The sequence below is a fragment of the Triplophysa dalaica genome, chromosome 11, assembly GCF_015846415.1.
Source record: "Triplophysa dalaica isolate WHDGS20190420 chromosome 11, ASM1584641v1, whole genome shotgun sequence".
Lineage (NCBI taxonomy): Eukaryota > Metazoa > Chordata > Actinopteri > Cypriniformes > Nemacheilidae > Triplophysa > Triplophysa dalaica.
In genome coordinates this window covers 4727108-5015465 of record NC_079552.1, presented here as the reverse complement: position 1 = coordinate 5015465, position 288358 = coordinate 4727108, and the positions used below count along the sequence as shown (strand labels likewise).

The 288358-nt window shown below is 37.5% G+C and overlaps 4 protein-coding genes and 2 long non-coding RNA genes across 13 annotated transcripts; 4 read left to right on the top strand and 2 right to left on the bottom strand.

Moving 5' to 3' along the window:
* Positions 1-34690: 34690 nt before the first annotated feature.
* On the top strand, positions 34691-36205 carry zgc:171579 (uncharacterized protein LOC557116 homolog). The gene has a single exon (XM_056761347.1). The coding sequence runs from the start codon at positions 34691-34693 to the stop codon at positions 35699-35701; it is 1011 nt and encodes a 336-aa protein (XP_056617325.1). The 3' UTR covers positions 35702-36205.
* Positions 36206-49876: 13671 nt separating this feature from the next.
* On the top strand, positions 49877-204875 carry adgrb3 (adhesion G protein-coupled receptor B3). 7 transcript variants are annotated; one of them, XM_056760873.1, is made up of 31 exons: positions 49887-49994; positions 72852-73596; positions 128664-128774; positions 131301-131462; positions 134215-134379; positions 138795-138959; positions 143446-143610; positions 143990-144091; positions 146626-146732; positions 148889-149083; positions 152154-152222; positions 157032-157140; positions 163419-163565; positions 165310-165385; positions 168238-168340; positions 170308-170351; positions 176542-176668; positions 177835-177938; positions 178014-178116; positions 192736-192886; positions 194492-194561; positions 194928-194994; positions 195390-195475; positions 196249-196347; positions 196600-196771; positions 197266-197361; positions 198008-198047; positions 200489-201147; positions 201231-201266; positions 201803-201907; positions 203836-204875. In XM_056760873.1, exons 2-31 carry the CDS (start codon positions 72867-72869, stop codon positions 204022-204024), a joined length of 4554 nt encoding a protein of 1517 aa, XP_056616851.1. In that variant the 5' UTR covers positions 49887-49994; positions 72852-72866; the 3' UTR covers positions 204025-204875. The 7 variants fall into 7 exon arrangements, with proteins under 7 accessions (XP_056616855.1, XP_056616851.1, XP_056616854.1 ...); XM_056760871.1 differs by lacking the exon at positions 49887-49994 and adding an exon at positions 69084-70625; XM_056760872.1 differs by lacking the exon at positions 49887-49994 and adding an exon at positions 72167-72200.
* An 8149-nt stretch (positions 204876-213024) lies between these two features.
* On the bottom strand, positions 213025-286308 carry lmbrd1 (LMBR1 domain containing 1). Its single transcript, XM_056760346.1, has 16 exons — positions 286186-286308; positions 283482-283658; positions 279521-279584; positions 263904-264001; positions 260047-260114; positions 256537-256628; positions 251067-251140; positions 240884-241009; positions 240567-240719; positions 232795-232859; positions 232362-232464; positions 230851-230955; positions 230253-230402; positions 228101-228182; positions 213949-214040; positions 213025-213857 (listed from the first exon to the last, which is right to left on the bottom strand). The coding sequence occupies exons 1-16, from the start codon at positions 286252-286254 to the stop codon at positions 213747-213749; spliced, it is 1629 nt and encodes a 542-aa protein (XP_056616324.1). The 5' UTR covers positions 286255-286308; the 3' UTR covers positions 213025-213746.
* On the top strand, positions 260895-262747 carry LOC130431366 (uncharacterized). Of its 2 annotated transcripts, none has more exons than XR_008908226.1 (3): positions 260895-261145; positions 261891-261977; positions 262095-262747. It is a non-coding gene; the product is annotated as an uncharacterized LOC130431366 (long non-coding RNA). The 2 variants fall into 2 exon arrangements; XR_008908227.1 differs by having other exon boundaries at positions 260895-261696.
* On the bottom strand, positions 272748-278963 carry LOC130431367 (uncharacterized). Its single transcript, XR_008908228.1, has 3 exons — positions 278425-278963; positions 277055-277790; positions 272748-274784 (listed from the first exon to the last, which is right to left on the bottom strand). It is a non-coding gene; the product is annotated as an uncharacterized LOC130431367 (long non-coding RNA).
* Positions 286309-286343: 35 nt separating the features above from the next.
* prmt3 (protein arginine methyltransferase 3) lies at positions 286344-288151 on the top strand. Its single transcript, XM_056760347.1, has one exon. It carries the CDS (start codon positions 286383-286385, stop codon positions 287961-287963), a length of 1581 nt encoding a protein of 526 aa, XP_056616325.1. The 5' UTR covers positions 286344-286382; the 3' UTR covers positions 287964-288151.
* The last annotated feature ends 207 nt before the right edge of the window (positions 288152-288358 follow it).

Genomic DNA, 288358 nt, shown 5'->3' with positions numbered 1-288358 from the left:
GTGGTAAATAGTAGTGTTTCTGTTCAGTTGTAATCGCTGCTTTGTTTATTGCTTTAATACAAACACAGTTATTGTGTCGTTTCCCCTGCAATAATAAGTATCCTATATTTTACACTACCAACAAACACCCTATTTTATAAAACAAAGATCTTTTAAAGTCAGGTTAGTCCACTCTTCCCAACACTGTATTTTTGATTTAGACATTAGAAATACAAGTATAGATACTCAAATGGCTGAATATTTCCAATATGAAAAGATTGAATTGCATTATTAAAATCAGCAAATCAAATAAAAACAATGGTCATAAATTCATATTCCACAAAACCAGGTATCCACCTAAACCACATACATACCTGTTTCTTTTAACTGCAAGAGGGACTTTTTCTGACCCCTATATTGTCTCAACACATGAAAGTGGGTGTTTGCTCTGGTATAATCATATGGTATTAGGAGTGGGAGTTAAGCTCTGGTTGTTGTGGGGGAATTCAAGAAAATCCACTTGTATTTGAGAATGAAGATCTGTCACATCTTCCAGTAGGGATGCCTGTGAGAGAAAATGACATCATCTTTAAATCTGCAGAGCAGGAGGTTTTGGGAATACATTGTACAGTAAATATAATACCAAAATTAGAGGCGTGTCGTTTGATTGGTTGTTTACCTTTTATTATTCTCATCTCTTTTATTCCCCTGTACTATGTGCTGTCTGTATGACTGTCATTGTTTATTGTATTCAAAACTCTTCAAAGAAGTTTAAAACATGGAGTATCTTTCCTGGCTCTTCTTGAATATCATTTGCATAATTGCTAGCAAAATGTTTTGTTTAATTTGGCAGGTTTAACTTTCAGAACAGGAAAAAGTTCCAATTATTCAGTACGAATACATTATAAAACAACAACAGCACAAAAACAACAGCAAAGAATTTGCATTGAACTCTCATCATGTACACTGTAAATTCTGGTATTATCAACCTGACTGTTGAGTGTTTATTCAATTTAATGCTGCAACCACAAAAGTTTATATACGTTACACACAACACAATCTTGGACCTTTAAAGGGGGGGTGCCACAGTGTTTCATGCATTCTGACTTCTTTACAATGTTAAACCTGCTGGCTTGAGTCTTCTCATTCTTGACATGGTCAACTTATCAAAAAATGAGTTGGATGTCTGATGTAGTATTTCTGTGCTGGATACAGTTCCCCAGCATTCGTTTAGGTTTCAGAAAGTTATTTTTGGAAATGAAATTATGTTTCGTAACAACTTTTCTTAGTTCCTTGTTGGACAAATCTCCTGGAAAAGCATGCCCATGGGTCTTACCCTTCAAGAGCGAGATGAAAGAGCACGCCCACGTGTCAACCATAAAGAGTGGGAGAACTAGCACGCCCATCAATGTGCTCCCTCCTTCATGATGTTCAGCTGTGTTTGGTTGTTCACTGCATTTCAGTGAGGAATGTTATATAAACAGTCGATATAACGCTGGAATTACCTGCGTGCACGATGAGGTACACAACACAAACTTATTGTGAATCAAATGATATGCAGGGATAATGCTACGGTGTATTGTGTCCTTGTGCTTTAGGCTCAACCTGATTTTCCGAAGTGGTTGATGTCCTCAGGAAAACATATTTTGTTGACCTAAGGACAACATTTTTATAAATAAAACCTAAACCCACACCAAACCCCAACACTAACTATAACTGACCCCTAAAATCAGAGTGAAATGATAAGTAGAAAACAATGGTCTAGAAGCACCTAATCCTGGTTGGAAGATTAAATTTAAAATAAACTGTAATATTATTTCTGAAATCCGATTGGTTGATTTAAATGTTGTCCCAGGGTCAACATAATGTCGTCCTAAGGATATCAACCACTTGCCAAAAACAAGAGAGCCATGCTTTAGTTCCCCCCACGTGTTCATCTGTTTTCAGAAATAATCGTACAGCTGTATCTGTTTTTTATAAATGTGATCAAACAGACTCTTCGAAGATAAAACGTATGTATACTATATAGGTGATTTATATGAGATTGACAGAAACTGCAAGTGTTACACCCGCTTTAAAAACGAATTGGATAAGAAACACTTCTAAATATGACATTTATAATCCCTAAAGAAAAGCTGAGCTGCAAAGAGTCTTTAACATGCTGGAAACATTTCACTTATTCAATTAGCATATTTTACAGGCCTATCAGGAATGCAAACACTGGATAAAGAGGAGGAGGAAAATGAAAAACATAAGTACAATGTTAAATGGAGGACGAATGTGAAGTTAACTGTGCACTTAATTTGAGTTAATACATCATTGACTGACCACTGACATATTAGGACAAGAGGTTACAGTTTCTGAAGAAATATGGATTGAAATAAAACTCCTTATTGCATGTAAGTGCTCCCAGAAAAAAAATCTCATTTGTGTTCACGTACATCACAGATGTTTCTTCTAAAGTGGAAAAGGAAATGGATACAAATGAGACAATTGTTGACAGAATGAGAAAAACACATGATTGTGGAGCTAGAAAATTATTTGTTTTATGATGAGAATCTGGTATTCATCAAAAATGACATCTCTAGACATTTAAATAAATCATTGCTAAAACACAGTGAGCTTCACAAACCTGCAGTCCATTAACAACAATATAGCTTTTATTGGTCATTTAGATTGTTTTATGCACAAATGACCTTGCGATCTACAAAGAAATATCTCTCTGTTTATAAACTGCACTACACTTTTAACTGTGAGGTGTATCTTTGCAGTCTACCACTGAAATTACAGAGATAAAAAATAAATTTATCACATATACAAACGGTTTTGTCTCCTTCTCTCTACAGGGACTATGAAAGACATTATTAAAACACACTGATAAAAAAACGACAAAGGATGTTTGCCGGGGAAAACTGGCAGGATAAATATGTTGAATTTTAATGATTTTGTAGTTCATTACATCAAAAATGTTCCATCACTTTAACATTCCTGGCAACGACTCACACCCAGAGACAATTATGAGTTCAGGTGTTATTTTAATCTTGATAGGAAAATGAAACTCTAGCAGATTCCCATTGTTAGTATTTAATAAAAATCTTAGTAAATCCCTCAGGTAAGACAAAGCTAACAAGCAAGGAGAAAAGACAATTACATCTACTGATGAACCGAAATTGCATGGGCACAGATTGTTAGGGAAGGAATTTGAGCATTGAAAATCATGGTAAGATTCTTTTCAATGTGCATTTTGGAGAATTATATTACCATGTATATTAAATAATCAGCTGATAGTTTTATAAAAAAAGGTAATCCTGTCAGTGGAATCCAGCCTCATAATCTGATTATGCGTTAATGAGTTTAATTTCAATCATTTTACTATCATTCCAATCTGTGACATGGCTTTACGAAGCCAATATATAAGATATCACGATGACATTTCCACCTAATGCTCCATACATGGAAATGACTTTAGCTGGGTTTCAAATGGAGGATCACAAATGGTTGTTCCTATATCTAATAAGATGCCTGAAGAAAGAATGTGTTTTAAGTACTGATGAACAGAACGTTTGGCAAACTTGTGTAAACTGTGAAGCTCAACTTTGACATTGATCTTTTCTCTCTAGCTTTATTTGAACCCTTAAACTGCAAGCAAGCTTATATTTGCACTGTATATACTATCCACCCACACTGTCCTGTTCTTGGACATGTTTGTGAAATGTTGTAAAATTTGCAAACCACTAATTTCAATTGCTAGATTCTGCATTTAACCTCATATTTATTTATTAATTTATGAGTTTCTTACTGCACATAATAATCTAAGGCACATATTGACCCTTAAGTATTTTACATAGAAAGTATTTTTTTATTACCCTAGCATAATATCTAGCTAATGGTGTGTTGTTTTAACACACGGTTGTGTAAATTATGGACGTTAGGTTGTTAAGTCATGGGTTAAAACAACCCAGCATTGGTTAATAGAAAATCTATATTATAAAATGTATGTTTTATATTGCATTGTATGTTCCTTTTTTTCTTAGAAAAATAATAAGGCAAAACAATATATTTTGGGGGGAAATATTAATTGTAATACTTTATTACGAAAAAGATCTATATAAGCAGTTGAAATGAACCTTAAATTAACACAACGTTAATGTCAAGGTTAGAGGAGGCCTTTTGGGTGAGTCACAATGGAACTTACAGGCTTTTCAAAAATGAAAAATGATGTAAATTCAATTTAAAATAAATACAGTAAATATATACTGTATATTAAAAGTATCCTATAAAAAACTAAAACATGTGTTGTTTTAACCCATGGTTGGGAAAAATATGGACAAAACCAGTTGGGTTTGTTACCAAGCTATGTTGGGGGTGTACACAAAACTTTTAGCTTTATTTGAACTTTTAGCCTGTTTTCATCCCAAACGACACATTTTTGAAGACAATTTGGTATATCGGGCTTTCCTGGCAGTTTACAGTTTCAAATAAATAAAGTATTGATTTTTAGAACTGAATAAATCACCAAACAAGTGTTTGATTAGTGTTTGATTTGCCGCTCTGGCCTGAGGGTAAAGTTTATGAAGCCCAGTGTGCAGGTGCAGATTTTTCTTTTCCTGTAAGACAAGACCTAAAATAAAGCACAGGTCCAGCATGACCTAGTTATCTGTAACCCCGCTCCCACTATCCCTCTCTCTCCTATTATATCAATCTAGAGATCTGAGACACCTGCCACAGCTACCCGGAAGACACAGGTGTCTCTGTGTCAGTGTGGTAGTCACTTGTGGCAGGCGGGTCCCCTGGCGTATTTTGGAATAGTAATTGGACGGGGACCAGACGTGTCTCTGAGAAGCTACCACATGAATCAAGCTGAACAGGGCAGTGCTTTTAACAGGATATAACACTTTGGGTGGTCCCAGTCGCCCCGAATGTTCATTCATCTCTCTCCAACTCTCTCTCTATTTCTTCCTTTTCTAGATATCTCTGTTAAGAAATTAAATGCTTCTCTTGTGAAAACAACAGATTTCCTGCAATGTTCTGGTTTGACAAAATGAACAAAATAGCTGTAATCAAAACACAAAAATAGAGATAGTTGCTCTCTGCTCCCAAATTAAGGACAGTCATTCCAGCAGACTTATTTGCTAAGGTCAGAATAATTTGTCTTAACTATATGAGTTTCCTCTAAAGCATATTTAACTGCAAGGGGAATTGTCATATAATTGTGGGAAGCCGTCCAACAAGCCATGTAGACAAACGGGGCTTGGTAATTATTTTCAAATGGGGAAAAGAATATGTGAATCAAATACAGAATACAATTAGGAACTGTTTCTGCTCAACATTGCATAAACTTTCTATACTATAACACTTAAATGAGAAGCAAATTAAAGAGAGAATATCCTATAAAGTAAAGTTTCCCAAAGATTTCCACAATGGCGCACCCCTGCAAACAATAAACATCCATTGGTGTACTTCCTTTGCTTGGACTACATTCACACAAATTATTCTTTTTTAATATTGTATTTTCATATGGCATAACACACTTTTATTTTCAGATTTATAATTTTTTTTTTATAAAAATGTGTATGTGCAAACAAGTGCAAGGAAGTAAATACATTCCACATTAAGCATTTGAGCCATTGGCTGCAATGTGTCAAGGGTGGCGCAAAATTGTACCAGGCAACCGACTTATAAACACAAGTGAATGGGGGAGATGACATGAACATTTCAAGTGTGAGTTTGCACAATTTCCTGTGACAAAAATAAATGTCTGATACTGAAGTTAAGAGAGGGAGAATATTATTCTCCACATAGATCTTAAAGGGATAGTTCGAACCCCAAAATGAAAATAATTTCATAATTAACCCTCTTGTCATTTTTAAAATGTATGACAAAAGAAAATATTTTGAAGAATGTTATTAAACAAAAAATGTTGGTCCACATTCACTTCTGATGTATGGGCACAAAACCAATGCAAGTCAATTTGGACCAACAGTTTTCTGTTACCAACGTTCTTCAAATGATCTTCTTTTGTATTCTGCAGAAGAAAGAAAGCCATACCGATTTGAATTAACTCGAGGGTGATTAAATGATGTAAGAATTTTTGTTTTGGGGTGAACTTTCCCCTTTAATATATGAAGTGGTGGAGAAATCTAGGCATTGTCCTTTTTATCCAGAAAAAGCTTCCCAAAAAAAGGAAAAAAGATAGAAACTATCACAGTAAGATTATTTGGGAAATTGGTGTTTTATTTTTGCTTATTTTATTTTCAGAATAATAATTTGGAAGGTAAAATACAATATATTTTGACTAAAATATTAATTGATTTAATTGATAATATCTTTATGTAAGAAGTTGAAATAGAGCCATTGGGGTAACTTAATACAATTTAAAAATCTTTTCAAAAATTTTAACTTTAAACAATATAATAATTAAGAAACACAACATAATTTGACAAACAGTAAGAATATGAAAGGTAACATACAAAAATAGCACTATTATTGTAGCCAAAAATTAAATAAAATAGAATGAGATGTGACTCCTGAGATAGGCACAGGATCCCCGTGACCCAAGGTAGTTCGGATAAGCGGTAGAAAATGGAATGGAATGGAGATGTGACACACATAATGTTGAATTACTAACTTTTAATGGGAAAATATAACATTGTTGACTGAATGTAGCACAAGTAATTATCCAAAAGCATCTACAAAAAAATGATATTCAACATAGTTTAGACAATGAAATTTACAAAAAAGCATTCCCCTCAGTTACCAAAATAAAAGCCCTTTGGACACCTGCCCACCATCCCTATGTGACTGCCAGCCACAATAAATATAATTGGATGACTGAGAAATATGTTTATTTTTTGAACCTTTAAGATTCAGGCCACAGACAGTTGTACAGCAACCGAAAACGTTCTGTCCCTGAATACAAACATTTCATCAGGACTCATCAAAGCTTGTTTGAAGCACAGTCTCTCTGACATAGGGTCAATAGCAGTTAAAAGCATCAAATAAAATTATTGACACCCCCACAAAATACATCACAAATTGGTGTGCATCTCAAAAGTGCACATAAATACAAAAAACAAAAAACCTTCAAATGTTGGCTTCAGTTCCCCGCAGTCAAATTGCAACATGTCGTGTTCATCAGTGTAAAAGAAAAGACTTTGGAAATGGTCCGTATAATTCGGCCGCGAGTCAAAAAATGTAGTTGTCATGGACACGCGCCATAAATCGTCCGGCCCAGTCAATTGTTTCACATCAATTAAAAACTGCTTTTTTATTTCCATTTTGAGAGAGAAACGTGACCGTTTCAAGTGCCAATTAGACATTGCATTTATCTGTGAGAATCTGGCTCTTTCTTTGACTGCCTGAATGAATGCTGTGCGCGCTGGGCTGTGTCAGGACACGAACGCTCGTGCAATCCATCTACTGCAGCAAATCTGGCTGTGATTTCCAGTCTTGTCCGTCGGGGTTCGGCATCTGCTGAAAGAAACCGCGGGCACATGGACCGGTGGCTCCCTCAACCATCAATATTGACTTCCAGGCCTGATCTATTCTGGGTTTACTCATGCTGCAAACTATACATCTTGAGGATTACTACTGTAGATTTTACCCTGTCTGAAAGTACTGTCTACTCCGTGTGTCTGGCAGCATTATAAGCTCTTTTCCACTTACTGTATTATTTCTGTAAAGTCATATACATAAATTTAAAATCACCCCGATCTTTTCTAATTCGCCATTGTTACTGAATATCATCCCATCAGTGTTTCTCAAAAAACTGGTCGTTACAATTTTGCCCGATATGCAGAATTTCAAAATATAAATCTTGCAATATAAACTTCCCTCGCTGTAAACAATAACAATTTATCAATAGTTTATGGATCTAGGGAAGAAAAATTGGTTCGCGAAACGTTTCCTTCACAGGCTCTTGACAGCTCAGTGAAGCTAAATGATTTCTCTGAAGCGCTGCTGGATCAAGTTAAATGTCTCGCTCGCAAACATCAATCCTGTTTATCGCATGGGGGCTCGGAGGTGTTTGTGCATCGCTGTTTAACACATCTCTTCCTCACAGGCACGGCCCCTGAAAAAGCACAAACCACATGGACCGCCGTTTCTTTCTTTCGCCTCCTCACGTTCACGTGTGATTGATACGCATCTCGGCAAATGAGGGAAACCCACCCGGCTGTCGCGCCACGTCAGGCCAATGTCAAGCAACTGGCGCTCATTTTCACGGCTCTCTTGTCAATTGGAAGGTAAGCGAGGAATATTCAACTGATGGTGATGGGTTAAATTCTTACAAAAGAGTCATTAGCCTGGGTCGTCCTCCCAACGTGTTTAGATGGGTTTGCCGAAGCAGAACAAACGGTTGGGATGCTAAAGTACTATTAAAAGAGCCAATGACTCGTCACAGCAATTTCAATGTTCTCATTAAGCTTTTGTTAAAAAAACACAGACGGGCACCTATATTGGGCGTGCAAGTATACAGAAACATAATTAGCAGGATTCCTTTTTAAATATTATTTTTTGCAAAAGTCACAAATGAAAGCTAGATGAAATGTTGAGTTCCTCTCCATTTTAACGTGTTTACATTTTTCCTCTGTTTTGTTTCTGAGTGTGCAACTAGTTTTGACAACAGCGTGTTGTGTTGGGTCACTCCATGCCAATTAATAGTGTGGCATTTTGTGCCAAGCCAATTAACATAATTACAGTATATGGCTGCCTCTTTGATTCCTAAGATGAGACATTTTTCACAGTTAATTTCCACAACTATTAATAAGTATTACAGTGATGATCTTTTTCATTTGAATGGACTTTCATTTCCTATTTTCTTTTTCAGCTTTCTATTTATATGGGTGTGTGCAGAAGTGCACAACAAGAACGCTGCTGTCCTTCTGAAACCTTGTATCTCCGTAGTTCGTGATTTTATGTCATAAATCATTACTATTAGTCACCCTTTATGTTTGTGTTTTATGTTTTGCACATATCTAACCAATAAAAAGGATTAAAAATAAATTCTTAACTTTGAACTCAGCAAGGTTGTAAATCATTTTAAATATAGCATCAAATTTGGACAGCTGAGATTTCAGAAGGACCGCGATGATATGTCCCTGTTTTTGAAAACCAAGTCATTGTTTTGTGATTCACTCTTTTCTACTTAAAATTAAACATTCTGTAAAAACATAGTATTGATATCTTCAATATTGACCATGTCAAAGATGAAAATTAAAACTTTTAAGCTCATTATTCAACTCTGAGACTAGTTTTCATATACAGGGTCACACATGCTCTTTTTGTAAGATATCTGATCGAAAGTTAAAATATAGAAGGGATAGTTCCCCCCAAAATAAAAATTCTGTCATCAATTGATCGCCCTCTTGTCATTTTAAACCTGTTTGACTGTATGAATGGTGGTATTCATTGACTTGCACTGGTTTTGTACCATACAATAGAATTGAATGGGTATGGAATGAATGGGTACCACTGTTGTTCAGTTGCCAATATTCTTCAAAATATCTTCTTTTGTGTTCCGCAGAAGAAAGAAAGCCATACAGGTTTAAAATGACAAGCGGATGAATAAATTATTACATAATTTTCCTTTTTGGGTGAACTATTCCTTCAATATAACACTGCTGGTCTGGACTGAGGTTGTTATTGAGTCTGGGTATTTTTTCCCAGCATGCTAAGCGGGAGACTGGAAAAGGAGAGTTAATTTAGACAGCTAAGTGTTTTTGTAATGTGTTTTTGAGCAAGAAGAAATGTGTTGTTAACCCAACATCACAGAACATTTAACAATGTTGTCTGTGTTAGAAATGTCAAGGTTACCAATGCGGTAATGAGTGGGGTTTCGATTTAGTTTGTCAGCTAGACTGTATCCAACATTGTGTTAATTAAAAAGCAACTTCCTAATAATGCAATCTGTAGTCCCCGTAGCGACCCCCATGCTACAATACAAATATGGATAAGTATAGATGTTTCATTTGCATAATATAGACATGCATAAAATGTTTTGTTCACAAACATACATCTGGTTTAAGTTGTTTTTGCATAGAAAATGAAGCTATTTTCAGAGGCATAGAAACCAGATTGCAAACTTTCTAATGGTTTTCCTTATACAGTATGTAATTTCTTATATAACCCAGCAGTTACAATGGACTCAACTGAGTCTCTGTAATTAACAGGTTCAACACATTGGAAAAGTTTCCAATAAAGAACATGTACAGCACACAAGGTCAGAAAGGTTTTCAGTACAGCAAGCATTCATTCCCATTTCCTTGCATTACTTTACATTGTTGCGTGGCAGATTATCAAGGCTATGGAAAAACTCACAAGTCCATCGCGGATCAAATTTAGACGCTAAAAAAAGATCCCTGTTGTGCAACCGCCTATTTAAAGTGATTTTCTTCTCACCGTACTCCTGTAATTCTGCGTCTCTAATGGAGATCATTTCGTTTTTGCATGCTGCCCGACAGTCAGAGAGGTTGATAATGCGTGAGGGTTGAATGTTTCTTTTAACACAGCCACTTACAGCTATTTTCCAAACCCATTTGTGTTGCCCAGACACAGGTGTTATTTGTCCATGTGGGTGAGAGGGACATCCTTTCAGGTCAAGCCTTTGTTGATGCAGCCTCTCAGTGGCTTGGTTACCTTTCAGTGCACACAAGTACTAAATTGCATCTTTACCTGCAATAATCACCTAACGGACCTAACCCTGCCGACAATGTGTTCTGCAGAAATATTCTGAAGCCTAATACATTCTAATCTATATGGTTATTCCCGAATTACTAGAGTGATTTTATTAATTCAAAGGCAGAATTGTGAATTACATTTTTTGTCTGTTGAGGTTTTCTGTCAAAGAATGCCATGTTATTTTTCTGGATTGTCAATATATTTCCGCGGTTGATTGAAACTGCAAGGCAAAGACAGCAAGGGTGTTTTATTTGATGGTTGAAATATAATTAAAAAAAATAAAAACACATGTTATTATGACATTTTTATATCAATAAAAATAATAATGAATAATTAAAAATAAACTCATTTAAAATAACTTGGGAAATCTAAGCTCAGTCGGTGACATTATATTTTTTGGTGCCTTTCTCAGGAGAAATATCAGACAAAAGATATTTGATATTCATTTTCTCTAAATTCAATTTAATTGATTATGGACAAAAGTATCTGGACACTATAGGTTTGACTAGTTTGGTCATTTCTGTAAGCACAAATCTTATGCACCATCATATCATTGTCACGGTTCCGTCTGTCCACATGCCTGTTTTCGCCTGTGTTCCCCCATGGACTCCGTCTCCCATCACGCTCCCGCACCTGTCCCGTGTTTGTAATCATCACACCTGCCCTTCAGTAGCCTCATCACTGAACACTTTATATACTCAGTCTTGTCTTGTTCTTGTTGTCTCTGTTTTGTATTGCTTAAAGTGTAGTGTTTTAGTTGTTTAATACACATACTGTATGTCTTTGATCTCGATCCGCTGTTCTCTGTGGCGTTCCCTGACAATAAAGATATTCTAGAGAATTGTGTGCTTTTAGTTTTATATGTAACAGTTGTGGAGGGCTAACAAACTAAAAAAGAAATGACTGATTCAGTCTAGTGTGAAAGAACTTGTCTGGGCTGCATAAAGTCCAGGTCTCAACCAAGCTGAACACCTTTGAGCCAAACTCTCATCCCCCAAACCCAACAATAACTTTACAGATGTGCCCTTCCAAAACGGTTACAATGAAGATGGAAACCAAAGTCTTTAACATTGTATTGTATGATATAGCATTAATAATTGTTTTGATATGAATTACCGGAATAGATTAACATTTTTATTAGATGGAGGCGTCCCAACACTTCTGTCCATGTAGCATGTAAAGCACCTTATGAAAGCGTGAATGGCATGCAAGCATAACATATCATAAAAGAAAAGATGGCGAGACAATATATGACTTAACTCATCACAGATTACAAAGCTAATGTGAAATCACTTCAAATAACTATCTGCTCCTCGGAAATGGTAATATATGGTAATTATGCCAAAATTGCTATTCCTTTGAGAAAATGACTATAATCAAAACATTATTCTCATAACAATTATTCCGTGACAATCATATTTTCTGTAATTACATTAACAGCAGTCGCTGCTGTGTGACTCAAGAGTGCACGAAAGCAAGATCTGGGATCTAAGATTGAAGAATAGGCCGTGGTCATGAAACAAAGAGATTAATTGCAAAGTGATAACTAATTTGTTGTGAAACCATAAGGTTCCGCAGACGTAATTGCCTTTCAATTGCTGCCACGTTCTATAAGGCTTAATTTGTCGGCTCGCGTGCGCTGTCCGACGGCACGCTAATATTAACAGACAGCCATTTCCAAAGCCCGCTAATGCAATAAGGTGCTGGCGTACAATACCACTGTAAGTATAGGAAAGGTAATCAAGGCTGAACAAATTCTTCATTTCCAGCGTTTCACTCAAAGGAAAGGCCGGTTAATTCGAGAAGACTTTTTAACGAGAGCCTGTCCTGAAAGACTTATAACCAAGTATAGCTTTACACAATTGTCAACTGTTCCAGGAAGCGCTCCAACAAAGCTAAACCTCTGTTGGAAAGTTATAGAGCTGTGAAAAATCCCATAAGCTTCTAGCTCAGTAATTATTCCCCTCCATTATACTTTAGAGCACCGTTGATTTTATTCCGGTGAACGGGGAAATGTGGCGTACTGTTCCAAAAGTTCCATGTATGTGTGGGGAGCTCGTGATGATAATGGCTGGAACACAACAGGGCCCTCTAGACCCCTCACACGAGTGACAGTCGAGACATTCCAGCGATGTGTCTCATTCCAACACAAATTCATGGAAATTGGTAACCATTTAACACGATGGCAAATTCATACGGATTCAAACGATTTCAAATGTACATTTCAGTATGAGGTGCTTTTGCATACGATTTGGTTTATTAATGAATAATTATGTTTTTGTATGATCTATATTGTATGAATCTATATCAATTAGCCATCCTGTAAAATAGCGAAGAATTCCCTTGAGATCAGGTGGCTCATCCTATTGTGGGGTTGGGAATGCTGACCAAAACCCTGTGGGAAAAGGAAGGAAGAACATGAGTTGTGCAAAAGATTGCATGGAAAATCTCATTTGCAATTTTAGAGGATGCATATTTGCATACACTACTTGTCAAAGTATAGAATCCCTTGACAAGTACAGCCGCGGAAGAAATTCTGCACATTTTCCTTTTCTGCACGTAAATAAAACTAAATTTATATTTGAAGAAATAATATTTTTTATTTGAAATTTGATAGAAATATAGTTAGTTGAAACAATAAATAATAATTGTACCTAAACACACAATTTTGAAACGGTCTCTTAATTTGACCCATGGCTGTATGTTTCCCAAATATCTGAAGCTATATGTTTCAATGTTTGACATTACTTTTGTAGACAAAAATATAATTGTGCCAACATTTTAATTTCTTTCATTAAAAAATATTTTTTAAATGGACCAAAGGAATAAAAAGCACGCAATAAGATACCAGGATAGATGCAAATTCCTTAAATACTGCTCAAAAAGCTTCCTCAAAAAGCTGGATGATAAAATACCAAGTGTACGATTGTACAAATTCTAGACAAATAATGACTAATTTGAAGATGGTCTTGGTTTTGATGGGTTTACTGTTATTCAAAATATGGTAAAATATACACAAAGGAAGTGATTCTACGCTATTAACGATAGTGTATATTCTTCATGAATATTTCTCATCTTTTTTTCTTTTATAGAAAATACTGTTATTTTACAAAAATTCAAAAGCTATTGATGATGTTAAACCCCACATTGCACACCACAGGCCATCACAATCTGAAGTCACTCCCAAGCTTGTCGATTCACATTATGACTAAAGAGCACCAGAATCAAACTGGGGCTGCCAATGGCATTCAACACTTATCTCACAGAGAAGCCATATTTGAACACAATTGAACAGTGGTGTGGTTGAAGCGGCCATTCAGACCTCACCAAGAGGGGGTCAAAGCCACATTGAGATGCAAACTAATATAAGCTCTCAGAAAGAAGATGGATCGCCCTCATGTGAAAATTTTCACAATAACTTGGGGAAAAATATGCTCCATCCCTATTCAAGCCATGGATGGCATTTCATTATCCTGAAAGATATTGTCACTATAACGAATTCATCAGCGGAGAAAAAAGCGAGATAAATGGGCGAACGAGAAATAGACGTGGTTATCTTCTCGCTGAGACTTTTATACTATACATCATTATGTTGGAAAAGTGGAAGCAGCGTGTTCTATATGAACATCTTTTTCAATTTAGTGTGTTTCAAATATTAATGGCAACATGATTTGACCTATTCACCAGGCACGGGGCATGCAATGAGAAAGATAGCTCATTTAGTGAGAGGAGACCTCTGCCCCGGCTACGGCTCCCCATATGGTAGGAGATGAACAATGAATGTGAAAAAGCTCATGCATTTTAAATTCCCCATCTCTCCGTGGATGAGAGCCCAAATCCCTTTTTTCTAAACACGGATGCATGTTTGTTAAGGTTCTGACTCTCTTAAGGGTTTTGCAGGTCTTTATTCGGAAGCTGAAGACTAGTGATGCAGGTCATTTCATTAAATGTGTTGTATTGAAAACTGGAAGAGGATTTAACATTGTACATGTTACATATTCAACACCAATGTCAAAACTATCGGATTGAGGTGCGTGCACTATATCATCTCCAAACTATATCTATATATGAGACATACAGAAATGTAAAATATGGTCATTAAACATCAAATTAAACACTTCATTTATGTTGTACATTTATTAGTGACATAACTAGTCAAATCCACACACACTGCTGCAGAAAAAATTAAGAAACCATACATTTTTATTTATTAAACATTTCAAGATGTATTGGGGTCATTTCAGTCCAGTGTCGAATTCCAACAAAATCAAACCTCAGGAATGACAAAGTCATCCAATAGCAATGCGAAAATCTGACAACATGAATAATTTTTACAAATATTTTTTTTACTTTCCTAAATATTTATAGAAATATGACTTTTTCATTGTTTAAAAGTGAATCTGAACTTGTTTTCTTTGCAGTATTTGAGGTCTAAAAGAATACAGAGCATCTTTTCTGTTATTTTGATCTGGTTTTCATTTTCTACAACTAAATGCAAATAGTAACAATATTTTTGTTTGAAATTTGGGAATATTGTTACTAGTTCACAGAATGAAACAAAAATTATAATTTTACCTAAAGACATAGATAGTAAATTTTTGAAAAACTCAAAATCACTAAGATTTTTTTCCACTGCATTATATACTATACAGTATGTCTTACATTTACTTTTACATATCAGATGTAAGTGATTTTTTTCTATTTCACATCAAGACAGAATACAGCCAATGCTTGTTGAAACCATGTTCAACATTCTTTTAGGATAGTTTATCACTTAATTTTTTTTCCTGCATCCAGGTCATCTGTACTTCGTATCCGTTCACAAACAGGAGGAGCACAACAAGGGGTAAAAAAGCCTTTCTTGCATGAAAGAAAGAAGTAGGTTGTATTAAACTTGCATAGAAGTGGAGCTGTGCAAACGTGAAGGACAGTCTTATAAATTATGCAGCGGCCAAACAAACAAACAAAAGTAAGAGGCTGCGGGGAAAAAATCCATCTGGTTGCTACGGTTTGAAACAGCGTTCCCGCTGTTGCAGTATTATTTGTTATGCTGTTTGCTCTATGAGGCAAGTAAGAAACCTAAAAAAGGAACAAGTGCTTTAGCATACCCAGTAAAAATGATTGAGTTGTCTTTGAAATATGCTACTGTAATACCATAAGGAGGGGTAGCGTTTGAAATGGGCTGGGATGCTATGGCATTGGAGGAAACGCTAGAAAATAGCTGAGAAATGGGATTCGTTTGATCTCTAACACAAGTGCCACCGATCACAGATTTTGCGTGTTGATGTGTGATGAATATGTGAGCTGTGATATGCTGTGTCTTCACAGTTTACCTAAACGCATGCAGTGTTTCTTAGATACAAGAAGTGATAATGTTTTCCACCGTGAACAATTAACATCAATCATCTCCAAAGTACTGTGAGGCAAGAAATAAATCTCCAAACAAACTGTTTTTGATTTAAACCCTGTTTACACATGGTCTGAACTATTTCGAGCAATTAAATTACAATTGGATGAAAATAAATGCAGAACATTTTTTGTTCATTTTTATCAATACGCTGTAATAAAGTATGGCCCGCATTTCATGAAAATCAAAGCCAAAATATTTAGATCGCCCCCTGCTGGCTAGCTGCGCTACAGATCATAAATCCTGCAGACAGCCAAGCTTAAACATTGAATTACTTCTTTTTCTAAGATGGTTTCTGTTTTTAGTTCTTATCATGTTGATGTACACTCACCTAAAGGATTATTAGGAACACCATACTAATACTGTGTTTGACCCCCTTTCGTCTTCAGAACTGCCTTACGTGGCATTGATTCAACAAGGTACTGAAAGCATTCTTCAGAAATGTTGGCCCATATTGATAGGATAGCATCTTGCAGTTGATATGAGATTTGTGGATGCACGAAGCTCCCGTTCCACCACATCCCAAAGATGCTCTATTGGGTTGAGATCTGGTGACTGTGGGGCCATTTTAGTACAGTGAACTCATGGTCATGTTCAAGAAACCAATTTGAAATGATTCGAGCTTTGTGACATGGTGCATTATCCTGCTGGAAGTAGCCATCAGAGGTGGGGTACATGGTGGTCATAAAGGGATGGACATGGTCAGAAACAATGCTCAGGTATAGCCGTGGCATTTAAACGATGCCTAATTGGCACTAAGGGGCCTAAAGTGTGCCAAGAAAACATCCCCCACACCATTACATCACCACCATAATTGCATTAATGAGAAATTGAACAGGTGTTCCCAATAATCCTTTAGTTGAGTATATGTTCACCAGTTTGTTATTCCAATAAATTTGGTTTTAAGATGCTATAAAAACTGTGTGGGATGACATGATTAAAAGTTGCGATTCAGTCTGAGGTAATATGGACGCAACCAAAGACGGTACCTTGATACCGCATCTTTACCTCATGACCTGACTCACAGATCCACAGCCTCGGATCCAAATGACGTCATCGGTGCAAGATGTCAATGGCCATTTCTGGAATCATTCGCCTTAATTTATCTGTAGTGAAATGAAGACAAACGTGCGTAACAGAGAAAATGAATCCAAATGTCAACCTTCAGATGAAAAAGGTACACATGTGATGTCTGCTTTAAAGCTTGTAACGCATTTTTTTTGTGTTATTAAGGCATAGTTATCCATAGTCAGGTAGGCGAATTGTCAAATCCATAGCTGTCTATAGTGGGCACAATAAATGTTTATATTTTTTGTTGTATAAAAAGCCATTCAATCTTCATTTGTTGGGTATTATTGTTTCTGGTTGTGCACATTTTAATTAACAGAAATCCTACAAAGTATGGCACATCCCAAAACTGTGCGTCCTTTTTTTGTCACATCCATAACACATTATTTCCCCCTCTTTCAAAATAGAAAACGTGTGGTTATAGGCCCTACTGATATTTCTCTGTTGTCTGGATTCTTTCATCAGAGGTTTAGTAATGTAAACCAGATGGCTCAATATATTGGCAATAAATAAATTCTAAGAATTTATAACTGCAAATTTCACCTCCATTACGCTGGAATTAATGCAAGTATAATTGTATCAGCATTAGAGATCCTCACTCCTCATCATAACAACAATATGCTTGCCTTACACATTTTCCTCGGTCAAACCCCCTCATCTCTTACATGTCTAACAGAAATGACGATGGATTTATTTAACCTGACCCCTCACGCTTTTCTCGCTCTTGCTTTTGGCTCTTGTGAGGACGGGGTACATCCAAACACCCTTCCCACCCTCTTTTCTTCTAAATGTCAGAGTAGCATCCTCCTTAGATCAATTACTGGAGTGAACTATCTAGGTTGTTTCACCATCACTGCAAACGTGGGATTAATTATTGAGGACACACCAGCACGGCGGTACAAGGGCGCTTCACCGAAGGAGGCCTCCCAACCTCTCCGTGCGGGCCGAAGCTTGTTTGTCAAAGTGGAGAGCGCAATCCAGTTGAGCCTCTTGTGCAGCGCTGTCTTGAAAAGCAGCCATTAATTACAGCGTTTCATCCAGAGACACTATCTCATGAGTAGCCTGCTGTACCCCATTACTCCCGTTTCGCCCTCTGGTGGGTGTCGGCCTCATCTGACGTACAACTTTATTTATTAGGACGGGTTGCTATCCAAAACGTCAGGAAAGTAATTTGAAAGGAGACTCGCACCTCTGCTGGAAATAAAGCGTATACTCATGTTGCATTATTCCCGTGCATGCGTGATTATAGAGCGCAGATTATTCTGAGGTTAGGTTTAATTGTGGAGCGTGGGGTAATTTATATGGATTTGTTAGTGGCATTTATGTGGCCAAAAGATCATTGGTTTTTCATTTTTCAACTATAATTTTCCTCATGGTTATTTATCAGTATTGTGAGGAGGGCACCGGCTTGCGAGTAATGATGGAGCTCTTGGGAAACTAGTGCGGGGTCAGTGGAAAGCGGCGGTCGGATGTAATTTGTGCATTTGGTGTTAACTCAAATGACCTGTGTGTAATGTCACTTGAGAGTTTAAAACCCCTGTCTTTTACAATTTTCATGTTAGCTGTGGTTGCTTTGACAATATTTGTCTGTTGCTTTTTTCTTGAACACATTTAATTTTCCTCACAACAATATGCTTATCCAAAACCTTGGATGAATCTTGAATCTTCAGGTTAAGCAATGCATTTCTACTTTCAACACACAGCGTGCTGTGGGGATGTGACCTCACACTTTCTTGGCGCATGTTCTTTCTGCCTTTTGAAAGTCTATATATGGCTGGGTGCCAGCATGCACTCTCTCTCTCTCTCTCTCTCTCTCTCTCTGTCATGCTGTTTAAATTTTCAAGACTGCATTAACACATGTTTTCATACATTGACAGCAAAGATTACTTGTTAAAGCATAATCAGCAAACTGTATCCGACTGGAAATGAGTGACATGACAATGACAAATTAGAAATACAGCATTTTAATGTGAAGGACTGTACCGGTTTCTAAGCCAATTCCTCTTCAACCTGGGAATTGTTTATAAAAGCACAAATATAAGCTCCAACATACGCCATTCATTTATGGGTTTTTTTGTGTTTGAAAACTGTAAGGGGGATAAAAATGTAAAACATCATATAGGGAAGAAAAAAAACGTATATTTCTGCCATTATTGCAGAGAGAAAAACTATTCAGTTTATTTGATATGAATTACTCTTTCGTGGTCATGTTGTTTAGTAAATGGGGCAAAATTGTCAAAATATGACTTATATCAGGCTATTATGCAGCTAAATGTCAACTTCAAGGCAAGTCAATCAACTTTTTTGGATTGTATCAAAGCAACTGTACAAGTAAAACACAAAGAAAAACATGTTCAATACACATAGAATCGAAACGTGTAACCAATAATACAATTATGACACTTGCAAACATAAATAATGACTGCGTTATTTATTTCCTGTAAAGTGGCACATTTGGAAATATAAGCAACGATATTATATATTGTATTATAATTAGTGAGAATTGTATGTGTTAAACCAGCGACTCTGATATGCCTTTGTTACAACTAGTTCTGGTCTTTCCTACTGTAGGCTACATCAAATAATTTACTTGTGAAGTGTGCCAAGTGTTGTAAGGAACTAAAGATGGCATTACTGGCATACCGGATGTGCCAAAGATTGTTATATTAGACTGAGGTAATGGACATCTTATAAGAAATTAAAAATACAATAGCCAATTTGGTAAATCATTGCAACAGCTGCTGTTCGGTGGTGTGAAAATGAATGGAAATACGAGGGAATCTTCCTACGCCAGCATCATAAATATCACCCTCATTAGTATGCGTCTCTATGCCCCAACAATGGCAGCGATTCATGGGTTTCCAGCAGTGGTGTAGTCTAGTTTTTTGTAGTGAGTATACTCTGATTCCCACCCCAGCCAACTCACCCGTCCCAGATCTACAACCCCTGAGCAGCACCACCCTCATGAATGCATAGAGTATGCCTCTATATGTAATCAAGAGCATTCCGAAAGATTTATTGTAAGTAAGATTTCAATAGCCAATAACAGCCGGGGGGCTTGGTGCTTTTGTTAATGACTGTCTAACTTAGCCAGTTAAGAGTTACATTTAGTCTCAGATGGTATTCTGTATGTACCTGTAAACAATCCCTAAAGCACAGGTTTTATAAGCTGGCAATTTTCAATACACATTTGTGATCCATGTGAAAGCCCAGCTATAAAGTAATTTATCTGTGATATACTATTTCTACAAAAACAACACACCCTGCTTAAAATAGTATTACATTAATTCTAGTGGTTAACACCATTATTAACCACAATTTTTTCTATAACAAAACACATTATGTGAAATGTATTGCAATGATTATTGTTCACAAATCATATTGTGAGAAATGTATTTCAATGAATATTGTTCTTGAATTATGTCTAACCTTACTTGAGTTCAAGCGCTGACCAAGTTTACAGAATGTTCAGAACATCGTGCTGCCTTCTGCTTAAAATACTAATGTACTTATAAGGAGTTCTCAATGCAAATGTACTAATGAAGAACATCTAATGAACTTATAAGGAGCTCTAAGAACAAAGAACTAACCACGTGAATAATATTAATAGTTTCAATGACATATTTACTTCCTCTTTTCTGAATACAAATATGGGAACTATTTTCAATAAACTTTGGACTCTGATTGAACGGCACTTCTGTGTCTACGTCATTCTTGGTCTCCGGGATCCCGAAACTCTGTGTGTTCCATCGACTAGACTCTTCAACCTTAGAATAATTATACCTAGACAAGGGGACAAAAAGTAATAATCTTACAAAAACCAAAAAACATTCTGCGTTATTAATGGGTGTTCTATTGATTCCCATCCGCATCTTCTGTGTTTTGGGCAGGGTTCTATTGTTTTTACAGCAGAGCAACCAACATAATGTAAAGACTATTCTGTGATAATATTAAGCATAATAATATTATAATATTAGTATTGAGTAAAGTTTTAAGATTTTGATTTGGACTGACTAAGGCCATGTCAAAGACTTAAAGTAAATCATATTGAAAGAAATAGTTAAAATCAATTGATGCTTGTCACTAATAACTTATATACGTTTTCACACACTAGGTCAAACTTATGAGTGCAAGTTGCACCTATTATTGACATTGATAGTTAAGTAAAATAATTAGTAATGCACATTTGTGCAGTTTTATCAAGCATCCGTTGCACTTATATATTGCTGGAAGTGTCCTTTTACAAGACTGGCCAGGAGTTCTTAGGATCTCTTATCATCTAAAACAATTATGAACATTGTAGTATGTTTTCTCTCCCATTCCCCCTCATTTATCGAACTAACGTTTGTGAAGTTGGATAATTAGATACAATTACAACAAGTGGGGGTGAGTTATCAGCAGAAAGTGTCATATACCGTCAAACGCGATTGGGAGCCTGTGAAACCATCGCGATGGAGGGGGACCCCGCTTACAGTGTTGCATGAGCCTCGTCGGACTCATTTTCTGTAACACGTGCTGCAGTTCCACCATCACCCTGAAGCGACAGTAGCTTCAGGGGCATGCTTACGAAAACACTGCAATAGTGTCGTTGAAATGCTTGTCCTTTATGATCTCCTTTTGTTTCATATCTCCAGGTTGCACCAATGGTCAGTTGCACTTTTCTGGCACAAAAAGATGTTTTTACATATCTAAATGGGTATACAGAAATAGACTGCACCAGTGGTTTCCACCAAAGTACCCTGGAAAGAAAAATATATAGAAATATTGGTTGTTGAGTGATGCTGTGAGGGATCGGAGATGGAGATCTAAACATAATCCAAAAACCCATAAACTCCATACACCGCTCTGCTGCATATCACCAACATACTGAAGATAAACGCAGAAGTCAATGAGATATGACAAAACGTCAAAAAAAGCGTTTCCAAAAAGGTCATGCCATTAAGTGTTTATGGAGATAAAACTGATAGTTTGCATGTTTGGCTTTTCTTGACCTTTTTAGTGGCGGTCTATATTTAGAGCACAAGCCTCTGTGTCTTTGTTTCTGATGAGGCTCAAGTTAACTGAAATTGAATAGATTTAGTAGAACACAGGCACCATCCTTGACACAAAGCAACACAACGTTACAGAAATAGAATGTTGTGCATAACAGAACAACACAAAAGTGCTCATGGTGGGCAACACATCTTGAAGTGTAAAAGAGAAATAGCAAAACCTGCGTCAGTGTAAACCAAACAACCAAGACTGATTTTATTCATGACGGAGGATGCAAAATGATCTGATATAGGCTATTAGTATGAGTAGTCAAAGAAAGAAAATCATTAGAAAGAAGTCTAAAGGCTAATTCAGATTGATCCAACAAATGACAATTTGTCATTGTATCCAACTTGTTTAGTCTATACTCAACAGCCAAAATTCTATATTTAACAGCCAACAAATTTGCAATGTTCGTTGGTATTTGTCAGATCAGTGTGAATTAGTTAAAAAAAAAAAAATGTAAATCTTGTTTGTATATATCAGAGCCTCCCACACATAAGCCGGTTATGTATTCACTATTTTCACTCATTGTTGCTCATTGAAACGTGCAAAAGATTTGTGTAAACCTGTCTCAAAGATGAAATCCGGTTTAAAATCTGCAGCTAAAATGCTCAATGTACGAAGAGAAAACAACTTGCACTGACATACCTTAACTTAAAATACGTACCTTTGTGTTGTCTCAAAATGTACACAAGTAATGTTTTTAGTAAGGCATGTTTGTTAAAACTACTTAAAATTCCTCATTAAACTAAGGCCTAGTCTTGGCTTTACCTAATCCCTGTCTGGGAAACCACCCCAAAATGACCAGAAGAGAAATGTTCATTTTTACAATCTGGATTAAATATGAGACACACATAAGAATGAATTAATGTAAACTGTCAGTCAACCTGACAACTTTGGTTGAGAAGAGAATATATTTAAAAAAAAAAGCTTTTTTGCCTAACTAAAGGGATAGTTCACCCAAAAATGACAATTCGGTTATCATTTACTCACCCTCAGATTGTTTCAAACCTGTATAAATGTCTTTGTTCTGATGAACACAAAGAAAGATATTTTTTGTATTTTTTTATTACAATACAACAATAATTCGATATTTTAAAGAATTTAGGAAAGCAAACAGTGCCTTTGTACCTTTGACTACCATTTTACATTCCTACTGTAGTCAATATGTTAGATTTTATCAAGTCTGATGGGACAGAGGGGTGGCTTCGGGTCTGCGAATGCCACTAGTCCTGCTTTGATAGTGAGTTACTCACACATCTGTGAGAAGAAACAGCACTGTCTCCGAAGCACTCTGGGTAGAAAGAGCCCCTGACCCCCGCCACCTCTCCATACACATTGTCAAATTTTGATTAATCGCCGCTTGCCATCATTTATAGATGAGTCGGTTTACATTAAGAATCGAGTTCCCCTGGCGCTCGGAGGTTCTCACCTTGGTTCACATAGCTGGCTGCTCAGAGGCCTGGGGGAAAGGCTTTCGGCCAGCTGGAGGAAATCCACTGTCCTAGATCCTGGGATAGGTGCCACCACACCTGGTGCGAATCACCTCCTGTCCTTGGGTTTGTGAACCCGTGGTCATGTTGACTTCAGCAACAATGCAGAGACGCTGGAAAAAAGCTGGTTAATGTAACTCGTGGTAAATTGTTCAATGTTTCGTGATGAGCATCGACAAATGTAAAAGTTCACAGTTCACTTACAGTGCATAATTCACAAAGGCACGGAAGACCTTGCGAAGGTCTTCTGAGTTAATTATAGTCTGTGTGGCGATGATGAGTTTGGACCACAGCACGTGAAATATTCCAGCATCAAGGTGGCTTTTTGCATTTGAATCCTCCTTAATTGTTTTTAAAAAAGCTGTCACTTTTTTTCAAGAAAACTAATTGTTTCCTGTTTTGATAAATGAGGAATCTATTAACTGCAATTAGTTACAATTAGACAGTTCACACAATCGCATCATCGCAAACGGATGCGTTTTCCAATAATGGACGACCGGGGCGCCTCGTTTAGTTGTTATTTATAACTACGTCTAAAATGTATTTAAAACATTTGCACACTAAGTTATACTCTGTAAATGTTGTCGTTCCAAACGCAATTTTCAACAGTAATTTCAAAATCAGTGATCTGTTTGGACAAGGTTGATCTTACTTAAGTGTTATTTGTTATGTGGCAAAGCCTCAGATAAAGATTGCACATGGGTTCAATGTCCGGATGAAATTTGCTCCGTGTTTTTGACATTCGATCTCATCAATAAAAACTGAAAAAACCTGAAAATTTAAAATCATACAATAATCTGAGGTGTTGATCATGTCTGGTTTTATAAACTGTTGTAGTTTATATTCTTATTTTCTACATGTAGTAGAAAATCTCAAAACAGATGTTTTGCAGAATGAGGGCATAAAAGTATAAAGACCACAAAAACCCAAAGCAAAACGTTTGGCAAAAATGCCATGTCCATATATCTTAACTTCAAATGTTGCTTCAGTGCACTGTATAGTGGGGTCAAAGGATCATAATATTCTGTATGCACAGAATGTCTGCTGCATGAAGATTATTCTTCATAGCTTTTAGCTATGTTTGGAATAGCATACTAACACATACAATTTCTGCAGTATGTGGGCGGTATGCAAAAACCCAGACAACCTTTTCTGCAGTATATAACAAGGCAGTCAACACTACAATACTACAGTTTTAAATGTTTATCGTTGCGTGTTTATTGTTTGTTTTAACGTTCACGTTCTAAATCAGGGGTCACAACCTAAGGCACGCGTGAAAGGAAACGCTAAAAGAAATCAACGGCATGCCAAGCACATGCAGTAAAATGTTATATTAATTCCAAAATTTATATTATTTGTTTAGTTTACGAAAATGTAAACCATAATCAAGTTTAGTTATAGTTGTCACGTGCATGCTGTTGGCGCACAGCCAGGCGCTGATCGAGGAAATGATGCCGCACAAAAAGTTTGGTCTGAATGCACTCAATGTTGAATGCCATTTACCAACCTTACTTTGAAACTAAACACAAGAAGATCACTGAGACAGGGAGGAGCGATGCAGCACCACAAAATCTGCCTGTAAACTATGTTTTAAACACACAGACCAAGAGCTGTTCAGACTGTAAGGAACAATAGGTATGTGTTTGATACTATTATTAGCCTTTAAATATACTCTAAAGAGCAAGCACAAAATGTGCTCCTGGTTGGATTATTGGATTCTTTTTATAGAAAAAATAAGGTAGACCTATTTTAACGTTATTTAATCCATAGGCTCTATATCATGTTGGTTAATCCGTTATTGTTGTTCTGTGTCTGCTATGTGGTAGAATTGAGTAAGACTTTTTGTATTAATGTGCTTGTCTTTATATTTATCTTGCAGTCTCTATGATGAAGTTTATTTATACAGAAAAGATGATTTTGACAAATTACATGTATTTCTGTGTGTGGCGCTCTATGGTGCGGCAGGGTTTTGAGTTCTGTAGGGGAGCGCCACCACCAGTCACCACATGGGGCAGCTGGTGTGTGTACCTTCACAGAAAACAATAAGGTTTTATTTGTTAGTTTTCTACATTATTAGCGTGACTAAAAATACTTCCTCAACATTGAGTGATCTTACTTAAGATAATACAACTGTTATCAAATAAAAATAGAGTTTTTCTTTAAAATTGATTCGGATGTTACATATATCTTGATAAATTTGTAGATACAGTACAGAGAAAAAGTTGAAACCCTATTCTAAATGAAAATCTACTCATCATTTGTCGGTAACCAAAAACCATTGGCCCCCATTGACTTCTATAGTGCAGACACAAAACCAATGCAAGTCAATGGGGAGAGGACCGACGGTTTTCCATTACCAACATGTTTCAAACTATCTTCTTTCGTGTTCTGCAAAAGAATGAAAACCATACAGTTTTGAAATGACAAGAGGGTGCGTAAATAATGAAAGAATTTTTATTTTGAAGATAAACTTTCTCTTTAAATACTGTATTAAAAACAACAGAGGACAAGAAGCTAGTTTTCTAAACATACCTTCTGTCTCCTTTTGTCCAAACAGCTGCTGCTCACATTAAGTTGTGAAGATCATAATGCCAGCATTCTGTATGATGGAAGTCAAGAAAAATAAACAGTCAGGTCAGTTATAGCCCAAGTGCTTATTAATGTTGCAACATCTGAACTGTATCTATTCTTGTTTTCTTTATTTTTAATGGTTGGTTACTCTGATCTTACGCAATATCACCCACCGTTTCGTACGTCCCACTTTCTGCTTAAAGGACAAGTCAGTCAAGCTATTTGCAGCTTTGTTACTGTCCCATGTGATGGTTTAGCGAGAGATCTGTTGTTATTAAAATGAACATAGAAAGGTGAGCGTAATGTCCCAATGACACCCTAATGCCAGCTGTTCATGATTATAGCTCTACCACATCTACAGGTTATATTTATTTGACATAAATACACACATTTTAGTATATACATAAGTGTTTGCCCCAATTTAGGTAATTTTGGGGGAAGTGCTTTTCATCAATTTTCATAAGATTTTCTTTGTCTTAATCCTCAGGGCGCTACATATTTTTGGACTGTATTCTATTAGTTCATTTATAATTAGACTCCATCACAGACTGCACAGTAACAGTAGCCTATATTATTATTATTTATAATTCAGTTCCAGCACACTATATTGTTCCTTCAAACACACTTACAGTCATGTATTTCCAATCTGCAGGAAACTGGAATTGACAATATCACGAAATTAACGGACAAACAACAGGGGTTCATGGATTTTTTTGTACTAATGCATCTACAGCAACTAATGGGTTTGGTTCTAAAGGGCTTTGGATTTTCTAAGATTGAAAAAGTCTGCTGTTAGTTAGAAGTATGTAAGAAGTAATGGTGTGTAATAAAAACGTAATCTGTATGGTTTTTATATTACTATTCATACTGAGCATTTGATCTTACTATTAAGAATGAAAATGATTGTAAATATTAACTAATACCCAATCTTCACTTAAAGTGCGTATACAACTTGTGAAAAAAATACTAAATAAGAAGTCATTCAAAATGTTCAATAATGGATGAGTAGATATCTTAGTAAACTGGATCCAAGAATTTCAGGATGGTATTTGTCTCCGATGCAGGATATTCCATCTTCGCACAACGCTTTCATTTACTCTCATTATTAGATTAAGGCCTATCATTTTGAAAACCGCAATGAATGCAATCCGATGAGCTATAGAGAATGTGAAGCTGACGTCACGCCCTATGTTGCAAGTTGCCGCCATCTTGGGAGGACCATACTCCACAGCTATTGTTATTTTTAACCGTTTTAAACCTACCATAGTTATATTTCCTAATCAAACAAGAAAAACAAAACACTACAATGAATGCACTAGAAGGAACCCTTCCAAGATGGCGCAACATTCAACACGGCGTGATGTAACGTCACATTCTCTACAGTTCTGTCTTCAGTGAGCATTCACACGGATAATGAAAAAGGTTCTACCGCTGTCGTTAGTCATGCTGTCTGGATAAAACCACAGTCTATAACTCATTCAAATGGGTCAAGGTTTCTCCTATGAATATCATGGGTGGAGTTCTGCATTGTCTGTAGTCTATAGTTAAAACACACACACACACGGACAGGCTATTTGCAACTAAAGGAGGGTAAAACTGCCTTTTTCCGTGTAATTTTCTGTAATAGAATAAGCCAGTAAATGCTCCAGCTATCAGCAAAAAATGATCAAATGCCATAAAAACAGATCCCAGTTTTGAACTCTCTATATCTGTCATCTAAAGTAGGAAAGTTTGTTATACAACATATTTTCAGAGAGTAAAACATATTTTTTTCAACCAATTGGAGAAACAACTGTTTCTTTCTTTCTGTGTTGTTACAGTACGAGGAGTCAAATGTTTTCCTAAATTAAGTTTTCTGTGAATACAATAAAAATGCATATTTTAATCTTGAGCGTGACTTTAAATCATTATTGGCACCTAATACAATCTATATTAATTTTAAGTAATTGTTCTCATATCATTGCTTTTATTTACAGAGAGGACATCCAAAAAGGGTAATTCTGTTATTATTTAGGCACACTTGTGTCATCGCTTTGGAATTATAAGGTTTTATAAGCATTCTGAGCAGTTTTGAGATAACAAGCTTTAAAGTTTTTGAATTCCATTTGACATTGTAGATAAAACCTTTTTTCTTTTCTAAAGAAGTCCCAAAACGTACCCAATGCAAAGAAAAAACATATAATGTCAATAAATTGTGACAGGAAAATAATATTTGAAAAACTCAATTTTGACAGAAATGTCAGATAGAACCTTAGAATTCCAAAGCGACGAAGTGTCAAGGATATTTTTCAAGGGAGGAAGTTTCTTTGGCAAATGGATGTGTGCAAAACAAATATACAACTCTGTAAAGACATTTAAAGCACTTGGAACTATCCAATTATTAATATAAATATATCAAGTATTCCACCACCCCTGAAGACACATTGAAGGTTTTGTAAATATTCATAAGGTCATTTCCACAAGATGAATGAGCGTAACAGGGTACATGAAATAAAGAGCTCAGAAAAATGAGTCAATAACTTTCCTCTCTCCCCAGAATATTCCCTTTACAGCTGATATAGAAATTGGCTTTAATATCTAAGAGCATAATGTTGGAGACGGACACTGAAAGTTCCAGTTTCATTGCACATTGTTAACTTAGTTCGCACGTAAACTGATGACTCAACAGCAACAACCATTATAAAACATTTCAAAAATGCGGGACGGCATTGGACGACTCTATTGCAGTTTGAATTCTCTTCTTGTGCATAATGCAAGAAATTATTCAATGATTCAAAAACATTACCACATCCAGTCTAGACTTTTTTTTAAGTAAAAAAACACATCGCCCCATTTTTTTAACAAAATTTTAAATAAAAAAAATAGGTCACAGCCACTGGAAGTCCCAGCAAAGCATACCTATAAAATCACTATGTCAAAGTCACCATGAACAAGCCCTTTCTTTCCACGAGCCCTTGCGTTTATGCTTTACACACAGTCCTGTAATAAATGTGGAATCAGAATTCTTTGCGAGTGCATTTTGTCATGCTGTTTTCCAGCCCAAACCTCATTGGTCGGCTGAGTGCTCATGCATCAACCACAATTTCACCTCTTATGTATTACATGCAAGCAACCTCATCAGATAGGACCTCCAGAGCTTGAGATCTTACACCTGGAAATGAATCACCGGATCCAGCATTAAGATGACCTGTAGTGGGCTTGTTTAACATTTCTGAATGCTTAACTCCTTTAAAAGCCTTTGATCAATATAAAATAAATGATACCACATTTACAGTATATACACACACCGTTGACCTTTCACAACAACAGCATAAATAAGTCATCATATTGATTTGGTAATTATGGGGAACATTTGATGCACTATATCACTTGTTAATAACATGAGCCTGTTAGGTTGCAGGATTTTTTTGCCTAATCTTCAGACCTCAATGGCTTTTTATAAACTCTCTGAAATCTCTGATATTGATTGAACGAGGGAAACAATTGCGGTAGAAGGACACCGTGCACTGTGGTTGTTTGTCCCCTGCTGAGAGGATTGAAGATTGCTATTTTGCCTCAAACTACATTTGCCCGGTACTGACACTTAAACCAAATGTGTACATCGACAAAGCTGCGCCTTGACGTAGTGTGAGTCTTTTCACAGTGAAAATCAATAGTTTTATTGAAAGTTCACTCCTTTTAGGCTTTTTTTGCCCATCGATCTGCAGGTGAATGAACTAATAACAAACAACAGATTCAGCTTGTTGTGGGACATGACAATATGCATTGTATAGGTTTGCTTTAAATATGGAGTTGAATGATTTGTGACAACAATGAAATCTCGACTGACGATAAACAGCTGTGCACATGCACACGCCATGTTCATCTGGATGTTATAAGACATAAAAAAATGAGCTTTATACGACAAAGCTTTCCCATAGTTCAGTGGTTGGTCACCCGGTAGCCCGCATGTACTCTGTAAGGTGCCCACCATACACAGGGCTCAACAGTAATGCTCGGGACAGTTGACATGTATGTGACTATATCGTCATGAGAATGTTATTATTAGCACGTGTTTTAAGGCTTTAGTATATGCAAAAATATGTGAAAGAAAGCTCAATTTGGTCCATTTGTACTGAAAAATAATGCAAGTATTTTATCAACAAATAGCCCATCAAGATGATTTTATCTCTTCAGGTTTCCCTCGCTTAAAAAAAGGTATAGACGGTTTCAAAATGACAACATAAACAAACATTACAGCGCATGCACGTGTTTGTGGACTCCGAAAAGAACGGTTACTTTGCTAAACTTGTCTCTCCAATTTTTGAATTTAGATTACGATACCAAGCTCAACTGCAAGATGTCAATGTACCATTCGGTTATTTTAAATGTGACAAAAACATACAACAAAATTATAAAAAAACATTTATTTAATACATGTATTACACAATACAATAATAATATCAAATCACTTTTATTGTCACTCTACCATGCACAAGTGCAATAGTAGGTGAAAATAGTAGTTGTGTGCAATTCCAGCCAATAATGCAGTTCTTACAGTTACGGGACAATAAATACAATAAACGTGTCTGTGCAACACAGTTGTAGAACACAGTTCTGACATGTTCTTTACATAAAACAAGTGACAAAGTTGGCAAGTCTCTATACATGTAACTACATAGTAGCAATATATAATACAAATGAATATCAACATAAATAAATGAAATACAAATAGTTACTATTAGATATTAGCAAAACACAGACCGGAACACAGACTGCAGTCGCTGCGCGCACGTCCAATGAATCTGTCTATAATGCAATGTAAGTCGCTTTGGATAAAAGCGTATGCCAAATGCATAAATGTAAGTATAATCTATGCTGAATATTTTTGTATTAATTAAACACCAAAAACCAAACCCAAAGGAAATAAACATCCTTTTAATATCTCAATTGTTACTCTCAAACATAAATGAGATCTAATGGAGATGTTTCTCATGCTTTTGAGCTTCACAAGCCATTTGAAATGTCTCAAACCGTGCAATATTTGCCAACATTCAAAGTCTTGAAAAAATGCAATATAGACCAATTTTAACCAAACTCCATGTGCTCAATACAGGAATGTTATTGCTCCATTTTCATGCTGCGCAAACAATTGTCTCATCTGCTTTTTCTGTAAAAAAAAACACACAGAAGAAACTGATACATCAGGAAAATGTAACTAAAAACGTCATCAAGCATTTGGAAAAAAATTCACTAAGCAAAAACCGTTTCCTCTGGGATGGGCCTTAAACCTAGAGGTTGCTGGAGAAGCTCCATCAGTCTGGACTCACAACAACCTAGAGAAATACCACTTTACACTGCTTGAAAGTGTTATCTAGAGTTCTACATCAACCAGGGACTGATAAAACCTTCAAGGGAGATGCAGTTTTATATTTCCTGGCCAGGGAGTATAAAATATGTATGGGCCTTCCAAAGGTTGGCAGGTTACCATCGCCACTTCATGCCTGTTTTTTTTGAGAATACACTTTCTCACTTCAAATCTGACGAGTCACAGATAGGCAGAAAAATACATCTAAAGCTGTGTCAGCCCCTTACCCCCTGAAAAAGCTCTTACCCCTCAACCAGTTTTACGTGCTAGAAGGTTTAATCTACTTTTCATTCTTTATGTCCATGCCAAGCTGCTTCCAAAGATGTCATTTATTGTCCCACACCGGCAGTAAGAGTCTTCGACATCACATTCACCAACGCTGTGACACATGAACAGACAGCACTTCTCACTGCAATATAACATGTGGCTTTAAATCCCAACTTCATCCGATCGAAACGCCATTTTTGGTACATTCGCAATTTGCACACTGATAATTATTTCTTGTTTATTTCTGAAATGTCATTATTGTAGCGTTAAGGCTCTTTTGATGGATAAATTAATAAAATAACTGCAATACATCAATCCATTGTTGGCAGGAAGTCATAAGAGAATTATTTTTCTTCTTCAGAGGCAACCTGGCAGAACAGCTTAAATAATAAAATGATGTTTTTTTTAGCTGGTTTAGATGTCAGTTGTAATGCAAATGTACCATCATATCATTTTGACACTACACTGTGTCCTTCCTTTTCTTGCATGTCATAGTGCACCCATGGGTAAATTCACACACACACCCACAATCACACACACCCCAACACTTTAATGCTCACTCTGTTGTCTGCATTATATATGAGAGCATAACGTTGTTGTGGAAAATAAGGTGTCAATATAATCTGCATTTATTTGGTGAAGATGAATTCCTACAATATGAGGTAAGTTGATTTTTACATATTAATATTATTATTCTTTTGAATGTATATTTTTTTGAATGTATATATTTATATAACTTTAAGAGGGTCTAAATAGGGTTGTTTGCAGTGATGCCATAGAACCACCATTCTTGATTCTTCAGTTTTTATTTAGTCAAATGTGCCTTTACCAGAAAAATATATTTTTCATTTTTATACTGTGGTCTGAAAAACCTTTTCCAGGATTTACTCTTATTCAAAGTGCTTTATGGAACCAAACAGCATGGCGATGAACCTTTGAGATACCGCGGGCCTTGCCCCCCACCGGGTTTTTGTGCCGCCCCACATGACCCAGTTTTAAATTCATGCAATACATACTGAAAATAATTAATAAACAGTTTTAACGTAAACATTTTTTTAAACAAAGTGGAAACGAAATGTGTTTACTTTGTAATAAGGAAATGAATATAGTCCGATTGTTGTGTTAATGCGTCATTAGCTATTTTAAAAGCTGTGTTTCATATACTTTTAGCAAGCCTTGGTGCGAAGGAGCATCATATCACAGCATGGTTATAACTGTCAACCTTTTGTTTTTGTTGTGACTGTGTGTGGTAATATAGTTTGATTTGTGTTATTCTTGATAACGTGTACGGAAAATAGCATCATGCACGAGTTATGAATGTGTCCTTGCACAGATGTGGTATGTTTTACTTTTTTTGTAATAATGATGCTGATTGTGTGCCCTCCCTCTGGGAGCCACTTTCCCCCCCGTTAGTCCTGGTCTGGCCCCGATGGCTGAAACTGGAATAAATGGCAAGCACACCCGAACATCCGGAAATTGTAACACAAAAACACAAAGTGTCGTATGACATAAGTTGTTGAAAAGATTTCACAAGGGCTTCTTGAATGAAGTCATTAAAATATTGATGGATTACAATAATGCAAAAATTACGTTTTTTGTTATTTTTGTCAAAACTGATGTTAAAGGGATAGTTTGCCCCCAAAAATTCAATTTTGTCATCATTTACTCACCCTCAGATTGTTCCAAACCTACACTGAAAACCAATATTATGTGCCATTGTAGATTTTATGAAAATAGATTATTAAACTACTTTTTTATGTTCCTGTTTTTAACAAAACAATTTAGTTAAAATAACATAAAAATCTTGCGAATAAAATTTACTAATTGTGGTAAAAAAAATAATTATTTTGTTTAAGTTATTTTATTTGAACAAATGATTAAGTAAATCCAACTCCATTTTATTATTTTAAACCCATTTAAATTGGTCAAGTTAACTTCACTTATTTATTTTGTGTTGAGACTACATAATTCTTTTTGTAGATATAACTACCTCGGCTGTTGATATGTATTTCCCAGCATGCTTTGTATCTGACTGCATTAGGAGATTCATTTTCAAGATTAACTGTCATTTTAAGTGATTTTCTGTAAGACTTGTTCTTGTTTTTTGTTGATTTATCTTTAAGTTTAAGGTCTTTTTTTAAGTTTGGGTTATTTAAATTGTTCTCGTTGTTCAGAAGAGCGGTGCTTTTGCCTATGCTGAGGGAGGCACTATAATACTGATAAAGTGAATTATTTATCTTATTGATTAGTAACTGTAACTGTAACTGTTCTAATGCCAGTACAGAGACAACCTCTTCTCACCTGACCATCTATGTTGTAAAGATTAGAATATTTCATAAGGAAGTGCAGCGTGAAGTTTGAGTTAGACACATGTTTTGGTTCAGCGTAACTTTACTTTAAGTAACGTTGATTTGATATTTTAACAAAAACTTGGTATTTAAAAAGGAGAATTTACTTACTTATTCTGTTTAGTAAGTTGTACTTGGTTTTATTAAGTGAAATTTGAAAATGTTTTAAGTGAGTTCGACAAGTAATTTTTTTCAGTGTGTATTTCAGATCTCATTTAGATTGCACCATAGTAAGGAAAATAAATACTATGGGAGTCAATGGGAGATGAGATCTGTTTGATTACATTCTTCCAAATATCTTTCTTTGTGTCTAACAGAACAAAGTAATTTATATAGGTTTGAAACAAATTGAGGGTGAGTGAAGGATGACATTATTCCTATTTTGGTGTGAACTATCCTTTATTGTTACTTTACCGTTCCATTACTATGAACAGTAGATACAGTATCTATGACATCTATCACTAAATGTTTAACAAAATATCTCTGTCACAGGCAAAAGATGGAGAGCAAGTCTAACATCAGCAGTATGGGAAGCCTGACTGTTGCATCTATGGGAAATTCTTGTGGAATAGACTTTAGCCAAGACGGCATCTTCCTTCCTGTCCTGTACGGGACCTTTTTCATCATCGGCGTTCCTTTAAACCTAACGGCGCTATTCGGACTCTACAGGTTAATCAAATCAGAAAACGTTTTACCCGTCTATGTCATTAACCTCTTGATATCCGATCTTGTACAGCTCCTCACTTTGCCTTTTTGGATGGACTATTATGCAAACGGTCACTACTGGCGCTTCGGACCCAAGACCTGCCAGATCATCGGTCTGTTGTTTTACAGCAGCATTTACGCGGGAATCTTTTTTATGTGCATCATCGCTCTGGAGCGTCACCTGGCCATCGCCAGACCTCTCAGCTTTAAGCATGTGGGTAGCTTAAAGTTTGCTTGCTGGCTAGCACTCGCCGTTTGGACTTTACTTATGGTGGCGCAAATCACTGCTATAGAAAAGCTCTTTCCCAAGCGGCAAAATTACACTCTTTGTATTGAAAAGTATCCCTCAGAGGGCAGATTTATCACCTACAGACTGATAACCCTGCTCCTGTCCTTCATCATACCCCTGAGCTTCATTGTAGGTCTCCAAAGACAGACCGTCCACTCGCTAATGGCAATCAACTCACTTTTATTCGAGGAAAAGAGGAGAATCAGGGGTCTGCTCACCCTTCTGGTGATCATATTTGTCACGGTGTTGGGGCCCTATCATTTAATCGGCTGTGTGAAGTACATCGGACTGCTGATGCACGCCAGCACGTGTGTGTGGGAGAGGGCTGTGTTTGTGCCCTATCAGATGGGGAGAGGCTTTTTGAGTCTAAACAGCCTGCTGGATCCTGTGTTTTACATCTTTCTCCGGAAAGACTTCCGCGCTGCCGCCGGGGACTACCTGCCCTGCCTGGGGAGAATCAGAATCGGATCAGCTCAGACAGAAGGGCCAACAAACACAACTGAAGAGCACGATTAAAGAGCGTTGTTATATCTCACCAGATGGTGAATTCAAATCACAACTTTGACAAAATTGAATTATGCCAAATTATATCAGCAGCGCCAAATACGGCAGATTATTAAACATCATTATTTAACTTCTTTCTACGAGGACATTAAGCTTAAACAATAAAATGCCTCTCCATAGTGGGCGGAGTTATTATTCATGCAAAAGATAAAAGATGTAACATCAAGCATGCAACACATGAGCACTTGTGTAAAGTGAAGAGGAAGCAACGGTTTAAGAGTGACAACTATACATTTAAGTTTAGGGGAAATGAATTTGGCCTATTTTAACAAGGGAAATCGCACTGTGAGAATTTCCCGCTATTAAATGCAGAAACAAGAGAGACCCACGATTTGCAAAGTGCTATAGCTTGCAAGGACACCAAATGAATCCCTTTGCAATTGTAACATACAGTATTTTTAGGTTTTAACATTTTCTCAGAACTGTCCTATCATGCATCCATCAACTTAAAAATATACATTGAGGCTATCACAAAAAATAACAGTCACTGAGGCTAAAGATTTTAATAGCTGTGGATTTCCAGAATGTGGTGGCTGCAAAGCAAGTGTTGCTCTGTGGTATCTGATCTAACACTTTACTAAACTTGTATTTGTGGTTGTCATCTCCAAGTTAAGTTTTATAATATATCACTCTTATTGTTAACTAGTTCGTCCATGTATGCTCTGAAATAATGTAGGGTTTAACAGATATCAACTTTATATTTTATTAAAGTCTTGGCAAAAACAATAAAGTGCAATTTGTAAAGTTAATAATTTGCATAGTGGCATTTTAAATAAGCCTGTTATATACTTGATTGCACTTTCATTTTGTTTACAAACAAAATTTGTCTTTTTGCTTGTGCGCTTTTATGATGCATCTTTATTGTGAATGATTTCGGAAATATTAAATAACTTATTTTTGAACTACAAGCATAACCTGCAATTCACTTCAAAAACTTAACCACCATCTAATCTCTTTCATCTTTAACCCTTTATATGTGACCTCTTCACCACATTGTCAGAAAAAAGGCATAAAAAAGGGTGGTACCCTTAAAGATTCCTTTTTGTACATTTATAGGTACACAACACATAAAATGGTGTAACTTTTCGGGACATTATTGTTCCATAAGGACCAGTTGTGTACCAGTTAAAAATTAGGGGTGCAAAACATTAAACTGTAGGACAACAGGTCCTTAGGGTACAATAAGGCAGGTAAGGTGTATGATTTTCTGTATATCTAAAAAATGTACAGAAGAGTAGCTTAGGGTACCACTTCAGTGAGAAAAAAAACTTTTCTCTGAAAGTGCAGAGTAAGAGACCAAAGCAGCGACTAACATCACATCCTCACAATCGGACATGGCTTTCCCTATCTCTTCATACATCACCGAACATAAACTCTCCTCTGAAACGCTCTGCCATTGAATATATGAACACTATGTATGTTCAAGTCGGCCCTGATATGAATGTGCTTCTGCTTTGACTACATCTTCAAAAGTTGTCAAAAGTTTCTCTCGACTGATGCTTGCATTTGATCATATTTCATGGAAGAATGTAGTCGACCAACAAGAACATTTATCGACCCGCATGCTATTCTCACTGGGATAAAAAAATCTGAGCTGTATTCTATCAGATCAAATCTTGTAGCTTTGTGCTTCAGATGATCGAATAATTAAAAAGAATAACTAAAATGAATGCATTTAAGGAATAATTCACACCAAAATAATTGATAAAAAAAGATCTTTTGAATAAAGTCTGTAACCAAACATCATTGACCCCCATTGGTTCCCACCGTACAGGCACAAAACCACCGAGACATTCTCAGAATATCTTCTTTTGTGCTTCACAGTAGAAAGAGTAATTTACAGATAAGGCAAATCCTTTTATTTGAAACCTAGTCTGGGTTTGTGCAAATAATTAATCGAATAATGCGTCCCTGTAACTTTCTACCATATACAGTACTTGTCTGAGGGCTTCTTTAGGGTGCACAAAATGTTTACATCCACATGCACTTACTGGCATGTATCTCAATTTCCATTAAAAAAAGGTACAAAATTAAAAAAATATTTTTTTTCTTACGTTAGCCCCAAACCAATCCACCCCTTCTTTTGCTCACAAACATTCAGTCACATAAATTAAAGCAAACTGTGGGCAGAGTGTATCGAGAACTATAGTATTGATTTTGCTAGGTATGTAGTGGATTGTCTCACAGAGAAACAGCGGCGTTCTGATGTTAGATTAGTGCATGTCTGTTCCTTTAACCTGGGCGTCACTCACAGGGTCACACAGACCCGATCTGTCAATGGGGCTCATTGTAAAAGCCCTCAGTGATGACGAAGCCGGGCAAGACGGGTCTACGCTTGCCCTGCATCAGGGCTTATTGATCTCCGCAACTGAAATGCTCATCAGATATGTATCACGCCAGGTCCGCCTCTTATCAGCGGATTGCAGGCCCATGTGCGACTTTAATGGAAAAATGTACCTCAAACTTTAAAGAGACTGGAGAAATCTTACTCTGTGAATATTTCAGTGAGAGAGCAGCTGTGGGCGCATGATCAAAATCAAGTGTTCTTAACCTCAATATCCTGCCTGCTTTCTCTTGGTAACATTAATCTTTTTGTCTTGCACGGGGACCTGAAATATCAAATCCGCATTTGAAAAGACTTGGTTGGCCTGACTATTGATTAGCATTACGTGAATTCATTAATTCACACCAACTTGTTTATTTACTACAGATAGAATGGTAAGCAAGACTTACAGTTTGAAGCTATTATTAATTATGAATCATACAAACGTTAGAAAATAACTGGAAGTTGAAGTAGAAGGACATACCGTAATGTTAAGAATTTTTCCACTTCCTACATTTGGCTTTAATGAAACAGTGGAGTTAAACAATGTGTAAATTGTTCATTAATCCTTCTGTATATAAGTTATATATGTTAGTGTGACGAGCAAGGCGGGACGAGAGCTGTGAGGGAATGACGCTGCTCCGTATCTCTCACGGTGGAGATCGGAAACAAAAAAAGGACGAGCGGCAGAGTGTACGACGAGAGATGACCTTGTGGTGGCTGCCGGCCTTTTACTTCCGTGTTATTGTTTGTTTATTTTGATTAAACTTTATTTAACGTTCGCGGGTTCCCGCCTCCTTCCTTCCCTACTACGAACTGTATTACAGTTTGGTATTTGTTTTAACCCATTGTTGGGTCAAATATTAACCATCTGCTGGGTTAATTTAACCCAAACGTTGTGTTTGTTCATGTTTTTTATCCCCTCTGGGTTAAAATAACCCAACATTAAGAGTGTTTAAGTTTTTCTATTGAACTTTCAGTGGAAACTTGTGTAAAAAATATTTGCATTTTAAACAAAAAAACATCGTATTCATGCTGAAAAAACTCAACCTGTAGGATTAAATGTATGTGTCTACTGTACATTTATCTCTGCTAATCTAAGCAAAGATTGGATATAATTGTTCATATTTGATTTTCATAAACCCTGAGATTAGCAGTGCGGCACAATGTAATAGAAACCAAATAAAACATCTGCAACGATCAAATTCAAAGATATTGCGTAATAAGCACAACCAATGTAACAAAGCTTCAGATTTCTCGATCTTCAAGGAAAAATGTCTAGTGGCACTAGATGCCACTAAAATCTCCACACTGCTCCTTTAAATTGTAAAATAATATGTATGTATATGTATGTTTTTTATTGTAGGTCTGACTCTGCAGCGAGGCTATCAAGCGACCCATTGCACAGATCGTGGCTGGGATTTGAAAAGTATATCTTATTCCATTTGTGGAAACTAATTACTTTTAGCATGACTGATGGTTTCAACATCATCTGAGCAGAAATGTTGTCCTTTTCTGAAAGTAATAAACAGAAACAGAAACAATGAATTTAATGTACATGTTCTGTTCTTGCGGTTGCATCATTTGTCACTGTCACTGTCAGTATAATCCACTAACTGAGCTTTAACAGTAGACGTTTGACAAAACAAACTGTGCAAACTGCATTATACTTAGATTGGATATTTAATTCATTATCCACAAAACTGTACATGATGGCTTTAATGTAAGTTTGAAATATTGATATTATACTCACTGTGAAACTCATTACATATTGATATGTCTGTTGTGTTTACACAGAGTGAAAGAAAACAGGGCTTGCTTGAAACTGTTTGACCCCAATTATAGGACAAAGCGAAATGTATGTTTTTAAAACAAATGCAATACCGTAAAATACATAATGGCCCATACTCATGGTTATATGGTTACATAAGTGTATTCACATCGAGATTAGCTGAATGATTTAGGAATTACAGCTCTTTATAGCTCCCTCTTTTTCAAGGGACCAAACGTCATTGGACAGTCGAATCAAAAGCTGTTTTATTAATGGGTGTGGGCTTTTGGTTAAATCATTTAAATAAATTAAGCATGTTAAAGGTCTGGACTCTGGAGTTGATTCTACATGTGGTGTTTGCATTTGGAAGCTGTTGCTGTGCACCCACATCATGCGGTTCAGGGAGATCTCCATGATATAGACCATAGTTAGGTTTCAAAAACGCAACAAATCCATCAGAAAGATCCCTGGAAAATGAAGAGTTGCCAAATCAACAATTTGGTACATTCTGCAAAAGAAAAAAAACACACTGGTGAGCTCAGCAACAATAAATCCTGGATGTCTATATAAGATAAAAGTGGTGGATGATGGCGTTATCCTCTTCATGATAAAGGAAAAAACAAACTTCACAACATCCAGACAAGTGATGAACTAATCCGGATGCTTCCTTCTTTTACATCACCAAAAAAACACCAGTGACCCAGTGCCTTAGGAAGTCATGCATGGAAACGAAATCCCACTGCCTGAAGATATTTTACTGAAGATGTTGTCTCCTCATATCATGAGATATTCAAAGCCTTCTCAGTAATTTTATTTTATGCAGGTTGATAGTAGTTTCCGAAAATAGTTTGGCTGTTTTAGACGCCCATCCTATTCTTGAGGCTTTTGCACCTTGTTGTGAACCCTCTGTAGATGTCCTTGTCTTCTCTTTATTGCTTATTTATTTACATCTTTTTTAATTTTATTTATTATATCTTTACCTCTTGGAGAGTGTTCCACATTTGTCTGTTCAATTAATTGTGTATCAGGCAATGTTATGTCCCACTCTATGCCGACAAAACACAACTACTGTAAGATTTGGCTTGTTGTCATTTCTCGGAAGTCGTCTGCAACCTCTTTATTACTCGCTGGAAAAGTTTGTGATTTTCGCGTGATTTTCAACTTGCGAGGTACAGGAGATTGGTGCGCGTTCTTGGCCATCCCGCCTTCCCCTTACCGTCATTCAAATCGCCTGTCGTTTTTTAATTGACTTCGTATGTAATTTACTTGCGCAAAACACTAATTTTGCGATTGGTGTGACCCCTCCCCCCCTATAAGAGCGATGGTTCAAGGAAAGAGCTGCAGTTTCCCCGAGAGCAACAAAAAGAATCCATTTAGAACTGACTGGCTAATTGGCAGCTTTTCACAATGTATCACCCGCCAAAGCGCTCAAAGCCAAGAGTTTCCTCAAAAATGAATACGGAAATGATCAGGAAATGTTTACTGTCAACAGGCAGTATAAAACGCAAAATAAAAGACAAGAAAAAAACAGCAGAACTGATGGGTTACTTTCAACCCTCATTGTAACCTCAATAAGGATGAGAAATGTATTTTAAGGTCAACAGATTAAGTCATTGTCAGCCAGTAAAAAATGACATTCAACCAAAATGTTCATTGTTTTAATAGTCTTCTCATACAAAGAAACATTCGACTGGTTGTTCAATAAAAAAAAAACAAGGAAGCTTTATTGATGATGTGCGTTCAGACGTTTCTGATGGAGGGTCGACGTGTCAATGTGAGTAATGAATGCATGCCGTTGTCAGTGGAAATATGGGCGACTGCCTAAATCCATTAGAAAAATGATGATGGATGAATCAACACGCTGGCACGTGCTTGCTTTTAATGTACATACAGCTGCTGGTTAATTTCTTTCCCATCGATCTTCTGACCCTTTATACCTGATACTCAGATTTTCTTTTTAACATCGACACGTTCGACAGTACATCAAATTTCCGAATTGAAGAATTGCCTCTCGGTTTTGCATTTGGATTGAATTTGCCTTGGCCACAGGATGAGGAATTTTCCAACTGGAACTGGAAAGTTCAATTCTGAATGGTGCGTAACCCTGCCTTATTTGTTCATGTTTTAAAATCATATGTTCTCCTTCACCTCATGGACAATACATCTTTGCATGCTCACAAAACCGAGCCGAGAATGAGTTGCATTCAGCGCGCAACAAGCTATTGTTCCCAATATCATCTACGCAAGATATTAGACTACTCTGTCTTTGTTGCCCTTCCTTTATAAACCGAGTTAATTTGAGGTTTGGCTGAAAGAGGAAAACGTCATCTATTTCCACGTCGTGGTGATACATTTTCATTCAGACGCGCACCGTGGTTCCCATGGCAATGCCAGCTTTCATTTTCTCTTAACTTATGCCTGTTTGCATGCATTCTGGCTCCATTTATTCTCCCTGGTCAGCTCTCAGCTTTATGACTGATTAGCCAAACTGATTTCCTATTCCGTCTTGTGTCTGAGACGTTCAGACGTTCCATCAGCCGCAATCAAGCGGCGGGTTAGAGCTGATGGACAGGAAAGAGAATCGAGGACCCTAAGGATTTCAATGTTCTGCCCTTCTCTAAACTGATCGGGTGTTTTTGGATAGGCAAATGTATTCAGAGTCATCTATATTTCATTGGCACACAGACTCATACTGGAGGTGATTGTAGCAAACCCAGAAATCCGATCATTGCATTTGAGGACACGTCCTGTCACTCCTCTCAACTTTGCTGCCGCCAATGAGCTTCTTTGAGGGAAGTTGCATCCCAACATCGTAGTGAAGTCTACTTTATCTTCATTATTCCATTTACATGCTGTGCTGTTGTTATTTCTGTTCAGAAAGCAAAGGGTTGGGTATTCCTGTGTGTTTTCTAAACGTTGTCTGTTCCCATCGTGCTCTCGTTTGTTTTTCGATAACATTGACTCTATTTGACATGATGCATATTGTATAATCAATACAGAGCAAACTGCAAACATACAGCTGTGAGATTTATGGCTGATGTTAAACGCTCCTAAGATTTCAATTTGTACAGTGTTGGACATGATGAAGACGTAATTCATTGATGTTTGGTGGTTTAAAGAAAAACTGTTAAAGTGATTGTTTACTCACCTCAGTGTTGAAGCAGGCCTATGTGCTGTTTCTGTTTTTGTCTGTGAACAAACACAGGATAAGAATAATTCAAATGATAAAATACATATGCAGTAGCAGAAAAATAATTAAGAGACCATTACAAATTTTCATTACAAATCAGCATTTCTAGATGTATTGTGGCCATTCCAGTCCAGTGTTTGTTGAATTTCAACAAAATCAAACCTCAAGAGTGACAGAGCCATACAACATTAATGTGAAAGAGTGACAAGACACATACAACTGTGAAAAAAATCCAGTTTGTCACATAAAAATCTTTTTTGAACTTTTTCAAAATAAATGTTCCAATATTATTGCTTATCAGTGAATATGAACTTGCTATCTTTGCAGTATTTTTGTTATCTTTGCAGTATTATATAATATATATTTGAAATTTGAGAGAAATATCGTTGGTAGTTCACAGAATAAAAAAAAATATTTTACCTAAACACATAGCATACCTGTAACTTGTAAGTTTTAAAATCAGAAAAATGGTCTCTGGAATGGTCTCTAATTTTTTTCCGCGGTTGTATATAAACATTCAATAAATAAAAATATGTGCAGTAGTTCAAGCTATGCATAAACTGTATATACAGTACATACAAATATATACAGTATGTTTTAATACAGTAAAATCCTTTTCAACTCATGTTCACACCCAGAATTTATCAAATAGCTCATTACATTAATCTATACATCAGGAAACCAATGTAGTTGTGCATTAAAACTTTTTAAACCTGGACGTGGCTCAGATGAGCAAGCTTCAAGGGAGATACAGATTTTCATTAAATGACGATTTCAATTTCAGTTTGTGCCTCATAAAGCTATTGTTTTTGTTTGAAAGTAATGCTTTTAGAATAGTTGAGGAACACCTTTATTATGTTTTAATGTTGTTTTAGGAGCTAGACAGACATTGCCATTACGGACGTTGTATAAACAGAGCTGGGTTTTTTTATCTCTACTTGTGCATTCTACAGAAAATACCAACATGTTGGTTTGAAATGATAATAAATTTCAGAATGACAAATATTTTGGATAAAAATATTTCACATTTTTGAATGATATGATATGATATGATATACAGAATAACCTAGTTGATTAATAAATTGTGTGTCTTATGCTTACAAAAAAATATAAAATAATGATTATTATTAATATAAAATAACAGTGTTTTATCAAAATTTGCTGTCACAGGATAAGACAAATGTTCCGTTTATTTGTCAATTATCCATTGACACGGCCCACGAGCAACTGGTTCAGTGCGCAGAAACATTGACCTCATCCCCTCCAGTTAATCTGACGATTGCACTTGTGGCCTTCATGGGACCACATCTATTTTCTCGCAGCGCTTTGAAACCAATCTGGAGCGAGGGATACCGAAACATTGGCCCTGCCATGTATCCTGGGGAGACCTGGCAAGCATGCCCTCCTCAGAATGACAGCCAAAAGTAAATTTAGCTGGCTTTGATCTTAGACGTGTTGTCAGTGTAGTCTAGTACCCTCAAGATATGCCCCCAATCGAATAAGCCTCCTTTTTATGCAGTTGTGTAATTGTTGGCGAAAATCATTTTGTTTGAAATGCAGTTAAGAAAAGCCATAGACACTAACCATGTTGTCACAATTTTACGACACGTTACACATTTGGCAGACATTGTTTTCCAGGAACCAGGTCTATCTAAACTATTGATAAGAAATGGGTGTCAATAAACAATATTCATGTTCTATGGCCACTTTATGGCCAAGTGAATTATTAAAAAATAATTTCCAATCATCACTACTTGCTCAAATCTTCCTTTATCCCAACTATTCATAATGTGACATTAATTTAACTTGTTCCATGGGAGTAAAGCCCAAAATCGGTTTCTGAGAAATCTCACTAAGCCCGGTATTTAATGTGGAATGTGTCTTGACTGGTCTTTCAGGTCGAGCCAGCTTTACCCTCACCTTAAACCCCATATCAAACATCCACAGCTGTAGCAGAGCCCCGAGCCACATCTTCCTAATTCAATTCTACTGCTTGTCACTGTGAGCAATGCTGGATGGAATAATATGTGAAAGGATAAACCTTTTCACTCTGCATTAGAAGAGAGGTTTTATCATTATTATTTTTTTTACTTTGCTCGCTAATGAAATAATCAAAACCTCCCAGACTTATTTCTGCAAGTGTGGGCTTTCCACTTATCCATTTAATAATCCAGTTTCCTCAGACGCAGACAAGACAATCACGAACATAAATAAAAGAAAAGCAGAGACAGTCTGTAAATTTTTTGGACAGTTTCTCAACTCTTACATATACAACCTAGTGAGCCGACTACGTAGTCAGCTTTGCAAGTCACCATAGGCATTTAAATGAAGGCTATTCCACAAGGTATGAGTTAAAAGATACACCTTCTTTTGGCCAAACTTTAACATTATATGTATCCACTGTGACTAAAACACACACACAGTAGCGGTGACCAATATTTAAAATACAGATTATAAATATTGTATGGCTGAATAACACATGAAGAGTTTACTTGCAAATATAGATAACGTCAACTTTTTTAATTTTAATAAATCATGTTACTTTATGGTGTTATTTTTTTGTGGTTGTTAAAAATTGTTTGTTGTTATTACAAGAACAAATAATCTAACTGCAGTTTGCTTGATATTAATTGTAATGCACAAAAAACAAGACTTATGAACGTTTTAAAAATGGAGGTATCGGTTTCACTCTCCACACATATTCAATAAAAATATGACTAATTTACCCATTATTTGTTATTTACAGATATGTAACAGTAACAGTGTAACCTAAGCAATATGCAAACAGCAAACTGTCAGCAAAGCTTTGGTTTGTAAAAGAGTGTTGTTATGTGGTCAGCACACTCAATCATTAAAAGATTTTCTTCTGGATATTGTCTCCGAGTCACTTACGTGACTGAAGCTGCATATGGTTATGGGAGCATGCAATTTGCTGTTGTAATGGGACTCATCAGCCAGGATTGAGGCTGAAACCATGGTTTGGCAAATCAACACCAGCATATCAGACATCTGTCACTCCTAGTGTCCGCCTGCCACCCTGGGAGCCAATCCTGGCAGCATCTCCAGCACATATCCCAAAATGTCTTCGACATGCACGACTTAGCTGCGGAATTTATATCCGATATCCTGTGACTAAGAATAGAAGAGCCAGAACTTTTGTTAGGTTAAGATAGCAAACATATTGGTTTAAAACGCACCAATTAGCAGTTTCAAAGTAAAGCAATCATGATAATTATGATTAACGAAAAAAAAATACATTGACAGATTTGAACTTTGAGATTTGACAGATTTCTAAACTCTAAATTAGAATTTAAAACAAATATGTTATGTCTGATGAGCGGAGGGAATGTGGGGTTAAGTTATCAAACATAGTTCATTTCAACACCACAACTGGTATGACTACTTAATTAAAATCAATATAAGAACTTATTTTATATGGTTAAATAGTCTATTCATGCGCTTTGACACATGCTATTTTGTACACTTTATTTTTGTTTGTAATATTTTTGGTAACTGTTATTTATACTCCGCATTTGTATTATATTGAAGCTTTAAAGCGTTATTATCTATGCTCTCACATGTACAAACAAACATCATTTATTAGAATTTGACTGTGTCTAATTAGTCTGTAGTCTTAACATTAATAGAAATATTGGATGACTTGTTACCTTTATGTCGTTTTAAATGTCAGCCAATTGAAAAAATTTAGACCAAATAAACTAACCTTAGTCATTACAAGTCCTCTTTCGTAGTTGTGGTATCATGTATAAGGTCTTATATTATAGGAACATTTCACCCCAAAATGAAAACTCTGTCTTCATTTATTCACCCTCATGTTGTTCCAAATCTGTATAAATTTCTTTATTCTGATGAACAGTGAACGATATTCTGAATAATGCATGCAACCAAACTGTTCTTGGCCACCATCGACTAGGTAAAATTGCTTTATAAATGTGTTTGTTCTATTGAACACAAAAGAAGATATTTGGAAAATGTAGGACAGCAAACAATTCTGGGACACTTTTGACAACCATTGTCATTTTTCCCACTATGGTAGTCAATGGTGGCCAAGACCCGTTTGGTTACAGGCATTCTTCCAAATATCTTTCTCTGTGTTCATCAGAACAAAGAAATTGAGGCTGATTTGGAACAACTCAAATTGTAATTTATGGGTGAACTGTACCTTTAAGTCGGAGCACAAGTTGAAGCAAGTTCACTTTCCTCATCTAAAACTCCCCACCTCCATTCTTTTCTCTACTGTCAGCTCTCCAACCCCACCTCCAAGCCCCCAAATGATTTTGGCAGCCGAAGGAATGCAGGACGGGCTCGGCCCAACACTGAGGTGATTACTAATAGAGTTTATTACTGCCCATTTGGCAGGTCATTCAAGTATTGGGTCACATTTCCAGTGGCCGTGTCCTGTGTCGCAGTGCGAACGGTGACAGTGGTGAAGACCGTCTGCTGCAATATTTCTAGACCCACACGAGAAAAATCCCATCGCCCGGAGAGTTGGCCTCAGACAGACTACCTGCTGCATTTAAATTCTGCCAATAAAGCCTTTGAACGGTTCTGTTTTGACAGTTCAATGTGGCAGCTTCCTGGATTTATTTCCCTAAGGTGGCAGAGACTGAAACGCAGATATTTTCGAATCCTGCATCTATTAGGAAGGGTATGGTTGGGAATTAACCCCCTTTTTATAAAACACGATATGGATAAACTGGGGAGGGGAGAATAGGCTAAAAACAGGAGTAATTTGATGTGTGGAAACACAAAAAGCTTTGGCACCCTCTGGTGTTAACTTCATTTTCTATGTTGATCCTGTTTCAGAACAGCCCTGCGCTGCAAACAAAGACTCCCTGGTGTTGTATAGATATTACCTGATTAAAAGCACAACACGGTAATTCCCAGCAGCACAGATCCAAGACTTGGACTTTAGAGAGAAAGTGAAGACACGCTGGCGATAAGAACATCAATAAAATGCCTTGTTAAGAAGTGCAAAACCTCTGCAGTATTATGCTGCTCAACTTTTAAAGCCTCAAGCTTTTATGCGTGCCGAGTGTAACGCACCAAAATAGCTCAGATTTTGGAATGGTTAGAAAAAGGAAGAAAAATCTCTATTGTGTTTTCTCTTTGTTATGTCAATAGAATTTCACCGCTATTAAACTCAATTTCTCTTTCCATGTTTGTAGATTGCTTTCATCTGTGCTCTCAAGCTTTCCTAGACCTGGGCTGGTTGTTATTTGTCAAAACACAGCAAGCCTGTACAGACCACTGCCCCGTGTCCATCCAAGGTGATCGTAGCCCGCATTTAATTGGTGGCGGTGAGCCTGTCTCTGGACCCTCTGCTGAGAGCAGTGTGCGATATGGCTTGGCTGCGTTTGCCCTATCAACCGTGCCATCCAAAACGTTCCCTGACAGCTCAAAGTTTTCATCTTTCAGAGCAGCCGCTGGGTTCCTGGGTGGCATTCATCAACCTCTAAATGAGAGGCTGTGACACAGGGCTGACTGATGTGCTATCTCATGCTGCGCCTGTGGGCTGCCCTGCTGAAAAGACCAGCGGAGACGGTCACCAGCTTATGTTGTGTTTTGGATGCTGGTGTCCCCATCAGACTTCATAAGAAGCTTGGCACTAAGCAACGTAAACCAGCCTAGACCAGAAGGGAAATTTATAATGGTCAAAGTTGGTCTTTTCAGCAGGGTGGAACAACCATGTGCCAGACAGACGATCGTAGTTGTGATCAGATGCTGTGCATTTACAATGTGGTTCTTGTGGAAAAGAACTACATAAAGGATCTTGATGTTTTAAACGGTAAACAGCTTATATTGTCATTTCATGTTTACAAAGTTTGCATATTAAATGCATCAGTTTATCAACATGTAACATCTAACCAAAGATAATATTCTGAAAATGAACCATGGTTAAAGTAAAGAAAAGTTTTCAATGAATGGACTACAAATTGTATTACAATAATTTTACTATAAATATCATGGTTTAACTATAATTACTAAGATCATAGTCAATTTTGTTGATTGGCAACTATTTTATTGTTTTTCAACAAACATATTTGAATGTGCGGAAGTGCGATATTTCCCTCCACAAACGCGGAAGTAATGTCTGGATTTACGAACATTTAAGAGATGAAGTATCATTAAAACAATGATGTTACTAATGATTTAGTAGCATTTAATCATTGCGCGTTTCCGTTAGCATTAAAAGGGCACATTTCCATAAATTATTTTCGGGTTGAATTGGAAATTGTCGAATTTCTGAACGCACGATGCGTGCTTGATATGTCCAAATAGATGCAAAGTTATCTCACGCAGAGCAGGTGGAGCTATTAGCTAAAGTTTACATATACACTTACATTTAGGCATTTGGCAGACGCTTTTATCCAAAGCGACTTACATTGCTTTATCCTATACATTTTACATAGGTATCTGCAATCCCCTGGGCTCGAACCCACAACCTTGCGTTGGTAAGCTCTTACCACTGAGCTACAGGAAAGCTAGTTTAGGATTACAGCACCTGTTAAGAAAACAAACTTTAGGAAGCCGCGGACGAGGGGCTGTAATGTGACTTTTAACCTGTTTACATTAACGTGTCGGATATAAGTAATTATTATAACTCGGACGTATTTGTTTTTAACCAAAAGTTTCCTTTTTTTTTTTCTTTTTTTTTTAAAGTTTCCTTTATGCTGAAGCCTCAAGCAGTGAGCACCGGTTTCCTTTCGCGTAACAGCCTGAGCCAATCATTAGTAGAAGTGATCAAGCCGAAGCCAATCAGCATTTAGGATCGCTACCTATAGTGCGTCATCACGCTTGCTTGTGGTAAACGCGACCGGTGTGGGTCTAAATAGTATTGCGGGATAACAGAATGAGGAAACGAGTGTTTGACGGGATTATATATAACGTCACATTTACCACAGTCAAGGAGCGGAGTATGTAACTCCAGGACCCAAAGGTAAGTTTTATTATTAGTAAGAGTGGAGCGTCTTATGGTATACCGCATTGACGTTAGGCCTATAGCTAACGTTAGACCACAGATTTAGAAGTTCCACATTGAAAACATATGAGTAAACGGGGATAAAGAATGTTTACATTTATAATTAAGATTTACAATCAACCAAATTCAAAGATTTACGGTATAAAAGTGAAGTACACTGATACTAAATGGTATGTCTTGACCGGTCCAATATGGCTGCGGCGTTGACGTATATTTCAATATTCGATGCTGCATCTTTTATGGGGTCGGTGTATGACATCAGAGCAGTGTTGCGTTTTCCTTTTTCTAGATTGGTTTTGTGTTGACGACCGAAAATATTATAAAACTGTTGTGTATTATAATGTTTATATTGGTATGTACTGCATGGTTTATTATAGGCTACTATTTAGAGGCTGTGTGCTGTGTTGTTCAGTTTGTTGACTCGATTTAGGAGTGTTGTGTTAGTGATAGCAGACGTGTGTTTAAATATTATTTTAAAATATCAGGAAGAAATCAGTGTTCGGGATTATAAGCAAAAATATGATAATAAAACATCACAATCTCTCATTTATTGGTTAATATTGTTTTGTTGTACGTACAGTATCAGTCTTTCTAAACATGTTCGTATGGACCGACATCTCTTTCGCACGCTTTTCTCTCATACCCATGTAATGGGTGCAGGTTTTTTTAGTCCAGCTGCATAGTCCCGAAAAGTGAGAAATGAATCCTCCTGGAGTTCTCCCATGAAATTCCCCTGGAGATGTACAAAACAAATTACCTCATTAATATCTCCAAACTATTTGCAAAGGGTTTGAATATAATCCTTCCATTTACCCCGTGTGAGCTGCATGGGTATTTTTATGCTCCTTCCTGTGGTCCTTATTGTACCTTTCACATGCAGCCTCTGCAGGGTTGTAGATGGAAGGGAAGGGGGGGATCTTGTCATTTTGTCAATAAAGACCGGCCAATTGATCTGCCCTCGCTAGAGGTGCAGTCAAACATGTTCTGTCAAAAGACTGTAAAGGGAGAGAAAAAGAAACGTAGCAATGTTACTTCTGTGTGTTTAATGAGTTTTGATTATAAATGAAATAAATGTCTTGTAAACCATTAATATTCATAGAATTAGCATCATTATGCTGCCCGTTGTTGCCTCTTTTCTGATCTCTCTGTGATCTTAAGAGAGATTTTGTTGAGGTGCTCAAAGGCGGAGCAATGTTGTGGGTAGTTATTTAGAAGTTTTAGCCTTTTTTGCTATTCCCTTGTTTTCATCTGAAAGATGCAGTGTGTCTTATCTCTGCTGGTGGAGAAAGCTTGCAAATTGAAAAAAGCCTACAAGCCCATTTGCCCTTTCCGTTTATGGCCTTTATGATGACTTTATCTTTAGCAAAAGAGCTGACTGAAAAATATAACATGGCGTTATCTCGCTAGGCAGTTGCTTAACAAATCCAAATACTAAAATATGCTTGTTCTGACCCGCTTTACCCTTTGGTATCAGAGGCGGCTCTGATGTGGCTTTGCCTCTGTCAGTGATGCTGTCAGTAAGCGTCTTGTTGTTTGTCGGTTGCATGAGAATCAATGGCAAACTTTTGAGCATGTGATGCCTTGTTTCCCGCAGTTGTCTCTTTTACAAGGTTTAGTTTATTTCAAAAATAATTTGAAAAGAGATCCGGAAAGCATGTGGGCGACCACAGAAGATTGCAGGCCATTGAGGTACTGACTCTGCAATGATTGCTTGCTGTTATTGAGCTGGCATGTGGCCCTATGGATTGTGCATACATTTACTAACAAGCATTTGGCTACAGGTAAACTACTGTTTACTTGACCGATTAGGTATAGAGTACACATTTAATGTGGTATATTTTTGCAGAGGAAGTTTCTCCATATGTCTTTATTAAAAAGGTTGAGCGAAGAATAATACATTTTTATAGAATATATTGTGCCCTTACAGAAAAGAAACATGAATTTTACATGTGATAACAAGTGTACAACATGTGTTTGGGGATTTTTGTGTGAATCCTATGTGAATTCCCATGTATGACCCATGGAATCACATGTAAAAACCCATGGGATGACATGTGGAGACATATCATCACATGTGAAACCCATGGGAATTCACTTCGGATTCACACAAAAATCTTTCAAAAATACACATTTCACATGTGTCTTTTCTGTAAGGGACATTTATGCATTTGGGGACTTAACCCAGGACTTGGCCATTGCTAACACCTTAACACAATGCTCTGCCAATTGAGCTTTGGGCACACCAGATATGCCGCATTACATTACGTTTAGGCATTTGGCAGACGCTTTTATCCAAAGCGACTTACATTGCTTTACCCTATACATTTTACATAGGTATTTGCAATCCCCTGGGATCTAACCCACAACCTTGCATTGTTAACGCAATGCTCTTACCACTGAGCTACAGGGAAGTTACTCTTAACTGTTTAGGGTGTACATCTAGGCTATATACTGTTATTTAATATTTATGTTATTAACAAAAAAGCAGAATAAACTGTAAAAAAACAAAGAGCCATGTGGACTGCAGCTCCCTATGTGTATTTTATTTGTTTGTTATTATTATTCAGGAAAGAGCCCCTAAATAAATATTTTTCACTGTGGGTCCTGGATGTGTTCACATAATGTGACACACTCATTAGTTCAGGCCGTGTTCGGGTTGTTAAATTGAACAGTATTAGATATTACACTGAACTTGAAATAAGCAAACAAAAAACATTTCATTTAAAAATAATTGTTTTTTTATGCAAAATTTACTTGTGGATGATTTCTCCAAAATGCCACAATGTCAAAACTGATTCATATTTTCACATTACAAGTTACTATATCTTAGTTTAATGTGCACAGACAAATGTAAGCCTTCTTTAGGTTTTTATGTGTAAATGATTTCTTATGTTTGTTAAAATGACTTTATATGTCAAGACTTTATTTGTTGCTCTAGAGGTCTCCTGCTATTTTTGTCTAAAATCCATCAAACTAAAATAAAGATAATAGATAAATCCCTGTTGATTGCTGTTGTTTAGTAGGAACTAAACAACAGCAGAACTATTTCTTTGTAAGAACTAAAGAACCTGTGGTAGATGAAAACTACTTTCCTAACTAAATGATTCCTGTATTTTACTATGTAAGGTATGTAATTATATGGAAGCTTAAGCTCATAGAGCCTGTAGAGCCTCTTGTAACACACAAACACAGATTTCACAACAGCATGTAATCTGCGGGATTCAGGGACAGCCACTTTAAATCATGACCTGTGGAAATTGCATACTTTGTTGAGAGTCAGACGGGAGCGACAGACATTCACTGCTCCAGATCTCAAAATATCTTGCGAACCCTGCGTTACCGAAGCCGTAGAAAGACACGGCGCTTCATTGACATGCAGCTGCCTTCCTCCAGCTTACACAACAACCAGCCCCTCTAAAAAGCAGTTTGGCAAATATGAGCCTTGCATGGAGTGACTCACAATGGTTTTGAGTGGGAGATCTCTTACTTTTGCTCTTCATCAATGGCACGCACATATACCCCATGAGGAGAAGATTCCTGTGATTGTCCAATGATTGCTAGTTGGACGCAGCATTAGCAAATGGCCATTGTGTTTTCAATTGAGTTGTTTGAGTGTTTGTTTTAATCATGTCACATTTATGTCCGTAATTTGTGAGAATGAATTCGAAAGCACCCAATAAACAGCATAATAAGAAACATTGGTGCTAAGCGCACTGCGTTGCTCAATTTAAGTAACTGAAGGCGAAAATGGCTCATTTGTACCCGTTAGCCTTTTGCCCGATGTATTGCATTACCATAATCACGATCCATTTGAAAACATTCCCTTTGTTTCAGCATGTGTGAATAAATGTTAAACCTGAAACCCTCTGGACCTTTTAAGAATATTTCAAGTCAAACACCTCATATCTTTCTATACAGGAACATAGACTCAGTAGGAGGCATAGATGTGAAAAGCAAACATTTTTAGCTGCTGTTTTCAAGTATCCCCTAAAGGAAACAAACTCAAACCCAATGGAGGTACTTAAAATGTAGCTTTGTTAATGAGATAAGCTAAATTAAGCCTTTTTTTCATAGTCTCACCTAACAGTCTCTTTGTTTGATAAGCTTTAAAGTAATGGATGCTTGAAATCATGGTGAAAATGTTCTGGAACGATCCGAATATGTTTTCCAGGTCTATCAATGAGTAATTTGGATCTACTGTAACAGGGTCATGTTGTAAAATAGTAGTAGTTTAACACAAATGCTATTAAATGCTAAATTCATTCCGAAATGGTTTAAAACTAGGGTTGGGTTGATTGATGATGCCATCATCGTCCTTTGCCTATGCCTGACAAACATGACTATGTTATGATTGTGATTGTATTGTGGTTCCAACAAATATTTGAAGGACGCATGAATTAAGATCAAAATTTTAACCTGAGCTTTTGTTATATAAGAGGGAACCGTATTTACGAGAACATCATGTAGGTGTCAGAACTGAAAACGCCGTTGTTGCTGAGCTTACATCTGTTATTGACACCAGGGCCAGTGTAGGCCAGGTTCTGGAATGCACCTATCTAGGTTGAACACCGCCTCCACAGAAATATCAACGACTACTTCTCTAGCCCCGCCCACTGGTTCGCGCATGACAATTCTGAAGTAACACAGGTGGCGCGGAACCAGATAGATCGAGCAAGCAATCAGCAAACATGCGAATCGCCATCTCTGTGATTTGGCGGGCTCATACAGTATATAATTTTTCATGGTTTTATACACCGTTTGCGAATAATGAAGGCTGTTTTGAAGTGTTTTGGTATTATTTCGGGTGCTGGGTGATATCCATAAGTGTCCGGGAGTCTCGTAACATTTGATCTTTTGAGGTGATCTTTTGTCCGGTTTGCGATCACAGGTCTCAAATGCTGACAGGTATGGTCATATATCATTGAACGCAATACAACTATAGCCTATACAAACGATATGCAAAGCCTTGCCATCACATCCGGGAAATAAGTCAGTAAATTTGATTAAAATCATACCTTGCGAATGCGTCACATGAAATACTGATTTGGGGAGGTCATTTATAAATCACAGGAGGTCTCCAGATAATACTTATGCCGTGCAAAAACTGTGAATGGTGTTAATGTAACCTAACGTTATGTCTCTAACCAAATTCACTGAAGGCTCCAACTACGCAAACTGCTATCTAATCAAAGCAGTTGGTGTTTACTTATAAAGTCTTCAATGAGCTATGCCCGTTAAAACAGAGCGTTTGCAGAGCTGACCTCAAAACCATTGTAGAAAATAGCCTATCACTTCTTGTTTTTGAATGTAATATAATCAAGTGAACGTTATAACTAGACCTCATACAACAGTATAAAAAAATAAACAAGGCAAGTTCATGTGACCTTTAACTTTCAACATGTTTCTCGCTGCTCTGTGCTGCTGGGTGTAAATCGCTTTGTAAAGAAATATGAACAAGGTTGAGGGGCATATTAGCTAACACTGTACAGGAAGTTGACTTCAATAATGAAAAGGTAACTTTCATGTGTCCTCAAGTTTTGTGAGGGCCCAACCTGATCACAGTTATAACTCAGAAAGATCTCAGAAAAAGCGATACTGGCGCAAAAGCAAATTGTTTTAAAATGTACGACTTAAATCATAATAATTCATGCAAAATAGCCACATCGTAAAATAGTTACATTTTTGATGTGAAATTGCCTTGGAGGGCTCTTCTTCAGCATCGAGCTTCAGGAATTGTTTAGCTGCTTCTTAGTCTTAGCCTTGTTCTTATTGGTATAAGAATGTATTAGTACAAAACTCTTTCCTTTTGAGTTTTAAAACATAAAAGCTGTGTCCCAAATGACATACTGTACACTACGCACTTAAACTATGCACTATGCACTCAAGACGAGCGACAATGATGTCAATCGCACACCACAATGCGTGTAAGAATAAAATTGATCATTTGATGTAGTTTTGCTCAGGATTACTTTAGTCATCATCAGATTGAAGTGTTATCAAACTGCGACCGTTGAGTGCGTGAATTGTCCACAGTTCCACACTTCATATTTTCGGTCGAAAAAAGTGCACTTAAAAAAAAAAAATGGGAACATATTTCTGAGGACTTTCAATGTGAATGCCCTATTCACTATTTAAACTACAAAATGCATAGAATAGTGCATAAGTAGGCTAAACCTGGGCTTAAAATAGAAAAAAAACAGGCACTTATAGGAGAAGCCCTAAGACAATACAAGCATGCTACAAATATAGTTATTTTTATTTATTGCATCACTTCTCAAATGATTGGAATGGCCCTGTCTGACTCTGCATATATAATGACAGTTTGTAGCTATGGAGAGCTGATTTAGTGGCTCATTTTAGCACAGCCAAATTGACAATCAACAAAAGGGAGAAAATCTGCACGCTGTGCACTATAAATGGGCGAATTCTCCATTGAGGTCTGAGCCAGCCCTCTTTAAACACTCGGAACATATTGCTGACGGAAAGCATCTTCTAAGTTGTGAAGATAGGGCCCAAGAACAAGAGCTTTTAAAAAAGGCTTTTTAAAATTAAATAAACTCTTTGCTTCGTTCAAACTTTAGAACATAAAAAGAACACAGAAACACTCCAAGGATTTCTCAAAGAAAGCAACAAGAAATTCTTCCTTTTATCATGTGTGATTTTGTGTGTTAAGTCTTAAATTTCTTTGTATTAACAGGTTTCATCAACACTTCCCCCATTGTTGAATTTCAATAGTGAGAATAATCTTAAATTAATAACCAAACTAAAGCATTTGGCTTGTTTATATCAAAGCTCTGCTTTCTCATACTTTTCTAGACATTGATAGGTTGAAGCAATGCATTTGAATAGAAAGTTATAGTGTGGCAAGAAAAGAAAGAAAAAGCTTAAATACAATAATCTGATAAGAAAAGAAGATAAGGTGGTGCATTATTAAAGATAGTACATCATTTTTAAGACTGCTTGCATGGGTCATAAAATTTCCCAGCATGCAAACATGCAGAGATGTTTTATGTGTGCTGGATGCCACCAAACCGGGACCTAAAGATGGTTAAACATGTGAGATAACATTGTATTATAATACTTCTGAACATATATTTGTGTCATTCTCAATCTTCTTTTTATATCACATATTCAGGTCTTCTTGCTAGTAGAAACCTCACAGAACTTCTCCTTTTGTAACTTAGCAAAATGTCATGTATTTCGAGAAAGATATGCTCTTTAATAAAAAATATGCTTTTATTCTGTTCTAGAGATCATGTTTTGAATATAACACAGTCTGATTGTTCTGATAAAGTCTTGTCAATAGGTTCATAGGTTCTTTTATGTGTGTGTACACTATACATTTCTCCATGACACATATTGTTACAAAATAATTGTCAAACATGCTCATCGTTGTACCCAGCATCCTTTGCAAAAAAAAAGGAATTACAACTACACTCTCAACAAAGACTTCATAATTTCCCACTCCCTTATCTTCTCATTTTAATTATGAGGAAGAGGAATTTTCCAGCCTATTGTCTGCAAGTGAGACTAATTATTTTATCACAAAAATTTTAATTAACTGCATCTAGAGCAATGCTTAGTGCAGAAAGTCCCTAACACAAGTGTTGATGGATGTCACATGTGACGCACTCGGAATCATTTATTCATTACTAGACTGAGAGAAATGCTCCTCAAACGCAGAACAGATGCCATGAGTATGAACGTTGACAACCTGTGCAGATGGCTAAATACCTGTTCACATTGTTTTCTACTTTTCTTTTTTACTTCATTAAACCGTGCCATTATAGTTGTACATTTCTAACATTTTATGATTGGGAAAAATCCTTGCTAACTGTTTAAGTGTGTAAATTCTGTAAGACTAGTGTCATTAAACTGAATTGCAGCTGGCCAGATAAAGACCTGATCCTGCCATGAATTGGTCGTGATTCACCATTTAGTTCATGATAAACACAGAATACCATGCTTTGATAACACACTCGGCAGATTCCTAACAATTTTGGGGATATCAGCTACAGGTGTCCTATTTAAAACACACTTCAGCTTTTACTTAATATTAAATTAATGAATGTGTTGTCAATGGCAAATCAGTTGTCATTGTGACTGAAATACATACAGAATATATGACTGACTGAGAACGTGTGAAAGATGTTCTCTTGCATTAGGAGAACGTTATTTTTTTTTTAAAACATTAATCAAGGGGTGGTCTACTGTAGTAACAGGTGTTTTGGATCACAGTATAATAAAGAGCTATATTAATATATGGAAATGATTAGCATTTTTTCCTGCTTCCTTTTGAGACATTTTGAAGATCTTCTAAGATGTTTGTGTTCCTCTTATTGGCTGTGTGAAGCAGGGTTTTTGTGTGCAGTGTTCCTCATAAGGTTTTGCGCTTGTTTTCAAGGCACCATGCCATCACGTCTGATGATCTAGAACTAATTAAAGTCTGTGCTAGAGATAACCAGGTGACAACAGTGGTTCTTTCATGGTTTATATAAAACTATTTTTAATCTTAGGGTTTTAAAGGGATAGTTCACCCACAAATGAAAATTCTGTTATGATTTACTCACCCTCAAGTTTTTCCAAACTGTATACATTTCTTTGCTTGGTTGAACACAAAGTAAGATATTTGGAAGAATCGTAGCAACTGAGATTTCTGTGGCACCAATGACTAGGGATGAGTAACGATTTTCGAATATTCAATTATTTGATTTAATTATAGAACAACGAGTGGTGTGTGCGATTGTCGTTCAAAATAAAAAACAACAAAAACAATTGCCTGTTTTTCCGTGTTGATGCGGTGGTGAGGCGTTCATGTATCCAGAGTGTGGCGACACCTAAAAGCTATTAACAGACAACTGAAGAAGTCTCACACTTGCTAACATTACTGCAGACTTGTAAGGCATATACGGTAACTTCGGATGATGCTAAATATGTGTCATGTGTTGGATCCTTCATAAAATTTATGACAATGAAGTGCAGTGCTAGCTCTGCCATACGAAGATTGTTTGTCATCTGTCAACCACTATGATGAGCATTCATTTGAGGGCGAAGCATCCACAGGTCAGCGGTAATCGGCTAGTTTCATGATCAGATCAACCAAGTTGAATGCTAGAAGGGCAGAGCAAATAAAAGCACTCATCACTTGGATGATACGCTTTCGATCAGCTTATACTGTAAGTGCCATCATTCAGGCTGTTCGTAATATGTTACGTCATTCGGATATGTGTATTATATTAATATGTTTCAGCACGTTATTCTAAAATTACTATATGTCTATAACATATTCTCTAATGAATTAAACATTCCGTCATTACAGATGGAAAGCGTGAATGGTCTCTCTCCCTCTCTTTCTCTCTGTTTATGTGTGTGCAGCCTATACATATGTGCGTCCAGCCTACTGTATATCCGTACATGCGGTTTGTGGAGGGGTAAGATTTTAGATTAATTCCCCGCGAATATTGAATATATTTTTTTCCTTTAAATGCCCATCCCTACCACAACAGAAACATTATTGTATTATTAATACATTTTTTTTGTTGTCTTGAATATTGTCACATTCTATATTTTGAAGAATTTAGCAAAACAAACTAAAAATATATCTTTGTGTGTTCAATAGAACAAAGGTATTTATACAGGTCTGAAACGATTAGAGGGTTGAGTAATTCCTGAGAGAATTTTCATTTTTGGGTGAACTATCCCTTTAAGTGATTTGACACAGGATTGTGGATCCAGTAAAAAAATCTAGACCACTTTTAAGTTTACCAGATGGGTTCATTTCAGTAGAAAGGATGTTTACAAGCAGTTTAGATGTGCATTAACGCAGTATGTCTGACTAAACAACAACATTTCTTTGAGCTTTTAGCTGTCCTATTTCCTCGTCTTTTTTGTTGTTGTTTCCGAATGAAGTAACCTGTGCAACAAAACTCCAAATTATGTTCAACCCCCTGCTCAAAACTGACCTCCAAACACACATCTGCCGCAGCCACGTGCCCATTCATGAGGGCCGTTTCGGCCTCTCGTGAGGACTGCCGAGGCTTTCTGTCGCATCTGGTGCCTTATGCGTGTGGTGAGGGCAGCTGGTGGTGGGATGTTTGCGTAGGCAGAGCTGTAGGTCTGGGGCAGCACAGGGCCCAACGTTTGGTGCAGCGTTCAAAGGACCAATGGCCCAGAGGATTCGGGTGGCGCTGTCTCTGAATTGTCTCTGAAAAACAAGAGCACTGCTGGGTAAGAAGCTCCTTGATTTAAAATTCGCTTACAAATCCAACCATGGCACGGGCGAACCCACAAGTGTACAGAATGGAAAGCAGAAGGGGGGAATTAAATCTTATTGAAGGTCATTCTTTTCACATTGGTTTCAATTTAACAGTGCTATTTTTGGATACGGTATGATAATGGTATAAGGTACAGTAAGAAGAAGGGTGGGGGTGAGATTAAAAATGGTAAACAAGATGATATCTTGAAGATTATGTTTTGTATCTTCATGTTATTTACTATCTAAACAAGGATGGAGTGCATCATTTACATATTTTCACATACTGTGTTATGCTTTTTTTGTCGCTGTTTTGTCACAATACGTTACGCAATATTAATCCTTGGAGTACAACACTATGAGATTAGATCAGTTTGTGTTGCGTGATCTGTGCTGACAGAGATTATTGTAACACTCTGAAATTGACCTATTTGGCACAAACCCATGCGTAGAAAGTGGTTTGCTTATCCTAAAACGCCAAATACAAAGAAATCCCATCTCAATAAAAAGCTTATTATAACGTTTGGAAAGAGTTGAGAACAAAGAAATATGCTGTTTATTCTAAATAGTAATGACAAACTATATGCCCAAGATAAACATGAGCCATGTGTTAGGATGGGACTGCTTGATTGATTTTATGTTATTCTTCATAAGAGCTTAAATTGTAATTCATGGGGGTGTAGGCAGAGAACCGTGGTTCGGCACCTTTGTCTGTATTGTGGAACAAAAAGAAATTGCATAGATTAGTGACAATCTTTAAAACATTTTAATGGCTCACAAACATGTTTTTCTTATAAATGTATGCAACAAAAATTCAAAGAACACTCATATTTTGTTTAATCTTATCTTTGACTGATGAGGTAAAATGTGTCTGTTTAACCCGCGATAGGTTTATGAGTCTCCAGTCAGCATCATTTGGAACTTCAATGCTGTTCTATACTATTTATAGAGTCAGCTTAGATTTTTGTGGGCTGTGAAATGGTCCTTGATACACTTGAATGGGCTGCACTGCCTCAGGTGCGAGGGGATGAAGCAGAACGGAGACGCCACACGGCAGAATCGCTCGTAGGCACCATGGCATATTGACAGAGGAAATTAAGCCGCATCAGTCCTGGCCTAATGCTGGGGCCTGAAGACAAACATGTAAATGTCAGCTCTTCAATAGACATGGGAAATAGATCCTGTCATTTTTTCCCAGGGAAGTTTCCAAGAACGAGTTGATCATGAGTTGATCAAACTTGAATCATGAGGACAGAATTAATGAATTGAGAAAATAGTTCCTCCAAAATGTTTTATATTCTTACACAGCAAATCTCCAAAAATCACATCGATCAGGCAATTTCAGTATTCCTAAATAATCTCAAAATATTAATAATTTTATCTACTATCATTTTATCTACTCAGATAACATGACAGGTTTTTTAATACAAAATATTTTTTGTGTATTCAACTGAGGAAGTCATAAACATTGTGGATAAATTGCGAAAATATAATTTTTTTCATGTGCATTCCAGTTAAAATAAATCAAACTGCAGTTGGTTTTTCTGATTAAGAAATGATAAAAAGCTAACTAACACAATAACACACAATAAAAACAACACAATGAAAATTATGCTTTTGAAGATGAAAAAACAATCCCTTTATGCAAATGAACTCTCGTTTGTTAAAAGTTATATGTTGAATGTATGCGAGTCATATCCTGAAGAATAACACTTTACACAGATTCAGTCCGACCCGAACAGATGAATGAGCAAACCATTCAAATGTGCCTCAGAATAGCCCCGCAATATTTTCAAAACACCACAATTACACAACAAAGCTAATTAACACTTTCGCATGAAATCTCCATACAGCAACTGGCACAGTAAGATACATCCACATGACACAAGCTCAACCATCTTCCAGAATAAACCAGTCATGATATTTCATACGCAGCCAGAGGAAACGTTTAACTGATGCACAATGAGGCTCCTGTAATGTGAAACGATATTCAGCTCGCAGTTGTGGAGAAGAGGGCAAACGGTCACGCTAGTCCACCAAGTTTTTTTGGCCTCATAGTCAATTCTGATACAACCCTGTAAGACTGGTTTTCTGACTTCGCGCCCCACAGTTCTCTGCTTTTGTTATAAAGCAGACATTTCTCCAAAGTTTTGTTGGCAGCCTCCCACACTGTGTAATTGATTATGTAGATCTATTCATGTCTCAAAGCATATGAGGGATTCACCAATTAATTCTAGCGCTCTGAATAATAGCTGCTGGTTCATCTCGGGGAAAGCAGTGGGCTGAAACAATAACATTGGCAAATAAGAAGCAAAGGAATAAGAAGTCGGACTTTAGAGGAAAGTTGACACAATGTTGGAAAATACCAACTCTCGCTTCGGGGGAGGCATTTCTCAACCTTCTTTCATTTGGAAAGGTTCTAAGGTCAAAATATTTGAATAGATTTCAGTAACGAGTGGCTGGAGAGGTTATTTGGAAGATACAATTTGTCAAGTTTCTCGGATTCTGATGCTTGCCGCCAAATATACAGTGTAGTGGAATAGGCGGTGCGAGACCGTGAGTCGAGGTCTCGTATCACGGAGGAGATCGGGAGCATAAGAGAACGAGCAACCGGACCATCGAAGAGAGAGGACCGGGCCCGAACATGTTTAAATCTACTACGTTTGTATGTATGTTATTTTGGCCGGCAGTCAACCGTGAGGTGTCTGCAGGCATTTTACTACAGTGTTATGTGAGGGGCTGCGGGCTGCCTTTTTGCTTTGTTATTATTTAATTAAATGTTTAAATGTCTGCCGGTTCCTGTCTCCTTCCTTACTTTTTATTGAACCTTGTTACATACAGTTTGTGTAAAGTTAATGGTAGTTTTGTAATTGGTTTGGGTTTTTGCCATTTTGCCTTTAAATTATCTTCATGTTGTTTGTACAATCCCTGGTATGGACATTTTATTGAGGGGAAACATAATGTCTATTAATATCTTGTTCATTAGCCACAATATTAATCCAGATTCATTTAAAATACTCATGTCATAAAAAAATGCAGGCATTTTCTTTATTAGACCATAGCTTTTAACTTTCTTTTTATCACATTTCCTCCCAACTAATTTGGATCAAGATGTCAAGTGGGATAAGTCTTGTGTCCACATTTCCATTGGTGTGCATGCGTTTGCATGCTTTTATTTTCAGGAGAAGTCTAGGTAAGGAATCAGATCTGGATGCGCCACCATTTCGAAAGCACTGTGAAACTGTCCAAGACACACCATCACCGCCATTGTTTTCAGCGTTAAATTCACTTAGACACCTTAAAGATTGCACATTCTTGTTTCAAGGTCAAATAGGGCCATGGGGGAGGACGGTGTGCCGGTCATGAAAGATGGTAGAGAGACGTTGTGGCTCCTGCAGTCTCATATTTGGCCTCTGTTTCTCACAGGAGACACCCCTCTCAGTGTATTCATGTTTCAGTAAGGCTTTGAATAGATCTCCCCCATCACAGCTCACTGAGCTAAAGCTCCCAGAGCTCCCTGCTCTTCATTATGGCCGCTGTATGTGGGACGCCTCCGGGTCACTCCTGATGTTCCTCTGGCCGCCTGAGGAGGATTTCTGATGCCGCACTCACAACCCGTGCCAGAACAACCCAAGGCAGGGGAATGCAATCTGTGAAGCAAGAGATCACTGATTTTTAATGAACAAAAGGGGGTGATTCGAGCTTTGGGGGTTGGAATAAAAGATTGTATATTGGTTCATTTGTTTGTGGACTGCTGATTGTAGAGTCTACCTTTTTTCAGCGGTTAATACTGATATTTGTCTGATGCAAGCATACAGGGGCTGTTTGTGATGGAATAGGGGTTCTTTTGTTGAACCCTCAGGGTCCTTGGAGGACAATGTGATCTTCAGCTGATGAAAGTATGGGGTGGAGTGCACATCACAAATAGCCTGAAAGAGAATACAGAAATCTGAATGGGATGTCACACGTTGCTTTTAAACTGCTTGTGGTACTTTAGGAAAAATATTTTCATGTCTTCAGATCTAAAGAGAATGGAATTCAGCTGTTTGTGCGCCGTTACGAACAACGTGTTCTTATCTGCGAAGGTCAGATGAATAAAGGTGCCGTTCATGAATATAAAAGAATACAGTGAATATGGACAGTAATAAAAATACTTTTGAATTGGAAGTGGTTTAAGATTCACTATGTTGCAATTCAGTATGAAAGGTCCAGTGTATGAAATTTAGCAGCATCTAGTGGTGAGGTTGCAAATTGCAACCAACGGCTCACTCCACCCCTTCCCCTCCCTTTCGAAGCACTACTGTAGCTGACACAGGATAAAGATGTCATCACATTTTCCCTTATTTGCTAAAAGAGATAACATATTTACGAACGTGCTCTGTAGAGCATTTTGTACGTTTAGGGCTACTGTAGAAACAACATGATGAATTCCATGTAAGGAGACCCATGGTGTATGACGATAGGAATAGCTCATTCTAGGGTAATAAAAACATCTACACTTCTGAAGACATACTTACCGTATGTACAGTTTCTCACAGAAGTGAGTACACCCCTCACATTTTTTTTTATATTTTATTATATCTTCTTATCATGTGACAACACTGAAGAAATTAAACTTTGATGCAATGTTAAGTAGTGAGTGTACAGCTTCTATAACAGTGTAAATTTGCTTTCCCCTCAAAATCAATTAATGTCTAAACTGCTGGCAACAAAAGGGAGTACATCCCTAAGTGAAATTGTCCAAATTGGGCCCACATAGCCATTTTCTCTCCCCGGTGTCATGTGATTCTTTAGTGTTACAAGGTCTCAGCTCTCAGGTGTGAATGGGGAGCAGGTGTGTTCAATTTCTCTCTCTCATACTGGTCACTGGAAGTTCAACATGGCACCTCATGGCAAAGAACTCTCTGAGGATCTGAAAAAAAGAATTGTAGCTCCACATTAAGATGGCCTAGGCAATAAGAAGATAGACAAGACCCTGAAACTGAGCTGCAGCACGGTGAACAAGACCATACAGAAATTGAACAGGACAGATTCCACTCAGCCTCACTATGGTCGACCAAAGAAGTTGAGTGCAGGTGCTCAGCGTCATATCCAGAGGTTGTCTTTGGGAAATAGAAGTACGAGTCCTGCCAGCATTGCTGTAGAGGTTGAAGGGGTGGGGGGTCAGCATGTCAGTGCTCAGACCGTACGCCGCACACTGCATCAAATTGATCTGCATAGCTGTCGTCCCAGAATGAGCTCTCTTCTAAACATGATGCACAAGAAAGCCTGCAAACAGTTTGCTGAAGACAAGGAGACTAAGGATATGGATCACTGGAACCATGTCCTGTGGTCTGATGAGACCAAGATAAACTTATCATGTTCAGATGGTGTCAAGCGTGTGTGGCTGCAACCAGGTAAGGAGTACAAAGAGAAGTGTGTCTTGGTTACACTGAAGCATGGTGGTGGGAGTGTCATGGTCTGGGGCTGCATGAGTGTTGCCGGAACTGGGGAGCTACAGTTAATTGAGGGAACCATGAATGCCAACATGTACTGAGATATAGTGAAGTAGAGTATGATCCCCTCCCTTCGGAGACTGGGCCGCAGGGCAGTATTCCAACAAAACAACCCCAAATACACCACCATGACGACTACTGCCTTGCTGAAGAAGGTGAAGGACATTTTCACTTAGGGGTGTACTCATTTCCCTGAGATATTGTATATTATGTTGAAATTCATTCAATAGATCCTCCAAAAAAATACACACAGGACCTTCAAGACACACATGAGTACAGGCACTGTGAATACTGCTCTGAATGCAATCCTACAGACAATTATTTGTACACTTTTCAAAATGTACGTCTTTTGAAAATAACAAAAATACCATATATTTATTTCTGTCAATTTTTTACTCTTTTTTTTTATCGTCGGACTGCTATATTGCTAATATGTTTTTCTGAACAGCTGCTTTGCAGCAATGCAAATTGTAAAAAAATGCTATAAATGTCAATTTAAATTTGGAAGTGAATTAAGTAACAAACAAAACAACTACAGCAGAAAAAAACAACAAGTTGTAGAGATAGGGCTGGCAGATACATCGCGATTCACGCTAATTATACATGTTTAATGCACAGCTCTTCCGTGAACTACAGCTGTTTGATCAGTAGGAAGTACTGCTCGATCTAAAACACTACGAAATTGAGTCATTTACAACGTGTATTTGAAAAAGAAACACTCATCCATCATCATTACTATAAGTCAACTGTATTATCATGAAAATACCTGAAAAGGTTAGAAGAACAGCGATAGAATATGACCACAGGCATTTCCTCAAACTAATTGTTCCTCTTCTATTTCCCGTATTCAGAGTTTCTGCGAAAGAGTGCCCTCTGGCTTAAGGATGTGGCTGCATTTTACAGTAAGTCATTGAGGAACTCCTAACAAACTCGTCATGTAAATTACATGCGAAAGTACACATGACAAACCGGTCGTGTATTTAAAAACCATACGCCCAGCACGTTCAGATAAAGGGGCGGTAATATTATAATCAAACCACTACCTACGTAAAAGGGGAGCGAAATCTGATGGGCTCGTTTTCTCACAGGCGAGATAGGCTCACATAAACAAAGTTACTGGGCTGTTATTTTTCATGTTTTCTAAGTTGATAGATGCACCAGAGACCCAATTATAATACTTAAGCATGGAAAAAGTCTGATTTTCATGAAATGACACATTTAAAGCAGAATGCATATGTCTGTTATTTCCTAGAACTATTACTGTAAACATTACATGGAAATAAAATTCCGGGTATGAAAACCCCCTCAAAGTATGGCAACTAGGAGTATGTTCTCTATTCACACAGAAATGTATATACATTTTCATGATTCATCGATTCAATAGCAGTTTGTCAAAGCACAGATTTTAGGGTTTGATGTGCACTTATAGTCTTTTGGTGTCTTCTTAGCTACACACTAATAAAATATCGTTTTTGAGAAGACAATTAGGGGCGTTATGATTAAAAACATTAGGTATATGCTGTACAGTAACATGGAAAAGGATGATTATCATATGAACAGTGCAGTCTCGATGGGCTGCTGATATAAATAACATGGAAGGTGTGTGGTCTGATGCTGTCTTTAATGATTCTGTACATGTCTATCTTGTCTTTAACTGCAGTTTTATATCAGTTCTGATTTTTAGTGAGTGCACACACTATGACAGATCGCAACTGCCAGAAATCTTTGTATGGACTTTATAGACGGCAGCAATAATTGTGTCCTTTCTGTAAATGTGTGGTACACTTCCCGGTGGTTTGGAAAACACTTCAGCTTCACTGTCAATTATCTTGTTAGGTGCTTATGAAACAAGACTGTTGCACACAGAGTGTGGGAAACCTTTCCAATTTCAGTGGAAAAGATCTTTTATTGAGATGTTTATTAACAATTTTTTCATATCTGTCTTCACTGCTATTTAAATAGTTCACAATCAATTTTTATTGAATAGATAGTTTTATTTTCAATTTGTTTTTTATTTTATTGTTTTACAATTTATTTCAACACATTTGCAACCTTTATAATCAAAGTTTTCACTCGATCTGTTGTCATTATGCGAACACGACCATGAAGCATTAAACCTGTCAACAACACAGCAGTCAAAGAATTACAACCATACACAAAACCCCAGGAGACCCCCATGTGGCCTGTTAGTTTTGACAGTCATTGTGCAGGTACAAATAGTGCAGGTCTTTGGACACTTTCTAACGAAAATTGATCAGATTTACACAACAATATGAGGACACTTCCCAAGGCAGAGCTCATGACAGCCAGAATAAAGGAAGAGGTCACCGAAACAAAGCATGTGCCAGCTCCTTGTACAAAGCCATCTTAAAAGGAAACATGCTGTTTTTGTTTATAAGGATGACATGAGACTAAAGCCTCTACACATCAAAGCTGCACGCGCTGGTCAGGTTTCCTGTGATCAAGCTAGTTTGATGTTATAATGACCTTGTCAAAGGCTAAATACACATGACAAACGCTTGATTAGTGTTCATGAGATTGAGCTATTGTTCCTCTGTCCATGTAGTCAACTATAGCGATAAGGGAGTAATTATATAAATCTTTTCATTTGTGTGCAATGAAAATATTGATGTGGTTTGTTCGTATATCTTCTTTTAAAGACAGGAGATATTTAAAAAGGTTATAGTGTAATGATTATGCATCTTTTGAGGTTTTTTAATACAGTGCATGAAGTTTGCACTTTACTGATAAGTGGGTTGTCAAGTGAGAATTCTGTATGTATTCACCCTCATGTCAGTCCAAACCAGTATTAATTTTTCTTCTGCACAACATAAAATATATATTAAATAGAATATTTTGAAGAACTGGATAACCAAACAACAGTGGATCCCATTTACTTCCTTTGTATGGACCTAAAACCACTGTGACATTTCTCGAAATATCTTCTTATGTGTTCCTCACCACAAAGAGTCCACAGGTGTTGCACAATATGACGGAACATCCCTTTAAACATTTATGGTCCTGTTAAATAACCTTTCAGTCAAAGGTTCCTAAAACAACAATTTCTTCATATAGTAAAACCCCTTACCCACCATAGAACCTTTTCTGCACCAGAAGTTTTTTGTGGAGGTTGCATAAAGCCCAACAGAGTCCATCCATTTAGGAACCTTTATTTTAAGCAATGTACCACAAATAATAACATTTTCACAATAATTCTTGAACATAAGATGAAAAGCATTTTCTTACAGAGAGCATTGCCAATCTCTGTAGTTGATGGATGATTAAACCACCTCTATGACACGCCCACCGACCCAAAGTCATTCGACTGCAACATGAACATCTGTTCAGAGACCTCCATCCATCTCGAACCCTTCTAATCCTTTGGATGCAAGAAACTAGGCCATCAGTTTTTAAAGAAGCTTTAAGACGAGATCCTTAATACATTTCTCCCGTATTTGCAAACGATCATGCATGCGCAGTGTTGATATCCTTTGTCTGGTGTACTCTTTATTCTGCTCTATGTTGTATACATCGCTGCTTCATCCATAAACAAAATTTCCACAAATTTTGCAAATCCTCAAAGAATTCAGTCCTTTTAAATAAAAAAGGAATCGAATGCATGCAGCGTCCAGTCGATCTTTGTGAAATACAGGTGCGCACAATCTTTTATAACATTATTCACGCGCGCCTCCCAAAATAGTGGTTTATTTCAAATCCTGTTTTGCGATGAACATAGACTACTTTAAAAGTCCACCAAGGGCCGCTGTGAGTTTATGGATCTCTTGAGCAATTCACTTACCGCGGAACGGGCAGACGGACGTGAACATCTGTACGTGAACATGCTTTATATTTGGCGTAAAAGCCATGCGCTCCCGCATCTGTCTTGTCCCGTTTACATTTAAACCCACTGTATCCTCTAAATGCATAAAGTCTGCTGTCTCTTCGAAAGCAGCAAAATAAGAAAAAATATGGGGTGGTTCCAGGTATGCTTTCAAAAGTTTTTTTTCAGTTAGGAATTCGCCCTGAAATCGAGGTTTTGTTTTCAGTCCAAAAAAGTTGAAACAATTCTTCATGATCGTACGAAAAAGAAGTTAAGTCAGTCAATGGAAACACCATGTAAAATCTCGCGCAAAACAATTGTAAGGATAATTCCCAAGGTAACACGCCCGTTAGGATTAATTATTCCTCGCGCCTTTGTTGGCTCCTGATAAAATAGTCCGTGTTAAATTGAACCGAGGGCGCAGAAAAGACGCCGCGCCGTTAGTTCCAGTGCGCGGGACATTCCTCTGCCTTGATTTCCCAATAAAAAGAGTTTCTATGTGATCCAGGGGAAGGGGGGCGAGATGGTGAGAGACGCAGCTCGAGACGTCCATACGTGCCTTATCTTAGTGGCAGTGACGTGATATTGCAGCTCCAGTCCTGAGGCTCGGCGCTTTCCATCTCACTCCACGGCGAGTCAGCAGCATCCTCCATCCGTCAAGGATTGCGCTCTACCTGCTACCGGACCCTAGCATCTCTTGAGGGAAGGGCAAACGACGACTGATTGCCACAGATTCACATTTATTCGGCAGACAACATTTTTAGCCCTCGTTCTAGAGTATAATATTCCCCCCGCTCACTTCTGTTGCGCTCTCATCACTTGGTTGCATTGAGGTGATATAAAGGAGCGAGATGATGATCCAGCTCGGAGTCTAATGCATTTTTGTTCATTGACCATCTTGTTGCTCCGGACTTACATGATCGGCGATGGGAGATATTGATTCGCAAGGGAGCGACGCGTTTTATTTCTAAAGGATGTTTCCAAGTATGTGGGAAAAATAGCCATAGCTGTCAGAGTGCAAGGTAAGTCTGATGAAATTATCCTTTTTTATTATCACGATTCTTGTTAGTATAGACACGGGTGAATAGATGTGTGTCGTGCGGAAATGAGATGGCCCTCGCCCAAGTTTATTTCTCTTAAACGCATATGCGAGTTAAAGATCTGAGTTGCATAGTTCATTGTATCTGCCTCTGATTAATGCAAAGCAAACTACGTCAATATCTCCGACGACTCGAACCTTACACCAAGGCAGTGCGAAGTTAAACGACGATAGTCGAGTTTCGAAGGAAAATGACATGAAATGGAGTTTGGGCGCCGACTGTTTATCAGATCCGTTGGGTGGTTTATTTCACCACATTTGCATCCCCAAAACCCACTACGGTGCTGTTGTTGGGTCTCGTGAGAGGCTGGACGTATAAAAACACGTCTAATCCCTTTATATTCCCAGTGACGCGACAAACTGGAGCGCTTTTATTATAATCCTCCGAGCTGGCTACACTGCAAGCGCACGACGCGACACAGCGCACGGGCTGTTCAAGTAGTGCGCGGTGGTTTCTAACGTGCGCCAATAATGTGTTCTCTTACATATTCACGTTTAAACTGCACATCGCAACGTGTCTTTCGATGTAGTGTAACTCTTGTCGCATTTAAGGTCACACGGCACGATAAAATAAAGATAAAAAAAGGCTCGGTTTGGGAATGCCGTGACACCGCACACAGCTGCAATGCCTGCAGGATTCATGCAAGCAGGACATCGAATAGCTTTTCCCCTTCTGGATCGCTCTCTCTCCCCTATCTCTCTCTCTCTTCACCGCCTTTCTTTCAGACTCCTAGAATATTTGGGGATTCAACACACTTGCGCACGCGATGATAAAACGCATAGCAGATCGTCGCAGAGACAAACCTGTTCACATAGTAATGAAAGTTTTTATGCGCAATAGAAAGGAACGATTGCGATTCCCTAAGGTTATAAAATGCTGAAAGTACTCTGCTTTTCTTACACGACCACGCAATGCCACAAAACGGATTCTCTCGTTCATTGAAAAGATATTTGGTAAATCTAAAAACGAGAAGAAAACCCGACAGAGTCTATATGGAGACCGAGATGTGGATTATGCGCGCAGACATGTAGATCACTGCAGAATTGCGACACATCACCATCGACCAAATGAAACATGTTTTATACGTCTAGTGTTTTTAAATCTCTTTTTTTTTGACGAAATATAATCTCAGCCCTTTTATCCTCTAACGAGACTCGATTTAACGTCCATAGAGCCATTGATTGTCAATGATCACCGCGTCCGACAGTGTCACAAATTCATCCACAGTCAAGATAATTCAACGTGTAATCATCGTATAAAATTATCATTTGATCACGGAATATTATGATGTTGTTTTATCCCGCCAGCGCAGATGCCCAAAGTTATTACCCCCAATTTATTAAACACCACAAGGTGGCAATGTTTATCCGAAATGTGTTACATTCCCATGGAAAGAATCGTTTGACCCGAAGATGCAATATAACATTGAGACACACGTTGCACGATGACTTGTATGTAATTTATGGTGTCAATAGGCAGCCCAAATGAACATCACAGGTGAGTCTGTTTTGTGTAAAGCTTCATTAGTGCATACAATACATGGACAGAAGTATTGGGATGCCCACTTCAAACGAACAGGTTTGACTAATTTAGTCTTTTCTATGAGCACAAATCTTAATGTTAGAGCGTATAATGATGTTCTAGAGAATTGTGCTTCTAATTTTGTAGCAAATGTTTGCGCAACATATGTTTGATTCAGTCTAGTTTGGAAGAACCTGACTGGTCTGCGTAAAGCTCATATCTGAACCAAACTGAGCCAAACTCTCATCCCCCAAACTCATCATTCAGTCAATTTGTAACAGAATGGGGCTCTTTCAAAACTGTTGCAACAAACATGGAAACAAAATTCTTTAATATGATACTGTATGATATAGCATGTTATATAATTTGCTTGAAATTACTCGAATAAATTAACATGTTTATTAAAAGGTGGCATCCCAATACTTTAGTGTTTTAGATTGATGAATGAAACGTACACACTTATATACTAACAGTAAAAGTGTCTTAGATTCATAATTCAAAACACTCTATGAAACGCACACACGCATATACTAACAATAAGTGTGTCTTAGATTCATGAATGAACACACTATGAATTTAAACATACACATGATACTAACAATAAAAGTGTCTGTGTTTATCTTGCAGGCCAAATGACATAGGATGAAGGCTATTCGTAATCTGTTGATTTATATATTTTCCACCTATCTCCTGGTTATGTTTGGATATACTGGCGGCCAAGATTTCTGGTGTTCCACACTGGTGAAAGGAGTTATCTATGGATCTTACTCAATGAATGAAATGTTCCCCAAGAACTTCACAAACTGCACGTGGACGTTGGAGAACCCTGATCCCACCAAATACAGCATCTACCTAAAACTTTACAAACAAGAAATAAGCTGCTCAGAATTCTCCCTGCTGGCTTACCAGTTCGATCACTTCTCTCACGAGAAGATCAACGAGCTGTTGAGGATCAACGAGTCCATCGTGCACCTTTGCGACGACGCCAATAATATTCACGTGTTTTTGCATTACGACAAGAATTTCGTGCAGCTCCGGAGGGCGTTTCCATACGACTACAATGGATTGCCGACGAAGAAGATGGATGAAGAGGAAAGGTCGGTGGTGGAGTTTGTGGTTTTGAACAAGGCGAGCCCCAGTCAGTTTGGATGTCAGGTGTTGTGCACGTGGTGCAAAGACGAGTCGTGTGGAATAGTCTACACCAAATGCTCATGTCCGCAGCATTTAGGCGACGGGGAATCTGAAAGCGTGCTGATGCTCAGCAACGTGGTGTTGCCTTTAAATCCTCAAACCGAAGGATGCCTGACTCCTCAGGTGCGCTCGGCGCAGGTGTGCAATCTGAGCGCGGAGGTGCGGCGCCCGTCCAAGGAGGGTGAGTATGAACCAGACAGCTGCAGGCCTTTAACGCCAGAGATCATTTCACAGCTTAATTATATCTTAATTATGTCTTATTGATGCCCTCCTGTATTCCTTCACCTTTCCTTATTAAACTACACGGATGAAGTTCATTCTGCTATTGATTTCTACTGATATTTCTTTGTTTCGGTTTAGATCTCTTTAGACTAAATAGTACAAATCTTACTTGATGATGTGTTTTATTTTCTTGTTTGATACGCCTGGATTTTTCTCGTTAGAAGGGGGAGTATTTTTTCTGTAGTCTGTTTTATCTTTTATATAATTTAACGTGTGTTTCAGCCTTTTGATATTCAGAGAGGTCCCCATTGAAAAATAAAGAGTGCTTTGTGTATCCAGGAGGCAATAAAAAGACAATTTATCATTTGAATTTCCACTTATTGAGGCATAGATAACGCACAAGACACATTTTGCAGTGAGGGGGGTCATTCTTACGTAGTTTAAACACCTGGCAACCTTCTGGCCTAAATGTAATTGTAATGCTGCTGTCAGCCTCCATCAATGACAAGTGTCCTGTCACATGCCCGTCAGCTACCCGGCTTCCTCTCAATACGGATCCTGGCAGCCTTTGAAGGAATTTAATAGCAAGGCAAAATACAAGCAGACGCGGATCATTCTCAGATGATGCATTATGGACTTGTTTCGGGGTCACAGACATTACAGCTAATTAGCATCTGTAACATTTTGCAACTGGCACAAGATAGAGATCAACTGGAGGCAGGGATGACCCAGCATACTGTGAAAGGATAAAAGCTCTCAGAGATGCTTGGCTGGGAACGGAAGCTGACAGTCTCACTTCAATTCCAGCACAGCCATTCAAAAATAATGAATAATGAGGTGGAGAGAGTGAGCAGGAGAGTAAGGGAGAAACCCTCCATGGGCAATGCGTTTTTACTCGGTGGAAATAATAACCCCCTTGGGAGAAAGTGGCAGTTTTTCCGATCAAGTGTAACACGGTGCTTTGGAATGATCAAGGTTCAGTTCAGTTAAGTAGGGCCTTAATTTCCTTTCTCATTCCTCTTCGAATTAGCTTTATGTCATATTCCATTTATGAGCTTCTAGCTGAAACAAGTTCATTTTTTATTGTACAATGTGTAATGCGTTGAATGTGAATCAAGTCTAAAATTAATATGAAATTATTGATTCATTTGTTCTCGTTTTTGTATGACGTTTTGTTGCGGCATAGTCTCTTTTTTAAAGTGAAAGTTCACCCAAATATAAAAATACTATCATCATTTACTCACCCTCTTGTCATTCCTTTCACAGAACACGAAAGAAGATATTTTGAAGAATGCTAGTTACCAAACAGTGACTGCACTTGGTTTTGTGTCCATACAATAGAAGCGGGTGCAGGTGCTGTTCAGTTACCAACATTCTTTCAAATATCTTTTCTGTTTTGCGGGAGAAATAAAGTCAAACAGGTTTGAGTCTGAGTAAATAATGACAGAATTTTCTACTTGGGTGAACTGTCCCTTTAATATCATTGTCCTTTGTGTCTAAAATCGTCCTGTCAGATCAGGTTGGACAATTTAAACTATATAAGATGATGAATTAAAGAAATCCTGCAATCTAAAAAATGATGGGTTATTTTAACCCGGTCTTGGGGTCAAATGTTGGGGTCAAATATAAACCAGCTTAATTTAACCCAAAAGTTGGATTTGTCCAATTTTGACCCAATGCTGGGTTGAACATTTTTTTGTATTGTGTATGAATTTGTATGATCAGACAAAAAAAACCATGCAATTATAAAAAAAAGCGAGAATGAAGCCCTGCTCCTAAACTTAAATATAGGAAAAAAGAGAGTAAAATGTATTAAATCAAGAAATGTGAATCTGTTCATAGACACGAATTGCAGTGTGTTACAATGATCCAACAGGCCTCAAAAAGTTGTTTTGTGCTAGAACATTGCTGTTCACCATAGTACCGCATCAGACATTCAACTTTTTCTAAACATGTCAACTAGCTGCATGTTTAGAGAAGCTTATATGCATCAGCTTATTTTTCCCAAAAGATTACGCCGAAAGCTTCTATTTATAGCACTGGCGGCTTTAGTGGATTGCTATCACTGGTTTAAAAGAACACACGGCCGTGCTGTGGTGTCAGAATGAAGCCCCCGCTCTCCCGGATGAGCATTCAACGTTGCAAGCCTTCAAACAACGGCAACAATACAAGATCTGTGAGGAGAGGGGCCAAAATAAATGGCCGTCTTTGATATCCCTCACGCCTGCTTGTGTGCATAGCAACAAAGTGTGGTCTTTGAACGCACCGACGAGAGGATCGTGAAAAAAAGTGTTTTTCCGGTTCATCGCTCTTCGCAGGATCATGTGAAGCTAGCCAGCAAAACATGAGCTTGATTATACTTTATGATAACAGTGTTTGAAAGCTGCCTCACGGAGAATGAAAGTGTTTTGAAATGTAAAAACATATTAGACTTGCATAATGGATAATTATGATGGTGGTGCACATTAAATGCACTTGAGCGGGCATTAGCCGATCGTGGTGATATTCCCGTAACTGTTTGGATTTACGATTCTGTTGGTGTATGGAGATGGGGGGCTTGTTTAGCGTGACCTTTAAGCAGGTTTGTGTAGTTCTGTTAAATTAACTCTGTAATTGCAATAAACAGGTCTGAGTTGAAATGGCTGCGGCGTCATTTGAGTGAAGATACAGCTAATGAGAGGAGAAGCTTTTAAAGTTTTTAAAAAGTGTTAAACGTTTTAATACCAGCAATGTATATCGGTTTTTTTTGCACTCCAGAATGCGGATCTTATTAAAAAAAAAACATGGCAAACGTCAAAAGTTTTACATGAAAGTCAGTCACAGATAAGCATCACTGAAATAGATCTGATCATATAAGATATTTTTTCTTGTTGTAAGCATAAACTCAATTAATTTTGATAATGTATGCGAAAACAATATTTGATTCTCAAGAAAATGTATCTTGATTTAAAGGGATAGTTCACCCAAAAGGGAAGATTCTGTCATCATTAACTCACCATCATGTAATTTCAAACCCGTATGAATTTCTTTCTTCTGCAGAACACAAAAGACGATTTTTTGGAAGAATGTTGGTAACCGAACAATGGCGGTACTCATTTACTTCTGTTGTACGGACACAATGTTGGTTACCAACATTCTTCAAAATATCTTCTTTTGTCTTCTGCAGAAGAAAGAAAGTCTTACAAGTTTGAGTAAATTATGACAGAAATTTCATTTTCCGGTGAACTATCCCTTTCAAGCTTAGAATTTTTGTTGAAATGTCACTGTTGTCCTTGAAACTGCGGCTGAGAAAATGGAATGCCGAGCATAACTTTGTGCTTAAAGGTAGCGAATAATAGAGACTGCCACCTACAACATTCAACTATGACATGGTTGCTTGATAGTTTAAAGCAATATTTATAATGATATGTAAGGTGTCTATAATTTCATGCCATTAGAATGTGATTTTTGTATTCCTGTACTGTTGTTAATAGGCCTATTCGTATTTCACGTGTCATGGGGTTATTGTTGTGTCACAGAAACATTGTCTCATAATGTATAATCTTTCAAGTATCACTCTTCATTGTGCTTCCTGCATGCGGTGGCCATACAAGGGGAATGCCGAGCCATCCTACGTTCCCATTATGAGCAACTGCTTTCTCTTCTCTGTATCTCGATATCTTCTCCTCTCCAGGCGCAGTGACACTTGATGTGATAGCTCAAAGTCAGACGCTGTGAATGGCGCCTCCCAAATTAGTCACAAATGAAGCCCTGCCGGAGATGATGAGCAACATCTCGGGGCTTTTCCTCATTACTCTCTATCTCCCACTCCTCAGACGCCAGTGTCCGTTTGCTCTTTTGCCTGACCGCATCTGGAGAAGAAACTTGTCTGACTGCACTGCAGGGTCCAGGGCTCCTGCATTCGGATCTGTGGGGGTACTGATCTGTCACTATGTGCGAATGACCCTTGTCAGGCCCTGGGCACCGGAGCGGGAATTCGGCTGATGCTAATGAAGTGCACGTCCACAGTTTGTCAGTTTGCGCTGAGTCATGTACATGTGATAATATCCACCCGCTGGAATGCAAAATGTCAGATTTGGGGAGAAACAGGAATGGTTACAAATGAGAAGGAGGGCCGAGATGATTTTTAGTATTTTCTGACTTGTGTTTTGTATCCTGAGGTCGATTTGTTTTGTTAAGAGATTTCAATTGGGCAGTTGGGATCAAACTCTGTGTTGTACAGATTATCTAAACTATTTATTTACCAAAGTAGAAGATCAAAGCAAACCACATCGTAACAAAATGCTGGACAAAACAAACATGAGTTTGAAACTGGAACATAAAATGCAGAGATGATTTTCAGCATTTTTCGGACTTGAGTGTTTGGTGTTTTACATCCTGAGGTCGATTTGTTTTGTTAAGAGATTTCAATGGGGCTGTTGGGGTCAAACTCTGTTATTCTGATGATCTAAACTGTTTATTTACCAAAGAAGATCAAAGCGAACCACATCGTAACAAAATGATGGTCTTAACAAATATGAGTTTAAAACTGGAACATAAAATGCCTGTAGACCTACAACTATTATGTAATCGTGATGGCTGGCATTATAACAGCATTCTTGTGTATTCTGTCTAGAGTTGCAGAATATATTGAAATTATTAAAATATTACAAATCGAAGTATATTGATATATTTAATATAGTTCTAATTGATTTTACAAACTGAAGCATTATTATATTACATACACTACAAGTTATTGTCTTATCACATTTTGTTCGATATCATGCAGCCATAATTCTGTGTTAAAGGGATAAATGAAAGTGATGGTTTTTGGGTAAGCAGTGTTTTTCTGCGTGTAGGATGTTATTAGGATAAAGTTACTGTAAATTTCATCACAGCATAATCTGACCTTCTTTCCTCTCCCTTTGAAAGAAAGTCCAGAGCTTTCCTTAAAGCTCAGATTTGCTCAATTTTTGGCTTATTTTCAACCCGAAAAGTTACAAGTACATAAAAAATCTGTTTTCAAAACCAACCTGCTACCTTTACCGCTTCACAATGGTAATCATAACAATTATTTATACAATATTGTGTATTATATAATACCATACATTCTGGTTTTATTTATTTTTTCATATTCATTTCTCTTTATAATAGTTACCGCTACCTAAATGTATGTAAAGCTGCTTTGCAACAATGCAGAATTGTGAAAAGCGATAAATTCTGTAAACAACATGGAAATTATTTGGGTTATTATTTTGTGGGAAATGTCAGTGTAAAGTTATTTAACTTCAATCCATGTAAAAATAAGTACAGTTTTAAACATAAATGGCGATAGACTTGCAAATCCAACCTTGGTATTAAATGTATAAAATTAAACTAATAATTTGCATATTTGTATATAAATGTACATTTCTATACGCCACATGTAGACATTGAAAATGCAAAGTACTTCCACGATAAGTTCTACATGATGTAATTAGGTTAAAGGTTTAAAGGATGGGGTGATGTTCTATAAGGGCGATGAATGCCTACTGAAAAAAGAGCCCTCTGTTGCTGTGCTGAAAACAGGATTAAAGCTGTGCTGATGGATGGTTTATTGGTAGACTTTGTTTTAGTTATTTCTATCGTATTCCTTACAGAGAAATTTGTCTTGGACAAACCTTCTTGATTTTACTGTTGTATTTAAAAGTATCATCACGATAACATCCTTTCGAATTGCCATTTTACGAGAATGAGGGCTCTTTATTGATGCCCAGGGCCACCAAAACCCTCTGCGTTTTTACTGCATAGTGCAGCCTTTTGTTTTCTTTGATCTCTGTTCTTCAATTTGGAGGCCATCTTGAATCCTTGTCATTTTCTTCATAGTTTTATATTCACGAGGGCCTATATTATAGCTCTGTTTGAGGGGTCTTTTGCTTTTATGGCAAAAGCCGTTCATTTGAAAACTCATTGCAAAGTGGCAAACACAATTGTCGATTGTTGATTTTAACTTTCAGAAAGTCCGAATTTTCACATCACTTCAGTCATTATAGGGGTGGAACCAAATGGCAAGTTTTGCAGAATCCTTTTCATAAAATTTTAAGAAAAACATGCTTTAATAATTTATTCATTATAAAACCAAGAATATGCAATAAAAAGTAAATAAGCGCGATATTGATATCAAGGGGTGTGTGACTTTAAGAGTGTGTAAGGCACAGATGTAGGAGGGAGGGCTGTTTAGCATTTATCTAGGGATGCAAAGCCTCTGCGGTGCACAAATCATACACAATGCTGCTTTTTCGCAAAGCCAGCATTTCTTTTACATCTTTAATACTAGGGAAAAAATCACGCTTACACCTTCACTGTCTTCGCTCTTTCCACTTGATGAAATTACTTTTACAGAAATCACGATCATAGGGAGTCCTGTGGTCTTATGGGATAGCAGAGTGTCCCTCCGATGCCCAGAATCTTTTCAGACATACTACAGCTAGTGTTATATTTGTATGCAATGCGAGATGTTCCTGTAGTGGTGAAAATGACAAACTCTGGGGCAACAATATTATCAAAAGAATCTGCAGAGGGATGGAAAGTCTTTTGAGGTCCAAGGACCAGCTTGTTGGATGCTTGTGGTTTTAGCGAATCTTGGGTTCTGCAGTTTTGTGTATACATACACGCACCATAAAATGTCTATTTTGCGTGTCATCCGCAGGATTGTTCTAGTCTCTCAAAGGGAGGAAAGTGCAGCAGCTGTCCATAATTTGTGAATGTCTAGTTGGTGTTGGATGACAGACGACAAAATAGAAAGCAATTTTGCGAGCATTAGACTGCACTATGACAAATAGTACTTCTTTTACAAGCTCTTAAGCAAGAAAAAAACATTGGATATCCTGAACGGCCTTTGTGTTGTAATCTGTTTGAAGCAATTTAGGTTATTTACTGCTTATCTGACTAATACAGGTTAGTGGCTTTTTGACTATTTGGCTGTATTTGAAAATAATTTCCCCTGTTAAACAGATCAGCCGTCAATCTGTGGGTTTTGATTTCAATGTGGCTGTATTATGATCTGCAAAATTACAAATTGAATTGGGCTCCACTTTGTCATTTTGTACAAAGGAATCGTAGCCCAGGGCCAAACAGCTTTGTAGTTATTGGGTTTGTAGATCAGCTGTTTACAAAGTCAAATCAGGTTTGAGGTTTGAGGAAAATGACAGACAAAGAGAAGAAATCTCAAGGCTCCACTTGTGGAATGTTTTCATAAGTGTTTATTAATAAGTAAACAGAAGATAGATTTGACATGACGTATTTAAAACGTCCTCTTTTTGAGAATATTGAGGATTTTTTGAATAGCTGAAAGCCATCAAATTTCATTCACATCTTTATAACAAGCAGGATGCCATTGCGGTATTAAATTAACATTGACAGGCGAGCAATATTTATGCAAATTATTTAATTTTGCATATCCAAAATAATCTTCTGCGGTTATCCTTATCCTGCCAGTCAGTTACTCTCCACAAATGTTGGCAAGAGCGTAGATGCTTAGATTTCCTGGGAGGTCCCTGACTGCAGAATGACCATATGGTCCTGTTACTAGCATCATCATCAAAATGATGCACTCATGCATGGGGAAATTGATGGCTTTTGATTGGATACGCTTTGAAATGGTCATCCAATCAGCTTTGAAGCACGGCGGCCGGGTCATCAATAAGCAGAAGTGGTGAGAGATGGACACTTGAGACTCTGTTTTTGGCTGTTGCTGATCTGAAGCATTTTTTAGAGAGTTCATGTTCACTGTTGATATGAGCTGTTTTTGGATGTACCTTTCTAACAGCTTTTTTATTTTTGTCAGTGATTTTTGAGCATTGCATGTTCCTGATAATTGTAGAAATAAATAAGACAGAAGTGATATTAGATTTCTTAGTTATTAAAGTTAGATGGGTTATTAAACATTCATATAAAATGATCTTTATGCTTCAGTTATGATTGACTTGATCTCCGTCTGTGATTTAACTCTGGAATAACCACAAAGGTAAATACATATTGACATAAACTAATATTTGTATGAAGTATTATATCACCAGCATGGCAGTATGTAAGAAGTTTAACTGAAAAATGACCATGCAAATTTGTTTTTATTGATTATTGTTTGATCTGTCCCACTTTTCAAGACGGCATCGATTTCACAAGTTTGTAGAAAGTAAATGAGAAGAATGGAAAATATCAAGTCAACTTTTACAAGCAGTCTACACAGTACATAAATCAAATAACTGTGGTGAAATGTATTAGCGTTAGCGGCTAATTGTCACATCAATAGTCATGGTCAGAATGGCTCTCTGTGGAGTCTTTGTGTGGGGTTCTCCTGTGACACATTAAGCTGAAGTGTTTTAAAACATTCATTGATTCATTATGCTTGTGTCTGACCCCATTCATGGGCCATTATGACCCAGCGTTTGTCACTGTCTTATTAGGAGGGAATGCAGATAACAACGGAAACTGAACCTGCAGAAATAAGCATCAAATGTACATCCTTACTTAACGAAATTCCCCGTTTGGAAGATGTGAGCTCATATCCTTTGTATCTTTGTAACTCCCATCATTACAGCACACTATTAACCCTTCTTATTTACTTTATTTAGTGGAGCAGAGACCTAAACAGTGCAGAATGGTGGATGTTTTTCTTAAATCTTTTTAGAAAACATGGAGATTTTCCGATGGATCTGCACAGCATATTGATAGTAATGCAATGAGCTTCAACCTACACTTTCTTAAAATGCATTAGGCAGATGCTTTTATCCAACACCACTTACTGTGCATTCAAGCTATATACTTTCTTTTGTATGTATGTTCACAGGGATTCTAGCCTACAACCTTTGTGCTGCTAATGCTCTGCGCTATTAATTGAGCTACAGGAATAGATCTATCTTATAACTTTAATATTTGATGACAGACAGACAGACCATTATAATGGCAGTAGCCTGTTATGTAATATACCATCCCAGTCTCAAGGCAGGTCGTTGTATAGGCACAAAATTGAGAATCTATTAATTCGTATGATTTTCCCCATTATTTCATGTCACTCAGCACAACTTTCTTTTGTTTCACCAGCACGACTTTCCATACACAGCGTTAATATCTTAGGAGTTGGTAACCCACCTTACCTCATCCCAAACCCTAAAAGCAGATTGCATTGATATATATATATATATATACATAAGATAAATATTGCGATTATAATACTTTGACATAAAAAATGTTTGCCGCAGACTGACACGAAAAAAGGGGAAATTAATAGATAACAGTTTGTGACAAGTTCACGAATTCCCTTGAGACTGTGTTGCTCGGTATGGATTTTTATGACTGATCGTATGCAAAATAAAAGTTTTTGTTAACATAATATATGTATTTTGGATATGATTAGGCGTGAATTATCGTTTGACTGCCTTAATTTCTTACAATTCAACCAGATACGGAATGAAGGTTTTGTGTGTTTTAGTTGAAGCACGATTCAGGCAGCAAAATCTACACTGTGCTACTTATTTAGCTTGTCAAATTACTTATTAGTCACAAATTAATAGTTTGTCATAGAAATTATGATGAGCTTTAGAAACTGAGCAGTAAGCAGTATTGCTTTTTTTATTCAGGGATCATTATTTGAACATGCCTTGTCTGTGTGTAAAGAGTTTGCATTGTTGGTTTGTTTATTGACACACTTTCGCAGTGTGTGGAGCTAAAGAAGCAATAATATTTTAACAGAACGTTACACTATTTTAATTACTTCGATTTTTGAAATTCTCAACATGGCAGAAATTAGGCCCACATTATTAAAGGCTCATGATAAATTCTCCATTAATATTCATTTACCTCTATTTATCTGAAACCGAAATAATGAGCATATTCTCCGTTTCACATTACAGGGAGTTTAGTTCTCCGGTGTCTCTCAGGAGAACCTTCCGCATCTATTTGGCACAGTTATATAGCACGTAATGCTCGTGGAGTAGCTCAGATTTGTCTTTGTGGCCTGTGGTGTGGATTCAGTAAAAGGACCCTTAAAACGCTGTACAACACAAGGTTATTTAGCTGATCAAAAAATATTTGTCGGCCTGAGTCCGTCTAACATGCATTTGATTCCGAGTTTATGTGAAGAGCTCACAATAAGTCTTTCCATGTGTGAAATGAGCTGAACTGATTCGTACGGACGGTGGATGAGTTTGAGCCTTTAGCTGGATAATTCATGGCTGCCTCAGACACTTTGTAATGATAATAGTGACATCCGCCGGGTGCTGATATACTTCTGAATGAAAGTTTTTGTCACGCATTCGGGAAAATAGAGAATTTATGGAAAGCAGATGAACCTCCTGTTTCAAGTTTGACACTTACGCAGAAGAAATATGATTGCTAGACTATTGCATTGTTTTTCTCCCTATAAAGCAAAAATTTGTCTTTGTCACATTTTTACATATAACTTTAGAGAGAAGAAATGGGAGTTAAAGTTATGACAGGAACTGTTTTAAAATGTATTGTAACAAGAACAACACATTTTGATAGAAGAATTGCATTTTTTGTGACTTTTATTGTAATGCTTATATAGAGACAATATCGTTGCCTTGGAATCTGACATTTTTGTCAGAATTGAGATATTCATACTTTTGTTTTTAATATGCACATATTTGGATTAACAATGTGCTTTTAATCCTGTAGCTCAATTTAAAAAGAACCTGCATAGTGAAGAAAAAATGTGCGAGTTGCTTGGACAAAAGCATCTACCAAATAGGCAAAAAACTTGTTAAATATAAAGCATTCGTGCTTGTGTGGTAAGAAACATCAAAGTTTTCTTCAACGCGTGTTGAAGTTTAATACTTTAGATATAATAAGACCATAAATAATTCACCCTTTAAATTCCACAGGATGCAACCGCACACTGTTATGAACGACTGAAAGCAAACAAATTAAAATTCATTAGTCAAATAAAGCAATAGAAGGGAAGAAGGTTGTTTTCCTCCTCATTATAATGTAAGAAACAAGCATGGGCTCACAAATAAATACATTCCCAGAGAGCAAGAGAGATGGGAAAACTGAATGGGCAATGAGATTAACTGGCCTAATAATAATGTCTCCGCCATAAACAGTGATGTGATAGGACAAACAGCAGAGATGAGCGTCTTTCTCAAGGACGATATGAAGGGTTGAGTGTCCGGGGAGATGTGATGAACACAGGCTGACATAACCTTACCTGAGTAAAACCGCACTCTACTGTCACCGTGGGACATGGCGTTGAAGGCTCACAATCGCCCAAGGGGGTCAAGAAGCAAGTCATTATTTTCCCCCAACACTATTCTCTTATTTTGTGTTTTACTGCTGTGTATTTGAGTGCAAACGGAGATGACAGCATAACGAGAGACGAACGTTATGCGTAATGTCCTGCTCTCGTATTGAAAGTGAAAATGCAATTGGGTCTCACTTAAAAAATTACAATTGAAATTGTTGTTGTGACTGTCATATCCTGATTGTGAAATTGAAAAGGCACTAATAATTTCGCAGTCGCTGTGAATGTTGTTAAACTCTCTATAAGCGGAATTGGCAATTAAAATGCCACTTCAGAATGTGTGCATCATATACGTTGTAATCAAACCATGTATCTTTGGAATAGGCTGCGCACTGTAGGAACCCTGAAAATGTTCCTTTTAATTTGAGGTTTGTGAACATTTTAACAGCTTTATTCTTTGCGTAGTCTAAACCAAATAGTACTGTTGCACTTTGGCGTCAAGGTGCCAGTAAGCCTTTCACCAGCGTTTCATTTCTAAATGGATTTCAAATGTTTTTAAGGTCAGCACTTGATGTGAATTTCTGTAGTCAGCTTCGGATGTGTTTTTGCCCTGAATTCATTTTAATTACTTCACTTTAATTGACTTCCTATTCGGTCTGTCTCATTTGGATATAAGTGTTGAAAACACAATATTCAGGGAAGAGCTCAGCAGGTTGATTTGACTTGGCATTGAAAGGCCATCTCTTTGTGTGACTTATATTGACTAACTTTAAATCAGAGAGTTTCCCCACCGGGAAAGGAGGGAAAAAACTATACAAAAAAAAAAGACGCCGCGCTGTTACACTGACCTTGGTCTAAGTTATTTTTGTGATCATTTTTCAAGGCGTTTGGTTGTTCTCCAACCCGTCGTTTTTAAAGGAAATGATCATTTCTCTTTGTTCCCATGTGATTATGCTAACTAATGCTAATTTCATTTCCACCCAACGCATAAGCAGTCTCTTCTAGCCTTCACAATTACACTTCCTTTGATTGCTATCACAAGTAACCTTGGCATTATCTATTAGAATCATCTTTGATGAAATGGAAACTGGAACATGAAAGCCGTATCATCAATGTTCATGACATGTATCTTCATTCAGTGGTGTTCTCCTGTGAAATGCAAATGGTAAAATGGCAGCAATGCAGGACGTTTTTCGGCTTTATTTTTTCAATCTGCTCAGATAAATGCTGTGAAGTGTAGGTGTTTTAGGGCCGTTCATGTTCAATTACAAAAAGGTGACATGACATGGGCCGGTGTTTGTTGCGAGTGCGACATGCTGTGTAGAAGCGGTTGGGGTTTACTGGGGAAGTTCTGGTTGATGTGATTTGGCTCTTTGGCTCAGTATGTACAATTGAATTTAATGTGTCAAAAGTTGCATGAAAAGAGGAACAGACATGGGAACTTATCATCCATGCCTGGTCACGTTTTCCGATAATGTTATAAATCCCGCTTAACGGATACGTTATTGTATTGAAACTACATTAAAGTTATAATTCACCCAAAAATCATTTTAAACCTGTTTGACTTTCTTTCCTCTTCAGAACACAAAAAAAAGATATGTTGAAGAATGTTGTAACCTGGCACCCATTCGCTTGCATTGGTTTTGTGTCTATACAATACAAGTAAATGAGCGCCAACGCTGTTCGGTTTCCAACTTTCTTCAAAATATCTTCTTTTGTGTTTAGCGGAAGTAGGAAAGTCATATAGATTTGAAATGACAATAGGGTGAGTAAATGATGACAGAATTTTCATTTTTTGGGTGAACTATCCATTTGACTTATGCCTTATATTGTGTGTTATGCAATTTTTGCAAAGTTTTATTCGGTTTGTTTGGATATCTCCTTTTACAATCCAAGTTGTTCTAAAGAAGCTTTATAAAGAATACGGCATTAGAAATCCCCAAAGAGTAAGCCAAGGTCAGAAAAAACTTGTTTTTTCTCATTGGTATGGATAGACTCCTGATTGTTGTGTTTAAAGACAAACATCCATTTTTGGCATTATATGCTGATTGCTGTGAAAAAAATATCCATTTAGCATTTCAGTAATGAAAGTAATCATTTCTGTTATCTTTAAAGGAGACGCTAAAAGTCTTTCGGCTTCTGATTGTTTTATGTACGACAATTTTCCCTTATCATGATTGCCAGAACGTCTAGACCGTGGCACAGTAAGATGTCCAACATCTAGACACCCCCTGCCACCAGCGCAATGACTGAAACACTTTTACAATGGGTAACTTGATTACAGCATTTCAGTTTTGCTTTCAGAAATTCGCCCAGATGGGTAAATCAAGTTCAAAAGAAATAATATCCACACTGCACAGAATTCAATACGTTCCCTCCATACCGGCCCGTAAAGACCGGTGACACCCTGTGCAGTATCATGGAGGAAAGAGGAACTCAAAGCACAGAAGTCATAATGGGATGTGACAGACAAATCAGAGGCACTCAGGAAATTGTCCCCACATAAAGAATCAATAGAAACATCCCACCTGAGCAGCCCCTCTTTTTCCTGGCCTCCTTCTCGCTGCCTCATTTTTCAGACGACAGGAATCTGGAGACAATTTACCGCAAAATCATTTTTTCCACTAGCAAAAAGCAGGATTGAGGCAAACAGGTGGTGGCATGCTCCCGAAGATACTTTAAAGGAATACTTCCCACCAAAATGAAAAATCTGTCATCATTACACAGTCGTTCCAGATCCGTTTTAAGACTTTCTTTGTTCTAGGGAACACAAAAGCAGTTATTTATAACACAATATTCAAGTTGGTGTTTGTCATAGGACGGTGTTGAATGGTTATTGCGGCTGTCAAGTTTTTTTTTTCTTTTAGTAAATGAATTGGCATAATATTATGGGTTTTGCAGTCTTGGGTTATAGTGATATCAAATTAGGGGTGGGCGATCTAGAAAAAAATTCAAATCACGATTTTTTCCAGATAGATCACGATTCACGATTTTATCGCGGTCCTTCTTCAAGTTGGTTTTAAGACTATTTTGCAAAGTAAAGGGGCTTCAATACAGCCAAACTAAGTCCCCATATAAAAATATACTCTTTACCATTTATATTTTGAAGAATATTTTAATCAAGTTAATATTTAATGCAAGTGCAAGAACATAAATCAGCTGTTAGCAAAAAACTTTACATTTTGAATTTTGTTTTTCATCTTGTTGCGGCACTCGGAGTAAAGCTGTGGAATGGGCGTGGAGGATAAATATTTTCGGCTGGGTATTTCGTGACGTGGATCCACGACTTTGAGCAGTTTTTTTAAAGCCCTCATTTTCCACAGTCTTTATGGGAATCATGTCTTTGGCCAGGTAAAATGCGACCGCGTCAGTGACATCTTTCCAGCGCTTTCATTCTGTCATACGGATACGGAGTTCCTTTCTCAAATGGTTCTTTCGCTAAAGTCGTTGTTTAAGCCTTTTAGTTTCCGTATGCTTGGTTGTACCTGATTTACTCGCGTGGGATCCCTTTATAATTTGACTGTCGGCATACTCTTTCAGTCCCTTTTATTTTGAGGTGGTTAAAAAGGTTTGTTGTGTTGCCTTACGACGCTCGAATCTTATCATTGCCACATTTGCAAATAACTGTTGTTTGGGCCGTGTCAGTTGGGGAAAACCCAAACGATTTCAATAATACTGATGTAGAATTTTTTTGTTAGGGACCAAGTCCTCCGTGTTTCCCTCCATCTTCACTGACCGCGTCACTTAATCTTACTGAATTCACAAGCAACGTATACGAGCTTGTTAACATGGCGCAATCTATCGCAAGTATGTTGACGAATTCTATAGAACACTACTATATAGGACGATTTAACGATTTTCCCGAAAAAGTGGATCGTGTAGTCATTTTAATCGTTCACGATCTAATATCGTCATATCGCACACCCCTATATCAAATATATCATTGCTGTCTTTCTGATCCCTTGTATCTCCATATTTAAGGATTTTTTTTGTCATAAATCATTATTATTAGTCACCCTTTATGTTTGTCACTGGGTTTTGCAAATATCTAACTATAAAGTGTATGAAATATTGCTTGTCAATTTTGACACCACAGTATATTATCATTTAAAAAATATCGCATTTTCAGGAAAACAGTGAATTTGGACATCAAAGGTTTCTAAAGAACTGCAACGTTATTTGATGAAATAGAAAATGCGGTATCTTTTTTATTCGTTTTTTATATTTTAGAAAGTTTGTTGATAATATCAATTATAAGCAAATGTTTTGTTCTGTCGAGGAGACATCAACACGAGATGCATTTCCTGCTGAGTGTTTTTAGGGTATTGAGTTTGTTGTTCACTTTGGACCGCAGCCTGAGTTCATTTTCTTAAGAGGTGGTGTTTTGCTTTTTATGCAAGATCAAAAGAGAAGTTTTTAATTCACACCGTGTTCTTTAATTCATCTTTCTGCAGCCGTATATCAGGAAACAAAACACAGTTTAGCTCAAAGTCTTTCATGTAAAGCTTTGTAAAACTTGTCCGGTCTGAAGTCTCTGAGACAGTATTTCATCTGTGAGTTGGGTTATACATTGTTACCTAATGAGGAATATATATTATTACATTTTAATCTTTTAATATATTATTCCCAAATCAAAATTGCCCAATAAAATTATTCATTTTTTATTATATTTTACACCGCACTCTGGAATACTTGATTTTGATTGGCCAATTGCGACATTCCAAGGTCTGGTATTCCCAGATAACAACCGCTTAAAAATAAAATATCACAGGGTAACCAGAATGCTGCAAATCATTTTGACAGCAACAGATTAATACTACACAAAATTTGTATATAAAAATGTTTTTTAGTAACATATATGATTATTATATTTTCAAATGACTACACCAAATAGTGTGTTTCTGTGGCATTTAAACGCTGATTTCCTTAAAACTAAAAGTACACAGGTTTTTCTTGTGGAAGGTCTGCATTCGTTAAAAACTTTTCAAATCAATATTTAATGTTCAATAACTGATGTGTTAAGTAGTCGTGTAATTAGTGGGATAATGTACAGACAGCTGGCTGTTATCGCTTCACGTCGGGTCGTGATCACTGTCGAGGTTGATTCTTGTATTAACAACTGGCTGCCTGTAAATAATGTCTTGCATACTTTTTTATATTGTATTTTATTATATATTTATTAGTCGTATGTTGCCCCAACCCCGGAGTCAAAGAGACTTAGTGAGGTCCTCTGTTGTACTGACTACCTGTGGATTTAGGCAGCAGTCCTGAGATGCGTCTCAGTGATTTTTCTCAAGGAGTCCACGGTGAGAGAGACTGTGATCTTGGTAATCAGCATGTTTACTTGTGATTGAATCAGCCGCTCACCCTCTCCACCGACTCCCAGCAGAAACACACACTTCACTCTGTTAGTCTGCTTCGGTATTGGCTTTCCCTGGATCAGGATCTTCTCCAAAGAGCCAAAGAGACAATTTAACTATAGCAGATACATGTAATGCCTCATTCCAACACTAATTCTAATTGACTGCGAGTCGTCCAGTAAGCCTATGAGTCAACAAACAACCAGAAATCCTTTATCCCCTTTTCACCCTCCGGTACAATGAGACAATCTATTTCTTTATTTAAACCCGTAGATATCAACTGCACTTCTCTCCCTGAGGAAGAGTGCGAATATTGGAAAGTCATTCATTTTAAATGTAGCCGACATTAAACCACTAACTCATATAAAATGTTGCAGCATTTATTGTTGCGCTTGTGCTTCAGAACGTTCTATTTAACACAAACCAAACAAAGCGTCTTTCATTGCTCGTAGACGGTATTTTTGTCAGAAGACGCATTTACTCTAAGCCAGATTGCATGACATAACAAGGATTGATTTAAGAGAATATGTCTTAAATAATGTGTATTCTTTATTGGTACATAGAAATACACTGAGGTTTATTGACCCTGTTGGCAATTTTTAGGAATAAATACAAGGCAAGATATATTCTTTGAAAACAAGGCTTGATATCTTATTCAGTTTGGGCATTTTTTACTGCCCTCACTGATATGTACACATAATCTTTCCATAGGGGCATGAAGAGCATACATATTGTGATTGTTTAAGTCTTTCTCATACATTTACTCTAAAATTGTTCCCTCAAACCTTGAACCTGAATATTGCGTTTTCTCTGACGTGGTGGGTGTCTGAAATATTTCCTGTTACTTCCGTCTCTCCGTGCCAGATGACTCAACCTGCCTTGTAAGTTCTGTTTTCTCATCAATGGCACTTACTTATTCTCTTAAGGATCCCCGTTGCCACGGTAACCATTCTGAACCTGAACTGAATTAGACGGGGGGGGGGAAACGACCAAATGCTGGAATCTGCATTTTAATTTTAACATTTATCTTATTATGGTGAAAGGGCAGTTTGATAATTAAGGTGTTTAATTGCATGGCTATACAGCTCTCCCTGGCTGCGTTGGGGACTGTTGGGAAATCCATAGAGTCTACAGGCATATGGTGCTTCATAATTTAAATGGTTATTTTTGTCTACAGCACTTTGGATAGCAAAAATATGCAGGAATGTTGAACACAACGGCAGTGCATAATTCACATGTGTAGATTCATAATTCACATGTGCACTAAACGTTCGTGCCTGAAATTGTATGACTTTAGTATGTGAACTACAAAATGAACTTGATTCAGTCGTAATGTTTAGACATTACACATGGAAAATGCTTAAGTGTGATTTTGTATTTACTATAGTAAACTGTAGTATACTGTGGTAATTACAACAGTTTACTATAAACTGCAGTAGTCTGCTGTATTACCTATAGTGAATTTATCAGCTGAAGTGAACTAGTATAATTTAGTATATAAAATATTTAATATCTAAGAACTTTACTACCGTTTTCTAGGGGTGTAAGGAATCGCTCCGCTAATGATTTGATACGATACTGAGTTTGCAATTGTGTCACAGTATTTGAAAAATAAGAAACTGAACTCAATTGACAGATTTTTCTGCAATTCCAATTGTTATTTTGTTGAACAATTGACAACATTCAAGGTTTAATTCAACAATCTTAATGTAAATTAATAAAAACTGAATAGATCTGTCACAGAAAATAAAACTATATAAAATATACAAAATATATTTCATTAAAAAATAGATTGCCATATCTTAACAAAGCATATCTAAATAGCACTGGGAGACATATCTTAGTATTTTTGTACTGCGATATGCGATTCTTTGATATATTGTTACACCCCTACAGTTTACTAAAGTACACTACAGTATTTTGTTATATTTGGGATATTATTTTAGATTTTACACCATTCTCTCATTCTCATTTGTTATAGAATTACATCAAGGCTGTTGTGCTGATGTTACTCTAAAACAAGACATTTAAGTTCAAAGACGAATTAAGATGTGTCAGGGTCGGAAACACGGCTTCAAAAGTGGCTAGGTGAAAATTGTTGGTAAAAATGTTTGCAATATGCGCTACATATTGATTTCAGAGCATTTGATAGTATATAAGCATGGCCATCGCTCAAGTGTGAGTGAGTTGTGTAAGACAAGAATACTTTTCCAGCAAAGCTATTATTACAAACTTTCTCGTTGGCTTAGGAGACACAATATCATTATTAGGTGAACATATGGCTTGAACATGAATTTGAAACGGCTTCAACACTTTTCGTAAATAAGCAGATGTTACGGTTTCTACAACGTACCAAAAAGGTGGCAATGTTGGAAGACGCATTCTAGGTGCTACTTAATTTGTCTAAACGCATTTAGGACCCCCCCTCAAAACATTCTGTCATCATTTGCTCCCGCTCAAGATATTCCAAACCTGTTTAAATTATTAAGATATTTCGAAGAATGCTTCTAACCAAACAGTTCTTGGCCACCAATGACTACCATTAAATAAGTAAATTTCTCTTTTCTGTTGAACACGATCGAATATATTTTGAAGAATTTAGGAAAGCAAACCATTCTGGAGCACTTGTAAGTACCATTAACATTTTCCTACTATGGTAGTCAATGGGGTCCAAGAACTGATTGGTTACAAGCATTCTTCCAAACATTTCACCACATTTGACCAAAGCATATTTCTAAAACTCCCGTACACTCTTTTATAGAACTCCATTTCCTAATTCCCTAAAAAGAAGGTTTTGGTTGCAGTTTTCAACAGAAATCGTGGTACCCATGTAGCTGAAGCAAATTTTGGGAATGAGCTGCAGCTCTGGTGCGGAACAGATGCTTGTCTCTATCAGGGAATGTGAATCCTCAAGTTGTCGAGTGCACTTCACTGCATCTTTCATGGCCATCAGCTCGCTGAAGAAGACCTTGGCTGTCATCAGCATGTTGCTTCAACACCGAGGTGCAATGATTGCAGCTTTCTTCTCTGATTAACGCTGACAAATTAGAGGAAGAAAACGGTGTGTGAAATCAGCATTACATGTTTGTCTGTGTGTGTGTGTGAACTTTTTGACATTAGCAGCATAAATCTGTTTATGAATATCTGTGTGTGTGCGGGATTGTGATATCGCCAGCGTCGCTTGTCAGCATGGTCAAGTGTAAGGGGCTAATCACAGTTTTTCGCTCCTGTTGAGTGTCACACACAGCTGTTCCTGAATCAGCCCCCCACGGCTAGGCATGGATCACACCTTTGGCCCCTGCCGAAACATTCCCAAGAGCAGAAGCCCCACCAGCCGAGAGCTATTTTGTTCATGATCAGATAACCGCTGCAGACTCTGACCCTGAGGTCAGGGTGGCGGGTGGTAGCTGGCATGGGCTAAAACACCGATTTAATCACTGATTGCTCACTCTCCTGTCCAGCTTTTCACAGCGGGGCAAGAGAGAGGGCCACGCACATGCAAGGACCATTTACCCAGACCGCCAACATATGTGGGATCTCGGCAGCGTCCTTAAGGTAAATTTCATCCTCCATTTCGCATCCCCACTGCAGCTCCCTACGGTGCATCTTCCACCTTCTGGAATTTGCATAGCGTATGGATGCTGGACTGAAGGAGGCTTTCTTTGAGTTGGATTGCTCCTGACAGATGTTGCTGGCAGCGCAGTACGGCGCGAGAGATAGAGGTTAATGAATTACAGATTGGTGCACATTTATCCCGGGTCACAGAGAGATGACTGAGGAACCGTGCGGGGTTGTTTTTGCAGGTACGGGATTGATAGTTTTAACAGAGCGTTGAAGTCACACTGGCATACTTTTAAAAATCTTTTTTAAAGTGTGCACAGAACAAAAAACAGCATACTGGTCTTATAAGTCACAAAGTAATGTGCAGAAAGCATGAAGGAATCAGATTTGACTTTTATCTCCCGCTCCATTTTGTCGTTCTGACCATTAACTGTCAGTACAATGAGTGCTCTCTCCAAAAATGTTTTGAACAGTTTTTATGGAGGTTATGAGTGTCAGGCTCTGACTGAACCTTTATTAAGTGCTTTTTCAAAGAGTATGTGCTCTTTTTTTCTGAAGTTTTAGACAATAGGAACTTTAACAATCGCTCATCTTACTGTGTGATGTCACAGATAATTATAAAGAATATTTTTTCAGTCAGAATATTGCTAATAGAATAAGTGAAGGGTGCCACTAATGTTTCTCTGCCTGAAAAAGGACAAAAAGGTTTCCATTGAATTATTGAACAACCCACGGCTTGTCCCCTCAGAATTTTATACTAGAATAACTTTCGGTTTTGGCCAAGGACTATTGACGTATTCATTTATCAGGGTGCCCAATTATTTTTTTCTTATGTTTGCATTTCCTTTCAATGTTTATGTGCTTGGTTTAAGGTTTAAGGGATGAAAACTTTATCATGAATTACTCATCCTCAAGTTGTTCCAAACCTGTAAAAAATTCCTAGTGTGGTTTTACACAAAGAAAAATATGTGGATGGATGTTAGAAACTAGGATTTCTGGGACACCATTGATTACCATTTTAAGCTATTTTTATATATTGTTTTGTTCTGTTATATCTTGAAGAATAAACAGTTCTGTGGCACCTTTGTCTACCATTTTTTTTGTCTTTCTTTGCGTTCAACAGAACAAAGAAATATAGAAAGGTTTTTGGAACAACTTGAGGAGGAGTAAATCATGACAGAGTTTTCATTTTTGGGTGCACTTTCTCTTTAAACTAACAGTGTTGGTCTTTAGAAAAGTGTCAAACTGCTTTACTGCTCATTTTATTTCCCATCATCAGTCCACATCCGTATTTTTAAAGGGATCAGTAATGTCATTGTTTGTATATGTAAGAGCGGGTGCACAGACATCCCTCCCCCTTCTTTCTTAATGCACAAGACACTGATGTGTAGTTGCATTTCATGCCCAGCCGAATTCCACAGCTGAGATAACTTGTTGGGCTTTTTCCCGTTCATTCTTACAAATAATGAATTATGAATCATGGCGCATGAAGAGCTGAAAGTGATGTGAGGGCATGTTTCCGCTCTGGAAGACGACTGATATTGGCAGCGCCTTCTGCTTTGTGTGCCTCTAGTTATGAAGATGCAATAAGGATAATTATTCTAGCCATGTGAAGTAGTCCGGATCAGATTATATGCTTATTAGAGAAGAAGGGCGTTAAACATGCTACTTGCAGAAAGATCACGTGACCGGTGTAAATCTCTACACTAATAGTGTTGTAGGTTGAGTTGGATCAGCGGAGCATTTCTTTGTTTTGAGCCGAGACTGGAGCGAGAAATTCAAGACTCATTCATTCCTTCTGCACTCGTCGACAAGGCCAATGAAGTCCAATATTGATTGGCTTTGTAAGCTTTATCACTTAACAAGAAATGTACAATAGTTTTCCAACTTTACATGCTTCTACATGTATTTATTATTTGCATTTAATGTAGCATTGTATAACATTTAATCATATTCCACAGTTGATCTTCATCTGTATGTTTGTGGTTTGTTTTTAACTCACTCCAGCCGTCTATAATGGATGTTTTGTGAACAGGTTCCTGTCTTCACTGAGTTATGCAGATGTACAACAGAACTCCTTAATAGAGTTACATTAATATCTCAGTGCAGGAATATGAATGACCATATTATAACATACAAGAACTTTCCTTAAGGCAATACCGAATATAAAAACATTCTCTGCACAGTCTGTCACCAAAGGTTTTACTCATTATGGTCTAATATCCTCGATTGCATTTGCCTTTAAATGTCATGGAGGGTATTACAAACGATGGTGAATTTTTTATTAAGTGTTCTGTTTTACATTTTCATTACAACTAGTACGTAACCGATACGTTTTGACCTAGATTTGGTTACCGAGAATTCTGCTCTAAAGTGAGTTTTCATTCATGTGGATGAATAACATGTTGGTGCTGTGTTCTGCTGGGAGCAAACAGAAGTGCTTTGGAGTATAAATGAAGTTTAATTTAGCATTTTTATTCTTACAGGCAGATCTGTTATTGTTTCAGTGATATCGTTCTGCTTAGTTTATGTCCTGATCTCGTGTTGAAGAAAATGTCTACTAATATGAATCTGCACGCTTGCCAATAGTCTAAACAGATGCATGCATACTAACTTGTTCATGATTAGAGCGACACCATATGGAGTCCATTATAACATCAAATGGAGATGTCCACTGGTTATGTCGGACAGTATTTAAACACGATGTCTGCTAAATGCAGAAAATGACTAGGTTCAGTGTACTTTATTTAAATGAGTGTGTATAAGCTTTGAAAAGTAAATATTTACTTTTTAATATTCTTTTTAATAATACAAAAAATGGTGCTTTTGCATAACACAATATTTTGAGCTTCATAACACAATCCAATATTTGTGATCATCAGCAAAGACTTTGTAAACATTTGTACATCTTCAGAAATGGAAACTGTTCAGGCTGTTATTGATATTGTGCTTATAGCTTTTGCGTTCTAGAATAGCACTAAATGTACAAAAACTAATAAGGTCTCTCTGGTGCTGCAGAAGCTCTGAGATAATACACATCCAAAATCCATTACAAGAACACAATTGTCTTACATTATCTTTATTCTGACACAAAAATAAGATATTCTGCAGAATGTTGGTTACCAAACAACGGTGGTGCCCATTGACATCCATTGGTTTTGTCTCTATTCAATGTAAGTCAATGGGTACCGCTGTTGTTTGGTTACCAATGTTCTTCAAAATATCTTCTTTTGTAAGTAAATGATGACTGATTTTTCATTTCTGGGTGAAGAATCCCTTTTAAATTGGCTTGTTTCATCTTTGGATCATTAAAATAACCACCACATTTCGTGATCCTAGAGTTTACGAATCATGAGTCTCGACGACTGCTGTGAAAATTAACAGCCGTGAACCTAGCAAACACATACATCAGGTGAATAGGACTAAACAATATTATCTCTGTGAGCACCGTTGGTTCAGTTAGGCTTAAAGCACAGGAAACATTATTTCTTAAAAGTCTCCAGTTCAGCAAGACGGAGAACTTAAAGTGAAGCCACAGTGAGCTTAACAATCACTTTGAAGGAGTCACAGGTTTTCAGTAACCCAAGTAAAAGTGTTCAGAGCGCCGCGTAACGCCGGCTTGAATTGAAGGGTGGTACAATAGAAGCCATTACTTATTACTTCTTAGTGCTAAAAAGCATAGAGAGCCGGTCAAATATTGGAAAAGATTGCATGGTTATGGTGAGAGCAGGGTAGGACCCTTTTAGGCAAATTTCAGTAAGTCATATGAGTCAAAAGTGCCTGGAGAGAAGTGCTGTGTAGTAGTGATAAAATCATGCTGCTTTTCATTAGCAGGAATTAGAAGCACTTCAGTGTGCAGAGAAACTAGAAAGATGGAGAAAATCTTTCTAAAGGAATGAACACAAGGCCAAAGTTACGTTGGAGGGGCTCACTCAGGTATAAAAACATAACTGCTGTGCCTTTTAATATCAGATTCAGCCTTACTGAGAATCGGTTGCCCTGTGAAATGTGTTGACTACACTAAACAACCTCAGGGAAACGTGATGGGTAAGGACAAATTCTGCGATCTTAAAACATACCTAACCTCATACGTACCCTTAGATTTACGCATTAAGCAGACGCTTAATCCAAATCTCAAATGTTTGATAATCGAGCACCATAACCCATTTTTTTTTCAAATATTCTGGGTTATTTAATCCCGTAAAACATTAGGAGCAGGCATATCATTCTCAATAATTATGTATTGAGGATTATTGAAAGTTGTAAAAAAAGTGGTGGAGATAAAACAGTTGGAAGCAGCGGGTGTTTTTCATTATTAGTGAAGCGAAGCCTTGACATGGAGATTCACTTTCTGACTGATTGTAAGAATGTGCAAATATCAGCAGTTGATATCCTGACATTTAAGTTAGCGTGTTTGAGAACAGCGGGACTCTCGAGAGCGGCTTAGAGGAAATGTTGGTTTAAACCAACGAGCAATTAAAATCATGGCCAAAGATTGACCTTCTGAGCCTTACGAAGTAGTTTGCAAGACATTTGTATTTGGGAAAGAAAACACTCTTGTTGCTCCTTAATTCAAGTTACTTTATTGCACGGCAGGTGTAAATAACACCAGTGTTGTAATGTGTAATAGTCCAGAAAACAATTCACACAAGATATTTTCTTGCTTGTGACATTTTTTAGTCAGAAGGAAATTTGTGATAAGAAAAAAGATTTTTTAATATAATTTTTTGCACGTATTGACGTTTTTTATTATTAATTTAGCTTTTTATTGATTTTTTTCCAAAATCAATGAGTAATCGTGTTAAATAATCTTAAACTCAACATAATTTTTGTCATAATCGAGCATCCCTAACTTTCATCATAAAAAAAGAAAAGAGTAAACAAGTACGGGTAAAATTCTATTCAATGTTTCGTTTATTTCCTGTGATTGAGTTATTTCCCATTTTGTTCATGAATTTTTGTATATAAGAATATTAAATGATGCTTTCATTATGTATCATACACCTCATATATTGAACTTTGCTTTAATTTAACTTTTTATTAAAGCAAATATTGTCCAAATTGACCCTCCAAACATCACTTCTACTGTAGTTTATTCCCTCACATACTTTATTCTGCGCTTCTCCTCTACCCGAACTTCCATCTCTCATAGCCCGAATAATAATTCATCAACATTTCCTGCTTTCCATCCCTTATGCTATAATTAGCATGTCCCCTGGCATGTTGTTGAAGTCATCCTGACATCTCAGAGCCTTAATTTTGCTGCTCTGACTTTTTCGTGCCCACACCTGAGTCACCGCCGCACTCTGGCACCCCATTGGCCGAACCGTCCCGTGACTTCCGCCTCATTACCGTAGATATTTGAAGGAAGAGGAAGATGCCTCGGGCCTAGCCAAGAGTCGCCACCTGGTTCTGCAGGACGGCGACCTCGTGTCATTCGGCAGGAAAGCGAAGTACGCCATAGTCATTTATATGAGACGGGAAAGTAATTTGTGGTCGTGGGGTGTTTATTTATAGCAAAAAGGCTGAGCAGTGAATGGGAAATGAAGCATTTATGGCATCGGAGGTGTGGGCCGTGCCAGAGCTGTTTATGAGCGAGGGCTGTTTGGAGTTACATATGCAAACCAATGCATGCCGTAATTAGATAGATTAGTTTAACTCTCAGGCCTGTTAGCACCAGTGATGTGTGAGAAACAATATTAACACAACTATTTAACAGATGGGAAAACTCTTTTTAATCTCTTAGTGTGATGGCTTTAAAATTTGCTTCCAGTTTAGCAGTTTAAGCGTAATGACAGTTTTTATAGCCGATCACTTTGATTAGTCTTGTTTTGGATGTCAGTGTTTCCAAATGAGTCTCCGAGTGCTTGCAGAAAATTATAATATTTGTTGGATTCTTGGTCTTATAATCAACGTTGCGATGAGGAACTGATTGGTTCTCATACATGTAGGTGAATATTTTTGGTTACATTTTGAATGTTGTTTACTACTGGACATAGTTATTATGACTTTCTGCCATAGTAAAGCTGTATGCCAGGTGTTGAATTATTTATTTTCCAAAAACCTCTCAGTCTCTGCTCCTAATGGATGCTGCTGGTTGCTTTCCTAACAACACATCTCCCTTACCCGGAGTGTTCGGTGAAACAAAAATACTGCAACTTTACCCTGCTGTGGATGCTAATAAACACCTACAGAGTCACATTTGAATGAATGGAAAAGCATGCAAGCATCAATTCATAATTTTTAAGATAGTCTGGCTTCCATTTTCACACCTATTTTTAAAGATATAAAGAGCACTGCAGTATCACACACACTTAAAAAAATTGATATAAATAAATAAGTATTGCTTGCTGCTTTGAAGTATACATCATTTTGTTGAAACAACTAGGTTACCAAGAGCCAACTGAATTGTTTTACTCCGAGGACACACACACAGACGTACAGTAAAAAGACAATAGGTTTATAATTGTGTTAGTCTGTTGTGTAATGGCGCTTTAAGTTTGTAATGACAAATGTTTTTCAGCTCCACTTTTGAGAGAGAGTTAAAAATGTACGGAACTTACAATCTTATTTGTGCTTAAAAAATAAATTTTAATATAATAAAAAAAATCTTGTGATCTTGTGATCAAGTGATCTTTCTAAGGTCAGATTTTCTGATAAGAAAAGAAAACGCATACATGTAGTTGTTGTGCAACAGTAGTGACGTTATCAATATAATATATTTATATATATATTGATATAATAATAATATTTATTTTGAACTGTGAACTGATCTACGAATATACTAAAGCATACTAAAAGCAATACAAAGTCCAAAAAATGCAGTAGTTTTTTTTGTTTTTGTTTTGTTTTATAGAACTTCACACATTGAGATTTATGTGAATCAGTTGCTTCTGGACAAATCAATAATTATTGAGCAATAAAATCAGTCATGCTAATTTTTTATCACATTTATTGTTGATATCCCAATGCTTTTCGGAACAGTAGCCTACTAGAATCAGCTCATTTGACTTTTTTGGACAACTTTTTTGTTCTCCAACATCCACATCAGTAAGCTCACAAGTCAGTTTTGTTTTCGTTTGAAAGTGGAAGACTTTTCTCTATCCCCATGGGGACTCTGTCGTATCTCAAGGGCTCGATCACGGATCATTTCCAATCTCGTAAATCGCTTGTAGTCCCATTCCAACCAATTTACGAGGTTTTCTCGCAATTATTTCGATTATCCTCTGTACTTTTAAGCATTTACCCGCGTCAATGTCACGAGATTGTTGGAAATGGATGTGGTCCTTTGGAGCTTCCGTCACTTTTGAGCTTCAAGTGTTTTGACACTTTGTCAGAGCACTAATTTAGATTAATGGTTTGAAGAGGGGCTGCAGGCGATCTGGAGGCTGACGCTGACAGGTCGTCACAGCAGAGTAGCGAACGCTTCTAAAAAGAACGCAAAGCCCTGTGAAAATGCATGAAAAAGGGAAAGGTTTCTGCTCGAGCCTGCGCACCTAGAACTTCATCCAGTATTTGGATGGCGAGTGATGGGATAGAGCCGTGCCCGGCGACTGGATAATTCAGATGCGTTTCGTGTCTGGGTGATCTGTCATGCATAGAGCTGTCAGGATTTTGAGGGGGTTGGTGGCATTGTCAGGTATCTCCTACTCTTCAACAGAAACGAACTCGACAGATTGCGGCACACATATTTGTACACACACACAGTGGTTTGGTGGGGGTGAGGGGGGGTGGAATCATTTAATACATTTGCCATTTTTATCTCCATGATTGAAAGGAAAATCTTTTAATTCAAAGATGCGTATAGTGGCTGTCAAAAGTTTAGCCGAGGGGAAAAACAATAAAAGACGATATAAAAATGAAATATAGAAATCAGGCTAGGTATTCTCATTTGTGTGACACAGTTATTTCATTAGTATGCATGTTGGAACTTGAATGTAAAGTGTTGTTCTACCATTAATGTTTTTGGGTAGATAATAAAATCACTCCCTTCACAATTTGATACAACATATATTTTTAGATTCACACTGATAGCTCAGCAATATTTTGAACAAAATTTAAAAGGATATTCTTTAATAATGAAAAAAAAGAACCGATTGATTTAGAAAATATAAAAAGTATTCAATATTTTTTGTACACATAACCAGTTATAGAATTGACAACATTCAAGGTGTAATACATTTTTTGTAATGTTAATTAAAAAAATAATAGAACAATAAGAAAAAATCAATATCAAATAATGATTTCCAAAATATTAACAATTTTCTATAACAATTTGTATCCATAACATATTGTTGAATTGACAACATTTTTTTTAGACATTTTAGTTTAATAGAATAAAAAAAATCCAAAAGGAATTAAACAAGCTAAACCTTACTTAAAGCAAAAAATAAAAAACAAAGCATTATATGTTGATGCAGGTCACATGTTGACAACTCAACCATTAGGATTCAACAGACATCATGATGCAAAAACAGTGGCATAGCTTTATACATATCTTTTCGTGTTGTGCCTTAATATAATAACGGATATCTGAATCTGTTCAATAGACCACAATATTTATATATCCGTTAAGTATTATTGTTACAAATGTTTTTTTTTGTTTTTATAACTGTTAAGATAACAATATGTTGATTCTAATACAGTATAATGTATTATGTCTGCTTTTATATGGCCATTTCTGTTTAACTCATTCTGTTTTACTCTGTAACTGCTCAATTTAAGTAATCATGCAGTGATTCAATCCATTGTCATGTCCCTGTTGTAAAGCCCTGCTGTTATACTTTTGGCTTTGTCTCCATAACATGTATTTCAACTCTCCACCCAGTCACATCACATTCTTTTCCCTTTTCTTCCATTATTTTTCTTTCTCTGTCCGGCTGTAGCTTCCTCTTTCTCTCTCAAAAGCATTTATGGCCTGGTCCATTCAGTCCAGCTACTCTCAATTCCAGTCACAGCATCTCCTCCTGTAGGATGTCGCCCTTTACTCGAATAAGCTCACTCGTCCAAAAAACTCTTTCACGCTCCGATCTGCAGCTCTCGTTTTCTCTCAACTGCCCTTCATATTCAAGCCATTTTAGCGAAATTGACAAGGAACCGCCTTTCTTTTAAGAGCAGCCTGTTATGCAGTCGGGTCGCGATGTACGTTCTTGACTCCGGTTGCCTAGTAACGTTAAAAAAACGTGGGGAGATGGGAAAAAAATTATGAGATTTAATTATTTACTTTGCATTTGAGCATCTGTGCTTATCTGTTGGACAAACAGTTGGTTTTTTATCTGTTGACTCAAGTCTTCTTGTGATCTTCAGAAATAGGATGCGTTCAAACTAAACATGCTATTCTGATGCTGTCAGTGGTGTTTAAATGGTGGGTGTTTAAACAGGAATTAGGAAAAACATGTTGCTTGATGTGGATGGATGTTATGTGGAGGTTATTTTTATAGTGGTATTTTGACTTATTTTCTAGGCTATAATGATAAGGTTTTTTTTAGTATTCTTCAGAGTAGATTTGATTTCAAAGCTCAATATATCAGCGAATCATATTTTTGAAAGAAAGGGGAAGACGGTATGAACTGCCAAATTCAGTCAATAAAGGTTAAACTTAACGAGTTGTAATTAAGTCAGTTTGAAATACTAAATGTTCGAAAGACTCCATATTATTATAAGTCAAACAAAGCTGAGAGTTTTAAAGTGATAGTGACCCAAAAATGAAATTTCTGTCATCATTTACTCACCCTCTTGTCTTTTTAAACCTTTATGACTTTCTTTCTTCTGCAGAACACAAAATAAGATATTTTGAAGAAAGTTGGTAACCGCCCCCATTCACTTCTACTGTATGGACACAAAACCAATGCGAGTGAATGGGAACAGTTAACAACATTTGTCAAAATATCTTCTTTTGTGTTCCGTGGAAGAAAGTCATACAGGTTTAAAATGACAAGAGGGTGAGTTAATGATTTCAGAATTTTAATGTACGGATGAACTATCACTTTAAGCTATTATTGGTATCTGAAGCAATACATCACTTTAGCCCAAATATTGAATAAACACACGAGAGGCAGGAGACCTGGAGAAGTATATGAATGACCTCCGTTTGAAATGTGCTGAGCTGTCTGCCGTGCTCCGTGGGTGCGGATTCCTTTTGGGCACTTTAATAATAACAGCAATTTATTATACGGCTTTCTAGAATACCTGATTCTGATTGGTCAATCACACATTCCTATGTGATTTTATCCCTTTCCTGTGTTTTTGGGCTATGGTGTAACTACCTTTAGCTTACAAACCGTTATAGAGTAACAGCTGCAATGCAATACTTCATAGAGTAAATGCTTGAGTATCACAAGCATGAAATCTAGCAAAGGTAAATAAAAAATAAACGGACGAAAATAGAACGCTTGGAATTCTGGGATGATCGTTCTGGAAAAATTTCCAGGACGTACTTTGAAGCTGCTCTTTTTCCCATTAAAAGTTTAATTTCATATATTAAGCCATAACAGATGCGACTTGATCCTTGCTCCGAGCTGCTTATTAATCATTTAAACCACTAAACCAGCGTGGAAATGGAAGAGAGGAACCGGCCATCAGTGATGTTGCGAAGACGCAAAGAGAAACGGGAAGAGCAGAAAGACAGGAGACGAGAGGAAAGCGAGACAGAAAGAGAAACTGATTGATTTATCTTCAGATGAGACTTCAAAAGGAATTACTTTAATATGTCTGTATGTGTGAATGATGCTAGAGGTGCTCTGGGTGTGTTTGGGGTGGATGGATACAGTATGTGTGCACGGGTGCGTTTTCTTCTTACGGAAGATTTTTATTTAAAAAATGTTATTTCAATCTTATCTATCATACTAAAACATATTAATGAAGTCATGTGAGTCCATATAAATTATCCACCTTGTTAAATAGACATGAGTTTGTGTAAGATCGTGTTGGTGTGTGTGTTGGGAAGATGATGATGTGTTCATTTGGGTGGGTGTGTAAAACAGAGAGCGACGGAGCAAAAGGAGACAGTGCCGTCAATTTAAGATCTGAGAGGGTCAATGTCCTGCGAGATGAATAATTAATAAGATATATGATGAATTTCCTCTGTGTGATGCCTGGGGTCCACAGAAATGCTGACCAAGGCGACTTAAAATGAAAATACTTTGAATTAATCTATGAATTAGATGCCACGCGAGTGTGTCTTGGCTCATTAGCAATGTTTCTATTTTTTGTCCAGAAATATGTGACTTGTTCTTGAATGCAAATCATTTGCAATTCAATTATTTAACAGCATCCTGATAAAATAATTCTGTTTTTACTTTGGTTTCCTTTAGCAGACGTACGTTTATCAGATCCGTCTGGTTTGTGGCAACGCTCATATCTGTACGTCTGGTTGAAAGAAGTGTCTAATGACTTCACCTAATTGCATTAAGCGGATCTCCTCTGCCACGGGACCTACTTAAACCAGTTGATGTGTTTAGATGTGACTGAATTATAAAACTAGTCGACTACGGGACTCATTCCCTCTTCCTGCTTGACCTACTTACTTAAAATAGGTCTGCTGCCGTCTTCCAAGGAATGGAGTGCGATGGCCAATGTTGTTACTGCACGGTTTCGTCTGTTTTGATTATAATACGAAGGACGTATAAAGGTCACATTGGTTTTGTTTTAATGTATTAGGCCTCACTTAAAAACCTGAAAACTGGTTTGATATCTGTATCTGTTTGTATATTCGCACGACTTGTTGAATGTAAAATACCTTTTTTCTCTCAGCCTGTTTTAGTGAGAAAATATGTGGTGTGGAATGTGATCGTCAGTGTTTGCTGGTGTGAACTGTGATCGGTCATTTCAGACCTCAGTCAAATGGTCACTTCCTGTCTAAGTGGGCAATTCTTGACAGAAGAGGACCACAATATTTTGGTTTGACAGCCAAAAGCCCGTCTTAAATTGCTCAATCCACAGATTGGAAAGAGTTTGTTTGCAGATTGAAAGTTGTGAAGGGAAGGGTATGGTGGATTTTAAATCTTGAGGAATGCATGCATTAATAAACAGCGTCGGCACATTCTTTTGGGATCTCGCAACACAAATTTGAATGGGGTCTTTGCAATATACAGTGTGATGTTAAATAATTTGTCTGCAATAAATTATGCAGTTTTGCAAATGTAATGGATTTCTTTTACAATTAAGAAAGCTTGTTTGATGAAAGGCCATTTAAAAGTTCTGAAACTTGAATTACCAAGTATAGAAATACAAATGAAAGGCCATCAATAATCTATAGTGTTTGATCTCCCGGGTTTTCAAACTTTTCATCAAAGTGGCTTAATTTGATTAATTTTTTTAACTGTGATACAATTTTGTATATGAAGAAATATGGGCTTGGTTTCACAGGCTAATCTTAGACCAGGACTAAGCCCTAGTTGAATTAAGATGATTATGTCGCTTTAGAAGAATACGTTACTGGTGAGCATCTTGAGACAAAACAATGGCACTGATATATTTTAAGATATTTCTGGGCAAGTTATATTCTGTTAAGATAGGTCACACATTCCTTTTAGTCTGAGACTAGCCTTAAGCCTTGTCTGTGAAACCGGGCCATAGTGCTTTTAATGTGTTAAAAAGCATAAATATGAGCTCTAGTAAAATCAGTGGCCCAGAAACAGTTACTCTAACTAAAAAAGACATAACAGTAACCCCCTTAGCTCCCCAAGGTGACCAATGTGTTAAGATCACATGACCAGATGAATACTGCTCACTTTGTCTTGGCAACCCACAGAAATGTAAAAAAATCCTAACCCGTGATTCTCTTTCAGTGTACTTATTTAGCATTTTTATGAAAATGAAATATGACATGATGATCATGTTTGTGAATAAGCAGTATTCTTATTTACTGTCTGGCCCTGCATGTGTACATTCACATGAACAACATTAAAATACATTTGCTTAGAATGCCATATGAATTACTTAATGAGTTTATCAACTGCTAGGTCAAAAAAAATACTATTTACAACAACAAAAATGATCTTAAAGGTCCAGCGTACGAGATTTTGAGACATCTAGCAGTGAGGTTGAGAATTGCAACTAACGGCTCACTCCACCCCTCCCTTTCGAAGTATTACAGCGGCTGACACAGAATTAAAATGTTTTTACATTTTCGCTTTCCGAAGGAAATAATAACGTATTTATGAAACGCGCTATGCAATTTGTCCCTTTAAGGCTACTGTAGAAACAACCTGGTGAATTCCTTGTACGGGGACCCGTGGTGTTTTTAGATAGAAATAGCTCATTATGCATCATTTTATAAGGTCTTTAAACACCTCCGAAGACATAGTTATGTACATTATGTTGCATTTCTGTCAATCCTCCAAAAAACGACACACTGGACCTTTAAATGTAAAATGCGTCATTTCTGTGCTACTAGCGTCCCCGAATGGTATCGTAAAAACACCAACTGTTATATCAAACGATATAGTCAAAGGTTGACGATATAGAGGCTGTTTGACTTCTCAAAACCCAGAGAAAGAAGAATTGGCCCGGTTGTACGTCCTTGGGCTCGAGCAGAGTTTAATACATTCTAATTTGCTTAAGAGGGGCTGTTTTCAAGGACACAATCTTACACTTTACAGATTACTGCAAAAATACTGTGACAGTTTAACACAGACATGCATAAAACTGTATGTTAGAGAGACCTGCTTCTGTAGCCTAGTTGCTGAGAGCTGTTTAGGTTTAAACAAACGACTGATTCAATCATGCGAAAAACATATTGATTGTTTAATGATCTGAAGGCTGCTCTGTGCAGCGAGGAGAAAACCAGCGTGTGCACAAAAACCAGATTGTGTAATTTGTGTGAAGCCGTATGCTCGTGATCAATCTTTTGGTCTAATACCACCTTGTCTTAGGTAAAGATAGCCATCGGTGATGTAAGAGATACAGCAAGCAATTAGACTTGACACATTCACACCATTTACAGTTTGGCTGTTTTCTGATGCTTATACACCACACAATACACATGGAGGAGAGGATCATTTCCACTTTACTATATGTTGTATATTCATGCTTGAATTATGACAACCTTAGTTAAGGTTTTTTTAATAATATAAAACAAGATGTTATACAAAATCAATGCATCTTTCAAGTGACCCTGAGTTTGAAAGGGTTAATACTGAACAGTGGCGGCTGGGCTCATGGGCGCCGCCCCACCAAATTATCCAGGGAAGAAGACTGTGGAACATAAGTTTGACACATATTATAATTTGCAAAATTATTTTGAATTACACAGGTGTATTCGCAATAAATTTGCCTGGAAGTTGTGTCGGCATTGATTAAAAGTATTAATTAAAATTGTATTTGGTTCATTTCTGCGGGGCGCCAGACTAATGAGTGTTTATGTAGGTACACAAACCTTTGGCAGGCAGGTGACCAGAGGCTGCTCTCTAATTGGCTCGCGTCAGAACGTCACCGGGGCACAGCTTTGTGCGCCCTAGACCCTCCTACTTTAGCTGATAACATATGAATTTTGATTTGACTTGTTTGACCTCATGTGATTGGACAATTTTTAACCGATTCACAGAGAATCCTTTTCTCACCCAGAACCCTGTTACAGAACAAAATGAAGTTTAAATACAAGTTTAGAAGTATAGACCACATGAACATGATTTTCCATTTCACAGCAATATTGATAGAGGACAAATTTTCCTCGCACTTAGCAGTACGTTTTTACACTTCACCCGAGCAGTGTAACAAGCAGTTGTTGTTGTGCTTGTGTAGCTTAACACAAATAAATGACGAGACACCTGATGGACTATTATTCTTTATTCTAAAAGTTTCTCTCGTATTTTGTTAAAGAAGAGATTGATGGCCAGTCAAAACGCTACACAGAGTGTATGGTCTCTAGGATGGTCGTTATTAACTATTCCAGAGTCTCATGAACACTCCATACACGACAGTGAATTGATAAACTGTATTGTACTGTGTTGTAATTGGTACTGTATTGTACTTTAATATTTACTATAGTATGGTTTAGAAATACTGTAGAATTTTACTACAGTTTACTATAGTATTATAAATTGCTAAATTATTTTAAAATAAACAGATTTATATATTATACATTATGTATATATATTTGTACACAAACTTTTGGCAGGCAGGTGACCCGAGTCTGCTCTCTAATTGGCTCGTGTCTAGAAAGTCATTCTACTTTAGCTGATACTGAATGAATATTGATTTTACATGTTTGACCTCATGTGATTGAACGATTGTTAACATCCTTTAACAGTTAAGAATCCTTTTCTCACCCTAGGATGGTCATTATTAACTATTCCTGAGTTTTAATAGTGAATTGATAGTACTGTCTTGTACCTTGATATTTACTATGGTATGATTCAAAAATACTGTAGCATCAATGAATTTTACTACAGTTTACTAGAGTAAATAATGAAGTATTATGCAATATTATTATTTATTTGGACTGGCACCTTAGTTATTACTGTTAACAAACACCATTGAATGCCTTGATAGCTAGGCATTTATGAAACATTAAAAAAACTTTTTAAAAATGTGCACCAGCCGCCACTGATACTGTAGTTTTGTTCAACAGTATGATTGAAGTGAATATGGACAGCTTTTTTATAATATTTTATAATAACAATTTCACTGTTTTAGTTTGAGCAAATGTTGCTATTTTTGCACACTCCCCAGGTGCCGTACACTTCTGAAATGAAAAACTGCCAGTTTATTAAGAAATATTGCCAATGTTGTTTTTTCTTTTTATATTTGTAGTAGAGTAGGCGGGGCGAGACCGTGGTTCGAGTCCGGTGAGTAATTGTGAATTAGCGCCAGCTGTGCACACCGGCCTCGAATCACGTAGGAGATGGGAGAATATAAAAGGAACGAGCGACCGGACCGTCGAAGAGAGAGGACCGGGCCCGAACTTATGTTATGTTTGTATTTATATTATGTTTTGTTCGCCGGCGGTCGTCCGTGAGGGGCCGCCGGCTGTTATATTTCTTTATTAAATGTTTAAATGTTTGCCGGTTCCCGCCTCCTTCCTTCCATTTTATTGAGATGTGTTACAGTGGTGCCGAAACCCGGGAGGAAGGAGAGACATGCTGTCGGAGAGTCCTCGCCGCCGAGTGGCCTCGCGGTGCCGGAGAGTTCGGGCAGCGCGGACGAAGGGCGTCCGCCAGTGGCTGCCCGAAGCGGTGGCTCTGGGGAAACAGTGCGCAGTGCGGCCACCGTCAAAACTTCGGTGGAACGGCGACCTTTGCTGCCGCGCCCCTGGGTCGAGGTGGGGTGGCTTTCGTCCAAGTGGGAGCGGGGGGGTTGCCGCCGTCCGCCAGAGGCCGGAGCCTGTGTCCGTCCCCCGAGGGGGAGGAGCAGGGGGCGGAAGTGCCGGGTGAGCCACCGCCTGCCAGAGGCCGGAGCCTGCGTCCGTCCGCCCAAGGGGGAGGAACAGGGGACGGGGAACCCGCCCCGACTCCCGGATAAAGGAGGAGCCACCGCCGGCCGCCAGGGGGCGGACGGTCGAGCCGTCCACCGAAGCACCAGGGCCACCGCAAGGCACCGCGAAGGAGAGTACTCCGGCTGGTTGAGGAACGAGCGGCAGCATGTCAGGGAACCGGATTTTTTTTTTTTCCTCTCTCGCCTCTCTCTTTCCGGTAGCTCCGAGGGCTCCCGTCTCCGTTGTCTCGTCTCGTCGCTGCATACCCCCCACCCCACCCCCCCCCAAGGGAGGGGGAGGGAGCTTGCACAGTCGCGGGGGTACCCCCCGGCTTTTTTTATCATTTTAGTATTTTCAATATCAGACAAAATCCACTCCTTCAATTATGTCATCCATCTGGAAGTGACATAGATTTGATGGAAAAAGCAGATACTTATCATATAATGAAACTCTAAGCATTAACTTGCCTGAGTTTTGTGACCAGAGCATATTTCTAAATGTCTGGGATGCAAAAGTACTTCAAATACCTCTTTAAATTCATCATATTCATTTTTTCACATCTTATGGATTTCAAAGGGTCCTGAATCACAAAAACGACATTCAATACAGTGAAAAAGCGAATGGTATGTTTCACTGTTCCTTTTAAAGCCGACATGCCTTTAGCCTATTGAGCGGGGGCTTTGAGAGAATGTCCGACAGGGTCTTTGGGAGTAATGCAGCTTGGTTGACAGGAGGTCAGTCGGGCTATTCAAGAACAGTTATTGCGGATCTGGGGAGTCGACGGGTCTAAAAGGCCCTTCCACTTTTCACTCTCTGTGGAGTCTCTCAGTCCACTACGCAGAATCGGCTGCCTGAGAGAGAACAGCAGACATTGTGCAGTGAGATAATGTGCGTCAATCTTCTTTAATGTTGTGATGGATGGTACTGCTGTGAAACAGAGCAATAGAGATGTTTTCACAGGCTCTTTAACTTTGAATAATTCATGCCAAAGATAAAAAGGTCAGATAGTGTGTTAATACTACAGGATGCATTTATCTAAGGTTCCATTTCCAAATTCATCAGCATGTGTGTTCACTGGGGATCGAACCCATAATCCTTACTTTTCTAATGCAGGGCATTTTGGCTCCAAAATTGGCTCCAAATTTGATCCATTTCCCCCCCACGTCAAAACATGTCAGGGTGAAGCGTGTCGAATGATCAGCAGCTCCATACATTTCAGTAAGTGAATGTGACCGCCGCAAGAACGCCGGGCGTTTAATTGCGCACATTAGCAAAGCTTAACTTTGCGGCGATGGGCGTCTGCGACGTGCACATTAAGGAACAATTAATTTCCAATATCACCGTTATTCTTGGCTGACTCTGTGGCTCTTTAGAACAAGGAGTCCATCATTGATAAGCCATTTCATGCTTCATTTACTTGAGCCCAACTCTAACAGCCGACCTGGGCCGCGTGCCGCAGGGGATGCTCGGAAAACAATCGAAATGATTTTTTTTCCCTGTTTCTCCTTATTCATCACTGGAATGTCATATTTAGTAATGTAAAGTTGAGGTGATTATTAAGACCCACAGATGGAAATTAGCAGTATTATAACTTATCTCATGTCCTGCCTGCTTTGACATGGTCGAGAAGATTGTAAGTGTCAGGAAATTACTGCTGAATATTTATCAGCTGTGGTTTGTTTATTCTTTTCTATTCTTTATCTACTTTTTTAGCAGGACCTTGAGCACACAGGTACAGAGTGTCAGATCCTTATTCAGGGGCATAAATTAATGTCTCGTGTTTTGAGGGATGTGGCTTGCTGGACATGATTCATTCATTCTGAAATTGCTAATGGTATATATAAACTGGTTCTCTGGGCTGTTACTTTATTCGCAAATCATAGAAATCTGTCCTAGAAAGTTTACAAGCCGTGGACTTAATATTTCATGAGCTGCTGATGTGTGTGTCTGTGTGTTTGTGAGAGGAGCACTGGTAGAATTTTAATAACTGTTGGAGCATTGCTGCATTCAGCTGAAGCTGTCTGGCTTATCATGACGACATAAATCACTTTGTGACTATCCGTATGAACACATACACACCTGAAATATCGGCTTTATTCACATGAAAATGCTAAAACTATATAATCCCCCACAGCCAGAAAATATTATGTTGTCTGTATTTCCCGCTGGTTTTGCATCATGCCAGATACTGGAGGACTGAAATTGGGATATGATTTACATAGGGGCGTTTCATGCACCTTTTTCTTTGAAGGGCTATCAGTCCCTTCATTTTCTGTATAATCTTAATCTACAGTAATGATATAATTTGATTATACAAATATAATTTCTTTAGGTTTTTAAAACTTTTATGTATAAGCCATCTGAATGGGCATAACATTTTTGAATCCAAGAAGAAATCTACAGTTTTGGGATTACAGATATATAATATATTGGTAGATGTTAACTCAAACTAGGATTTTGTAACTGTGCAATTTATTTAAATTCAGATCTGTAATGAATATCAGGCAAATATCCTGCTTTTCCCTTGGGGGTTATAGATCATGTAGAAGCATTAACACCTTTCATAGCATGCCATGTGTTTTATAACACCAGTCCTGTAATTGATTTTTTTAAATTACGGCAGTCCAATATTATCACCCATTCTCATTCTAATGTGTTTTAGCATCGTTGTTGTTTTTTGATTTAGCTAATGGAGGTAATGATGTGAATAACATGCTGTGGAACATGCTGCTTTTAATTGGCAGAAAGATTGAAAATGAATCTCTTGTTTCCAGCAGTAATATTGGTAATAACTCTAATGTTAACTTGCCATTAGTTTCTTTCAACCAAATACATTTTAGGCGAAACATGAAATGTAATAAGCAGAATTAGGGGGCATTTCTTAATTAACACCACAGATTAATAGATTTTGCGATATACATGAAATAAATAGAAATCTTTATTGCCACCATAATGAGCTTTTTGATTGTATTCACATTCATGGCATATTGAGATATAATTATTTTTTAACATAATTCAAGAAGAGTATTTTCAGCAGCTAAAAACATATTTTTACTTTGTAAAAAACAACTAACGCTAATCCACAAAAAAAATTTGTGAACCTTGAATTACAGTAAGAGAAAACAGTTTTGAATCATTTAATGGATTCAAAAAGAACTCTGAGATGTCTGCGTGATTGTTATCCGATTTATAATCTAAGTGCACATAAATACAAAAATCTCCTCCGCTCTCCATTTATATATGATGTACAGTACACTACTGTATACACAAGGTCAAGAGCAAGTACTGTATGTGCAATTAAAGCATGCAGTGTGTACATTAAGACATTATAATCCATTATAATCCCCTACGGTGAGGTAAACATTAACAGTCGGAGCGACACGGCAACATTCTTTATATAGAAAACCTTAATAACAAAAGAGATGTAATGCTTCGGTTTTATTGTACAAATGGGACAGTTTTGGGTGAGAAATTGTGTAAATATTACACCTTTAAACAGGAAGCCAACTTTATAAGGTAATTCTCCGATTTGTCTTTAGAAAGGATAACATTAAGGTCATTGCAATAAAATGAACATGTTTTTCTAATTGATAAAGCCAAGTATTTCTCTTATGAGAAGTTTGGTGACCTTTTTTATCCTTAAACGATAGTTTCCTCTCTAATGAATTTGCATCAGTTTAATCCCCACATTATTGCAGGGGAGGATCTCGCGGCTGTCTTCCCAATGTTCTTTGCCCTTGTCCCCCGCGTCTCTTTGAATTATGGATCGAGTAAAGCACATTTGCCTTTACTTCAGCTTCATCATGGAGCCAACGCAAATCTGGCACCGGACATCTTCCTCATGGCTGCTTTGTGCATATGACGAAATGTTCTCCAAAGGTGGTCAGCGATTGTTGAATTTTCCGTCTTAATGCAAGTGACAGGAGTAGGACTGCCGTGGGAATATGAATTATAGGAGTTCCATCAGTCAGGCTTTAGGAATTGTGCTCCCGTAATAGCGCGTAGCCATTACATGGGCCTTTATTCCGGGTGCGCGAGCCAGAGCCATTAAAGGGAGGCTTTCTGTCGGACCACTATGTCTCTGCTTCTCTTTCTCTTCTAACAGCTACATCTCAAGGTCTGTGCTGCCATGTATGTTCATAATTCAAAGACTAGAGAGAGATTTTTCAACGTTAAAAAACTGTCATGCTTCTTACATGACAGATGCAGCGCTTGGCGTGAACTCTTTAGATTTGGCAGTGACCATTAAGGAATATTACGGGCTTGAAATGGTTGATGGGCCGGTGGCCTATGCCAAGATCCTTCAGCCTTTTCCTTAAGCTGGAGAAGAAGACAGCACAAATTCCTTGAAGTGTCAATCACAAGATCTGTTTGTGCGGAGAGAACACTCATTATTCATTCTGTAGGGGTCCCCAAAGCTTCTAAAGAGAACATGTTTTGCTAGTAAAGAGGAGGATATGTCTGGAAATGCATGAACATATGTGATGAAGTGCATCTGTTTTAACACATCTTCAAGCATCCTGATCAATATAATGTCTTAAGGTAGCGATGTAGTTTATGCGGAGGTGGGCAGCTGGGCAGAAATAAGGCATAGACTTTTCTGCAGATCGATTGTGAATTAAGTAAGCTATTACGTTAAATGGTCCATGCATGCTTGACTCTTGTTGCTGGTAGGAGTTTGTTAATTGTGCAGATAAATGTTGAACTATCTCCTGATGTCTCATCTATTTATCAAGGCCGGAGCTTTTCAAACTTTAGATGGGCCCCCAAAGACACAATAAGGTCTCTTCACATAAAAAAATATAAACATTTGTATTAACTTGAAGTAATGTAGTTTACTATATACTGTAGGAAAATGATGTACAAAAGCTTTCCCTAGTATGGTACCTTTTTATAAAGGCCCTCATATGTTCAATTAAGTGACAGACATGTTTAAATTCGGTACCAAAATGTACCAACCCAGTGACAGATTTTGTACCATTTTTTTCTGGGAGTGTATTGTTTACTATAGTAAACCGTACTAAGATTTCTAGATCACAGTGACGGATATTTTACCTTTTTTTCTGAGAGCTTGCTGTTTAGTATAGCAAAGTGTGGTCAAATGTATACTGTGCACAGCAGTGACAGGCTTTGTACCTTTTTTCAGAGAGTGTACTGTTTACTAGTACACCGTAGTAAAATGCCTTGTGTACAATGACAGGTTTTTAAAAAAAATTCTGAGAGTACTGTTTACTAGAGTTAACTGTATTAAGATTTCAAGTGTACAATGGCAGATTTTGAACTTTTTTATCGTAAATCGTAGTTAAATGTCCATTGACTGAGTGTACTTTTCAGTATTGTTAACTAGTAACATTTCTAGATACTATAGTGAATGCTAAATAGTAATATATTACTACATTTTAAAAGTATACTACATTTTCTCAACTTACTATATTAAAGGATACTATAATATACTTAACTATTATACTGTACAATATTATACCATAGTATTGATTTGTTTGTTAATCATACTCTGGTAAGGTTATGATGATAATAAATGTTGCTTTTGTAGTCATTCAATAGCAAGAGGAACGAACCTCGTTGTTCTGTTGAATTGCTAAACAAAAGCATTAATTCAGAAATTTCAGTTATTTTTTATTCTCTTTCACAGCTTCCATTACACTGTTTGCAATCTCATTCTCAAAATATTCTATTGTTGACCATCAGCAAAATCCCAAATTGGTTGTCTGTGCTAAGGGAACCCATCTCGCAAAGATTCATGTTTTAGATGCTATGTCGCAGTGTTTCCTTCGGTATGAATTCTAAATCAGATAAAGCCTTCAGGATGAAGTCTATGGGACGTTCTAAAGCTGCAGGACACATACTGTCACAAACATATTGTCTCCCACACTGCATCACAATCTGTTACCCACAATGCACCTTTTTCCGTTTCAAATGCTGAAGAGAACAGAGAAAGCAAAATGTTATACACAAGGCACAGAACTGAGATTCTGCTGTCTGTAACAGAGATTAAAACAGCATCAGATTTGTCATTTTACTTCAGGTACTATGGCCATTCTTAAAAATAATCAGAGTACTTAGACTTGATGAGTATTGTGTCATTCGACAAATGCTGAATGAAATAAATACATTATGAATTTCATGTTACGTAAAATATCATTTATGATTCTCTCGCACATAATCGTCTTAATATTTTGCTCTGTGTAATCTTCACTATTAGCTGGCAGATCTCACGAGCTCAGTCGCTGCTCGGCATCAATATCTGCCTGAACACAATACATGCGACAAATCGAGAACAGAATAGTTTAATTCAGCAGAGATATGAATTTTTTTTCTTCAAAATAGCCACCTCACCGCAATAGAATGAAATGTAAAGGCAATGATGTGACTGCAACTATGACAGACAGAACTCCTGTTAAATTCACTTTACATAACATGCTCTGTTTTTAAGGAAGTTCAAATCAGTATTTTCACAAATAATTGTTACTAACTTACCAATATATTTGTTGGTGTTATATGATGTTGCATTTTAGAAACTGATAAAATCGAGTCTGAGAATATATAGACTAAACAGACTAATGGTATCATGACATTGAAATATAATCTCAAGCAGTTGCGGATGTGTTGAGCTGCTTTAATGCTGCCATTGCTCTTCCGTGAGCTCTGACTCGTATAAATCTGACTGATTTATTTTCTGTGAATGTTTTAGGCTCCTAAGTGAAGATAAAAGGAAAATGCTGAAAGCCTTGTATTTGCTCTGCAGCTTATTGCCTCTTTGACGTGCATTAGGCTGTAAGTACCGGTGGGCTGCATTAAATGCAAACTGTTTATTTTGTCAGAGAAACAGAATCCGGCCACGGCGCTCTCAGGCAGCCGCAGACGGAGCTGGCATTGGGCGGTCAGATCCGTGTGTGCGTGTGGATTTCTGTGGATCATGTGTGTGTTTCTCTCAGCTACAGGACTCTCTCAGCAGCTCGGTGTGTATACATAACATGAGAGCGCCATCTAGGTACCCGTATGTGGTACTGCCAGATGAGCTCATTGTGGTTTTATGAGCAGCCTACATCTTTTACTGGACATGCTGGTCAATTTCATGCAGCAGCATTTCTTATTATATATATTATATAATATTTTAAAGTTTCCTGTATATTAACTTCATGGTCAACCATTTTAGCAGGATGTTGGATCATTGTTGGTTCTGTTCAGAGAATGCATAAATCGGTGGACTTTTTTTAAATTAACATTATTATTATTCAGATTTTATACGCAGTTCTGCATTTTTACAACATAAACTAATGTTATTTACAATATTTTCATGGCATTTTTTAGGATTAGTTTATACTTTTAAGGTTTATTTGAATTCGTAAATATAATAAAGTGGACATTAAACTAGATTTATGTTTGAACCCTTTTAAGTTATTGTTCATTTATTTTAACTGTTAATCTTTTTTGGTCAAATGTTCCCTGCATTATAAGACAAATTAATCAATTATCAATGACTCAAAAGAAGATGCTTTTAGAGCACAAACTGCCCAGCTTTAGTGACCTGCTGTTAACCACGAGTCACAGATGGGTGAGTTTAGGGCTTTTGTGTGTGTCTGTGTGACTCTTCAGTCATGAGTGATATAAAAATGATTTTGCAGTTAGCTGAGCATAGGACATACTCAGACCTGATATTGAAAATGTAAAAGGCAGTGAGCTATGAAACAGGGTATATCTTAGACCCAACGGCCAAAATCATTGTAATGACCATCTTGATGTACAAAACAGGAATTGATGCAGCATTCTGTAAAAGAGGGTTCAAGAATTACACATCATGAAAACAATACACTTTTCCAAAACTGAGATACTTATAAAACTTCTTTAATCATTTAACAAAACAAGCAGTTTGGGGTTTTCATGCATCATTCTCTGTAAAACCAAAGAAATCTCAGAATGGTGTTCCTACTACATTTCCTGTGTATCACCCAGCGTCGATTAAAAGCTTGAGATGTGGCTTTTCATCGCTTTAAAGTGGGAACTTTCTACCATAGCGTACAACATCTTACATGACGCTTGCTGGACAGAATTATGCGATGCGATGACTAGCTCAGATCAGGGCTGTCGGAGACCGGTGGTGAGCAGGAAAGAGGAGTCTCATTTCATGCAAGGTTACACACATCATTCAGTCAGACAGTCTGCTTTCCTGAGTATCAGAGCACTCAAGCGCTATGTTTTACTCTTGGGGAGATAGTTAGATAAAGTTACGGCCGAAGGGTCGACCGAGTGTGAAGTGGGTTATGGGGTTTGTTAAATATCACAGTTAATCACAGCAAACCAAGTATGGCCGACCAATCACAGGTGATCAGTTATAGAGTATGTACTGTATTGGCTTTTTTCTCCATGACATTATCCATTCGCAGACATTTCCGTTACTCTGAAGCACAACTCAATGCAGTGCTAAATTAAAAATACAGATGATGAATAGATGGAGATGTTTAGTTGGATGTCTGGAATAAGCATGCCAGGCGTAAGCAGCTGTCCCTTGCCGTATCTTTTTACATAGACAGGCTGTACAATATCATTTGGCCCTGTTTCAAAACCTAGTGAGCTGCCTGAGGTGGCAGCATTTTAAGGCGTCATGGGCACGACACGACGGCCGTTCCAAAGAGTAAGCAGCATAATTACAATATGCTCCCTTCCAAGATTTGGCCAAATCCACAAACAGCCAGCGTGTGTATGCTTGATGTGGAAATCAATCCCATAATGCACGGAGACACCGGATGAATATTTTATTCATAAATATACTGTAATTCATGCAATTAGCAATGATCTATTTTAATCTGGTGTCCATAAACATGGTCAAAAGAGTAAAAACTGTACCTTTTAAGGTACAATAGTCATCACTGGGATGGTACCCTTAAAGGGACAGTTCACCCCAAAATAAAAAATTCTTTCATCATTTACTCACCTTTGAGTTTTTCCAAATCTGCATTAATGTTTTATTTTGGTAAACATAGAGAAAGATATTTGGAAGAATGCTTACAGCCAAACATTTCTTGAACCCCATTGACTACCATAGTAGGAAAAAAAACACTGTTCGTATTCGTCCAAATATCTTTCTCTGTGTTCAACCAAAGAAATGTATGCAGTTATGTAACAACTAGAGAGTGAGTAATATATGACAGAATTTTCATTTTGGGGTGAACTGTCCCTTTAAGGGCGCTTTTAAGAAAATTTGCTGCCTATGTAGGGATGGCCAAATCATCACATATAAGGTTACGTCATGTCAGTTAGAAAGTTTGTCTTGTAAGGCAGCTGTCTGTGTGGGGAGTAGACAGCAAGGCTGTAAGAATATTTGAAAGGTCTGTGTGCAAGGGGAAATCTGACTTATACTGTTATGCAAAATGAGGACACGGGGTCTGTTGACTGACAGACCATTTGTCATTTCAACCTCCTGAACAGAAGGTTTGTAATCTGTGCCCATATGTTTTATGACTGTTATTATCATTTGGTGGATGAAATATTCACATTAAAACTGTACAGTTACGGATCAATGCGTGACAACCCTGTAGATCACAATTAATATTGCTCATTGCTGCTTTAATACTCTTTGTTTTTTTTCGAAGCGATTGGCCCCTGCAGAAATATTCTGGATATTGATGCCTGGAGAAATCTTTTGAGCAACCATGAACCTCATCACCACGCCACAGCGGTTTTGTAACGATTGTATTTCAGCTCGCTTATTTGGCTTAAATCCCCGTGTCTCCGGCGTGGAGCATCAACTCTATACAGCAGGCATTTAGACTGAATTGAATGTGATTGCCAACAGCGAGAGAAGTGGGCGGACAGTTCCAGTCGGAAAAAAATGTCCTCCCACCTTGTGCTGTAACCCCTCAGAAAGAAAAGCCGAGTTATTTTCAAAAAAGCTTCTCCACTCAAATCAAGGCCAAACTCGATTGCTCACCGCCACAGCGCCCTGAAATCTTTCATAAACTTTGTGTCGCATGAAAGCAGAATCTAAGAGCTAAGGGTAGATGGGTAAGCTGTTTTTATAGTCGATATGGACGTTACATAACGGTCAGACACATTCTTGGTTAACCGGTCAGAAGTGTGCCCGGTAAATGAGGTTTGTTTCTCTCGGCCATTATTTCTCTCTCAGCTTCTGAACAAAAAAAGGTGAGGTGGTGTGAGATCTGACGAAGAGTGGGAGGGTAAATAGTTTGTCTTAAAGGAACTGAACGTGATTTATGAGGCGAAGCTTTGAAAGGTTTTTAAGGCGTTGATAAATCTCTGCCCTCCCTTGTGGCTGCTTTTAAAGGGAGTTAGATGCTCCGGCACGAACATTTCCCTTTTCTGCGACGAGACGTGCAGGTTTACGTAAGCACTGAAGAGGACCGATTCAGATATTCTCTTTCGTACGTTGCGCTGGACAAAATGGTTCCTTTTGAAAGGTTTATTTTTGCAGTAGGCCATTAAAAATGGATAACCTATAAGCAAGTCCAGACAGCTGGTTATTGTTGTATTTTGTGATGGGGAAATGGTTTGATTATGCACAAGGCTGAGAACTGGAATCTCAGCATTTATTTGAGACTTTTTTTAAAGATGAATATCAGCTATTTTTAAAAGCACTTAAACTTACGGGAATCCCATCTTGTACAATAATTGTCACCAAAAGGTTGATTTTTATTTACAGCATCGGAGACAGATGTCTAATTCACACTGTCCCTGTGTAAAAATGCTAAACGTTTTTCAATATGTAAATTAAACAGCTTTGCTGTTTGGATTGTTTGAAAAGCTGGTGTTTTCTGGGGCAAGTGTTAAAGGGATGGGTCACCAAAAATGAAAATTCTGTCATCATATACTCCCTTGAGTTGTTCCATATCTGTATAAATCTCTTTGTGATGAAGACAAAGGAAGATATTTGAATCAATGCTAGTAACCAAACTAGCAAACATATCTCATCCCCCATTGACTCCCATAGCATTTATTTTCCTTACTATGGCAGTAAATGGGTGAGGAGATCTGTTTCGTTACTTACAAATATGTTTCTCTGTGCTTAGCAGAACAAAGAAATGTATACTGATTTGAAACAACTCGAGGGTGAGTAAACAAAGACAGAATTTTAACTAACTTTAAAGAAATGTGTACAAAAAAAGTATCATATTTTTAATTGTTATTAATTGCATTCAGAAAAAAAGTTTGTGTTTGCATAATTATGATCATGCACTTTAGTTTGCACATTTATTTTGTATTTATAAACACATTCAAGTAAATGTATATATTTAGGAAATATCTGCATGTATATATTAATATTTTTACAGCATTTAGACGATATATAATCATTTATTCATTTTAATATTTTCTTATTGTTTATAAATATATAAATAAATATTCAAAGTGCACATTGACATATTAAATGATTATATGTGACCCTGGATTTTAAGTAGCAAAGGAACATTTTTAGTAAAAGTCAAAAATACATGGTACGGGTCAAAATTATCTATTTTTCTTTTATGCTAAAAATCATTTGTATATTAATTAATGATCATGTTCCATGAAGATATTAAGGAAAATTCAATTTAGTGAGATTTTTTTGCACCCTCAGATTCCAGAGTTTTAAACGGTTTTATCTCACCAGATATAATCCTATCCTTACAACCCATACATCAATAGAAAGTTTATTATTCAGTTTTCAGATTATGTCAAAATCTCAATTTCGAAAAATTCACCCATAAAACATAATTTTGTTGTCCAGGGTCAAATATTATAAACTTTTGCGTTTAATTACAAATAATCATGGAACAGCCCTAAAAAGTCGGATTGTTAGAGACTAACAGTGCATCCTAACCAAACGCGACACAATGAGATTCCTGCGATAAGCAATTTGTTTGTCCACACGGGGCGGGCCTCGACAATCAATCACAAATCACAGCCAATAAGAAATAAAATTCTCTTTCCACGCAGTCTCGCACCCTGCAGCTAAAGATGAGTCCTGCTCTCATGATTTCATTGATGCCTCACCACACGCTATGCTATAATTTTTTATCTAAACATATGTAATCAAACGTATATAGCCTGTCCTCATGCATGTTTGGTGATCAATATTCGTAAGGTGCAGAACTTACATCGAATGAGATCATTGTGTGGGCGGAGCTATCAGCCACGACGTCGCAGAAATAAAAACTTTCTGTAATAGAAACGACCGTTGCTCATCAGGTCACGACGAAACCTTTGGTTAACATGGAAAAGAGACTTTTTATTGCGTGTCATGGCGTCGCATCACGTTTGGTTAGGACACGGTGTGATAGCATCAGTCACAATTAATTTTCTTTGTAAGCAAAAAATGCAATGATAGTGCATTTTTTAAGCATACTGTCTAGTTAAATCTAGTCATAGAAAGAAAGTCATATATGTGTGTATTGTATATGATAAATGTTCATTTATTTTTGGTGCACCGTTCCTTTAAATCTCATTAGAATTGATTTAAATGTTGATATAAACAAGATATTGTTCACATCTGCACATTGAGATCTGTGTACATTGACTCTTGTGTAAAATCAGTTGAACAGAGGCAGTGTTGATGTAGACAAACACACCCACATTAACATTTACCTTGCCAATCAGAGCACAGTTTAAGACATTACTCTACGTCTCCATTAGGTCTCTATTTTTTTTACTGGTGTCTATAAGAAAGTATAATATTACAGAAATGTAATTCGTAATTTTACATATAGCAAATTCTGCACTAATTTCCGAGAGCCAAAGGAAACCTGTGGTGCAAATTAGGTGAGACATGTTTGCAAACATTGACTTCTTAAATGCAGTCAACACAAATACAGAACAACTGTGAGGTAACATCACAATTATAAACCGAGTCTGAGAGCGAGATCAGAGTTCTCTGTTGCAGTGACTGCATCATGCATAAACATGTCTCTGTACAAGAACATCTCAGGACGAGTCGTGTTGCCGTGTTTGAAATGTCTAATGTGTAGCCGTAACCATATTTTAAGTAAATATTTTATAGAAATACAGACTTCCTGCATTTTGCAGGGTCGTGTTTACTCTTTTGGTCTGCTGTTACTGTACTATAGAAGCTATTCACTGAGCAATACTCTCAATAGAGCTTTCTGTTTGTTTTGCAAGATTGCAAAGGGCAAAAGCAACCTTTGAAATATCCAACCAATACTCTCTCGCTCGCTCTCTCTCTCTGGATCATTATCTTGTGTGAACATTCATCACCTCCCTCATTTCATGCAGAATTTCAACATCATCATAATTTAAAAGGCTCTCAGTGCTGTGAATATGTATGTTTCTCATGACACTGGGAATGGATCTGGTCTTTTATGCATGCATCTTTTTTCTTGCGTATGAATATCTTGGTTCCTGGTGTACTAATCTCTGTATTTTTGGGGTCCAGCTGGTCACGCTGAAACAGTGTTGTACACACACTGCGACACATTTAAATTAAATATTAAAACTATTAAAATTAAGATCAATAATTAAAATTTGGGGGCACGGTGGCTTAGTGGTTAGCACGTTCGCCTCACACCTCCAGGGTTGGGGGTTCGATTCCCGCATCCGACTTGTGTGTGTGGAGTTTGCATGTTCTCCCCGTGCCTCGGGGGTTTCCTCCGGGTACTCCGGTTTCCTCCCCTGGTCCCAAGACATGCATGGTAGGTTGATTGGCATCTCTGAAAAAAATTGTCCGTAGGGTGTGAGTGCGTGCGTGAGTGAATGAGTGAGTGTGTGTGCCCTGCGATGGGTTGGCACTCCATCCAGGGTGTATCCTGTCTTGATGCCCGATGACTCCTGAGATAGGCGCAGGCTCCCCGTGACCCGAGGTAGTTCGGATAAGCGGTAGAAAATGGAATGGAATGGAATTAAAATGGCTGTTTCACTACAATGATCTGATTATCAGTTCAACCGATTATGTTAGAATTATGACATGGTTGTACGATTTTAATTGTTGGACACGGTTGAGAAGGTCAAAACCTGACATATTTAATGTTCGCTGCTTTCACGCTATGTTAGTTATTTGTTAGATAATCGTTCATCTAACTTACTAAAGATATGCGTGTCTAGTGCTTTTTTCAAAGTAATGTGACCGCAAAGAGTATTTGTGGAATGTAATGGAGCCGCTCTTTAACCATGGCCCAGAGAGCAAGATGGAGGCCGAATCAGACAGGCCGAATCCCCTCAGACAGCATGTCCCCTATTTTTCAAATCATTGTCAGAGTAAAGAGCAGGCTATCCATCCCCATCTAGCGTGGTTAGAGGGCTGGGTATAGATAGCTGTCTGCTCGGGCGTCATCTATCACCAGTAGCTTTGGAGGACTGCAGAAAAATCTTGATGTTCCAGGATCACAGTCTGAACATTTGGGTCGAGCTCCGTGTGTCTGGTCCGTGTTTTATCACCACAGCTGTTGTGGGACGCTGTTTTCTTCTGATGGCAACGGTATTGAACCTCCTATGGCAAAGGAACAGTGGAAGCTGCAGTTTTCTTAAACCATCAATCAAGCAGGGATTGTTTTTCAGTTTTTTATTTGATGTGAGTTCACTCTGTATCAAGACCAAAACAGATTCCGAAGTACAAGCATATAAATGAATAAAATACATTAAAATTCAGATATATGTATGAACAAAGTGCATTGATCGCTATTGGAGTTAGTGCTAATGTAATCTATTAAAGGTTGTTTAAAGCTTTTTTGTCACACGCATTTGACTTCTTTATTGTTTCATGTTTGTCTCCAATAAATGATTGGATTTTTTAATTATAAAAAAATAATTAAAAAAATAATGAATGGTAAAAGAGAATTATTGTTAGAAAATTACATTTAAGTATAATAAAAATATATCTAAACTTATTATAATACTAATAATTGTAAATACTATTGTATAAAAAACAATTTTAGTATTTATACTAGTATTAAATATTAAAAATAAAAACATGAATTAGATGTTTTGCAAATGTATGACTGAAATTGTAACTGCAGTTTTGCCATTCAATATTTTTTTTCTGTGTACTTTAAACCTTTGCAGCCCTAAAATCAAATATTTATTAAATAATTAGTTAATTTAATTTAGAAGTTTAGAAGAACTTTTCAATTAATGATTACTGATTTTTCCCCTCATATTTTTTATAGTCTGCGAGACCTTTTTATGAACCTCTATTTTTATATTGTAGCTATGAATTTAGTTGAATTTATTAGCAAGACAGAAAACTGAATTCTTGGTAATGCTTGTATATCCACTCGCGGACATTGTTAGTTCAAAGAAACTAGGGAGTGTAATTTCCAAAATTCCTGTGCCCGTAGTTATAAAAACAACCTGAAGTGCTGTTAGTAATGAGCAGTTGTGTTTCATCTAGTGCCCTGTTAGATGGACTCTCACAAAGCAGAGGTTTTATGTGCCGTGCTCTTCACAGATACATTCACACATCACAGATGGCTAGTTCACAGTGTTCGCCGGCGTCTCTCGTTTCAGTGTTGTGGATGCATTTGATGAGCTCTTTATCTGTTTGCTCTTGTATGTGGATTGGGTTTGGTGATTTTAACCCCTGACCTCAGCTGTGCTAAGTAGCATCTCTTCTTTTGTCTGTATCAACACTCAGAGCTTGTGAAGTACAATGTTGCCAAACTGTCCTCAGATTTTCAAAAGAGATTCATTAGTGAAGCTATCTTTAGACTAGATGCTAATGTTTGTATAAACACACAGTCAAACTAGCAAAAGCCTGATTTCTTAATCTTAATCTTCTTAATTCCTGATAAAAACAAATACCTTTAGGCAGAGATTGTGAGATTTAAAATGTCAGGTCTTAACCTTTGACCAAGGTGTTTATCTATTTTAATGTAGTGCAATAAGAAAGTTGACTTTAAATATTTAAATCAACAAAACACATCTAATATTTGACATATTTATATATAATTATATAAATATATATTCTTACTTATATTCTTCCTTTTCATTGTCCACGGTGGTAAGAGCATCATTTCTCTCACATTTATAAATAATTAATCCTTTTTAAATAGTCTTTTCTTATTTTAGGTCTTTTTATTATTATTTTCTCTCTACCTCCCTTGCCTCACTGTTGTCATGGTAACTTGCTATTGTAGAGATTATGCTAGAGGATTCATTAGGTTTCTGTCGAGAGTTTGTGATTCTCCCATTGAACAATTCAGACTCAATCAATGTAGCCCGCTATAGTTTACTGTCTCTGATGGGAACATTACTCTATAATCATATGGATGTATTCTCCCCAATACTGAAGGATATTGCCTATTATCCAGAAAGATTTAATTTGCCATCTCTGAGGAAAATAGCAACTTAGAATAGCCTGAAACTCTAAAATGTACAAAGTGATATTTTCCAGCGGAACGTATAAAAAATTATTCAAAATCCTACAGTTAATTTCTCAAAAATGTACATATATTATTTAAAGTTATTTATTGAAAAATATATTTAATTGTTTTAAATATGTGTTCAAAAGTATATAGTTATCCAATTTTATTTAATTCAAGTGGAATAAGAATGAGAACACAAAAAGTAAAATCAGAAAAGTCGCATGCTATTAGAAATTTGTTATACGAAGTGTCAGCTCAGACGTAGTTTTTGAATGAATAAACTTCTTGAATCAATCACGAAGCGTCCTCACGTGTAGGTTGCTTTGGAAAAAACAATAAATATGTAAATAATTATGTACGAATTAAGCCAAATTTATAATCAGTTTATTATAAAAAAATACACTATTCGTATAAGAAATAATTAATAATATATAATAACTATAATATAACATAATAATAAAGAAATCTGCCATCATTTACTCACACCCTCTCAAAAACAACATTTATGTAATTTAAAGGCACCATATTGAATTTAATTCAACAATGTCTTAGATGATGGTCTGTTCCTCACACCAAGCTATCGTACATTTTCATTTTCAAGCTATCGTGCTTTTTTGTCCTATTGGAAAGTTGACAGCGCTCGTCCCCTCTTTCATTAAATGAAATAGGTCCAGGACATTCAACAAAATACCATCTTTTGAATACCCCAGAGGAAAGCCGTGGTTCGGAACGACATGCGGGTGAGTAAGTGATGACAGAAATCTAATTTTTCATTGAACTGTTCTGTAGCTTAGAACATGAGAAAGTGATCAGGTAGAGTATCCTCAAGCATTCCTGCATGCAGTCAAAAAAATTCAGGTGGGCTCGGGAGACCCCTCTGCCACCAACACTAGCAGATTTATACATTGTAGCGCATTGGCGGTTGTATAACTACAATATGTTTTGTGGGCATTGACAAGGCAGTACCAGGTGTGGTTTTATTTATTATGAGTGTACTGGGCCATACCGGGTCAAGGACAGAACCGTAAAGTGTTTATGACCAAATGGCTCTTGGAGCCCCGGGCCTGAAATCTCTCATAACTGCATTATATTCAGAGTGGCTCACGAATACACAGCACACGTACTGTACAAGGACTTCGACCTCAAGCCTTTGCATCTGTTAAGTTCCAGTTCTGGCATGTTATTTCTTGCTATTGTTGTAATTTCTATTCGTAGGGTGGAAATCACTGTGTGGACATGAATTAGACTCAACCAAAAGCGGTATTTTTCTCTCACATCTACATTGTAATTCCCAATTAGCAATGGAGGCATGGCTGTGTATTGCTTTTGATCTGTTTCGGCCCCATCTATGAGCTTAGACATGACCCCAAGTGACCCATAGAGATACAGCAAAGAAGAGTGACCCGAGGAGGGGTTAACAATCTCTACATTTGTACACACAAATGAATCAAGCATGATAAAAACAAAGCCAAATTAGCCATGTTTTTGAGGCAAAATGGAGCATAATTAATCCAGAATGAACGAAGCATTTGTAAAATAATTCATCTTTCGATATTCCGTTAGATATAACCGCACATAATTCCTTTACTAATTCTGGGTCTTAACTAACAAATTATTCCAGAAGCCTGGATCTGTTGCTGACACTGTGGATCAATCTAGCATGTCCATGACACCACGCCACACTCCCCTTCCTTCCCTCCCTCCAACCAACCCTCGCCACCCCCTACCCTTCCTCTGTGGCTTTCAGATGGCTTACACATTTTCCTTTTTGGTTTTTATCCTTTGGTTTTTTGTTTATCCGGCCGGGAGGGGAGGGCTTGGGAGATTAAATCCAAGCGTCTTGTAAAAAAAATGAATCCAAGTTGATTTTGCATGTGTTTCTATGTGTCATATAGCTGTGCTTCTTCGCTCAATTAATACTCCCAGCTCAACACTGATAAAGCGTTCTGTGCACTGTTCTTTGCTTTCCTTTAAACGATAAAGATAAAAGGCAAGAAAGTTGTCCATGTGTGATTTCCTTTAGCCATGTACTGCCGAGGGACTCTGCATTCTGTCAGAAATGTGCTAAGCTCTTTAATTTCCTTTTCTCTCTCTCTTTCTCAAGATTTTGTATCCAAGCCTAGTTTTCATGAACCTCTATTCTGTCCCTAGAATATGGAATGATCGGAGAACATACTGTTAAAAGTCAGCGACCGAGATCAGTACTTGACACAAAGAACCTACAGGAGCGAGATGAGTCTGCTAAATTTATGGCACAAACTGGTAATTCAATAGTTATGCTTCTTTCCTTTCCTATGTAAACTAAACTTAATTTTCATCTTAAGTCACTCGCATGCTCTTTTATGTACTGCACCTTTAAGTGACAATGTTTATTTATCATATTTATTTTCTCCCTCTATCACCATATTAATACGGTGAGGAAAAACAGCCGCAAGACAGGCAGAATTGGCCACCTCTGCATACTGACAGAATACATGATTGGAATTTCAGCTTTCAATTTGTGTTGCTCTGACAGAAAATGTTATCCACTAAAAGCGGTAAATAGACCCAAGACTTTGTAGTAATAAATCAAAGATTCAAGGAGAGAGACAAACAATGTCAGACACAATGATATAGAGAAATTTGTCAGATGATGTTAAAATGTTTAGAGCCAAAATAACCCTGATTTACAGAGTGCCGAATTATTTACATTATAAAATATACATAATATGAAATTGTTGCTTAATGATCCTTGGTAACACTTTACAATGATGTTCTAACATTAGTTAATGGTACCATGAACTAACAATTACCAGTTTCTTATAGCATTTCTTGATCATTGTTAAAGATTTATAAAATATTTTAATATGTATCAGTATATGTGAATCAATGTTAATAAATGCTAGATTATGTTTTGATCGTGTTACTTGATGAATGATGTATTGTAACGTGTTACCAGGTTTTGCCTTTTTCGTTTGCACTATATTCCCTGTTTTCTTTTGAATTCCTGCATGTACTGTAGATGATTGACAGCTATTTTGGGGAGGGGCTTTAAGCAGCCATCTTATTTTTTCACCTTTTGTGTAGCACTTGCTATCATTTGATTTGCAAGTCATTGTGCATCACTAAACCTTAACAACCTTGTTTCCATTCCAACCGGTTTCTGTCTCTTTGAATGTCCATTTCTTCATTTCTGTTTATGCGAAATGCGAACAGAATGTCATTCATCCTGCATTTAGTTTCTTGTTTTCAGATTGTCTGAGTTAACGTATCACTTCATCCACAGTTGATCCACCTTTCAATCCAATCTAAATCCTAAAGATGATAGGAAGTTGTCGTAAACCCATGTGCTAAAGGCAGGCCGGTAGATTCTCTGGAAAGTTAGTACAAACTAAAACTGATTATCCTTTTCCAGAGGATATCATTTATTATAAAATATGCCCTTCAGAATTTCAATCCGTGTTTTGGCTTCAACGCTGAAAAACAAAAGCTAATTATATCCTTTATATGTTGATCGCTGTTATAATCTTTTTCAAAAGAAAAAATGAAGCCATTAAAGGTCTCAATCCAACATTTTTTCCCTTGTCATGCTATCACTTTATCCAGCATCACATGGCAATTGGATTGTTATATTGTGACTTGTTAAAGTTTGGTTTGGCCGTGCAGTTGCTCATTGGGAATTACAGCTGTGCCAGAGTTCAATTTCTAGCCTAAAGATATAAAAGCACCACGTTTGTTTTTAGGTGTAAGCCAGAAAGCAGTCTATGCTTTTAAACCGACTATAAACTTTGCAATCATGTATTCTTACACCATCCAACAATGGCGATGATAAAATTCACATTATAGTTAGGAAAATTATAAGGTTTCCAGCTAAGAGCTTTGATTGTTTGAATTCGACATAGAAGTTGTGCGTTCGACCTTTCTGTAAATTGCTGTGATCTGCCTAAAACGCTGGGGGGGAAATGCACCCCTGCCAATTTCTTTCTCTAATTCTAATTGATTATGCCTGAAAGAGAAAAGAGTTCAAGTCAGAGGTCTCTTCTGCTGTGGAACTGTAGTCAGTAGAAAACTAACTCCCATCAAAAGGTCATTCTAACTTTTTAAAGCCATGTTTGCATGAATTCTGCATTGTTTATCATATTTTATATATTTACTTCATCTATTAATTTCGTTTGCCTTTGTTTTCTTTCAGTTTGTTCCATCAAGTTGGTTGCATGCTTTATATGAAAATATAAATATGAAGCCTTAGTGTTTTAAAAATGCTAGTTAAAGCTCCCATTATGATACAGGGTGGCCACATAGTAACATTGATATGATCCTGCTTTGAATATGTTCTAGTGTACAATTATTTAGAATTGCTTCCCATCACTATCAAATCATTTCCCTTCTACTCAGGTCTTATTTTGATCAAAAACCTAATATAAATATTGTATGTGGGCCACTAACAAATCATGCATATTTCTATCTTCCAGAACAGAATTGCTCAACTGTTCTCCCGGAGGTGATGCAAAATTTGGCTTTAACCCTCATCAAAGACATGTCAAGATTGACTTGTGTTTGAAACTGAGACCTCCAGTAGCACAAGTGAGCACTACTGGCACCTTTCCTCCAACTGAACGTCATTCAGACAGGATCATATCTAAAATCACGCTCCCTCGTGACTCCGTCCCACATCGGCCCCCCTTTAATATTTTACAGTGGCCTCTTGTGTTAATTAGCGAGGCCCTTAATGCTCCTACTGGCTCCGACCCCTCGGGGTGTCACATGACCATTTTACTGCTTTTAACTGGTGTCACCCTTCTCCTACAGGTGACCCTGGTGCTGAGGAGTGGTCCCAGTGGAGCTCTTGCTCAGTTACATGCGGTCAAGGGTCGCAGGTGCGAACAAGAACGTGTGTCTCACCTTATGGATCACACTGCAGCGGCCCTTTAAGAGAATCCAGGGTGTGCAATAACACTGCCCCCTGCCCAGGTAGTGTTAGCCCAGGCTCTGGACTCTCCCTCAGTGTCTGTAATGTATCTTTCATCTCTCAGGGCAGAGAATCTTTCTTTTATTTATCGTTTTGTTTGTTGTCATTGCTTCAAATTGTTTTATTTTTATGTTGGATGTTTTTCTTTTTATCCTCCTTATTATTTATTCTTGTGTCTGCTCTGATTCACATTTTCCTCTCGTTTATTTTGTCATTTATCTTGCCACGGGTTCGTTTTTATGTTGTTCCATAAATTTTCTCATTCGCATTTCCTTCACCGTTCACTATTCTCCATGTGTGACCCAGCCGAGCTTTGTGTCTTTTTCCTGCTGAGACACAAAGCTAGATTTTATGTCAGAAGCGTTCTTCTGGCGCCGGAAAAAATGTTCCCGAGTGAAAGTCCCGTGTGGACGAAAGCGACCCGAATTAGCCTCTGGTTTTAAAATCTTTAATTACTATAAACTTTAATTGTTAATTCTTAGAGGTGCCGTCTTGATAGAGCTGGGTTCAATGATACGCCAAGTGCGCCGAACCTGCTGTCACAAGCTAACTGGGTTTTTGTCTCAAGTTAAACAACGTTAAGGTAGAACTTTTTCTTTTTTTCTTCATCATGAGTTGTAAAAATGCTGCTCAGCTCTTTTAGGACTTTTGGTATCGATAAATTAATGCTGTTTACACATCACCTCAGCTGCATTGAACTTATGTCATGAGCTAACTGGATTTTTATTTTAAGCAAAAGGGCATGAAGAGAGACTTGTTTTGTTTAGACCATTAGCTTTAAAAATGGCAATTCAGCTGTTTTAAGACTTTTTGTAAGGCTAAATCGATGTGGTTTACACAGTTGGAGGTATACAGCGTTTTCTTATACCTTTGAAGAATATATAGATGTTCACATTTATAGGTCAGTTGTTCTTGTTAGCATTGGTAGGTTAAACCGGTAAGTTTAGCTCTCTCTCTTCTCTCCTCTCTCTCTCTCTCTCTCTCTCTCTCTCTAACAAATATAAATAAAGTGATTATGAATTGGAAGAATCTGTAAAAACTGCTAATCATCTTTTTAAATGGGCTTGCTATACAGATAAGAAAGATAGTGTTCACATTTCCATAAACTGAAAAATTTCTTTCAATGCAAAATCTTCACCATTAAAGCAGCTCAGATCTGGTGTTGAAAAAGCCTCGTAGGCACATTTAAATGACATGAGGCCGGACCGCCTGGCCGGAGCTTAAAGGAGGAAAACTAAGACCCTTGAATGCTCAAATCAAACCATTTCTTTTCTCTCTGGACTTTCTTGGACGGCATCCTAATTCATCAAAACACAACTTTTATTTTGAGGGCAGTTCTGGTCAAATCGCTGTGTAATGCAGCACAAAAACGATGTTAGATAAATAAACTATTAACTTGTAGAATAGTCGTTAATGCATTGTGTTTTATGAGTGGACATTCATATATCTGACATTTATTTGAAATTAAACTCAGTATGTACATCATTACAGCCGATAATCCCAGTTTGTTAAAGCAGGTGTACTGGTTTTCGTGAAAGGTCAGAAATGGTCTTTTATTCCATTGATTACCAACTAAAAAAGAATGTTGTTAGCACTTTGTCTAACGTTTTCTAAAAGTTCTCTCAAAGTTGTCAAAAACTTTTTGTTGTAACGCTAAAAGAGATGTCATTGTGAAATGTCGTCAAAATGTTTATTACTCTTAAGTTGTTCGTAGAAGGTTTAAAACCTTGAAATAAGGTTTGTTTAACGTTAGATAAATGTTTTAGGACATATTTTTTCAACTGGTTTGCTTCAGAGCCCAGATTCGACTTAAGACATCAGGTGGTGACCTAACGTAGTTACAATATTTATCATACAAAAATGTTAATTGCCTTTCGCCAGTTTTGTCCCAAGATACTGTTGCATTTAATTAGACTTACATCCTTTGACATCGAAAGCAACGATATAAAACACTTTTTCTCCTCTTCTTTAAAACTTAATGACCCTTTTTATTTTACTCTCCTAACAACGCAGTTGACTTATATTATTTGCCTTAGCATTGTTTTTTTCTGCAGAACAGATGTGCAGACCCAATTTTAAATAGCGCCTCACCCGTTTAACCCCACTGGTCCGGTCCATTCATTTACCTGTAATAGCAAGTAAAAAATGGCCCAGAAGGTGTTTGTTTGCCTAATCTTATATCTCCATATAAGATGTGAATCCAATGGATAAAAAGGTTAGCTTTTTGGAAATGCCTGTGCTCATGAGTGCTTCGGCGAGAGTTTGTGTTTAATTAATGCTCTTTGAGTGGGATTGGAGTTTTCATTATACAGTAAGAGCATTAGAGAAGGGGATTTGACGTTCGGAGGGGGGGGGTGCCCGCCGGTCTTGACACTGATGACTGGATTAAACTGGAGTGCACGCGCGAAACACACACCTGGGACTCCGATAAGGGCGCGGAGAGAGCCGAGACCAATTCGGCGAGGCTGCACGCCCTCCTGGTGCGTCTTTTATCACGCAGAGACAAAAGAGTGGCGTCGGTGCTGCGTACGGGGGCAGAGCGGCATGCGATCGGGAAGGTAAATCGTGAAGGAAAGGAGAACCGATGCAGTTGTTTAGATGCATTGCCGTGCCGGAACAGCTGCTGATAAACGGGCTCATTGAGTCGATGCTGGAAGTGTTTCTCTGCTGCGCTTGAGTGATGGTATGTGTGTGTGGGTGCGTGATGTTGGCGGCGTGCGTGCGTGCGTCTTAACTCTTCTCCTCTGTTGGCAGTGCACGGCGTGTGGGAGGAGTGGTCCCCGTGGAGCCTCTGCTCTTTCACCTGCGGGCGGGGTCATCGCACCCGCACTCGGATGTGCACTCCGCCCCAGCACGGAGGAAGGGCGTGCGACGGACCCGAGACCCAAAGCAAGCTCTGCAACATTGCTCTCTGCCCAGGTGTGTCTGCTTAAATGATTTTGCTGTTCTATTCTCCAGTCTACATCCAACATTTCCCCGTTCCCTCTGGCTTTTTTCTAGCCACTCTCCATCCTAACCGTAATCAATTTTGCTGTAAATTGAAGACCACTCCACTAATTTGGATGCGGTTGCGAGCCACTGTCCTCCGAGAATGATTCAGTGGAATTAGGCCTGACACGGAAGCCCCTCCATGTTTGATCCCGTCTATAAAGAATCAAAGCTCATCTCGCATTGAGGTGGCTCCGGGGAGTAAGCAGCAGCTGCCAGTGGTGAAACATTACAGGATCAATTACAGAATGGTTTATTGCGTGGCACAGATAGGGAACGGATACGCTCGCGAGGCCTCTTGGCATGTTGAAAGCAACCACGAGCCGTGTGCAAAACCCAAAGGCACCGCTTCAGACTCAACACATCGCGGCTAAACTGAATTCACAAAAACACTGTGAATGATAGGCACTTTATCCATGATTTCGTTTCTGTGCGCTGAAACTGTTTCAGTAAATAACTGATTGTACAATCTTGGGCAGCTTTGTTAGCCCGCTGCTTTAAAAGCCCCGGCCCATTCAGCAGAAAAAAGAAGGCAATTATCCTCTTTTTTGCACCTTTGTGTTTTGTTTTATTGCATCTGCTTACCCTGTGCATATTACGTTTTGCCAAATTCCGGTTTGCATATTTTGGTCCGATGCTTTTAGAGTTGACCTCAGAGCTCGAGTATGATTAAATAGCCCATTTTCACCATTTGCAAGAAATTTCGACACGGTTGAGATTGGAGGCGTTTTGTCATGCATTATGGAGAATATTCGGTACAAGACTAGCTTTACCAGGCTACGTAGGCTAGCTGGCAGCCTATCTCAGTAACTTAGGTTGATTTAGATTCTTTTCACAGGGTTAATAGGGTTATTCTGCCTGATAGGAGCCCTAATTCAAAATATACGTGGTCGCTCTCTTTTCTACAGTCCTGAATCTGATTACATTCTGTACATGTGTGTTCTAAAAATGTTGTTTTATTTCTAATGCTGTACTGAAATTAAATAAAGCAAGTTTTCCATATATGAGAAGGTGAACCTTAGAGGTAAAGTATGTAATTTCCTTGTCGCTATCGACATCACACCGCATTGTAAAAAATAATTCGATTTTTGGATTTCTTTAAGAAAGTGTGTATGGTACAATTTGGCCAAACCGTTATATTTGAAGAGTTCATTTGCAAAAACGGATAACACTGAATTTTTTTGTAATATCAATCAAACAGCATTTGGGTTGTTTTTATTAAAGGCTGATTGCATCACATTCCTCATAAACAATTTTTTGTCATGCTGGTTGTAAATCTCTTCACATCCTGGAAGTATTGTGGTCAAATATTTTTCTTGAATTATATATCGTCTATGAAAGGCGTAGGACCAAAAACTTTCAACCAATAAAAACATTCTGGCCAAAGGTTTTGGCGAGAGCCATTGGTTGAGGACCTGTGTACATTTTCAACCAACGTATCAGTGCGCTCACGTCCGCTATGTCACAAACTCTGACGTAAAACAATTGTTTAGGTTCGTCACTACAGTAATGTTATTCACTTCGTACTGCAATGTTTTGTCACCGGTAAATGTGCCATGTGTCTTGCTATAGCGCTCTCCAACAGCTAACTAGTCTGTGCGCGTTCATGTGTTTTGGAGGAGGCGTGGCTTCAGACAGCGATTCCCATGGAGGGTGGGATCATGATTTCTGTGCTAGCAGGCTAAAGTTAGCTCCTTAACTTATAATGCCTATATGTAATAATATCTAAAAACAGAGCTTACTAGCTTCATAAAAGATAATAAAAACATAATTTTGGAGTTACCAGTTTTGCAAATAAATTCTTCATTTGCAATTTCTGCAAATATTGTGATAGCAATATAACAAACATTCAACATCCCATATTACTCCTGCTTAAAGAATAAAAAGACATAAAAAATATTTTAACTGCAGCTCAAAATAGCATTCACAGAAGCTACCAACGTGTTTTTTTGTCTTCAAATTAAGTCATGTTGTGCCCATTTAAGACTTCACACTCGGGTTAACTCTTTAAAAGCACTAACTTAGACCACCTACAGTGACTCTAGAGCTCTATTTGCAGTTCACTTTTAGCTGTTATAAAAGCATACAGTACATATTAAATTCACGCTGTTCGTTTTTTTGGAACCCAGTCAACTAAAATAATCTATATTACAAAGCTGGAATACTCAATTCTGATTGGTGAAATGGACCATCCAACAATTCGATATTCCTCAATATAACAAAATCATTTAATCAGTACTCATGGGTTTCAAATTAGAATATTAAAATAACTTAAAACATGTCATCTCATGTCAGTGTTTTATATCCAGTTCAGGGCTCGACATAAAGGACTGCCCGATGGCCCGGGGCCAGCATGGGAGATCCCCAGGCCAGTTGAGAAAACTGTCAGTTGCACGATGGGGCCAGTGCTGTATCGTCATGGGAAATTATAATTTCTACATTTTTAAGACTTGCCTATTTAAATATTTCCATGAAGATGCAAAAGAGGAATGGATGCGGTTCTCACGTGCTGTTTGAGATACGCGCGGGGCCCGGAAAGCCACATCAGACAATGCACAAAATACTGAATTGAGTTCTCTTTCATGTCTGCTTACACTTAATCAGACATATCGATACAAAATTATGCCAAAATGGCAATATTACCAATTATCCTTAAAAAAGTAATCAATTATGTCTCACGTGAAATAAATGCATGTGGAAACAATATGCTTGTGTTACATTAAATATTATCTCTGCATCTCTTAAAGGTGCAGCAGCATAATAAACGCCTCTGTTTTGTTCATCAAACAACAAAGAACAAAGAACATAGACAAAAAACACTCACTACTCTTCACTGATTAAATTTTAACTTTAGTAAGGTTTAATCAATATTAAATTGAATACAGTGAAGACTATAAAGTATACCTTAACTACTATTATTAGACCAACCTAAAACACCTGAAATGCGCTGATTATTTGTTTGTTTGCTTTATTACATTTATCTGTGCTATTGAACATACTTTAACATAATAGTAATACCTACTTAACAGTAGTTTAGCATGGCAATATACATTGTTGGGTAAGTTACTCTGAAAAGTAATTAATTACTAGTTACTTATTACATATTCAAAAGGGTAATTAGATTACTGTACACAGTACTGTCCCCAAAAAGTATTTAATTAGTTATCAATAATTGCTTTCTATATCTTACATCAACCTTGATTAGTTGTGATTAGAAGTGATTCAAGGATAGACATGAATCGGCTCTATTAATTCATTCAAATAAATACGATAAAACTAGATAAAGTATTATTTTTAACTGACCAAAGTTTAACAAATGTGAGAGGGATGCATTAAAGCCTATGTTTTATAGTTAGACTTAGAATTTTGATGTCATTTCCAATATTGTATATATTACACAGTATTTAGCCCAATTACAGAAGTGATTCAGAATTTGAAGTAACTGTAATTAAATTACAAAACATAATAGTAATCCTTTACTTTACTTTTTCAGGAGGAAAGCAATTATATTACTGTAACTAACTATAACTTAGAGGCTGTGTCTTCCGAGGCCTTTCTGCCGGTGTATGGCATGTTTTTTCATTGTTTTCTATTGAAACCCCGTTTTTTTATGAAAACGTGAGCATCTGGCGTTTTTTTCCGTGCTCGACCGGGCGCCCAGAGTTGAAAAATGCTCAACTTAGGGCAGAACGCTGTGCCTGCAGCAACCGTTTTCAGCCAAGCTCCTAGCGTTTTCAGCCGTGTAAAAGCGCCTCGGTGGACACAACCTCTTATTAAGTAGTACACCCAACAATGGTAATATATTTCTCTCTCAATTTATTTCACTCTCAAGCGACTTTAGGTTTTTTTTATAGAAAACGGTCAAAATTTAAGACAACGTGAAAGTAAGTCAAAGTAGCATGCTCTGCAGTGTTTTCTATGCAACTCGGGTGGAGCATGCACACAAACCGAGCCGCTCTGAGCCCGCTGGCATTTTCATTATATTTTAATTAGACCGATTATGGTATGGTTGCCAACTGTTCCGTATTAACTAGGACGTCCCATATTTTGTCCAAAATAAGAGCTTTGTGTATTATAGTAGGGAAAGATAAGAGGGTAAATAACCCCAGTAGCGAGGACATTGTTCTGCAGTGGCTAAGATTTGTCTGGGTGATTGGTTTTCACAAGCGCCACCCAATAAGATCGAAAGTCTAATAATCCGCTCTGAAACTTCTTTAATGTTTGCTTATAGGATATTTTGCGTGTTGTATTGTCCAGCCAGACTTGGGACACTTATTTTGTTCTCTCCGTCAAATTTTCTTCTCTCTCCCCGGATGCTTTTTTGGGTTTTGCATGGGCGGCCGCAGTGGACGGACAGTGGCAGGAGTGGAGCGCTTGGAGTGATTGCTCAGTGACCTGTTCCAACGGGACACAGCAGAGGAAGAGGCAATGCTCGGCAGCCGCACATGGAGGATCTGAGTGTAGAGGACACTGGGCAGAGAGCAGAGAATGCTCTAATCCTGAGTGTACAGGTATGACTTTGGTTTTATTCTGGATTTTATTAATGGAATAGTTCATCCCAAAATAATCTGTCATTGACTCATGTTAATACAAACTGAAAAGAAATCATAGTTGACAGCCTCAGTTCTGAATCATTTTCAGTACACAAGGGAAATGCCGCAGAATAGACCATTATATTGGTTTGGGATGACAAATTATAAAATTAAACTTAATAAACGTATTAAACCTCAAGTGCAATCTAAGATTTTTTTTTCATTTACTAAATTAAATTTGTATTATTTACTCATTTTAAGGAGGAGACATATAACATTACATCTTTCATTTACAGATTTATTTTGACCTCCAAGGTTTTTGCATATTGAAAAGTATGCAGTGGAATGTATGTTATTTGCTTCTAAGTTTCATGTATACTAGGAAAGGACAAAAAAAATTATATACATTACCACGTACAGTATTTTATGTAGCGAAATGCTTTGCTCAAAACTTGAAATAAAAAATCAGAAACACTAAGATTAAGAGAGAAGTATATACAAATATGTCTTTATAGCAGTGGTTCTCAAACGTTTTCCTTGTAAATTTCCCTTTGTGTAGAGTGCATTGCTTTGTGCCCCCCCCCGAAAAAGATTTATAATGTTAAACTTAAAAATGTAAATAAAACCAATAACATATTCAGTTAAACAATGCTGAAACATCTTCTTGGTTGGTGGGCTTATTTTTTTGTGTTTGATTGCATAACATTTATGAAAAATTTCAATATTTCATAAAAAGCCACAAAATCTGTGCCCCCCCGGATCCGTCTTTGTGCCTCCAGTTTGAGAACCTCTGCTTTATCGGGTACATGTATTTAAAAATTGTCTTCATACAGATACCCATGGCACTGTTAACCTTCATGTTTTAAAAAAAACAGGAAAATCATTGTTTCAGTTGTTTAAAACCTAAATTTATTTTATAGTTCTTATAGCGCAAATTTAAAATAAAGCCCCTGGTTGTATAGCATTTTCAGTAGATGACCTCAAAGGTAACAGCTAACAGACGTAAAAGCCACAAAACGATGATATTGACTTGGGGTCTTTATGGCACAGATTTGAACAGCAATCTTAGTCTAATACACTGCATGGTTTTTCAAGAGGTCTGTCATTGTGTCAGTCATTAGCCACAAGCCTTTGTTGATGATAGCCTATGGTGATGGTTTTGTGACTGTCTCACGAGGGCCCTGCTCAGTATGCCTGGCAGGTAGTTCTTTGATACACAGAGGCCTCTCAGCATGCTACTTTAAAACTGTGAGACTCTTGCTCTCCAAGGTTCATGATAACAGAGAGCCTCAGTTTGGAGTTTCAGTGTGAGACACTACAGTAGCATTAAATCTGAAATGTTTTGTTTATCATGAACTCTGACTTTCCATCTGCATTAATATTCATTATTGAAAACGTATTATTTGATGCACAATATATTAGATATTGTGTTTAGTTTTTTTTAACTAGAGATGCACCGATATATCGACCAATAACCGATATCGGTTGATAAAAGCAATTTATCGGTTGATAGTTTAAAAACAGCTGATGATCAAGGCCGATATATCCTGTCAATCACAAGACAGGGAAATGCAATGCATTTGTGTTTATATATAACACCAATTTGATGTTCAATATTAATAGTTATTAAGAAATATTAATTTAATCTTCTGAATCGGTATCGGCAGATATCACTCAGAATAATAGGCTGTCAGTATCGGTGGAGAGATTTAGTCTGTGTGCATCTCTTATTTAAATCGCTAAACAGTTAGACCACATTTACTCTATATAATTTATTTCAATATAATTTAAACCTTTGGAGTCATGTCTATTTTTGTAGACAATTTAGGGGCCTTAATATAGAATATTTCTTATTTTGTGTATACCAAACACATAAATGTAATCTAAATCTAATAATATCTGAAGGTTGTTTGGTCTTTTAAATACAGAACAAGGAGGATTGTTTGCATTTTATTGGTCAGAATATTGTTCGCTTAGATGCTTGTGTATATCCGATACTGAGTGTTCTTTTTTGACCTGCGCTATTACAACATCATCTCCAAGATGTGTTTGACACTTTTATTGAGGTGCTTTGATTAAAGGCTTTTATATAAAGCCATGCTGAGGTCAGATGTCTCCCTGCGCTTCATTTAAACCTGGTTTATTTATTGATTTCAGAGTAACTTCCCACCAGCACCCACACGGTCTAACTGATAATGTAAATGTGTCCTTGATCCGAAAGTACAGTCAGTACAGGTGAACCGCTGGTCCGCAGCTAAAAATGCCCTCTCTCATGTATGATATACAGGACAGCTAAGTAAAGCGTCTGTCTTTATCTCTTTGCAATGCCAAGATTTGAGATTTTATTCCATTCATTAAATGCCCATAAAGCTTTCTGGAGGCTTTTAAAACTTAACCATAAAACGTGTTTCAGGTCTGCAAAGTGCAAAAAAACGACTTTTCCGGTTGTGGGGCACCGTCACGCTCATAAAACACAGACAAATATCTGATTATTGCAAGTATGATGGTTATGAGTTTCATTAATTGAAACAAAAGAGAATTCTGCCAAAAGTCCAGGGTTATATAGAATCCCGGTCTAGAAAAGCTGTATGAAACTGGCTGATTTTTAATGCTTGAATCCTCCTTTACGAACGAGTGTGTTTTATAATGCTCCACGCTACACTTCTCATAATTGTTTTCAGCGTTCACAGAAGTCGTCTCAAAGAGCCACGAGCGCACGACCACATAAAGCTTCCATCTCATTATTGAGAGTGAAAGGGATGGATGTTACGAAAGATGAAATGAAAAAGATGATAAATAGAATAAGATCCCGGCAGATGTCCTGCTGTAACCCTAGCATATGTGTTTATCACCTACAGGCACTATAATAAGTGTTTTTACCTTTATTTCTGCATGAATTTGTCTTAAAAATGTATCTGATCTTCAGCTAAATGATGACAAACACTGTGGGCAAACAATGACAGCTTTTAAAGTCTTCTTAACTCGCAGTTTAAACATTCATAGTGCAGAGGGATGATAAGGATAACATTGAATCTAATGACTGGTTAAGCCTCTCTTGGCTGCAATAACGGTTTGAGTTGCTGTAAGGAGGGAGGTCAGGAGGGATTTTGCGCTGTTTCTCTTTACAAAACTCTTTCATGTTATGTCAGCGTCCGCATCGGGTTGAGGTCAGGAGTGTTGCTTTGCCGCTCCTGAGGGCAAACTCAAAATTTGGATGGACATGACCAACACCTCCAGTCTCATCTTATTGTTTGGACAGTGTGTTTCAAGACATGTAAACTATCAAAAATTGTGTGCCATTTAAAGAAAAAGTATATATTTAAAGAAAAAGTATATCCTCTTGTCATTTCAAACCTGTATGTCTTTCTTCTGCAGATCACAAAATAAGATATTTAAAAAAAATAGATGGTAACAGAAAACCAGTGGTCCCATTGACTTGCATTGGTTTTGTGTTCGTTCAATAGAAGTCAATGGGGGCCCAATGTTTTGGGTTACCAATATATTTTTAAATATCTTCTTTTTTCTTTTTCACAAAGAAGAAATGCACACAGGTCTAAAATGACAACATTATGATGACATAATTTTCATTGTAAAAGGTGAACTATTCCTTTAAGCACACACTGTGTTAGTTTAAAGGGGTCATATGGCGCAAACACGTGTAGTTCTGTGTCTTAGGTGTGTTATAAGTTGCCTATTTTTGTATTAGACCCCTAAAAATTGCAAAAATTAAAGTGTCGGAATAAAAGATGCATTCTTAAAGCAAATGCTCACCCAGACCTGCCTGAAACGCCTTGTGTAACCAAACCTCAACAAATCCACGTCAGTTTGTGGTATGATTGGACTAAGACCGCCCAAATGTACACAAGTAGGGTGGGGGTACTTGTCAGTACAATCGCTTTGGAACCTGATGTTTCAAATATGGTAAGAAGCGTTACATCCGCCAAATGCTTGCAGTATTCGACCAAACACTACGCACTGGTTAACTGGCCAATCATAGCACACCTTGCTTTTCAGAGCGATCAGAGCCATTGAGAGAGAGAGTTCTGCCAACGGAAGTCCAAAACGTTGGAGCGTCACGTAATTCATGGAGCCTTCAGATAGTTCCTGGAAGTCATCTTTTCTCTTTAAATGCTTTAATTCTTTCATTTTTTTATATTAAATGGCTTTCGTCTTTAGATGGGGTAAAAGTTTTCCTCAGTTGGTCTGTTTAGTTGCAGCACCATGCGTAATTTTCAGGAACTATTGGGAGCATCCATGAACCGCCACTGCTGTGAAAAAACGATTCCATTGGAGTCAACGGAGTTGACGCGACTCTATGTGTCTACCCTGAAAATCAAACCCATGACAATTGCAATGCTCACACAATGCTCGACCATTGAGCTTCAGGAATACATATTTGGCATTAGAATGGTTTATTAAAGTAATGATTAAGAATGTATTTAAAAATATCTGTCTCTCTCTGTAGCAAATGGGCAATGGAACCCTTGGACACCATGGAGCGGGTGCTCAAAGTCCTGCGATGGTGGTTGGCAGCGGAGGGTGCGTGTGTGCCAGGGACAGGCGGTCACGGGGCAGCCGTGCGATGGCAGTGGAGAGGAGGTCCGCAGATGCAGCGAGCAGCGTTGCCCAGGTAACCCTGCAGATAATTGAGCCCCAAGAGTCAATTATATCAGAATGGGCAGAAAGGGGTGAATGAGATACGGATGCAGGGATAATTATTTTTCCTGTTCAGAGAGCCCAGAGAGCGATTTTTGCGCTGGATCATTATTCGTGCGAGAAATAATGATCGGAAACTACGCTGTATGTTTCGTTGTGGAGGGGGGGGGCGGTTTTGGCAGTAATGAATGTTTAATGTCACATAAACGATGCCATGCCATTCTCATGCATCTGTAAGAGTCTCCATGGAAACAGTGCTTGTACTCATTATATCTGTTGAATCTTTTTTAAACTCAAATGAATAATTGTAACATACGTGTACCTGAATATGCGTTTTTGTTTCTTCACTTTAGCTCCTTATGAAATCTGTCCAGAAGACTACGCTGTGTCCATGCTATGGAGAAGAACTCCCTCTGGGGAACTGGCCTTCAACAGGTGTCCACCCAATGCCACAGGTAAGAACAGCCATGATAGTTTCGGTTAAAGAAGCCGCCGAACACCGCTGGCCATCTGATATGGCATTAAAGCATGCACACACACACGATGGAAGAGTTTTTTCTCCAAGCATTTATTTCAATGGTGTTAAAATTATTCATAAATTCAAAAACCCACAATGACAAATGTTTCAGGCTAGTGTATTCAGCTGTACTTTGACTGCCTTTAAATGTGTTATGCTGCATGCACCTAGAGACTTCTGTCATTTACATACCATAGAGCCCTACAGCATTTTGTCAACATCTTTGTATGTCTGCTTCGTCTTTTACAATATTGAGGGAAAGCAGACAAATCCGTACTTTTTTGCAGCGAGATATAGTAAACTCTCTGACCACAAACAGATGAATATGTTTTTTGAGTGCTCTGTTTTCATTAGTTTGATTTGAGAGTAAGATCAATCCCCATCCAAATTAATTTAAAGGGATAGTTCACCCTAAAAGTTATTTTTTCAGTCCAAACCTGTATGACTTACTTCGTCAGAACACGAAAGTAATATATTTTGAAGAAGTTGGTAACCAAACAGAGCTACATTGACTTTCATTGTTTTGACACAAAACTATTTTGAGGCATTTCTCCAAAAATCGTCTCTGATGTTTATTTTTGGGTGAACTGTCCCTTTAAAAGATTTTCATGTTCATGCTATTCGTACTTTAGAATTTATGGCCATCTAGCGGTGAGGTTGCGAATTGCAACCAATGGCTCACTCCACCCCTCCCTTTCGAAGCACTACGGTGGCTGACACGGAAGGAAGATGTCGTCACGTTTCCACTTCTTTGGAAATAACGTATTTACGAAACGCGCTCAGTAGAGCAGTTTGTCCGATTTCCATGTAAGGGGACCCATGGTGTATGTAGATAGAAATAGCTCATTCTGAGGTAATCAAAACATAACCCTCATTACGTAAGGTCTTTATACACCTTTAAAGACAGAGTTGTGTATATTATGTAGCATTTTGTCAATACATCCTCCAAAAAACTACACACTGGAGCTTTAAGTTTATACTGTATATCATGCACACAGAATGAAAGATTAATCCAGTTTGTGGCATCTCTCTCTCCCTTACGCTCGCTCTCTCTCTCGATCTCTGGTTGGTTGGTTTATCTGAGATAGCTGTTCTGAGATGTTGCTCCTATTGATTGTGCTGTGAGATTGGCAGAAGGTGCTGTATTGTTCTCAGTGCTCTTGGTATCTCGGGGCTGCACCTTCGTCCTCCTGTTGTGAGGATGCTCAGCCACACGTCTGTATTGTTCTTGAAAGAGCAGGTGCTGGAGAATGAATAAAAAATGTGGACAGAAGTGCCACAGACTCCAGTGATTACAGCGAGCAGCACCGGTGTAGCTGAAACTAGGCAGAGGCTGATTTCAAATGCATGTGTGCGGATTTATCTCTTTTTGGATACCTTTCAATATGTGGGTGGACTGCTGCCATATGCCGGTGTGCACTTTTTGTGTGTTTTTGGGTGGAAAACATTATATCATACATGAAAGAAATGGTGGTTTCAATTCGTAGGTGGAAGCGGATGGATTAACATTGTATGTTAAATACATAACCCACGTTGAAATTTCGTGTCGTGCAAAAGAATTTGCGAAAATGAGGTTTGAAAATCAATATGAGAATTAAATTAAACTCGCTCTTTTTTTTGCAAAGTAGCAGCATGAAACGAAAGAGAGCAACAAAACGAAATATTTGCGATTGGTTGAAGTTTAATTGGCAAGAAATGATTGATAAACGACGAAGTTGTTAGAAACCGCGCTGGCACGAATGAAAACTTTTCACGCTTCGTCCAATTTTTCTGAGTGTGTCTGATCTTACTGTATGCGTGTGAGAGAGATTAAATCTGTTAAGGCCCTTTCCGTGGTGCCATGTGTGTTTAACAGTGAGCTCTGAATATGCGGGCTTTGATCCAGCACCGCGGGGGGTTTCCGTGATCCGCGTGCCGGATTCTTTGGCTCGGGGGCAGGCAGCTGCGTCTCAGGTTGACTGGGTAGCGGGTGGAACTGTGTTGGAATGAGAGGCGATAAGACTCTGTGAGAGGAGTGCGTGCGGTGGATGGTTGCGGGTGGGTGTGGTGAGGTTGTTCTACTGGCAGGACGTGTTGTTAATGCAAATCGATATACGTAGGATGCGAAAAACGTTTCTTGGGAGTCGCGCTTGTTTATTGCGTCTTGCGCATGTGGGCGGCAGTTTTGTTGATATCGCAGGTTGCAGGATTTCATTGGTAGTCACCAACACACACAAAACCCAAATGGTAGGTTAACATGAATTCATAATTGCAGATGATTCTTTTGCACATGAGGAATTTTACTGCAGTGGCACATTTCGAGGCGCATGTGATTCCGCAACCGATGATGGAGGCTGTTTTTATCCCGCGGATGTGGGGGATGGCAGGTGAAATGATAAAGGAGATAAAGACTTACACGAACAAGTATAAAAGCTCGCTCTCTCTCTCTCTCACCGTCACTGAATCTCTCTTTTCCCTCCTCTTTCTCTGCAGGCACCACTAGTCGACGCTGCTCGCTGGATCACCGCGGGGTGGCCTATTGGGAACAGCCCAGCTACGCTCGATGCATCACAAATGAATACAGATACCTGCAACAATCAGTAGGTGCAGAGTCAGCTCGCCGCGCTCCGCCGTGTCTTTGTGACGTGTCATAAATTACCCCTGCAGTCGTCAACATCACCCAAACTATTTCCACCAACACCCTCCCCAGCATCCCAGACCTCCGCGCAGGTCTGCAAGATTAACTGCTATCATCGAAGAGGCAAATTAAACTGCTCGTTTTGCACTTTTCCAAAGCTCGCAATAATGGAGGGCCCTAATTTCAAGTAAAATCCCGAAGATGGATGTTTTAGCACAATGTCGTTTCTTAGCTTGATGCAAATGCATGATTTTAAATCCTTTTGTTTTTAACTTCCTGTTTCTTTTTCTTTGAGGCTTGCTGCATGCTGAGTTGTGTTATTGCTATGGAAGGCTTTAGGACACACGCTGCTTTCGGGTTTTTGTATTCTTGTGGGGACGTTTGGTTCCCACAGTGTAGACAAAACCCGACCCCCTCCCCCACACACACACATACACACAATTTAATCTGCATTCTTTTTGTTAGTGTGCATGACATCACATCAGTGGGATTAATATACGCTTGTTCATTGGTCACTTCCTTACAGTATGGCTTGGGGGTAAAGTCCAAATTGTTTTTATTAATTAGCGTTTAAATATTTGTTCCTGTTGCTGCTTAATATTCATAGAAATCAGGCATTGGCTTTTATTCCCTGAAGAGTGTAAACACTCTGGCTCTCAGACGCTTTTAAAACGCTTTGTTTGTTTGATAAGTCCTGCATGTCAGGTTCTGGCTAACCCAATAGTTTATGTTTGTCGAGAATATGGTGGAAGAGCAAGTATTTGAGAAATAATGTGGAACGTGGAAATTTACATGAATGCATTTGGCGCTTGTTTACTTACAGTATAGATGCTTTTATACTTTTTATCAGAATGTGTGCTCTCTGGGGTTTGCACACATGAACTTTGCATTGCAAATGCGATGCTCTACCAACTCATCCACAGGAAGAGAAAATAACTCACTTAACCTTTCAAGAAATAGTTGAAATTCTGTCTATATTTGCTTTAAGTTGACATTAAGTATAAAAAATATTAAAAGGGTCCTATTTTGACTATTTTCAATTCTTTATTATGTTTATGATGTGCTAAACATCTTCATGTTTATATTAAAAAAAACATTATATATTACATATTTCACCTGTGTTTTACACCGTCATCTCGATTATCAGAAAACGGCCTGTTGAGTTCCTGGTTCTATGAAGTCCCTTCCTTCCGAAGATCTCTGATTGGCCAAGCTGAGCCAGTTTTTGTGATTGGTCTACCACTTAGAGTGTGTGTTGAGATTCCCTATCCATGTTCTAGGGGGACAGTTTCAATGTATATTTTGGGATTCATGATGTCACTTATACAGGAAAACGTTTGGTGTAGTTCCAACTAGCCGTCGTTCGTAGACTTTAAAAAGTGTTACTATTAAAGAAAATATCCTCCTTTTCTGTGAACTTTGACCATTTCTACTTGGCAGATGTTGTTTATGCTCAAACAGCTATACTACTCGCTTACTAAATTTAAAGATCAATAAACATTTAAATGATTAAACGTTTTTCATACAATTTCTGATTACCAAGTCCAAAGCATGTCGATATTGATTTCGTTTAATGGAGATGAGGAATTGTAAATTTCTTCATTAATGAAAATGACATATTCTTCTTTAATGTTTTAATAAAAACTGTTTATTTATCTACATATATATTATTATATATATGTTAGGGCTATCACAATATTAGATATTTAATATACAGTTATCGTTGCCAAAATAATTCACAATATCTGTTTTTAATAAAAAAAATGATCTTTTATTTTGTTTATTTTGTGTTTTTTTTGTATTGTGGTGGAGAGAGAAAGACGTTGTAACCCACTTTAAATTTTAAATCAATTATTTACAATATTATCATGTGTTTGAAATGAGCACAATATTAATAATCATGATTTTTAATATCCCAATTATTGTCTACACTAGTATATTGGAATCCCCCTCAATAATGTGTATATATCATTTATGCTTTTCTAATTTGATTTAATATATAGGTAACTATGAGTTTTTGGTACTACAATTCCAGTTATTTTCCTGACATGAGCAGTGTCTGATGCAGTATTTGAAGGACACACAGAACCCAGTCTCTTTCCCTGCGTCTGTCTCCAGGTCCAGGGGCACCTTGCTAAAGGTCAGAGGAATCTGGCAGGGGGTGGCATGTCCCAAGTTACAAAGGTCCTGCTGAATCTCACCCAGGGACGCAATTTCTACGCCGGTGACCTTCTGTCCTCAGTGGAGATTCTTCGGAACGTTACGGACACCTTCAAAAGGGCCAGCTACGAACCCTCCTCTGATGACGTGCAGGTTAGAGAGAAATCTGATGTTTTGGCGACATACGTCTTGTGTGTGCCCACCTTGTGTTTCCAAGCAATTTTCATATGACATAAGACATTTTTATATGAAAAAAATGGTCTGAATAGAGGTAAAACCATTTAGAGTGGCAGTCAGCTTGTTGAGTTTTCAGAACAACTCCAGTTTCAGGTCATGCTGTTAAAGTTGGCAAAATGGCGGAGGTCAGCAAAGCAGCCCAAATCACTAGCAGCACCTTCAAAATGGTAGTGCGACTTGGACCACTACTGATAAACATCTCCCCGCTTCTGCCCCTCACGGAGAGCTTATAGGATTTTGACACCGTGCGCCAGCAGCTGATAAGCGATTGTCGCCAAGTCTATTTGATTCCATCTCAAAGCATTTCAATGCCACAATAAACTGTTTGCTCACGAACTGCTTTCGAAAACATGGTTATTTTTACTTAACACACAGCCTAATGTGATTTCGCTCGTGGACGTTTGCGTGTTTGATTGGTGCGGGTCACGGGTGGGTTTATCCATGATCCCATGCGAACCGGCCCCTCTCCCCAACCCGTATATGTCACGCGTTTTATAACATATTAACGGTGTGTTTTTAAGCGGATGCATTACCACCAGAGGGAGCATAAGCATTCAAGTAGAAAAACAAACATGTCAGAGCCAAGACGCTGCCTCTCTCCTGTCTTTCATGGCACAGAGGCAGAACAGCAAACAGAAAAGACAGGCACGCGTCCAGCAGGATATCTCATTCAGCCCAGGCACGCAGCTCTCTTTCCAGTCTTGGAGTACGCGGATCTCCTGAGCGCCTTCAAACTCTTGCGCAGAGACTCTGTCGTTCCCTCAATTATGCGCACATTTGAGTGCTTAGAGAAGATCAACCAATCCCTGAAATTGAAAGCAGCAGGAAATCCCAGGTGTGTTTTAGAGTTGTAGACGCTGGACGTATCCCATCATCTCTCTGTAAATCAGAGCCGTGAGGCGCCATGTAATTCCTCATGATGCTATTTGTTTAGACCTTCAACAGGGCAGGAGAAACTCTTCATTATACCGTGTGAGTGTAGCGGTTGTAAGAGCCAATGCTTCACATGTCAGACTTGCGAAATACTCACAGGTGTTTTGCTATAAATCTTTCAAAATGTTAAAAAGTGAATCAGTACATTTATTCATTTGGTGGACGCTTTTGTCCAAAGCGAGCATAAGTGGGAGAGCATATAGACATTTTGTCAACACACTAAACAGTACCGTTAGTTCACAAGGCCATGCTACTAGGAGGATAAAAGCTGGGGTAAGCAAGGGAGAGAATCAACAACAAGTTTTTTTTTTATGACACAAGACCAGTTATTGGGTAGTCAAATAATTTCGGAACAGGTATGTTATGAGCTGTTTTTTGAATGTTGATCAGTTAATTCCACCACAGGGGAACCAAATGAGTAAAGATGTTGCAAGTGATTCTGTGATGGAACAGCCAGGCGTCAGTATGACAACTATTTTCTTGAAGAGATTTTCACCAAAGGGCTTAAAGGGATAGTTCACCCAAAAATGAAAATTCTGTCATGAATACTCATCCTCAAGTTGCTCCAAACCCGTATAAACTTGTTTGTTCTGCTGGACACAAAGCAAGATATTTGGAAGTATGTTAGCAACTGACATTTCTGGGGCACCATTGACTTGTAGAAAATAAATATTGTATTTTTTGTTGTGTTAAACACAAAAGAAGATAATTTGAAGTATTTTGAAAAACAAACAAACAGTTCTGGGGCACTGTTTTATTATTTTCTGTTATGGTTTTCAATAGTGCCCTTCTTAAAAATCTTGGTTGCTAATTTTTTTTAAAGATCTTTCTTTGTGTTCACAAATACAAAACAAAACAAATACATTTATAGAGTTTTGGAACAACTTTAGGTTGAGTAATTCATGACCGAATTTTTCCATTTTTGGGTGAACTATCCCTTCGAGGGAAAGCTTGTTTAAAAGAGTTTATCTGTTAACACAATAAAAAAGGATAATACAAATCTGAGTAAATAATTGACATGAAATAAAGAATCCTTTTAGTGTCTCAATAAAAACATTTTTGTATTTAACACAGTAAGTCGTGCCATATTCAAGCTCACTTTATCTCATTAAAGCATAATATAGGACAACATAAATGTATCATGGACTATGAATATTGCAATGGCTTCAGAAACAAACTAGTACTTCTATCAACCGCGGCATATTTTTGCTATAGAATGAACCGATATGCATTGTAAAAAACGCTGAATATGAAGTGAGATTTTAAGTTTTAATATCCTGCATTCAATGTTCATTTTTTTGTTGTATTTCTTCAGACAAAATGAATACTTGTATTATACTGTACGGTAGACAAAAAGGATAGTTCACCCCAAAACAAAAAATCTTTATTTATTCACCCTAATGTTGTTATAAATCTGTATATGACAATTTCTTCTCTTGTCCATACAATGTAAGTCAATGGGGACAGATGGTGAAATATCTTCTTTTTTGTCCTGCAGAAGAAAGAAAGTCATACAGATTTATGAGGGTGAATAAATGATGACATTTTTGGGTGAACCGTTCCTTTAAAGGGTTCGACTGTTAATCTCATACTGCCACAATGTTTTCCTAATCAGATGTTTTGTCTTGTCTTGAAAATGAATGTCCTTGAAACAAGATAAGTTTACTTGAAACTAATTTATGACATTTTTAGATAATTCTGTATATCTTGAATTAAAGGTTTATTTCTTACCCCGCTAGAAAATAGCTGTAAGTGCTTGTTTTAAGTATAGACTTCTGCTTAAAATCCGAAACAATTTGCCTAATTCAAAATAATCTTGTTTTCAGCTAATACATTTTATCACATTATTCATTTCTAATGCAATTTTGCCTACAAGTAAAAGTTATCTTGTTTAACAGCTTTTAAATATGTGTAGTCAAAAGCAAGACAAAAATACAGATTTCTTTATCAGGCAAATACATATTTTCCATTCCAAATGGACAGCAAGGATGTCCCTTTTTGATATCCCCCCTTTTTATTTTGACCCGTGATGTTTTCTTTTCCCCACACACAGAATTTTTTCCAGATCATCAGTAATCTTCTAGAGGAGGAGAACAGGGAGAAGTGGGAAGACGCACAACAGGTGGGTGTGAATGTCCGGCACCGTTCGTGAAGCTTGACATCTCAGACAGTATCTGGTGTTGTGTCGCTCCGACTCGCTGTGCGGCTGAATATTGTGTGATGAGCCCCCAGCGAATCAATGGCTATCAGCCGTGCAGATGCTTTAGGTAATTGTTAGGTCAAGGGGGCGGCTGTCTCCACAGGCAGAGCTGCGTCAGATCGAGCTCTCTCTGCCAAACACAGACCTGCCTGCTGTGGTGATTGGTGGAAGGGCATTGGCAGTACCCGCTGCGGCCACTTGAGGGCAGCAACACTGGCAACAAACGTCCAGCCCCGGTGCTGCTCATCCGTAAGCGATGACGCATTGTCTTTTCTCGCTCACACATGAGACGGTGTAAAGGAGGGATTTGGATCTTGCAGAGCTCAGTGTTCTTCTGAAACTAAAAAACATCTCTGCTACGTGCATTATTGTGGTTTTGAGTGCCTTTATTTTTTTCTCTTTAGGCTTAAACTTGTAATGCTTCTTAAGCGGACATTAGTAAAGTTACTGTATGTTAATCAAAAGCTGCTTTGGAGTTCTCATGTTTACGTGAGATCTGTGCTGAAACACGTGTCCTTGAGGCAGAAAGGTCCTGCGTGTCAGCCCAATTAGCCCTTAATAGACTGTACAGTAGGAGAGTGTCACAAGTAATGTGTTTCTCAGTCTGAAGCGTGATTGGAGATCAGGTCACGTAGCAGGTCGCTTGTTTTGGCGGAGCTGTTTTGCGTGCCTAAACCAGTCTTCGGAGTGGTCTTGATGTTTCTTTTCATCACTGCTCCCCGGCGTTGTCGCGGATTAAATCTTCAAGCTCCTCAAATCATTAAAGGACATCTGAGGTGGTTGTCAGCGGCCCTGCTAAATGATTGACCTCAAAGGGACCAGACGTTTAAAGATCACCCAGGATTTTATCTGGCCTGCCTGTCTTGTCATCTTCTACAAAGTCAGCCTGCCCGGTGTTCACAGACTGAGCTTTGATTGCCTGTCTCGAGTTCACACCTCAGATTCATGGTGCTTGCCGGTATTCAGTGAGAGAAAGACAGAACAGAAAGTCTCTACTGGAGCTTCTGTTTTAGGGAAGAACTGTGTCACAATTATATCAGTGTTTGCATAATATTACAAGAACGTGTTTCCATTTATCAAACATATTTATTCAGATTGTTATGAGTAGGCACATTTCTGGGCAGAGGTATAAGTACTTAAAGGGACAGTTCACCCCAAAATAAAAAGTCATCATATACTCGCCCTCAAATTGTTCCAGATCTTTTGTTTTCTGATGAACACAGAGGAAGATATTTGGAAGGATGCTTGTAACCAAACAGTTCTTGGTAACCATAGTGGGAAAATGATAATGTTAGATAAAAGTGCCCAAGAACTGTTTGCTTTCCTACATTCTTCAAAATATCTTTTGTGTTCAACAAAGAAGACGTTTATAAAGAACTGTTTGGTAACACGCATTTTTCCAAATATCTTTCTCTGTGTTCATCAGAAGAAACACACGTATACAGATTTGGAACAACTTGAGAGTGAGTAAATGATGATAAAATTTTCATTTTAGGGTGAACTGTACCTTGTATTTTTACTCTACATCATTTTTAATTTGGAAAAAAAAATATTTCTGTCCTTTTATTGGGTCCTACATTACAAAGCATATATCATAGATTTCACTTCACTATTGCTTAGTAGATCTTAAATGTATTTTAAACAAACATGGCAACCCTGACAGAAAATGGCATTGGTTTGATAACCAGGAACAGGTGACAAGTACTATCATGTACATTTTTAGTATATACAGTGATTCTTCAGATGAAATTGTATGTTAAGCATAAGAGTAACTGTCAAATATTTATATAGGGTATAGGGGGTTGTATTTTGAGTTTTGGTATTTAGTCTGGGGTATTGGGGCTGATTTTGAGCTAGTTTTTATCGGCCAGTTTAATGGTTTTGTTTTGCAGATCTGGCAACCCTGTTGCGCTATTCTTGACTAGCTGATAACTTTTGAAAAGCCTCGGGAAATAGTTTGCTAAAATATCAATGTGCTATCCTCATTTTGCATATTATATAATCATGCATTGGTTACCTGTAATTTATCTAAAATCACAATTTACTTTATTTTCAACACAAATCAGTGCAGCACAGTCTTATATACACCCCATGCACACAATCTCTATAACTGTATATACACTAACTTCACTAAGTCTCTTACTTCATATTTTTACCTCATTATGGAAAAATAGTACGCTCATCAAAACTGTGGAATACCACTACAAGGAACAATAAGAATAATGTTGTGTAACATTATATGAATATACACCATGATGTATACTGTACAGTGATTTGCATTATTAACTGAGCGCAGCAACAGTGCTGGTTCATCTAATGGCCGTCTGCCTCGGCCATTTCCCGCACTGCTGTCCTCCTGCTCACTTCAGCCCAGTGCTGTTGCCATGGAGAGAGATGCTCTCCGCTGTCCCCCGCCAGTCTGACCAAGGGGGAGGGCCTATCTGCCCGCGTGCCATCAGGATCTCTCTCTCCGTCTGCAGCCCGTCTGATTGGCTTGGCCCAGGATCGGCCCTCGTGCGAACGCAGAGCCCGACTCCCGCCAGGGGGATTATTAGATATGTGACTCCATTGCCCTGTTTCTGCACCTCACTAAGGGTGCTAATTATGAAATGTCACTCAGCCCTATTTTCCTGCACCCTCTTTTTATTTTTTTGTCTGTTGCAGATTGGCTGCAATGTGTTTTTGCGCTGTGTTTCTTGTCACGAGGAGAGACGGTTCGGATGATGCTAATGAGATGAGAATCTGCTGGGCATAAGGGGAAAAAACTCTGTTTCCAAAATTTGTGATTGAAGTGTTACTGCTGGATTCTTTTAAAAGTTGAACGCAAAAGTTTGTGAGGTTAAGACTGATCTTATACATTCTTTGGTGGATGTTACACCACAGAATCATAGTTTGTTCATTTTTAAATATGAAGTTATTGAATGTAAAATGTATAAACACCTAGAAGTCGCCTTGAAAATGCCTTCTAAAGATCTTTGAGGCCTTTCGGAGTGATTGCAGAGGTAAATAGCCGAGTTTAGGCAGCTGAAGGTCAAGCGTTGGATCAGCAGCCCATGATGCTGTTGACTAAAAGAGAGCAGGTACTTTGACAGGCTGAGACGGTGCAGTCGGGTGGTGGTGGAGGGGTATTGACCCACAGCTCCTGCCATAGGTCTGAATTCCTCTTCTACATTTGCTCTGACACTGATGGCTGGTCCTCTAGAGAGGCTGTAAGCCCGGCACAATCATTCTGCAGTGCGAGTTTGTCTTTGTGAAGGACTGAACAGACAGGAAGCTCTAAAGGATGAGATACACAGAAAGTGCCCTTTACAAAGACTTTATAGGCTCTTTCCAAAAGTGTTAGACGTGTGGTTCTAGAAGTGTTTTAACTGGCTGCTTTCTCAGATACTGTTGTGTTAGGGCTTTATTTATCTGCCTGCCCGGAGGACAGTGGTATTGCTCTGAGAATGCTCTTTCAGAGATTAGATTTGAGTTCTCAGTTGTTTCATTTAAGTACCTTATGCTCAGGTTTTTGGCTAGAAATTGCATAGGAGGTAAAATTGAAACAAATGGGACAATTGTGGAAGATCAATTAAGAGTATGGAGCTGCGAGATAAATATAAATTCTACAGGTAAAATAATTTGGATTTCAGTCAATTTTATGAAACATTTATTGAGTTTAGTTTGAACGATTCAATAATATTGACTTTGCAGACGTGGCAAATCTGAGCTCGGTTTGTGACATTTTGGAGATCTTTTCTGAAGCTCTAATGGTGACATTTGTGAGATTTCGGGGGCTTTTTCTCAGAAACATCTGAGACAAGGAGGTGGAAGCAGAAGTTTCCATTTTCTCTCCATTGAATCTCATTGATGTCCAGTAGATATAATTATATTAGATATTAAAGAGATTCCATCTGTGATTTTTCGTTTTTTTACGGGTGGTAAATGCATTTACAGGGTGTCTGGGGGTCTTAAAAAGTTTATAAATAAATTTAGAGAAAATGAAGGCCCTTAAAAAGTATAAAGAGTTGTTTTCAAGGTATTATATTTTGTATCATCTTTGCATATTTGTCCAAAGAGGTCATATGCTAAAGTTTGCCCTAATTCATTTACACCCGGTTGTTAAACAACAATAAAAACATAAAAAAAATATATTTATATAACAACATTCTTATTATTTTAACTATACACACATACATACATATATTTAATAGAAATATAAAAAAGTATAAACATTTGTAATATTGTTATATATATATAATTATAATTTAAATGATTGCCAAATCTAAATCTAAACAAATGGATGTAAATATTTCCTTAATATGTATACACGAATATGTACGTGTTTATTAATGCAAAATCACTATAAACAGTACACAGACATACATTATGTAAACACAAACTTTTATTCTGGATGGGATTAATCACGATTAATCATTTGACAGCTCTGCTCTAAATCAAGACCAAAATATCTAAATATTAAATACACTTTCAAACTTTGTCCACCTCACATGGTAGTTTAGGTTTATACTGTATTTTGTCTTTAACTCGTCAGATTTCTTTCTATCTGTCTGTCTAACCTTCGTTTTTCTAATAATCTTGATGCCAAGCCAAACTTTGTCCTGCTGATATTTCTTTTTTCTGGTTTGATAACATTGAAATCTAGTTTAATGACAAATCCATCTTCGGGTCATTTTTTATCTGCGATGAATATTAATTTACAAGTTTTCTCCCATCTGTCTCCCCTCCTAGATATACCCAGGATCAGTGGAGCTAATGCAGGTCATTGAAGAGTTCATCCACATCGTTGGGCTGGGAATGAAGGACTTTCAGAACACCTACCAGATGACGGGAAACCTGGGTAAGACCTCCAGACAGATCCACAGAGCCAAGCACCACCCACAGACTCTCGCTGTCGATTCTGTGCGTCGTCCGTAATTGAGGATAAATGGGGCATGGAGGGGAAGAGGGGGGGGCATAGCCATCCAGTCGATAATGTTAATTAAAATCAAGCCCTTTTCACTTAATGTGCTAAATTCTCATGCAAACAGCCTCATTGTATATCAGCTCGGCTGAGAGGAGATTTCTATTTTGGAAAACAAAATCACTTTTCATCCATCCTCCTGCATGCTGTTGGAAATCTATAATGGAGCTTCGACACACCTGGTTAAAACCTGTTAACAATCTGATTTATAAAGAAAGGTTTTCTGCAGCGTGAGTCACCATGTTTTTCACCACATCACTCCAGCGCTAACTGCAGTCTTGCACTACATGATTTGTGCAGAACGAAGTTTAAATGACAAAAAACTTGCTCGCTTCCGGTGGTGAGGCGCAGTTCTCTTTGTTCGAACGAACGGAACATTGACCCACAAAATTGAAATCTGCTTGAATTGCAGAGCTCAACAAATATGAAATGAGTGGATTAGGACGACATCGCTTTCATTCAGCAGACATATAGTTGAGTCTGTAATGTTGGGAATGGTATAAAGCTAAACCGTCATTAAAAAGGCAATTGCATTCAAGGGCACCTTTGATATATTCTTTTATGTTAAGTTGTTTTATGTGGCTTGCCATAAAACTTTTTTGTCTCTAGACATGCTGTTATATACAATGTGTATTTAAAGCCTGGTTTGCTAGTTTGAAGGAGAATGCCCTTCAGAAATATTTGGACAGAGATGATTTTGTTTTTGCTAGGTTTAAACAGATCTAGTCTTTTTGATATCCAGTTCAACTTACAGGTTTGATGTTTTTTCTAGGAAACAAACCCAAGACCTTGGCGTTGGAATGACCTGTTGAGCTTGAATGTTTGATTCTCGCATTTGTTCACAAATATATGTCTGTGTACTGTGCATAGTTATTTTGTTTTTGTAAACACATACACATAAATGCATATATTTAAGAACATATTAAATATTAAAGTTAATAAACAGTTATATATAATTCAAATTACTGGTAAATATAAATAGCTACATGTGAATATTTCCTGAATATATATGCATGTATGTGTATGCTTTTAGAAATATTAATAAATATATGCACAGTACACAGACATATATTATGTCAACACAAACTTTTATTCTTGATGAGATTAATCGTTTGACAGCCGTTTCGTACTATGAAGGTTAAACTGAATGAGACCAGCTGCTGCTAACAGATGCATGAACAAACTCCAGCGATTCAATCAAGAAACCAAGAACATTTTTTAAGCAGATGCTTCTCTTCAGACATTATGTCTCTGTTGCTTTGATGTCCACTATTTGTTATCTGATTTTCAGCCATCTATATAAGATGCACAGGAGCTAACTTTGAGAGCACTAGTTTGAAGTACGAGCATATGAGCATCAGACTTTCACTCTTGACCTCATGAGCCAGTAATTTCATTACCCCCGCTTATATTGGACGGCGTTACTATCAGTGATTTTATAAAAAGGTGATTTCAGCCTTCAAACACAAAGCAAAGTATTAGTCTAATCAAGACTCCATTAGTTAAAGAGTCACAAGGTGACATTGAAACGGAGAAAACTTGTTAAAAGCTGCTGAGAGGCTTCTGCGATGGTTTCAGAATCCATTTGGAAATCAAGAATATGTGAAAGTTAAACATGCAGTGCATCAGTGCCAAGCCTTTCTTTTCCCAGAGTGCAATTTGGCAAAGAGATGGAGCTTTGTTACGTTGTAATGTTGAATATAGACAGCGATTCTTCATTTTCAAAAGACTAGAGAGAAATCGAGACAAAGGCATTGTGTTTTAGGAGCGCGCTGCTAAATGTATTTATGTATGTATGCAAATTCAGCTACAGATTACAGAATATTCAAAATTTTCATTTAACCATTGTATTGTGGGCATTCCAGTCCAGCGTCTGTATTATTTTAACAAAATCAAACCTCAGGAGTGACATAAAGTAATCCAACGATGAAAGACTGACAGCATCATATGACACATGAAAACTGTGATAAAATCGAGGTAATCACACGATATGTGGACAAAAAATGTTATTTTTAACATATGCATTTCCAAAATACATGTAAATATTGCTTAAAAGTGCATATGAACTTGTTTTCTTTTGAAGTATTTAAAGTCTGAAAAAACAAAATCTTTTCTGTTATTTTCACCTCTTTCTATAGTTTTTATTTTCTGCAAATAAATACAAGTTCACAGAATAAAACAAAAATGATAATTTCAATTAAAGACATACCTAAAAATAGTAAATCAAATCATTTTAAGATGGTCTATGGCTGTATACCAAATATATTTATATATATATACTGTATATATATAGTATCTCTCTCTGGATCCAAATGCGAACTCTGTTTAATACTTCCAACAAGCAGAACTGGAGATACGTCCATAACCCTAACCCGACAACAAAAGAAAACACTTGGACTTAAATAGACAAACTAAGCAAGTTTAAAACCATACAAAATGGCTAAACAGTAACAAAATGGTGGAAACACTAAACAAGACACAGGCAGGTATCGTGACAGACAGGCAGGCAAACAGCTAGATATTATTTCTAATTTTAAGGCATTTTTAAAGATTTTTTACCTTATGAATGCATTTATTTGGTTTGACATTGTGACTCTTTTAATCTGAATGAATGAACAAATCATGACCTCCAAAGCTGATTTAAACTGATCAGGACACCCACACAAAATTCCCTCATTTTGACTGACAGCCAAAGTTCTTTTTACATAAATGTTTAATATATCTGGCAAATATATTCAAGTAATGAGTTGCTTATGATAAAAAGGCGAATCCACAAGGCTAAAATTTAAAAGAAGTGTTAATCCTTTTTGTTTCTTTGGAATCATCAATGTCAATTTCCTTATCCTTTTCAGTTAAATTAAACGACTTCTGCGTTAGAGTCTGCTCACATTGATTAAAAGAACAAAAACAGGTCGGCCTGTACTAGCCAAGTAAAATCATCTGTCATAGTAAAATATTGCAGCATCATTCCTTGGCAAATTTATAGCACCTTCTTGACACTATAATAAATACCTTCCGTCAACACTCCACACTCTTCCGTCCTCTTTTAGCAAAGTAACCTTCATTGCAGACTCCCTGTAAGAATAAACAAAGATTTGCTCCTAGCTGCAGTCTTTAAAGCTGAAATTACATTTTTTTAAATGCGTTTAATGGACATCGATTGGTGCACATTGATTGAGTAGAGTGGTCCTGCCATCTAGTCCAATAAATGCCTTACAATGATGGGTATTTAGAGATTGCACCAAAATTTTGATCTACCAAAAGATGCTAATGTCTGTCTGTTTTTAATCTCACAGATTCAGTGATTAAGTCTATTAGTTACAGGTGGGCGCAGGTGGCGATGTGTCTCTTGGCTGGGTTCCCTAAGGACCATTACACACAGAGACTTCACGCCACAGACATGAGGAGGCAAACAGCTTCTAGAACATCCAAACCAATGGACCTCACACAAAGAGGGAGATGCGTTGAATTAATGAGTGTGGCGGGAGATAATTAAGGGTCCCTTCAATCTCAACATTGTTCTTTGGCTTTTTATTGGAATTGATGTGCAGCGTTTTTAACCAATTCAATTTCTCATTGTTTTTCTTTTTTGCTATACATTAAAAATGACTTCTAGTGATTTGACATTTGGTACATGCGATTTTAAAGAAATAGGATGTAAAGTAGTTTGTAGTATGCAATAATGTTTTAATTAGTTGTATTCTTCTAAATTAGCATTATTCAAATGGCCTTATTACATTGTATATTAAATTCAATGAGTTCCATCTAGTTAGTTATTTTGCATTTGTAAGAGCTTTTGCATTTTCTGTCATTGACATCACTAAACAGAAACATTAAAGTAATGTTTGTTTTTCAACAAAGCTTACCGAACAATCCTCCTCTCTATTATTCGTCACATAAACAGCCAAAGTCTGACTAGGCAGTACAATTTCCTACACTTTTTTTTGGAGAAAACATCACACAAATGGTTTTTGGAGTTTAGCTGTCTCTGCATATTAAGCTGGGATTGGCGACAGATTTTTAATATAGAAAAAATGACACCTGACCTTTAATCTGTTTTGGTTTTAAAATGTCTTAAGACGTAGCGGTCTGATCAAATAGGCAGTCAAGACGGAGATATTAAAAATCGACGACACTACATCAGATTTATTCATCTCACAGGGAATAGAAGGTCAAGTTGAGAGCTTTGCATTGTGGGATACAATATTCGGCAAATGAAGCAGGTCATCCAGGTATTGCAGGCGACGGAAAATCCAGATGGATACATACTGCAGAAATACATAAGCACATACTACTCATGATAGAATGTAATACACTACCGGTCAAAATTTAGGGATCACTCTTTATTCTTATTTAATAATATTAAACCCATCAAAGCCATGAAATAACTCAAATGTAGATGCTGGAATTATGTTGTGACTAAAAGCATCCAAAATAAATGAAATTTAGCATCTTCAAAGAAGCCACACTTTGACAAGAATCGAACACTTCGCATTTTATTATCCATCATCTTGAGGTCTCCGCCTGGTAAGCTTTTTATACTGAAGGAATTGCCATCTATGCTGGCTGCTTTATTTATTATTTGGTCCAAATAATCCATTTCTAAATAGGTTTCAAATAAATAAATTATTTAATTTAATTTAAAATCTATTAAAATAATGTTGTCACAATATATTTTTGTCTACACAAGTGATTTCAAACATTGAAACACACCTTTATATTTCAAAGATTTTAAGATCACAAGATTTTTTTTCAAGTGATCCTAATCTTTTGACCGGAAGGTGTACCTCCCTTTGTTTGGTTGTTTGTTTCGTTTAGTATAAGACTTTATAAATAACTTGCAGGTAAACGAGACGTCTATCACAGGCCTGCTAGTCACGTGGTGATTTTAGACATTTACATGTGAGCTGCTTCACCCAATGTTCTTCTCTTTTACCCATGTGCTCCTGTGACTAATGCCCTTCCCCAGCTCTGCCAAACACAGCAGCTGGCAAGACTGCCAGCCTCCTAAACACACACACACCTCATAGGATAGAGGAATTATGTGCCTGCTGTTAGATGATCCTCACCTGGAGATCTAAAAATGAGAAATCATGAATTTGAATTGCAAGTGGGATAAACATCTAATTTAATGTACTTCTAATTAAAATTTCAGGGAGAAGATTTTAAGTAGAATTTGGGAAACAAATTAAAGGTCCAGTGTATGTTTTTGTGGAGGATCTATTGACAGAAATGCAATATAACATCCATGAATATGTCTTCAGAGGTGTATAAAGACCTAACATGATGTAGCTTAATGTTTTTATGACCTTAGAATAAGCTATTTCCATCTACTTACAAAGAGAGTCCCTTTCATGGAATTCGTCATGTTGTTTCTAGTAGTCCTAAACGGACAAACTGTTTCGGAAATACGTCGTCTCCTTTGGCAAAAAGTCGAACCTCACCCCTAGATGCTGCTAAATGTGGGCTGTCACACTCTAGGGCACATGCACGATAAATGAACTACCCATATGCCATGTGCCTTCCGGCAAAACCAACAGGCATATGTTTGAAGAATCCTAAAATCACTCCGGACCGTGCCAATGTCAGATAAGAGATTTGATTCCGTCCGTCTGAAATGCGACTGGCTCACAGCTCTGTGTCTTAAAGGCTTTTCTGTTGCTTCTGTGATCCAGTGAAATCACACAGAATCAATGGCAATTCCACCTGCCAGCGCTGACCCAGGTCTTTTTATTTCACAGCAGCCTGAGAAGAGATTGCAAAATTGTACTTCAGAGGCAGAAGTGAAGATGTTGTTGGCATTGAAGTTAAAACCGGCTTTCACCAATAAAACTTCTCCTAGTAAAGAAATGGACTATAAAAAATACACCGACGCTGAAAAGAAATTAGATGCTCATACATTATTATATGTTTAACTACAGATGAAAGAGTCCCCTGAATGTTTATTCAGCCATAAATGTGAAATGAATGGAACATTTTGAAGTACTAGTACATCAGGTGATGAGATGTTGTTCGGAAGGCCACATAACTGTAAATATTAAGAGATTTGTAGTGATATCACCGTCTTTTATTACTGAAATATACTGTACCCCATCCTCAGATTTCTTCCTACGTTGTGAAAGAGTGATTTCTCAACTCTCTCTCTCTCTCTCCAGTTGCCAGTATACAGAGGCTGCCTGCTGTGTCTGACAAGACTGATATTAACTTCCCCATGAAAGGTCGGAAGGGGATGGTAGACTGGGCCAGAAACCCAGAGGACAAAGTTGTCATTCCCAAAGGAATCTTTGTACCCCAGACAGCAGGTACTTCATTTTATTATGTCACTCTGCAGATGTTAAGGATGCATCTCGTGGCCAGCACACTAAAAATACATCAACATGATTTAATTAACCCATGTAAACATTGGGGTTTGACCTAACAAATAATACATTTTAGCACATGGAGCTTATGATAAAGTGATGCTGGTGATGCAAAAAGGACCATAGTTTTGTATTGTTGCTCTCCTTACAAAACCTTGCATGTCCACATTCACTGTTTTACAGAAAATGGAAAACTTTTTTAATGATGAAATACTGTTTAAATTTTTGCAAAACCCACATGTTTGCAAAACCAACTTAAGTTAAACAGCTTATTTGATTTTTAAAGTAAATTTAACTCAATTTTTTAAGTCGGTTCAATGTAAATGAGTTCAATTGACTCATAAAGCTAATTTTATTTTACTTATAAATGTAAGCCAGCCGAAATTGGTGATTTCACCAATTGCAGTGACAAGCATTAAGAATTACAATAGTTATTTAGGGCAAAGAATAATATGGAACTATGAGGTTTCAGATGGACAGAAGCGATATGTCTTATCTAGATATACAGTTTTGATCTGAACTGTTTCTAATCATCTTTTTTTTTAAATCATCTCAAGGTGTATGCTAACTATATATATATATATAACTTTGTCCTCATTTGAGTTTCATTCAGTAAAGTTCAAAATATTTATTTTTTAAAAAATATATTAAAATGGATTACTAAATAATAAAGAAAAAGCTGCCAATAAGAGACCAGAATAAATGAGAACTTCCCCAGTACAGTTTAGAACGCTTTCCAGGGTGAGAGCTCAAGAAGCTGAACTATAAAATGCCAAGACATCGATTTTGCTAATTCTAGTCAAGGTATCGCGACTTTGAAAATGTTAAAATACTGAATCATTTAGATGCTTTTATTTTCTGCGTAATTTCCACAAGTTCAATTATGGTACAGTTTTGGTTAGAATACTAGTTTTGTAAAAAGAAGAGGAAAAAGATTGAGTGTTCCCAAACATTCAAACAGGGTTAGAGGATTGCTCTCTAAAAAATAATGTCATTTTTTGTTATATTGGATCATCAGTGGGAAGTTTGGTAATTGCTACAGTATGATTGCTGTTTAATGGGATAGCTTGAGGAAAACAGGATAATATGTCAAATCCTTGCCGGATGCTTGTTTTAGAGGAGAATACGCTTTGTAGGCGGCATCAATTCAGATGACACAGTGCTCATGGAATCCTCTGGAACAATGATAGCGCAAGCGAGCTAAGCGCCGGAGCACCAGACTATTTACCTAATTAGAGTGATCAGTCTTATCTGAAGTGTATCAGAGGGAAGTAATGGAGGATTGATTTAATACATAACTCACTCCAGCTCACCCTGGGCTACACTAGAGGGATAAGCAGAGCTGCTCGAATCAGGATTAACCCTCCTGACGGTGAAGAATATTTATTCATTTGAATTATCAATGCATTTGCTATTATAGCCAAATCTAGCACCATATCCATTAATTGGCTGGACATTTATGATGGATTACCTTTCAGGATTATTTAGGATTGATATTCAGATTTTATTCTTATCGGTTTTTGTCTTGTCTGTTTGTTTGAAGAAACAAAACAAATCTATACTCCAAATCATCATATAATCCTCCACACTGCCTAGTAAACAGAAGCCTATGTCTTGTTGTCGAGACTCTATTTGCAGATGTGATTACATAATATGCTGATAATCTAACCAGAACGTTCTCCGGCAGATATGGATGGATCTCCTGTCTTCATTCTTGGAACGGTCCTCTACAAAACTCTTGGCCTTATGCTGCCTGCTCCACGGTAAGAGGGAGTCATGATGACTGTGGGGTTAACATGCCATTCTCAATCTGTTGTCATGTCTGCTTCAATGTCTATAAAGTGTTAATAATTCGGGTTAGATGAAAGTTTCTTCTGACCTCTATCGAAATATGTTGTTTTACGTACTTATTTTTGAAGAGGTCGAGGTCAAAGAAATGAAAATGAACCCTTTGCTTATGTTTCAAATTATAAATCATTATCATACTGTAAGCCAGAGTTATTACAGTTTTGTTTTTGTTTTTATTTTGCTTTTATTTCTTATTTTTAATGTTAATTTTACAAAACAAATAACAATAAACAGAGACATTTTCAAAGTTTAAGTAAGCTTACTGCTGTCAATTGGAGAAAAGTGAGGAAACAGATTTCTTATGTACTTATACTCAATTGATACTAGTTGATTTTGTTTAGTTTTATTTCTATTTTTAAGTTGCAAATTGTAGCTTTAAAAGCATGGTAATGTAAAACCTGGTAGCTTTTCAATAAAACAAGTAATTTTGTTTAGAAATAATTAAGTTATTTAATACTTAAATAACAAAATAGTTCGAATTAAAAATATTTTACCAATGTCTTTCCTACAAAAAAATTCTGAAATTTTTAAAAAATTCTATTAGTTTCTATTAACCTTCACAATTTTTGTTTATTGATTTGGGTGCTGTGCTTGGTCATTATCCTATTAATAAAAACATTTTGTCATTCAAAGAATTACACACAACAAACTTAAAGATAGATTTTCTTTTTATGTCAGCTATTCTTTAACTCCAAAACAGACAGCAGCCTGTGGTGTTTTCTCTCCCAGTTTTTATGTCAGAATGAAATTTGTGGTTATCCTTGGAGTCCGTCTTGAAGCTCAGGATCAAAACCTCTACTTCCATTTGAGGACTTCCAGCAAACCTCTGGAGAGCCAGAGGACAGAACAGCCCTTTCCTGATGTGTCTCTGAGCTGTCAATCAATCAGCAAACCTAAGTTTGTTTCCTCCGTGGAATTTTCACTGACAAGAGAGAGAGGTTCATGGAAGAGATAGCAGGGGCGGGTCTGTGTTCTTGAGCTGTGCTGGATTCAATGAAGCCATCAGGGAGCTGGAGATCTGTACAAACAGTGGAGGATAACAGAGAAGAGCTGTAATAAAGAAAGAAAAACAAAAAATGAATTACACCTGCAGGATTTGTAAAGACAGAGTTTTACATTTAATTAGAAGAGAAAATATTAAAATATCACTTCTAAAATCACCACCACATTAATACTAGTTCAAAGAGTAGAGTCATGTTTTGAGAAGTTCTCCATCGTTCATGTAACAAGTGTTTGTAAACAATCTGTTTTTGTGCAATTTCGCTGTTGGCTAAGAAATAAAATCAGCTTCAAAATTCTGACACCATTTACCCTCATGTCTCTCCAAACTTGTGTATTTTTTTCTTTTGTAGAACACACAATGGGAACTTTATGGTAGAATGAAAAAACGTACTCGGTGGAAGACAAAGAAGATATTTTGAGAAATGTCTCAATGGTTTTCTCTCCATACAATGAAAGTCCATGGGGGCCAGTGTTGTTTGGTATCCCAATTTCTTTGTTTTCTGACACAGGTTTGGAAGACATAAGGAGTTTAAATTATAAAAAAATAACTTTTATAAATAATAGCATTCGTTTAAATACAAATAATTGAAAACATATGCTTTATTTGGGCACACTGTCCCTTTAAGACTTGAGTAATTTCATTCTGGCTATGCAGACTTCCATGATACTGTAAAGCTAAATTTCTGCATGATTAAATCAAATCTAACGGCTGGTTGATAATTTTTTTCTGTATGTTTATCTGCGTACATGTCTAAAGAAAGTAGTTTTCGGTATTTCATAAATACATTACAAGTCCACTTTTATCTTTAGGCCAGTACATGTGGGTTCTTGACAACAGTAATAATTAAAAATAGTGTCAAAAGCACCCTACTGCATCTACACTACAGAGTAGCTACATGTTGTGCATCTGTTTTCTGTGTCTTTGCCTCTTTTCAAATGGACCATGAAATCATGCCCTAAACTGGTCATGTTGACAAATGCTACACAAGAAGAATTTGTCTCGGTTGTTCTCTGGAGGAGGGCAAGATGAAAAGATATAAGGCTTTTCGAATCCTAAGTTTATTAGAAACTTTGTATCAAACATCATTTTTACCCCCTACTCCAAAAGATAAGAGCAAATATATATATCTTTAAAAAATATACATGGTCAATTAATGTTTGCTTTGGTTATTAAAATGAAATATAATGCATTAAATAAAGTGTTTAACTTCTTGAATGTTGTCAGGTCACAGGCAGATTCTTATATGTGATTGTTTTGCCCAGAGGCGACCATTAAAGTTAATCAAACAGACTGAAGGAAAACACATTTTGATTTGCTGTGTTTATTATGCTGTTAACTGGCCCATCTATACAGTTAGATCAAATATGGTTGTTTGCTGGTTATTTCATCAACCCTTATGACATTTGTATTTCATATTCACATTTTACATTTAGTCATTTAGTTGACTCTTCTATCTTCTTTGTTGGTTTGCTTTGGATTTGTTTTCCCATTTATAAAGCATCATACATATCACCATTGCTGATCTAAATAAGTTAATATCTTGTTCACAGTGAACTACCACAAATATCGACCCCACAGTGATGAAGTCCTACACTGAGCTCACCCTGCGTCAATGCATACTTCCGTGCTAAATGAACCGACATCTCTATGCAAATGCGTAGAATGAAGAGTTGTTGACATGGAAGTGTTGAAATGAATGAAATTAGCATTCCTAATGCAAGCGTAAAGTGATTGTTGTGTTTGATTTTGTCTGAATCTCTGCAGGAATAACACCGCTGTGAACTCAAAAGTGATCACTGTGACCGTCCGACCAGAACCCAGAGTTACAGAGACCCAGCTGGAGATTGAGTTGGCTCATCTAGCTAATGTAAGCACCAGTCAGATCTCCACATGCTTCTTAAATGACACCAACACAGAGGACATATACATTAAATAGTTCAACATATTCTAACTTTAGTTTTTTGTCTTTATTCACTTTTTATGTTTTCTGTTGGCTTAAAGATACAGTCAGGAAACACAGGGGTAGATTATTGCAATAAGTACATCATAGTGAAATATTAACATGTTAATGTTAATATTGAGCATAATTTTAGCAAATCGTTTTTCATAGTTTTAGATTTATAACTTAAGATTTCTTTCCTGGCAGTACCTGATGACGATAATAATAATATTAAATTATTTGTATGATTATTTTAAAATATATATATCACATGAATTATGTTATATTCTATTATATTCATAATTTTAATAATATAGTTAATAATATAAATAATTATGTAACAACACCAGCTAGCATTAGTATATTATATATAATATAATAGTGTATATATATATATATATATATATATATATATAATATGTATTATATTTATTATAACATATATATATATATATATTAATAATAATAATAAGCTCACCTCTGACTTTGATTTCCCTCATGTCACTCCAAACCTGACAATAATAATAATATTAATTTTTATAAATGATTTATATTATTATTATCGGGAAAATTATTATATTGTATGTTTGTACTGTATGTATTATGTTTTATTACATTCATTTTTATCTTTGATTAATACTATTATAATTAATTAATAATTAATAAATATAAAAATTAGTATTTATTATATTAGTATTGTTTTTTTTTTTAAATCGTACAATTGTTCAATGAAAGTAGCTTTATTTAAGTTCACCTAAAAATATTTATAAATTTGACTTCGATTTACCTCTTGTCACTCCAAACCTGTGGTGCGTTTCCCCTATAATGACATAACTCGCTGGTAAACCACCATAGTGCGATGCATCGTTTAAGAAACTAACACGGCTGTTTCCCGTAATGATAGTAACTTTGTCGCACATCTGTCCTTTGAACAACGTTGGTTCAACAACCCAGTTGATGACCTCACATAGGTGGTGGAGTAATGCCGTCATCTAATGAATGTCCTCCTACATAACTCCACCCGCGGATTCCCCAGGGTCCTAGCGCACTTATGTATAGGCTCATGCGCACTTTTATAAAACAACGCCGCTACAAAAAGTTTTCTACAAAAACTAAAAGATGTAAAATTAAATTTGAATATTTAGATTGATGGATATAGAATGCAGTGCCTGCTCAAAAGCACGATGTATGTAAGTCTACATGTCATAATATTAAGGAACTATGCTTCTCACCACAGCTCTAGACCTGTAGTTCCAACTACGCAACTTTGCGATGCTGCTTGCGATTGATCGTCGGAACAAGGGTTTCGGCAACACTTGAATCGTTGACCTATGCTGAAACGATAGAACTTGCGACCATAGTTGGCTAACAAACCTTTTAGGAAACACATCCCTGTATGACTTTCTTCTAGGTCCCTATTCACTCACTATAATTCATCATTATGTATTGTTAAAGCATGTTCGAAACATTCTTTAAAATTTCACTTCATATGTGAGTCAGAAGCTAGAAACAAAAACGGTTCGTTTGAGCTGAAATTGGACTGAAATCTGGCTTTGTGAGTAACGACAGCCGAGCAACAGGGAGCTTCACAATGCCACTGTCATATGTTTAAGCTTCATTACTCAACAAATAACCAGCAGTAATTAGTCCAATAATTAATTTGTCAGCTCTAGTTGTTTCAATGTGTCAGGAGAGCAGATACAGATATGACCAGAGCAGTACATCGGGGGCTTTAAGATACATATAAGATCTATTTTTCATTCTCTGGGTCTTTAAAGTGACAAGACGCTGGCATCGTGATGGTGTTTATCATGTGCTGTATGTACCGCAATATGTTTTTTCATTGTGCCGGTTATCCAATCACAGTTCAATCATAGCCTGTGTTTTTCTTCCAGGGAACAATGAACCCGTTCTGTGCACTGTGGGACAGCTCTGTTATGTAAGTGAAAGTCAGTTTTATGTGTGTGTGTGTGTGTGTGTGTGGTTGTGTGCTTAAGTGCCATTGTGTTCTTATTTGTTTCAATGAGCCTTTAATACAGTAACTTCATGGCCAATAATAAATCATGGTGCTTGTTGAAATATCCAGCTATTGTATCCATGGAAACATGCTTCTGTCATAGAGGGGCAACACCGGTTGACTCCAGCAGTAATAGAATTTTGATTGTGTTTTTCTCACAAAATGCATATGATAAAGAAGGGGCTTTTAACACGCATGCCGTCACATCCATTTCAGGTCAATTTGAAATTAAAATTGACCGATTTTTGAGTACAATTACGAATATATGAAGTAAAACGTGATATTGTGAAAGCACTTGATCTTGACTTTAAAAAACGCTGGTGTATGGCAAGAATGCCGTCTTAAGATCAGTCACAGTCAATTGTATAGCTAAGAAGGAATACATTATGATATTATAAACCGCTGTTTTCTAAACCCTTGAAAAAGTTCTTGAAGAAATAGAATAGATGCAATATATATTGAGGCAAAGAGTTTAAACATGACATATAGGATGCAATAAGTATTATAAAACATTAAATATTCGTCTTGCCTTATTTATTTTTATTTTACTTGGTCATTGAACATATTCTTGTTGTTGAATGTGCTGTATATTACAGCAATAAACAATAAGCTAACGGGTCTACAAGAGGTCTCCTTAAACCCCAGAGTGGTTCTTAAACACTCTTTACTGTGTTAAAAACAGACATTTGGCTTACTGATTCTGTAAAATGATGGCAATGTGATCAAATTATTTCGTGAATTATTAACAAAACAACTTACACTACATCTGGTAAGATGTTTGCCAAGCAAAGTGATAGAAGCTCTGCACATGGTGTATTATGGCGTATACTGTATTATTACATACAGAAATATAGAATTGGCAGCCACTGGCTCATCGTCTTAACAATAGCTTTGAGCCATTTTGGTAATGTAATGTTCTCATTGTCACTTCTGTTTGGGGCTATAGCTTGGAGATGCTTTTCATAAACGTTTGGTCTCATCTTTGCTTAAACTCCATTTTGTTTTGGCAGCTATTTCGCCTCCGTTCCCTAGCGTGCAATTAATAGAGCACACATTTCTCTCAGGCAGGCTATCTACTGACAGATTCTGTGAAAGTTATCATTCTCAGAAAATGAAAGGCAAGTTTGGCTACACGCCGAGATATCTTAAGTGATAGCAAACTTTATTACTGTACATACTGTTCCATGAACACTGGGTGTGATAAGTTTAAATTTATACATAAATATAATTGCATTAATGCAACAGATCTCTCTTTACATGCACTTAATTTGTTATATATGTGATGGTTATTTCCTTTTTCAGTTGTGCGTGAAAAATGTTTATTTCAGACCCTGGATCACAAAACCAGTCTTAAGTAGCACAGGAACATTTTTAGTAAAATAAAAAAATACATTGTATGGGTCAAAATTATAGATTTTTCTTGCATGCCAAAAATCATCAGGATATCTAGGAAAGATCATGTTCCATGAAGATATTTTGTAATTTATATACCTTAAATATATAAAAACGTTATTTTTGTCGGTGGATGGCCTGCCACATTGCCCCTGATTAATAACTTGTTTTTCACAGTCCTTACACAACCCGTTTACTCATGTCATCCTAAAATGATCAAAGAATGCATATTTAATCCAATAATTTTGGTTTCAGAGGACACATTTCATTAGCGACTGCTTATTTTCAGGTTCCATTTAAGATTTCCAGATTTTCAATCTGGCCGCCGGCCTTTGGAACCCATTTGTAAGAAATAAAACATGAAACATTATCCTAAAAGGATAAGAGTTTATGATCCGAGTGCTACACATGCTTATCATCCGGATTTGGGTTATTCTGTTATGATCTTCGTAGATTCAGTCGTTTAATTATTAATTTGTTAATCCCGTCTGGTCCATGCTGTGGATTGAAAACGGTTTTTATTTAATCTTAATAATCTTCAAATATGAAATTTACACGGTGGTTTGGAGGCGATACGACCGAGTATGAGCCAGACCTCTGTGCGGCGGCCGATAAGAATACAGAGAAAGCCTATTTACCAAATTGAATTTCCATTGAGTCATGGCCATGCGGGTTTGCCCCCTCAAGTGAATTTTTGCCTTGTGGTGTTATCATAACCGGCTTAAAGAGGTGGGTCAGTCTGAGATACAAATTTCTTATGTGATTTTTTGAGTTTTAAAAATGCCCATTTCACATGCATTATGATTGTAAATTTTTTGCTGTCGAGTTTAGTCTCTAATCTGTTTGCATGATGATTTATGTGGACGCATGTTCATTAATAAATGTGTTGGTTAACGGATTTACTCTTTGCGCAAGATCAAAATTGGCCTGTGCAAACAAACAATTAGGGAACACAAATGCACAACTCTATCAGCTCTGAGTGGCATGATTGTGCATATTTTGAGGCGATGTAATTTTAATTAGCCCCGAGAGATTTTTACCAACATCGAGGGGAAACAGCTGCTGATTTCATTGACATTCATATCTTGACTTTGTATGTTTCTCTCCAGACGTCCTGTTTACATTGGCCTACTAGAGCTGGGTGTCAATCAGAAGTGTTGCATTTTAACCTCTGACTTCAGTTAGACAAAAGACAAAGATTTCGGTGTAATAAAAGACCAAAACATACAGTAGTTGTGTCTGGAGAACTCTTTTCCTTCAAGTGAAATGTGTGGTGTTGATTGCCATTAATTGTATTTGTGTCTAGTGTTTATGTTGCAAGAGCGTGCCTTTTGTAAGTGTACGGAGACGCTCTTTAAAAAAGCATGACAACAAGCAACATGAAAAATGCAGTATGATGAGTAGCCGGACTCACCTCACCATTATAGTCCTGTTTGTTTGTAGATTTTGCTGGAGTGTTTTTTTGTTGAATCGAAATGAAATGATTTGCTCCAGTCTCAGGAGAGCTGATGAAAGGTTTCTTCAAAGGTCTGGTTCATGTCGCAGTATTGTTAAAATGATAAGTTATCTTGATCTAAAGGCAGAATCGTTCTTTCTAAGGCCAAATGTTGTTAAGCTCAACGCCGGTTATGCTGATGCAGGCTTGAATTATAACTTTCTAGATGTTTGCATGTCTGAAAATGCACAGGAGGCCATGCAGTGGCATAAATCTCCATTTTTCCATCATGCGATGTTTGTCTGAAGTGATAGAGATGATTGTAATAGCAAAAGTCTTGCACAAGTTTGCTACTTTCCCCTTGTTTTTTATTGTTTTTTCCATGCAGTAGTGTTCAAGGAGTAAATGCAAAAAAAATACAGACTGTCAGAATTGGTGTACACAGATGTGACATCTAGATAGAGAACTTTAAACTATTGAATTCATAGAGGATTTTAAATGCAAAGTGGGTATATAAACTGCACTTTTATTCATAAAAATATAGTTTCAATCTTAAATCTAGTTTCAGTCTTCTTGAAAAAATAGATATGGTAAAATTGATGAATACTTAATATCCTTTTAATATTTCTTTATTAATAGCAAAGAAGATTTTATGTTGTCGGTAAGCAAATGTGTTTTCATCAGGTGTCCATTACCTTTTTTCCAGAACACATTAAACTTAAATGCATAAGTTGCATTGTGAAAATGTGTGCAAAGGGTGTGAAAACTACATGCTACAAAAATAACTGTAAAGTGGACATAAATATAAAATGTGTTAAGTATTAGCAGTTTATTATTATTAGGTGAATTAATGCTGGTTAACCTGCCATATTAACCGTTAAAAAAATAATATTTATCATAATTACTTGAAGAAAATCGCGTTTTCTTTTAATTATGAGCTGTTTTAAATGAATGTTTCAGTAACTATAACAAGTTTTTGCATATCAGTATGTGGTACTATATTTCAGTACTATGGACAGTGCCTCATCTTGGCTATTAAAAGTCTTGTCATTAGTTTCTGTGAGCACAATTGCCTAGAAACGGAGTCTATCTTGAGACCGGCGTAATTCATACACCCACAGACTCCTCCACAGACGGTGTCTCTCAAATTCCATCTAGACCGGAAAAGCCAAGTGACTAACATGAGAACAGATGCAACTTAACTGAAAAAAAATTCTTTCTCATCCGGCTCAAAATACACACCCAACACGGCCTGAGCAGGAATTACCAGAGTAACATATCTTAATTCACTTTATTTCATTGACAAAATAAATACACTTTTAATAAACTAATGTCTTTGTAGTTTACGTAAACTCTTTAGTAGCATGAAACTCTTCACTAATAATTAGGTGATTAGTACTTCTCATGTACAGCTGCTCATATGTTCAATAATTGAATGAATTGACCACATATTGAGTGCAACTGAGTTTGCTGACACAGTAACCCACAGCAATACATCCTACGACATCCTAATAAACGCCTGAAGTCAGTCGCAATCGGCTTGATATCAATACGGTTAGACGGGACAGAGCCGTACTTCGTCTTCCATGAGTGAATCAATCCAACCTGATTTATATAACATATCTGAAGTTAAATATGATCCGTTAACCAAAAATGAATCGTTCTGTTATGAAAGATAAATTCATACAACAATTACTATTGTTATTAATGATTTTTACATAAATTAGTAAGATGTTACTTCCAATCCACTTCGTATTTGACCATTTTAATGCAGCTGTTGGATGGATAGCTTTTAACCTTACCATCCCATCATACCATCAAACAAAATATAAAAAATCATACCATCACACACCTAAAGGCCATAATTAGATTGATATTTCAAAATGTATGATATCATTATATTAACCAGTTTTACCATAAATGTATGGAATTTTACATTATAGTGTCTAATTCTGGGTAAGATGTCACGACATCGTATCGTTTCACATATATTTGAATGTACATTACGCACTGATGTGGGATTAAATAATGTCTTTAACTGACTTGCAAATGTAGGTTATTATAAAGTGTTATCCATGCATATGAAAAAGAGGGAGTTTTAAAGCTTAATTAAAAGCTTGAAAAGAGAGCCCTGCTGCAGTTTAATTATGGTGATGTGCAGACACAATTCCCCACGGTCTTACTCTGGGAAGGGTTACAAAAGGTTTCATGTCAGAGGGCCTCCAGAAAAGACTGCATTTGTTACGCATCGTTTAGAGGCACTACATCTGCTTCTTATACTGGACATTATACTACATTCAACTGGTTGATCGTTGCACGTTTTTCTGTCGCTGTGTTGCTTAAGCATGTGTAAAAGGCTGATTATTTAGATCGTGTGATGTTCATATTTTGAACGTGTCCAACTTGACATGAATAACACGAGTAGCTAAGTACACGAGTGGTGTTTATCAGGCATTCTTTTTTTTTACCAATTTGTTCCTCAAAATTGTGTTTGATTAATTATTAAAAGAGTGCAAGTGAGCTGTTTTGTTCATGTCAGATCTAGCCATCACCCAAGAAGCGTAAGCATTAATAAACAGGTGAAATGTCTGTTCTATAATTCCGCTCGCCAGAGAAGGAGAAACTGGCTGCTACCATCCAGCCCGTTTTCACGGGGAGGTTACCGGTTCCGCTACGATTTTACCTCACACGTATGCCTCGGGAATACCAACTGTGTAAAAGAAAGCACGAAATCCGTTACGTATTGTGTAAAATTCAAGCACGACCGTCGTATCCGCGCTAAACCACCGAGAAAGGGGGATTCTTTTCGAGGCATCTCCCCCCTCCGCCATGGCGGGAGGCAAGAGAGTATCAATCTGATGCCGTCCGCCGTTTCTAGGCTGATTTTTTTCCCCTCAGGAAAGCGTCCAAAAGCCGCTAATTAGAAAACCGAGCGGAAATATACGACGTTAGAGAGCGGAACGAAAGCCTTCGAGTAGACAGAGAGGAAAAACCTCGTCAGGTTCGGTAAAGATGCTTTATTTTGCTGTGTGGTGTGTGCGTGTGAGTGTATCTGTGAGGAGTGAGTGTTTCAGCACCACATCGCTGGACAGCTCCGCCGAGCCTCAGCGCTTCGCTCGCGCTATTGACGGTCGCGTTAAAACGCGTTTGCTTCGCTAAGAAGTAAAGTGGATGAGATTGAGATTGTGCTCGTTGTTAAGGATTAAGAGTGAAGGAATTAGGGGAGCACGTACAAGCTTGTTAAGGCGAGCTCCGGTCCGAATTAATCTTCTCTGTGTTGTATAGGAACGATTCTTGGGGCAGCTGGAGCTCTAAAGGATGTAGAACCGTGCTCACCGATGCATCCCACACCAAATGCTTATGTGATCGGGTATCTACCTTCGCCATTTTGGCTCAACTACCCAGAGAAATAGTAAGTATTGAGATTGTCTTCTCATTCGGAGCTTAAGAGCTGTGCTGTGCTGATATTCAAATGGATGTAACGTATTGCCATGTCTGATAGAGATCTACCTGTGTGTTTGCGTGTAATGGCATCAAGCATTAATGAATATACTTCATGTTTATTTAATACTGTTGGAATATAATGCAGATGTTTTGGATTGTGTATTATACACATGGATTTGTAATAATGGCTTCATCCTATTAACCCCCCCCCCTTCACCCCCACAGAACGATGTACATTAAGATTACGGTATGATATAGATCCTAATCTTCGTTTGACCATTCCTGTTGCGTGGAGCAGCAGGATGTTGTTCACATTTTAAGAAGCTATAATAGCATTAGCTGTGGCCTCTTCACCAGTAAGATTCATTAGATTTACAATCAGGTTTGGTCCACAAGAATAGCTGGCTATACGGCTCTGTTTTACCCTACAGAGTTAGAGGCAGCCATTTTTTCTATGCTCATGTGACCAAGCATCGAATTGATATCTTCGGAGTGAAAATGATGGATTTGTTTGCATCCTGGTGATGCAGCGGGGCAAAGTTTGATAAGTATTTTAATGCACAGCTGATGTGTCAGTATGACTTGTGACTTTTGGGAGCTGGATTGGGGGTGGGGCGTTGGGGGGGATGGCATTCTGGGAAAAAGGCATACATGCAGTAAATACGCTGAGGGCTGTACGGCCAATTTACAGTGAATGCCTACATGATGTTAGATTGTCAAATGCATATACACACAATATGTATTTTGAAGGTATAATTGTGTCCAAAAGACATATTTATTCGTCCAAAATGGCAGTCTGTGTACAGTGTCAGTTGCAGGGTAATTGCATTAAAACAGATTGTAGATTGTTATCTATAATGGTTCATTAGTTGCGTTTTGTGACCTTAAGCACCTACCTGTTGGTAATGAGCGCTGTGTATGGAGGCTAATACATTACATTCATGTGAAGGGGAAATTAAATGAAAAAACTGAATTGCAGACCAAAGCAGCGAGTGCTTTAATCCTCTAAATTTGGGCTGTACAAATGGCCCTGCATACTGTAATGTGCTTTATTACCAGACACTGAAATGGGCTTTTATTAGTGCTACAAGGGTCTGAAATTCGCTCTCTGAAGCTCTCTTGTGTCATTCACAGGCTATGGAGTACTCAGGAGTCCCATCAGTGACACTTATAGTAGGATGTGGTCTGTCCTGTCTGGCCTTGATCACATTGGCCGTGGTGTATGCTGTTTTGTGGAGGTAAGTGCATATACAAAGGATAGTATTAATACCGCTTTGCTATAGCAAGATTTAAAAAAAATGTTTTATTTCCAGGTACATCAGGTCTGAGAGATCAATTATCCTGATCAATTTCTGCCTTTCAATCATCTGCTCTAACATTCTGATCCTGGTTGGACAGACGCAGACACATAATGCGGTAAATATTTTCTGTTTGTTACTTACATATCATCAGATTAGATTTAATATGCAATCAGGTAGTGAAAATCTGAACGTCGATTCCATCTGATTTGTTATCAAAGTCCACTCTGCATTCCCATATTTATTGCTTGGCTTAGTTTGTGTGTGGGTTGATCTTGTAGGCTTGATTTAAAAGTAGACAGCTTCTTCGCTTTGGTATGATGCCCATCACGATGATTCAGGTTTTATAATACAAATGAAACACTGGCTTGACTGGTAAAGACTTCTATCTGTATATTATCTAACCAGAAGCAATCCCCACCCCCAGACTGATGTGTATTCATTTCTTTACTTTTATAAGGCATTGTGGCTTACTAAAAGTCAAGCCGTCTGCCCTAATTTTCTCTAAAGTGACCTACTTACATATCCAGATGTGTAAGTCTTGCTCTATAGTATGATCGGATTGTTGCATTCATATACTGTAAATGGTTATACGTAATGTTAAAGCGCTTTAGTTTTAGTTTAGTTTTTGCTCACATGCTCATAAGTCACTGGCTCATGATCCCAAGATTTAGCTGAAGGAGTATTTTTTGTGTACATATTGCATACGAATCACTTTTTGTTGAAGGCATGTATGTAAGATATTTTACAATCCAAAACATTTCCACTGAGCTCAGCGTTCTCAGTATTGTTTATCAGTCTTCTATTTCTAGATAATGTTTTGAGTCAGTACTCAGTCAGCCGTAGCAGTTATTTTTAGCAAATGAGAACATCTTTCTGTGTCTAAAGCCAAGGAGAAATGATGATGATGACGTCTCTCTGTTTAGTGCCTCTAAATGTAATACTCAGAATCCAGCTGGCTACGTTCTGAATTACAAACTATGATGCAATTTGGGTGGGTTCGATTTGTACAGGTTGGCACGGGTCAAACATGACAGATTGTGTTCAGGGAATCCACAAGTGGTTGTTGTTATGGTTTTGTTGTGAGGTGAGAAAGCAGTGATATCATAATCCAAACTGTCCTTGTGATTGGAGATCCTGCTCATATTAGAGAAGCTGCATATCCAATGTATGCGTTTGCTAACTTTTTGGCCCAAAAAAATGCTCTGGATGTGCATTTAGACGTTTATCTAGTCCTGGGGAAAAAGACGAGTGCTGCATGACAGAAAGTACAAAGTTTGGCAGTGTGCTACATATCTTACCGAGTAAACTCGAAGCAAAAGTCCCTTAGTGTTCACAGCCCAAATGGTCCAGTTATATAACTGTCTCTCTGCAATATCCGGAGCCCACGTGAATCTGAACATTTGGGACCATTGTGAAACATTTAAAGTTGAGGATGCAGGTAGGGTGATAGCATATTAATGCTCTCCGGATATCTGCAATTGGTTTTTAAAAGGACCAAATTGGAAAGACTCTTTACTAACTTTGAGCGTCATTCATGACTAAAAGAGGCATTAGATGTGTTAGTTAATTAGTTTAAAAGGAAAAGCATTTGTCACATTTACTGTTTTTAATTCAAGATAAGAAATGATATTGAAGGAAAAAACACAAAAGAACAAAAATAAATTATCCAGAGCTTACAAATAAGACTCGTTTGGCCTCATTTGAGTAAACAAAATAAAAGAGGTTGATTTTTCAATGCTTACAAGCTTGTCAGGACTAGCACAGCTGGTGGTTTTTGGTTATCATCAGAAGAGGGTTTACACAGAGGAGAACGTTGTTCCTACGCTGCCCACACAGACGGGGCCTGCGAGTGAGTCAACACCGATGCGGGAAAAACACATCGCTCAGTCACTCAGCCAGACATTTCTGTGCAGTTTTTTCTCACAAGCTTTTCATAGTTCCGCTTCTAACAAGCATTCTGGCCTAGACGGAAGTGAAATATCAAGGTTAAATACAGTTAGTTTCTAATTTAAATGCAGCAACTGTTCTGGAGAGCATGCTGAACACTTATTTAAGTGCATTTGTGTCGAACGTAAGTGTATATGCAACAATGACATAGAAAAACTTGAAGAAAACAGGTGTGTAGGACACAACTGCATTGAAAGGTAAAAATAAGTCCCATCTCTGCAGCCTTATCTTATATTCCTGCGGTTTCAATTTTAGTATCTTGAAGAAATCATTTTACTGAGCCGACTAGATTACATTCTTGTAGTACCTTATTACTCTTGGACACATGCAGTTCAAGCCTTAATATGAAGAGTTTGTTTGCAAAAGCTGTATTTTTGGGGTTAGTTTAAACATAGTTTTGTACACTGCCTTTGAATAAAAATGTTGTCTTAAAGGGGTCATATGGCGGTCATATGGGGTCATAACACTTGTTTTTCTGTGTCTTTGGTGTGTTATAAGTTGTCCATGCGTGTATTAGACTCGTAAAATGGCAAAAATGTAAGTATCAGAACAAAAGATGCATTCTATATAAAAGCGAATGCTCACCCAGACCACACCAAATCAGTTTGTGGTATGAGTTGACTAAGACCGCCCAAGACCGACCACCTGTCAGTACAACTAAGACCGACCACCTGTCAGTACAAGCGTTACATTTCCGTCACATGCTTGCGGTATTCGACCAATCACTACACACTGGTAAACTGACCAATCATAGCACACCTTGCTTTTCAGAGCAATGAGCTTTGTTAACAATCTGCGTGTTTCAGAGAGGCGGGGAAAAGGGTTATACACATTGCATTACATCTAAAACAAACGATAATATTCGTTTTAGCCGTCTCATATGACCCCTTTAAAATGCCATCTAATTAAAATATAACTAAAATATTTTAGGTATTTGCAATAAAGAACAATAAGTTTACAATATAGTATTTTGGTTTAGGCACAGATGTCTGATTTATCTTTTAGTGTAAAGAATCAAAATTATTGACGTCAGTGCTGTGTATTGTATAGCTGATACTGTACATAGCTTGTATTTATAAGCCTAGCTTATAGAAAAACGTAGGTCTTGATTCCAGCAGTACAGTAGGTACAGTCCATCATTAATGGGCCATAATTACATCTGGAGCTCTGCTCTGTCCATATCTACAGCATCCGCTGAGTGTTCTAAATGGTCAGTGCATTATAGTTACCATGACAATAAAATGTCGTTCTTCAGAGGGCTGCATCCACCAAGTTCTCTTCTGAACCATTTGCCATGTTTGTGCTCTAAAGTGACAATTTGGCTGGTTCCTTCTTCCCTTTGATGGAAAACATGCATGGTTTTCACCATTATGGTCAGAGTGGGACTAAAATATAAAGTATATTAAAGCTGTTAAAATAAACTAATAGTTTTGCATTAATGAGAAAACCAAATAAAGAAGCTGCATTTTTGTCATACAATCATAACTCAGAAATACATGATTTTTTTAATATAGTACCTAAAAGGTATATTCATAAATTGTTTCATTTCAAATATGTGGTTATGGTGACATGAGTCTGTAATTGGTCCATTCTGCCTATTTCTTTTACTTTAAAAGTAAATATGTCTATTTTTTTTCATTAACAGTGGAGAAGCGAAAGCTGTTACCACGCCAGCACAGTCGCTATATGCGTGTATTGTTCTGTTTAACCTTCACGTGGGATGGCTCACAATAAATGAGCTGAGAAAACTGCACAGGTCTTTTATTATATATTTAATCTACCATCTAGGAGTATTTAAAGTAAATATCACATGCCATCAACATCAGTGTAAACAATGTAGTAAAAATTAACCCTAAAGGATTTATGATTCATTCCTGCATGTTGGGAATTAAAGTCCTGTTAAAATCAGAAGCATGTGTTGTATTATTCAAAAAGATGATGACCTGCATCGTTTGAACCAGCACCAGTGACTTGTGACAGATAAGCAGAGGTTACAGGTTATTGCCTCCAGCTTGAGGTCACGCGTGTGACGTGATGCTCATGAGAGGGAGAGCGCTCCGCCTGCGGTCTCTCCAAACATTGTGAGGATCGGATGGCTCGTATTTCATATCATAATTTTCATTTATTCCACACCACATCATTTTACATTCCGCATGAAGAGGGAATGCATCATTTCCAACAGTACTGCACTATATGAAGTGTGTTTGTCATTAAGGATTTATTACTTTTGATATGAATAATAATTCATGTTATTAATAATAATTAATGGAATGCATAGTTTTTCAACAATCAATATTGTTATCCTTAACGTGGATTGTTTGCAGTTGTTAAGCAACGTAGCAGCTTGATCCATTAATTTAAAAATGTGTACGTGAATATACGTGGTATATCAACATATTTTATTGAATGTGAGTAAAAAATAATGATAGAATCTTAAATAAAAGTAGAAATAATAATACATTTTACATACTGTACTGTATTACCACATGAAGCACATTATTATTGAAGGTTTAAGCTTTTTTCTAATAGTTTAGTTTAGTTTATTCTATAGCAAATTTCAACATTCAAAAGGACCAACAAAGACTATATATTACATCTTAAAGAGTACATAACTATGTTTTTTTAAGGTCCTACTTTGGTTTATGGAGTGTCCAACAACAAGTTTATGTACATACAAGGTGTAAAAACACGATTATTTCATAATAATAGGCAGTTATTCTGACTTCACATCTTGACGGACTCTCATTTCTGTAAAAAATTAGCATGCGAATATGGATGGTTTGTCAACATATTAAATTGAATGTGAGTCAAAAATAATGATAGAATCTTACAGAAAAGTAGAAATAATAATTCCTTTTACATACTGTATTACCGCATGAGCACATTATTATTGATGCTGACCGTTTTATGTGTTCGCATTCGCTTTTTGTGAAACATTTATTATTTGTTTTTGATATTTATAAAAAGGTTGAAACTGAATGATGCTGGAAAAACTGCCCCCAAACCTTTGTTGTTACTTAATGATTCAAATTTAACCTTCGTTGCGACTTATGATTCATTGAATTGGAACAAAAGGTTGACGTCTTTGTTTCATTAAAGACGTCAAGCACTTCAGTTACTTCACACTGCTGACAAAGTTTTAATCCTATCATGAATTCCAAATCTGCTTGTTTTTGAGGACGGACTAGACAACAGCTATTACAGTAGTGGATGAAGTACAGAGACGGATCTCAACAAAACCCCCGGCCTGGAGCCAGCAGTGGGCTGAATGAATTAAGCTCGATCAGTTTCTTTGTCAGGCCATTTGATTTATAACAAGCGCATCTCTCTTACTGCTCAGCCTTGAGAACCCGATGTGAATATATAACGTGCATTTTGCTAATGTGTGTGTGTTGCTGTTCCTTTAAGAGAAACAGCCGGACGGCCATAGCGTCTGCTCTTATTCCATTAACAGCCCCTAAAGTGTCTTGAGGGACTCCAGGATTATTAAATGCTGCTCAGTCAAACTTCATCTTATCTCTCGCTGCGAGAAAAGGTGCCATTTAATCCGGTGCCTCTTTGTGAAGTATCTGAGCGCCAGTACGTACCAGCTGTCACTGGTGATGAAACAGCAGATTTATATAAACCAGTGTTCATTCACTTTGAGACCCTGAACTTTTACTTTCAATCCAAAGTAAATTGTTCAAACTTGAGAGTTGAGTGTTGAAGGCGACGGTTGAAAGAGACTTCTCGGGTGCTTCGACTTTCAGCTATCTCGGTGGAGTTTCGATCATTTAGTCGAGTTAGATTGGCTTGGGCCGCTGTGACGGTAAAATGCAGGTGTTTTCTCAGGTGTGAATATCTGAATAGGCTATGCAACTTTAGATGATGGAGTATTCAAAAGGTAATATGTGCTGTAGGCTGTTATAAAGCGTGATGAGTCTCTCTCCCGGATGTTTTGCGTCAAACCTCAAAGAAATATAATGTTTGCGGAGGTAAATGTTTATAATGTTTACCTTGAAGATGTATCTGTAATTTACTTTCTATTTTTATGCTCGACTTCTTTTTGATCACTCGTGACTTGTTTATCTGCTCAAGCAGTGAGATGTCGGCCTCAGGCGTACTTCCAAACGCAGACATCAAGGGTTTGATTGGAGAGACCCAATCCAAACAACGTTTGGACACGATGAAAAGCATTAATAATTTCAAACTTACTCACCTCTGAGGTTTCTCCCTGCGTCTAATCTCTAAACTGTGATGCTGATAATAACCCTTTATTTGTCGGCTCCATATATGAAAGAAAGATACAGGCATACGTTACAAGCTGTCTGCTAGTGCTTTTATTTTACCTCAATTGTTGAATAATGTAATAGGACGTTTTTGTATCTTTGCGAACAGGCAGCGTTTGTCATAAATATTAATGTAGTTAAGGCATTTATGTCAAAACACCAGCGAGCCTGTACAGCGTATGAACAGCACGGCTTGTATCTGGAGGGAGAATATTTAAAGTTAATTGTTGAGGAGAAAAGCATTTCTGGCGATAATCTTGACAGAGTGTGAAAACATTGTTGTTAAACTTGAATATCGTGCTACAACTCAAGAGCCTAATAAAGACCAGATCCCTGAAATATCCAGACCGGTCAAGTATGGGAATAAGGGCTTTGGAAGCATTTTTATTTTCTACTGTATAATGAATCAGGCTTAATTGGCCTGGATATCTGCATCTTGTCAGTTTTATTATCAACCGCTGCTAACGGTTTTAACATTTACTTTACATTGTGTAAACTACGTGGCTGACACAGGACTTAGATGTAGTCACGTTTTCGCTTCTTTCTCGAATGAGATAACGTATTGAAACATGTTCTGTAGAGCAGTTTGTCCATTTAGGGCTTCTGTATAAACAACATGGGGAATTTCATGTAAGGAGACCCGTGGTCTGTGTAGATAGAAATAGCTCATTCTTAGCTAATAAAAACCTAACACATTATTATGTAAGGTCTTCATACACATACTCTGAAGATATAGTTATGTGTATTATATTGCATTTCTGTCAATAGTTACTCCAAATAATGACGCACTGGACCTTTAATCTCCCATTATTGGTTAACCATTGAGTAGTTATGCCTTTAAGCTGACTTGCTATTTGTGCTTCACTAGCATAACCAAATGAAATGCAAGCAACGCTGTTTTTAAACATGTTTTTCCAAACGCTCCCCCAAACAGTATATTTGAATACTCTGCAAATAGCAGCTGTTAGAAGATGAGACATAACTCTGAATATTAATAAAATGCAATTTTGTTAAGTTTTTTGCCTTTAAACAAGTAAAACGCAAAAGCCATTGGAGCCCATAAAAAACATACAGTACTCTATCCAGTTTTATTATTCTAGGCTGTTTTGCTTCCTAGTTGCATTCATCTTGTTTGGGGGGCACATGAAAACCCTGTTCTGAATCAGCATCTTTGCAGTCTAGATGGAGAACTTAGCTGAAGGAAAAGAGTTAGTCTTCCAAACTTCTAAACGTCATTACACAATTAGTTCCTGTCCTCTAATTTGATTGGCGAGTGATGTTTCATGCATGCTGATATACAGTGTAGATGCACCACATTGGGATGCTTCATCTTTCATATCTCTGGGCTTGTCTGCGTGACATAAGCAGTGTATGGATGTATGTGTACGAGAGGAATGTAGGTTGTTTGCTTGTGTGATTTTCGCCCGGAGCAAGAAGCAGGGTTTGGAAGGTTGAAGTATCGGTTCTTTCTGTCACCCCGGGATTGTTCAGAGCGTGGTTTCTTTTAAACAGTGAGCGTGGAGTGTTCAGAGTGGGTGGTGAACTAGAAATGGAATCCCAAAGTGGAGTTGGAGTGGATTACAGATCGCTTTGAGTGGGAAAGGGAAATCACTGTCTCTTTCGTATCACTTGTTCTAGTGTGTGCCGTAATTCGTATGAATTCGTATAATCTTATTCTAATAATTAAATGTTTTGAACGATCCAGATTTGAGGAATTCGTACGAATTAGCCACTAATTCGTATGAATTCGTATGATATATTTTGTATGTTTAACTAGGATTGCTTACCCTTCTGTGAAGTTAGGTTTAGGGGTGGGGTTATGGGAGGGGCTTCAGAATTGCTTTTTTCTAATAGTTTAGTTTAGTTTCTTATATAGCAAATTTCTACATTCAAAAGGACCAGCAAAGATTATTTGTGACCCTGGATCACAAAACCAGTCTTAAGTAGCATGGGAACGAACGTTTTTAATAAAAGCCTAAAGAATATTTGCAGAATAATAAAAGATTTTTCTTTTATGCCAGAAATCTTTTGGATATTAAGTAAGGATCATGTTCCATGAAGATGTTCCTAACGTTAATTTATCAAAACTTTATTTTTGTGAGTGCATGGCCTGCTAGAGTGACTCTGATTCACAACTTCAAAGTACATTTTCTAAAATATTTGATATTTTTGCACTCTCAGATTCGGGAGTTTTAAACAGTTGTATCTCTGCCATATATAGTCCTATTCTAACAACTCATACATCAATAGAAAGCTTGTTTATTCAACTTTCGGATAATGTAAAAATCGCAATTTCGAAAGATTTACCCGTAAGACTGGTTTTGTCATCCAGGGTCACATATATTACATCTTAAAGAGTACATAACTAGGGATTTTTAAGGTCCTATTTTGGTTTATGGAGTGTCCAACATCAAGTTTATGTTCATAGAAGGTGTAAAAACACGATTATTTCTTAATAATAGGCAGTTATTCTTACTTTACTTTAATCTCAAATGATTCATTCCGCTATTCATCTGTCTAATCCCCTCCTTTCCGCTAGTCTAGTCTGATGTGATTGGTCAGATGGTTTAGTCTGCTGTGGAGCGAAGTTTTCGCAGGGCAGTCCTATCTTAACGTAGGCGGGGACTATAAATAGTGACTGTAATCCGCGGCATTTCGTGAATTGGACTAGGGACGACTCGTTTGCGTGATTCAGAGTTGACTCCCTTTTTCCAAGCCAATAACTTTATTCATTCACCTTTGGATTTACAACTTGGCAGACTGCTTACTTTCAAACACGTTACACACTGCATGAAATGTCATTTTCATGATCTCATGTTATGTACTCTTTAATAAAACTACCATTTATTCAGTTTTTGGGTCACTTGGAATGTTTCTTCTCACCTTACATTTATTTTACAATTATATTACAGATCTACAATTTTTAATACTTCACTAGTAAAATCTAACTTTGACTTAATAATGAAAGCCCTTAAAGCCTCAATCCTGCCTTCTCTAAGAATCATCTCAAATACACAGATTCTGTGTTGATAAAATGGATGACTCATGGATCAAAATTTCCTTAAAGTCAAGGATTTGAATGTTTCAGACGCATAAGCCGCTTTGATGATCTGTAGAGATAGCTTTCAATAAAATACATGCTCTAATTTATTTTATCTGCGACGCTGCCTTGGGGTAAAATGAGTCAATCTTGTCCCCTGTTTGAACAGCTGAGCGATAAATAATTAATGACAGCTTAATGGGCAAACTGACCTACTGCACTGACAAACTTATGACACTGCATCTGTACATGTTATCCTGGGTGATATTTATTTACAGTCTTATAACTTTAGGAAGAATGCAGCACTGCAGATATCTTATGACAGATGTGGTTCTTGTGCACGTCTTCTAAGTGATAAGACATAATGATGTAATTTCGTTTCTATTCATCTGAGTATGAGGAGAGCCGCGATGCTTCACGTGTTACCTTTGGCAACGTGTGATCTGATTATTTGCGAGAACTAAGATATTATAGGTCAAATGTCACGATTTCTAATGTAAAGTTTTGGCTACAATTTTGATGGATAAATAGTTGGATTTATGTCATTGTCAAATTGTTAAAAAGTTCGAAATATGTATTTAGTTCATTATTTTTCGTCTGATTAAAACTGGCTTCATAAACCCCATTAGCAAACAAGCACACCACTATATGTTCCAACTTTAAGTTATCAGTTATCATTTTGTTTTCAATTTGTGTGTTCTGCTCAATTCATTACATTAATGTACTAGTTAATTACATTCTGCGGAAATAGATGGTCGTCTGATCAACATAATGGACGCGGGGTTCTCTAGTGGTTAAACGTGTGGTTTCGCAAATGAAAACGGTTATAAATGAATCTCATTAGATATCAGTTGTTTACCCTAATTTATGTTTCTGAAAATTTGAGACGTGTTGCATATTTACCTTAATATTTGTTTTCACGTTAAATGAGGTGTCAAGAAGGTTATTATAGTCTGTTAGTCAGTTAGTGTTACACCAGAGGGCCGTCGTGTATGTATGGAAATGAACTCAGTGCCCATGGAGTTAATGTTCCCCACCTCCACAGCCTCACTCTGCTATATATGAATCACAGCTGTTCCCTTTCTACATACATACAGTACATGCACACACGTCTCCCTTTACGTCAGCCATGTTGTGCTTTACTGTTCTCCTGCACTTCCTCTGTTGCCATGGATACAGACACAGTGGGCTCAATATCTCCCGGCAATTTGCCTTTGTAAAGGGCAGCGTGCACTCAGGATTTCAGCTGAGGCTGTGTGCCACCCCCTCCACTTCCTCTGCTGCCCGACTCTTCAGGCAAACCCACACGCATACAGATATAGTACATTTGATACAAGTCAAATTCCCACTCAGGTTAGGAGATTTGCTGCGGGTATGCGCTTCGGGTGCCTTCAAATGCCCTTGCAAAGCAGCATCTCTTCTCTGTGATGCTATACCAGATATTTTAAAGCTAAGGTTGTGTGCTGATTTGTCCATTTTCTTGGGTTGTCGTTGTTGTAGTTAAACTTCCTCTTGAGGCCAAATACTACAAATTTAAAATCAGAATCAGAAAGAGCTTTATTGGCAACATGTAACCATTTCATATTTTTTTTTATCATTTCATAATGTTTGCTATTTTGGCAACACACAAGACATATTATTTATTTTTTGTTTGTTGTATGGTTTCTGGGATTTCATTATAATTGTTTAAATTCCTCTTTAGCACAAATCCCACGGATTTAGAATCAGAGTTAGAAAGGTCTTTATCTGCTTTTTATTTTTAAATGTTATTTTATTTATTTTTTTATTTTATTTTATTGTATTGTATTCAATTTTAGTTTTATTGGTAACGCACAAGACAATTTATTACATTTTTGTGTGTGTTTGTTTGTTTTGACATGTCTAGTATGTCATTATTCCTCATGAGCATAAATCCTACACATTCAGAGGTCAGATCCTACAGAATCAGAAAGGGCTTTAGTGGCTACACACGAGGAATTTTATTTTATTTTTAGATTTTATTTGTTATTATAATTTATTTTATACAATTTTAGCTTTGTTTGCAACATACAATACGTTTTTTTTTCTTTGTTTGTTTTGTTACTCCTGGTATGTCGTTATAATAGTTTATATATATATATATATATTTATTTATTTTTGGGTGATGGAAGCTTCCAGTACTCTGTAAAAAAAAATACATTTTAAAGTCACCATGAAATTAAAGAGAAAAATTCTTTGTTTTGTTTTGTGTTTTACACGGTGTTGCAGTGATTATTATAAATAATTTTGAATTTCAATTCATTTGCTCTTGTAATCTTCAATCAAAAACACCCTTTCACCTCTCAACAACATCTCTTTACCACATGACGTAAATAACAAATAAGGGGTGGGACTGTCCAATGGCCAGGCATTTTTAGCCCACCCCTCCAGACCCCGTGTCAGTCACTGATCAAACAAACCAATCAATAAGAGAAGGGAAAATAATAACATGCCCTACGGAGATACGTCACGATATGGAAAGAAGTCATCGCAACTTCTCTTTCATGTGTCAATTAATCGTATGGAACTTATAAAAAAAAAGTTGGCTCAATATAATTAAGTTCAATTGACTCATGAAGCTAATTTTATCTAACTTACAAATTTAAGGCAGCTGAAATTGGTGATTGTTTTTACAGTGGATGCACCTCAAATGAAATCCTCAGACATAAGGTAATTAAAATCAGACAAATATAAGAATTTTAAAACATATAAAAGACAATTATACAAAATCATTATAAATTCAGTGTAAGACAATGCACAGTCAATATATTCCGTGGGGTTGGTAACTGTGTATTTCTCTTGAACGGCTAGTTGCTAACCTGTATGTAACCTTGATGCAGTATTTGTAATAGATAATCCTGCAATGATATACAGTGCGTGTGCCATGAGTCACATCATCTCGGAACTGTCTCCGGTTGTGTCTCTTTAATTTTAGCCTGTAGCAATGTCATAAATAAGACAAGAAATGCAACACATCCAGCGCCTAGAAATGAGAAGAAAAAAAACTTGTTTTTCATCACATCAGGCGATCGATATTGCTGCATATATTTAGCTGTTTGCTGTTGTTAGTGGCTCTGAAAATGTGTTGCTAGGATGAGCTCCAGCTCGAAGTATTCATAAGCAGTAGGGTATGAATAGAAGCAGAGGTGGGTCGAGTAGCCAAAATCTTTATTCAAGTAAAGGTACAAGGTTTTCAATATTAGGGGGCTCAGCCACCAATGAGGATATATGTATGTATATATACATATAGAGAGAGAGAGAGAGAGAGAGAGCCATGTCGATCTGCAACATTTATATTTCAAAGTGACAACAACAGCCACAAATCCATAAAATAAATGTCACAATAAACTGTTGAATCATTATTTAGTAAGAATAACGAAATATGTTTCCCTGCCATTCATTCAGATTAGCACGAGCGTTGTCACTCTCTGCATGACTGCGTGTTCAGCTATTACCTCCACAATATGTTTTCAATTAATAATAAAAATACTGAAGCGTCTGAAAACGCTTCTATGTACACTTTTATTTCATCGGAACTCAAACAATGAATAACACTGCCGCACCAGGCTGAACTACAGTAACTCTTATCTGCCCGTCGTCTTTTCGGGGCTGTCAAAGATACCGTCAAAGATAATAAAGATAATAAAAGTACAGATTTTCTATCTTTAGAAATCTTTAGCCTTAACGCTCAACTCTGTGCATCGCCTGACCTCAATATTTCTTGTCCTTTCTTTACTGTAGCATCTGTATAGTGGCAAATAGGACAAAGAAAGTTACATATATATACGATCCACGTGATGCGCATAGAAGGGACACAGGCATGTGACTGAAATACGTTGACACCAGAATTTAAAACCACTTTGATACTGAACTTATTTTCATTCAGGCTTGGCTTTTTTACGTAATACACAAGCAGAGGCATTGACCTTAAGTCCACAACAAGGTCTGAGAGGAGTCCTTTCAAAATGGGCCATAATATCCTTGCAATTTTGGAAGTCAGCAAGTGGCCCTTGCAGAAGGGAACACTGGTCCAGATTTACTAAAACCAGGCGATCATTTGGTTTAGAAGCGCTCTGGCTGTGCTCAAACCAGGACATTTTTATAAACGCTAGTTTAGCGGTGCAGAAGACACAATAGAAATCCATTTTCACCGCATTGGTCTTGGCTCCATCAGGTGGACTGGCAGCAGGTGGAAACGGGGTCTTCATTACGTTCCAGTTTGTCTCTGTCTCTGGCCGCAGAACATCATGCCTTCATAAGCTTCCTTGGAAGCAGAGCCCAGATTCTCCCTGTAGGTTTAGTTTGTGGTTCTGGCTTGTGGATGGTCATCTCTCCAAGAACATAACCAGGTTATGTTCTAACATGCTTTACCTATGGAAGAGGGCATGTTGTTGCATCACCAACCTTGTTGGTCCTGGCCCGTTATTTTTTGTGATATACAGCTGTTTGCCATGTCAAAAAAGCTACTTGAATCTAAAATATAGTTACAGGTGAGATAAAATGATCTGAAAAGGGACCAGGGATAAGAAGGCCAACACTCTAAAATTTAACTCTTTTCACACAAAAAAGTACATTTTAATGCTGTGAAATCAATGAAATATACTCTTTACATTGAGCAAATGTAAGTGAAAAAAATTAAGTAAATCTGAGCAACTCAAATATTAATATTATACATAATCCAAACATATTTTACGTGTATATTATGAATATAATTGTATTAAATAATTATTTATTTTCATTAAATAAACGAGAAAAAAAAATACGTGTAAATGATTATAACAGATTTTATTAGCTTCATTTAGCTGTTTATTTTTGTAATATTTACTAAGCCACTGATTTCATTTTTAGAATGTTGTTGATTAAGGTTAATACAAATTTTATTTTTAAAAATTCACATGCATGTATCAAATTGACAATAAAACACTTTCAGTCAAATTCAGATTGAAATCTATGGATGTTGAAATATTTTAGGTTTTCTGTTCAGAAGGCATTTCACATGTCTGCTTATTAAGGTGACCCATATGTTGTAATTTTTGTGAGATCTTCTGGATTTGGAGTCAAAAGCATGGGATGATGGTCTGTGGCAGACGAGTGGAGTCTGGTGTTCTCCGTCTGACACTTTCCTGTTTGTCAGTCACAGGCTTTCCGTTGCAATGTTTGTATCATTTAGAGTTGATGCAATGGGGGGATCCATTTTGTGTACCTCATTATCTTTGTTAAACTGCTTTCAGCTAGTCTCTGTCCACATTTCATGTGATTTTGTAAGTGAGTTTGAGACCATTTAATGTGATGTCTGGCCTAGTCGGTGCATTCAGTGATATTCAATCTGCCATTCAGAGTCGAAAAGACCTCCATTTAGGCTAATCTCTTGACTTAAGTCTGTCAAGACTTTGACCTTAATTTATCTGTTTCCTACCTCTCTCTCTCTCTTTCTCCCTCTCTCTTTCTCTTGAATGGACAGGGCATATGCACGATGACAACTGCATTTCTGCACTTCTTTTTCCTGGCGTCCTTCTGCTGGGTTTTGACAGAGGCTTGGCAGTCCTACATGGCCGTGACGGGAAAGGTTCGGACGAGGCTCATCCGGAAACGTTTCCTCTGTCTGGGATGGGGTGAGTGTTCGGATCTCTGACACATCACTCTTTCTCCTCCCTAATGCAATTTTGCAGCTCCATCATCAAGTCGCCATTTACTTTTCAAACATGGCTGACGTGAGTTAGCTTTTGTATTATTAAATAATATCTAGAACGTTCCATAACTCCCCAGGGTTGCTTATACAGGGCCACTTTACACATAGGCCTACATCTAATTGATTACAGAAGAGCTAACGCTCATCTCTCCAGTTACCTAGCAACAAACAAGGCTCTCTTTTCATCATTGCAGCGTTTCGCTGTGTGTTGGGTAGAAGACAAGACAAGCGAAGATAGACAAGGACAGATACGTGAACCGTTTTGTTACTTTGCGTATTTTAATGCATTTCAATGGACTAAATGAAATGGATTAGGATCCTTGTTATGTTCTAGTCCACGTCGTCTTAATGGGGATTTTTTGTTAACTAATTTAGATAAAAAATGTTAAACATTTTATTTTGAAGCAGTTTGTGTTCAGAATCTCTATTGCTCCTCCATTAGAAGCAGTTCGTGATTCCATTGCCATAGAGACGGTTGCTAGGCAGTGAGTATGAGGAGACAAAAAAGAATATATTACTGGACACCAGCAGCTACTTTCTGGATCTTTACACCTGTGTTAAGATCCAATTAATGTGAAACAGAAGAGCAAAGCGCCATCATATACAGTAAAGACAGTATGTCAATCTGTCATCATCATTTCCCTCATGACTCTTTCTTGTCTATGACTCTTTCTTCTGGTCAATACAATGGAAGTCAATGAGGGCCTGTGTTGTTTGGTTACCAATATTCTCCAAAATATCTTCTTTTGTGTGGCCACTTGGGTACATAAGAAGATGCCTATTAGAGACATAATAAAAGTTCTTTGTGGTCAAAAGACGCATGACACACATTAGATGTGTGTGACTCGCGTTCTACGGTTTACTGAAGTGACATCATTGTGTTTGTTCATCTCTACTATAAATCATCTAGCCTAGTGTGCATCTCTGAGGGAACGGTCACATCATCATGGACACTTTCCAGGTCAAAATCATTAATCCTTCTCATATGTTTTCCTATTTTGTACACATCCAGAGACTAAATGTGACCTTTGATGCAGGAACAGTGATGTTGTGTGCACTGCAGTGTGATTTCTAATTGGAGGATAAATCTGCTGGGCAGTTAGGGGCGGGGCTTAGATTCAGCGAAGAGGAGGGGGGGCTGCTGGGTTGCTCAGACAAGCTGATTGCATCAATAAATTCAGGCACCGGCGCGAGAGGGACGCTGTTAATATTCAGATCACGGGACGGTGGCAAGAGCAGAAAGAACCCTTTCATAACGCCAGCATTGTTGGAGAATAGGAGTGAAATTGAGAGAGGATTAAAATGATGAGAAGACAAAATGTATAACCCTGCAAGAAAATCCAGTGTTAGATTGTAACTGTGTTTTTGAACATTTTATCAAGCTTGTTGTGATGTTGCCAGCTTAAACAAGTTATAAAACACAGCTACTACTTTAAAATTGACGTTTTTCTGTGTGTTCATTTACATGAACAATAACTATAACGACAACTTGAACAATAACCATATCTAATATTTCTTTCTTTTAAAGGATTGCCTGCCCTGGTTGTTGCCATCTCAATGGGATTCACAAAAGCGAAAGGATACGGGACGCCGCAATAGTAAGTCACTCATTCTTCAACCAGGAACACGAAACGTCCCACCACAGCACATTAAAACCTTTCCAATGAAACCACGAGCAAAAACGACAGGAAAAGCTGCATAAATTGAAATAGCAGGAGAGCTGAGGGATTTCCAGTTCACCCACATTTACTCCTGAGAATACCTGGATCTAAACAGTGCTTTAAGATCTCTTCCGAATTCTTGTTTCACACTAAAAGTCTCTCATGTAGAACTTTGGCATATGGCCCCAAGATCCCTAGACACCCAAGGACGATATGACTGTGTACCGTACCGTCACGCTTCATTAAATTGATGTTGGATGTTGCATTTTATGCAAGATTTGCTAAAAGTTTTTGTGTTTCCAGCTGTTGGCTATCTCTGGAAGGCGGTCTTCTGTATGCGTTCGTGGGACCTGCTGCCGCAGTGGTGCTGGTAATTGTACAGTTTGTTTATTTACTGTGATTTTACAGTGTTTAGTTCTAACTACACACAGCAGGGCCTTAGAGCGTTTCGTGTCATTTGGCAGAATTACAATGGTAAAATAGTCTCTTTCTTTTGCAGCACAGTCTGAAGACTGTCACCCTCCTCTTGCAGTTTCTAGACGGATTTTTTAATAATCACATTTATTTTCTAAAAATGGTTTTAGCAGAATGTAATTGAATAAGCATCAATGCATAAAACCTGGTTAGATTATTTTATAGATTATCTTTTATAGAATTATTGCGGTGTTTGAATGTGCCATTGCTGAATACAGTACAAGGATGCAAAGTGGTCATTTTCAGTTTGATAAGGTGAGAGCTTGACGGTCTTTCTGTATGTGTGTACAGGTTAACATGGTCATTGGTATTCTGGTGTTTAACAAATTGGTTTCGAGAGATGGGATCCTGGAAAAGAAGCTTAAACACAGAGCAGGGTAAGAGCCAACTAGCCACATCACATAAAAACATACCCATAAACTCACACTCAGCATTTTAAGAAATCATAGGTCCAAACACTGTTTCAAATGTTTGAACAACATGCAGTTTTTGAACTTTGTTTCGGTGTAATTGAAAGGCAGCATTACCATATTCTTCAAGATGGCAACATTTATTTATTTTATTTTATTAATTATTAATGTAATGTATATTATATTTTTCATATTTATAATATTTTCTTCAAGAAAGCAATGCATGAATGCACGGCGAAGTTCCTTTATTTTATTTGATATTATTATTTTGTTATATTATATATTTATGTTGGTATTATCATTATTATGTTATATATTCTTCATAAGGCAATGCACGAAAGCATGGCAACATTTCTTTATATTTTTATTTTATTAAATATTTTTTATATTACATACATTATATTTCATGTTATTTGATTTATTATTATTAGTAGTGTTATGTATATTATATTTGTCATATTATATAATATCTTCTTTAAGAGGGCAATGCATGATCACATGTTGACGTTCCTTTATTTTATTTTATAATATTTTTACTTACTATTTTTTTATTTGTTATATATTTTATGTTGTTGTTTTTATTATTATTATTATCATCATATTTATATAAATAATATTCTATTTTTAATACGTTTTATTTAATTTATTGCTTTAAATGTTGTTAATATGAAAGTTCTGAACATTATTTAATCAACAGACACGTCCCATCTTGGTTAAAATATGTTTTATTTGTTCTGCAGGCAGATGAGTGAGCCCCATACAGGATTAACTTTAAAATGTGCCAAATGTGGTGTGGTCTCAACTACTGCTTTATCAGCAACAACGGCCAGCAATGCCATGTAAGTGTCCAACGACACCCCTCAAAATCAATACAATTATGCTGCGTGCAAGTTTATATACAGGTTGGGTTTATTCATGTCCTTGCTTTGGGGAAGGATATTTTTGGAGGTGTTAAATGAACAGCTGGCTCTGTTTCTCTGTTTGTTGTATTCACACACTCCATTGGAAATGAAATGTGTATCAGATGTTGTATGTGTGGATTCATTATGAACTGATGGTAAAGCAGAACTCTCTTTGTCTCTGTGTCTCAGGGCGTCTTTGTGGAGTTCCTGTGTTGTTCTGCCTCTCTTAGCTCTCACCTGGATGTCTGCAGTGCTGGCTATGACGGACAAACGTTCCATTTTATTCCAGATCCTCTTTGCCGTCTTTGACTCCCTGCAGGGCTTTGTTATAGTCATGGTCCACTGTATCCTCAGAAGAGAGGTAGGCTGGAACCGTTCTCATCCCTCGCTCTTTCGTTCCTTCACAGACACAGTTTGTTTTCATCCTGTGCCCAGTTACTCTTAAAGGAGTGTTTTTGTCATTGTTTACTCGCCTTAATGTTTTTCTAAACACATGCTGTATTTCAGAAGTTTCGATGAATCTTAGCATAAGAGATTTTCATAAAAGGACACTTTATAGTGACCACAGCTTTCATTGTCTGAAGGATATCTGCTCGGTTTCTCGTTTTTTTGTGTGTGTGTTTTTTTGTCTCCGCACACTCAGTTTTGAATGAAGGATATGAGGAAAAGGATGACAGAATCTACCCTGGTCCTGACTTTATAAATAAACCTTCTTTAAACAACCACTAAATGATAAGACATCCTCATTTTACCCAACACACAACAAATCATTTATAGGAATGCAGAGAGTAAAAATATTTATTTGAATGTTGCGTTGTTTGTTTGTTTCTTAATTGAAACATTGTTTGTTCACAGGTTCAAGATGCCTTCAGATGTCGCCTTAGAAACTGTCAAGACCCCATCAACGCTGACGCGACCGGCACGTTCCCCAACGGACATGCACAGATCATGGTACGAAACCTGATGCATCCACGCTGGATTATTCTTTGTCAATGGTGGTAGTTTCAATGAACTGCATCCAGATGGTTTGGTGTTTCCTTCGTCTTTGTTTTTCTTGGATTGGATCCTCCCAAGTTTGTCATATTTTCTACTTTCATCTTTCTCATCCTTTACTTGCTCGGGGGAAGTAATTGCTATTAAAATGCTACCGGAGATATTTGGCTCGTCTCTAGACTTGCACGGACCCACTGGCGCATAACAATCATAGTCCTCAATTAGGTTGTGATATAAAGTTTCTCAAGCAGAAGCGTTTCACTATAATGATCCGTCCGATGTGCAGGAGCTCCTCTATCATCCCTACTATTGTGAAACCTAAATAATCAGATTCTATTTATAAATCGTTACGACGGAGGACTAAAAAGAAGCTTTTCTCTGTTGGGACGTGGTTAGACTGCAGACTGCCATATCACATTGTGATTTTATTCTTTGTGTTATTTGGCTGATGTATCATTTTGCTTTTACATTGAGGGTCACACTGTTCTTTATTAACGGTGCATTTCATAACATCATTTTGTATTGAAAACCCTTCATTTGATCTGTTAGATTGTAAATTTTTATATAAAGAGTAAGATCTCTTTTCTCGTCTCTCCTTCCACAGACTGACTTTGAGAAAGACGTGGACATCGCCTGTCGATCAGGTAGGGAACAGATTGCACTTGTGTTCGTATTGTGTTAAAATAGTCCTAATTATTTGATCGCACATCTTGTATTCTCTTTCGTCTGATGTTGCCGTGTGGAATAAAATTGAATTCACGGGTGACTTCGTAGACGTGTTGCTTAATTGTCTCCCCTAAGTAAATGGTTTATGAAGCTTTTTAGTCCCTTGAAATCAGTTCAAAACATCTTTTTGTTTCAAGGTTTAGACGGAATTGTCACGCTGTTTTGCTTAAAACTTGTTTGGCTTTAAAAATTGCGATTATCACCGCTTCCAGACAAGATCAAAGCGTGATGTCTTTATTAGAGCTCTGGATTGTCTGGGAAATCATTGTTTGGATGTTGTGAAGCGTTGTTGTACCCTAGACGATGGCGGGTTTAATGATTGTTTTGGAAAGATTCAAGGAATTTATAATTCACTTTTGTAATATGTTTGTGTTTCCAGTTCATTTGTAGCACTTTAATAACCATCTAAAACATGATGCCATGATCAGACGTGATGCTCAATGTTACGACACAATCACAGTCGAACAGAGTTTATGTGATGCTCAGTATGCACTTTATGCGGAGGAAGAGTTTAGACCAATCAGATTTCATTAACTAGAAAACCAAACGACTGATGAAAAGTCTCGTCTCGTTTCACGTTCTCATTGAAGAGATGGGTTGTGTTGCTTGTCATCTGGTTAGGACACGCCGCGAGCCTTCACTTACACTGGAATGAAGTACTGTATGCATGTAATGGATGTCACGAGGGTTGTTTGTATGCTGTTTGGTGTTGCTAAACTTAATGCTGATAAAGATAAATGACTTTACAAGAGCACTGTAAATCAGGTATTATGCTGTAGCGCTAAAATCCTACGAGAGGCTCAGTTTGCTGACCATTTTGTTTTTGTGGTGCAAATGCAAGCCTCATATAACAGCATCCTGACTAAAGCATTCTTCATTAAAAGTGGATTAGAATCTTCTTAGACAATGAATCATATTGTGTAACATAGCACGTGTCTGTAAGATTTAAGAAAAGGTTTTATGTAAATCCAAGAATCTCACAAAAGAAACTTGTTAAAGTCTAATTATTTGTGACATTGTTTTCATATTCATAAGCAAGTATTATGTTTTTAATGTAGTTTGAATGTACTTTTTAGATTATTAATTATTTCCTGTAGTAATTCACATTATATACTCATTATTATTTTTTTAAATCAGAAGCAAATAAACAAAATTAATGACAGAACAATCAACACTGTTGTTGTTTATAATGTTTACATACTTAACGCTCGTATTCTGTTCGATTTTCTGTAACCTTCTTTATGGATCGGGTCATATTGACTTGTATGGATTAAATACAATTTTCAATTTACAAAATATCAGGTACACACAATACACTATTAATGTCAACACTTGACATGTTACAAAAAGACATTTTTAAAAAATTTGATTAATGTAAAAAAGTGTTAACCACTTCTCAAAGAAAGTTATGTTTTGACAAAATTTGGAGATGTTGTCAATTATTCTTTAAATTCTTTATTTTTCCCCAATTATGTTCAAAACATCATCACGAAAGAATTTTTTTTGCAGAAAGCTGCCACTTGCATTTTTGAATAGATTTGAATATACTTTGAAAAACACCTGGATATTTAAGTGATCTATCCGACAACTCAAAAAACTCCTTTTTGTGATTTTGATCTGATTTCTGACACTGTCAGGATCTCTGAGATTTGCTCTAAAAGTCCTTGTTTTGAGGCCAAAGCCATCTCAGTGTCCTTCTATCAGCATTCAGCGTGCGTGTTTACATGCCATGTGTTGTGATGCATTAATGTTGGCTGGAGGATTTTTACCATGCATGCATTGTTGTCCTCTGGTCTCCTTGTTGTTCATTTCTGAATGCCGGCAGTAATTCCCTTATGGATTTGTGGAGACTGAGCCCTGCTGCAGAGGACAGGTCGCTCTCGCCTTACTGATGATTCTGTCATCGCTTCTAGACGTTGCCTGCTTATGTGTGTGCGCCTTTTTCCAATGAACAGAAGCAATCCAAAATATGGACATATTTGTAACAGAAGGTTTAGTATGGGTTGTATATTCAATATTCAGTGTAGACAGTTCTGCTATAGACCAGAATACTGAAGAAGCTGGTTTACTGATGGAGTCGTAACGATTAGGCGTGTTGGTCATTTCATTCCAAACCAGGATGACTTACTTTCTTATTAGAAGAAGAAGATATTTCGAAGATCGTCGGTAAGCAAACAACATCGACTTCATTTGTATGGACACCAAACGTTTCTCAAAATATCTTAATTATACAGGTATACAGGTTTTGAACAACATGACAGTGAAATGATCGACTTCTAAATATGTGCGTGTGCATGAACAGAAACAGTCAACAATCCATTCCCTCACATTCACTAATGATGTTCCTCCCAACCCGCAGCTCTCCACAAAGACATGGGCTCTTGCCGGGCAACCACCATCACCGGTACCCTCTCTCGCATCTCTCTGAATGACGAGGAGGAAGATAAAGGTCCCGAGGGGCTCAATTACTCCACGTTGCCTGGCAACATCATGTCTAAAGTGATCATCCAGCAGCCCTCCGGACTTCACATGTCCATGGGCATGGGCGATCTTGGGGACCAGTGTTTGGACAACACGGCCGACATGCGGAGGGCCATGTACCTGTGCACGGACGACGCCACCAGGCAGAACGAACAAGAGCTGATCGGCCACGACCTGAGCGGCCACCCCCAGCCGGGCCAGATGGAGTCGGACTACATCGTCCTGCCCCGCAGCTCGGCGGCGGTGGCGTCGGCGGCCGGCTCCAGCAGCGTTCCAACTCTGCTGAAAGATGACTGCAAGATGAACATGACCATGGACTCTCTGTCGCACGAGAGGCTGATGCATTACAAGATGGGGACCGAGTTTAACCTCGGGCATTCGGGGATGGACCAGCACTACCCGGGCCAGACCGAACACATGCAGAACCTGCCGTTCGAACCGCGCACGGCCGTGAAAAACTTCCTGGCGGAGATGGAGGAGAGCGGGGGGCTGTCTCGGAGCGAAACCGGCTCCACTATATCCATGAGCTCTTTAGAGGTGCGCACAAATTCAAACGATGCTGCTTATTTTGGTTTGTTGTATAAAACGGCGCACATAAATTTTTGTCTTTGTATCTACAGAGAAGAAAGTCGAGGTACCAGGATTTAGACTTCGAGGTAAGTGAACGCTCCGCCTGCTGAAGTGCATGCGTCAGGCCTTTATCGCATCTACCGAAGGGCCATTTGTTGCGTTTGCGTTTCGCCTTTAATTTACAACTACTTTGTGTAGCACTTAAGCTTATTGGAGCAGCATGTCCTGACACAACTGCGATTTATGAAGCGTTGTGTGGTTAAGCGTAAAAGCAATGCCATCAGCTGCCGCATATTCTCATTCGATCCTTTTACATCTCCTGACTTCAAGCTGAAAATCAACCAAAAATAAAGAGCCTGGGCATTTTCACAGTTTTAAGGTCACCTGAGAGCGTTTTAGACCCTCCAAATGAAATTGAATGTCAAGTGCTACCACTGACCCTTCATACGCCAGCGCTGTTTGTCATAACCCCGTCACAGCATCCGGCCAAATTCGCAGCTTTTCCACAGGGTCATGCACTCTTTAAAAGTAGGCAGGGTTTCTTTTTTCCTTGCAAAGTTCTGGTTCTCAGCTTGACTGAACTCCAAATCCCATCCCTTACCCTTCACCTTTACCATTGCAGAAAGTCATGCACACCAGAAAAAGGCATATGGAGCTGTTCCAGGAACTCAATCAGAAATTTCAAACCCTGGACCGATTTCGAGACATACCAAATATGGGCGGCATGGTGAGTAACAGGAAGCAGCCACTGCAGGGCGTGTGGGTTCAGCGTGTCTCATTACCGAGTGCCACGTTGTCTATGTTTAGCGTCTGTCTTGTGCAAGCGCCACACTCTTCTCGTACATCATCGAGTGACTCGAGGAATTAATAGTTATCCACCCGCTGTATTCATGTGGAAAAATAGCTTGCCCCCTGCATGCCTGCCTACCCCCGAGGGTGATGGCGGGGGTATTCAGATTATCAGACAAAAAAAAAAATTGTCATGACCACCACCTCATTCGCTCATTCACACACAATGCCGCTAACGTGCTTATTATTTCCCTCCCCATTGACATGTAACCGCTTGCCGAATGCATGGAAAAAACATCACTTGCTTTGCTTCAAATTTTGGAGAGGCTCTCTGTGGTTTCTGCACAGCGCTGCGCCAATTATCTGTAATTGTAAAACCGGTGGGATTGTTTGATTCGAGCAGCCATCAGACCAATTCCAACACAATTACATTTCACCATCCAGCCGCATGTATCAGAGCCGCGATCGCTGTCGTTCTCCAAGACATTTTCCAGCTGACTGGCACTGCAGTGCTCACACCCTTAATCAATGAAGTGATTTTTTCTCTTTTTTTGTTTTTAATTAGCGCAGTATTGTTACAAAATTCACACACACACACTGTTATCATTGTGTAGTCACAGCTCCTGACAGCATGTCCCTTTTACCACGTTATTCCCTTTTACCCATGTTCAATCAGCTCTGCAGAACTTTGCCGTTCACTGCCTGTTGCTTAGTAACCACCAGAAGCAATGAACCTTCATTTTTATTCACTCACAGAAGTTCCTTCCGTTCTTTCTGAACACAAAGCACAGAAACGATGATGTTCGGTTAGATGCTGCGATGATTGATCACTGGATGTGTTAACAGTTCTGGTTTTGGACAACAATATCAAATAAATTATCGGATTAGCATATAGTCATGTTAAAGTATAACATTTACCGTAGTTCATGTTTGGTGTATAGATCCATCAGCTAGTTGAATTATCATGGTCTCCATAGCAACGTTCATTGGCCAAGGACCGCCCAAAAGGCAGTCCAATGCAACCAATCACAGCTCGTTTTGTTCAGCTTCATGTTTAGCGGCGTGAAAATGAAAAAATAATAAAAAATGAAATGTCCCAGACATCCCGCTGAATTAAACTGTACGATCAGATGACTGCTTTAAATCTTAAGAAAATAGTACTTATAGTTTTGTTTTCAGTTTTATCGTAGTTTTCTTCATGTTTTGAATAAGCTTTTCTTTTTCTTTTCATGTTAATTTCTTATTTACCATTTTTGTCATGTGCTTTTGGAATTGTATTATTTATTTATTTGATATTTTTATATTCATATTCATATTATATTCATATTATATTATATTATATTATATTACATTACATTACATTGTATTAATTTATGTTTATTTATTTATTTTTAGGTTCAGTTTAGTTTCCCTTTTTTTTTCATTTCATAAATTTAGGGCCTCAACTTAAACTTATCTAAATTTTCTGGTGTGGTAACATAAAAAAAATTGTTCAGTATTTCAAAGTTTATTTCAATTAACGTAATTATTTTATTAGTTTTAGTTTTAATAAAATATAATAACCTTGCTCTTGAAGTTTTTCCAATTTTGCGGGCTTATGCATGAAACATTCAGTTAACCAAACCATAACTTTCGTTTCAGAGGGCAAAACAATGACATTCATACAGTTTTAAGTATGGCTTACTATTACTGTATATAGAACAATATAGAAGAACACATTAGAAGATGAGTTAAAGCTGAATGATTCACTCTCACTCCTGTGCTGTAATCCTCTAACCACACGAGTTTCTATAATGAGCGAGCGCATGGAGAACGTTCCGGTAATGTGACATTTCTAACACGTCTGCATCTCGTCCTTTTCTGTAGGACAAGATGATGCCAAACAAGAACCCCTGGGAGAGCTTCAACCCGGCGAGCGAATACCAGAACTACTCCACAATGAATGTACTAGATCCCGACACAAAGAACTCTCTGGAGATGACTAACGCCGAGTGGGAAAAGTGTGTCAGTCTCCCACTGGACGTGCAAGAGGGAGATTTTCAGACAGAAGTCTGAGGAATAATGAGGCGTATGAGACGGTGGACATATTTTGCACTGAACAAAAACACTGAAGACTTTTCACGCAGCCTTGGAACGACATATCTGGATTCTAGGAGAATAGCAGGGACGATACGTGCCAATAAGATTTTAAAAAACAAAGGCAGGATAAGAAGACTTTAGTAAAAGACAAAAAAACATCTGTGTTATCTTTTCTTTTGTATTCGCACTCGTGTATTTAGTGGGGGGCAGACATGTACAATATCGAAAACATCGCGTGTTTTAAACGTACCAATCGGAAAGGAATTGGTCCTGATATCTCGAGTCACAGATGAGAGAAAGGAACAAGACACAACGTGTGACGTCCACCCACGAGCGGCAGCGGGTTCACGTTCGACAGGAGACGAGCCCGGCAACACAATGTATATACTTGAGCAGGTTTTTAAAAACGTTTATAACAAGTCCGTTTGGCCATTACTACACTTTTTACTTTATAATACGAAAAGAGAAAACTATTCAGAGGCAAAGAGAGATTTCACTGTCATTTAAAAACGAATGTTTGTCAAGCTACATTCTTCATTGCTTTAAATGCAATAAAGGTAATACTCACTTTTTTATGAATAATATATTTCAAAACTTTAATACTGCAGAATCTGCTTGGAAGCTCAGTAAAGCTCTCTCATCTGCAGCCCTGTATAAAATATTTAAAAATCCAAAATGTTGTATGGTGTAAATAAAACTTTTGTCTACATATGTTTTACTTGTGCCAAGTTTATTTTAATGAGAAAAGAGAAAATGCCAACATGATGAGAGAGTTATAGCGAAAACTGTTAACATTTGAAAACGGAATGTAAATAAAAGAGGAAATATGTTCGTACTGCTTCAGAGAGCTTGTCAACTTACTCCTGTGTGCTGCTGCGTGTGTCTGCCGTGCTTTTCTCTCCACCAATGATCCCTAAAGCTGTGTGGAAATATTCTCAAGGTCATTCCTAATTTAACAGCAGAAGAAAATGTTTGATAATGATTTTTACACCTACAGACAAATAGCAACAGCAGTCGGTGGCAATAGTCTAGCATGGTGCTATATATAAAAATAGCACAGTGAAGCTAAAAATAACAGCAAGAGTAGGGACTTTGGGGTAAGGCTGCATCACATATGTCATGCCTTATGTGCCAGTATGCGGTGAGCTGCGGACCTGACGGGTTAAAGAAGACTGAACCACAAAACCACAAACAGCTTCTTACAGCACTGTCGTATTGGTGGTAAATAGATCGATCGATTTGATATATTACAGTTGTGGTGCTTTTCTGTTTTTACTGCACATTATGTCTTGCTGCGTTACTCCTTTCCACAAGCATTCATTTTTCATCAAAACTTCATCAAAAAGAAGCTACTTTAAGTAATAATTCACCCAAAAATTAACATTCTTTCATTCATTCACCATCATGTCCTTCCCGACATTCTTCTGTAGAACACAAAAGATATTTTGAAGCAAACAACGTTGGACCCCATCAACACAAAACCACTTTTCACGATATTTTCTTTTCCACAGGAGAACAAGTCATATATAGGTTTTGAATATAATATGTGAACAAATCAAATGACGAACAGATTTTTTTTGGGGGGATGAACAGTCCCTTTAACATTTGGAAAATCTCACACTAAATATTGTACTTAATTTTTTCCAATATGTGGTAATTGTATGCATGTGTAAAGCTTTGCAATTTTGACAGTTTGAGACATTCTGAACATCTAAAATATCAGCATTAAACTAAAATGATTTGATCATTTCAAAAGGCCAGAATTCAAGTAATACGGATGCAAATGTTGCCTATCCTGTCAGCAAAAACAACATGATATGAAGAAAAGTATTGTGTAAAAAATAATGTGTGGTATTTACATTTCAAAAAATACTTATTGGATGTGACAATTTTGTCGCCTTGGAATTATAATAAGGTTCTATCTCACTCTCTTTTGAACATATTCTGTAGACAACTCTCTTCATGTTGTGTACATTTAGAGACTTTTTTTAGAAAACGAAAAGGTTTTATCTACAAGGTATCTATCTCAAAAGCTATCTCAAAACTGATCAGAATGCAGCAACCATATACTTTTGGACAAATTGTCACTTTTTAAAAAGTTACCTTTATAACTTTATATCCCGAGTCCTCCTCTATGAATTTAAAGTCAAACCTCTCCTGATAACTTTAGCTTGAGGCTACATGAAGAGGTGGAACCAGGAGAATCTTTATTCATCTGTTCTGTGTGCATGGCAACCTCAAATGAACCTGAAGCTGTAAAAGGGAAGCACTAATGTCACCTCAACGGAATCCATGAGATATAGACATGCAAGAATTAAACTCATCTGAACCTCAGATGCATGTAATGCAAGAAAAATCCTCAACAGAAATCTGCAGCCTCCATGACGTCAAAGAATTGATTTACCGAACACTGCAGTTCCCTGACTCATCCTATATGTTTACCGCTTTGGAGACCTCCCATTACACATTTCACACAACATGGCATAACGTCACACACCTGATGCACTCACAGTCAATCATGCGTAGCCGACGCAATAAGACGTAGCCTACCATCCTCAATTCCGTCAGGTCACACTTTAACAATACTCGAGGAGATCAACTCTCTGGGATTCGATTTAATACCTTTACCAGATTCGATAGGGCTATATCGACTTTCACTGATGACGGGTATGACAGTAAAAGTGGTTTGAAGGGATTATACGTCCCGACATCATCTCACCTGGACTTAATAACACGAGCCACAAGTGCTGGCTTATGACTGACGCATTAAAATGTATTAAAATTATACCGAGCCACAGAGGAACGCCTGCTGCCATGGTGACGTCTGGACGAATGAAATGTGTGACAGTTTAAATTCATCCCCAGACACAATTTGTATTTCAGGGAAACGGCATGTGGGTCCGTGGATAACTAAATCAAACTTAACTTTAAACAAGTGTTTATATGAGTCATTCATTATCAAGATTCTGAGAAATGAGAAAAGGTCGCGTGTCATTTCTTTTTAAACGGAACAGACGGAGCGAATAACAACGCGCTCGTTTTTTCTGTCGAGCTTCGAAAAATCCTAATGATGCGCGTGACCGAAACATTAAGAAAAGCGTTCATTAGAACGCGAATGTTGACCCGAGTTCAGAAAAACAGACAATAATGAGTTTTAGAGGAAGCGCTGGATAACGCGAACGGTGACTGGATATGTCACCGTATTAAAGAGCGTGAGACAGTCCCGTTATGACATCAGCCAAAGTCAATGACACACTTTCTCTTCCGCGCAAGAGATCCCAAGCTGCGGTGCGCGGTCTCCGCGGCGCTGAATGAATGCTTTCGTCCTCTTCTGTTCTCCAATGTGCAAATCAAAACGTCAAATCCATCACGTTACGGTCCAGCGGGAAATTAAAGCAAATAACATTCGGAGAACATATAGTGAATGGGCCCTCGTGGACACTTGTAGCTCCTGCAGGGCACACGTGAAGAAACTCGTCTGTGGGGGGGGGGGGGGCGTTTGTCACTTCAAAGATTTTTAAGATGAAAGAATGAGCTAAAACGTTATTTAAAAAGAGGGGAAAAAAGACACATTTCAACACAGTATTACCACTTAAAGGGACAGTTCACCCCAAAATGAAAATTCTGTCTTCTATTGTTCACCTTCGAGTTGTTCCAAATCTGTATACGTTTCTTAGTTATGATGAACACAGAGGAAGCTATTTGGAAGAATGCTTGTAACCAAACTGATTTTGGAACCAATTGACCACCATAGTAGGAAAAAATTCCTTTTTAAATTTCTTTGTTCTGTAGAAGACAAAAGAAAACATTTTGAAGACGATATGAAACCACACAGTTCTGGGGCACTTTTGACTATCATTATCATTTTTTTCATTTTTTATTGGTAGTCAATGGTTTCCAAGTACTGTTTGGTTGAATGAACAGTTTCGGTTAGCATGCACATTTGTTTGCTGTTTTATAGAACACACCAACAAAAGGAAATGATGTCACACCTTACTGATTGCAGGTCCCTTGGTTTGATGTTTTCTTAGTGAATGAAATCATTAATAGACACAAACCATAATCTTATAGCACTTTTTTAGTTTGTAACAGTACACTTTGAAGTATACTCTTTAAAACATTTAGTAGTTTTCAAATGTTCTAAAATTTCATGATCTTGTAAACGTCATATTTACTGTTTGCTATTTTGCACTTAAGTTATACTATTATGTATCTATTAAGATATTATTGTAGGTAGGTTACAATAAAAAAGACAAACAGTGTCCTTTGGAAAAGTTTTGAAGTACACACTTTTCTGTCAGTATGAGATAAGTACTTAAGAGTAATCTTAATTACATTTCTGAGAAGTTCACAAGTTGACTGAAAGTACACTTTCTCATTTTTTTGTTTAAAAGAAGTATATTAAAAGGACATTTGAGTTAGAATATCCCTAAATAAATAAAATGTGACCCTTTATCTATAGAGCTCAAACACTGGGACCTCGAATGCACTGTATGTCAAGGTTATTTTATGCGTCCATAAGATGTAAGATAAACACCCAGTTTGGCTTACAGGACATCAAAATCCCCGACGTAACAAACAACCATTGAACAGTCATGCTTCTGGGCATTAACAGTCTGCTGAGGTGCATACTAGAGGTTTGGGGACATTCAATTATTTCAATAAACATGGCACGTCCCATGACATTCTCTAATTACTTTGAAGTAGAAGCTTGTGCTAATGGCTCCCTGTAGGACGGGTTTGTGTTTTATTCAGCTGTACGGCTCCCCTGCTGCCAACAGCCCCTTATGGCCTCAGTTTAACTGAGCTCATAATGGCACAGGACATCACACGGCAAGTACCAGTTTCTATTCTCTGACCTCTGACTAAGTAATTATCATCCTCGAAAAGATGGCCTTTTCCGGACCAGATGGGGCGTTGCTATTTAGGGATCCAGTCGCTGAAGTGAAGGCCTCTGTGGAATCAGCAATTGGTCGGAGGTTTATAAGGTTGATGACAGTGGGGAGGATTTTAAAGCCGCAATCTGTTGCCTCTGTGTCGCCATCTCTGCTTGAAAGAGAAACATGCAAGTTATTTCACAAACTTATCTTTACGTGGATTGAAGTCAAATGATGTCAAACTGACATTTCCTGGGAAATCGTACCCGACAGCTCATCTTATTCTACAAGAACTACAAAACATACTCAACAGATTTTCAATTGCATGACTCCAATTGTGCCTGTTACAGCAAACAGCGGCCTTTGTGTCTCCCGAGTTCCAAATTATATTTATTTCCTCATCCATCAACTCTATTATTGTGTAGCAGAGAGCTGCTCCTCTCTCTCTCTCTCCCACACACACACCTTAATTGGAATTCAGGTTGTGTGTATCAGGTGTGAAAATACAGTATTCTATGAAAATAAATGTATGCACTTACGGTAGTGGATTTTATCTTTTATGGAGCATGGAGTATATTACAGCAGATCAGACGCAGACAAACGTTTCACTGTAAAGCCTTAACTATCCTGAGACCTCCAGCATCCATAAAAAAAGAAGAAAAAAGACAGGCGAGATGGTAAAGGCAAGTGCCTTTGTAAGTATCAGCCGGCGCTGAAATAGATCATGTTAACAGCTGGAGTCGACGGACCCGAAGGTTTTTCATTGGGAGCGTTTGTAGTGCTTCCCATTGGAAAAAGGGCAGTGAGGTTAACATGCTGAGAGTCGACAGCGGAACACAAACAAACACACACACAAAAAAAACAGTACACACGCATGCACACACACACACACTGATGTAATGCTGATAAATGCTGTATAATGACAAAGGAGCTCAGTGGTGATTAACAGTAAACACACATCAGTTTATTCTGAACCGTGACACCTGTACAGACTCGGCAGAAATGGAAATCCCCTTTAGTTAGCATTAATATCGGCCACTTTACTGTAGATTTCAAGATAAATAGAACCCTGCCTTTAACACTACAGAGTCTGAAGTATTTCCTGTAAGTGAAGGCTGTAATTTCTGCTGTTATGTCTCAAATAAAATACTTGTAATGGCAAATCTAAAAGCTCTTAAAAGTTCCCGTAATTTCGTGTAATAAGTAGGGTCTGAAAATTGCTGGGTGTTTCATTGCTTACCATTTTAGACATATATGCGAAACTTTCAGACTATTTAAAAAGCATCCAAAAAATAGATTGTTTTAAAGCAGCTATAGAATATCATATATTAATGAAATCTAGGTGAGCAAAAAAATCACGAGAAACAAAAATCTCTAATGATAAAATCTCTCAAATCTGCATGTGAAGACTTGAAAATAGACACAAAATGAATGATTGAAAAATAAAACAAAATGAACAATTTCTCATGCCCAGTTAACTTGTATAATAGTAATATTACATTATAATAAAGCAAACTGTTATCTATGTTCCAGGGCTATTGGGTACCTTGGGGGAGTTCTTATGGCATGTAAAGAAAAACGTTAAAAAGGTGTTCTTGCTTTTTTCTTTTTTGTACAGTACTGTATGCCAACATTTTATATTTTTATTCTGTCTTTTTATCACTTTCTTTAACAAAAAAGCTTTTTGTTTTTTGGTAAAACAATAAGAACAAAATGACTGAACAAAAAGGTCACCAGGAAAATCTACTTAGGAACCATTGTCATTGTAATATAAGAAGTTAAATTAAAATATGAATAAAAATCCTATTACCATCTTTACTGATGCATTTAAGGGAATAACAATAAACTTGTATTCAAGTATACAATCCTCCTACATTGATCTTTCGGTGGTCTAAACTCCTTATCTTCTTATATAAACTCATTAACTAATATCATTTTTACACAGGTTTACATTAATGTTTACACTTTTGAGCAATGTAAATATTGTAACTCAAAAAAGCGCTGTATGAAAAAGTAGGTGTACACTCGAAAATTCGGTGTTGTTTTCAAAACATGGTTGGGTAAAATATTGTAAAAAAACTAAATGTTGGATGGTTCTTACCCAACTGGCCTGGTTGAAAAGCCAGGATATCTAAGCCTAATTGACTATGTACATATGCAAAGAACATCATCATAAAAAATACGTCAGCTGTCACCAGTTAATACAACAAACAAAATGAAAAATTTCATTTTCAATATAATTCAATTTCTTTGAAAATCAATGTTGCTTTAAAATCACGTTTTAAGCATTTCTGAAGGCCTACATGAAAGGCAAACAAGAAGTCCAGTGAGAATCTGTGATTGTGAGCTTTACATTCAATCCATGAGTCCACCGTGTCTGTTTCCCTTTCGGCAACAAATCAATCAGAACAAACGGCTTTTAAAAGTGCTGTTTGAACCCCCCCGCCTCATGCACGGGTCGAACATGCAGTTACATGAGTTTCTTTTGTTCACCTTCGGAGAACTGTATGTAGCCTATTCCATTTGAAGATGAATAAAGAGAATGCGTTAAATAAAAAGTTGCCACTTTCTGCATTTTTAAAGTTGACGGTTTTGAAGTGAACAAGAATGTCCTGTCGACCCCAAAAGGAAACAAACAACAGTTTTTAATGTGTATTTTACAAAGAAGTGAATGTGCAGTTAACCCGCATCAGTTTCATTCAATGTCTTCAAACTTTAAAAATGAATTTGGACACTTGTATTGTGTTTACGTGACATTATGGCTCTCAACCTTAAAGATGTTTTGATCTTACTGTCTTTCGATCTAACTGTTTCATCATTTCCTTTTATTAAAAGAACGAGTTAGACTGAAAAGAGAGAAAAACTCCCAGTGTGCATGTAAACTCTTATTGTAAAAAAAAAGTAAAATATGTAACCAATATATTAAAAAAACATATTTACTTCCTTCACTCCTTTTGTAAGGGAAAGATGTCACAACCCGCTGTTTTAAGGTCTATCATAGGCATGCTGAAGAAAGTTGTTATTTTTCCCTTTGCGATGACTGTGCCATCTGTTTGAAGAGTCTGGCTGGTGTGTCTTCATGGGTCATGAATCATATGAACATCTGGACCAGGTGAGAAAATGCAAAGACCCAAACAGCTCTCAGCATGTGTGCAATCTACTACAGTATAAACTGCAGAGTCTGGATGAGTCTTAATTCTCTATGGTGAACTTTTATTCATAACTGTGATTCAGAATTAACACAGCTGACCTGAAAACTTCAACTGATTTTCATAATTAGACACAATCAACTTTAATCCAGAAGATTTTAATGTAAATCTATGATTACACACTGTGATGTAATACTCAAATCCAAACAGTTGCATGCGAATATCATATGCAGCCATGGAAAAAATAAGGGACCATTTCAAAATTATTTTTTGTTTTTCTGAATTTACTATTTCTAGGTTTGTGTTTAGGCAAAATTATCATTTTTTATTTAATTCTATGAACAACTAAAAAAATTCTTCCAAATTTCAATTAATCATTTATTTTATATTTGCATTTAAATACAGATAATGAAAACTGCAGAAATAGGTGAAAATAACAGAAAATATGCTTTCTGTCTTTTTTCAGACAAATACTGCATAGAAAATACGTTCATATTCCATTTAAAAGCAATATATCAGAAATATTTCTACATGTTACAAAAAGCAAAAAATTATTATTTTATGTGATAACCTTGATTTTGATCACAGTTTTAATGTCATTCACATTGCTGTTGGATGACTTTATGTCACCCCTGAGGGCTTGGTTTTGTTCAAATTCAACACACTAGTCTAGTGTATACATCTAGAAATGCTGATATAATGAAAATGTGGAATTGACTCTTCTTTTTTCAGTGGCTGTATTATCTTGACTGTATTGTATGGGCTAAATGTCATTCAAAACATGCAAAGAATACATGACAGCAGCAATATACAATAGCGTAAAATATACGATTGAAGGCGCACAAAGTTAAGATCCAAAATATGTCTTTGGTTCTGCATGTGCACCTTCGAAACGACTCAAAATTGTCTAATAAATTTTAGGTGTGAATTAATGAGCATAAAACCAGAAATACAGTTTTAGTCTTTATTAATGGTTAAAAACTGCAATAATACATGAATTCTGAAAAAGTTAAGCCCAGAACCCCCAAAAAGGCTAATACTGTATAATACATACATTATTTAAACCATTTTAGTCTTGTCTCATTTCACTTTGATTTAATTGCAAGTACTGCAATCCTTGAAAAATAAAAATCTCAAATAAATGAAGAGGGGTTTTTAAGATCCCTTCACCAGAATGATGTCAATTCAACAAAGATTAAAGCAACATTAAAGGAAGCGCACATCAAAAACACAGGAAGATCATGCCTACATGCAAAATCACAAATAAACAGCATAAAAAACTCAAATATTTTAAATAATCAAAATCTAAACCTTTTTTACAACGAAGAGCGTACCTTGTCTTTATTTCAAACATAATTTGGTCTTATGCCAGAGAGAAAACCCTTTTTGTATTACAGTAGAAAACAAAATGTTGTTTGACGTGCATACACAACGTACCCATAGTAGTGAGGGTCACTAGTAAAGACAAGTTAGCATATCGGATCACTACGAGTTAAACATGAACAAGAAATCTATTTGGCATAGTTAAACATTCATTCTTTTTTTAAGAACCTAAATATCTTTCTCCCTTATCAATGAATTGCTAAATAAATATGTATTCTAGCTTTAACTTCTAGAAATATTTTAATATTTTAGTAACACCAGCAGAGTGTCGGGTGGTTGTGTCATAGAGTTAATGCACATATTCATCATCACTGACATCTGAGTCGTCTGCATCAACTTCACCTTCAATCACAGATTTCTTCCCCTTACAACACGACACAACCAGACCGATGAAAAACACCTGCAACAAAACAACAGCCAATCAAATGAAATACAATCAAAATGTCACCCTTGGCCTTACTGTAAATAAATGACATTTGATATAAACTTACCACAAGGAAAGCCCAGTTGCCAAAATAGTAGACGGTGCTGAAGAACCAAAACTTGTGTAGAAACAGATATGATCTGGTTACCGTGCACTGGTCTGTAAAACAAAATGTGAACAAAAAAGTTTTTGAAAAAAGTAATGTCGATAGAACACAGTTCTGTATTTGATGCTGGTTCGCTACCATGATAGTAAAGCAATATCTCTCATCCATCCTGAAGATCTCTTTTCAATTCAGATTAACTTTTTTGCATTGAACAGCGTTCTGGTTGGTTACTAGGGCATTGTTATCCCTTTCCCTGTGTGGTTGCTATGTTAAAAGAGCCCTCGCTCTAAAAATGCCTTTAGTACACAGCTTAGAAAAGTAATAGACTGAACTGGAACATGTCAGGAAAGGTAATCTAAGCGTAGTTTGCGATAACACACTTTAGTTCATGGCGTTTGAGGGCACCTCTGTTCTAAGCGTGTTTTTTAGCTCCATCAGCACAAATTCTTAAGTGTTGCAAAGAGCTCTCCAGAGAGAAATGTAATTTTCATCCAAACACCCTTAAGCAGAAATCACAACAATGAATCGAGCTAATGAGAGGCATGCAAAAACCAACAGAAGAAAATAGAAAGCAACTTATAATAAACATCTGAGTAATAAACAAATAACTCTCATGTGTGTAGCCAGAAGGTCTGTGGGTCACTCGCCCATAAGTCTCCACCTTACCACACAAAAGCTACTGTACCGTTTGTGTACTTACGACAGCCGGCACACAGATTTCTGTATTTGCATTCGAGAGAATCTGTTCAGAGCATCGCAGAGAGTCACATCAGCTAACAGCTAACCTGTCATATCAACAAGAAAAACAGCAACAAGCTGAGCTAAGCACATGTCATAGAGACTCAATGTGGACATTGACCTTTAAACAGAGAATCAGTATCAACCATTGTAAGGTGAACACTGTTCAATAGTGATTTACAAATACTGGATTTGAAAAATCAATAACATGATGTTTGGTTTTTATAAACCAGTTTAGTCCCAAAGTGAAATATACCGAGAGATCAGATTGTAATAAAAACAGGTTCCTCGTTTTCTCACTGTAATTTCGTTCTAAACATGTATGAATTTCTTTAACCTGCAGAACACAAAAGAAGATATTTTGAATAACGTTCGCAACCGATCAACAGTGGCATCTCATTGACTTGCATTGTATGGACAAATCCACTGAGAATTTTCTCAAAATACGCAGGTTTCGTACAAAAAGTACCTGTGAACCGGAAGTTGTTTTTATTTCCACATTTTTGAGTGAAACAGAATTTTGACTGTAAAAATAGACGTGGCTTGCAGGAGTTGATTGGATGTATAAGAACAGTTGTTGCATTATGAAATGGAACTGGCAGCAGATTGAAGGGGAGGAGTTAACAGATGCTCCGCCCAAGCCGTCTTACTTACATCATTTGAGATGAATAGTCACGAGAGGGCGGAAGTGCATTTTCTGATTTTAACTGAAGATGAATGAATTAAAAAAAAGAATGACCCACACTGATAAGTTATTTACAATAAAGCAATATTTGATAAAAAAATAAGAATGGTCATTTTTGATTTCACTGGGACTCTAATAAAGCAAAACCATAGCCACAGAATATGACAGAATAAAGCGACAGAATGTAAAATAAAAACAGTTCTTTATGTTAGACGCCTCAATATATTTAAATTTCATTCGGTTTCATTTATCTTCAGGAGCAGATTTACTGTGAGTTTTTACCCAGATTCCTGCAGTTACCAATCACGAAAAAACAACCACAACTTCCTGAAATTGTGGGGGCAGTGTGAACTTGAATCTGATCTGTGCGATGTCTCTCGATTTAAGGAGCTGAAGATGGGGGTGGTATTGATTGAATCATGTATGTTAATATGGGCACATGGATGAAACAGGGCTGAGTGTCACAGGAGCAGGAGGCCTTTAATCAGCTCAATCTGTGGGGCTGCTGGGACGGCAGGTGCTTATGAAGATCCGGCTCTACGGAGCATGTTCCTCAGAGAGAAGGGAGGAGAAGTGGAAAGAAAGGTCTGATAGTATTTACATAGAGAGAGTCTAAGAGAGACAACATCGATGACGGCTCCATTGGACTTATTAAAAAAACATGACAGACATCACAAGGTCACCAAACGTTCTGTTTTCATCTCACGCACATCTAGCTCTTTTTACACTTGGCATCCTTAGTATACCAACATGCATCTCAAAACTCTCATGTCAATCCAAACCTGTATGACTGCGTTTCTTCAGAGCAACACAAAAGAAGATATTTTGGTAACCAAACAACATTGTCCCCCATTGACTTCCATTGTATGGACACAAAACCACACAGACATTTCTCAAAATATCTTCTTCATTACAAACAATCCAAGCTTAATAAATAGTAAATGGAATCCCTGTATATTAAACAGATCCCATAATCCTAAAAGTGTAGGTCTGATAGGCCAACCCGCTCGTGAGGTACCGGACCTGTTTGAGAGCAGGCGTCTTCCTGCCCTCCTGCACTTTTCCTGCCATCTGGAGCTCAGCAGATGCTCACCTGAATTACTTGGCAGACGGCTCTCGCCGGCGCTCTGGCTAAACAAATCAACGTGTACAGCGCTGACCCGCTTCACCTTCAGACCGCAGTGACTGCTGATGGAGAACGCCTGCTGAACACCACAGCCAGAGCAACAGTTCAACACAAAAATGAAAATCATATTATAATGCACACACGCTCCTGTCTTTCCACAGTCATGTGGTTTGATTTTAAAAGTAGAAATTCATTTTTTCAATCTGTTCGTCAGACAATGACGCAAAGAAATCCTTATTCAACAGGTTATAGAACACACAAAAGTGATTCTCATTTTTTGGTGTACCGTTCCTTTAAGAAACAAGGCTGACTGACAGGAGGAGCATCGCGGGGTGCGAGGTCAGCATGTGGTCAGGGGGCGGCCTTCACTAAAAGCATACATTATTAATAATCACTCATTTGTTTCTGTGTATACCGGACAGGATGAGGATGAAAACAGGAGAAGTGCGTCAAAGTGCACTTTCTCTGTGCGATGAACATACTCTCAACCTCTCTGTTTGTTTGGTTTGGGTTCTCACGCTGTTTTCTGAAAGCACTCTCCACATTTTACCCTTTATGAGTATTCCACTATTCCGATGCTCTCAAAGCTGCACGACTCTCTGACATCTGACTGGACCCCAGAGATCCTGTTCTGACCTCAAAAAAATCAAATACACTTTCTACACATGAACAACGAATTCCACCTAGAAACTCTTGGAAAACACTTGCACTACTGTGAACATCTTAGAGACCAACCACAAATAAAAATCCTGTCATCATTAATGCACCTTCATGTCGTTCAAAACCTGTATGTAAACACAACAGACTATATTTTGAGAAATGTCTCAGTGGTTTTGTGTCCATACAATGTAAGTCAATGGATGTCCAGTGATGTTTGGTAACTTTCTTCAAAATATCTTCTTATATTCAGTATATTTATATGAAGTCATACATAAATATATATAGGATTATATAAAGGACATGTAGTATTATTCAGTCTCAGCACCTTCAGCTTCCCTGTGCATTGGCTTTGACCCAGCTGCATTAAGATGCATTAGATCTCTCTGTACCAGCGATCCCATCTACCACTAAAGTAACACCATGGGGGTGCACATGGCGCATGGACCCGTGCCAGGCTGTGCCTGACGTGGCTATTCATTAAAGTGTGCTTTCATTATCTGCTCTGTTTTAGTGCTTAGCTGGGTAATTATAGTCCGCTCTCTATGCACCAGACAAGGGATGAATTCAGATTCAGACTGAGATACCAGCAAGACAAGGTGAGGGTAGAACAAAAGGACAAGCATGGCAGGTGACAAAGTAAGAAACGACATAAAGTGTCATAGTAAGGCTAAGTATCTTTAAAGTGCATCGCAATTTACCGGCATCTAGTGGTGAGGTTGCGAATTGCAACACACAGCTCAGTCCACCCCTCGACCCTTCCTTATGAAGCACTCCGTTGGCCGACACAGAACAAAGATTGCGTCACGATTTTGCTTGCCAAAGGAGATAATGTATTTACGAAACGCGATCTGAAGAGCAGTTTGTCCATACAGGGCTACTGTAGAAACAACATGGAGAATTCCATGTAAGGACACCCGCGGTGTATGTAGATAGAAACAGCTCATTACGGTTATAAATCATAACGTTTCATTATGTGAGGTCTACAAACATGTATATTATATTGCATTTCTGTCAAAAGTTCCTCCAAAGAAGTACACACTGGACTTATAAACACACAGAAACAAGTGCCACTATTCTCTGAAGCAAACACACTTTCAACTTTTGGAAAAGCTTTGGATATGCAGTTTCTTTGTTCGTTCAGCCAACAGATGCATACATTTGGTGCAGTCTTCTCACGAGCGTTTAAAGGAAGCAGTCGCTAATCTTTCCCACATAACAACAGAAACGAGAGCCAAAACCAGGCGTCGTAAGGGAGGAGAAGAGAGGGTTTTGTGTCACCTCGAGGAAACTGCGAAATAGAAGGCCGTCAGATCGAGTGAGAAATTGCATACAATCAAATGGTGGCACTTTTCACCACAAATAATCCTGCGAGGTTAGAAGGAGATCAGATCGAGGCGGAGATGTGCGGCAGAAGCGCACGAGTGATTTGAGTGCTGCCGTCTCACCTGCTGTCTACCAATCCTCTTATTCATAGCGGCAATATAACAGGTGCATCATGTGACTCATGATTCATACAAGTCATCTCTGGGCACACGTGCACGGACATTTGAAAATAGAACAAGTGCATACAAGTTTAACCCAGCAAGAAAGGAAAACAACTTTGAAATGCACCAAAGAAGTTCACTGAAAAATAAAACTTTATCTTCAGGTTGTTTTAAACCATATGACTTTATTTGGTTTGTTAAACATTTTGTGGCATAAGATGCCTTCTGCATGTTGTACTCTTTAGGAAATAAGTCATACATGTTTGAAAAAACCTTTTTGTTTTGGGTATTTAATATTAATCTGGAACAGAGTGAGGGTAAACTACGACAAGGTTAACAACTGTTAAAATGCTTAAATCAAAATTATAATTGTAATATAACTTTTTACGATTTTTTTTCTCTTTCAACAATAAAATTACCAAGAATCTTATGTCTTGATCAAATGGCTCTGGTTGTTTCTGAGAAAAAAACTTCTCTCTTCTAGACTTCTTAAATGTAAATTTGTAAAGTCACATTTATAATACGCAACACGAATTGATAAAGTAACTGCGGCCTTCCTCTATTCTGAGAACACATTCCCTTTATTCCATTCAACAAGTACCCTCGACAGAACTCATAAAATAAACTGCGGGATTCTGTTCTGTCCTTCAACGTTGACATCAAGCGCTGACATCCGCGCACCGTCTTCCTGTCTCTTTATTACATCTGTGTCACAAGCTACAAGAGGGGAGAAAAATCTCATGCTTATGAACAAACAGAGCGACCGCTGAGCCTAATCCATCCACATAATGACAATATTACAAGTGATTTGTAGAAGGTAACGTGAGAACCTGCCATCTCTGAACACATCAAACATTTCTCCTGAACATCCCTGTTGCTAGGGAACGGTCCTGAGAATTCTGTGAGCGCTTGATTTCTTCAGCATGAATATGAGTGCTTCTTTCACATGTCAGATATATGACCCTTAGGAAATGATGGAATATAACAACAACAACATGTGTATCTAACATATTAAAACATGTCATGATGTTGTAGGAGTTTCTGCACAAATAACAATAGTTTAATAGATTTGGTCAAAGTTATCAGAAATTCAGAACTCTCACAAAATACTATGGATGATAATACATGTATTGAATACTCAATACAACAGTTGCCATAATACTAATGTGGTACTTGTCCAAAAAGCATGGACAACAAAAATAGAAACTTCGTTTTAGCCATGATATGGAGATTCTCTCAATAAAAACTGCAAAAATATACACGTAAGTTCAACTGATACACGTTATATTTCAGATTCAGATATTCAGATTCCAATTTGTTTTTATTGATTAGATTGATAGATTGAAGTTTGTTACTGCTGTTTTTTTCAGATAATAAAAGTGTCCTGATATTGCAGTGACAGTATGTATACACATGTTATACACAAATTAACATTATAACTGAATTGTACACAAATTTCTGATTTGTAGGAACGCTCTATGACACATTGCGTGTAATAAAGTTATCATCAATAAGTCAGAGTTATTACAGTTTCATTTCGTTTCAATAATATTGTTAAATAGCTTTTATTTTTTATGTTAATTTAAATTAAAGTTTTTGCAATTTGATACAGTATTTGCTTTATGTCATTTTTATTTATGTTGCTATATACCTTATTTTTTTCAGTTTCTGTCTATTATTATAGACATAGATACATTTTTCAATTAGTTTTTCCAATTAATGTTTAGGTCAATATTTTATTTAGTTTTCAATTAGCAGGAACGTTTTCACAGTTTTAATTTCAGTAAACTAAAATAAACTTGCAATAAATACAGTGAAGTTATCATCAACATTATATCTGATGAAATAACATGAAATGAGCAACGCTTTTACAGCATGTACATATTAATCAATTTTTCTACGCCTTCTCAATTTTCAAGCTGTAAAAAAAAAAACTTTATGGATCTACAAACATAAAGAAACATTTAACAAAAGCAGATCTGAAGAGATCATTTGCAAAAACAGATAACTAACTTCAAAAAAAGTGTTTCTAACTATTGCAAATATACTGTTAAAGCGTCCATACAATTTAAGAGCTGTAGTGGAAGGGAAGAATTCAAATAACAAATAATATTTCTGCATCAAAAAGTACTCTTGAGATTGTCTGCTAAACACCTTGCGTGTTAATGTTAATCTTTAATCATTTTGACCTCTTTATCTTTCATCTGTGTTATTACTCATTTTTCGCTTTTTCAAGAGCGCGCCTGTGATCAGTGCATTAAAAATCAATAGGATAGATTTTTAAAGTACACCTCATGTGGGCATTGGAGAGAGCTGGAGCGGTATCATGCGTTCATTACAGCGCGGTTAGAAATCAATCTGACAGGATGAGAAAATTTATGCCTGGCAGACTGGAGAGAGAGCAGAACATTGTAAGTTTCATTTTAATTTGTGCCTCCTGAATCTATTGGCACACCAAGTGACTTGGTGGATGGTTGTCATGGCAACAACACTTGATCCTCCAGATATTCCGCATTTATCTGGACTAAAACGAACAGATATAATATCATTAAATGAGTGCAGTGTGAGAAACATAGACAGAAAGAGATTTGTATTTCTGCTTAAAACAATCTGCAAAACAACGCATGGTGAAAGTAAGGGGAAAACAATCGCTTGCCTGTTGAATGCAAAAAAAGATGGAAGTCTTTGTCAAATAAAGTTCACATCTATGTGTTCAGCAGTCGATAGAAAAAAGGTTAACATATTTAATAACTACATTAAAAATATTAAGATCTCTTCTGAAACTTGAAGCATTTGTGAGATGAAATTTATGAGATGCAGAAGACTTAAGCGACACTTTCAATTGACTGATGTCTGGAAGAAATAATTAAGATATTAGATGTTTCAGAGGTTTTTAGAGGTTTCTATCATCTCACAACATATCATCATACCACTCAATCCCAACTCTCCATCACTCGCTTTCTTCAGGAGAATTAGTTTTGGTATCCAAGTTGTGCTCTCTGAATCGGGACGTGTCTTTTGCTCCGTGGACTCGAGACGCATGAACGGCAAGGTTCAAAAGCACGGGTCGAGCTCCGCAGGAAGAGATGCTCTCGGCTGGATAGCGTGCCCTCTCCGTCACAGGTGTTCTCCCTGCTTGACACTTCCTCCCACTCACGCCCGGCTGTTACGCAAGACGGAGCAGCTTCCCGACTGATGAGAAGACTCGGACTGCTGCACAAGAGGGAAGATCTGGCAGTGCGAGAGCACTGCGGATGAAAAACGACAAAAGAAGAGCAAGCGAGAAGACGTCGATAATATTCAATTCTTTTATCCACAGGGTTGCTGGTTTGTGCTGCAGGTGAACAGGTACGCAGGGAAAGAAGCCGGTAAACTGAGTATCTCATCAAGTGTCTTAAATTGACAGTCGATACGTGGAGAGCGGAGGGTCTGGAGAGAATTGGGGAAAGTGCTAAATTGATTACTCTTTCAATTAAAATAATTAAGCTGCCACTTCAAGCACTTGATCTTACCATTCCTTCGCTCATTTATTACTCTATAAAGAGGGAAAGCAGAGACAAAGAGCAACTCTCCAGCAACATATTAACTGCTGCGACCTAGAGCTGGACGAGATATTGAATATTCATATAAAATGAAATAAATACGTTATAAAATTTAACAAAGTTAATATTAGAATCAAACCTTGAAACAGAATGTTAAGACAGCTGTTTTATAACAATTCTACTTTAAACTTCAGTACTGAGTTGTAACTTGACTTGTAATGTAAATGTTGTCTTACATTAAAGCCCCAGGTATATTTGACTTTCCGTGTCCGTCTCGCACACATACGCATCATACGCAGACGGACCATACCTGCTCCTTAAGCGTGGGCCTCATCCAAAAGACAATCGGGCCGATTCCTCCCCGTACGACAATTCTACTCCCGATGATCTTAAACGGCTGGACAAATGATCTTAACAGATTTTCCTGTGGTGTGTTGAGTGTGTGTAAGAGTGATTGTACATGATTGGAAGAACATCGGAGCCGCCCCGATCGTAAATATTCAACATGTCCCTGTGACGTAGGGGGAAACTTATGAATGAATGAAATATCGTGAAATAAAACAACAGATGACAAAAAAGGGTAACAAAAGTCGCTGTTAAATGCAATGTATGTTATGTAGAGCAAGAATTTGACATTAATGAGATCTGAACGTATTTATTGGTAGACGTTGGTATTACTCCACCACCTGTATGGCGTCATCTTCTATATTGCTGAACCAATTTGGTCCGAATGATTGATCTCTGAAAGAGTTACTACGGTTTCGGGAAACAGTCGTAACTACATCGTTAATTTCCCCAATGATCCATCGTACAAAGGTGGTTTACCAGTGAGTTGTTGTTCGGGAAACGAACCCCTGGTCAACACTGGCTGTTGGATTTGAACAAATAAGATGTATAATGAAAATTCTCAAAGCACTAGTACAACCAGGATTATAAACTTTGCACACAAAAACCAAACAAATAATAAGTGTCACTTTCTGCTGTAAAACACATTCATTTTGAAAACATTTTCAGTATTTTGTCAATTATAAATATGATTTTTGTTTTGGTCCCTGAAACGTGTCTGTACAGAAGAAATCTATTTACAATGCTTTTAATATTAATATTACATTTTATTTTAGATAAATGATAAAATAATACGGACACAATGGCATTATTTTATATTTGAAAGCTTTTCTTTAAACAAATTTCACAAATATCAGAAGTTTTAAAGATTTTGAGGTCATTGAATTAAGAACAATATTTCATGAAAAAAAATATTAATATTATATTAAAAATACTCTTTCTATTTCTATTTATTTGCAGAAAATGAAAACTGGAGAAACAGGTTAGATAACAGAAAAGTTGCACCACTTATTTAGGACCTCAAATACTGCATAGCAAACAAGTTCAGATTCCCTTTTAAGCGATAGAACAGTATTATTGGTACATGTATTAAGGAAAAGTTAAAAATGTATTTTGTATGTGATTAACCTGGACCTTAGGATAACCTGGTGTCTTGTCATGCTGTCAGTCTCTCACACTGTTGTTGGATGACTTCCTGTCACTCATGAGGTTTGATTTTGTTGAAATTCAACAGACACTGGATTGGACACAATACATAAGAATGCTGATTCAATGAAAACTTGGTCTCTTATTTATTTTCCACAGCTGAATATAACATCTAATGCATGAAAGATATAATGCATATACAAAGTGTAAAGTAAAATCCCTATCATCATGTTTTGAATGGTCAACACATATCATGACAGTTCTCAGCTCTCAGCATCCTTAAGCAGAGTATATTGTTTTTTTATTTTTTTGGACCCAGCCGTGAAAAACAAGCTGTGCCTCTTCCTCCTAGCCACAACAAAGACAACAAATTTGACTTGACCGCAATGATCTGAGAAATTATTCAGGGTGAAAGACGCGTATCCGACGAGCGTGACATCAATCACAGAAATCAAACCATAATAATAAAGTTGTAGTCTGAATACAGAAGGCGAACACACGAACAGACAAATATTTGATGTCACACACCATCTGGAGAAAGTGGAATAGAGACTCAGAAAAGTAATTCTGAAATATACAGACAACAATACCTAAATAAATAGATTTGGTCAATTAGCTTGAGCCACAAATAAACCGCTTATGGTTTTCCTCAATTCCAATTCAACAGCAATCGTTGAAAAGATAAAATGAGTCAATACGACGGAAAATTACGTCTCCAAAAAGTGACTAGTGCCTAGACTAACAAAAAACCTTTAAAAAGAATCTGCTGTTCTTTCACCAAAAGCTTTATCATGCTGATGCTAAACTGTAATCGTAATAAAAGCAAATTGAAATCTCGTTTCCCGCTGTGAAGCAATGGAGAGTCGTGTGCTAATGGATGGCGTACAGCTTGTCTTGCGCTGTTCTATGTGAAAACAGTAATGAGGCGTTTTGCCGATGATGGGTAGGTGGCAGAAACACAATGACTGGGCTCTACTGACCGTCCACAGATGGGAAAAGGCCAAAACCCACACTAACAGATTGGAGGGCTGTGATATTTGGCAAGCAGACGCTTTAAAGCGACACTGGTTCTAAAGTGCGAGTCAACTGGAGATGGATCAATTGCGTATGACCCGCAGAGCAACTTCTGTTCCTCTATTGTGCGAGACTGCGCCTTTATTTGGCTTTGAGAGACGTAATTGGGTTATGATACAGAGCGTTTGTTTAAATAAAGCACATGGGGAAGAGTGCCGGCAAGAAGCGATGCGGCACAACCGTCTTCTATCATTTCTGCTTGTACAGTAAGTATGATTAATATTTCTAGTGCTCATACTTAAAGGGATAGTTCACTCGAAAAGGAAAATGATTTTATCATTTTCTCACCCTCATGAAAATCTAAACATGTTTGATTTTTCTCTTCTGTAAAATACAAAAGAAGATATTCTGAAGAACATTGGTCCCCATTGACTTCCATAGTATGGGCACAAAACCATATTTGTGACCCTGGACAACAAAACCAGTTTTATGGGTCAATTTTTCGAAATTTTTACATAATCTGAAAGCTGAATAGTTAAGCTTTCTAAGAATGGGTTGTCAGGTTAAGACATTATGTTGCGGAGATACATCAGTTTAAATCTCTGGAATCTGAGGGAGCAAAAAAAACAAAGTATTGAGAAAATCGCCTTTGAAGTGGATAATCAGAGATGCTGTGGCAGGCCATCCACTCGCAAAAATAATGTTTTTTGTCTTTTACTAAAAATGTTCCCGTGCAACTTAAGACTGGTTTTGTGATCCAGGGTCACATTTCTCAAAATATCTTCTTTTGTGTTCAACAGAAAAAAGAGTCATGTACTTATTTTGAACGATGTGAGGTTGAAAAAATAGATTTTTGAACAATGTTTTAAATCAAATGGTTGGTTGAGGAGAGGTCTGCTATTACTTTTGAAGGCGATCGGACTACTTTTCACCTGGCAGATGTTGAATAAACATCACTTACACACCTGGGGGGTCGCGAGAAGCAAATAGGGCCAATTCAATGCAGAGTGCACATTTACAAACTAATAGTATAAAATTATAGCACAGAGGGGAGGATGGGACCAAAGACAAATTTGGGGATCATACAGAATACGGTGTGGGCTGTTTCTGTTTGGATCAGTACGCAACCTCACAGAACACCCTAAAAACAGTCACATGCTACAAAAACAATCTCCTAGCAACCACACAGCAATGCCCTGGCAACCACCCACAAACGACAAGCATGGTGACAGCTAGCATCACAACACCATTCACATAGCTCATCTGGTATGGTATAGTGTTAGCAATGCAAAGCGTTATAGGTTCGACCCTGCACGCACACGCAGACACACACAGTTGAAATAAATGCATTAAGTCACTTTAGATAATAGTGTCTGCCAAATGCATAAATGCAAATGTAAAAATTAGTTCTGCAGTACAAAGAACCATTTACATATTCTTCAGAAAATGTTAAAACTCTCATTCATATCATTATCAGCCTACGTGACCTGGATTTTAAGTGAACATTTGAGATAAAGAATTCCTTAGGCTGCCAATATGACGTTCCAGCAGGACTTAAGGAAAACAAAAGGGGATATGAAAGTGAAACATGGACCAGCACAGAGGTACATTGTACCCAAGGAAGGTTACAGATCTGTCTTAAAAAACATTTAGGACGACTGGCTGCTTGCACCGCTGATCCTATTACGTATTAACACCATCATTTCATTATGATTCTGATGTCCTCCAATGAGATAAGATTGTAATATCGGAGTGCCCTCATCTGGATAAAAAACAGCAGTGTGACTGCAGAAGCTAACTGGGTGGTGGCTTATCAAACCACAAACATATCCGATCTGAATCCGCCGTGACTTTAAGGAATAATTTAGTAAGCCTGTTGGTTTTAAAGATGATCTTGTAAACGTGTCAAGAAACAGTGAGAGAAGCGCGGCATTAAGTTAACAAGATGCTAAAGAGCTTAAAATCACATAATATCACACTGTGAAACCACAAAATCTGAGCTTTTACACTAAATCCCACTTCATGATTTTTTGGGACACCTTCTCTCTTCGTTCCGCTGTCACAGTGTGTAATAAGACACGAGTATTAACATGTTTAAAGGCAGTATCTATAGGCTACAACATGCTCACTGAACTGGATTCAGGCTCCTATCTTCTGCTTGACTCAACGCCTACTCAAAACACACAGAATATCTACAATTAACTGAAAACATGCGCTGGCAATTGACCTTATAGACAGTAATTAATACTTCTGTCGCATTTTAATCAATGTAGATTTTTTAAAGACTGCTTTCCGTCTGACCCCTCATTATGAACGCAAAGCCTGGTTGTGCGGGTTGTGTTCCGCAGGCATGACATCTACTGTTAAATGTGTGCATTATCAGCACTATTTACGATTCCTGCTAAACAAAATTGGAATATAAACAGCACAATTCCAAACAGCTTCCCAAAGTTATTCTGAGCACACTGAAAGTGATAATACTGTGTGGTGTCACATAATCCTGTGTACACATTTATAGTCCACAAATATAGATGGTTTTAGCGACGACATAATCAAAAGTTATGAGGAACAAACTTAACTTCACCTCCGCAAAGAATCTATAACTGTTTTTTTATACAATAAATTAATATTAATATAGATGTTACTATTAATGTTTACATGTATATTAATATTAATATGAATGTTACTATTAATATAAATGTAAACATTCATATTAATATTAGTATTAATGTTTACATTTATATTGACATTTACATTTATAAAAATAAATATAAATGTAAAATAAAGTGTTATATTACAGCCAAAAACAGTCACAACATTTAACTTATGGCCAGGTATGTGCTTCCATTTCAGACCAACGTAATTGAACAGTCTGGTTTTGCATCTAGAGTTTAAGACTTAAAAATGTTTTAAGGTTAGTGAAAGCAATGTTTTAATAATTAATATTTAATTTAAATAATAAAAAGATTATCTAAATATTATAAAACAATGCTTAAACAATATTTAAGTAATTTGTAAATTGTTACTATTAAATATAATTTAAATATAAAACAATACACACTACTTATACAACTGGTCAAACGTATTATCAATTCACAATGGACTGGCCCAATTGTTACTAAATACAGTAGAAGCAACGACATATAAATGGTTGTCATCGGTTCACACGCTCACGGTTGTGACGTCACAAGCCCTGCACTGTTAAAATTACGACACACTTACTGTTCAAGATCGAATTCTTTTTATTAAAAAAAAAAAACATTTTCCATGATATATCGCCTTTGAAACACCCCTACAACTCTCTCGTATGGAATGATTGACTGTTATTCATTGAATTCGGTCACTCTGTGGGTGATAAAAGAGACAGTCTTACCTTCAGGAGCGCCAGCGTCACATATCTTCGTGATGGTAGTGGAACGATTCCCCTGTGATGGCTCTGAGGTGGGCAGCGGGGTCTGGAGAGAGATGGAATGGGAATATGGAATAGATGGACCGCATGCAGGGCAAACATATGGATACATACATCACTGTATATACTTCGGTGTATGACATTAGCGCACCGATAAGTGTTGATGATGTGACAACTATCATTTCTCTGATCAAGTTTGATATAAAACATGAAGCAAAAACGATCCTGATTGACTCGTTCTGCCTGATTTCATTTGACACTTCATAAATATTATACAAAGCAGACTGACTGACGTTTTCTGGGTAATTACAGCACATTCTGAAATTAAATTAAAGTTTCAATTACGTGTTCTTGTACTTTGAGGTAATGCCGCACTGCTAGTGTTGGATATTAAATGAAGTAAACCTCTTGTGGTTTGGGAACCAGGTTAAATGAAAGGTATATGAGCTACAGTAACACATGTGCAAGCTTTGCAATTGGTTTCATACAATAACAGCACGCTATGGCTGAAAAATGCAGAGGGGTTCTGACAGAGAGGTGACGGACAGGTTTAATTGGTCAGATTTTGACACACGCTGTGATGTTTACAGAGTAGAACAGGAGGTTTGTTCTTGCCGTGAGCTGTTCTTTCGTCTTTTGAACCATCAGCCCTCTGACAGAATGTCGGCTTCTGAGTAAATTACTCTTGATTTGAGCTTGTAGTTCCATAAAGTTAACATAATTGTTTTTAAAGTAACCAAACAGGACAACACGGACGGCTGGGTGGATGCAGAATAATAGTGTTAGGCTCCTGGGAGATGACTAAGAGAAATCTGATTGGATAATTTATCGTGTCAGACCTTCAACGGTCAATGACAAAAACAACTAGTTTTGACTGGATGGCTTAACTTTTCAAAGACGTATATCGCTGCTGTCGTTTTGATTTTTGCCATAAATCATTATTATTAGTCGTCCTTTTTGTTTGTCACTGGGTTTTGCAAATATCTCACCAATAAAAAGTATTATAAGTGCTTGTCAACTTTGACAACACAGTTTTTACAGTCCAGTGTTTTATTTTAATTTTAGAAGGACAGCAACGATATTAATGTTGTGTCAAAAGAATAATTTATGTTTTACTGTTGGATTTTCATAGTTTATAGGACTGAACTGATAGTCAAGGTAATTTTAGTTTACTAAAATCAAACATCTCTGTTTGAATTTTACTGAAAAATTATTGGAGAACTCAGAATTAAAATGAAATAACATTAACTATAACTAAAATTATAATAATAAAATAAAATAAACCAAATATTTATATAGGAACATAAAAAATAAACAAACAAATAATAAAATGACAAAAGGATATAACAAAATAGCTAAGAATGTTTCTAAAGTTAACATAAAAACTATAAAATAACGGCCAACAAATTACTGGAAAGATTTTAACTGAGCAAGAATTTTGCTTACTGAGATAAGTTAAAAATTATAATAACAAACAAAAACTGAAATAAAAACATATTTATATAGCAACAATAATATAATAAAATGACAAACGCATATAAAAAATAGCTAAAATGTTTCAATATAATGATAAGATTCACATAAATACTAGTAAAACTAACCATTTTAAATAAAACTAAAAACAGAACTAGAAAAACTCTGCTAATATTAAGCTTTTAGGAAGTACACAAAATATGTGAACATCTTTATATTCTATTATACAGATTATATAATCTGAATTTACAATTTATCAAAACAATATGGACCATATTTCATGCCAGTAGTAAAAAAAAATGTGTTCTCATCAGTACTTTTCAACCCTTTCCTTATACTTCATGACGCAAAGCATTACAGCAGTTGCAAGACCCTATAGTTTCACCTCACACAAGACAGCAGAGTATATAGTGTGTGGGCAAGTGTTCACATTAAAAAACAAACAGCATATGCATCAAGAGCTTCAACAGATTCTGCAGTCTATAGAAAAGGTTCTGAAAGGTTGTCAAACACTTGCTATGTAAAGGGTTTATCATTACATACTCGACTCAGCTGCGTGGGCTCTGTTTGCTGAGATTATGCCAGCTATAATCCTGTAATCCAGACTGCCGAGAGGATTGACTGCTATAAGAGCTCATCTCACCTGCAGCAGGTACTTCTGGCTGCCGTACATGACGTACTGCGGGGCCAGACTGTAGATCATGTAGCTGGTGTGGAGGACGATGAGAAGCAGGATCATGCAGAGGAAGAGGAGGGCCTGTGGACGGGTTCTCTTAGGCCTGATTTTATACAGCTGTGCAGAAACAATTCAAACATCATTATAGCACTCATATGACTGAGAACAACATTTCAATCTGCTATTAGAAAACCAACATGCATTATGTAAAACTATATATAACTGTCCATCACTTAAATAATTATTCATATGCAGTTTGCCTGTGGACATTTGCCACATTATTAATTATGGTTGCCAAGCAATGCAGTTTGAGGCATTATAGAAATACCTGTCAAACACTCTCAATAATAACTAAAAACTTTTCCTTTAAAACTCTTTAAAATCAAAATCTCACTGTATCAGAAAATTATTCATTAGGTCAGATTTAGGCGTAAACACAAACCTTTTGCAAATTTGATTAATACTGTTCAATAAAGCTGATGTGTATACCATTTTTTTTATGGAAATATTCATAATCCAGATTGATACACGGGCAGGTGGGGTTACAGAAATGGGGATAACTCACCCGCATCCAGAAGAACCAAATACCCATGTTACGAATGCCGGCCATGGATGTAAAGACAAAATACATGGTGATGATGGTGATCAGAACATAATCCAGAGGAAAAACCTGTAAAGAAAGAAAAAAGACAAATCAACCAGTTCTTTAATTCTCTTTCTTTCCATGGGAAGGAACTACATACCCGAGATAACCCATAGAGCTTTGGTCTCTTTTAGCCATTCAACAAAGGCTGTTGCTATTCATGTTTCCCGACCCCCCCAAACAATTTTCTGGCCTTATAGTCAACAAAAGCACTATCAACCATCACAAAGCCTAACATGAAAACTGAGGAAAGACCATGATAGTGCTGTCTGCTTTTGGTCTCTTTTATTTGTGTAATGGAATGGTTTTTGTAGTAAATGATGCATGTTTCACAAAGCCCACAATGCTGGAGGCTATCGAATATATCTACACACACTCAACAACAGTGGACTAAACTACTGTCACTTCTGCCCTCGAGATATATCGTTCCACAACTCTTAGGTGATTTTTCTGGCAATTGCGGCTATTTCAATGCATTTATTTTCAAAAGAGCCACAGGAAAGAGACGAGAGAACGGTTTTGAAAGTCAAGCTTAAAACGGCCCACTTTCTCTATTCCTGGAAGTTTTTTTGGCTTCCATGCCTATTCCGTTGCCAGCTTGTCCTCCGTAACTCCCCAAAATAGTTTTTTATAAGCTGACCTCAACTGTTCTCATATCGCGGATGGAATGACATCATGAGGCACAAATGAGAAATGTTTCTGGATGCACGGGCAATAATTATCCGGGTGTCCACGAGAGCCTGCCTTTATTATTCCTCTGCAAATTACTTTTCTTTTCCCAGCATCGCACGCGCGTAATTGCTGAAATCAATGGCCCGGATTCCTGAACAATTTGGTTTAATCAAGGCATCTTAAGCAGAGACTGAAACAAGCGATGGTATTTTATTCAAGCACATGGAAACTGATCATTGTGCTACTTAAAGAAGATTGAAGGATTTGAAACCACCTCTGAGAAACGAAATGATGAAGATGCTTATTTCTAATGAAGAAAGTGTGCTAATTTAGAGGTCATCACATCTCATTTCTTTATGCCACATCAGAAGACCTTTGATCTGACCTTTGCCAAGAGATCATCTATTTGAAGTGCTTATTTTTAGATATGACATTAATTTGAAGTTAAATTTGTATTTTGCGTATTGTGGTCAACATTGAGACATCTATAGTTTGAGCAAAACGTAACAAAGAACATATTTAAAAAAACAAATATTCTTCCAAATAACTTTTTGGATTTGGAAAAACTCAGGGGTGAGTAAATGATGACAGAATTTTCTTTTTGGGGGGGTACTGTCCCATTAAGATACCTGTTTAGCAAAGAAACTGGAGAACATGTTTAAATGATGTTGAATGTGTGAATGAATTTGCATTCAGATCAAGTAATAAAACCAAATGTGAATATATTCTCATGAAAAGTATAATAAAGAGAGTTTTTTTACCGGTTGCAGCGCCAGCAGTAGCTCATTAAGCGGGTTGGTTAAGTTGGTCCCAAAGATGATAAACCCAGTGCTGATACCAGCTGAATGTAAAGCCTGATCCAGACTGCAACAAATAAACATTTCATTCAATCATCTCAGAAGAGACCCAATTAAAAACATCATTAACTACAGTCCTATGTGTTCTGTTACCAAATGAAAGACAGCGATTGTAAAAGTGCGAGCAAACGAAAAAGTGTCTGAATGACTACCACAGTTACTTCAACGCTACTTTAAAGCGTTCCTTTCTGATGTGTTCCTCATTCGTATTTTGAGTAGACTGTTTATTTGAGCGAGTCGTTTGTTTGTAAGCACATGTGAATGTGTGTGAGCAAGACAGAAATTTCAGAAAGAGTGCTTTTAATATCAGCGGGTCAGAGTGACATGTGAAACTTACTTTGAAATAAACAAGGTCACGATGAACAAAAGAGCCACCAGGATGAAGAAGACCCCAAGCAAAATCTGTAAAACACGCAAAATATCATTACAAAGATATAGTGATGTGAGCAGCAGATGAATAGAGTTTACACGTTAAAGCTGCAATATGTATCTTTTGAAGCTATATCACCATCTCTGTTAAAACGTAAAATCGCAGTTACTCAAATGACAAATGACATGCATTTGTCATTTCCTGGAAAGGAGACAGTTTCAAATTACCGATGAATTACACCTTTAAAAAGTGCAAGATAGCATGACATTAGTTAGCAATACAATTAATATACAATATTAATATATAGAATATACAATACAGAGACTCTATACCAAGATTTCACTTTTATTGAATAATGAGGGTCTCGGTTTAGTGAAAACATTAGCTTAATTTATCGTTCCAGAAGAAATAAAACCTGACCAAGGATCTAACTTAGAACTGTCGGAATAAATGGAGACTAACACATACAGGAGAGAATAGCACATTACATGATAGGCAGCTGAATTGAGTGCCGACACAATGTGACATTCCTGCTACATTGAAACTTCTTAGAAAAAGTAGCTTGTTACTGGAAAAGCAACATTACATAGAAAACAGCCAAACTACTGTCACGCTACTGACAAATGTACAGTAAGTAATAGCATCCATTTATTTACATCGCTGAGCTGATTTAAAACACACACGTACACGAATACACACTTCTGCACCAAACGTCAATGTAAAAACGGAAATGTTCTCTGTCAGCTCATCGTGTCTAAAGCAAAGGTTAGTTATATGAACCGGTCACGATCCCCTCCAAAAAAGAGATGTACTGAACTGAAGACAAAAAAAAGAAACGAGTAAATGAACGAAGACGCCGTCACAAACGCAGTCGCAACCACGAAGCAAAACAAAAGCAGTATGCCAGACTGAACGGCTGCCTTTGACTGGCCTCCTGGAGCTTTCGTCTGCTTGACTTGACTTGAGGGAGTAAACAAAACCCTGACGTGTGCAGTAATCACTCCAGATTTTCACAAAACAAAAGGGAAAGAGGTGGCAAACAAAGCGAAAACAAATTCAGAACGAGAGCGAGTGAGACGGCGTGAAGAGAGATAAACAGAAGAGGGACCGGAGGCGCAGACAAATAAAACAAAACGACAGCAGAGGGACAGTGGGACAGATATTTACTCTGTGTGTGGGATGATTTTATATTCAACATATTGAAATATGCTTTTTATTTACTTGAGAAATAAAAGGTGTCAGAGCAAAGGAGCAGCAGATACATACTTCAAATACAGAATGTCGAGCCGTGGTGCTACAATCGACAATCTATCCATGCACTTATCTATCCAAGTGCTGTTTCTATCTATCCATCCATACATCTATCCATCTATCATCCATGTATCAATCAATCCATCTAACCCTTGATTCATGCATCCATCCATCTATACACAGTATCATCCATCCATGTATATATGGTATCCATCCCATATATATATAAATATATGGGTGGATAGATAAAGGATGGATGGATGCCATAGATGTGATGGGACAAGTACATTCATGTATCTACAGTCATTTATCCATCCATCCAAATTGATTTTCATTAAAAATAATAAATAATGAATATTATGGTCACAGGCGTGGTCAATGACTGAAAAAATTTGACATGTGAGCAAATATTTCTTATACATAACTAGCAATATTTAGACGGAGTAATGCTAACATATCTGGTTGTTTACCAGTGACCGCAAAGGTATATGACATTAGCATTATATGCATTTCTCTGAAGAACAATAAGAAAGATTATGAAGTGCAGCGAAACCAGATTTGTAAATGAGATGTATCTGCCCTAAAGACATAATCTATAACTCATCCAAATGAATGACTGCAAGTTATTAGTGATGCTAAAAATTAAACTTTGTGGTTAAAAACACAGCTGCAGCAATTCTAAAAGTATATTAGAAATTTATATTTCAAGCTGTTGCCGTAATTCCAATAATGAATGCTTGCAGTTATAGCTATAATAACTGTGACAAGCAAAGAAAGAAGTGCATTAATAATACAAATAGTTGTGGGAAGGAATTCATTATTTAACATCCCTTTAGGTAAACAACAAGACCTCAGGCTTCGATATGTAGCTTGAACACCGCCAGCCAAACTAACGCCTCACTTTAATACAGTACATGAGGTAACATGTCAGCATATTTGAAGTCTTCTTTTCTCTTATTCCCTCGAGAGGGGCATAAAGCTCAACACCTGGTGCACCAGACAAGATCTTGCAGAGCAACGGAAGACGTTTTCTCAAGAACCGGGGAGAGCCGCTGGTCCTAGAGGGCCTTGGTGCACCGGCCTCTGAAGACCCTCTCTTGTCATTAATTGATATGTAATTTATAGAAAATGAGAAATAATATTGTTCATATGTGAACTTAAGATTTAATTGTGCGATATACATGAATAAATACAGGAATACAAACACACCATGAAGGGTTTCATTTTGTGATAACAACCGGCTGGATGTACACTTATTACACGGCATGGCACAAAATATTCTTCTGAGATATTGGAATAGCTTATTTGTAACAAAAAAATTAAAATTGAACATAACTGTAGTAGTACCGCTCAATCTATCTCGCCATACTCAGATGAGCGTGTTATTAGCCATGACCTTGCTATCGTGGGGATTAAAAAAAATCTGGGAATGTTGTGGCTGACCAATCAGAATCAAGTATTCCACAGAGCCGTTTAAAATAACATTTACATATCAAAATATAACTGTAACAAATCTCCATAAAAGGGAAGGAAGGAGGCGGGAACCGGCAAACATTTAAACATTTAATAAAGTAATATAACAGCCGGCGGCCCCTCACGGACGACCGCCGGCGAACAAAACATAATATAACTACAAACATAACACAAGTTCGGGCCCGGTCCTCTCTCTTCGACGGTCCGGTTGCTCGTTCCTTTTATATGCTCCCATCTCCTACGTGATTCGAGGCCGGTGTGCGCACAGCTGGCGCAAGTTCACAATTACTCACCGGACTCGAACCACGGTCTTCGTTTCTATGACATGCTGATCTTAATTTATAATTAAAATATTTTTATTTATTTAAAATCAACTAATCAATGGATAGTGTGAATGATTTTTCTGGGTCTAACCCAAATTGTACGTGTTTCATAGGAAACACACTGCGAGAAAGCTAGCTATCTTATTTTTAAAATAAGGATTATCTGTGACATCCTACAGTGTCCTAAAAAAAGCAGAACGATCAAAATATATACAGTATATTAAAAAAGAATAATGATAAAATCAACCTGTCATCAATCATCTGACCCATTTCTACTTTATTTCACATTGTGCAAGGCACCGGCACGCATTCACTATCTATATCACCTTTACCCCGCAGTCACATTTTTCCGGATATTGGGTTACACTGGGCCGCTCAGCTCCAGGCCAATTGCAGTCAGAGGTGCACTTGCCCTGTTGACTTTACCCATAATACCTCCTTGCTCAGAGCTAAACCAAACACAAGGCCAATTAACAGCTTTATCACAACACATCTTAAAAAGCATTATGGGACAGGATTTTTGAATATCCTTTCAACTATACTAAAAATCTCCATAGGTCTCAAACTCATAAACAGGTTTATTTTATAATTGGGCCTTCGACCACCTGTCACTGCCATCCTAGCGCGCCTGCTGGGTCTTAACTTGTAAACCTCCTGATACTTCCGCATCTCGGCTCATTCTCACTGCTTGCATCATCAGCATCTCATCAAGCCATTAGTTGCACGCAAACTAGCGCTGTACTGTACGTTACGTATGTAATATAGATCCACCGCGCTCATTATTTCTGTCGCAAAGGGAGGAAATATACGCAATTTGAGCGCTAAGTGTTGCGCTTAATCTGCTCGGGGTTCATTAAAACACTTAAGCACCTCCAATACGCCACTTTCAATTTTCCAAACCAATTTCCCTTGCAGATGAAATGGTAAACACAATAATTAAAATCAATCAAAGTTAATCAATCAATCTGATACAGAATTTAAGTCAATTAACCCGCTCTCTTAACAGAATCAATCACACCTGCCAGTCCCACATTAGAAGGTAATGGAAGTGTGCGCTCGCGTGTTCGTGTGAGCGTGCGTGTGTGCGATCCGTTAGTCTGTTTTGACAGCTGAATTTATCTAAACTCATCAGCGGGGTCTTACAAGTCTCGAATCGGCCCGTCAGACCACCCCTGCGCAAGTTAACAAACCGCCCACTCTCTCGCACTGTCACCGAGCAACTGCCGCAATGTGACTCCATTATGTAACGGCCACGGAAACGTGTTTAATAGCAGTACACATGTTGTGTTAGAAACAACAAAGTACACATGCCACTTGGCCGCGGGATGTGTGAATCGCGCCTGAAAACGGCCCTGGAGGAAAACATGTCTTAAGCACTATTTTGTTTTATGTGCATTCATCTTCTAAATCTCACAACTTTAATTGGTCCTCAGATAACACATCTTAACATACTTTTGGTTTAAGCACTTCTCAATATGTTGTTGGGTTGATGCTTAAAAAAAGAAAAAGACATTAAAACATTAAACATTGATCCAACAACATGATATTTATGCTTAAAATGAGAAACAAATTGAAAAAGGAAAAATAAACTATCATTCTCTAAACAAGTCTCATTATCAAAAACAAATTCATTTATGATTTAATAAGCAATTTCTCATGTTTCATCTGTTTGTGGCAGTCTGAGAAAATTTCAGTCAGACTTTACAAACTTTCATGTAAAAAACTCCAAGACTTCAGTGGTCTAAAAAAAAAGCACTACATCAAATGTGTCAAGTAATCCAAGACATAACACCCGAACACTCTTGCTAGAGGCTAAACTCACAAGCTAAAATAAGCGTGGCGCAGTCTGAACGATCAGGTCCGCACGAACTAGGCACAACGTCTATTGGTGTAAGCAGACGGATCTCTCTCAGTATGCCTTTCCCCTGAAGCTCTGCTGGGAAAATTAGTAAATCTCAAGCCTGGTTTAGGTATAAATAGAGTCTGGAGTCTATCATTAGAGTGCCATGCTCATGTCTTCTGCTAGTGAGACACTAAAGATGGAAACGAGGAACCCCTCCGGTGCAGAGCATGCTGGGAGAGAGACGGTGCAAAAAATCTGAGCAACAACAAATGAGGATGATGAGAGACTTGATGACAGAATACAGAAACAGAGTACAACTAGAGACATTCTGACACTCAGAGCTATTCTGTGTATAACTGGATTTATATTTAAGCAATATCACACGAGCAGCCGTCTGTATTTCATGCAACAGATCTTAAAAAACTGAAGGAATACTTCAAACAGAAATGAAAATCCTGACACCGTTGACTCACTATTATCTTTCAAACATGAATGCATTTCTTTCTTTGGTGGATTGATTTCCTTTTTTTAAGTGATAGTCAGTGCAGTTTTAAGAGCCGTTCAACTTTTCCTTACTGGACTGGAAGGGTTACAACATATCTTTTGTGTTCTGCTGAAAAAAGAAAGTCACAATGTCTTGTAGGTGAGTAGGGGATGTTTTTTAAATATTTGTGAATGTACCTCGAAACGTATTGCTTGAAGGCGTTCTTCTTTTGGGTTGTGTGCAGTATGATGTAGTGTTTGGATAATACGGCCCACGTCATTGAGCGTAATCCGAGGTGCATCTTGAAGCGACCGAGTGAAAAACATAATTGTTCAATACAAACGCTACGTGCGCCGGATGTAACTGAGCGGGTTGAGACACAACGCGGAAGTGATCGTCTATAGAGCCTATTAGGCTCTGCGTGTCACCAAGCAACATAAAGACTCGAACAGAGCAACACCAAACCCCCCTCCCTCCAGAAAGCGTTCTTATGCTCAATTTACACTCCAGGTTTTCCATTAGCCACTACACACTCACTAGGTGAGAGAAATCCCTCTTTGAGCAAACTAGAGTGAGAAAACCCAGATGCTCAGATGCTTTTAAAAAACACACTCTCACGCCAGACAAAATCTCTTTTGCACACTTGTAACACCTAAAAACGATAAAGAAACCGGAAACAAACGTTGTATAATTCTCAATATCCCAGGATCCCCGGAAATGTAAACCTGTTTAAAAACAAAGTTCACCAAGAAAGTAATTCTCTCATCATTTACCCACCATCAAGTTGTTGTAAATCTGTATAAATGTCTTTGTTCTGATAAACACAGAGAAAAATATATATATATATATTTTTAAACAAACAGTTCGGGGCATGACTACCATAGTAGGAAATTACTTTATAACAAAATAAGATATTTTGAAGAATGTAGGAAAGCAATCAGTTCTGAGGCACTTTTTACTATCATTGTAATTATAATACTATGGTAGTCATTGGTGGCTAAGAACTGTTTGGTTACAGGCATTCTTCCAAATATCTTTCTCTGTGTTCATCAGAAAAAGAAATCTATACAGATTTGGAACAATTCGTCTGTGGGTAAATGACAGAGTTTTTAAGTCCCTTTTATGTCCCTTTAAGTGGTTCATGTCAAACCGGTAGGGCATGACACTTACCATGCCATGGTTTGTTTCCCAAACAGAATGCATAAACTCACACTAAACCGTTATAGACTCAAACTACTAGATTTTTCTTTTTTTGTTGGAACAAAAACATATGACAATCTGTAAAATTATACATTAAGCAAAACCAAAATATACACTTTCTGCCTAAGTGGTAAAAGTAAGTTCTTGATACTCTCATGCATACGTGTTGGCATTCAAACGAATCATAATATATGCAAAAGAGTTGCATCAAAGTCACCGTGAAAATTAATTTAATTCACACCTCCCCCTTAATAACACACTGACAATACTGGAGAAATTAATTAGAGAACAGATGACTACCAACATGAAAAAATCCAAGAAAAAATAGAATATAGATGAGAATTAAGTGTATATATAATTAAGACTGGGATACTGCATGAGTGCATCCATTGGGAAATGATCACATCATAAAAAGACGACCAAAAGAGATCCAGACCCAGAATTGCTAGAAGACATATCCCAAAGGTAATTTCTTTGTGCAGTTACATTTCATGTAAAGATTTGTTTTATCCAAAGCGACTAGCTGGGCATTTAAGTTATATTTTTATTACTATATGTGTCTTTGGGGGTTGAACCCTTAACCCTTGCACAGCTTACACAATGCAGCACCTTTTCTTAAAGAGACAGTTCATGCAACACAAACACATTGACATCACTTGTGTCATTCAAATCTGTATCACTCAACAAAAATGGTGTCATGGTATTATGGTGCTTGGGTGGTTCTTCAGAGGTTCTTTGGGGTGACCGAGGTGCAATATAGCACCGTAGGGTTCTTCAGCGGTTCGACATAGCACCACAGTCAGCCCAAAGAAGGAAGAACCACGCTGAAGAACCACTGAAGCACCAAAATATGGTTCTATATACAGGATATAACCTTTTTCTTAAAATATCTTGTATGGTTCATTGCTTGTAACCACAAGGGAACCAGTTTGCAGGGAGCCTCTTTTAGTGCTACATAGCAAAAACATTTTTAGAGTGTATAACTCCTTCTTCTGTGGAACACCAAATTAGATATTTGAAGAAAAAGGTTTCGTGTCCAAACATTGGAAGTCAATGGAGACAAAAATTCTTCAAAATATCTTTTGTGTTCTGCAGAAGAAAGAAAGTTATACAGGTTTGGAAAGACAAGAGGGTAAGTCAATATCGGGGTTTAAACTAAACAAACCTTCACAGGGCGAAGGGCAGAGCCCACTTTATTGCAACAGTTCCTCTCTGCAATCTCCAAGTGATGCCCCCGCCGACAGAGAACCAATAGCTTGGCTTCCAGATCCTGGAGACTCCTCCTATCTCTCATCGACAGCGGACGCCCATCAGCACACTGAGACGACATTCATACAGTTAATTGCATTTTATTACTTGCATTTGGGACATTTACCCCGCTATCATCAGATCTGTGACCCCAAGGACAGCCACGGATAGCGGTTCATGATAAATAAATTGAGCAGGGCACATCTGATCTGAATTCACTTCACACACACAAACCTTGGCTTTGAGCTTGTCTATCTGATGCTCCACCTCCTCTGTGTCTTCCGTGTTCTCCAAACGCTCGTAAACGACGCTGCGCGTGCCTTTAATCAGGTTCAGCGGCAGGACGGACATCCCGTAAGCCTGCAAGAGAGTGTAAAAAGACCAATTACACACCATTCACAATCATCAGCCAAAGTGCCACCAGGATTCCACCGGGAGCCCCGGCGATTGGCCCCGAGGACCCCGCGTGGCGTGTGTTATAACTTGTCGGAGCGATACGGGGAACAAAATCCATATATTATGGCACTTGATAAAAGAGAGCTTACTAAAGGGTGTCATTCAGAACTCTGAATGCACACATGTGGTTTTTGTGTGCGAAAGGAGGATGAAAGGGAGTGTGTGAGAGTGTGTTTGCATGCAGCAACCATTTTGAGATGCGCGGTTTGATTCCTGCAATGCACAGCCTTACAGTGCCCCCATGTGACGGCACTCGACCGGAACGCATGAGGCATTTTTCATGAGAAGGGTGCATGATGTTGCCTGAAAATCTTGAAATGTAAGCATTTATTTTCCTTAGGAAATGGACTGTGAAGGAGAGACCTAACCTTCAGAAACCTCAAGAGGTCAAAGTACTGCATAATCTTGTGTAAGATGTCACATATTGGGGGCTACCTATAGTTAGGAACCAGTCGGTTTGTAGTTACATTTAATGGTTAGTAGATATAATATTTTCATAATTAAAAAGTATTTATATCTTGGTTTTTTTGATTATTTGTAGCTTGAGTAACACATTATTATGAACACATGCATTTGATGTGTTTAACTATCTTCATGCAAGTTCAGAGACATACAGTGTTTCCCACACCACAAAAACATGGGATTTGTGCTTTACGTGATCTCTAACGCAAAAAAACTGCTTTGTGACACAAGTGTCTTCTCTTCACAGAAAGCGCCAGATACGCACAGCAAAGGAACTACAAATATCTAACGAATATGACATTATGCATTCTGAATGCTTTAAATCAGAGGTTATATCAAAATCCCTTGCTGTTCTTTCCATTCTTTGCATAAGGAAGCGTGGTTCTAGGGGTCAGAGGCCCGGCAGCCTTCTCAGTATGGGCTTTGTGAACTTTAATTAAAAACACCATTTTCAATACTCTCCTGGTGGCAAATCAATACAGGCAGAAAATAAAAGAGACAGGGACACACATGCGCTGACTTGTTCTGCCTTGAAAAAAATTAAATCGCATGCGCCCACACTCTCAGTTCTGCCATTTTCGAAAGCTTTCATATCAGATAGCAGACAAAAGTCACCGGCACAATTAGATCTTTAGAAGGCAGCTAAAACACCGCTGACCTTTTATCTCCTCTACAGAAAATTGCAAAACTGACGTGCCGCTCTAGCTTCAAACAGGCGATTCTGAGCTCCACAACGACAGTCGCGCAGGGAACCGCTATACTTAGCGTCTGCCCGAGACCACCGCCACGGGCCGTGTCACCCCTCGCTATGAATCACGGGGCTCTAAAGAGCCGACCATGTCCCGAATACCAAGCACTCCTCATAAAAGAGGAATCTGTCCTACATCCCCGGTGTGACGCGCTCCTCGCCTCCTCCTACTTCGCCTCCTCTTTCCTATTATTCCCTGCCCTCCTCGCCCCTTCATCCCTTCAAGCGTGTGAAAAATAAAAGAGACACTCCAAACAAAAACAGGTGTGTTCCGTGTTGATTGGAAAAGAAGACCTGAGGCGGCAGAGACAGAGAGTATAGTTTGAGAGGAAGGGAGAAAGAGTAAAGGTGGAGAGTTGGGAGATGAAGGGATTGCGGTTGTCAGCTGGGAGATATGAGGAGAAAGAGATGGGGAGGGGTGTAAAAAGTGGAGGCGTACTCCCCCTTACACAGGGATGCTTTTGTTCAACAGACTGCATGGGAAAAGTGAGAGCTGTTTGGGGAGAGCAATAAACTCAGAGTTTTTGGACATTTTACAAACAACCTTCTGATATATTAGCCAGGCCGAATAATCGATACTCCAGCTACCCTTGTTTTAGCTCTTTTGACCAAAATTAGCCGATAACTGCCCCCGTGTCTCAATGAGCTCCAATGTTCAGCAGTCAGGGCACTGACCAGGGTGACAGCCATTTTAAGGGCAGTCTCATTCGCAAAACCATTCAAGTGCACTGAATCGTCCGTTCCCTACAAATTCCCACAATGCGCCGCAAAAACAGAGAGCATCGATGCACCCTATGTTCCCCGAAGTCACGTGACAAATTTTGAAGACGTTTAACCGAAATCGCAGGAGCCAACTCAATAAGCGCGTTTACATGCACAGTCTTACGCCGATTATGCTTAATAAGATGATATATGTAAGGTCATGTAAACACGTAAAACGGTTTTCTTTAATCAGAGAAAGGTCATAAATGACTTAAGCAACAAACGATCGGCAGTCGTTTTTTGCCTATTACGCCGATTTTACGCTGCATGTAAACGTCTTTAACGGTTTTCTCTTAGTTTTGTTTATGTGCACATGTCTGAAAGCGCAGTAGTAAAAGTCCCAAACGGAAGTAATGGTAAAATAACGTATAAAAGTCTGCTCTCGAATCATGCTGTTGATTTAGAAACGTCAAAATGAAGAACTATTGTTGCATATGCAGATACTACGGACATGAGGAGAGATATAAAAATACAGCTTCAGATCGGTTTCCCGCTGCATTTTTTATTACCAAACAGACTGTCGAAGTTGACGTCACTGCACGCGAGAAACCCGGCAGGCGATTTCGCGCTGCATGTAAACGCCTTTACCGGTTTTCTCTCAGTTTTGTTTATGTGCGCATTTCTGAAAGCGCAGTAGTAAAAGTCCCAAACGGAAGTAATGGTAAAATAACGTATAAAAGTCTGCTCTCGAATCATGCAGTTGATGTAGAAACGTCAAAATGAAGAACTATTTTTGCATATGCAGATACTGCGGACATTAGAAGAGATATCAAAATACAGCTTCTGACCGTTTCCTGCTGCATTTTTAATTACCAAACAGACTATCGACGATGACATCACTGCACACTACACGAAGTCTCAAACTTCAGTGTAAATGCGGTTTTCTGCGTAGCCGGTTTATTACTATGCATGAAAACAGGTTTCTTTTTATGCTGATATTTGATAGATATCCGTTTATTTTGTGCATGTAAACGTACTCAATGAAGATCATGAAACGTGATATAACTTTTGAAAAGACAAACGCTTGTTTTATGTATACTTTACTTAATTGTTCAATTTAACAATTGACCATATTTGTTGATATGCAACCGAATAACAAAGTGTTTCTCATATGTACTTCAAGCAGCATTTAAAAAATAAAGTCAGAGAGGTGTCGGTTTTGCGGGTCCATATCAAATCGTATTAATTAATACCAGCTGTGAAGTATCACAACTCAGTCACGTCACGGGAAAATAAGTGAACGGTGTCCCCATGAGAAGGGAGCCAGGGTCCTTACAGTGCCCGGACCCGTATACACATATTGATTCACGATCTCGGGAGCTGATCGAGACACAGGGTGTGCCCGCTTGCCCACGTGCTTGTGTCAGTTTTAATCCAATCTAATGAGAGAGATGCAGTTTTTAGTTTTTTGGTAGGTAACTTTATTCAACAGGCAAATCATCTGTTCCTCTATTCAATCGAACATACTGTGATAATGCAAACTATACATCTTGATTGAGGAAGGAAACTGAAATAAATGCAGTAACGAAGAAAAGATGCAACAAATGAAAATATCATCAGCCTCACAACAATAATCAAGAGGGTTTGATAATCAGAGCTTTCACTAAAGGTTACGCGCACCATTAAACCACATAAAGATCAATCCCTTATTACATTTTAACACTCCTACACACTGCTTCAGTGTCCACAGCCATAATGAGTACACAGCCAAAGGATTGCTTATATAAGGATTGCTTGTGGACTTAAAAGTAGAATCATATATTTTTGGATGAGTAAATTCTTTATGTACAGACGATCATTGGTCATTTGGTAGGTCGCCGATTTGATATGGACTTTGTTGTCTGTTTGTCAACCAATCAAAAAGTTGTTCAGCACTTTACCTGTAATTATTTAGCAATTCCAAAGGGTGACCCTAGTGGTACAAAAATGATACACTTCTCCTTTAATGATTCTGTCAAGGGGCAATTTTCCAAAAGAAATTAGCTTAAGTCTGAAGTTTTTAATAACATAACTTACTCTCACATTACCATTTTCTAACCCGTCTTCGTCTCTCAGATTTACACTAATAGGGTCAATTTCTTGACATTAAAAATCTTTGGATCTGAAGGCATATGTCTGAATCTTTTAAATTAATTGGGCTAACATATTCACTTATTTCTTTATAAAAAATGTTTCTAAAATAGATGACTAGGATCAAATAATAAAGAATAATCGGCCTATAGTCTGCCAAATGAATAATAAGTAGCCTAGAACAGATTTACTTCCTCAATATTGTTAAAAAAAAGCATGCCCGGATGAGACCCAAAAAAGCTGCTTGATAAAATGGAGAATTTAGAAGAGTATTTTTACATATTAAAAGTGACTAAATTTGAAGATGCTAAAATATCACATAGTATTGACATAGTTTGCAGTTCTACTTACTATAACTGTTGCTATACTTACATACTATTCATACTTTAACTATTATTCTAAAATGTTGGGGAAAAAATAGATAAAACTAAGCTTAAAACTACCTTTTACAGTAGTGTATGGGTCAATGACGTACAACGACCACTTATCACATGGTGCGACCAATCATTTATCGCCAGTAAAATATATCGTCGCTGCCATCTGAAACCTTGTATGTCCAAATTTGCACTATACTTCTAAATGATTACATGCTGCTTTGTCAAAGTTGACAAGCAACTTTTTAATGGTTCTAATTGGTTATATACTTGCAAAGCCCATTTTTGATAACCAAAAAGTGTGACTAATAATAATGGTTTATGGCAAAAAATCACGAAATATGGAGATGCAAGGTTTCAGAAGGACAGTAGCGATATCTCATTTTTGTGGCTGAAATATGAATCACTGATACAGATGGCTTAAGTGAATGGTATTTTTACAACATTTATATCAGTTGTATATACTCGATTTTCAGGGAAAAAATTATTTTTCATTTTGTTAATTTAAGAAGACAAAATTTTTGAACCAAAATAAGAGTTGATTACTTACCAAAACTGTAATAATTTGTAATACTAAAGATTTGAAAAACAATGTTAGACATGTAAAATAATTGAATTAATTTTAATATAATATACTTCATATAAATCACAGTCACCACCACATAACATTTTTAAGGCTATGGCCAATTCATAAATAAAACACTAAAATCACTTGATATATCTTTTAAATCTGCAACAATGTGTACACCACTTTCTTAATTTTGAATAATTGCAATAGATATTGTTTATTTGTATTTTAAAATTGGCATGTCGAAAATCCTACTTCATTGACCCGTGTACAAACATACATTTTGCTACAGTACCTTCTAAATGACCCTTTTAATTGGATAACTTTACACGTTAAAACTTGCTCTCACTGTAAAACATAAAAGCAGGCCAAGGTGCTGCATACTAAACTGCATAATGATAATGTGCTCATTGTTGTGACCCCACTCAAACAGTCAATATCCAATGAGAAGCGATAGTGAACCAAGACATCAGAAAGCACCCGTCAACTGAACCCCTTAACAGATGTATAGAGTCTACAATAATAAATGCTCTTTAGCCAGATGGTGTCTGCGTGTTTCTTCTGTCCCTTTTGTAGTCCCTAAATTAAATACAAACACGTTACACTGCTGGAAATGAGGAACTAATTCTATTTGCTGTAGCTATGTTAATATTGCACTGTCAATTTACCCCCTCCAGACAGGTGTGGAGCACATTATGTTGGTAAGAAACGCGCCCATATCACCTGTGATGGTGAGGACTAAAAAAATAAACCATATTAAACATTTTGGGCCTGGATTTTAATAGACCAACATGCACGCTACAAAATCAATATAGACAACAATTAACAACTGTTTTCCTAGAAACTGTGTATATGACCAAAAGTAAAGAATGTTTTGGTAATGTCAGAAAAATGGTGCTCAATAAACTTGCTTGATTACATTTTATTGATTTTATTAACGTATATAACCTTGAAGGTGAACACTATTATTTCATAGACGAACGATCTATAAACTTTCAACATCACCCGAATGACCCATTGCTATCTGCAGCACTTTACCCTAAACTTACCACCATCCTACTGCAAATTACATCTTATTTTGAGACGAAAAACAAATGCAACAAATGATTTCACCAATGTTATTCTAAAATCAAACCTCGAAAATACCAATAACAATATTATTATATCTCAAAATCCCATGAATAGGATTGAGATGGGAAAAGCCGCTGAGAAAACCAAAGCATTTGTTTGGAAGCGGTCCTTCTGTCGGATCGCAAGTAGGGTGGGGGAAAACGGGGGATTATTCTCGCCGCTCACAGGTCATTTTTGCAGCATCGTGATTAAATCAGTGGAAATTAATGTGGTCATCCTCTCTTTGGGAATCAGCATCTTTGGTCTGCAGATTTAAGAGGGAGAGAAACCCTCCAGGGCTGAACGCCAGCGCGCCAGCCAGACTTTTAAATCACCTCGCTGCGTCTGGCAGCAAAGCGCCTGCGACGGCCCACGGTCAAACGGACAGATCAAAGAGCCGTGATATACGTTCATTTGCATATGCAAATATTACATTCGCATTAAAAAGTCAGCAGGCCTATAATTTTCATTGTAGCGTCATGCCGACAGCAAATTGAGCTTTATATACGGCCTGGACGTCTGCATTAGCCGGTGAAAAATGAAGGACGTTAAGCCAGACGGCGAATGAAGGTTTGATGTCCGAAACGACTGAAGCACAGTAACCTGTTCAGACTTGGGAGGTCAAGCATAGCGCACACTTTCTCACCTCATAACGCTGAGGGTGATAAAGGCTACTGGAAACGGCACCTTCAAGCGGGACAAAGAAACATCAAGAAGTCTATAAACATGTCACATCGGAAAACCCTTTCACACTGAAAACACGGATGAGGTTATAGTGAGGTCAAGGTGAAACTCTGTGGTTGGTCAACGGCAGACCTTGAAAATACTGTGACAAAAGACTGTAAACCTTTTAAGTGTATGTATTGTGCGGGAATGACGTGAGAGGCCCACATTTAAAATCTCAAACAGAGTTATAAAATGAAGAAGCAAGCGGATGCTTGAATCAAAGTTCTGTGAAAAAAGAGTGAATGGGACTTTCCAGTCCCCAAAACATCTCGGAAACTGTGAATTTCCCCGAATAAGCGTTTCACCCCGAAAACCCCTAACCCAACAAACTAAAACTTTTGTGACTTCTTGCAAAAACCCAGTCGCACTTCATAAAAACCTGCATAATTGTTTTTACGAGCCGGCCATCCAAGCGTCGGACAGGTAAGTTAGCTTTGGCCGCCCTGACCATATGGCACTTCGGAGGCTTATTAACAAGTTGGGGGTCCTGTTTGTACGCGCTTAGGTTGAATATTAATTTCCCAGCAGCGCTGCAAAGTGTGGTGTTGGCCAAAAACAAGCGAGTGCTGGAGGTTTGAACTGCTTGCTTTAGCGTTTAGCTGAAGTGCAGCTGGCCGTGGCGTTGTTATTATGAGTTTACATCTCGGCCAGTTGTTTGAATTTAGAGCGAGTGGCCACACAGGCTGAAAGCGCAGTGATAAATTAACCTGCCCTCCCCTGGACAACACTACCGCTGCATACGGTTCCCATCACTTAGATTCCATTAGGTTAATCATGCATAATAATAACACATAGCCCGGCATGATAAATCACCTTGGAAACCTGAGGAAGATGGGATTGGTGGGGTTCGAGGGGTGGGGGAGGGATTTTGATTCTTTGACGAGTATCTACAGACTTAAACAAAAAGTTGTTGGGATAGCATATTGTGGCAACACTTTACAATAAGGTATCATTAGTTTACACAACGGTCGGTGTGCCCGAGTGCATGGTCTAAACGCGTTGTCCCGGTTCTCTAAATGAATCATGGGTGTTTTTGGGCAAAACGTGCAGTAAACCAATCAGAGATAAATCTCCCATTCCCTTTAAGAACCAGTTGCGTTCAAGCCATGGAAGATTTGCTATTGACACGGCGGAATTTGCAAGAGCAAAGACCGGACGCTTCTCCAGACACATCTGGAGTAGACCATCTAGAGCAGTGGTTCTCAAACTGCCCAAAAGTACACTTTTTATGATTTTTTCAAGCCAAGTACCCCTTGACCAGACAAAAACATTTTACTTTGAAATCAGTAAAATGAGAGTCTAACCGTAATTATATCTAAATGTATTCATTTATTTTTTTAATTACATTTTTTTTGTAGTCCTAATTTCCTATAAAAATACTATTATCATAATTTATTGATTTTTTATTATTTATTCCTAGATATAAGTATCTCTCACGTACCCCCTGCAGTACCCCGAAGTACTCCTGGGGGTACGCGTAATCCCCTTTGTGAACCACTGATCTAGAGGACAAGCCAATTTAAAAGAAAAATTGCACACAATAATAATCTTTTACATTGAAGTCTGCTTATTTTTTTATATTTGGCATGTTAAGTGTGCTGCAACGCGTACCTCTGTGTGTAATAAGCAGAATGTATGAGCGCTGTGCACCCGCCTATAGGTATTTTGTAAACACGGAACAATGATCAGACCCCATACATCTATGCACTTTACTTTAGCATTAACCTGCTATCAGAGAACTAGAGCTTTTGACATCACCAGATGAGAGACAATACAAGCACGAGAGAGAGAGAGAGAGAGAGAGAGAGAGAGAGAGAGAGAGAAAGCCTGAGTCAGTGAACCCTGGGCTGTCATGGTTTTTAACTGAGAATCTTTGATGGGTTCTGAAACTCTGCACCTCAATAGAGAAGGTGAAAAACAACAGCATTGGATAAGACTTTTTCTCTCTGTGAGCCACTCTCCACATTTCTGACACCAGGAGGTCACAGAACAGAGCATGACTATCCTCAGAACTCCCCAATAATTATAAAGACTTTAAACCGGCCCTGTGTTCTCCAGCGCTGCACACCAAAGCCTCCGTAAGGTTCAATCCCAATTCAGAGAAACACAGATTTACTGCTGCAATTTTGTTATCGAGATTGTTAAAGGACATGTGGTTCTGCTTTTACAGCATTTCACATGACGGTAAGCATCTAACCAGTTTTCAATATGCTTCTGCTTCCAAAACCCTCTTCTCCTTCTCCAGTCACTGATATTGGGGCACCGGAGAAGCTCAAAGCCATGACATATAGCCATGAAAAATGGATAGCATTAACAAATGTTACAGTACAATCAATTTATCTTATGCGAATAAAACAGCTACACTATGCTGAAAGAATCAGAATATGGGCATTTATAAATGGCCTTGAGGCTCAGAAATATAAATAGGAGGGAGATAACAGGGCATATACATCACGCCGGCATCTCAGGCACATGTCGGTGAGAAATGACAGCGTGTCATTTTGAGCAATTGTAGGGCAAACGAAAGAATCACAAAACATTTCTAGTGTGGAGAGAAAGCTTCATCACTCAGGATGACTACAATCAAAGACAGTTTCCATACAGACAAAGATGTGAACTCCACCATCAAAGTTAGGTCAACAACCACTTCAACTGAACATTATCGCTATTCGGCACTAAGCCAAAATTACAGGTGTATCTAAATCTTAAAATTCAAAACTTTTCCCTTATCAAAATTAAGCACCAATTCATAGCAATGAAGCGCAAACCTGCATTTTATTTGTAAAGACCGATAAGGAACAGTAGCTAAAAAAACTGCTAAAAAGGTTCAAAAAGAAGATGGAAATAGTCATGACAAACTAAATTCTTTTAAAAACAAGGTTTCAATGTTATAAAAATCTTATTCAATATTATAAATAGACCCCATTGAATGAAATAAAACCATTTAAACACTAGAAATAATTCAATAGAAATACTTTCTGCTTAGGTCAACAGCACTGACAGACCGTGGGTGGACATAAACGTTGCGGTAATATCTTGAAGCTCTTTCCTACGCCACTGCTGAGAACCCTTGTGAGCGAATGCAAATCGATGGGGCACAAGAAACCATCCACCATTCCCAATTCTCTGTTGGCTACTCACCGTGTATGTGATCACTGCCAGCATGCCAATCAAGGTGAGCGAGCTGATGGAGAACGACAGGGCGGCCAGGCCTTCTGCAAGAAAGACAGAGGGGAAATTTATTTATGACATGGGCCAAATGCAGAGCTCTGTTAAGTTTTGGTCATGCGCCAGATATTCAGAGCACTTTCACCCCCAGGGAAATTTCTTAATGCACCTCATCTCCTCTCCTGCTATCATTTCTCTAAACTTTCTCATAGTGTGACATAGTTACCGAAAGGTCAGTGAAGATTTTACCCTGCATTTTTTTGGTCACAATGACGCGTCAGATATAAGGATGTTGAATAGATTTAGATCAGTAAAACTTTAAATACTAACTCGATACCACATGAGAAACCCTTATGGTATTAAACATTCATTTTTTAAACTTGGTGAACATGTATTCCAGTTATCAATCAAGAAAACAGAAATAAAAACAAGAGAACGACATGAAAATTAAGTACATAGTGCTTGGAGTTCCAATCTGTAACATTTTTGTTTGTTTGTTTGTTTGATTTTGTAAGAATCAGTATCAGTTTCTCCCTACAACAGTAATCGAATTATAATAATTTATAAATTTACTTGTCAGGTTAAATTTCTGTGTAAGATGTAAAATTCCACTTAAACATTTAAGGCGTCTTTTTAAAACTAAAGTTAAATAAATATTGCTTTACAAGTCACTTGAATGTCAATTACACAATATTAACTGATTTAGAAAATAGTTACAAATAACCAGAGATGCACCGATACTCAATTTGTACACTGATATAGATTATTCAGAGTGATATCTGCCAATACAGATTATGAAGAATAAATAAATATTATTTAAGAATTACATAATAAGAATTATATTAATTAATTTAATAACTTTTAATATTCAACATTAAACTGGTGATGTTTCATTTTCTATATACAGAGCACATATTCATTACATTTCCCTTTCCTCTCTTGATTGACAGGATATTTCAGCCCTGATCATCAGCTGTTTTTCAACTATCGGTCAATAGTGGGAAAAATTGCTTTTACCGACCGATACCGGTTATTGGCCAATATATCGTTGAATCTTTAAAAATACTATTCAACCTACATTTTTAAGAAATTCAACTACATTTTTCGAGTCAGTTTAATATCATTTAAATTTAAGTGTCTTGTAAACCCAATTAGATTTTACTTTAAAAATGTTTACTAATTTCTGAACTACAGTTTTAAAGTTGAATTTTATACAGTGTAATGTGTAAGTTTGACTAACTAAAAATAAGTATGTAAAGTAACCTACACCGTAAAAAGTTTTTAAGTTTTATTAAATAGTCCTTATAAATCATTTCAATTCACTTATTTTTGTCAACATCTTTACATTGCTTAATAAATACGTTTTCATTTCCAACTTATTAGTATAAGTTGCATCAACTTGACATATTTTTAAATATTAAGTTGAAATGACTTTAAAAGACAATTTAATTGAACTTTACAAATTCAAATATATACATTTATACTGACTCCAGCTACACAGTTAAAAAGTGTTACAAACTCTACTCAATACATTCACACATGCTTCTATTGGACTTTCAGAGTTTAGAGTTATGACCATTCAATGATCTACGTGGGATAACATACACAAACCGTGTCTCATATATAGAGGAAACCAAACTGAGTATACTGTACATAAGTACTTGCATTTTGACTAGCCAGTGCTGTGTTTAAGGAGTAACTGGTGCTTATAATATACCTTGTGTGAGACAAAGAGGGAAATAGATGGAAAGAAAGAGGAAAATGCGTGCAACATGAGGTGACATTGCCAGCTGTCAGATCTGAGGCCAGCAGAGGCAGATTTATGGAAAGTGACCGCAACCACACTCCTTGTTAGGATCCCACCTGTCATATTGAGCCAGTCGACCGCACAAAAACTCCCATGGTTCTTCTCTCCTCTGGTTCTAAGCTATGCAGAAAAAACCCAGCATCCCAGCATCCCTGTACCCAGATTGCCCCCTTGTGCCCACCTCACTCAATGCGAGACACTGTTCTGTTTACTCTCCTCAGGAGGTGCCTTACAAACCTCAAAGAAAACTACTCCTTCCCGATGTGTTGAACCTTACAAATTTTGAAAACTGTTTGCAACAACACCCACCCTGTTCCACACACAAAAAGCCCCGAGACACTAAAAGCGAGGGGAAGAAATGAAGACGATTACGCTCCCATGTGCTAATGCAGCAAACGTAGAAAGAATTAAAAAAAAGAAGAACGGCTTTGATGTCTAATGGCTAAAATGATCATTTACATCTGAATAGGTGCTTCCCTTTGTGATCTCACCGCTTTTGTCAAGCGGCGAAGGCGCCGGGCCGGAGACAATGGCGTTCGTGTTTGGTGCGGAAGGCAGCTCTGTTTATGAACTCCTCACAATGCGGGAAGACCTGCATTTTCCGTCGCTTCCCCGGAAGACTTTCTTGGGGATTGGACAGAGAATATATTGTTTATTATCTGCGGCGGCTCCACAGCTGCTCCAGTGCCTGATTCCTCTGCATGAGGAGAGAGCCGAGGCTCTTATCTCAGCAGGCACCGAGCACCTCGGGCTTATGTGCGCAGGAGGAGACCATCGACACCGAGAAGTGTTTATTAAAGAGCTCTTAGCCGTGATATTCGCCACACAAATCTGGTATGATATCCTCATGAAGACAGAAACCAGCGCGCTTGCAGGATTCTGCATTTCTGAGAAAGAAATAAAGACAATCAAATAACGACCAACATTGTTGAGCAAAAGTGTGACAGATTTCAGGTTAAACAAATTAATTTCTAATGAAGTATTTTTGGTCTTGTTTTCCAGTACAAATTACATTTTTAAACATCTTTAATGCAAGACATTTTTTATCTGCTTGTCTAGCATTAGAAGATTGATTTAGTTTTAAGCTTAAATTCTCTTTTTTTATTTGTTCTCCAAAAAAAGAGCTTAAAGGGCTAGTTCCCCCCTCTGTTGTCATTTACTCACCCTCAAGTTTAACAAAACCTGTATAAATAAGTTTGTTCTGCTGAATAAAAAAAAGATATTTGGAAGAATGTCAGTAATTTTCAGTTCTGGGACACCACTGACTACCATAGAAGGAAAAAATACTATACCTTTTAACTGTGCCCCAAAACTCTTTGCTTTCCCACATTCTTCAAAACATCTTAATTTGAGTTCAAGAGAATCAAAATGTATACAATCATGTATTCTACTATGGTAGTCAATGGTGGCCCAGAACTGAAAATTGTTAACATTTCATAGATTTCATAGATAATAGTTAAAGGGTAAATATAGCTGCATTTCCCTTTGATAGATTTTTTTGCAACACACTTATACTCATTAAGTCCTTCTGAAACCTGAAATCATAATTTTTCTCCAAATGTTGATATTTTATATTTGTCAAATCAATAATATTAAACACCCACTGAACTTTGCAAATATCTAACAAAAGTATTAAATTATAATAATAAAAAGTAAAAGTAATAAAAAGTAGTAAAAATTGGTTGTCATCTTTAACAACACATTATTTAATCATTTAAAAAGTACAGTATCTTTCCATTTCCTGAAAAACAGCATACTGGGCAGCTATTTACGTCATAGCAAGTCCACAAACCTATCCACTGCATGGGGGAAGGCAGATATTTCTAAAATCACAATCACAATTAAACAGCATATTTCCGATCAATAATTAACATGACATGAACTGCCTCATAACTATGGTTTACCAAGCTTCAATTGCGCTTTTTCGAGGTCGCTTCATCTACTGTACATGCGCACAGGCTGGCAAACGCCTCATGAGAGCCCCGCCCCAAATAATCGGCTTTACCCTTTACTGATTGACGATTGGCTTGTTCTAAGGCGGGACTTCCTTTGAGAGAGCGGCCATATTGAGCGTTGCATTCCTCGCCATTCAATGTAACGGCAGTGGTGCATCTTGATAATATTAATATCTTTGATATAAAAGCATCTTCCAATTGCATAACTGTGTTTTGTGTGTGCAAAATGATCAGAATGGTGATCAAAATGACATTCAGAGCAGAGCACCCGAATTCTTTCCATCACACTGTGTGGTAGTTAGGTTCAATCTGAAACACTGCTCTCGGTAAAACTCAATGCAGGGCTCAGTGGGAAGGTAAATCAGTGAACAAGAGCTTTCTGAGTGGATTCTGGGTCTGGGTCTTCGCTGCATAATTAAGTGGAGACGTTTTCCCGAGCCTCCGTCTGCGATAACATCACATCTCCAGCTGTCTACCCATCCGCAAGCTCCCTCACTCCTGCTTGAACCTTACCGTTAATAGGAAACCAGTATGTATTGCATTTACATTTTTGTTTCAAAAGGAAAACCCTCATTGAATCATTTAGTTTCTACAGCATCGGTACCAAACCGTCCGATCTTCAGGACGAAACTGTTACTGTAGCCTCTCTATCTGGTCTCTGTCTTAGGTCAAGATGTTTCTACAGCAGCTGTGCTTTCTAAGGGACAATATGACCCCCATCGAGCGAGGAAGATGATGAAACATTTGCACCATCAACCTCAAGCTGAAGAAGATCATGATCAAGTCAATTTCACCTATTTTGTTTAGTTTTTTGCTTGATTTCTATTCATTATTCTGGGACTTTCGGGAAGGGGGCAGCTCTAAGACCCCCCCAGCGGACTAAGGCACTGTCTTACAAAGCCACAGGCTATTATTGGATTTGCTTGGTGGCTTTATTCCTGCTTGCTCAAGGGTCTCCACAAAAGAGCGAAAAAGTCACAACCCGCCAAACAAGGGAACGTCTCCCAAGAGCACCATTTGACAAAACAAGTTCAAAACAAAACTGTGGCAAAATTGACACGTCTTGTTACGTGACCTTCAAATGATCCTTTAGAATATGATAAGAAGAGTACAGAGGGGCCCGTTGAGAACGCTGACAGAAAATCTCTCGGACATGACGTGAGGGGTGACTCCGCACAGCCTCATTTTCCTTTGCTCAATTAGTTTTCTATCTGGAGCACTGAAGTGGGAGGAGACGAAAAAGAAACATGGGAAATTAGAAAAGAGGGATGATCCCTCAGAACGTTTGCCTCCGGGATTCTGCCATGCATGAGAGTAGAATACGAAAAAAAGGTAGATGTTGATGGCCACACGGAATCCCAGATATAAACACAGGTGCATTCATAGGTCTGCCACCTCTGCTTCAGCTTGAAGCCCTGATTGACACATCAAAAGCGGGCTAGGCCTTTATTTTTTCAGACGGCAATGTTAGGCAGCACAATAAGGTCTGTTGACATTGACGAGGCTAAATGTCAATGCTGCCAACCCTTCACATCACCTCCGCTCGCGAGAGGCAGTATACGTCGCTGTCTAAAAAGCACCTGACGCTTTAGCGTTCGGCCCCGGAATGCTTCGACAAACCTCTTTTTGCAAGTGTCAGTAAATCTGCAATTTCATTTAAAGTGGTCGCTATGGTACTTACGACTGCTGCCCAACTCCTGGAACAGATATTGGACCTTCTCCCACTCACTGGTGGCGTTCTGGCTGGGAGGAGGCGCCAGAGGAACAAACGCTCTGAAACAGAAGTACATTTGTACATCAATTATAAGTTTAGAAGCAAAACACATCAGTCAACAAAAAGTCAGTGAACATTTCCGAGACACCCATGTGAACTTTTATGTAACTTTTTAGGCCACCGATGCTACAGATGTTTTGATATTGTGACTGAACATAAACAGATTTGTCAGTAATACTACGCATTTAAGATATTAAACTTTTTGCAGTGGAAAGTTACTTTGTGCACCTTCAACTTGAAGATGAAGTGCTGTTTACTTCCCAGTTTATGCGGAACCCTATGACCACATTAACAGGTCAACAAAAGTTGTTTACATCAAAACGATCTGTATTCTGTTTTTGCCCACGGCTGACATTGCGTGTGCTTTGCGTTGAACTATCCGTGTACGGATATCGGTATGTGGCTCCATGCGATGTATCGCCGCAAGCTTTGAAAGCAACGGAGGGTATGCTCACATTCTTAGTAAATATCTGCAACACTTAGAAAACTCTGTCATCTCCAATGAGGTGAACATCAGGCACAGTACGAGGTTACATAAGCAGACACCCGAGGCTACAGCGGTTCTGAAAAGGAATCCCATGTTTTAAACAGAAGGTTCAGCTTTAGTCTTTATCAACTCAATAATTTATATGGAAAGCAATTATACTATATATGCCGGGCTGTTGCTCATTCCTAAATAATGGCAATCGTAGAAAAAAGACAGGTTCTTTTGTAAACATGCGACGACAGAGGCAGAAGACGACGTGAACAATTTTGTTACTAATACATTTATAGTAGTTTTTAATATTTGGGGACAGATTTACTAAACGGGGCAAAATAGCACGAGAGCGCAATTTCAAAAAAGTGCCGATTGGAGTGGATATTTCTGTGGGCGATTTACGTACAAGGCGCACATAAAAAAATACAGGCGCTATATCTCATTCCCATAATGACCAACACAAAAAGTGCAGCACAAGTTAGCGCAGGGTTTAAGACTTGCTTTTTTGTGCGTTAAATAAAGTCACAAATACCATTCAAACGACGAGAGCAAACCTTAGTAAATCATGTTGCGTGATTCATTTAAATACTCTCCTCTCAGAAAGTTTGCATCTGAAGAGAAAACTCCGACAAATGCATATGCAATAAGGTCAGTCGCAAAAACAGCCGTGTCCAATTTACAGTGCTAATTTTAACTGCGTGTGTTTAGTAAATAACAACATTTGTTTTTTAACACCAGAAGAGGCGTTTGAGCTGCCGCAAGCTGTTAGTAAATCTGGCCCCTAGTGTTAACATCCAATCAGCGAAGAGAAATAGACTCAAATCTCAACGTATGTAAAAGGATGAAACTAGTACGGGTACTAATAGGGGAAGTTTGATGCAGCCACATCATTCAGCAACATCGACAGAATCAGAGGGAATTCAAATGATGGGTCATATCAGAAAACTGACACATTGTGCGTGAAAACGTCACCTTTTGAGGGCACCTGTAAATTATGCCGTAAAATATATGCACAGCATAAAACAGTTCCATAAAGCATGAATGTTCTCCCACTGAAGCTGGTTTATGCTTGATGCGAGATAACAGATAAATGACCTCCGCACTCACTTCCTCGCCATTATAGCCATCATCAGTTAAGGTCCAAAATAACATGCAGCTACTGTAGTGTCTGCAATATACACTTTAAAGTGATAGTTCACCCAAAATTATTTTCATTGACACCCTCATGTCATTCTGGTTTGTCTTACTTTCTTTTGCAGAACACAAAAGAAGATATTTTGAAGAATGCTGGTAACCAAACATCCTTGCCATTATTGACTTGTTTTGTAGTAAGACATTTCTCAAAATATCTCCCTTTGTGATCCAGGTTTTAAACAGGTTTCAGGGGAACTATCCCTTTAGGACAAACATAGAAATCAATTCTTAATTACAATGACAAAATATCAAACCACGTGGCAATACTTTGACATTAATATATCAAAAACCCTTTTAAAGTTTGCAATAATATATTTGAAGACGCCATTTAATTTCATACTTGAGTGGCTTAAGTGCACAAATACTTGTTAGTGTCACAGTATACGGCACAGTTTGCGAGTTAAATATGAACATGCATCCATTCATAAAAAAGTCCCACAAAAAAAACTTGATGCAGTCTACCGTCTTTAAGTTAAGTTACTGCACTTTAAAACCAACGGTGCTAATGGAGCACACTTGAGAGATGCCCTGTTTGAATTGGGTCCACTGGCACTGAATGAAAAGACAGAGGCTGAGAAGGGTCAACTTTCCATTTACAAGGTCCATCCTTAACACAGACCAATCAAAAAAGGAAAACAAAAGGGGGGAAGCCTGTCTTCGAATGAACATTCACAAACACAAGGGCTCTGTGTCTCTGACTCTGGGAAAAAAAGAAGATGGAAAAAGCCATTATGCCCTCGCACATCAAGAACTCAGAGACACAATATCCCCAAGTAAAACAGTGCACGGGTTCAAAAGGTAAAATGGAGCCCAAATTGGTTCTGTCCGAAGCGCCGTCCCCACTTTTAGATTTGGTGTACGACGTGTCTCTCTTCCTATTCTTTGATTCAAGTATCCCATCCCACTGAATCTATGAGACATGGTTCAGTCCCACTACATTGATAAAGCTATCCTGTTCTAGGAAAAGACTTTTTAATGGATGAGAGCCCATTAAATTATATAACCTGGTGTTTATGCTTTACTAACAAAGTCAAGAAAAGAGTGTAACTGGGACAAACCCACAACGTGCATTAGTGCACATTGAGAAGCATTATGTCGGTTGTTTTTGGGTACACAAGCTTAAGAAAACATCTCGATGGAACCTACGGCAGGTTTAGATGTGCTACATTATTTGAGTTAATTGTTTCAAGGACCACCCGCTGGACTTTTAATTTGATGGATTTTGCAAATAATGAATGAGATAGTCGGCCATATTGGTTTATGTGTTGTGCAATAGCTCTCTAAGCCATTAATTTCAATGTGATGCCTACCGCAGTCATTACACTAATGTTTGGGCCTTCAAAAACATTCCCCGTGAGCATGATATTGTTTTACAAACACAAAGCATAATTTCAGTGATGCAATTAGAAGAAGAAAAAAAACACATGATGTCGCCGGTAGACCATTTCTTCCTGAAAATCATGTAATCAGCATTGGAGGTGCCCCCTGTAGAGATATCACTCTTTTAAACTAATAAACACTGTTAGTTTCCTAATTATAGAGGTTCTCCTAAAAAAAACTGCTTTGACAAAGACAAACAAAGCAAAGAGAAAACACAGGTCACGATCAATGCTGTATCAAGCTATTTTCTCTTTACAACATTTCAACAGCCCACACTTGCTGTACACTTGATGGAGATGAACCGATTGAACGATATAATAAATCCCACATTGATCGGTCCACACACTGCAGAAATGCACACTTACCCTATCAAAAGCAGCGCTGAACATACGATCACAAATCCTGTTGTGTACTTCAGTGCGTTTTTCACTTGCTGTAAAAAGACAACAAAAGCATGTTTATCAAACGTTTATTTGTGAAGACATACATCTGTAAGAACAACATGATTCATGTGGCCAGGCCAAAGGTTTTCAGATGCCGTGTCATTTCAGATTTGCAGCACTAATGTAGTCTTGGCAGTGTGGCTGTGTTCCAAAAGCTGCGTAGCTTTATATTGACTACACAAACAGCTGTCTAGGCAGCATCTTAACTGAAATGCAACCACATAAATAACGAATATTAAACTTGAACATACTATCTTACAAATATTAGGTACAATACTAAATTAAGATTTTTTATTTAGTTTTATCGACTAAAAAGTATAACGATATGCTCCACTTGAATTACCATAAAATATCTAACCAATTTGTACAACCAAATTTTGTGACATTTAAATTAGAGATTTTAACAAAAAATAACAAATAATTAAAGACAACATTCAATATGTAATTGAATCATATGTATGTCAATTAATAAAAAGTGAGTCTATAAAACTGAATTTTAAAAAAGAAGCTAAACCGTAAGAGGAAAACTACACAAATTAAAAGAACAAATTAAATCAGAGTTATTATAGTTTTAGTTTTATAGTAGTGTAAAAATTAATGAGCTTTTGATTTTGAGATTTCTGTTGTGTTTTACGATTATGTTAACTTTTAAGCAATTTTGTTTGTCATTTTATTGTTATTGTTTTTTATGTTGCTTAATAAAATTAATACATTTTTATTTTTGTTGTATTTTAAGTTTTTATTTATTATACATTTTGTCTTAAACTTACACTCTAAAAAATGCTGGGTTATTTGTTTAACCCAACAGCTGGGTTGAGCCTGTTGGGTCATTTTGTTGGGTTATTTTCTCAGTGTTGGGTCATTTTTTGAGTAACCCAAACGCTGGGTTAGCAGTCGGGTCCAATTGAGTGACAGTTGAGAGAGTAAACCCCTCCCACTCCTCGACGCATCAGACAAACTTTACCTTCGCGGGCATTTTGATCCACCTCATCTCGGAAAGTTGTTATTCGGAGAAGAAAAGGTATGTTTACGAGTTTTTAATGTATAAAACTATTACTGTACAAAAAAAAATGCAAAAGTATGCAAAATTCGGCTGTTCGCATTAGGTTTGAAAAGTAACGTTAATCTAGCTTCGTTAGCTTTGTATAGCTAGTCTGTAACGTTATGCCCACGTTGTTCTAATTTACAGCTTTTTAATCATTTAAACTTCCTTTTTGGTGAACATTTCCTCTGAAATGTGTGACTTGTGTGAGGAATTTAGTTCAGTAACTTACGCAACTTGATATTAGTTTAAGGTCGACACGAGAGCGTCGTGTCAAAAGCAAACATCCAGCTCATTTTTTTATTTTAAATACCGCTAATGTTCGGTGAGGGAACTTAGTTTAAATAGTCTTTTAGACGAGAATTTAGTTGTTAAGAACACAAATACGTGATTTATATATAAACATAACGCCTCTTTGAGATTTTGTTAAGACGCTGTCGGAGGTGTGAGCTTCAGGCTGTCAGCGGTCGTGGCTCAGTGGAGAGCAGCTCTATCTCGGCCATTGCCTCGGGAGTAGCCGCTCTTATAACGTTAGTGGTTAACAATGCGATATAATTAATTTTGGGTATATGAAACGAACAATTGTTGCTCTTTTTAGATTTCTACTTATTCCCGAGTGTGTCGAATTAGTTAAGAGTTGTGTTAACGTTTATAATATTATTTTTTAAGACTGTATTTCACTTTCTGTACTATGTCCCACTCTTCTTCTTTCCCCCACTGACAGGTTGCAGAATAACAGCTAATATTAATGGATCATTCTATTCAAGAGAAAGTCAACTGGAACTTGGATATTTTCATAACAGGCTTAAAGGTAAACATTATTTAGGTAAAATGTTAATGTACTTCTTTATATGTTTATTATAATCCATTGTGCTCTGGGTAGGCCAGTTTCCTTACATTCTTCTCTTGTCTCTTTTTCTCTTTATAGATGAACAAATTGATAAAGAAACCCTCCTGCTGAACATCCACTTCCAAAAGTGCACGCCACACTGTTGTCTACAACTCCCAGGAAAAGAATCCTCTTTAGTAAGACTGCTCCGTGGATATGTCAGGTTAAGCAGTGCTGAAACCGAAAGAACTAACGCTCTTTAAAATGTTTTGTGAGTTTATATGAAGAGGAAAGTTACGGTGTCCCTTTTTCACATCCATAACGCTTGTTTATTTCTTTTTTTATAGAAAACTTGTGCATAGACTGATATTTTATCATATAAATGCGGTTCTATCAACAAGGGTTTAGTAAAATACTTTTTATAGTGTTTTTATGTCGCATCCATAACGCTGGAATTGCCCTAAAGCATTTTACTCGTGCCACTTTGTTAACTGTATATGAATTTTTGAAGTGTTAAGTTGTCTAACTATTTATATTTACTTGTGCCACTTTAATAACCTTGTTAAATGTATATGTTAAAATCTAAACTAATGTAATTTATTGAAGTTAATTTTCCTTAAATATGTATAAACATACATTTCATCAAAGTGTTTTATATGCCATTTTATTGTTCATTGAGCATAACATATTGCATGTTTTTATGAATTCCTTTTGTTTTGCATTTTGATCCTTAATAAAACTTTTGATTCTTACTGATGCCTTGAGTATTTCTCTGTGATTTTGTTATTATTATTTTTAAACATTTCGGGTTTGTTTAAAACCAGCAATGTAATTTTTAAGCAAAAGTTGATTGAAATAAAACAACCCAGCATGTTGGGTCAAAGATATAACCCAACTGGCTGGGTTAAAATAACCCAACGCTGGGTTTGTCCATATTTGACCCAGCGTTGGGTTACCAAAATAACCCAAATTGGGTTGTTTTAACCCAGCCTTTTTTTAGAGTGTATTTCAGGTTATTTCTGATTATATTCAGAATTATTCGTACAGTTTTTTAATTTCCCCTTAATTTTTAGGCCAATATTTGATTTGATTTTGATAAACAGAAATGTTTTCACTTTTCAGACGCAGCTGAACCAACAGAATTAAACCGACCTCGACATATCATAAAACAATTGCCATAGCACTATGATACATATTAAATTGTTTGTATTGCTATACTGTTCATGCCATGTCATGCCATACAGTATGCTTACAACTCTAACAGTTGTTGCAGTGCATTGTGGGAAAACCTTTTCTGCAAAGGACACACATGATACACCATTCATCCAATAGAATATAGCTCAGAACAAACGCGGCCTACATTTTGAAACTGACTTTCTATCGGAGGCATGTCTTAAAATCCACACCTCACTCAATTGCGGAAGAGAGCAATTTCTGCCCCTCACTTCTGACAGTTTCAAGAGGAGTAGGAAAAGGTTTGGAAAGACAGGTGCCTTTTTTAGATTGAAACCCATTCTAGAAGATGGAGGAAATGCCTCAGCATGTAATCTCCACATCACTGGGGTGTCCTAAGAGACAAATATTTGACATTTGAAGAGAGCAGCGTTATAAAGTGGAGACTGGGCCTTTTGTCATTTTGTCGCCCCGCTGCAGTCAAACCTCTTGCAGATGGAGTCTGGGTTGTTATAAATGAACTGCCAAAACTGCAATCAGGCAAATATCACTTAGCAACGTCTCACGGGCATTTCTGTTGATATGATTAATACGAACTTTTCTGAATGTAGACAGCAAGCCTCACTTTACATACGACTATAGATTGTTTTATGCACTTAGCCTGACCTGCCCCATATAAAGGATGAAAAGGCCATCCGTGTCAGAGCACACGGGTGTACCAGATAGACGGCTTACCGAGCACTTGTTGCTGTTGTCTTCGTCTTTTTCTTCATAGTAGAAGTACACAAAGGGGATCCAGAGGAAGACACAGAACAGGATGATGGAATACAGAGCTGTGAAAGAGAAAAGATATTCAATGAGAGAGTATGATTTTTTTTTTTAAACTTCCTTGACATTATGTTTCATATTCCGTATTTGACATTACAAGAGCAGACCACATAAATATGGCGTGATTTTCCATATCGACCAAACCATGAAAAAACAAACATCGATTCAGCCTGTTTGCTTTGTTTGTTTTTATAGCAGCTTTATAAACAAAATAAAATACGATCTAAAAAATGTAAAGATAATTCCCAATTTTTATTAACTCAGCATTTCTAGATGTAATGTGTCTATTCCAGTCCAGTGACTGTTGAATTAAAAAAAAATAAACCTCAGGAGTGACGTAAAGTCATCCAACAGCAAAGACTGTGGCAGCCTGACAAGACACATGAAAACTGTGATAAAAATCAAGGTTATCACATTTTTATTTGAACTTTTCCTAAATACATTTACAAATATTACTGTTGTAAAGGTGAATTTCTTGCAGTATTTAATTCTGAAAGGACAGATAATTTTTTTTTTTTTGTTATGTTGACCCGGTAATAATCTTTATTATCTGTAAATAAGTTCAAATGGAAACAATATTTGTGTTTAAAATGTACACAATAGTACACAATGGGATATTAGTCATTCACAGAATGAAACAAAAACACTCCGTTTACCTAAAAACATACCTAAAAATAGTAAATTTAAAAAAAATTCAAAACAACTGATGAGCTTCACAAAAGATCCAAAGTTGTAGACATTCAAGCTTTACTATACAATTACATAAAACAGGAATGAAGGAAATAAAAACAAAGCATGTGTCAAATCAGTGTCTGTCAAAACAACAAAAATACAAGAAGAACTGCAATATTATTAGCCCTCAGTCCCAATGTAGAGATGAGCTAAAATAATCAAGTTAAAGGTCCAAAGATCGCTGTTATTATAATCACAGTTTATGACTGTGACAGACAGAGAAATTATTTTCTGTGATTCTTCTATGTCCTCTCATGCAATGAATTGAAATTGTCAGCATGTCCTGTTTGAGTCGTCGCGCAGATCACACACTCCAGTGACCCTATGAATCGCATCCACGCTGTCATCCTCATTTCTACTGTAGGTTACAAGTTTATTCTACTGATTCTATGGATGATACAATCCTTCTTTAATTTGAAGACCGTGTCATTGCAAAACCCCCAGCAGACATTTATCATGTATAAAGAGGAATAAGAAATAATGAAAACAGGAGAAATAGTTAAATCACGCAAACATCCTTCCAAATGGAAACAGGGCTGTAATCACACATACCGGCATCACATCAAAATGCTTCACAATGACCAGACACAATACAGAACACAAAAATACATCCATCATGCGGTCATGTAGGACAAAAAGCTCATTTCCATGAACATGTAAACACACTATGTACACATTAGTCATTTGAAATCTGATCGTAAGCTAAAGATATTTGAAAACGAGGGCAGAACGCGTTTCAGCAAAACAAAATGTCTTTTAACAGCAGGTGAGGAAGAAAGCAGAACAGCCACAACACTTCAAAATTAAACATAATGGGATGGAAACGGTTATTGTTATTGTTTCACGAGCCCTGTGGCGTACGGAGGATGATTTGGCCAGCTGTTCGTGCTCTTTTCCAAACGTTATCTTTCGACTGCTGCACTTTTTCTGGATTACCGGTGAGGGATTCGGTCATATGGCTGGTTCGAGTTCGTTCGGTGGCTCAGGGCTCCTCATGAAGATAAACTCCACGCTCTCGCAAACTCTCTGTACAACTTACCTTGAGGCGTCTGGGGAATCACTGGGTGCGTTATTTCCCATCGCAGTGTTTTGTGAATAAAGCGTTTCTCGTGGTTATAATGATAATGTGTAAGCCCATCAGGGTAAATCACAGGACATCAAACTATACACCATGAGCCCTTAATCCATTATAATGTACAGTATTGTTTAAATAAAATGTTAAGGTTTCTTAAACAAAAAACTAAATTTACAATAAAAACGTTTTTCACCGACTCACCTAAATACAGTTTGTTTACTACTATACCTTTAAAATGGCTATATGTTAATGACTATGTTATAATGGCACGGGTCATTTATCAGGGCGGGTCAAATATCTGCTGAATATCCAATAAGCTTAGTCATGTGAACGTTAACATGCTCACGATTGTGATGTCAGATTCACAGCGATTTCTAAATGACCCCGTCACAGATTTTCTCCTACTTTAAAAGCTGACCCAAATACAGTACTTACTCTCTTCCGTCCTCCAGCATCCATGCTAAATGCCTCCATTGTGTTTGTTTGACAGATCGCGAGCAAGCAAACCCTTCTTAACTAGTGGTACAATAACACTGCCAGGCATTATGAATTCAAGTGAAGGTGGTGAGGAGCAGACACTAAAAGTCAGTGTCATCATAAAATTAAACAGGAAAATTCGTCTTTTACAAAATGTTGCAATGATTATTATAAATGATTTATCCGTGATTTATAATATCCATGATTTATACTTTTTTCAAAATTCATTTTCTTTAATGAAAAACATTAAGCTCCTCTCCCCCTCTCAACAATAACTCTTTACCACATGACATTAGCAACAAAAAAGAGGTAGGACTATGCGTACCGTCCAATACCCAGGCATTTTTAGCCCTCCCCTCCAGGCCCAATTTACACCAAAACCATCAAAAATGGAAGACCAGCCCTACATTTTTTCTAATTTCAGAAGCTGTTTCACACGTCACAATATGGAAAGGAAGTCAATCGCAAATACCGTTTCATTGTGTCTTTAAAGGGGCTGTGAAGCTATTTTAGGGGTTCTCTTCAGCTAATGGATGACTATGAAGACTGGACCAGTAAACCCCATGCGGCACCACACGTCTGGCTGCAAATAATTTTTTTGCTGATTCATTAACAGAAATAAAATTATACAAATTATACAAACAGCGGATGCTTCAGTATGGAGTACAGTTTCCTATAATAAACGAAATGCCATTCACAGCAGAGATCTGTCATTTTTTTTAACACATTGGCCGGGTTTCACAGACAAGGCTTAGCCTAAGCCAGGACTATGCCTTAGTTTTTTTTTAGGCAATTTAAGTCGCTTTCATTAAAATGCAGTAGAAAAAAACATTACTGATGTCCATCTTGAAACAAAACATAGGCACTGACATATTTTAAGATACGTCAATGCCAGTGATTTTCAGTTAAGACAGCTCAAAATTAATTCTAGTCTGGGATTTATCTTAAGCCTTGTCTGTGAAACCGGGGCATTAAATAACTCCTATTAATCCCAATGATTTATGGGAAATAAAGACAAATGAAGCAAGCAAAGAATTTAAATCCAATTTGTCCCCGTTCACAAATCAAATTCGGCGTCTTTGTTAATTCCGGGCACCTGTGGTGCATTATGGTACCGTGAGTGTAGCGGTTAAATTCGAGACATGCTGCGGAAAACCAGGGCGAGTAAATGTGAAACCTGAACGTCAACGTTTCAATGACAGCAATTACGGCTCCTGGTGAGATGATGGCTGCTTTGGTTCATTGTATTGTTTTATAAAGGCTGCAGGAAACGTTCGTCTTGAATTAAACTTCACGTTTGAGTGTAAATGCTTTCGCCTAACACGGGCAACATGCAGCGTTAAATTTCAGCTTTACAACGTAAATTGGTCAGACCATGATCGGGTTAGAAAAAAAATGTAATCATACACAAATTAAATTATTGGATTATACCTGCAGAATGTATTTCCATTTGCTCCAAATGAAGTCATTAGCGCATGTCAGGAAAAGGCAAAGGATGGATCAAATGGGCACGAGATAATAAAGAAATGTGTTCGCTTTCAGCCCGCTATACAGTCTTATAACAACAACCCGTTTTCCAGAAGGCACGCACACTCGAACCCATCTAATGCTAGTGGCACACATTGGATACACGGATCCTTATCCCCAGTCTGTGAGCTCATGGCACCTAACCAATGGCTAATATTAATCATAACAACATGAATATTAACACAGTGAGGGAATAGGCTGCACTGCATTACTGCAGATCATCCATTTCAATCTAACCAGATCTAATGGGAAAGCACCTGACTGGGAAGAAAAGTTTAGCATATTAATCCCCATGACAAAAAGAATAGGGAACTAAATAATTAAACGCCCAACCTCAAGCCCTATGCTAAGTTCTGCCTCCTTTTATAGCGCGCCGGCAATCCCCCGTCCTCACAGGTGTGGGGACAAGAATGCGGATGAATCCACTAAAGCACAGCGAGACACCCAGATTAAGCCCGTAAAAACACACCTGGGACTGCAGACTTATCTTGCGGGTATCGTTATTTTGATGGTTATTAGTTTAAAAGGGTTGTGAAGTGTTACTGCGTTCCTGCATATTATTGGGAAGCTACATTTGCAAGTGTACCTTTAGGGGAAAGTTGGTTTGTTAAATTTTCTCAGCCTTTTACAAGTCTAATTAACTGTAAACAACTCCAGATATTGTCCTTTCGCTAAATTAAAGGTGTTGTGTGTCACTTCTGTGCTGCCAAAAAAATTGCAAAAAGCAGTTTCCCTTTTAAAGAGCTGAGGAAAATTTAACAATATTTGATGCATTTGCATAAGGGGGAGCGAACATACTGTACATACTGAATTTTAATAATTACCCACAATTGGTTGTTAAAACAGTACGTTCTATATAGTGGGAGAGTGAGAGCAGTAGGAATACATTTCGGACATACTGCGTCCGCCATGTTTTATGGTCATGTGACCTGTATGCTCTTTGACCTATTACGTATTAACAACAACCTATACGAGAACGTTGATAAAAACATAAATATTTATTTGATTTAGTTTTGAAATTTGACCGTTGCTCAGCTCCCGTGGCATCATGGGATGGAGAAGTGTCCATCTGATCCCCATTCACGAATCTCGGCGGATGTAGTAGACCATCCGTGTTTTTCTCGACTACTGTTTTTTGCTTAAAGAGGTTTCGGACATACTATTCTTACTCATTTATGCCTACTCTATAGTATGGAAGTAGCCGATTTCGGATACAGTGTATGAGCTTTTTGAATGGGTCTTTGGTAAATCATCTGAAATAAGGTCTGTCTGTGGTAAACAACTCACCAGTTATAACAGTTTTTAAGCTTTATTGTGTCTTAAAAACAGCGGTTGCTAACAAGTTGGTAAAAGCGACTACTTCCCTTGGCGGGGACATAAGATGTCATTGCGCATATAAATCTCACAAATAATGCAACATGGGTACAAATCTCTTAAAACTGCGGGTTGGAATTCATTCGTAGAGAAATGTTCTTAAAGGTACAGTGTGTAGCATTTTGAAGGATTTATTTACCAAAATGTAATATATAATACAAAACTATGTTGTGAGTGGTGAAGAAATACCTTACAAAATGAACCGAAATGTTTATGTTACCTTACAATGAGCCATTTCATGTATATACACCGCGGGCACACCTTTACATGTAATTTATCAAATTGCACAGCCATGTTTCTATAGTAGCACTACATGGACAAACTGAGCGCGTTTCGTTAAAGGAAGGATGCACGGAACTATGTTCTTCTCCTTCGGCTGTGTTTTGGAGGCAGCTTGCAAAGCCACTACATAGAAGGATTAGCAGGGGTAGAGGAAGAACAATAACAACATTTTCTTGTTGTGTTTTTATTAGAAATAGAAACGGTTCTTTGTTGCAGTTAGAAGTGAAATTTGCTCTAATGGCGGACCACACATACTCTGCACACGAGCCGACAGAGCGTCAACCTGTGTCGTCAAAAAAGAGAAAATATGATGCAGCAAGGCGAAGTCGAGACAAAAACGTCAGAAAACCTGAATAAACATTGCTGTGGAATCTAATACAAGAGTACAGATTTATGTTATAAACATTATTGAATTTTGGCACTGTTGAAGCAAACTAAATTACTGATATACTTTTATTGCATAATTTATTTACTGTCTTGCCATTTAAAACCTGTTCATGATTATTTTTTCCTGTGCAACACAAAAGAAGATATTTTGTGAAATGTCTCAATGCCTTTGTGTCCATGCAATGGAAGTCAATGGGGTTCATGTTGTTTGGTTATCATCATTCTTCAAAATATCTTCTTGTTTTTTCCAGAAGAAAGAAAGTCATACATGTTTGAAATGACATGTGGGTGACGAAAAGGTGTCTCTATAGAACTACCCTTTCATAAAAAAAAGAAAACAAGGACATATTGATTGTCACGACCGTGTACTGTTATATTATGATGATAAGTATACAATTAATGAACATACATTTTAGCTCATGTCAACTGATAAATGAATAGGTCTAAATATTATATGACCAAACACAAATTTTCACAGTGTTTTGGTTTGAACCATCAGTGGAACACATGCTATAATTATTTTCAAACCAGAATTCACTTCTTGAATTAAACATACATAGCAACAAAGTCCCAAAATCTAAAAATCTATTTTGTAAGTTATATACCGGCCAGCCCTACTGGCTCTGTACATAAATGTCATCACATTGAAGACAACAGCTGACCGCTCTGACACTGCCTTAAAAAACACTTTGATGTTTAGTGTGAAAGGGAGGTCAAGTATGAGAGAATCAAAGGTTTACAGTCCCGACACACATCAGGGTCATAAGCTCTACAGAAGAATCACAGCCTAAAATGGCAAGCAAACCACAAAGAGCCACGTCAACCCAGACATGCATTCAAGGTCGAGACTGGTGATCACTCTTCCAGCACTGTCCTCCTATAGAAAGCTGTCTCTCACGAGGGTATCATCCAATCCTCCCCCGAACAAACAAACATATAACACTGACATTATGACATCAATGACTTTTAAAAAATCCCTGCGGTTTCCTGTAAAATCTATTAACGTTGTGTCGAACCCACCATACTGTGTACATCTACAGATATGCATACAGATTGCAATGCCACATTCAACACGATGAGCTTTAAAAAGAGAACGATGACAGTTAAACACAACAGAAGCTCATTACAAGAAGTCTTTTACTTGTTGAGATCTCCCAGCACTGGCAGGCGGAAGTGGACCGAACACTTACCAAGGTCAAGCAGGTTTGATCAAATATTTCCTTTAGTCATTTGGGGACATACACATCTTAAACTCTGAATGTCACAGCAGGTTTGCGTGAAGGAGACGTGTGCTCATTCAGCGGCGGCGAAGCTGGAATTGATTGTCACTAGATTGAAAATTAGCAGTCTGCTAAACCTCTTGGCTTGTGTGTGGCCTGTCGGATTACAAATCAGCACAGGTAATAATTTTCCATTGTATTGGAATCTTGGAAGCACTGACCCCTGGAGGCCAAACATCCTATGAAAGTAGCACAGCAAGAATACTGATAGCAGCGTTGGATCAGGCGACATCACAGAAAGACACTGTGGCAGAGCATTATTACTAGCAATCCGACCCAAACAGAAACCGTGCGACAGAATCTGAGACTCGACCTTCAGCGAATAGGACTATAATTGCTTTTTATGAAAGACATGGATCTACCAAAAGACATGATACCAGATCTTGAAGTGTGGGTATAAAAGTGCATTGAAGGATCACGATGCAATGAAAATTCAATACATTTATTACAAAATAAAATAAGTAGGCCTCCTTCAGGATGATGCGACACCCCTGTGCTACATGTTGTAATGACCCTCTCAGGGTTAATCTTTTGATAAAAGCCAGATAAACATCGTGTATATTAATTAAATTTGACTTCTACAGCGATTTTCAAAGTGTTGTATTGTTACAAAACAGCGTTTCGTGCAAACACAAAGATTTATTTATTAACAAATTAAATCGTATATATAGCCGTGGAAAAAATGTAGAGACTTTTTTTATTTAATCAGAATTTCAAGATGTATTGTGGGCATTCCAGTCTGATGAATTTTAACACAAGTAAACTTCAGGATTGACATAAGGGGTCACATATATTCGATTTTTTACGTTTCCTAAATACATGTAGAAATATTAGTGTTGTATTGTTTAAAGTGAATATGAACTTGTTTTCTTTGCCGTATTTGAGCATTTTTTCTGTTATTTTGACTCGTTTCTCCAGTTTTTATTTTCTGCAAATAGAAACATTTTATTTTCATTTGGCATATATATTGTTAGTAGTTCACAGAATTAAACAAAAAATATATTTTATATTCTATTTATATACTTATAAATATTCAATTCTGAAAATCTGAAAATAATTTTAAAATGGTCTCCTAACTTTTTCCACGGCTGTATAATTAAGTACCTAAATTAACATTACCAACTACAACGGAGTAGATGACTGGTTGCCAGGGACAACACTGTAATATATTCATATTATAAAAGGTCATTCTTAAACAATATTTAACCAAAGAATTTCATTGCATCGTAATTTGTGATCTAGTACAGAACTGTAATTAAATCAAATCACAGTCAGAGCAAAAACGCACATTACCAAGTGTTGTCCTTATCATTTGACAATATTTTGACACAGTATAGTGGTTTTGTGTTAACCTAATAGCTGAAGAGCAGGCTGCTATCACAAATGAACCATTAAAGAACCGGAGAGCCACTGAGATCTTCCTCTCACTCCATTTTGTATTGCCCTTGAGCAAATCACTTTACCCCAAAATAAGTGTCTGGCCCACATCAAATATAGGCCTCATCAAGAATGTGACCCAAGGGGTTAAAGTTGGGCTAGTCTCAACCTCAGTCGGCACGCCCTTGAACCACCCAAAGTCGCATTCAATATTTGATGCTCACAAAACTGGAAAATACTTGCAGACCTTCTTAATATATTCTGAATCAAATATGATGAATTTATAATGGAATGGAATAACAAATACTGTGCAAAACAATAAAACTGAATGATCTTACAAAGCATACAGATCAGAAAAGGGACATAATAGTGCACTTATTTGCTGTATATATATAGATAAATTAAATATATTGCACATGAATATCAATGTATTGTACAAGAATATCAACCCTATAATGCTAAAGAAAGAAAATGATGCGAAACCTTCACATCTACCCAACATAACACAGGCCACTATAATGGCTTTCCTATTTGCAACTTAAGTGCTTGAAAGCAGAAATAAATAAATAGAATGAAAAAGCAACATTTGAATAGTATCCCTGTTCCACATTGCAGGTGAGCGTGGCTGAAATCTGATTGAAAATAAAGCACTACACCCTTGGTGGGGTATGAAGACATAATGGGATTCCATGTCCGTCTTTACAGCAGGGAAAAACTGCATCAATTTCATAAAGTGGTGGCGTAATACAAGACATGAATAGTGAAGTAATGTTAAAATAGCACAAAGGAGAGGTAAGATCATCTCCATGCAACACAATCGGAAATAAAAAAACACACTGTCCGGTATGGATTTCACAGAGATTTCCCTCCATAGACCATATTCTGAACACGTCTTTGCTGAATATTGCTTGTAAATGGCAAATATAGACAAAGCTGCCATTTGTTGCAATCCAAGAAGACTTATGAATCATTATTGCATGAACGTTGCAAATACTCTTCCTTGCACGATTTGAAACCTTTGAAGAAACACTGAAAACGGTGTCATCATGAAAAGACATATTAGGAAGAATGTCCTGGGGTGCTCATCTCCATACAATGAAAGTGAATGGGGACTGGGGCTGTCAAGTTCCAAAAATTAACAAAGAGCAAGATAAACGTTTCTCTTGAGATCCATGAATGTTCTATTCTCATTGTAATATTGAAACAACACAAAATTAAAAAACTAGATCATTTTTTGGGGGGTGTACTATCCCTTTAAGACGCAATCCTTCTATGTGTACTGCAAGGTTCCATAACCGCAACGCTTCAATATATTACTTTGAATCCAGCTTCATCTTTAACTGCAGAACTAATTCTGTGATGGCGTATGAATTGCTGTCCTCCTGATGCGAGGGCCGTCCACAGTTCAGGAAATTACCTCAGTTTTATCTTTACACTCGTTTTAAGTTTGAGCTTTGCAGAAGGACACACCTGACTGACTTTGCCTTTCACTTATTTGATGAAAGCATGAATAGAGCCAGCGAAGAGCTAGCAGAGGACACACAGCCCTAGTCCGATATGTAGATTCAAATGTGCGCTGAGGTGGACACCTCAGCGACTCCTCGACAGCTGGATCTGATTACCTTTCAAAACCGTCTGTGGTACTCTAGTATGAAAGAGCAAAAAGTTGAGTTGAAATACAGAAAGAGCAAAAAGTTGAGTTGAAATACAGAAAGAACATTCATTTTTTAAACATCCTTGACATTTCAAACAAAATCTTGGATTGGTACTAGACTCCGGGCTGATGATAGGAAGCATTTAAGCTCAAGACAGCGGATGTATTTGAAGATTTTAAGGATGTTTTTCCATCTAACCTTGTACTTTGCAGCCAAATGCCAAAAGTCCACTCTAAAGAAAACTATATTAAACAGAAACGCAGCACAAGGACTTGGCCTCGGGCCATCTGAACAAATATATATTTTCATTTAATTACTTAACCTAAAAGGTTAATCTCCAGGGATGTCTTGGATACCGGCTTGATCCGCAATCCATCTGGGTTTAGCGTCCCACTACCGATCAACGAAATCCCCGCCACGAGACACAGGCACCATGATGCGGCTCTTAGAAATCGGCCGAGCGTTTATGGCAGGCAAAGCCGGGCACTGTTTGAAGCCACATCTCAGCAGGTTCAAGGTCCTTGCACCATGCACAGCTGCCCACTTCAATAAATGCACAATCTGTCAATGCTAGCTGCTGTTGGACGCATCCAGTGATTTGCACTTTCCATTAGGCATCATGCTGAAACATGCAAGAAGAACAGAGAGTAGGCCAAAAAAACACATATTTATGCTCACTCGGGGTCTCAGGTCTCAGTCACTAATAACTGTTACATATGTGAGAGGAAAAGGGATTTACAACAGGTCCGGACAAAATTATTCTTACCCCATTGTATTGTTGATGAATCCGGATTACTTAAAGGGATAGTATCATTTACTCACCCTCTCTTTATTTCAAACCTGTATGACTTTCTTTCTTCCGCAGAACATGAAAGAAGGTATTTTGAAGAAAGTTAGTAACCGAACAGCGACAGTATCCATTCTCTCATGGTTGAACACAAAACCCCTGCAAGTGAATGGGTTTGGTATAACAACATTTTTCTAAATATCTTCTTTTGTGTGGAAAGAACGAAAGTCATGCAGGTTTGAAACAACAAGATAGTGAGTAAATGATGAGAAAAAATTTTTTTGGGGTGAACTTTCACTTTAAAATGAGAGTGCGTGTGCAAACAGTATACAAGCAGCATAGAGTAATGCTACATGTTGTGGAGTATGGATCATTTTAAAGGACAGTACACCCAAAAATAAAAATGTTTTCATCATTAATTCACCCTCATGTTGGGCAAAACCTTGTATTGACTCTTGTTTCTGTGTAACATAAAATAAGATAGGGTAACACTTTCCTTGAAGCATGTATGTATAATGCAATATAAAGAGTTTTTAAAGGGTAAAATGCATTATAATTCTTCATAATGTGTGTTGTAATGTATTATATGTAGTTGTAAAGAGGTATAACCAATTTAAAATGTGTAGTGTAACAATGAATTGTTAAGTGTTATCATGTATTAACTTTAATAATTATTTAAAAGACATTACGATGCATTAAAAGGTGCATTACAATGCTTTAAAACTACTTTTATAATGTATTATACAAACATGCTTCAAGGACAGTGTTACCGAAGATATTTTAAAGAAATGTCAAAGGGGACTAGCGTTGTTCGGTTATCGACACTCTTCAAAATATCTTGTTTTGTGTTCTGCAGAAGCGACAAATTCATACAAGTTTGGAATGACATCAGAGTGTGCAAATGAAGTAAGAATTTTATTTCTGAATGATAACTTACAAGTGAACATACACAGTAAGTAAATGAGACCCACTGTGAATATGCACTGAACCATCGCCCACAGATAAATGCATGCAAAAATAAAGCATTTGGCCAAACTGAAACCTAATGAATTATTTAGAGGACTCAAGGGTCTTTTACCCAGTTGCTCTGGGACCGCGTGCAACTCTGTGGCTTTGAAGTGCAACTCAAACGATGCATTTATATAAACAGGCTGATGTCAAGCTGTAAGAGAGACGGTGAAAGGATTATGCTTCATAAAAGACTAAGAAGCGACCTATTTTGGACATTTACGGCCCTTCTTAAATACATACTGTACAGTTGAAAAAAAGTGTTCTCTAATGCAACTCCAGGCTTAAAGTGGGATTTATAAAGTTCACTGTCAGATTTGCAAAAGAACCAAGATTTTCCACGTTCTGAGTACTATCACATGACAGCTAAAGTGTTGTCACCCACAAAGCATTAAACCATTTTTGGTTTAACGGGACACAGCGCTGCAGAGTTTGATTAAAACCGGGCGGTTGTGACCAGCTAAGAGCTCTCAAAGAGGCTGTTAAAGCACGTCAGTGGATGTTGAGAGGTTTCACGTCAGTATGAGAATTACGCTTCTACCAAACAGCGTCATTAAAAATTCAAGCATGTGAACACATAGTAAAATAACCACAAGAATGAATGTCTCCGGAGCCGAACTGCTTTATAAAAAGCCATTTATTTTCCTCCTTAAAAACAATCGTGATGATCGCACAGAAGTCGGTGCTGTAATTATTCCATTCGTGAAGACGCAGGTGGACGGTGATCTCAAATTCTGCTTTGTAAAATCGCCTTTAAGTGTCTGACCTGACGGTCTCCACACACATATTGGATTCTGCTTTGCTGGATGGAGCTTGATCTCCACCTACAGGCTGCTGGGAAATCTCTTCACATGATGCCGAGGATGATGGGAGGGGGGCTGCAATCAATGCGACTAATTCAAGAACTGCAGCAGAGCAAAAATGCCACCGAGAGAAGGGGAAAAGGCTGGATGATTTCATTTGAAACCACTGCGGTTATATCCACAGGAAAAAGAACGCTATCTACACACCTTAATCGTTGTATAATGACCTGCGTGTGTGTCTGCGGGTGGGATGTGCAGGATGCGTGTATTGATCGAGGGACATCTATTAATTACCGTTAGATTTCACTGCAGCAGGTGATTGTAATGAACAGCACGTTCACGGTTTTTTTTTTGGAGAACAAAGTCAATTTTCCTAGATGAGTTTATGAGGGGTGTTGACACCCCACTTTCTCAGAGGAATCAAATTTGTTCCTGCTCCTCCTGCTTGGATTGAGCTTCTCTGGATTAGACTAGGACCCTTCCCACGAGTGCCACGGGATGAGCTCGAGATAAAAACGAAAGACAAACAGGAGTTCAAAAGCAAACAGTCAATCTCCACAGGAAAACCGATGGGTGTAGCAGACTGAATATGTAAATACAGAAAACGGAAAATCATGTGTATTATGCAAGCAAGAGTTATAACTCAAACCCCTCTCCACGCGGGCCTTTAAAGCAGATGTATTTGTAGCCCGTAACCATTTTTCGGGTAAATGGATCGCTCTGCACCCTGCGCTGTGCTGCTCATCGGCTCCCATGCGATGACACGACGATCTCTCTGTTCTTTATCTTCTTATGAAACTTAACGTGTGGGGTACCTTGATCTTCATCTTCCTAGCCCGTTTTCACGCATGACGCCTGCATGAGGGACCACACGGCACACCGGGAAGACTTTTACTGTGGCATTTGTCTTTTCCCTTTGGGTTTCATGTCTTTCTGAAGTACAGACATGGTGCCGCCACGGTGAATCTTGCATAGACAGCAGGGTGCAACCCCTGATCTCCCGCAAAGCCCGAAATGAAAGGATCAGACCCTGTGTTGATGCCGCAGCAAAGGGAGAAGAAATGCAATTCAGGAAATGAAGAAGAAGAAGTTCATAAGTATAGTCTGATTGCAACACAGATTTAAAACGACAGTTTTAAAGGAATAGTTCACCCAAAAATAAAAATTCTGTCATCATTTACTGTTCATTCACGCTTACTTGTTCCAAACCTGTGCATATTTTTTTGTTCTGCTGAACACAAAGGAAGATATTTGGAAGAATGTCAGTAACCAAACAGATCTCATCCCCAATAGTAGGGAAAATAAATACTTACTGACATTCTTCCAAATATCTTCCTTCCTAAGAGATGAGGAAAGAATTTTCATTTTACAATTCTATTTGAGGTCAGGTGTTTGTTTAAACCCCCACCCTTAAGTAAGAGATACTTGCCTTGGCACAAATAACGTCATAACCTTCTTTTACATAGCTATTTATTTTATAACTACAGTATTTTCCTTGTGTTCTGACACAATTCACTCCAAAGTTCTCCTGAAGTTTTACAGGCAGCATATTTCCTCATCTCAGACACCTCCCAACAAACACACATCAATTTTGAGCAGATTCATTTTTTGTTCTTGGACAACTACAACCCGACAGCTGGACAGGGGATTTGTGACGCGTCTACCTGCTCTGTCATCGTTAATCTTCTGACGATGAAACTGAGGCTTTTGATTGGCTGGTTTGTACTGGTTGACAGCTTGTCTCTCGCGCATTTGGCACCGCTCAACAGACTCTGCGCCGTCCTGCTACTGGCGGCCTGTTCCGCGCAGCATCTGTTCACAAACTCTAATGATAATCAAGCAAGTGTATCATAACTCAATTTTATGTTACCTTGTCCTAGCCTGCAACATTGCTGAAAGATATTATTTAGAGTGGAAGCAATAGAGGACTCAATTAAAGCATGCACGTGTGTCATTGAGATATATTTAACACTCTGAAGTCAGCAGAAGATGCAATGAAAGACGGACAACCGTGCCTGTGTTCGCTGAGACTTTCCGACCTTGTTTGTAGAAAAGGTCACTTGACTAATGCAGCTTTTTACCCACGCGGACAAGAGATTTATTCAGCTGAAAACTGCTTCTCGCTTTAGCTTAATTTCACCAAGAAGGTACCACACAAATAAAACTGTCCTGTGACTTAACTACCGGCTTTTGTAGACTGATGTCAAATCCTGTGCACGCTGTAATTTATAACCCGAGGCAATGGACATTAACGGTGAGCGGTGGATTGTGCCGGCTCCCACAATGCACTGCACACAATAAGGGAAGCAGATGATAAAGGAAATATGAATGGTACATTCTCTAAAATGCAAGGTAGGGAAATTCAATTCACTGCATTTGTCATCTCCAGTTCCAAGACGTCTTACACAGGTCGTAACATGAGAAATCAAATATTCTACGGATAAAAGTTCATTGTATTATGAAAACATACTGTAACTTTCAAAACTCAAAACTTTGCTCCAGTTCAAAAAGGAAACGTATCAACATCAAGCCGCAAAAGCCTCTGGATTTCTGAGGATCAGAAACTTAAAACTTTCAAAAGAAAAAGCATAAAAACCATGTGTGTAAAGAGCAACTGTTTCTCATTCCACATGTGATGAAGGCATTTGCACAAAACCGCATTAAAACAGTCAGTGTCATTGCAAAGACCAAAAAACACTAATAATATAAGTGCACAATGATTGAAAAATATATTATGAACATTTCAAATATATTACTTACTATAGTAGCCATACAAAACTGTGTCTTCAATCTGCTGCCTTGTTTCGTTGTTTGCTGCCCAGTTCTAGATTTACAAAAAAAGCACACAATAATGTCAAAATAACAATACAATGCACTGTCACACATTAAATTACATCAGCATTAGATCTTTTATATCAGCACATCAAATGGTACCATGGGACAGTGGTAATTCAAAGAACCGTATTTTCAAGTACACTGTGTATTTTTTTATTCCCAATGTGTCAGGGATTCCATCAAAAACGTGACCTGACACTCTGATGACTCAGTAGATCCAAATGCCACAGAGAATTGCCTTACTGCAGTAAATCTCTCCCTCACTCTTCCTCAAAAAACGATATTCCTGCATTCACAATTCACTATTTCATCATGCCAAGAGATCAAACTCGTAGTTGTTAGACAAAGAAAATCATTTCTGTGTTGCATCAAACTAATGTGACGTTTGCTTTCGGTCCTAACGAAATAAACAAGCTGAGGGATAACAAGAAATTTTATCAGAGTTTATGAACAATGACCAGGCATGCCAATATCTTTGATCAATCATTTTTCATGACTTTTCAGGAATTCTTGTAGCTCATTGCGTAAGCAGCACAAAGGCCATGTGTTTGAGAACTGGATAAAAAATGTTTAGTCTTAATACAATCTAGGTCACTTTGAATAACATTATCTGACAAAAATCATAATTCAGATCAGATCATAATTAAAGGAATACTTCCCCAAAAATGTTTTTTTTTTTCAAATCTGTATTCATTTCTTTTTTTCTAAAGAACACAGAGAAAGATATTTGGAAGAATGCTTATAACCAAACAGATTTTGCCCTTCCCCCTTGACTCCAATAGTAGAAAAAAAATGACTATAATTTTGTTTCGTTCTGTAGAACACAAAAGAAGACATTTTGAAGAATCTAGGAAAGCAAACATTTCTGGGGCACCTTTGACTACCTTTTCCTACTATGGTGGTCAATGGGGGACAAAATCTGTCTGTTACAGGCATTCTTCCAAATATCTTCCTCTGTGTTCATCAGAACGAATAAATTTATACATATTTGGAACAACTCGATGGTGAGTGAATGATGAGAGAATATTAATGTTTTGGTGAAGTATCCCTTTAATATTTTCAATTAGCTTTTCATATATTTTCGTTTTCGCTTTTTTGCAGGAGATAATGTATTTACCAACCGCGCTCTGTTGAACAGTTTGTCCTTTTAGGGCTACTGTAGAAACAACATGGCAATTTACATGCAAGGGGACCTGCGGTGTATGTAGATAGAAATAGCTCATTCTAAAACAATAAATACAATACATAGTTATGTATAGTATTTTGCCTTTCTATCAATAGAGCCTAAAAATTTAACCATTAAAATATATCCCACTTGGTCCGCTTTTTATTTGTCAAACACAATGGCATTCACATTTTTAGCTCTGGCTTAAACTCTGTCACCTGATTAAACACGTTCAACTTTGTTGCTCTCCAAACATCCTTGATGATATGTGAAACAAAACCGGCCTGATTTGAAAAACACTTTATCAGGCAAGTTAAGCGTATGAGAATGCATCCGCATTAGCTGAAACCCTGCCTGTCACTCATTGCCGCAATCTCTTTCGAGCAGAGAAACAGAAATAAACCTATAGAGTCTGAATTAAGGAGATGTGGAGTCAGGAAGGTTCCTCTGTCCATTAAGCCAGTTTAGTCAGCTGTAGCAAGAGACATTTGATCATCCCATCAGAAAAACGGATTACAAGTGGGCCAAAGCCAAGAAGATCACTGCCATAATCTTGCATGTTTATCCAAAGACTCGACGGCTTCTTCCATTTCAGCATCCCACAACAAAAGCAGTTGTCTGCTCGATTTATTTTGCGGTGTGAATCACAGCCACACTTCAGACTGATTTCCAAACAACAGTTTCACACCGATTTGGGTTAATGTTTTGTATTTCATCAGTATCTTCCCTGCACAGTTTCAGTAAATATTCTACTGTGCCCTTTAAGAAGGGGAAACGTGTCTGTGGACGTTCATTCAAGATTTCACACCTCTAAACTTATATATTGCTATTAGCTTGTGAAGCAAACAGGAAGATGTGTGATGTTCAACACTGTGCAAACAAAAATAGATATTTACACTTTCTACATTGCTTATAAACTAAAGATCATTGAATGTTTTTATAAAATGTGCGATCTGTGTCTTCATCAAAGATTTCATTAACCTGACAGAGTTGCTGAGAATCTTGATTAACCTCCTCATCCCAGACACATGACCTCAGATATAATCGTGGAGTCTGGTTTCTTCACAGCACTTCAAAACCCTTAAATTCCAATTAAAGAATGAAACCGGTAATGACTTCTTCTCTAGTTTCGATCAAGTTATATCTGGGCTTGACCTCTACAAGTCCCTTTTAACAATCGTAGGGCAGATTATTATCACAAATTAAAGCCAGGCCGACACTGTCTTTAGATCTCAATTTATTCTGGACAGCACACTCAAGGCCTTTTTACACGTCCGGGTGAAGATACTGAACCAGGAATCTCCTCGCAAATCTTCTAATTTGCTTATTTATGGGTCATCTCTTGGTGCACAATTGGTTTGCTTTTGTCAGTCGAGCACATCTGAACATTAGATAAGGAAATAGTCCCAAATTGAATCCAAATTACATAATATATTGTGACGAAATCATATACATTCTTCAATGTTTTGATTGTTCCATTAAAATAAAAAAGTTGCATGGGTTTGGATTGACATAAGAATGAAATATTAATTAAAAAATTGTGCTCAGGTTAGTATGAAGTATGGGGCCTAATTTTCACAATGCTGCAATACAGAAAAATGGCTATCATGGATGTTTAATTTTTTTAAATGTAAATGAGGGTAAAATAAGAGAACGCTTTGTTCCATTTTCAAACTGTGAGATAATATTGCGTTACATTTTTCATTATCCGAAATAATCTTCAGTCCCCGGTTTCATTAATTATGCCCTTCTGTTGCCATAGCAACCACTGTCTCACATACCACTTGAGTGTCAGCGTAAAAGAATGAAGAGCTTAATTCAGTTTGTATATATCTCTTTATGGGGGACAACAGTCTTCATAACTCACAGACCGAATCAAATCTAACTGACACCTGTGAAGTATGACAAACATTAATATGTCCTAACACTAAAAGTGCCCTTAAAATATTTACACTTAGACCATCATTTTTTATGAAATAGAAGAGGTCAGAAAGTCACAACTTTAGGATTTGTTGAGGCCATGAGACTTAAACACAAGAGTCCAGTGTATTCTTGTTAAAATACACAAAGAATAACAATCATACTTAATAACATTACTGAAGGCTTTCTTTTCTTTTGTCTACTAAATCAATCTAACTGGCTTGAAAAAGTTTTAAAAGCAAAAATCTAAGTGAACCTACATTTATTCATTCAAAATGGTTTGCATCACCCATGAAACTCCTCTGATGATGTCACCTAGGCATCATGACCAATTACTTAATGTTAACAGTATTTCAGCTACTGTTTTAGGGAATGCAGCTTTTCTAAACTTGCACTAAAGGTGAAATGTTGTCATTAAATATCCTCTGATAAATAAAATTTTTATCATTATAAAAGTTAAACGGGTTGTGAAGACTTTTTCAATTTGGTTTTAGTTTCCGTAATTTAGTTTACGTAATTTGATGTATTCCCAAATTCATCAAAATAGAAAAACAGAAAATGATGTAAAGCAGAACTTGATTACATCACAGATTTTGATTCTTCCCACACACTGACAGCAGACAAATACTTATTTCTAGAACAATGTGCACCGTTCATACACAATAACCAAAGGGAATGTCCTGAGACAATGCAAGTCATGTTTTTCTCTCACACCTTTAATAATGGAGCCACGAGGCTGAATTAACCTGTCTGATAACATAATTATTTTTCAGCTCGTAAAAGCTACAGGGAAACTGATACCTTGTATGTGCCATTGGGGTACTTCATGAAGGACACTAGAAAGATATCCACAGGCAGAAGAGCTGATGTGATGAGTGCAATGGCCAGAGCGCATATTGCTGTGATGGTGGAGATGACCTCGCTCTCCTGCCGGCTCTGAAACTTCCGAATATAAACCCAGCAGAAGGCCAAGATGACCTGAAGATATGGGAGAAACAGAAAATATGGGATGGGCTTCAATATTTCCTTGTGCCATTCATGTTAAATTCAGTAATAGAGTCAAACGTTGGGACACATCTGTGTTTTTCACGATTTAATGGGAATATTTGACCCCAAATTTCCACTCTAAAAAGTTGAACTGTGATTTCCTGAATTCTTTTGATAAAACAATTTACACTCAATTTAGTTCATTCTAAAGCTGTAAAATCGATGAAATATACTGTTAAAACTGAGTAAATGTAAGTAAAATAAATTAAATAAATCTGAGTTACTCAAATATTAGAATTAAAAAAATATTAATTATATAATAAAAATAAAACATATTAATTCAATACTTCTTTATTTTCATAATGTTAGCTGTCGGGTTTTAATCGATTTTACATTTTAATTATTTTTCTGAAGTTGAAAATCTACATTTAAAAGCTTATTTTCCGATCGAAAGTACAACATGGAATAATTGACAGTTCAAGGTACAAAGACTAAAACAAAGATTGCTCAATCCCTGCTAAGAACCAAAAATGTAAATTTATCAATGTTGAAAATGTGAGAATGAACTGATTTTTTTTAACCTTATTATGACCCACATATTTAACATTTTGTTGTGTTTTCCTTTCAAGAGATCTAAAGAAAATTGTAACACTCCTAAATCTCCAATCTAAAAACTGATCTATTATATCAGATGTTAGACAGATAGTCAGCCTTCTTTACCACGAACCTTCAGGGAAAGATCAAAACGCTGCTTAAAAGTGTCCTGTTATTTAAATTCCTCAAAATGTAAATCTACTTTTAATATACAAGCCAGTAGTTGCTCTCCTAAAAAGACAAAGATGAACAAGTCAACAGATTTCAAACGAACCACGGGAATAGTTATCTCTGAAACCCCTTTTGTTGTATCTCATTAACAAAACAGAGCGATGAGTCAAACTTTCTGGAGGAACTTGTTTAAGAATAGAAAGGTCATATTCCAAACACATCCAGCATTAGCTCTCAGGACGCAGCTCAAATGAGCCTGTGATTACAAGATGCTGTTTTCCGACCAGATCAATTAAGAGCCCAGTGCGTATTAGACTCAGCCTGAACGCTTGGTCAGATAATGACCCGATGCTCTGCATTTAGATCAGGAGGAACTGAGCGCGTTATATAACAGGAAATACAGCTCTCTTCGCATAGCACGCTGCAATTAAGCACCCAGACTTGGTTAATACAAGCAAATTTTAGATTTAATGTACGTTTATTACCAAGCAGGTTACATGATCACTCCCACGATTGGTATAACAAATAAATGAGAATAATATATGTAAAGTCCACAAACAGCTTCAGAAATATAAAAAAAATCCATCAGCAGGTTACGTTTCGAGCACACAGGCTCTTCATCAGACCTCATCAGCTCTTTATCTTATTTTGGTCGAGCACCCACTTTACGCTGATGTGAGTGCGTTTATTTTGTTATTTTGCGCAACTGTGTTAAACCTTTTCTTGGGAATCCACCCAGCTTCCTTAAAGCATTCTCTCAAAATAAAGTTGAACTAGAAAAGTTTTCGGTGATTCATAAAGCATTGCAGTTTGTGGGTTTGATTCCCAGGAATCACACAAAGTTGTATAAAGACCTACGTTTACTCTGTTTACTACGTTTAGATTGCCTACAATGTATTAATGAGTATTGCATTAACAGCACAAAGGTCATGGGTTCGCTTCTGGGTTAATAATAAACTACCTTAACCTTTAAAGTGATAGTTGACCCAATAATGAAAATTCTGTCAACATTTACTCACCCTCTTGTCATTTCAAACCTTTATGACTTTATTTCTTCCACAGAACACAAAAGAAGATATTTCGAACAAAGTTCGTCACCGAACAGCAACCCCATTCACTTCTATTGTATGGACAGAAAACCAATGCAAGTGAATGTGGGCCAGTAAACAACATTATTAAAAATATATTCTGAAGAAAGAAAGTCATAAAGGTTTGAAATGACTGTAGTGAGTAATAATGACAGAATTTTTATTTTTAAGTGAACTGTCACTTTAATGCTCTGAAAGTCACTATGGATAAAGAGTCTGCCACATGCATAAATGTAAACAAAGCTAGTGGAATAAAGTGTTTAACTTTACGAAAGCACACACTTCACTAATAACAAAACCGTAAATAACACTAAAACGGTGTAAAGGTAGTGTAAACTGTGAAAAGCGTTGACGTGAATTGAATAAATATACCACACCTGTCGTCACTGACTTGAAATCAAATTAAATAGCAACAACAAGAATACAACCAAAAGTGTACTTTATTAACTCTTTAATCAAGAAAAAACGTATTATTTCAGCTGTTCTTTGAGTTAAATAACATATAGTTGACTGTAAACACAGAAATGATAGTGACAGATGATAGATGTGTGTTGGTAACAATATGCATTTCGAGCCACTGACCGGCGGGACACCTGACAGAATATAACCGCGAATAATAAAATAACTCAAAACCTAAATTATAACAGACAGTATTTGTGTCTTACCAGTAAAACGATGGTAAAAATGGACCATCCGAGCACAGATTCAGAGAGTAACGCTCCTGCTGTCGCCATAGCGGCTTCACTTCCTGCAACACTGACGACGCGCGTCACATGACCGATGATGTCACACAGTGAGCGCGCTGGAAAGCGGATCCAAAGACCCGGAAGAGGTAAACCTCCCGAACAGACGAAAGCGCAACATGGCAGCGCACGCAGCGCAACGTGACGACCAGCTATGTAATGGTGATGATGATGTGCCCGAGCTTTATAACAGCGACGATGAAGAGTGGAACTCAATGGAGGAAGAAGGATATGATCACGTGTCGGTGCCGTGTGTGTTCTGTGACAGGAATCTCGGGTCGGTTGCTGAAACGTTACAACACTGTAAGGCAGACCACGGTGTGTACATTCCAGAACTTGTCAATAAACACAGCCTTGATGATTATGGCTATATAAAGATGATAAACTACATCAGAGGGAATAAATGTCCTGCGGAGACTTTGTTGATGGTTCCAAATGGCTCACTGCCGTGGGACAACGATGAATACATGAAGCCAGTCCTGCCTGATGACCCATTACTGCAGATCGATGTGGAAGAACTAAGCGGGGCCACGGCCATGATGTTGAGCCCTTCGACTGACGATCAAGCATCTGGACTGCTTCACAGAGCCAGGCAAGCTGAAGACAGAGCTCAGAGAGCCGAAGAAGCTCTGGCTCAAGCCATGGAAGATCTGAACAAACTCAAATTGATGGCTCAAGGTCTAGTGCTAGACGCAGACACGAACCGTGGCCGTTCCAGCCTGGGCCCCGTCGCTGAGTTGAGAGATGATGAAGATGAGGCGTACTTTAGCTCTTACGGGCATTACAGCATCCACGAAGAGATGCTGAAGGACCGCGTGCGCACTGACAGCTATCGAGACTTTATGTATAACAACATGGATGTCTTTAAAGACAAGGTGGTGCTTGACGTCGGCTGCGGTACGGGAATCCTCTCCATGTTCGCCGCCAAAGCGGGAGCCAGAAAGGTCATCGCTGTCGACCAATCAGAGATCATTTACCAGGCGATTGACATTGTCAGGTCAAATCAACTCGAGGACACTATCACACTGATCAAGGGGAGAATAGAGGAGATAAACCTGCCTGTGGAAAAAGTGGACATCATTATTTCAGAATGGATGGGTTACTTCTTGTTGTTCGAGTCGATGCTGGACTCCGTGATATACGCGAGGGATCGGTACCTCGCTCCTGATGGTTTGGTCTTTCCAGATCGCTGCAATATCAGCCTGGCGGCAGTGGGGGATGTTCAGAAACACAATGACCGTGTTGCTTTCTGGGATGATGTTTATGGCTTCCACATGACCTGTATGAAGAAGGCTGTGTTGCCGGAGGCAGTAGTGGAGGTCCTGAAGCCCGAGACGGTCATTTCGGAACCTGCAGTTATAAAGACTATTGACTGTGGTACTGTGACTGTGTCTGAATTGGAGTTCAGTGTAGATTTTACCCTGAAAATAACGCTTGACACCTTCTGTACAGCAATCGTAGGCTATTTTGACATTTTCTTTGACATGCGCTGCAGAAACAAGGTTGAGTTTTCCACATCTCCAAACTGCCCTAAGACCCACTGGAAACAAACCGTGTTTATACTGGAGAGTCCAATCTCTGTCAAAGCTGGAGAAGAACTTCAAGGTCAAATCACTATACATAAAAACATAAAGGACCCCAGAGCACTGATGATTACTCTGGATCTTTCCGGTCGGAGGCAAACCTACAGCCTCCAGTAAGAGTTCATCTTTTATTTGGGAAGAACAGCATATGTGGAACATACTATTAAAAAGTAGAAGTTCTACATATAGAAATGTTTTTGAAAAATGACTGAGTTGGTTAACTTCTAAACCCATTATGTGGATGGGTTATTTGGCCTTGTCTTATTATTATGTAATTTCTCAATATAATAAAAAATGGCTGAATATGAAAACAAATCTGGTCTGCAATGATTTCACTTGAATGTTATTGAATCAAATCTGAGATAGGTTTTCTCTGTTCATGTTTAAAACAGTTAAATAAAAAAATCTAAGTTTACAAATTGTTTAAGCAAACAAATGTGAAAGTTATAGGCTTACTCCTAAAGACTATATTCATTTCAAAATTTCCAGACATTTAAAGGGATAGTTCACCC

Excerpts from the sequence above, each read along its gene's own strand:
- adgrb3 (XM_056760873.1), top strand. The coding sequence starts at position 72,867 with ATGAAGGCTATTCGTAATCTGTTGATTTATATATTTTCCACCTATCTC. Across the intron at positions 138,960-143,445 it reads CTCTAATCCTGAGTGTACAG|CAAATGGGCAATGGAACCCT; the intron begins GTATGACTTTGG and ends CTCTCTCTGTAG. Across the intron at positions 198,048-200,488 it reads GGACATCGCCTGTCGATCAG|CTCTCCACAAAGACATGGGC; the intron begins GTAGGGAACAGA and ends CCCAACCCGCAG.
- prmt3 (XM_056760347.1), top strand. The coding sequence starts at position 286,383 with ATGGCAGCGCACGCAGCGCAACGTGACGACCAGCTATGTAATGGTGAT.
- lmbrd1 (XM_056760346.1), bottom strand. The coding sequence starts at position 286,254 with ATGGCGACAGCAGGAGCGTTACTCTCTGAATCTGTGCTCGGATGGTCC. Across the intron at positions 241,010-251,066 it reads TGGCAGTGATCACATACACG|GCTTACGGGATGTCCGTCCT; the intron begins GTGAGTAGCCAA and ends ACTCTCTTGCAG. Across the intron at positions 232,860-240,566 it reads CTGCCCTTCGCCCTGTGAAG|ATTTTGCTTGGGGTCTTCTT; the intron begins GTTTGTTTAGTT and ends CGTGTTTTACAG.
- zgc:171579 (XM_056761347.1), top strand. The coding sequence starts at position 34,691 with ATGGAGAGCAAGTCTAACATCAGCAGTATGGGAAGCCTGACTGTTGCA.